At 38.9% G+C, this 288358-nt stretch overlaps 15 protein-coding genes, 1 long non-coding RNA gene and 1 pseudogene across 25 annotated transcripts in view; 10 read left to right on the forward strand and 7 right to left on the reverse strand.

The window, feature by feature from the left end:
* Nucleotides 1-6537: 6537 nt before the first annotated feature.
* LOC132111768 (alpha-amylase-like) lies at nucleotides 6538-24864 on the reverse strand. 2 transcript variants are annotated; one of them, XM_059519354.1, is made up of 11 exons: nucleotides 24747-24864; nucleotides 14317-14489; nucleotides 13985-14131; nucleotides 13668-13865; nucleotides 13340-13570; nucleotides 13131-13264; nucleotides 12761-12883; nucleotides 12599-12698; nucleotides 7079-7200; nucleotides 6863-6988; nucleotides 6538-6772 (listed from the first exon to the last, which is right to left on the reverse strand). In XM_059519354.1, the coding sequence occupies exons 1-11, from the start codon at nucleotides 24847-24849 to the stop codon at nucleotides 6583-6585; spliced, it is 1647 nt and encodes a 548-aa protein (XP_059375337.1). In that variant the 5' UTR covers nucleotides 24850-24864; the 3' UTR covers nucleotides 6538-6582. The 2 variants fall into 2 exon arrangements, with proteins under 2 accessions (XP_059375337.1, XP_059375338.1); XM_059519355.1 differs by lacking the exon at nucleotides 24747-24864 and adding an exon at nucleotides 24141-24273.
* Nucleotides 24288-33527, forward strand: LOC132111769 (activator of 90 kDa heat shock protein ATPase homolog 1-like). The gene is made up of 9 exons (XM_059519356.1): nucleotides 24288-24428; nucleotides 26779-26969; nucleotides 27089-27171; nucleotides 27727-27844; nucleotides 27942-28030; nucleotides 30459-30584; nucleotides 30714-30815; nucleotides 30941-30992; nucleotides 32440-33527. Exons 1-9 carry the CDS (start codon nucleotides 24349-24351, stop codon nucleotides 32610-32612), a joined length of 1014 nt encoding a protein of 337 aa, XP_059375339.1. The 5' UTR covers nucleotides 24288-24348; the 3' UTR covers nucleotides 32613-33527.
* Nucleotides 33528-33886: 359 nt separating this feature from the next.
* On the reverse strand, nucleotides 33887-36918 carry LOC132112121 (dr1-associated corepressor). Of its 3 annotated transcripts, none has more exons than XM_059519705.1 (7): nucleotides 36177-36918; nucleotides 35432-35504; nucleotides 34891-34984; nucleotides 34662-34775; nucleotides 34462-34564; nucleotides 34321-34378; nucleotides 33887-34219 (listed from the first exon to the last, which is right to left on the reverse strand). In XM_059519705.1, exons 2-6 carry the CDS (start codon nucleotides 35484-35486, stop codon nucleotides 34337-34339), a joined length of 408 nt encoding a protein of 135 aa, XP_059375688.1. In that variant the 5' UTR covers nucleotides 35487-35504; nucleotides 36177-36918; the 3' UTR covers nucleotides 33887-34219; nucleotides 34321-34336. The 3 variants fall into 3 exon arrangements, with proteins under 3 accessions (XP_059375688.1, XP_059375687.1, XP_059375686.1); XM_059519704.1 differs by lacking the exon at nucleotides 36177-36918 and adding an exon at nucleotides 35610-36154 and having other exon boundaries at nucleotides 33887-34019; XM_059519703.1 differs by lacking the exon at nucleotides 36177-36918 and adding an exon at nucleotides 35610-36151.
* Nucleotides 36919-44193: 7275 nt separating this feature from the next.
* On the forward strand, nucleotides 44194-106338 carry LOC132111773 (probable JmjC domain-containing histone demethylation protein 2C). Its single transcript, XM_059519364.1, has 27 exons — nucleotides 44194-44553; nucleotides 59408-59578; nucleotides 78838-78951; nucleotides 90095-90200; nucleotides 91815-91939; nucleotides 92034-92165; nucleotides 92458-92499; nucleotides 92589-92703; nucleotides 92905-94661; nucleotides 95937-96091; nucleotides 96473-99018; nucleotides 99410-99611; nucleotides 99915-100144; nucleotides 100250-100402; nucleotides 100727-100816; nucleotides 100936-101060; nucleotides 101528-101624; nucleotides 102004-102161; nucleotides 102250-102540; nucleotides 102847-103015; nucleotides 103128-103218; nucleotides 103810-103940; nucleotides 104021-104143; nucleotides 104562-104701; nucleotides 104991-105197; nucleotides 105341-105472; nucleotides 105800-106338. Exons 1-27 carry the CDS (start codon nucleotides 44422-44424, stop codon nucleotides 105896-105898), a joined length of 7833 nt encoding a protein of 2610 aa, XP_059375347.1. The 5' UTR covers nucleotides 44194-44421; the 3' UTR covers nucleotides 105899-106338.
* An 876-nt stretch (nucleotides 106339-107214) lies between these two features.
* On the reverse strand, nucleotides 107215-134926 carry LOC132111772 (protein ZNF365-like). Of its 2 annotated transcripts, XM_059519363.1 has the most exons (6): nucleotides 134583-134926; nucleotides 132182-132896; nucleotides 129642-129813; nucleotides 128796-128842; nucleotides 128317-128436; nucleotides 107215-107520 (listed from the first exon to the last, which is right to left on the reverse strand). In XM_059519363.1, the coding sequence occupies exons 2-6, from the start codon at nucleotides 132889-132891 to the stop codon at nucleotides 107514-107516; spliced, it is 1056 nt and encodes a 351-aa protein (XP_059375346.1). In that variant the 5' UTR covers nucleotides 132892-132896; nucleotides 134583-134926; the 3' UTR covers nucleotides 107215-107513. The 2 variants fall into 2 exon arrangements, with proteins under 2 accessions (XP_059375346.1, XP_059375345.1); XM_059519362.1 differs by lacking the exon at nucleotides 107215-107520 and having other exon boundaries at nucleotides 128197-128436.
* LOC132112123 (early growth response protein 2b-like) lies at nucleotides 113042-115393 on the forward strand. The gene is made up of 2 exons (XM_059519706.1): nucleotides 113042-113372; nucleotides 114170-115393. The coding sequence occupies exons 1-2, from the start codon at nucleotides 113219-113221 to the stop codon at nucleotides 115156-115158; spliced, it is 1143 nt and encodes a 380-aa protein (XP_059375689.1). The 5' UTR covers nucleotides 113042-113218; the 3' UTR covers nucleotides 115159-115393.
* LOC132111770 (2-aminoethanethiol dioxygenase-like) lies at nucleotides 115882-117629 on the reverse strand. Its single transcript, XM_059519358.1, has one exon. It carries the CDS (start codon nucleotides 117394-117396, stop codon nucleotides 116629-116631), a length of 768 nt encoding a protein of 255 aa, XP_059375341.1. The 5' UTR covers nucleotides 117397-117629; the 3' UTR covers nucleotides 115882-116628.
* Nucleotides 134927-135203: 277 nt separating the features above from the next.
* LOC132111771 (rhotekin-2-like) lies at nucleotides 135204-144600 on the forward strand. Of its 3 annotated transcripts, XM_059519361.1 has the most exons (14): nucleotides 135204-135407; nucleotides 135493-135597; nucleotides 136523-136707; nucleotides 136830-136882; nucleotides 136982-137035; nucleotides 137504-137621; nucleotides 137771-137971; nucleotides 138085-138179; nucleotides 138257-138363; nucleotides 138472-138603; nucleotides 142926-143091; nucleotides 143181-143288; nucleotides 143423-143596; nucleotides 143703-144600. In XM_059519361.1, exons 1-14 carry the CDS (start codon nucleotides 135276-135278, stop codon nucleotides 143918-143920), a joined length of 1848 nt encoding a protein of 615 aa, XP_059375344.1. In that variant the 5' UTR covers nucleotides 135204-135275; the 3' UTR covers nucleotides 143921-144600. The 3 variants fall into 3 exon arrangements, with proteins under 3 accessions (XP_059375344.1, XP_059375342.1, XP_059375343.1); XM_059519359.1 differs by having other exon boundaries at nucleotides 135205-135407; nucleotides 143423-144598; XM_059519360.1 differs by lacking the exon at nucleotides 135493-135597 and having other exon boundaries at nucleotides 135207-135407; nucleotides 143423-144596.
* A 922-nt stretch (nucleotides 144601-145522) lies between these two features.
* On the reverse strand, nucleotides 145523-151114 carry LOC132111946 (cilia- and flagella-associated protein 99-like; annotated as a pseudogene).
* A 102-nt stretch (nucleotides 151115-151216) lies between these two features.
* LOC132111774 (lateral signaling target protein 2 homolog) lies at nucleotides 151217-173794 on the forward strand. Its single transcript, XM_059519365.1, has 14 exons — nucleotides 151217-151351; nucleotides 160188-160328; nucleotides 160993-161130; nucleotides 161242-161444; nucleotides 161611-161700; nucleotides 161907-161996; nucleotides 162124-162225; nucleotides 162644-164071; nucleotides 164245-164340; nucleotides 165738-165901; nucleotides 166219-166335; nucleotides 166440-166541; nucleotides 168299-168402; nucleotides 172523-173794. The coding sequence occupies exons 1-14, from the start codon at nucleotides 151313-151315 to the stop codon at nucleotides 172652-172654; spliced, it is 2946 nt and encodes a 981-aa protein (XP_059375348.1). The 5' UTR covers nucleotides 151217-151312; the 3' UTR covers nucleotides 172655-173794.
* A 301-nt stretch (nucleotides 173795-174095) lies between these two features.
* Nucleotides 174096-175802, forward strand: LOC132111776 (uncharacterized). The gene is made up of 2 exons (XR_009424852.1): nucleotides 174096-174895; nucleotides 175136-175802. It is a non-coding gene; the product is annotated as an uncharacterized LOC132111776 (long non-coding RNA).
* A 6142-nt stretch (nucleotides 175803-181944) lies between these two features.
* On the forward strand, nucleotides 181945-186793 carry si:dkey-21a6.5 (keratin-associated protein 16-1). Of its 3 annotated transcripts, none has more exons than XM_059519367.1 (9): nucleotides 181945-182391; nucleotides 183412-183555; nucleotides 183656-183794; nucleotides 183877-183965; nucleotides 184341-184404; nucleotides 184793-184881; nucleotides 185135-185247; nucleotides 185475-185570; nucleotides 186131-186793. In XM_059519367.1, exons 1-9 carry the CDS (start codon nucleotides 182349-182351, stop codon nucleotides 186335-186337), a joined length of 984 nt encoding a protein of 327 aa, XP_059375350.1. In that variant the 5' UTR covers nucleotides 181945-182348; the 3' UTR covers nucleotides 186338-186793. The 3 variants fall into 3 exon arrangements, with proteins under 3 accessions (XP_059375350.1, XP_059375349.1, XP_059375351.1); XM_059519366.1 differs by having other exon boundaries at nucleotides 181955-182391; nucleotides 185475-185631; XM_059519368.1 differs by having other exon boundaries at nucleotides 181955-182341; nucleotides 185475-185631.
* A 12654-nt stretch (nucleotides 186794-199447) lies between these two features.
* On the reverse strand, nucleotides 199448-220333 carry LOC132111778 (receptor expression-enhancing protein 1-like). The gene is made up of 8 exons (XM_059519370.1): nucleotides 219878-220333; nucleotides 217868-217940; nucleotides 217700-217776; nucleotides 217441-217561; nucleotides 216717-216830; nucleotides 210685-210856; nucleotides 209719-209990; nucleotides 199448-201335 (listed from the first exon to the last, which is right to left on the reverse strand). Exons 1-8 carry the CDS (start codon nucleotides 219907-219909, stop codon nucleotides 201258-201260), a joined length of 939 nt encoding a protein of 312 aa, XP_059375353.1. The 5' UTR covers nucleotides 219910-220333; the 3' UTR covers nucleotides 199448-201257.
* A 3688-nt stretch (nucleotides 220334-224021) lies between these two features.
* LOC132111779 (charged multivesicular body protein 3-like) lies at nucleotides 224022-227773 on the reverse strand. Its single transcript, XM_059519371.1, has 6 exons — nucleotides 227621-227773; nucleotides 227310-227370; nucleotides 226985-227164; nucleotides 225967-226088; nucleotides 225767-225881; nucleotides 224022-224223 (listed from the first exon to the last, which is right to left on the reverse strand). The coding sequence occupies exons 1-6, from the start codon at nucleotides 227663-227665 to the stop codon at nucleotides 224075-224077; spliced, it is 672 nt and encodes a 223-aa protein (XP_059375354.1). The 5' UTR covers nucleotides 227666-227773; the 3' UTR covers nucleotides 224022-224074.
* A 1156-nt stretch (nucleotides 227774-228929) lies between these two features.
* On the forward strand, nucleotides 228930-247572 carry LOC132111781 (heat shock 70 kDa protein 4L-like). Of its 2 annotated transcripts, none has more exons than XM_059519373.1 (19): nucleotides 228930-229269; nucleotides 230708-230765; nucleotides 230872-231012; nucleotides 231211-231333; nucleotides 231413-231512; nucleotides 233000-233133; nucleotides 233242-233486; nucleotides 233706-233782; nucleotides 233874-234025; nucleotides 234362-234468; nucleotides 236107-236240; nucleotides 239018-239214; nucleotides 240474-240551; nucleotides 240718-240852; nucleotides 241596-241721; nucleotides 241929-242036; nucleotides 244610-244729; nucleotides 245322-245486; nucleotides 246668-247572. In XM_059519373.1, the coding sequence occupies exons 1-19, from the start codon at nucleotides 229163-229165 to the stop codon at nucleotides 246842-246844; spliced, it is 2484 nt and encodes an 827-aa protein (XP_059375356.1). In that variant the 5' UTR covers nucleotides 228930-229162; the 3' UTR covers nucleotides 246845-247572. The 2 variants fall into 2 exon arrangements, with proteins under 2 accessions (XP_059375356.1, XP_059375357.1); XM_059519374.1 differs by having other exon boundaries at nucleotides 245325-245486.
* Nucleotides 247573-248153: 581 nt separating this feature from the next.
* Nucleotides 248154-267136, forward strand: LOC132111780 (serine/threonine-protein kinase PLK4-like). Its single transcript, XM_059519372.1, has 16 exons — nucleotides 248154-248375; nucleotides 249086-249181; nucleotides 249285-249380; nucleotides 251338-251452; nucleotides 258361-259342; nucleotides 259490-259575; nucleotides 262195-262547; nucleotides 262714-262818; nucleotides 263110-263212; nucleotides 263334-263483; nucleotides 263584-263717; nucleotides 263938-264032; nucleotides 264132-264258; nucleotides 264370-264513; nucleotides 266424-266530; nucleotides 266737-267136. Exons 1-16 carry the CDS (start codon nucleotides 248346-248348, stop codon nucleotides 266834-266836), a joined length of 2823 nt encoding a protein of 940 aa, XP_059375355.1. The 5' UTR covers nucleotides 248154-248345; the 3' UTR covers nucleotides 266837-267136.
* Nucleotides 267137-267955: 819 nt separating this feature from the next.
* Nucleotides 267956-288358, forward strand: part of LOC132111782 (inositol-tetrakisphosphate 1-kinase-like) — a 51067-nt gene continuing 30664 nt past the window's right edge. The window contains exons 1-3 of the mRNA XM_059519375.1: nucleotides 267956-268275; nucleotides 272285-272455; nucleotides 285581-285605. Of these exons, the coding sequence (XP_059375358.1) occupies nucleotides 272361-272455; nucleotides 285581-285605 (120 nt within the window). The 5' untranslated portion in view covers nucleotides 267956-268275; nucleotides 272285-272360. The remainder of the gene's footprint in view (nucleotides 268276-272284; nucleotides 272456-285580; nucleotides 285606-288358) is intronic.

Raw genomic sequence — 288358 nt, forward strand, 5'->3', positions numbered from 1 at the left:
CTGCGTAGGCCACCAACTCCCAAAAGGGGCACCATCCCAGTTGCGCAAAAAAAAACAAATTTAAAAACATGCGCCATTCTTCCATCCGCGATCGCGAACGCTCGCACCTCATGTTTGTGGCTGAATGTTCATAATTGATGGATGGACATCTATGCCCGGGTAAAGGACATCAGCAATCCAGCGCAGAGAAAAGAAAACGAAAGGAAGTAAAAAAAAAAAAAAAAAAAAAAAAACAGGCATAAAGTTGGCTTGAGTTGGACGTTCGATGAGAAAGACTTGCAGTCATAAAACAATTGTTAGGTGTCAGCTACAATGCACACCTTATACATTTTTTAAATAAATTACAAATCATTAAGGTAAAAAAACAAGGCCCGTTTTTTTTTTTTCAGGTTCCCTTACGAAAATTACCCATGGTTTTAACAATAACAACACAAATCATCATTCTTGTAGCCATGGTAACTGAAAATTAACCATGGTTTTGTTACTTCAAATAATGATTTACAAAGAAGTATTAATATACTGTAATATTCTTTTGTTGTTGTTGTTGCTATCAAAACAGACCTAAGCCATCAATAGCCTTTAAAATGACTTAAATTATAAAATAAAGATTGATTTTCTATATAAGAAAATGATATAAGATACTTAGTCTTGTTTCCTGGGGGGGATCTAAATTAAGTGCATTTTACTTAAGTAAAATTATATGCAAGTGTGGTAATAAAAATAATCTTAATGCAAATGGGAAAACAAGATTATTCTGAGTGTCTATTACTAAGTGCAAATCGACTGTAGCTCTGCCCTCCATCGACACCTAAGGTGAATAACGGCTTCAATGGTGTAGGCAGTTAATGTTTTGGGCACGGAAAACTAGCTTGTAACATGATTCATTGGGTTAGAGCCCGGCTTTTGCCTACCTCGTTCTTCTAACTTTTCCTATCGCATGTCACATTAGAATTTATTTTCAATAAAAATGAACAAAATGTTCTAAAAGTGGAAGTAAAGTGCCTAACGAGTGTTTAATAATGATACAATCATTTATAATTGTAATAAATATAATCATTTACAATCTGTTATTATTGCATCCTGTTAATGTATCACAATACTGTGGTGCAAATGTATCTGCCAGTATAAAGTATAACTAGCATCTAATTATTATTTACACTTAGCCTGTTGCAAAGAACTGCTACTTTTACATGGTAAATAGAATATATCACGATTTTCACTGAACATTTTTTTCTGTAAATAGCATCTAGAGCTACTTGCACTTAGCCTACTGTAAATAGGATCTATCGCTAAGAAAGTATGTTAATTCCACTTAGTATAAATAGCCACTGCCCTATTTTTCTTACTCTATTGGCAGATCATTTGTTAAATGAGAAAAATGCACTTAAAATATTATTATTAATTTTATTATTCTATATATATTTTTTGCCCATGAGATACCATAAAAATGATTAGCTATTAGTTCATTAATCTAACGTTCTGCCAGTTTTCACCTGTGATATTATAACTCAAACAGACCGATCACACTGATCACAGATTCACTGATTCTCCATTGCAACTAGAGCATCGTACTTTTTCCCCGTCTGAGGCGCAAATCCTCATGGAGGCATACGAGGAGGTAAAAGATATAATTAAGAAGAAAGGCAACACCGCCCACAGTGATAAAGCAAAGAGAAAAAGTCTGGCAAAGTAGTGCACAATTACACACTCACCGCTCCGCTGAACCATCACAATTACAATCCAAATAGTTAATTCACATCTCCAAAAAAGCAGTTGTACTCTGATTATGAAACGGTTGAATTTTTCATTGAAATGGACTGCAGATATGACTGAAATTGTGTAAAGTAACTCCATCACACTGTATAAGGCTTTGATAAATTATTATCAAAGCCTTACAGTATTACTACGCTCAGTCCGGCAGTCTTCTCTGATGACGACATGGTCGGCTGCTGAGGGACCAATATGTGTTGAATTATTTTAGTTAGTATGTGTGCTTTCAATTTTGGTCAAATATTTCCTGAGGAATTTTTTGTGTTCAATATTTTTTTTAATTGATTTGGCCTCTTATGATGTTTGTGCTGTATATTGTGTGTAATGCAAGCTTGCAGGAAGGCTACTGCATCCATTCATTTGTCTGTTCAGTTGATGTGTATGGATTTGTCCTGCAATTTTTTCAGTGTGCAGACATGCGGGGTGTGTTATATACAGACCTTTGAATGTGTATTTATCCTTTTGTTGTATAAATGCTTTGATTCTGTGCTTTCCATATTGTAGAGTCACTGTGTGACTTCAGTTTCGAAAGGAGCTGATGGTTTACCGGCTTTGTTTTTTCCTTATTCAATAAAGGAACATAATGGTACACTTTGTGTTTTTATATTTATATGGAATGTGTATTTTATATGACAGAGTATTAGGGCCACACTGAAGAAGAAGGAAAAAGTCATAAATTTATGAGGCTGGTTCTTTCTGCAGAAAAGATGCATAGGCCTATCCTTTTTACAGTCCTGATACTTATGACAATGTGATGCTGATGTGCCAAAAGATTAAGTATGTCCTTGTTTGTGAAACCATACTGAAGAACAATTCCACGAAATGCCCCACAGCTCTCATTTTAACAACTGTCCTCCTCTAAAACAATGGGTTACAATATGATTTCATTCTCGAAGTCTGTGAATTTTATTTTTTTTCCTCTGTGGCCCTAATATTCTATCATTTTATATAGCCTTATAGTCTATGGGAAACTGTAAATTATCTAATGATAGCAACATCATCTAAAAATCATAATTTATATATATATATATAAAATTTAAATTAAATAAAATTTATGCATTTACCAGATGCTTTTATCCAAAGCAACTTACAGTACATTCAGGCTATCAATTTATACCTATCATATATATATATATATATATAATGACTGCAATGAATGATCACAAACGTTTAAATAATGACAGTGGGTCGTTATATGTGATAGCAATGTATAGTGGGCAGTGGAATAACTATTGGTTTCCGTTTGTGGTGACCGCTGACTGACATAAGGGATGAGATTAAATAGATCCTGGAATTTAGCCTGGTCTGGAGCAGGCTAGCTCCACAGAATAAATCTCCATGGTAATTTATACCATAACATCCTAGCCTGCCCCCTATCCAGCTTTAGTGCAACCGGATCACGGATAAATTGAGCCAGGATCACCAAGATATCCCGGCTTAATCCCTTATCCTAGTTTTGTGCAATAGGCCCCAGGAAGGAAGACATTGTTGTTGATGTTTGACAGGCATTGTAGCTCTGTCTGTCTGCACAGCGTGCATGAATGCACTAATGATGTATTCTGTCTGCGCTAACAGGGTGCGCAGAGGTATGCAGAAACATACGTTGACAGGCAGGTAGGAAAGCTATTTAAAACGCTCGGACCGAGCATTTTGATTGGACGTACATGTCTTGGTCCAATGCCTTCTGCATAATATATACAGATACAGATAAATACATTTAAACCACTTAATGATTGCTATCGGGATGGGAGGAGACTTTTAACCAGTATAACAAAAAAAATATTCTGAAGACAATCACCTATTGCACCTTTAACGTCACCTTTTCGCACCGTCTTCAGCTATAAATTACTAATTATCAGCCTTTTTGACAAATGTTCTTGGTTTTTTTTCTTTTACTAAATATTTAAACACTTAATATTATAAAATATCTAAAACTGGGGATCTACTCATCATGAAACCTGAGATGTTATGTTTACGAGTAAAATATCACTTTAAAATTTTTATTTTAAAACACTTAACCACAGTGTGCTTATCAATGCTACTTGCTAAAATATTATAAAAAAGTAAAATGAAAAAAAACTGCATACATTACATACACATTGTTATTTCAGATGTTGTGTCATCCAAATTGAGACAGACCCCATGTTGCATTTGCTGTCAAAAAGGAGTAAAAAACAGTAGGTGTAAAAAAAAATTTGGTAAAAAATTCTCTCAAATCAGTTAAGTACATGACCAGTCAAAAGAATTAAATAAAATAAAAACTATAGCTTTTAAAACGATCTCATTACCTTATCAGGATTCAAAACCGTGAGCTTGTAATAATGTTTTCTAATTTGAGTGGCTCTGGTGGCTCATCTTTGCGTCATTAAGTGACGTCTGTAAACATAAAGAAGGAGTCCCTCAGCTGGAGGATCATAGCCTCTTCTTACAGCAGCTGGAAAAATTAAACTTGTCATTTTGAAAACAGAGTCTTAAATGGTGCATGATGTTAGTAAGATACATGTAAGTGACTGAAATTAGATCATAGCCTATTCCAGTTTTAAATGTGCATCTGATAACAGATGCATGGGATAGACCTACTGTACTTACAAAAGATTTGTTTTTCTAAGAGAACGAGTTCTAAGTTACATTAAATTACTGTTTGAAGTTAAAAGAACAACAAGAAAACTATTTCTTTCGATGGCATATGACTGTACAGAAATTGAAATCTGCAGATAACATTAAACACACTAAATATAACTCACACGTAGTAATGCAATGTTGTGGTTGTTAACATGAACAATTTGAGATCAAAGTATAACAATAATGAATAGTGATTAGCACGGTTTGACCTGAACTCTGCGATGTTTAGGGTATCGATTCACCATTGGTAGTGTGATTTGTAAAAATAATTTCAGTTGGTCAGAACAAAATTGCAAGTCATGTAACTTGCTTGTTCAGATACTTCTGTGAAACTTCTTATTTTGGACATACAACCCGAATTCCGGAAAAGTTGGGACGTTTTTTACATTTTAATAAAATGAAAACTAAAAGATTTTCAAATCACATGAGCCAATATTTTATTCACAATAGAACATAGATAACATAGCAAATGTTTAAACTGAGAAAGTTTACAATTTTATGCACAAAATGAGCTCATTTCAATTTTGATTTCTGCTACAGGTCTCAAAATAGTTGGGACGGGGCATGTTTACCATGGTGTAGCATCTCCTTTTCTTTTCAAAACAGTTTGAAGACGTCTGGGCATTGAGGCTATGAGTTGCTGGAGTTTTGCTGTTGGAATTTGGTCCCATTCTTGCCTTATATAGATTTCCAGCTGCTGAAGAGTTCGTGGTCGTCTTTGACGTATTTTTCGTTTAATGATGCGCCAAATGTTCTCTATAGGTGAAAGATCTGGACTGCAGGCAGGCCAGGTTAGCACCCGGACTCTTCTACGACGAAGCCATGCTGTTGTTATAGCTGCAGTATGTGGTTTTGCATTGTCCTGCTGAAATAAACAAGGCCTTCCCTGAAATAGACGTTGTTTGGAGGGAAGCATATGTTGCTCTAAAACCTTTATATACCTTTCAGCATTCACAGAGCCTTCCAAAACATGCAAGCTGCCCATACCGTATGCACTTATGCACCCCCATACCATCAGAGATGCTGGCTTTTGAACTGAACGCTGATAACATGCTGGAAGGTCTCCCTCCTCTTTAGCCCGGAGGACACGGCGTCCGTGATTTTCAACAAGAATGTCAAATTTGGACTCGTCTGACCATAAAACACTATTCCACTTTGAAATAGTCCATTTTAAATGAGCCTTGGCCCACAGGACACGACGGCGTTTCTGGACCATGTTCACATATGGCTTCCTTTTTGCATGATAGAGCTTTAGTTGGCATCTGCTGATGGCACGGCGGATTGTGTTTACCGACAGTGGTTTCTGAAAGTATTCCTGGGCCCATTTAGTAATGTCATTGACACAATCATGCCGATGAGTGATGCAGTGTCGTCTGAGAGCCCGAAGACCACGGGCATCCAATAAAGGTCTCCGGCCTTGTCCCTTACGCACAGAGATTTCTCCAGTTTCTCTGAATCTTTTGATGATGTTCTGCACTGTAGATGATGAGATTTGCAAAGCCTTTGCAATTTGACGTTGAGGAACATTGTTTTTAAAGTTTTCCACAATTTTTTTACGCAGTCTTTCACAGATTGGAGAGCCTCTGCCCATCTTTACTTCTGAGAGACTCTGCTTCTCTAAGACAAAGCTTTTATAGCTAATCATGTTACAGACATGATATCAATTAACTTAATTAATCACTAGATGTTCTCCCAGCTGAATCTTTTCAAAACTGCTTGCTTTTTTAGCCATTTGTTGCCCCCGTGCCAACTTTTTTGAGACCTGTAGCAGGCATTAAATTTTAAATGAGCTAATTAAGTGGATAAAAGTGTAAAATTTCTCAGTTTAAACATTTGCTACGTTATCTATGTTCTATTGTGAATAAAATATTGGCTCATGTGATTTGAAATTACTTTAGTTTTCATTTTATTACAATTTAAAAAACGTCCCAACTTTTCCGGAATTCGGGTTGTACTTTCAAGACGCTGTGCCAAATCCTGATGCACAAACCACATAAAGAAAATAATTCCGCAAATAACTGCAGTTGCAGGTTTCAAATTGAGATGGCGACAAAGACGCAAAACTTGTCCACTGAATCAGGAGACACTGGCTGTGGTTTATTTTTTTTCATGATATGATCGTAAACAAAAGCTTGACAATCACACTAAGTTATGTGATCCTGCTTTATTATAATATTATTCTCACTGAATCTACAGTCTGGAGTCAGCATGAATGGCGATGAATGGATCCTCGTCTGTGTTGCTGATGCTGAAGGTGGCGTGTCCCTCAGCATCCACTGACACCTCTTTCCCTGTGCAACTGCCTCCACTTTTATCTCCAGAGATGACATCACAGTATGTACCCTTGGGTAGGCCAGTGTTCAGCGTCATATTCAGTGCCCTGGAACATTAGTCAAATCCAGTAAATGATGGCTAATTTGCATTATAACATGTGCATTATTCATGGATTAGAGTTGTAAATTTCTCTCACCAATCATCATTGTTGATGACAATGAATCCTTTGCTGCCACGGCTGAAGGCAATCTGATTATTACCGTTGTCCCACCAGTTGGAGAGAGGCTGGCCACTGACAACATTACGGTAAATCACCATATTCCTGTGGTGGGGAATAGAGCAAGAGAGTTGCTGGGATTTGACACAGGCTAAAGAAAGATGTGTCCAGCAGACCTTAATAACTCACTCCTACCTGATTTGACGCCATCTGTGCTCACATATCCACTTGTCCCCACAGGTGGAGTCTGGGTTGATGGGGACTGCCTTAGTGGATCCATTGGCATTGCTGGGGGGGCCCATCCAGTCATTCTGATCCTGTGTGTTTATTTGAGCAAAACATTATTTATTCAGGTTTTCTGAACATTTAGCACACTCATAACTTAAGTAAAATGTGCTTGTCTTTATTCCAATAGTGCATGATTGCAGAAAAAATAATATTGAACATTGATAAAGCAACACATTTTGTTGGATAGTTTGTTTTGTTAAAAAAAAAAATCCAATGAAAAGACACGCTGGCTATAAACGATAAAATTAAATCGCTATCCTCAAAATTCATAGATGGATTGTGTATAAATGTTTAGTTTAATTTAGGGCTGATAAACAATAATTTTTTTAACTGAATTAATTACATGATTTGGTTAATGAATCGAATTAATCATTAAGTCATTGTTGTGTAAAGCATCAAACAGGCATTTCAAAAAGTAGGACCAGCAAGAAATATTTAGTTTGATCAAATTTATTACATATAGCCTACTCTTTTGGACCATGTGAGTAAATGGTGACAGAATTGTCATTTTTGGTTGGGTGAACTATAACTTTAATCATTTATTTTCTTAATTTTATTATTATTACTATGAAAATATTACATTATTTCTTTAATGAAATGATACTCTAAATAATTAACTAAAACTGCCAGTAGGTGGTGGTAATGTCTTAATGATTAAGTCATCGAGTCATTTTTCTCATTCGTTTGATTCGTTCAAATGGCTGATTCATTCAGGAGTGAAGTAAATGGTTCTTTATTAATGGTTAATTGAATCATTAGGCTTGTTTGACTTGAAGCGGTTCATCGCCATCAGACCGATCGGTGTGTGACATCAAAGAACCGAGCAGATGACTCCTTGTGCTTCTGAATCGCTCTCACGGTACTTTGATTTCAAACACTGACCGGTCTGTGGTTCAACGCACCAAATGGTTCACCAAATTCGTTCAAAACATGAATTGAGAAATGAAATATCGCTGTGGGTTGCTCGGAGATGAACAGTCACTGCTTTATCTTTATCTTCTGTTTGGCAAAATTGAGCAAAACAGATTTCAAACTTCAGATGCTCAGCGGTCTCTGGTCGTCACTGACTCATTCTCCTTTTCATGGCTGGTCATAGAATTCCTCTAGTCTTTCCTGTCATCACAGTAATTGCACTCCTGTTAATTGCACCAGGTGCAGTCACTTTATTGTCATTAGCCTCCTTATAAATACCAGTATTTTCCTGTTGTTTGTATGGAGTCCTTACCCTTCGTGTATCCAGCCTTCTCGTCCCCCGAGATTCTTCCTTGCCTTCTCGTCCTCCGAGTTCCCATTCCGTTCACTTTCCTGTTCTCTCTTTTGTTTATTTATTTATTTGTTTTGGACTGATTGTTTGGTTTTGACCTTGGCTTGTTCGACCACGATTTGGATTACCCTTTAATAAACATACTTGTGATTGGATCTCTCTCTCTCCCTGTGTCTCTCTGGTGCACGATCGTCACAGAAGGACTCCATCCCAAAAGATCCAGCGCTATGTCTGTTCATATTTCCTCCCCAGTCACCGAGCGGAAGAGGAATGGTTTCGAGAGCACTCGCCTGGTCGTGTTTCGTGGGACCAGGGGAGGTCGCTCAGGAGTGAGTGGTCGAGAGGAGGTCCGGCATCACTCTCCACTATGGCCCCCCGTCAACCCTGGGTTCAGGAGAAACGGATGGGAGCCGCCGTCTCACCATTGTGGACGGAGAGGGGAAAGGAGGCGCAAGTCTGCCGAGACAGCGCCAATGCACAAGATGGCCGCCAGCCCAGTGCCACTGCCCAAGATGGCCGCTGTGCAGAATGGCAGTCGACCCAGCACCATTGCACAGGATGGCCGCCAATCCAGCACCACGAGGCAAGATGGAAGCCAGCCCAACACCACAGCACAAGATGGCCGCCAGCTCAGCGCCACGAGGCAAGATGGACGCCAGCCCAGTGCCACAGCACAAGATGGCGGCCAGGCCAGAGCCACTGCGCAGAATGGCCGCCGGCCCAGCACTACTGCCCATGATGGCCGCAGGTCCAGCGACACTGCACAAGATGGCCGTCAGCCCAGCGCTACGAGGCGAGATGGACGCCAGCACAGCGCCACAGCACAAAGTGGTCACCAGCCCAGTGCCACGATGCAACCCTCCAGGGTTGAGTCAGGTTCCGGTTGACCCTCCAGAGTCGAGTCATATTCCCGTTGACCCTCCAGAGTTGGTCAGGTTCCAGTTGACTTTCCAGAGTTGAGTCAGGTTCCAGTTGACTATCCAGGGTCGAGTCAGGTTCCTGTTGACCATCCAGAGTCGAGTCACGTTCTAGTTGATCCTCCAGAATCAATTCAGATTCCTGTTGACCTTCCAGAGTCGAGTCAGGTGCCCGTTGACTTTCCAGAGTCGAGTCAGGTTCCGGTTGACCCTCCAAAGGCGAGTCAGGTACTCGTGGACCCTCCAGAGTCGAGTCAGGTGCTCATGGACCCTCCAGAGGCAGGGTTAGTCACCGTCGACCTTCCAGAGTCAGGGTTAGTCACTGTTGACCTTCCGGAGTCAGGGCTAGTTCCTGTCGACCTTCCAGAGTCAGGGTTAGTAACCGTCGACCTTCCAGAGTCAGGGCTAGTCACCATCGACTTTCCAGAGTCAGGGCTAGTCACCATCGACTTTCCAGAGTCAGGGCTAGTCACTGTTGACCTTCCAGAGTCAGGGCTAGTCACAGTGGACCTTCCAGAGTCCAGGCTAGTCACCGTTGACCTTCCAGAGTCAAGTCAAGTCACTGGTGATCTTCAAGGACAGAGTCAAGTCACTGGTGATCTTCAAGGACAGAGTCAAGTCACTAGTGATCTTCAAGGACAGAGTCAAATCACCGGTGATCTTCAAGGACAGAGTCAAGTAACCGGTGATCTTCAAGGACAGAGTCAAATCACCGGTGATCTTCAAGGACCAAGTCCAGTCCCCGGGGATCTTCATGAACAAAGGCAAGTCACCATTAATCTTCATGAGCAGAGTCAAGTCAGTAGGGATCTTCTGGAACCCAGTAGAAACACCATAGGAGTACCAGAGTCTCGTCATTTCACTGTTGAACTATCGGAGCCTCCCCACATCTCTGCTGAATTACCAGAGCCGTTCCACGTTTCTGCTGGACTACCAGAGCCTCTCCACGTATCTGCTGATCTACCAAAGTATCTCCTCACCTCTTCGGAACTTCCAGAGCCTGGTCACATCTCAGTCGAACTCTCTGAGCACCCGACTGATCCTGTTGTGGCCACGGAGGCTACCCTTAACTTGTTCATGTTCTTTGTTTCAGACTTGCCCAATCAGACTTGTCCTCCTGTTCATTCGACCACATGGATGTGGTGGTCTTCTGCTCCACCCTGGGGGGCGTCTGGTTCTGCCGCACGGATGTGGTGGTCTTCTGCTCCGCCCTGGGGGGCGTCTGGTTCAGACGATCGGATGTGGTGGTCTTTTGCTCCGCCCTGGGGGGGCGTCTGTTTCAGCCGCACGGATGTGGTGGTCTTCTGCTCCGCCTTGGGGGGCATCTGGTTCGGCCGCACGGATGTGGTGGTCTTCTGCTCCGCCCTGGGGGGTGTCTGGTTCGGCCGCACGGATGTGGTGGTCTTCTGCTCCGCCCTGGGGGGCATCTGCTTCAGCCGCACTGATGTGGTGGTCTTCTGCTCCACCCTGGTGGGCGTCACGTGATGTCCTTCTTGGACTTGTGTTTTTGTGTTTATTTATTTTTTTGTTCTTCTGTCTGTGTTTTTTTTTTCTGTTTCCTCCTATGGACCTGGCCCTCCGTCCCTCCCCCTGATCCTCCGCCGGTCCACCTCCCTCCTGAGTTTCTTGTCTGTGTCTTTCGTTTTGTTTCCTTCTAAGGACCTGGCCCTCCGTCCCTCCCCCTGATCCTCCGCCGGTCCACCACCCTCCTGGACTCCTTGTTTTGTGTTGCACTTCTCTTGTCTCTGTTTTTCCCATTTTACCTGGTCGTCTTGTCTCTGTTTCCCCATTCTACCTGGTCTTCTTGTCTCTGTTTTCCCCATTTTTACCTGGCCTCCGTCCCTCCCCCTGGTCCTCCGCCGCTCCACCTCCCTCCTGGTTTCTTTGTGTTTTTGGTTTTCCCTTGGGTTCGGGTGGAGCATCTGGCAGCTGCTCCGTGGAGGAGGGGGTAATGTCACGCTGTCTAGTCTCTGTTTCCCTGGGTGTCCACTAGTGGGCTCACTTCCCCTTAGGCACTTCACCGTAGGCACTAGAATTCCTCTAGTCTTGTCCTGTCATCACAGTAATTACACTCCTGTTAATTGCACCAGGTGCAGTCACTTTATTGTCATTAGCCTCCTTATAAATACCAGTCTTTTCCTGTTGTTTGTATGGAGTCCTTACCCTTCCTGTATCCAGCCTTCTCGTCCCCCGAGATTCTTCCTTGCCTTCTCGTCCTCCGAGTTCCGGTTCCGTTCACTTTCCTGTTCTCTCTTTTGTTTATTTATTTATTTGTTTTGGACTGATTGTTTGGTTTTGACCTTGGCTTGTTCGACCACGATTTGGATTACCCTTTAATAAACATACTTGGGATTGGATCTCTCTCTCTCCCTGTGCCTCTCTGGTGCACGATTGTCACACCTACACAGACTGAATCTTTTCACAATATTATGTATGGTTGTTGTTGGTGAAAGACCTACATTCTTTGCCATTTTGCATTGAGAAATGTGATTTTCGATTTGCTTGACACTTGTCTCATGAAATTTGGCACAAAATGATGAGCCATGATCCAGCTTTGCTTGCACAGGCTAAGATGCTCCTTTTAAACCCAAACATGATCCTTTCAACTTTACCAATCCACCTGTTTACTGGGAACTGTTTCAAAACTGTTTAACTTGAATACTCTAACCTTTTCACTTTTATTTTTTATTTGGAGTGTGTTGCAGGCATCAAAATCAAAATTTGTTTATATTTACAAAATACATTTGACTTGGTCAGAGAAAACTTTGGAAATCCTTTCTTTGTTCTTTTGTCAATTAAATAAAAAGTTAATCAGATTCCAGATTTTATTGCATTTTACAACATGTCCTAAGTTTTCTGGAATTGGGGTTGTAATTTACCTTATTCAAGAAATAAACTGTCAAAATACACTGAACAAAATTTGTTCATTTTTAAAATACAGAAACAATAAATGTCTTTACAGTAACTATAAATTATGCTTTTACTGGACACATTATATAGACATTTGGAATCTAACTAACAAATGATCAACAAATGTCATTGTCAAAAAGTGAAAGTATATTCATGATCATGTCAATTATTGTGCCTTAAGCGCCAACAATTGAGGTATATTTTACCCCCAATACCAAACATTTACATATTCTTAACTTTGTATTATTAATATTAAACTGTTGATTTAATTACCTTGAACAAAACAAATCTTAAAATAATTAAAAAGTAATTATTAAAAAAAGTAAAAGCATTTACCTTTCCATTCACAAAATGTCGATCCCAGAGGTAGCTAGACATGACTCTGGTCACACCGTATGGGTGAGCCAACATGAGCCCTGTAGCGATCTTATAAAGCCTGCAAAGTTCACAATGTAAAGCACCACTCACAGTAGTAATAGTCATAGTAAAATATTTTACCTAGAGTCCCAGAATGTGAGAACAAAAGCTCCACCAACGCCGTGTCCTCTCTGATTATCATGACTGTCCACAAACACCACAGCTCTATCAGAAGGCATGAAACCCCAGCCCTCTCCCCAGGTCCTAAAACAAAACACCATTTACAACCCTTTCAGTAACCTTATTGAACATGATTTTAGGCCCAAGGGACACTTCCTTATTGATAATATCACATCAACTACACTAAGTAGAAAAGTGTAGATTAGCTTAACTTAAAAAACAATCTTCGCAATACTATTGACCATTTTATACAAAAATATATGACCGCTCAATGCTGCAGAATGACATTTTCCAGAGAGCTAATAATAATGTATAGGTTACTGCTGCATACTTGAGATAGCTTAGCTTTTCTTTGTTCCATTTACGGACGACTGTGCCCAGTTTTGTACTGTATTTGAACTCTGTCACTCTTCCAAGTTCAAAATATTCACTGGCTTTAATGGCTTCCCCACCCAAGTCGATCACCTGAAAAAAAGGCATTCGTGTTAATGCTTTCAACAACCATTTTAGGTAACTCTTGTCTTGTCAGGAAGGTGAGACCTCTTGATAAATGAAGGGCTTGGTGCCAGGAGAAAACCAAGTGGTATTGAGGGTCTTGAGTCTGCTGTAGATGTTAGAAAGATCACCGGGCCACATGTGCTTACAAGCATCGACTCTGAATCCAGCCACACCCAGATCAATCAGTTTGTTCAGATATTCAGCTGCCTTCCTTCTAACATAGTCTTTCTCCAGCGCCAAATCCAGGAGACTCACCAAGCGACAGTCCCTGACCTGTCAACATGAAATCAACAAGATGGTGTCAACAACAAGAACGGGTCATGAAGTGTTTACACAACAAAGTGTTAAAAGCACGGCTGCAAACAAGAACCTGGAAAATCTCATTGTAGTTTTCAATCTCTTCATTGGCAGTTTTACATTTGTCATCATTGAAGTCCCACGATGAGTAGGGAACAGAGGGGAAGTCCTCCTTGTTGGCGTTGAAGTATGTCCCACAGCTGGAGTGAGTGCCCTCTCCACCAGAGGCTCCACACATGTGATTAATCACTGCATCCACATATATGTTCACCTACAGGAAGGAAAAGTAGCACACAGGAGATGCTCCGTAATTATTAAGCCACTTCATTTTTAATGTCGTTATTTGGCTGTCTTTAAGGTACGATACTATAAGCCTTAGTTTTGCATCACCCCAACATTATTACAGCGTGTGATCATGTCCTTCAGCTCTGCCTCAGTTCCTGATCTGGAGCACAGGTTGTAGCTGATCGGTTGATACCTCTGCCACCAAGGATGCCAAGGATTGGACACAACAATACTCTCACTGGGAGGAGAGATCTATAAAATCAGACAACTGTTATTTTACAGTCGTTTTTGTTTTCTTACATTTTAACAACACTTCATAATTCAAAACCTTCTGTACATATCTTATCTGAAAGCTCCAAACTATACATTTATCATACTCTTACTTAAAAATAGTGCAGGCGAATTTGTGCTGGAATCAATAAGCATTGGAAACATACCTGAACTCCTCCGTAGCCGTTTGGTGCCAGGTATCTCTCACATTCTTCTGCTATATCTGCCCACCGCCACTCAAACAGATGAACAATAGAGGTCCTGTTATGTTTAGTGTTTGGGTTGTGCTGGGCAAGACACAGTCCAACAAGTGCAGCCACAATCAGGAGCTTCATTGTGCCTTTGTCCAAATGAAAAGAGTTTAGGGTGAGTGATCTCAGTGTCATAGACACCATCCAATGCATGCTGAAAAGCCATCTACAGATCAAGAGACTACATTGCATGGAAAGTGTTGTTGTTTGTGCAGTGCTTGAACCAACTGGCAATCTTGAACTGACTCACAATGTTCAAATTGTAATGCATTGGTAATAATTAATTTTTGTAAATGGTAAAGGCAAATGTGTACTAAATGAGCATGTCTTTTGTTTCTCTAAAATACACACACACACACACACACACAGACAAACTTAACATGATAAATAATGTACATTTTATTTGAAATCTACTTACTTCAAAAATAAGATTAAATTATTGCTGAAGAATCTCTTATATTCGAAATCTTGTTACAAAGAAACTGACGTGATTTCCACTAGCTGCTGTTTATTTTTGTTTCGCAATATTAGTAGTTCTTGTCCTTGGCTTTTCTGAAATTATGCCAAACTGTCATCTATAAAACTGTGTGCTGCCAATAACAGTTTACTGTCAGAACTGGTTATTTATTACAACGCAACAATTAAGTGAGGTAGTGTATGATTTATTTGTTTTATTATTAATATTATTATTATTATTATCAAATTAATTTAATTTGGAGATTAAAATGAATTGTCTGATTTGTAAAGGTTGTTTTATATGTTAATATGACTGATAGTAGTAACAAATCAATAAAAATAAAAAAAACGTTCTGTCTGTGCTGAATCCACTTGAAATCAATGTTTTTATTCCAAAGTGCCATTTGTCCTTGCCAACAATAAAGTTAATATTTAAATTAAATGTTAAAGAAGGCCTAGTTAGCAAAATAAATAAATGTATTAACAGGAATCGACCGATTTTTTTTATTTATTGCATGCAGCGATAAATGCAATAAGCATAATAAATGATAGTTTCAATTAAATTTTCCTTAAATGCATTAAACTCTTAATTAAACATTTTTTTATTGTATTCGCATCATTATTAATACTGCATGATGAATTAAGCTAATTTCAGTGTGTTCGTGTGGTAATGCAGTTAATGTTTTCGCACTTTCATGTTGACGTCACCATTCATTGCATAAGAACGAGTCTCTAGTATGACTCCATAAATATCCGTAATTTTAATACTTAAAATTACTTAATACATGGATTTTTTATGGCAATTTTGCATATTACATTTCAAAGGCTATATGAAATAAAAAGTTTAAAAAAAAAACACTTTTAGTATTATATCAACAAATAGAATTAACATTTAGCCTACTTAGTGATGGGAGAAACGAACCATTTCGAAATGCAGCAAACGCATGCCAAACCATGACAGCTTCTTACAAACCCAATGCAAATGATTTCTTGAAAGCAGTGGCGGTTCTACACGGAGGCCTAGGGAGGCCCGTGCCTCTGTAGACATGTCCCTGCCACCCCTGTGGCCACCCCCGTGCTGAAAAAAAAGTAATATGATTTTACACGCGAGCGCCAAAAGCGGAACTAATGTGACGCAACGTTCTACACGGGTAAATTAGTGCAGCGCACCCAAACTCTTAGGAATTTAATCATATTCAGGGATGCAAACATCGCGCTTTTCGGCGCCTCCCGTTTTTTCACATCAGTTTGGGTGACTTGGGTCTGATTATAATTTCTCAAAGTCATCTGAAGCAATTCTATAGCTTAATGTTATGGACAGAAGACTATTTACATCATTAAATTAAAGTTTACGGAAACCTTGTTCCCTTTCGAGAGTACTCTCGTACTGCGTAAGCTAGCTTACGCTATGGGAAAAGGTCCTCTTTTCTCGAGAATATGAAGCCAAAAATTATCCTTAATTTTTAAATAATGTAAAACGCAGTGCCGCAGCACAGCAGACCCAAGCGAAGCGGCTCGCGCGCTTATTGGCTGTGCTGCGGCAACTGCAGCAACCTATGGTGAGGCGGCGGAGAGTAACGAACCAATGGGGGCGCTTCGCGCCCATTGGACGTCAGAGCGCGCCAAAATAGGTGTGGCTGGAACTATATAAGCCACCGCTTCACCATAGGGATCAGATTTCATCTCCTTCAGCGATCTCACCTGCACTTCGCTGTCTTCTCCGGAGAAGCCTCTACACGCCGTCGAAAAGCCTCTCAGCGGGATAGCACTGCAACGCAGATCTGAGGACGCCGGCTCGTGCTTCATCTCGACGCCGCCTTCAGCACTCACTTCCTGCTGCGCCATCCGGAACACTCCCCGCGTGCCTCGCCCGCTCTCGCTCCTTCGCCTGTCCTCTTCGTGGACGAGCAGCGCCAGTCCCTGCTCACCAGCGCCCCCTTCTCCTTCGGAGCGCCTGAGGCGGAAGAGGACAGACACGACAGCCTTTCTCTCGCCGCGTCCAGTAGTGAGGAATGGTCGGGCTCCATTGCAGACCCCCCCCCCTCTACAGCACCCAGCTGCACCGGACAACGCGCCGATATCGACGCGGAGCTTACTCGCGTGCTTACAAGGGCTGTCAGCGACCTTCAGCTCGACTGGTCTCCTCCAGACGAGCCCGCTAAAAGCAGGCTGGATGAATGGTTCCTGCAGGGGCGCCCTTCGGCCCCTCCGCAAAGAAACGCCCCCTTCTTCCCGGAAGTTCACAATGAACTCACGAAGTCGTGGAAAGCCCCATTCTCCGCACGCTTGAAGACTTCTGTCTCGTCAGCACTCTCCTCTGTCGACGGCGCCCGAGACCACGGTTACGAGAGCCTCCCCCCTCTCGAGGAGGCTATTGCTGTACACCTCTGCCCGCCCTCAGCCGCTGGATGGCGGTCGAAGCCTGTGCATCCATCCAAGCCGTGCCGCACCACCTCAGCTCTCGCTGGCCGAGCTTACACCTCCGCTGGTCAAGCCGCTTCGGCTCTACACACCATGGCTGTGCTGCAGGTTTTTCAGGCCAGACTTCTCCGTAACCTGGACGAGTCTGCCCCAGATACCTATGACTTTAAAGATCTCCGCAGCGCTACTGATCTAGCCCTGCGTGCGACAAAGACCACAGCACAAGCGATCGGCCGAAGCATGGCAAGCCTCGCTGTTTTAGAGCGACACCTCTGGCTCACGCTCACGGAGATGAAAGACGCCGACAAATCCGCCTTTCTCGACTCTCCTATCTCGCCTTCCGGCCTCTTTGGCCAGTCGGTTAAGGGTTTCGCTGAACGCTTCACTGAGGCTCAGAAAACGTCGCAGGCAATGAGACACTTCCTGCCGAAACGCTCTAGCTCTGCTGCGGGACGCTGTAGAAACGCGCCGCCCCCTCAGACCTCGAAGCCATCGCAGCCAGACTTACAGTCTCGCCCAGCGACCAAAACCCAGCACCGCTCTCGCTCTACGAGCCGCAAACCGCCAGAGAGACAGGGACCTCGGCCCAGGATTGTGCTGAACCCCGAGCCTCCGAAGCCCTCCTGACCTTCGGGCTGAAAAGACCGTGGTTAAGTCCCGCTGCGGCCGGACCACCACACAAGAAACGTCACATGCTTCCTCCAATCCCCTCACTAAAGGCGGTTGGAGATGTCTATACTGCAGTAAACGAGCCTGTTACAATGCACGCACGCCTGCACACAAACGCCGTTTTCACGGCGACCTCAATAAAGCACAAAAAGAGTTTTTTCTATGTAGGCAGTGTGCCCACTACACAGTACGCACCCCTACATGTATACACACTCCCCCAAGTGTCACAAAGACTCACTCGGGTCTCCTTTCATGCCCACCTTCCCGCTCGCGCCGGATGTGCTCTAAATGTAGCGCGCGTGCCCACTTCTCAGTGCGCAACCCTACAAATAAGCGCTGTCACCACAGTGTCACAAGCACAACATACTCGAGCTACTGGTCCCCTCATAACAGGCGGCCAGTGCCCGAAGCACATTCAACCCATAGCCGCATGAGCCGCTGCATGGCAGGCCATCCCCGGCATATCAGATTGGGTTTTGAATATAATAAAACGAGGTAACTCGCTCCAGTTCGCTCGCAGACCGCCGCGCTTTCGCGCCGTGGTCGAAACGAAAGTGAAAAGCGAAATGACACACGTCCTTCGCGCCGAACTGATAAACCTTCTTGCAAAAGGGGCGATAGAAACTGTCCCCCCTGCGCAGCGCGAGTCAGGCTTTTACAGCCGCTACTTCCTCGTACCAAAAAAGGATGGCGGTCTCAGACCCATCCTAGATCTCAGACGTTTGAACAAAGCGCTTATGACGCGATCGTTCAAAATGTTAACTACCAAACAAATACTCGCGCAAATTCGCCCGAGGGATTGGTTTTTCTCAGTGGATCTGAAAGACGCTTACTTTCACATTCAAATAGCACCCCATCACAGGCCATTCTTGAGATTCGCCTTCGAGGGGCAGACTTATCAGTACATGGTTCTTCCATTCGGCCTCTCCGTAGCGCCCCGTACGTTTACGCGGTGCATGGATGCCGCTCTCGCACCCCTGAGAATGCGGGGAGTGCGAGTATTGAACTACCTCGATGACTGGCTAGTTTTAGCCCATTCCGAGGAACTACTGACGACACACAGATCCTGGATCCTCAGCCATTTAGAATGCCTGGGTCTCACGATCAACACTGTCAAGAGCGCTCTGTCTCCCAGCCAGAGGATTTCCTTTTTGGGGATAGACATAGACTCTGTGACATGTACAGCGCGTCTGACGTCACAGCGCGCTCTCACTATTCAGCATTTAGCCGCGTCGTCCAAAGCCGGGTCTCTTTACCCGTTCAAACGATTTCAGGAAATGCTAGGTCTGATGGCATCAGCCTCTGCGGTTCTCAAACTGGGCCTGCTGCGCATGCGCCCACTACAGCGCTGGCTGAGAGACCGTGTTCCAGCGCGCGCCTGGATTTCTGGCCGCGCGCGCATCAGGGTGACCCACGGCTGCATCGCAGCTCTGGCCCCTTGGAAAATAGCCAACTGGTATCAGTTAGGCGTAAGCACGGGCGCTGTCTCGAAATGGAAAGTAGTCTCGACAGATGCATCCAACCTCGGTTGGGGCGCCCTGTACGAGGGCAGGTCTGCCTCCGGCCTCTGGTCGAGCCCGGAGCGACTGTTACACATAAACTGTCTGGAGATGATAGCGGTCGAACTATCCCTGAAAGCTTTCCTCCCATTTTTAAAGGGCCATCACGTTCTGGTCAGATCAGACAGCATGTCAGTGGTGGCCTACATAAATCGCCAGGGTGGTGTCAGGTCAGAAACCTTGCACACCCTGACCGAGCGTCTTCTGACATGGGCACATTGCAATCTGCGCTCGCTAAAGGCAGCGCATGTACCTGGCATCCTGAACCGGGGCCCGGACATGCTTTCCAGGGCGAATGTTCCCCCTGGGGAGTGGTCTCTTCACCCACAGACGGTTCAGTTGATGTGGAGCATCTTCGGCAGGGCAGAGGTCGACCTCTTCGCCTCAGAAGACAACGCTCATTGCCCAATATATTTTTCAAAGAGCAGGGACGCGCTGGCCCTCGATTGGCCCAGACGCCCGCTTTATGCCTTCCCACCGGTCGCGATGCTGCCGCAGGTCATCGGTCGGGTCAGGAAGAGCAGATGTGCTATGCTGCTAGTAGCCCCACTCTGGACGACCCAACCTTGGTTCTCCGAGCTGATGCAGCTGTCCAGTACAGCCCCATGGCCAATACCGCTGCGGAAAGATCTCCTCACGCAGCTGAAGGGCGCGCTCTGGCATCCCCACCCCGAACTTTGGGCCCTTCATGTATGGCCCCTCAAAGGGTACCCGGGAACCTCCCTGAGGGAGTGTTAAAGACCATTACGGAAGCCAGAGCGCCCTCAACCAGGCGCCTATACGCGCAGATATGGTCAGTGTTCTCCACCTGGTGCGGGACACGGAACCTAGACCCTCACTTATGTGACGTGTCGGAGATACTCTCCTTCCTACAGGAGCGTTTAGATGCGGGCAGATCCCCGTCTACGCTCAAAGTGTATGTGGCAGCCATTGCAGCTTCTCATGCTCCGGTGGCCGGCCTATCACTGGGAAAAAACGAACTGGTCATTCGTTTCCTTAAGGGAGCTCGTCGGATGAACCCTCCCCGACCCCCTTCAATCCCTTCCTGGGACCTGTCCACGGTCCTAGAGGCCTTAAAGGGCCCCCCTTTTGAACCGCTTCAGTCTGTCGATATGAAGCTTCTTTCGTTCAAAACCGCTTTTCTACTGGCTCTGGCCTCAGTCAAGCGAGTGGGGGATTTACATGCGCTATCTGTAAGCGCTGACTGTCTCGAGTTTGGGCCTAATGACTCCAGAGTCATTCTCAGACCAAGACACGGCTATGTCCCCAAGGTGCTCTCAACACCGTTCAGAGCGCAGGTCATCTCGCTGTCAGCCCTTTCCTCGCAAAGCGACGAAAGCAACGCGAGCTTCATCTGCCCCGTCAGGGCTCTTAAAACCTATATTGCGCGCTCCGCCTTATTCAGGAGGTCGGACCAGCTCTTCATATGCTTTGGTGGGCGCACCCGAGGTCTCGCCACCACGAAGCAAAGCCTATCGCGATGGATAGTAGACACTATCTCGCTGGCTTACAAATCTAAGGGCCTTCACTGCCCGTTCGGCATCAGAGCCCATTCCACCCGAGGTATGGCCTCGTCATGGGCGTGGTCCTGCGGGATACCACTGGATGATATCTGTGCGGCGGCAGGCTGGGCCTCTCCGTCCACATTTATTAGATTCTATAATCTGCAAGTCCCTGCCCTGCAGGCCAGGGTACTTTCTATATAGACGTGCTAAGCCTTATCACGTCCCCCTTTTTTCGTTCCCTATATAAAGCTCACTAAGGTTGGCTGTTGGGACTGGGATTTCTCCTGCTATAAAGCCCCGAGCTCTCGCCTTGGGCTGTGACAGGTCGAAGTTCCCGAGCACGCACGGCGTTTTACATTGTGTTCCCATAGCGTAAGCTAGCTTACGCAGTACGAGAGTACTCTCGAAAGGGAACTTACTCGGTTACTAACGTAACCTCGGTTCCCTGAGATGAGGGAACGAGTACTGCGTAACCTGCCGTGCTATGTGCTCGGACCGGGTGATCGCTTCAGTCGATTTAAAACCTGATCCCTATGGTGAAGCGGTGGCTTATATAGTTCCAGCCACGCCTATTTTGGCGCGCTCTGACGTCCAATGGGCGCGAAGCGCCCCCATTGGTTCGTTACTCTCCGCCGCCTCACCATAGGTTGCTGCAGTTGCCGCAGCACAGCCAATAAGCGCGCGAGCCGCTTCGCTTGGGTCTGCTGTGCTGCGGCACTGCGTTTTACATTATTTAAAAATTAAGGATAATTTTTGGCTTCATATTCTCGAGAAAAGGGGACCTTTTCCCATAGCGTAAGCTAGCTTACGCAGTACTCGTTCCCTCATCTCAGGGAACCGAGGTTACGTTAGTAACCGAGTACGTTTTCCCTCCTCTGCGGCTGTCAATCATTCTCCATTCAGTAATTCAAAGAGCGCGCACCTCGTCCATTTACAGCAGGATGCATGGTAAAACTCTCTCCAATATTATATACTCACATCATAATGCTTGATCTGTAGATAAAAAGGCTGTGGATTTGCATAAAATGACTTTTTTATGTACTTGTATTTTATGTTTGTTGCTGTTTTTAAAAGACTCGCTTGTGCCTGTTAGATCACACACATGTTTTAAAAGCCGTAAACTTTTAAAATCACTGTGAGCTCAGTTTTGAAGCATTTCATATTATCATGGTTTTGCGCACTGAAAGATTATTAAAAGCTTATTATATTTTTAGCTTGCACAATACATTTAAAATAAGCATAATTTAATTTTATATTATTTCTGTGTAGTGTAAGCATTATAAATATATACACTTCTGAATTCTTGACATTCATATATAAATATTAAATTGTGAAATGTATGATTGCCTGATTGAATTTTATAAGAGTACTAATAGTAATTTGTTTTTATTAACATGTTTAGATTGTGTAAAATTACTGTGTAGATTTTTTCAAGAATTACTTTTTGTATTTATTTGCATTACATTTAAATAAAATATGTTGCCATTTTTAATGTGCCCCCCTGGTTAAACACTGGCCCCTCCTTGGCCCCCCCCTAGTAAAATTTGTCTAGAGCCGCCACTGCTTGAAAGTATAATATATTAAATGCAATCAAAATAATAAAATATGATTTTGTATGATATACCTCTTTAAATAGGCTAATTATCATCAATTTGCAAGTGCTTGTTTTGTTTGTTTTATGGAGAGCTTGTTTTAAACAGGCCAGTAAAGAGACTATTGACTACTACTCATCCTGTTATTCTCTTGGTCGGCGTTACGTCACAAATCATGTGACCTGCATAGCAACAAGCCGCCGCCGTGTTTGAAGGGTAAAACAAACCGAAGGCAATCAAGGCAAAGCCCGAGGAAAATCAAAAAGGTATCTATTCACAGAAGTTTTGTAGTGGATTATGTCAGTTATGGATACTAACGGACTACTTTGTATTAATGATGAATGATATCTGTGTATGCGAATGTATGTCGGTGGTGTGAAGTGAAGTGAATGTAATAAAACACTCATGTAAAGCGCTTTGTGACTAACGTTAGCTAACGTTACATGTATGTGAAAGGCGCTAGCAGCTATACAAATACAGATCTTCTTTCTTCTATTACAGAATGTCTTATCAATATATAGAAAGTCTACTTGCGCCTGCCTTGACCAGGTACCACAGAAAGCTGTCGCTTGTAGGTTTAACGTTACAATCTTGTCCCTATCGACATCCAGCTGAGTCCTGGGAGAACAACCCAAAGGCATGGCCCAGGCTCGAGTATCCAGACATATACAATTACCTCATCAAATCCCCTGGTGTGAACACCATGTGTACATACCATGTGTCCTACACTTGCAGTCATGTTTAAATACCCATCAAGCATCGATTACATTAACTGTTCATTTAGAAAAAAAAATGTTTATTCAAAAGCACTGTGTTACACAATGGCTGTAATGAGCTCAGTCTGTCAGTGGCACAGCTTGTACAGTGTCAGTGAGGGACACGGTTTTTTCAAAAAAGCAAAAATAGACTAACTGCAGAAACGTATCTTATTCCCCACACAACTAGTGCATTTCATTGTTGCTTATCAGTGTAGAGCTGCCGACCATTATGCATAGCAATGTCATAACATAGCAACAGAAAATTGAGTGGCCATCTCTGCAGTGGTATTATTTTGTTATTCTTTGATTTGCCGAATCATTGCTAATTTTTTAGGCATGATTCTCGGCAGTTTTCTCGACATATCTGCGCTCATTTGTCTTCCGCTTCGTGTTGCTTAATGGCGAGCGCTTGTTTGTTTTACCCTTCGCCGCGGTTGCTATGCTCGCGCAGTGCATTATGGGAGTAAAAGTCCCGGATGTCCGACCTCGAGAATTACACAAATGTCTTGTTAAAAATGTCTACAAGTTGCTAAAGCTGATCCGAGATCAGATACGCTGGATAGACCCTTCTCATTTTCGAAGCAGTTATGACGTAACGATGCCTCGTTTGACGTTTACTGAAATCACGTGACTTTGGCATTTTGATACGCGCTCCGTTTCGAAACAAATGATTCGCAAAGGTTTCATAGCTTCACGAAGCAGTGTTTCAAAAGCGGCCATAACTACATTTACGACCAATTTCACTAATAAGGAGCAGCACAGAATCGCCTGGTATATCACGTGTAACAGGATCGTGCGGAATCTTCTCCAACGGCTCGTGTGTGAGGCACGGAGAGCTCTGCGCGCGACTCACTTCCGCTTCCAGTAATTTCCACGGGCAACGAGACCAGAGGCAGCAGTCGAGAGGCCTCCAGAAGCGAGAGCTCACTCGAGGCGGCAGAACCCACGACTTCGTTAATTTTCAGCAGAATATCTGTATTAAATCATCATGGCGAAGTGGGGAGAAGGAGACCCTCGCTGGATCGTGGAGGAGAGAGCGGATGCTACAAACGTCAACAACTGGCACTGGTGAGATTCACCGGCTCATCACTCTCTCACTCGAGATATCATGATGCTAACATGCTACAGCACACCCACCTCTGACCCGAGCTGTCCTCTTACAACCAGCTGTCGACCGGAGAAAATAAGAGCTAGGACTAACGTTGCAGACAGCTCGCTGCAACCGAGACAGCTAAAGTTGTTGTTGTTTTGCTGATTGGTCTGTTTTATAACTGTGGTAAAATGCTGATGTCTGGCTAGTGGTCTGTTAGCGTCGTCGCAAGTTTATTCATGCGACTGTTTCTATCACTTGACGGAAGTCTGGGTTTTGTTCGTTTATTAACTCACTTGGGCTGTCAGCTGTCGTCGGACAGTTGACATCATTTCCGCTCGTTCTGTCTCTGTCAGCTTCAGCAGCATGGACATTGAATACTGCCGAGAAAGAGTTCATCTGCTTTCTTAGAGCAAGTCACATCTTGGTTAACTGTGTTGTCGAGGATTTTGAAGGTAATTGTATCAGGTGAATCTGAAGGAACAACAGTTCATGGGGAAGCTGAAGCATTTCAACCATTATGTGTGTTTGCTCGGCAGCATCTACATCCAAAATTAAATGTGTTTTAGAGTTGTCAAATACTACAGGATCTAGTTTCAACCATGACCAGCAAGACAGTCAAACAAATCTATGGTTTGTCAGTTTTTAGGGTTTACGTCATGTAAAAACTTTTTCTGTACTAAATGTCACGAACCAGGTGTTCCTCATTTAAACCGTTTCGCAACTGAACTGCGTTGAAATCTCAGGACATTTCAGTTCAGTTCAATTTTATTTATATAGCACATTTAAAAACAACCATGGTTGACCAAAGTGCTTAACAATGTCCAAAAAGTCACACACAAATAAGAAAAATACAGTAAAAACATCACATTGTCTCAACTCAGCTCGAATTAAAAGCCAATGAATACAGGTGTGTCTTAAGTAATGACTTAAAAATTCCAACAGTCTGAGCAGTTCTTATGTGTACAGGTAAACTATTCCACAAATTTGGTGCCACAACTGAAAAAGCTCGGTCACCTTTATTTTTTAACCTAGTTCTTGGTATATTGAGGAGCACCTGATTGGACGAACTCAGTGCTTTAACAGGAGCGTAGACATGTAAATGCTCTGATAAATACACAGGCGCCAAACCATTTAAAATCTCAAAAACAAACTAAAATCTTGAAATCAATCCTGAAGCGGACAGGAAGCCAATGCAGTGAAGCTAAGACAGGGGTAATGTGCTCATACTTTTTAGTCCCAGTTAAAAGCCGAGCTGCTGCATTTTGGACTAAACTGTAAGTGTTGAAGAGATGACTGATCCAAACCAACATATAAAGAGTTACAGTAGTCTAGTCTAGATGTTATAAAAGCATGAATTACATTTTCAAACTCTTTAGGTGCCAGGTAAGGCTTCACTTTAGCCTACAGTCTAAGTTGAATGAAACTGGCTTTTACAACAGAATTAATCTGTTTTTTAAATTTAAAAGCACTGTCAAAAATCACACCAAGATTCTTGGTAAATGGACGAACATACAAACCTAAATTACCAAGAGCATCTACACAAGCACTTAAATCCCCAGGACGACCAAACACAACATTTTCATTAAGACAAAGAAAGTTCTGATCCAGCCATATTTTTATATCTCTCAGGCAATTAAGTAATGACAGAAATGAAGCTTTGTCATTTGTTTTGACAGGCAAATAAATTTGTACATTATCCGCATAACAGTGGAAGGTGATATTGTGCTTTCTAAAAATATACCCCAAGGAGAGCATATACAAAGAAAACAACATAGGGCCCAATACTGACCCTTGGGGGACGCCACAAAAAAGAGGGGCAGCAGATGACGAAAATTCACCAAGGTGAACAGCAAAATTTATATCGGTCAAATATGATTGAAACCATTTAAGGGCTATTAAACATTTGTTTTCTTGAAGACATTTGTATAATGCCTAATAATTTAGTCTATTCTTTCTTAGGAATGATGCCTGACAAATAGAAATCTACATCTTCTATCTGTATAGAACTTGTTTTTTATTGTTTATACAGTTTACATTGTTGCATTGTCACAAAAGTTCAAATTAATTTGTGTCTTTTCAAGTCTTGACAATTTACAGGAGCATCTCAAAAAATTTGAATGTCGTGGAAAAGTTTATTTCAGTAATTCAGCTCAAATTGTGAAACTCGTGTATTAAATAAATTCAGTGCACACAGAATTAAGTAGTTTATATCGTTGGTTCTTTTAATTATGATGATATGGGCTCACATTTAACAAAAACCCACCAATTCACCAAATCTCCAAAAATTACAAAATCAATATCAATTCATATGCCTTGGTTTATTAGGACCGAGAGGGACGCCACAAACTGGTCATCAGAGAAGCTGAAGGAGCTGCTCATGGGGTTGTGGGTGGAGGGTGAAGAAGGCAAGTGTGAGATCACAGAGGTCAGCAAGGTGGAGGGAGAAGCATCCATCAATAACCGCAAAGGGAAGCTTATATTCTTCTATGAGTGGGATCTGAAGGCCGACTGGAGAGGTGAGGAAAATGATTTGGATCAGGGAATGAATATGGCCAATTATTTAACTGAATCAGTTATTTAGCTTTGGTGTGACTTACTTAACTATTTACATGATTTTGGCTGTTTGTTTGTATAGGGACATCAAAATCAGGAATCCAATACAAGGGGAATATTGAAGTTCCAAACCTTTCGGATGAAAATGACATGGACGACCTTGATGTAAGTTACACAACTAATTTATGTATTTTTACAAGCTGTGGCATCAGCAGACTAAAGGCTTTACAGAAGATTACTACTCTGCAGTGTATATTGTCAGTTCATTTAAACACTATAGTATTGGAGAACCTAAAGCAGTTTCTTATTTTAATTCATTTAATCTTTTAACTGTTATTACTGAATATTGAATCCTGGATATATGAGGAAGCATCATTTTAAAAGTGTGATTTCTGGACCTGGATTGTTTTAATGTTTTATCTTTCAACTTTACATCTTGAGTATTGTTATAACGAATATACATGTTTGTAGTTATGCCAAGCTCTGAAATGTTTTATCGGGTAGAAATCATGAATATTTTTCTTTAAACCCTTTTCCGGTAAATCACAAACAACTGGAAAAGTCATTTGGCCTTAAAAAAAAATCTTACCTTGGGGTCAAAAAGGTTAAGAACCACTGATCTAAAAAGCATCTGGAACAAAAGTGATTTGTTTGTTAGATGTGATTAGTTCAAGAGCCATGCTGAGTGAGTATATCTACTATTTTTGGGGTATTTCACAGATCAGTGTAAGTCTTTGTAAAGATGAGCCTGAGACGGTGCTGCTTTCTCTGATGAGGAGTGAGGGAGTCAAAAAAATCCGTACGGCGCTAGCCAGCTACGTGGACTTCCTCAAAACAGGTAAATCTCACTTCGCCATGCATAAGAGTTGTAGAAGCATTGCTGCTACTGCATTGTCTGTTGGATGTGGATTGTTATAATCTGTTATGTGTTGTAGAGTTCACACAGGGCATGATCCTGCCAACAGCCAATGGTGTAACGCAACAGCAGACAGCCCAGACAACAACAAAGTCAAACATAACCAAGGTGAGCCTCAAATTTTACTTCTAAATGTTACTATAAATTAATCGTGATCCCAAAGATATTTGAACAATTGCGCCACATAGATAAGTTTGTTTTAAATACATTATCAAAGCTTAAAGCCTCTGCAAACAAGTGATGCCTGACCTTTTCTCTTTTTGACGATTCTAATTTGCTCTAATTTTGAACATTAAATCTATTGTTATCATTACCAATGCTGTCTTTGTACTGTCTTTCATTAAAATAAATGGCATTTGCGTTGATATTTTGTTATATTCTGTTGTATAACCCAGTGTGAAAATGTATTTATACATCCTTAAGTGTCCAGATATGTTTCAGAGCCACTTTTTTTGTCATTGGTAACGTTTCAAACAATCACTAATAATTTGTTCGAAAAGTGTGTGAAAAATTTTGACTGAAGGGATTTCTGCAGTCATCAGAATTCTTCTATCTCAGACCAGCTATTTTAAACTCTGTTTCAACACATTCTAGGGTTACTATTAAGCATAAAAACCCTTATACAACCCCGATAGGAATACTGAAATAAAAGATGCAAAATACAGCCATCAACGTACTTCAAAATTGTTACTTTATTGTAACATATTTCAATAAATTGTTTTAATAGTGCTACCAGTATTACAACATCAATATTGCAACTTATTTGTAACATTAGAATTTTTTATTTAGTGCAATATTCACTGTAACTTTGTCACTGCCACATTTTATTACAACCTTTACTAACAACTGCAACTGTATATACATGTATACCTAAACTCACTGTATTATCCCAGCGGTCACTATTGTTGCCATCAACAAGTTTACTCATTCTGTGCCCACACTCAACAAAACTGAATACCATTGTGAATTCATATGTTAATACTAGACACCTTAAAGATATGTACAAAAAATTTTTGTCATATCTTTGTTAACCTACTTTACTAGCCGTTTGTTTTGGAGCTTTGATGCTGCCATCATCACACTATTTCCCCACAGCGGGTAATAAACCTGAAGTATCGCAAAATCAAAGAGAACGGCTTATTTCCGCGTTGAAAAATAAGGTGGATTAGATGTAGGTTAGACTACTGCACTTGCACATTTAGAGTTTATGTTTTCATTGCGTGGTTTAGTCTATTAAAATACATTTAAAATTCCCCAAAAATTAAAGATAAGTCAAAAATATGACTTTATATGATGTTTATATTTATATCATCTGGTATAGTTTATCAGAGTGACGTTTTTCTCCAAATTTAAGCACGATTGCAAATGTGCTATTAATTTGATGAACAGCTAAATAAAGAATTTAATATTACGTAAGGAATTATTATTATTAACATGCTATTTAACGCTTTCTGCTCATATTCTGGGCTTATCTGCTTTCCTGTATGTAGTATATTGTATTAATAAACTGTAAACCGAATACGGCCTTTTTATGCCACTGTTTTAGTCTTTCTTTGGGGGAGAAAACTCTTAACATGCAATTTAGTGCATTACTTTCATAATCTGAGCAATTCTGATTGTTTGCAAATAGTAGGCTATGCTTTATTAATAAGGTGTACTGAATTTGGTGCTCGATTGTCACTGTTTTAGTACATTAAGCCACAATAAGCATTTTAAAATGTCCCAACTCTATGAATCGCTCTATCGTGAACGTACAGAGCTGTATGAACCACTGCAAGCTGAATAGTAAACAGTGTTTGTCCGAACTCAACTGGTTTTGCAAGAGAAAGCAAAAGATTTGACTTTTTTTTTTCCATCACCATGTCCATTTAGGTGCTCCGTACTATTGAAATTTTGTTTTTAAAATATCAAAACATTATGTATGCATTCGTAACTGCAGGTTAAATGCAGTCATGTCCTGCATTAAACAGTCTGTGTTAATGCATCTAAATGCCACTTCAAAAGCAGATTCTGTGCCATCTCTACATTGCAAACACAGATTTTCACAGAATTCCATTTGATTGGTAGCCTTATAATGTCTAACTATTTAAAATTTTTGATTTAATTTAGGAATTTGACACAAAATATGATGCATACATTTAATTAGGTAAGATAAAATTTCTTTATAAAGGTTAAAATTTTCATAAAAGATAAAAATCAATTTAAACTTATTGGAAAAGTTAATTTCTGTTACTCCTGCAAATTAACCACAGAGTCAACTCTCCACGGCTGTCCGAAACCTGTCAAAGTACCAGCACAATAACACGCTCTGCAAAATATCCTCTAGTCATCGTTATCAACAAAATTATAGAAAATATTGAGATCATTTTTTGACATTATCACACACCCTTAACAGCAACTTACAAATGAGCTACTCTGCAAGTATCAAGCAGTTTTATTTTAAACAACAGATGGCAATAGAGAGACCAAAGTCCTGCAGGTCAGCATCAGTTCAAATGTATCATTTGTGTGTGTGTTTTTTTTTTTTCTTTTTCAGATTGGCTCATGTAGCGCTGCTCCTCCTCCTAACACAGGGGTAAAAATCCCCACCTGCAAGTTCTCAATAAAAGACACCTTCCTCACCTCACCAGAAGACCTTTACAGGGTCTTTCTCAATCAGGAGGTGAGTCTTCTTGCTGCTGACAACCCATTATTTGTTAACTATAGTCTGGGCTCTTATTATTTAATGAGCAGATCATTTCTCATTAGTGATTACATTTGTTTGAGAGGGATGACAAATTGTGTGTTACAGATGGTGCAGGCTTTCACACGCAGCAGTGCTGTGGTTCAGGCTGAAAAGGGTGGAAAGTTTCGCCTTTTGGATGGAAACGTGAACGGAGAGTTCCAGGAGCTGGTGAGATTTTGGTTTCAAATCATATAAAGCATGATGACAGGAGACACTGTCCTTTAAATAAACAGCTCAGCTAAAATACGTACACGAGTTATGATTTGATTTTTGAAACTGTGTGGGTTTGACAGGTTCCTGAGCAGAAGATAGTCATGAAATGGAGGTTCAACTCATGGCCTTGTGGTAAGAGAAAACTACATTTGCTCAAACTGCTGACAGTTGACAGTCCACACTGACAATCTACAAGTTTTACAACCAGATACATTTGTTCAGACAAGTTTAGCCAGTGTCCGTTATATATCTACATTGTTTGCTATAGGAATGATGTAAGCGTTGGATGCTAAAAGACAACAACTGAGCTATCCTTGTGGAAAGAATACACAGGGCTGTCAAAATTAACGTGTTAGCGCAAATTAATTTTAACAGCACTGCTTTTATTAATGCTCGATTAACGCGCATTTTCTGTTCAACCCGTGGACTAGCCTGTAGTTTTAGAAATGGATGGAAATGCGGATGGTGTTGCTAACTTAAAACTGTTACTTTTATTAAAAAAAAACTGATATTACGTCGCTTCACTAATTTTACATGCAAATATAGCTGAAATCAAAGCACAGCTATTGTCTTCATCTTATGTGTATCCTATTTGATTCTGTTAGACGACGGCTCAATTATAAATCAGGGTTTGTGTGCAGATTAACATCTTGGAAGGGAGAGCTATGTAGTCTTAATGGGCAGTGTTTCGGTCACTATTTCATATTCATTTGGTTGTCTGACAACAGAAATGGTAAAATACATCAATGAAAACAATCAGTGAAAATATATTAGCAATATTACACGAGTAGACGTGAGATACTGTTTTATATCGGCATGGCTGTGATTCGGCTTTAGGCACAAGCCAAGAATCAAGAATTCCAACAGATCATGGAATAAATATTTAATCCATGGTTTGTCTAAATACTGGATTCTGATTGGCTGGCAGGTATGCATTAAAACAGTTTACTCCGCTTTGTGTCGTGGCCGCATCACCACCTCGGGTGTGCATTATTTTTCTAATAATTCAACGGCCCGTTGTCAATTATTCCTTACTTAATGCACAGGTAGTTACAAGTCAGTTTAATCACTGTTTAATATTAATGCACTGCTTTAACTGACACACACAAACACCAGCAAATCAGCAAATTAGAATGATTTCTGAAGGGTCATTCACAGTGAAGAGCAGAGTACTGATGATGAACATTCAGCTGTGCCATCACAGGAATAAATTATATTTTAAAATACATTTGTAATTATAATTGTAATACTGCACAATTTTACTTTACTTTTTTTTTTTTCTCCGTATTTTTTATTAAATAAATGCAGCCTAAGTGTGAGCATAAGCACAAAAACATATAAAATTGTACTGACCCCAAACTTCGAATTCTAGTTCAATATATGGCAGAAGAACAATGTGGTTTAAAAAAATTATAATAATAATTTATGCATGTCCCATTTTATATATATATATATATATATATATATATATATATATATTTACAAGCTCTCTTTTTGTGACCGCTGACTTTGAGAAACATCTAGCCGATTGTCTCTACACATTGTTTCCCTTACTGTCTGTCCTAACTTTTTATTTCAGAGCACTATGCAGCAGTGACATTGACTTTCACAGACAAGGGTAATGAGACAGAGTTGAAGATAGAGTGTCGGGCGGTTCCTGAGAATGAAGAGGAACGAACACGAGACGGCTGGCAGAGGTACTACTGCCACGCCATTAAACAGACATTTGGCTACGGCGCACGACTCTGCTGAGCCCAGGACGTAGCGGCCTCCACTTTTGCCTCTTTTGTTTTTATTTTTGTTCATTTTGCTCCACCTACAGAACAGGGGATCTGAATGTGACTCTACTGAACAGCAGGCATCACACTGCTCCATTATCACATTCCTTTATTTGGAAGATTTTGATGTTTACAGTAAATAAAAAAAGATTGAACAATGAGAAAAGTAAGATGAAAAGATGAGTAGTCATATGAAATATGTTTATGTGTGTAATATAGTGTTCTTATTCCACCATGGTAACTATCTGACGGCACTCCTGTCCTGTTCTGTGAAAGGGTCACAGGGTTGAACGGTGCCTTTTATGCTCCTGGTGGTTTTTAATAAGTTAAGAGCCTTTTCTCAGAGTTGTGAAAACTTCGGATCTTCTTGAAAATGGTTTGGAGAAAGAAAAATAAAGAGATGTTTCGGACCAATTAATTAATGTTTATTTCTGATGGAAATAATCATTCATGTACATTTTTGTCATCACATCTAATAGTATTTTGAACATATGTGATTTTTACTCATAGCCATTCACCAAAGCAAATAAAAGCTGCAGGAAGCCTGTTTCTTTTGTCTCAAACAGACTGTATTAAAAAGAAAATCATGTGGAATGCACAGCTGGTCATTTTTAGATCACTGCTTTTCTATTTGCTTTGTATTACTGTACTTCAGCCTTTATGGGGTTTGCCTGGTATTAGCTGCTGAAATGTTTGAAATGCCTGAAAAGGGAAGCACAGACCAATTTTAAGTCACTCAGTAACAGAGGAAACCGTTGTTTGTATTGTCCCAAAATATGATCCAAAAAACTTTGAGTTTTATTTATTTTCTTGTATATTTTTTGCATCACACTTTGTCACCAGACAAAGAGCATCATTTACTTAAAATAAAAGTACCTTTGAAACATCATCCTCGGTTGTTTTATTCAGCCATTATTTTGCATTACCCTATAATAGATGCTTGGTTATTTTAAACATTTGTACTACATCTTGTATCACGGTAGTAAGGTTAGGAGAAGAAAATGCATATTTATACAATAATATGTAATACTGACATCTTAAAATATACCTTATAGAATATTTACTATAAAATACAAATGACCTTGTCATACAATATGCCGCTTAAAGAACCCTGTAATCTACTGTGGATAATAATAACAAAACTAGTGACCTGCATTTAAAGATGACAAGAAAAGAAAAGAAAAAAACCTATTTACATTTAACTATAAATATAATCACATCTTAGAAAATCATGTTAGATTACAAACAGACCGTTCAATCTACAGTTTTAATTATGAATCCAACTGAAAGCAAATTAGTGGAGCTGCTCAAAATCACAAAATCTCTACTATAATAAACAAATGATATTCTTCCTTATCGGAATTTAAAACTCCCTGGAAAACTAGAAAACAAAAATTATATAATTAATTGCATGGTCAATCTTAATACCACAACAGAGCAATTTCACAAATTAAAAAAATAAAATATATCAGATGCTAAGAATAACAATAACACCCCCCCCCCCCCCCCCCCCAAAAAAAATGTTGGATCTTCACAAACAATACTGCAGTTTTCATCGAGAGATTGTTCGATCTTGTCAAACTTCAATAAGGATAAAAGGAAACAAATTAAATTCATAGAATACTCGATTGATGTAGATAATACGTTAGTTTTACACAGGAATAAATCAGCAGAGATCTCACCTTTTCGAACGCCTGGTCAAGGTGAATGAGTTTCCAAGCAGATGAACAGCTCAGACTCCTGAGAAAGAAACAACATGAACAATATTGTCAAGATTAAAAAATACAAATAGCTCTGTGTCAGTACAATCTTCAGTAACTTACACTGGATGAATCGCTGTTGATGACCACATCATTGGTGGCTTTCTGAGGCGGCTCCTCTCTCTCCGGGGACCTGGCTTTGATAGACACACTTTGCCAACGTTTCCTAGAGGAAGATCATTTCATTACAATCATTCCTTGTATAGAAAAAATAAAAACACTATTTGCCGGGCACCTGTGCGTTTTGATCAATTATACTGTACCTGTGTGACTGCCATTTTCCCTTAGTTTTGCACTCTGGTGTTGATGCAGTGGAGGCCTGATCTGCCGAATCCTTCAGGAAGTCAAACAGCTTCTCTGAATGAATGCACTGTTTCCTACAAAGATCATACGAAGAACAGAAATAGATGGACAGGACGTAAACTCCCAAAACGCTGGACAATGCACAGGAATAGTGTTTTAAGACAAGAGGACGCCTGTTTTGAAGCTCACATGTGATTGATGGACATCACCCTGCTGTTCCTGGATTGGGTTATTTTACAGGTCATGCTCAGGAGGGATCGGAGGAAGATCTCTAAAGCTTTAGCTAACACTGCAGTTTAGGAAGATAACAGAAGTGTAAAGTACTAAACTAATCATTATCAATATGATGGATGGATGGATAGATAAGGTTGAATTAAGGTTAAACTAAGCAATGTGATTGGTCCTTGGAATGCTATTTCACTGATTTCAACCAATCACATCGCTCTGTAGATATGAACTAATGAATCGTTAGAACAAAAGAATCGAAGAGTCGAGGAAACGACTCTTTTGAAATCGACTTCTCTCTTCTATTTAAATATTATAGATATGATGTTTTAATGCTAAAATCTATATATGTTGATGATCCTGATGGTGCAAAAACAGGCTAGACATTTTATAATGAACCCCCGAGGGACTTGTTTACACGCTTCATAAGAATCGACTCGTAAATGACTCTTGACTACACATGACTCTCCACCAGCCTTCACCACTGAGTGTTTTGAAAGGATACATATGATGACTGGCACAGCTGTAGCGATTCGTCCAACCTCTGTATCCTTTTGCATAATTTTCTTGACGCGTCCCTGGTCATGAGGCGAACAGGAGGGTGTCAGTGGCGCTCATTTGAGCAGCAGGGTCGGAGGCTTCACACAATGCTCTTTTAACTACGAAAATGAAGAAATACTCACGGGTGGAAAGCGAACATTATATTTTCTCTTCTGTCCGGGCATTTTGAACTCTTAGATAAGCGTATTCGGCTTACATTTTTAATCATTTTACAGTTTAGAGTGCGGAGCGCCATTTGTTTACTTTTCACAGGAAGTATTGAATGAGAAATGAATGGGGAAGGAGAGAACGGGGGGGGGGGGGGGGTGTCGAGCTCCACAAAGGTTACGCCCCTGTCACGTGCGGCGTGAAATTTGTAAACATTCCACTACCATTTTTCATCCACGGGTTCATTTTATTACTGAATTGCCGATCTGATGAATCTGGTGTGTGATCTAAAAGGTAGAATGGATGCTTAAGTCTCACTTCTAATGCTTGCATATCATCAGTAAAGTATCAAGCGCCTCTATATCGGTGGTTCCCTTATCAAGTTGGTCTCTCAACATCATGTATGGGTGGAAATCCTTTCTCTCCGAGATGCTGGCGTCTGACTGAATCACTGTTGCTCTGCAATAGCCAACAGTAGTGTTTTTTAGCATTAACCTGATTTTGGCCTCAGCCGCTATATGTGATGTTGGGAGCCAGTTTACCTCAGAATCGTTCTCCTTCACTTAGAGATGCTGTTTTCAAGAAGCCTCTTATCATTCACTGTCGAAGGTACGCTCTTCGGTGGAAGGTGTCTGGATTCCCATCCCCTGAAGAGTTCCAGTGAGTATAACATTTTCATATTGTATTGATAAGCTGTCCGTTCACTTCTTCACCTTTGCCATTAAGACGTGGAGACGGAAGGCATGGCAGCTTGGGACAGAAATTTAGGAGATGGTGTTGCGACGTCTCAATTCCTGTGTCCCCCTTGTTCACCTAAACCTCCAGTGTCTCCTTCAGAATGAATATTCACTGGCTTTCTCCACACGGAGGCAGTGCTACCTGAGTTCATCTACCCTCCAGTAAGCAAGGCCCTAAGGACTTTGGTAGCAAGTCGTCCGGGTCAGGTTCCTCAAAGCAGCGCCAGCTTTGTGCAGAGCATGGAGGGGTTCCAATCGCTCACTAATTCGCAGGATATCAGAAGCCCCTTGCCTTTGTGCAGTTGCCAACCATGTACAGAACAATCACTTACTTATTCACACAACAGCAGCAGCCCCTTGCCTCAAATCAATGGTTAGCCATGTGCAGAGTTCAGGACATTGTAGTCGCTCACTCGTCAAAGTTGTCAATGGGAAGAAGGTTAACTTTCAAACATGACAATAAATCAAAGCACACAGTGGTTGAAGGAGAAAAGGGTGAATATCCTTGCATGGCTTATTCAGAGCCCAGACTTAAACTCCACTGAAAATCTGTGGAATGACTTGAAGACTGCAGTCCACAGACGGTCAGCATTAAATTTAACTGAACTTGAGCAGATATGCAAAGATGAGCAGGCAAATATAGCAAAGTTAGTGACAGTGATATATCCCAATAGATAGGCTGTAATTAAAACAAAAGGTGGTTCAACAAAATACTGACACAAAGAGGTCATACTTTTTCCAACTCCAACTGTTTTTTTTTCCTAAAAGGATGGTGTTATTTCTTTTAAAAAAAGGGGGTGTGATTCATTTCTATACCCACTGGATCTTGCAATGGTCTGATCATCCTTGAACTCTTTCGCAAGGTTGACTGGATATCAAGTCAAGCTGAGCTTTATTGTCATTCCGCTACATGTGTGGACATAAAGTGGAACGAAATGTCGTGCCTCACAGGACCACGATGCTACATAAATACAGACATACAACAATTAAATAAAACAGTACACACAACTAAGCTACTGACAGATTTGGACTATAAATATATATATATATATATATATATATATATATATATATATATATATACACATATATATATACATATATATAAATGTTTATCTATAAATAAAGGAATACAAACTGTACGAATGCTTCACATAAATACTGTACCTATACACAACTAACCCAACTGACAGATTTTGACTATGTATATACTATATACAAATGTTTACCTATACATAGACTAAAAAATATAGACTATATGAATGCTTCACATAATACTGTACATGTACAAAGAGAAACATCGGAAGTCAAGCAGCTGGCTGGGAAATAGTGCAAGATGATTTATAGTGCATGAGCATGAAAACATTCACATATTATTGAGTCTTTTTTGGGATTGTGTAGACACAAACGTGTGTGTGAAAAGTATCTAGTGCGCATAGAGTAGAGTGTGTTACTACAGGTGGTTTGTACAGGCCCACTCACCATGTGTAGCACAATTCGAATTGCACAGAAAAAAAATTGTTGTTATAAGGTTGAGGGTGTTTGGGGAGGTGAGCTGGTCCATGTTTCAGGAATAAGGGGTGTTGTGTGGGGTTTCAGAGGAGGGTGGGTGATTTGAGTTCAGGGCTCTCACAGCCTGGGGGAAAAGCTCTTGAGCAGTCTGGCGGATCGGGCTCTGATGCTCCTGTACTGTCTTCCTGATGGTAGGAGCTGGAAGAGACTGTGGAAGGGATAGGTGGGGTCCTTCACGATACGGTTGGGTTTGCTGGAGCATCGTGTGAGGAAAATGTCCAGGATGGAGGGGAGAGGGGCAGCAATGATCTTTGCAGCTGTATTCACTGTCCTCTGGAGGGTCTTGTGGTCTGCTGCACTACTGTTCCCGTACCAGACCGTGATGCAGCTGGTCAGCACTCTCTATGGTTCCTCTGTATAAAGTGGTGAGGATGGGTGGAGGGAGAAAGTGTAGGTGCTGTTGTGCCTTCTTGGAGAGTGACATGGTGTTGGTGGTCCAGGTGAGATCCTCTGTGATGTACACCCCCAGGAATTTAGTGCTGCTGACTCTCTCCACAGTCGAGCTGTCGATGGTCAGAGGGGGGTGGTCAATGGAGTTTCTCCTTAAGTCCATTACAACTTTCTTTGTCTTCTCCACATTGAGGGACAGATTGTTAGTTCCACACCATTCAGCCAGCTGTCCCACTTCCTCTCTGTAGTGTGTTTCATGTTGTTCGAGGTGTTGTGGCCGACACGGACTGACTTGAGGTCTTCCAGTTAGAAAGTCCAGGATCCAGTTACAGAAGGAAATGGTTAAGGCCCAGCAGGTTTAGTCTTTATTTTCTAGGTGGGTAAGAGCCAGGTGTTGGGTGGAGGAAACAGCATCGTCTGTAGATCGGTTTGGACGATATGCAAACTGGAGCGGATGGAGTGTGTTGGGGAGGCTGGTTTTAATGTTGTGCATGACTAAACTCTCAAAGCACTTCATCATGATTGGAGTCAGTGCTATGGGACGGTACTCGTTTAGACAGGACACAGATTTTTGGTACCGTTATGATTTTTGTGGATTTGAAACATGCGGGGATGACTTCCTGGCTCAGCGAGGTGTTGAAGATATCTGTTAGGACTTCTGTCAGCTGTGCAGCACAGTCTTTCAGTACACTTCCAGGTATGTCGTCAGGACCAGCAGCCTTGCATGGGTTAATCAGGGTCTTCCTTACATCGGCTGGAGACAGACAGAGCACCTGGTCTTTGGGAGGTATGGGCAGTTTTTGTGCAGGTGTGTCATTCTGCATTTCAAACTGTGAATAAAATTGGTTGAGTGGACCTGGGAGTGATGTGTCATTATCACAATGTCATTATCACATATTCCCTCTTTTTCACTGCATGCTCTGTCTGTGCAGGAGGAGAAGGCTGAGCAGCAGTGGGGGAGCTAGAGTTCAAGTGTTAGTCATCTGGAATTTATTTCTCTTATTTCTATCATCTGATCAACCAGCGGTTGGAGCAAAAGATCTACAGTAACATTTATTTATACAGTGAATATTGTAAATGTTGTTCAGGAAACCTAAAACCTCAACTAACTTCGAAGCTACCAACTTTTGAGTTAAGACTGGAGTGAGAATTATTCAAGAATAATTAACAAGCTTGTGATTAAACATACATGTTATTTTTTCTAAACTAAACTAATACAGGGAACCCTATTGTTAAGGTTAAAGGTAATTGATTTTTATTCAAGTTCATGCAATTCTTATGTTATATCTATTGTATTAACTACATTTAAAAAGGGTATAAAAATAAAAAAATAAAACACAAAACACTCATTGAGTGATTACATGAGACAGACACTAATCATTCAGTAAGATGTAGAGTAGTGTATCTTTCAACACGCCGTCGAATGGTTGTCCACTCATGTTTATTTTATACTAATCATAAATAATGCACTCTTGCTTCTCTTAAACTGAGGCAAAGCGGGAGCTCACATGAACCGTCACCCCAACAAAGAGCTTCAAAACGGTAATTATCGTTTGAAATTTTTAATAAAACTAACAGAATTTGAATGATGAAACTTTGTTTCCTATTATCAAAAGTAACCTGCTCTGTTTTGTCTGTCAGCGGGTTGCATAAACAAGCGACCTGAATCCGGATGTTGCCTACATTCACATCGAAAAGATGAGTGTTTTCCGATCAGCATGCCTGAATTATTATTATTTTTTTATTTATTTACATTAACGTTGATTTTATTTAAAGTAGGGATTATTATTATTTAGGTTTTAGATAATAACTCTGTTTGTAGACCTGCAAAAATGTTTAGGGTTTTGAGTGAATTTTTTATCAGATGCCAAGTCCCAGTTTGTTTAATGTTTTATGTTGTGCAGTGAAAAAAAATTGTATATATATATATATAACACAATATAAACCTCACTCAGACAATGACCAGCAGATGGCAGAATAACCCCAGCGGTTTAAAATATTTGCAGCAAGTTATACTGCTCTTGTCTGGTGCAAACTGACGACAGGGCACCTACTTTTTTTGTTTGTTTTTTGACGTTTATTTAATGTGTAGAATATTAATATATTTAAATATTCAGAAAAGGTCTCGTTCTTTTTGTATTAGACAGTTCCATGTGGCCTGCTGCATTTGCAGTACACGACACATGAGGGCAGTCAAATAGTATTTTAAATTCATAATGTAATTTCCTCTATGTGAATGGGCTGTTTACATTCCTAAACATAAAAAAAAACACCTGAGAAAGTTATATGGCATAAGATTTGAAATGTTCCCGGAATGTAGACATTAGAAATAATAGTTCCTCATTGTTAGAACACAACTATGATTACGCTTGCATAAGTCAGTTTATTTTTACCATTCACATGACAACCAGCAGTGTTGGGGAGTAACTAGTTACATGTAACGGCGTTACGTAATTTAATTACAAAATAAATGTAACAGTAATCAGTTACAGTTACTAAGAAAAAATGAGTAATTAAATTACAGTTACTTATGAAAATGGTAACGATTACAAAGAGGATTACATTTGAATATTTACACACATCCACATACAGCTTATTTCTTTCCCAAATTGCACTAAGACATATGGCCCATAATCTCCGAGACACGGAAAACACATTCGTAGAATCGAGTATAAAAAATGGAATTCAGCCTATAACGCGGACGGAATATGCCACATTTTGGACGAATAAATCAAAAGTAGGTCAGTACACTTGAATCAAAACCCGATATGGACTGATGTCTGTGAATATTAAGCCGCAAAAAGATTGAATATGGATCCTGCACGTTCTGCCTTTCTGTGGAAATCAGGCGCTGACTGGACATCGGGAGAACCGGGACTATTCCCGGTGGCCTGGCAGACGATTTGGCCTTCTACTTTAATATTGTTATTGTATAATTGCAAGCCGAATATACTAAAGCGATTATTTCCGAATCCGCCATTCGATAATTAAATCTCTAATAAATCATGAATCGGTTAGTCGTGACTGGCAATGGTTGGGCTCGCGCGCTCTCTGCGCCTCCGCCGAACGGTTTGGATCAGACTCCGAGTAATCAATGCGAGAGAGAGAGACCGGAGTGAACTGTGTAAGCGCACAGCTGGAGCAGAGAAGCGACACTTCTGTTCAGGGTTTCAGGTGCAGGTTAGTTTCATCTGTAAATATGCTAATGTAGTTTTGTCTTTGTTTACTTAGTCAAACAGCAGCAGCACATTGCTCGCAATCACTCAAAATACTGTATAAACGACGTCATTATTATCTTTTGTAATGTTACAGTAGTAAGTTAACAGACAAATCATCATATTTTATCATAGGTTTAGGGGGAGCTAGTGGATACAAGAACACAACCCTTAGGAAAATTAATGTAGCCTATGGTATGGCACTAACCGTGGTTTAACTATGGAATTTGTAGTAAAAATAAATACAAGTGGTAATTCATTTGCCAAATAAACAAAATTGCACTTACAAAACATGGTAAAAGTCAAATAAAAATCTTCAGTATTAAAGTCATGAGAGAGATGGATGGATAATGGAAGTGAATGTGCAGTTTAGGAGAGAACTCTTGATTACGTTGCAAGTCCCCCAACCTAAGGATTCAAATCTTTTTGATGTCAGGTCCAAAAAAAAATTGGGTTTTCCATGTTTCAGAATGGGTTGTGGGTGTATGAGTGTGAGATTTCCCAGCCTATTTTTTTCCCAGTCCGCCCCTCATGGAAATTAATCTCTAGAATAGTCACTTCATGAGCATTTTTTACTTATTTTGAGAAACTATCATCATATCATATACAAAGAGACAGCAGTGTTTCAAAAAGACACCAATGTTTCAGGAGTTTAGTACACAAAATAGGACACATGCTTATTAGATAACCGTATTTGAGTTGATGTATATGCTTTTATTTTTTTATTAACTATTTTTCCCCAAACCATTGTTAGATGCAGTTAGATGCCTGTAGTTATGCAAAGATTTGGTTTCAAAAACAGTATCTATAAACTATTTCTTTTGATTTTAAATCTGCTTTGAACTTCAGATCAATCTCTAAGTAAAGTCTGATTGTGTGGTGGATGTGTTCAAATTTGATCATCTTAATTCAAGTGATGAAGGATGGTGAAAGTCTGACGGTATTGAGCACTACTGTAAGGTTAAACCTGCATGGTGTAAAATGGTTGAAGATGATTAACAGTTGCAAATTAACATTCATTAGAAATTTATAAAAGTAATCAAAATGTACTCAAAAGTAATAAGTTACATTACTTTATTAAAGTAATTAAAAAAGTTACACTACTATTACATTTTAAATAGGGTAACTTGTAATCTGTAACCTATTACATTTCCAAAGTAACCTTCCCAACACTGACAACCAGGCATGCCCAATGACATCAACCACTCCTAGTCATCTGATACAGAATTAACCACTAACACTACTTTTGGTGGTACTAACCCTACCCAGCTGATGACAGATCAAATTAGAAATAACAGAACAAAGCATTAGGCCTCAGTATATTGAGAATGAGTTCATTCTCCAAGGAAAAATAAATAAATGAACATATATTGCTGCGATGTGATCTCTATTTATATATTCATTTATTTATCACCGTTTACCAAACTTTTTTTCAGAGAATGACACATTCTCAATGCAGACACCTATAAGGTTCATAAAATAATCAGGTAATTTAGATTTATTCATTTAGCAAACGCTTTTATCCAAAGCTATTTATAGTGCATTCAGGCTAACATTTTTTACCTAACGTGTTCCCTGGGAATTGAACCCACAACCTTTTGTGCTATACTAACACAATGCTCTACCATTGAGCCACAGGAACAAATAATAATAAAATAATAAATAATTTAAAACAATTCAAGTGTAGCTGTATTGAGAATGTGTGCATTCTCCAAGCAAAGCAGGGGGGTATTCCAGAAAACAGGTTATGTGACATACCCTGGTATTTTTAAGTGAAGTGATATTCGGCCAAGTATGGTGACCCATACTCAGAATTTGTGCTCTGCATTTAACCCATCCGAAGTGCACACACAAAGAGCAGTGAACACACACACACACTGTGAACACACACCCAGAGCAGTGGGCAGCCATTTATGCTGCGGCACCCGGGGAGCAGTTGGGGGTTCGGTGCCTTGCTCAAGGGCACCTAAGTCGTGGTATTGAGAGTGGTGAGAGAACTGTACATGCACTCCTCCACCCACAATTCCTGCCAGCCCGGGACTCGAACCCACAATCCTTCGATTGGGAGTCCGATTCTCTAACCACCAGGCCATGACTTCCCCACAAGAGAAAGTAAGATAAACTAAGTAAGAAACTTTCAGAAACTTTTAAGAGGGCAAGAACCCTTTAGATTCAACCCTAATTAAACCCACCTGATCCAACTAATCAAGTCCTTTAGGCTTATTTGAAAACTACATGGTATTTAGTGTGCTGAAGCAGGGTTGGTACAAATCTCTAGGGCTCCGGCCCTCCAGGAATTGAGTTTTGACACCCCTGATTTAAAATAATTCAGGTGTAGTTAGGCTTTATTTCATGATAAAGTTGCAGTTTCTTATGAAACCAGTCATTTATAACCTGTAATTAATATACTGTCATTTTAAAACGTGTTTAAGAAGTTCAAGTTCAGAAAATAAGCGCAGACGAGGGACTAGTTTTCTGTAGTCTGTGGCAGTGCATTAATAGTGGAGTGAGCTCTGGCGGACGGAGGACAAATCTGCCCGCTGCGGTCTGATAGTCCTGTGTGCTTTGACTGTAGCGGATGAATACCACGTGTGAGTGATTGAGAGAGAGAGAGAGAGAGAGAGAGAGAGAGAGAGAGAGAGAGAGAGAGAGAGTCATAATGACTGTTACTACTCGCAGTGTAAATCAGTTTCTCGGCGCACAGAGGCATCAGTTCGCCAGAGGACGAATGCGGGGAATTTAACCCCTTGTACTCAAACTCACAAGAACCCTCTTTTAATCACCATATTCTAATAATGTGTCAATATCGTAGCCCCCAGTAGGAGGAAGTTTGTTCGTTCTCCGTGGACAGTTATCGCACTTTTCGCGGGACCATGGCGGTGGAGCTGGTGGGGAAGCGCTGCCTGTGCGTGAGCGCCGGAGAGCGGTTGGAGCTCGCGGGGATCTCGCGCTGGAGCTGGAGAACCGGACTCATCCGCGCCGCCGCTGACTCGAGCGCGATAACGGTAACACGGTGACCCTTAGTCAGGACAGAGGCTTTTACATTTCATACAAACTCTAGAAAAGAAAAAAAAGTTTGACGGAACTACTGATATGACAAGCGAAAGTTGATTGTTTTGAACGCTTGGTACGTTTGTTTCTGTCAGTTTAGTCAACAGACATTCAGGCGGCTTTTACTATGAGTCGAAGGCTGGGCGTGTTACTATGACACACACACACACTCACACACACAAACACACACACATACACACTGTTTGTTTGTGGTCATAGCTCAGCGGGTCTTCAGTCAGACTAATCAGCTGTTGTGAGTCTGTTTCATAGACTGTATAAAAACAGGTCTGTTAACTGCTCCTCTGTAGCGCCTCACGACTCCAGCACTGAGACAGATTGATCACGAGCTCTCTTATTTACACATTCATTTCATCTTCATATAGCTACTGATATACACTTCAAACTGATTTTCAGAAAGAACGGATACACTTTGCTCTACTGCGAAACAACTGATTTGAGAATATCTACGTAATTGCACGTAAACTGACTTGAACTAAATGATGACAGAGCTGCTTTACAGCTGAATCTGAATGGTCTCCATAATCGATTCTGCTGATTATCACGGCGAAGCTGCTTTGACACAATCTGTATTATCATAGAAAGAGTTATAGAAATAAAGTTGGTTTGACTAATACATCGTGAAGTGTCACTTGCATTAGTTGGCTATTCTGGTGTGTATTCACATTCAGCCGGGTTCCCAAAACCAAGAAATATGATTCTGACATAGTGGTTTCCTGGAAACATATTATAAAATTTGGTTATACTTTATTTTAAGGTGTCGTGGTTACAGTGTATTTATACATTTAAGTACTGAGTAATATTAATTGATAATATCTACTTATGGTTAGGGTTAGGTTTAGTTGTATTGTGCATGTAATTATGTATAATTTACTGTTATTGCTATAGTAAGTACATGTGATGTGTGACAAGGACAATATAAAATAATGTTACTTATGTGGACGCATGAAGTGTTGAAGTGTAGGTTTATAATTTAATATAATGCACTTATTGTGTACAGTAACACTGTACATTGTATGTGTGTATGTATATCTGCATGTAATTGCACCTGTAATGAATTTTTGCATGTGCATTCATATGTATGAATCCAAATATTAATGGCTTGAAATGTCAGGAGTTAATATATATTTTTAGCTCATATTTGAACATTTTTGGCTACAAATTGCTTATTGATAACTCTACAAAATGCTTTAAATATCCATAAAGGCATCACGAATGAATGGAAAACCAAGGATGTTAATTCGTGGAAAGCTATGGGAAACCCCACACGTTACTAAATGCATGTTGACTTCAGTACAACCATTACAGTTCATTTGGTTTGAGTCTTTGCTGACACCCTGTGCACTGCAGTAGACATATTTGCATTTTTACAACTGTGAAGTTAATTATGAAGGTCAAAGGCTCACTTTCCTCCCACACTAGTGCTCAGTGAATGAGCAGATCACCCTCTGAGGATCGTACCTCGTAACCGATTGAACAAGTTGCTGTGGTTTGTTTCATTGACATTTAAAGTGTAAATCAAATGTACAGTATGTATTCCAATAGGGTGCAAAAATAGAAAATAATTAAGTTGCTTCTATGTAGGACCATTGCTCTGTTATCTGGGAAGTGCCCTGTTTTTAATTCCTTCTCTCTGATGTCTGTCTTTGTGCTCATGGATAGTTCAGTCTCGCTGCCATATGCTTCCAGCTGTGTATGTGTCTGAATGAGAGTGAAAAGTGTGTGACCAGTTGTTAGCGTTGTTGCTCAGATCATATGTGGTTTGATTGGTTTGCAGAGGCTTGCATTCATGCATGTGCATATCTGTCATTCATTTTCCCAGTACAGGTGCAGAATTGCTTGTATATCTGTAAGGTGTGTGTGTGTGTGTGTGTGTGTCTAACAAGCTCTTTATGGTTATAAACTCGCACCGGCAGGATTTTCTCACTGTATGAGAGTTTGTTCAACCTCTGAGAGGTCAATTATTTTAGAGAAAACTATAATCTTATAGTATAGTATAGTAGTGTATTTATTTGCATTGTGTCCTCCGTTTAGTTCTGCTGTGAAAAATCTCTCTGGTAGTTGTAAGTTTATTTTTGAAGCTGGGGAATATATAGCTCAATTTGTTTACCAGAACAGCTGTTGGTTTTCTCTCCGGGTGTATTTGTGTTTGTGTGTCATGAGATTGTAAGTGCATGTGTGTTACTGTGTATTTGTCTTTGGGGACTTGTGTCTTTTACACCATTGGCTAGACAGTGTCCCCTGGGTTACAGCCTCCTGCCGTGTTACACACACACACACACACACACACAGATATCTCCTAATGCTTCTCGTCTCTTTTACAACCTGTTGTTTTAATGTGCTGTTTTCTTTTTACCTCAAACACTGGTTTGCTTGAATTTCCAAATATCTGTAATGTGTATTGACTTGAAAGCATGAGATATGCACTATTTAAAACTACATGAAAATATCATTGTGTGACACAGTATGTTCTGTAAAACAGATGATTGCAGGCCTGGATGCTGATGGGTGCATATGGCAAAACACTTGTACTAAATTACACACTCACACAAATATTAAATGCTATACACCTTTGTACTTAATGGGTCCGTATTCGTAGATTTTAAAGGTACATATTAGTTCCTAAAGTGTACAAGAAAAGGTACTGCCACAGTGACAGCTTTTGTACCTTTTTTTCTGAGAGTGTGTGAAAAAAAGTAAGAAAGTCCACCCAAATATAACCGTATAACATATAAATTAATACGTATTAGCCACCAAAAAAATGATTTTCCATGAGATTGTGTTGGTGTAAGCTAATATATTTAGCTTGAATCATTCATGTTAAATTTATATTTTTGACTTCGAAACGAAAAAAAAAAACTTTCTCATAATGTGATATTCTGTACATTTATATCTTTACCCATGACCATATTCATAATATCTCCCAGTCTAACCCATGAGAAAGTTTTGATGGAGGGTTTATTTGTGCAGACAGTGTTTCTGTTTGGAATGCACAAGTGTGCATGTTGTTGCAGTGATTATTCATCCTGTGATATCATTCGTCTCATGCAGACATTCATTAATTTCAGCTGTGTGCGTGTTTTATCGACTCTGATAGCACTCTAATTCTTTTCTGAACTGCATTAACTAAAGCCAGATGCCTCTGCTTGGCCTCATCTCTGTCTTGTCTTTTTCTGTGGTTGTGTGTGTTTGTACTGTGCTCTATTTAAGCACTTCTTCCCCTCCCTATCCGTGCATGTGCTTGCACTGAGGGCCGGATTACAGCTCTCTGCACGTGTGTTTGTCAGTCTACACACACACACACACACACACACGTTTGTTTTTGTGAAAAGTGGGGATATCCCATAGGTGTAATGGTTTTTATACTGTACAAACTGTATATTCTATGGCCCTACACCAACGCTACACCTAACCCTAACCCTCACAGGAAACTTTGTGTATTTTTACTTTCTCAAAAAAAAAACTCATTCTGTAAGATTTATAAGCGTTTTGAAAAATGGGGACATGGGTTATGTCCTCATAAGTCGCCCTCTCCTTGTAATACCTGTGTCATACCCATGTCATTATACAGAGTTGTGTCCTGATTTGTCACAAAAACATGCACACACACACACCCACACACCACACACACACACAGATATATGGTTCTGCAGTGTCAGAGACACGAGTTGAATTTCATTAGCTCATGTAGAGAGAAGCAAACATTTTTTAAATGATATATCTCTCTCTTTTACTTGTTGACATAAGTTGTGAATTCTTGTTTATGTTTATGTGACCCTCTCAGTCTGTGTGTAAAATGCATGTGTTGGTGTGCTTTATACACAGCTTTCTTTTCATTTGACCCGTGACCTTTGGCAGATGGTTTGAAGATTTGCCAGTGAAGCAATGAGTGATTCTGCAGACCAGGCAGATTTTGAATATGTGTGTGTGTGTGTGTGTGCTATAGCTTATCTCCTGAAATACATAAGAAGTCCAGCTCAGGCTGTGTGATTGTAGATTTAAGAGCTGTTTTAATACCCACTCTGTCACTTGTCATCTGATTATGCATTTCTTGCATTGATGTGTCTGTGAAACAGGATCTCCTATTAGTCCTGCAGATCTCTGTGAAATCTTCTCGGTCTTGTGATTTAACAGCCCTGGGGAGTTCCGTGGCAGGGTGTGTGGTTGTTTCGGATGTTTGTGTAATCGTGTACGTCTCTGACTCTCACACTGTGTGATTGTTTCCGTGCCTTTATATGTGCGGAGGAGAGAGTGTGTGTTTGGCAGACAGAAGAGAGTTTGTTTAAACTGCGGTATATCATGCATGACAGAATCACAGTCACGGGACTGGAGAGCTGGCCAACATCCACACAAGGTGTCCAGCTCTCACTCTCCCTGTGAAAGAAGCCTGCCGCTTCAGGGCTGTAAATCTTTGGGTAGACAGCGATTCCATTCTCCATTCATAGGTTTTCGATTCAAGAACGATAAGGATTGAATTCGATTCACAATTAAATTTGATTAGATTATAACGATTCAATTCTGCATTCTTTAAGTGCATTCACAGGATTATTTAAATGCTTAAATTACACAGCAGCCTTTATGGTAACAGAACCATAGGTTAGAGAAAAAAAATTGTTAGATGCTAGTTTAATGATGCTATGGCATGACATAGCTTATGTAAAAATGTATGTGAGCCAAGATTTAAAAATGATCTTTAAAAATATTATGCATAACATTTTTTTTTTCACACCAGGGGCAAAGCACAAATACAGAAATTTTATGTATGTATTATAATAATAATAATAATAATTATTATTATTATTATTAATAATTATTAATTATTATTATTACAAGGAATTATTTTCTTATCCATTACTTTGAATTAGCTGTAAGAAATCAAATACATTGCTGGACCATAATCAATCATTTGTAATTAGGGATGGAACGATTCACTCAACTCACAATTTGATTCGTGATTTTGATTTCACTTTTTTTTTAAAGGAGATAAAACACAAATTATAAATTAAATGTGTCCTTTAATTATTGCTTTGACAAAATGCAGAACATTTCTTTTCGAAATTGAAATTTAACACTATAATAATATACTAATATAGCACTAGCATATTATTGTTCTTTTGTTGGTATTGATTGCATCCTCTATTGTCCTCATTTGTAAGTCATTTTGGATAAAAGTGTCTGCTAAATTTCAAAATTAAAATCATACATGCAACATGAGCAGTTTTTTTAATCCTAAATTAGTTTGTATAATTTAGAAATTTTAAAGGTCCCATTCTTCATGATCCCTTGTTTTAAACTTTAGTTTAGAGGTGCAACTAACGATTATTTTTTCCGTCGACTAATCTAGCGATTGTTTTTCCGATTAGTCAACTACTCTAACGATTATTTTTATTACAATAAATAATTAATCTAATGTTCTTTTTTTGATTAGCTAATGAATCCTTTGGATAACTTTACAAAAAAATAAGTACAGCTTCTAATATAATATTTCAACCTTTATTCATTTTCAACCAATGTGGTTGAAGTTTTTACAGTATACAAAAATAAAGAGGCAAAGAAAATTATTTTGCTTTAGTAAATATGAGTTTACGATAGCGCTTATAATTAAACCACAGTAGCCACAAATTTACAGTTGTCTGAGACGTCATGAAATGTTCTTTAGCATCACAAACCATAAAATGTAGTCAGGGTTCTGCTATGGTTTAGCATGGTTTCCAGAGATCTGGAGCTGATTCTGGGTAGCTCGGTGGTTTGTGACTGTTGTCTCGCGGCGCTCTGTCTTTTAAGGGGCCGTTCACATATCGCGTCTTTTGCGCGCTCAAGTTCGTTATTTCCAATGTAGGTGCGCGGTATGCGCGCTCATAATGGAAGTGACGCGCACGTGAAAACAGGCGTGTCCGCACCGGATCGAGTTAAAAACATCAACTTTTAAGAATGCCGCAAGCACACCGCGGGTCATGTGACAAGAACTAACCAATCAGCTACATCCTTTCCCGTAACAACGTTGAAAGCTCAGCTAAGATGAAGGAACTGCTGATCATAGCTGTATATGGATTGCCATTTTTAAATAAATTTAGTAGCAGAGCTACTGCAAGCGATTTTTAGTGATGCAAATCCATTTATCCTTTGCTGAAATTTCCGCATCTTCAGTGAGAGAGCACATCATGATTGATTAGCAACGACAGACATCCCAGGGGTGCAACTGCCCGAGCGCTTTGGAAAGAAGGAGAAAGCAGCCCGACTAGCGTTTTCCACGCGTTTTTAGGCGCGATATGTGAACGGCCCCTAACGCGTGTTCGAAACCCTCACCAACACAGACATACTTTGTTTTTTATTTTAACACCGGAGAGCGGCTGGAGGTTTTCCTCTGACGTGCTTGTGCATCGCAGTTGTGCTGCCGTGGTACACCATATCGGGTTTTCAAAGGGAACAAATGGCCATTTTATTTGGCCTCTGTTTGAAGTATTCCCATACTTTTGATAACAGTGGTCTCTGTTTTAGTGATAGAATGCAACTTTCTCCATTCCCAGTATGCCATTACGCGAGATGTAAACAGTGTGACGCATCGACGCATTTCACGTACATCGACGTATTTTTGTAGTCGACGTTATCAATGACGTCGAGGCGTCGTTTCAGCACTACTTTAGTTAGTGTGTAATGTTGTTATAAGAGTATAAATAATATCTGTAAAATTCTAAAGCTCAAAGTTCAATACCAAGCGAGGTATTTTATTTTACAGAATTTTCCTACAAAAAACGACCCGTTTGGAATACATCCCTCTAGTTCCTGCAGTAATGACGTCACTAAAACAGTTTTTTGACTAACCTCCGCCCACATGAATTCACAAAAAAGGGGGCGTGGCCTTGTTGCGCTCCGACGGAGAAGAGGAAGAGCTGCGTTTGTGTTTGTCGTCATGTCGTCAAAACGCTGTTATTTTCATCTCGGAGTCCAATCACCTTTGTTTGGGCTTCCCGGGGACGCTGTACTGGGACTGTAGAGATCAGTGGTTACAATTTATGTTTAACTCGGTTCCCGAAAATTATAATCCACATGTAAAACTATGTGCAGCACATTTTGCTGAGGACAGCGAGCTTCCTCAATCTCAATCAGTTTAATGCCGGATTCGCACAAAGATTATTCTTGAAAGATGGAGCAGTTCGCTCTTTGTCTGGAGAAGGCGTTGTTTATGGATCACAACCGGTAAGTGTATTTTATTATTTAAGTTGGTGCATTTAACAGTTTCTGTAACTTATTACACAAAGGGCAACGCTGTTTAGCTTTGTTAACTAGATGTTAGGGCTGTGCAAAAAAATCAAATGCGATTTTCATGTGCATCTCGTCAGTAAAAAAACTCCTGTGATTATAAGTCGCGTTTCCAGGAGGGCAGCCTGCGCTAATCTGATGTCGAATCACAACACAGGAACCGCTGGCCCAACCACAACTCGTTACGTATTTCTGAAGGAGGGACTTTATAGAACAAGGAAGTCATCAGCCCGTTTTTTGTGACAGTGAAAACAGCGGTATACAGATAGGTGAATTGTGTGAAAAATACTGTGTTTTTACACGCAAAACATGAACACATGTTATATTGCACACTGTAAACACAATCAAAGCTTCAAAAAAGCACGAAAAACAGGACCTTTAAGCAAAAACAATGTTTTGACAAAAATATCTGCATGAAACAGCGGACGAGCTGAACGAGATGCAGATTCACTCTCTGCCAGCAGGTGGCACTTAAAGTGTTTCCTTGGTTTCTGCTGTAAACGAAGCAGCGCTGCACTTATGAACATTAATATGCATTATACAGAGCAGGGGTGCCCAACCCTGCTCCTAGCGATCTACGGTCCTGTTTAGTTTAGCTCCAATCCTAATCAAACACACCTGAAACTAATTAAGGTCTTCAGGCTCACTTAAAAATTAAAGGCAGGTGTGTTTGATTAGGGTTGGAGCCAAACTTTGCAGGACAGTCGATCGCCAGGAGCAGGGTTGGGCACCCATGATACAGAGGCAAGATGAAAAGAAAAAAAAATACCATCTAAACTTTTCTAAAGACAGTAAGTTCCCCTCAGACATGGATTCATGTAAACTCCTGCCCCTAATTGAATCACGAATCGTCATGTATTTGAATGGATTTTCAACCGGCTTGCGATTAAACGTTACATCCCTATTTGTAATCTATAATTTTTTCTTAATGCCAATTTTATGGTTGATTTATATACTACAAACAATTCTTACAATTTTCTGCATAGAATAAGGTGAAAATATACTTTTTAGTTTCTGTACTGTAATAAAGGATATGTCAATTACTGTCTTAAAGTTTCATCAGATCATTCAGCTTTTTATTCAGATAAGCTGGAGACTGGCACATCTATGAGCATGAGATCGCGTTCTCTTTCAGTGCAAAAACTTCTTTGTGTCATTTATATATATATATAGCTTGTGCTTAGACTATTACATTTCTGCTCTGTCCATGCAATAAATGCAGCTTTCGACAGCTCAGGTAACATTTTATTTAGCTATAGCGCTGTATTATAAGGTCCATCAGCTTGTGTAAACAGTGTGCTTTACATCACAGTGTTCATGTTGCACATTAGATATGAATTAAATCATGTTAATTTCATTTCCATTCATATAAATTACAAAATATAAAATTTTATCATATAAAAAATAACAAATTGTATTTGTTTAATTAATAGTTTAATTACTGTAAATTACACAGAAAATTAATTTTGAAATTCATTTTAATGACAAATAGGGGAATGTTGCAGTAATAAGCTAAGAAATGCTTGTCACACATTGTGTCTTCATCTCTTGTTCTGTCTGTTTCTCTCTCTCTCGCCCGCCACCTTTCCTCCCTCTCTCTCCGCTCAGTAAATTATTGATCAGTGAGGCGCCTCCGTTGATCACAGGGTTTGTGTGTGTGCACTCAGCGCTAAACACAGTATGTACAACAGACACAGACACGCTCACACAGAGTCACATGATAGTCTCCTGCTACTATGTTGGCAACATGCTTTTATTCCCCGGACTCTCTCGCTCTCTCTCTCTCGCTCTCTCTCTCTCTCATTCTCTCTCTCACTCTCTCTCGCCTTTCACACACACGGTGTCTGTTTCATCAGGAACACAACCCAACCAGACCCTCCTCTCATTCACTCCTCACTTTGTGTTGCAGAAATGATTGAAACAGATTATAACAGTTAGTGCAATGTATTTACCAGTGTTGGGAAGGTTACTTTGGAAATGTAATAGGTTACAGATTACAAGTTACCCTGTTTTAAATGTAATAGTAGTGTAACTTTTTCAATTACTTTATCAAAGTAATGTAACTAATTACTTTTGAGTACTTTTTGATTACTTTTCTAAATTTGTGAAAATTAAAGAATAATGAATAAAAGCATATACATCAACTCAAATACAGTTATCTAATAAGCATGTGTCGTATTCTGTGTAATAAACTCCTGAAACATTGGTGTTTTTTTTAAACTGATGTCTCTTTGTATATGATATGACGATAGTTTTCTCAAAATAAGTAAAATGCACATGAAGTGACACAGAACAGTTCTAGAAATTATGTTTATGTGCTCGTGTACTCCTATATTGAGGCAGCAGAGGTTGAAAACACTGCGAGCTTCAGTAGGCCTATGTGTAGTAAATGAAACCATGTCTTCGCCATTAATTTACAGGAGGGGCGGACTGGGAAAAAAATTCAGACTGGAAAATTCAAACTCATACAAACAAATTCACAGACATTGTATGGACCTGACATAAAAAAGGTTTAAATCTTTAATTTGGGGACATGCTAAATAATTAAAAGTTCTCTCCTGAACTGCACCTTCACTTCCATTTTTCTCTTCAGTGTCTTTATTTTGCCCTGTTATCCATCTCTCTCATGACATTAAACCTCAAGATTGAAAAACACTATACTTTACAATACAATACTCTACAATACTACAATATCTTTATAGAAAAATCCTAATACTGTACACGAGTCATGTTTTCCTTACAAAAACTGACCATGCTTTTTTTTTTTTTTTTTTTTTTTTGCAAATGGATTTGTATTTATTTTTAAATAACTCAATTTGTAAAATCATTTTACATTTTTGGTTACCACAGTTAAAAAATAGTAACTATTTTCTCTGGATTTATAGAAATATATTAAAACGTTAATTTTCGTAAGGGTTGTGTTGTTGTCTGTCCGTAGCTCCCCCTAAACCTATAAAAAAAATCTGATTGTTTTTCAGCTAAATTACTACTGTAACATTACAACTGATAATAATGATGTCCTTTATATAGTATTTTGAGTGATGACTGATGAGCAACGTGCTGCTGCTTGATTAATTAAATAAAAAAACAAAGAAAAAAAAGCATCTTTACAGATGAAACTGACCTGAAACCCTGAACAGTATAGTTCTGCTTCTCTGCTCCAGCTGTGCGCTTCCAAAGTCCACTCTCTCTCTCTCTCTCTCTCTCTCTCTCTCTCTCTCTCGAATTGATTACTCTGAGTCTGATCCAAACCGTTTGGCGGAGGCGCGGAGAGCGCGCGAGTCATGACTAACACTTCCTGATTTATTAGAGATTTAATTATCAAACGGCGGATTCGCAAATGATCGCTTTAGTACATTCGGAAGGAAATTATACAATAATGATATTAAAATAGTGGGCAAAATCAGCTGCCAGGCCACCGGGAATTGTCCCGGTTCTCCCGGTGTCCAGTCCGCGCCTGATTTCCACAGACACGCAGAACGTGCAGGAGTCATATATTGCATTTTTGGGGCTTAATATTCACAGACACTAGTCCATGTCATGTTTTGATTCAAGTGAACTGACCTACTTTTGATTTAGTCATCCAAAATGAGGCATATTCCGTCCGCGTTAGGCATTCCGTTTTTATGACTGGATTCTACGAACCAGACTGTATTTCCGCATCCCGGAAATTATTAGGGCGGTATGTCTCAGAATAGTCAGTGCAATTTGGGAAAGATATCAGTTAAATCTGTATGTGGATGTGTGTAAATATTCAAATGTAATCCCCTTTGTAATCGTTAAAAATTTCATAAGTAACTGTAATTTAATTACTCATTTTTTCTTAGTAACTGTAACTAATTACAGTTACATTAATTTTGTAATTAAATTACGTAACGCCGTTACATGTAACTAGTTACTCCCCAACACTGGTATTTACACGTATGTCTCATGAAAAACCACCGGTAAAAGAAGAGTGTGTGGTTTGTCAGACAGGAAGGCAGTGTCAGGTTGTGTGTGTGTATAAATGCTGATGCTATAAGCACATTTCTGCCGGAGTGTGTGTGTGTGTGTGTGTGTGCGGAGCGGCCATGTGACTGAGTGTGAAACGCTTCTCTGACCTGTTACTGCTTGTCGACGCTTCATGGCCGAACAGCTCAGCGCACACACACATCCGACAAGTGTGTGAGAATAGCAGGAAAAAGCTTCTTGTTAGCTCACTCACACTTGTAAATACCTAAGACACACACACACACACCCAAAGTTGGCAAACATACATCATCGTAATTACACACATGTGGCAGAAAAAACAGCCTAAAAAATGGCAAGCTGACGTGATGTTAGACTCGCTTCACATTCGCAGGACAGATGAAGCTCTGTGCAAATGTGTGTGTGGTTTCAAAAGGCAGTAGGACTGGTTCCTATGACTAATGATCTCCTCTAAATGAATAATTGCTGTTTTCCTTTCACATTCCCCCCTTCTTACACACACTCTCGGTCAGGCACACACACACACACATCTCACAGATAATGGCAGGAGTGTGCGTAAATCACCTCGGTGTCCGACACGCATCCTTGCACCGGGAGAGAGAGAGAGTTTGAGTGTGTCTTTGTGTGAAAGAGACAGTGAGAAGATGAAGGGGAAATTGAGGATGAAAGACAGGAGGAAGAAAAGGAGGAGTTGAGGGAGATGGAGAGATAATCAGAGAGAGAGAGACATGTTGGCAGCATAGCAACTCAAAAATGGTCCTTTTTCTATCTCCTCTGTTCTCTCTCTCTCATGCTCAGAGGATCTTGACCAATGACAATGTGTCCCTGCAATGCATTATATTTGAGTGTTTTTGTTCTTCTGTAAAGTGTGAGACATCGTCTGTCTGGTACACACACACACACACAGACAAATGTTGGCATGCTTTTTAATGTGTGAAGTTTGCTATTCTAGAGCAAAGAAGAGGAACTGTGACTCTCTTGTCTCTCCATAACCATTTCTGATTTTCATTCAAAAACACAAGATGATCCCAATATGACTGTTTCACAATGTGGTGAATTCTTGATTAATCCTATAAAGCCCCCAAATTTTTTATTTAACTTTCGAAAGAACCTATGATTCACAAATGTTATCAGTCGAACATTCAAGCATTCAATTTGAACTTCCAAATGTACCTAGAATACCCCAAAATTCTGTTTGGCAGAGACTTTTACCCAAAACAACTTTCAGGCAATACATTTTTTCAACAGTGTGTTACCTGGAAATAGAAATGGTGACCTTGGAGTTCCTTTAGCAGCTTATAGCAACCAGGTCACAAAAACCCCACACATTTCCGAAATGCTGAATCAAACATTTAAATGTTTTTTTTTTTTAATGTTAAAACACACCTGTGCTATCAAAAAAAAAACAGGATCAGACATTAAAATTTTTAAATAGAACAGTCCCATGACCTATGAAACTTCTGAATCAATCATTCAAATCAAATTTCTATATGTGGACTAGGGCTGGGACAACGCGTCGAGGTCATCGATGACGTCGACGCAAAAAATACGTCGACGCAAAATATGCGCATCGATTCGTTGACCTGTTTTTATTTCTCTAAAAAACGTTTGCAAAACGTTTGCCTTATGTGCGCTGAATATACGCGATGGCCGGATCAACATTCTGTCCAACGTTATATAACCAATCCAGGGGTTTTTCTGCATTGATCTTTTTTTTTGGCGGCTGTCAAAGCCTTATTTGATCGGTGAGTGACAGTGACAGGGCGCGTACGAGAGAGAGCCCCGGCTGCGCGCACTCACAGTCTTCAAACAACACGAGCGCTTCTTGCTCTTGCTCTCTCCCTCATGCATATTAATCAAAATCATTAAACACGATAGAAAAAGGACGAAACACCCAAGTTTCACACGCGCTCGCGCACTCACAGTCTTCAAACTACACGAGCGCTGTCTTGCGCTCTCTCTCTCTCTCTCTCTCTCTCTCTCGCGCTCACTCAGTCTCTCCCTCGTGCATATTAACCAAAATCATTAGACACGATAGAAAAAGGACGAAACACCCAAGTTTCACACGCGCTCGCGCACTCACAGTCTTCAAACTACACGAGCGCTGTCTTGCTCTCTCTCTCTCTCTCTCTCTCTCTCTCTCTCTCTCGCTCTCTCAGTCTCTCTCTCTCCCTCGTGCATATTAACCAAAATCATTAGACACGATAGAAAAAGGGCGGAACGCCAAAGTTTCACGTGGAGCATTCGGAGATTTTTTTTTTCTACATGACAGGCTGCTGGCTCCCACTGTTAATTTTTATTTTTTGGAAAAGCACTCTGTATTAGCTTAAAGCCCTAAAGTTTACATTGGTTACTGTATACTTTCAATTGCTCTAAACAAGTATTTTGGGTGAACTTTTTTATTGAATGCTAGACATCAAGTTGTTGTTATTTTCATCTGAAAGAAGAACTTTTTCAGTAAGCTAGGCCCTATGTGTTCAGTAAGCTTGTTTCAGTAAGCTATGTGTTTTCAAGGTTTCAAGGTTTTATTGAATGCTATCTCTATACAAGTGCAAAGTAATGCATTCTTAGTCAGTCTTTTATTTTGTAATTTTAAGAGCAATAAACATATATTGCAATGTTAAGGAATTGATGTTTTTTTCATTCAGATATGTAAATCAACATGTATAAATTGTTAGTAGTCAATTAATGGGGAGATAATCGAAATCGTATCGGTCTGAAAAATTAATCGTTAGATTAATCGATGCATCGAAAAAATAATCGCTAGATTAATCGTTTAAAAAATAATCGTTTATCCCAGCCCTAAATTGTGGACATTAAAACATTTGAATCAAACTTTTAAATGCACTTACGATGCCCAAATATTATGGATGAAACATTTGAATGATCACTCAGACTGTGCTAAAATGCACTCAGCATAATATCCAAAATTCAGAATCACATGCGAGTGGAGCTAGATCTCAGTGCTGCATTCATAGTGAGTTTCTGTTGGGTGACTTTATGATTCAGATCTGTCACAGACTGAGCCGTATTGTCATGCTGCAGTAGAGCTGGATGACTCATCGCAGCCGGTGAGTGAGTCTTAATTTCGTCTGGCTCAGTCATCAGTCAGACGCATGCAGCACTTATGACGCTGTGAATACACACTGACATCATTGAGTTCAAACTCCCGAATGAAAATATGTATCTTGATGTGGACAGGACTGTGTGATCTGGTGTTTGTGTGTGTGGTCTAAGAATGTCCTTTCATCATGTAGACATGCACAGCACATGTTTGCATGTAATCTATTTGGTTTCCATTTCATGTTGTTTGTGATCTTGTAAGCAGACGTTTTTGTGCAAGTGGTTAAGTATGCTGCTGGTGTGTTGACATTTGTTTCTAATTTATTAGATTTATCGCCTTTGAATTAGTGTTAATTAGCTGCATCAATCAAGTTAATTGTGAACACATATGCTCTGTGTATGCGTGTGCATGTGCACCTGAGTATCTGTGTGCATCTGCAACCTACTAACCCTCTCTCTCTCTCTCTCTCTCTCTCTCTCTCTCTCTCCATGTGTTAGGTGTGTGTGCACTGGGACGGCGAGCTGAGCACAGAGAGGAAGTGGAGGAGACTCCGAGAGGAATGTGAGGTGGTTTTGTTGGAGCAGGAACTCGTCTGGGCCACCAAAAGAACCAGCACAAATGGCAACAGCAGCAGCAGCCAGGAGAAGAGGCAACTGCAGCCTGCCCTGGTGAGTCCACAAAAAACCCGAAAGCACTGCTGCTCAAACTGTTCATGGACCATCTGATGCATGTTACACAAAAATGGCTGGCTTCATTTTTATATATATATATATATATATATATATATATATATATATATATATATGTATATATATATATATATGTATGTGTGTGTGTGTGTGTAAGTTTAAGTACTTGTACGTGTGTGTGTGTAGACAGGGGTGCCAGGGGTGCACAAGTTTTTCGTTCTGGTTCTCATGAGAGCAACTAGATTTGGTTTGGTGCTCACACTACATAGTGTGATCAATTAAATATAAAAAAAATTAAATAATAGTAAAAATAATATTGTGCTATAATAAATATATAATAAATTATTTTAAATTATTTTAAAATAAAGAATGAATATTAAATAAAAAACATTTTATAGTACATTTAAAAACAATGCTAATATTTACGTTTACATTTTTTCTTGTTTTTTCTTTCTTTTGTTTTTTATGTGAATGTTCAAAAATTGTTAAACCTAAAATCAGCTAACTTTTATTTTGGCGGGTTGCTGTAAAGTAAGTATATGCACTGCCAGATTTATTAGCGCTGCCAGCTGAAACGCATCAGAGAATGTCACAGTTTTACATTTTGCTGTGAAACCAGCAGCACATAGCCTACATTTATGCATTCAGCTGAAATGCAAATCTAGTATTACAGTTAGTTTTTTTTGCATCTGCGCATCACCAACCCTGTGTGTGTGTGTGTGTATTTTTCATAATAAAAAATATTATACATATTATAATATTTAAATATATATTAATAATTAAATATATTAAAAAATTGTCATTAATAATAATGATTTAAGTTGCCCTAAATGTAATGTTAATGTTGTAGATGGATAAGTGAGTCATGTGGAGATTTCATGTGGAGTTCATTCAAAGAATTCAACAGAATTATTCAAAGTGATACATCTTGTGAGTCTGTTTTCTGAATGAATCATTCAAACAGCTGGCTCATGTTATTTTCTCGTCTAATTGCCATTATTTTGCCATTTTATTTGCTTGATAATACTGAATATACCAGATCTTAAACTCCATGCTCAGAAGCGAACTGTGGTTTGTAGCGATTGCAGTGTCTGTCTGTCTGACTTCCGCTTTTATCTGCAGTGTAAACCACACTTTATGCTGATAGTTATGAGGCGACCTGTGTCTGAAGCAACACGGGTGTTTGTGAACATCAAGCTGATGAAGTCTCTAAGCACAGAATGAATGAAACTGACGACCTTTCTTTTCATATCTGGACTGTTTCCACCATTGTTTTATTTGTTCTTACCACTGTTAGACATTAGTTACTGTCATTAGTTGCCTTCTGTGTCATAAAGATAAAAAAAGAAGACACATTTTCCTCTTTTTCCAGACGGCAGATCATTAGTCCCCCGTCGGGCTCATACTCTGCAATCCTGCATTATGTAACCTCATTTATGACGGCATGTCACCGTGGATAACCACCTGTTACTGTGGGATACAGTGCGTAACCTGGTGTTATCAGGGGTAAATGGGGTAACTTTGGCAACAGAGCTCTGTTTGACCAAAGAGCTGCAGAGATAAGAATGAACGTGTGAGTGGACTCTTTCTCCATTCAGAGCACTGTGTTTATAGCTGTGTTTGATGAAACGGTGCATGTGTGTGTGTGCTGGGCAGAGTATTATTGTGTGTCAGGGTGGTCAGAATAAAGGTATTTCTGTAGCAGCATCTGAGAGAGAGAGAGCGATTTCACACAGGATCTACTGATTCCACTCTTCTCATTTATCTGACTCTGACAACAAACAGACACATTCACCTCTTTCTTTCGCTTTTCATGCACTCTTTTCTCTTTTTAACTCCTCTTGCTTTTTCTTCCTCTTTTATTTCATTCCCAGTGACACACACACACACACACACACATACATCTCCGTCTCCCACAAACACACACACAAGATGCTATATGTTTTCTTGTGATTATAAATGTTGAAAATGGTTGTACTAGTATATATTTTTGTGGAATTTGAATTTGATTCGAGTTCAAAAGGAGCACATTTGACATGGCAATCTTGTAATGTTAGAAATGTCTTTACGATCACTTTTGATCAGTTTAATACAGCCTTGCTGAATAAAAGCCGGTTCACACCAAGGATGAGAACGGCAATGATAACTATAATTATACAGCTTTAATAATCATTCTGATTCTGTGAGAATAGGGAAGTCCACACCACAGCTATAACAATAATGACACAGAGGAACAAGATCGTTAAAATCACTTTCAGAATGGTTTCTTCCAGCTGATAAATGGTAAAAACACTGTCAGCCAATCAAGGCAAGGCAAGGCAAGTTTATTTATATAGCACATTTCGTACACAATGGTAATTCAAAGTGCTTTACATAAAAGAAAGTAAAAAAGTAATGATGAAAAATAATAACAAGAATAAAACAAGCAATTTTAAAACTATTAAAACTGTACTTATTTAAAATTAATTTAAAACAGTTAGAAAATGATTTTACATAAAATTAAATAAAAAAAACAGTGAAAATATATATTGCAATCAGTTTGGACATTGCACAGTGCTCATTCAATAAATGCACAGCTAAACAGATGAGTTTGAAGTCTAGATTTAAATGTGACCAGTGTTTTAGCACATCTGATCTCTTCTGGAAGCTGATTCCAACTGCGGGCGGCATAGTAACTAAAGGAGGACTCCCCTTGTTTTGTGTGAACCCTTGGTATTTCTAACTGACTCGATCCTAATGATCTGAGTGCTCTGTTAGGTTTATATTCAGTGAGCATATCTGCAATATATTTCGGTCCTAGGTCATTTAGTGACTTATATACGAGTAAAAGTACTTTAAAATCAATCCTAAATGTAACTGGAAGCCAGTGTAAGGACCTGAGGACTGGTGTGATATGCTCAGATTTTCTGGTTCTAGTCAGAATCCTGGCAGCAGCGTTCTGGATGAGCTGCAGCTGTCTAATGGTCTTTTTGGGAAGGCCGGTGAGGAGCCCATTACAATAGTCCACCCTGCTGGTGATGAAGGCATGAACAAGTTTCTCCAAGTCTTGGCTGGAAACAAAAGATCTAATTCTTGCAATGTTTTTTAAATGATAGTATGCTGATTTAGTTACTGCTTTGACATGACTACTGAAACTAAGGTCTGTCTCCAGAATCACACCAAGATACCTGACTTGATTTTTAGTTGTTTGACCCCTAGAGTTAAGGTATGCATTCACCTTGAACACTTCATCTTTGTTTCCAAATGCAATGACTTCAGTTTTTTCCTTGTTTAACTGAAGAAAGTTCTGGCACATACAACTATTAATTTCATCAATGCATTGGCAGAGGGAGTCAATTGGGCTGTAGTAATTTGGAGATAAGGCAAGGTAAATCTGGGTATCATCAGCATAGCTGTGATAGGCAATTTGGGGCTTTCTCATTATTTGACTTCGTGGAAGCATATACAGGCTAAACAAGAGCGGTGCAAGAATTGAGCCTTGTGGGACTCCGCATGTCATGGACGTCCACTTAGACTTATGCTCTCCTAGACTCACATAATAACCTCTCCCTTCTAAGTATGACCTGAACCATTTGAGCACCATCCCAGAAACCCCAGCCCAGGTTTCCAGTCTCTGTAGTAGTATGTTATGATCGACAGTGTCAAACGCAGCACTGAGATCTAGCAATACCAGCACCGATATTTTGCCAGAGTCACAATTTAAAGGAACACTTCACCCATTTGCATTTAGCTTTGTATTGTTAGAAACCCAGTCATATATTATAATGATCATGGATTTTTCCTTTATTTTTCCCTGAGATGGGAGAAATAAGGATTTAAGTGTTTTACTTCCTGCTTATTATGATGTAAAAATCGTCATTTTGCGTCATAAGCAGGAAGTCAAAATTCATTGAAAAGTGTATAGACTACAGACACTAGCTTATTATTATTCCAGGGGGTGGGACCCACTCACCCTACAGGCCTATTACAGATCAGTGGGTGGGACTAAACTTACAGAAACGAAAATGAAAATCCGCCATCTTGTTTGGAAGCTATGTAGCTAAGCTAACAAGCGCTTATGGAGTCAGATTTACGAGAATGGCTGGAGGAACAACTCATGATATGGAAGATGAGGATTTTCAAAGTCTGTTGCTCGAAACAGATGTTCGTGGCTATCTATACGAGCCACAATATAGCGCAGAGGAGGAACAGGAGGCGGCGGCTGCAGCCGAGGCCGGAGACCTGCCTGTCGCGTCCGAGGAGCCCGGGCGTGCTCGAGCTGGCGCGGACTGGTGATGCCTGTGCTCTCGTTGTGCGCCTACGGACACAGAGCTAGAGTCCGTCTGCTGCCAAGAATTTCAAAGATGCCAATTTCTCCTCGAAGAAATGTCCGAGGCAGACAAGGACACGGATGTTTGCGTTGTGAACCATCCTAGTTTCGCCCCGCATATGGACAGAGGCGTCCTGGAGACATCTTTCAGAATTCCGAAGGTAAACTGGAAACGCCAGCCGAAGCCTGCAGGGACAAATGGACGTCTAACTGTAAAGTAAGTGTTTTTATTATCGCTAACTGTGTCCTCAATGTCTTGGGAGTGGGAGTGGCTTGTGGAGCTGTGCAAATGTGTTGCATTGTGGGAGTTGTGGTTTTCCATACAAATGAGCCCTAAAGTTACTTTCTGTAATAGCTCGGTCAAAAAGGCACCAAATTCGAAAATTTTAATAGATTTCGACTACATATATGACCCACTTTCAATGAAGATCAATGTTCCCACGGGTGAAATGCTCCTTTAAGCGAATATCATTTATTATCTTAATGAGTGCTGTCTCTGTGCTGTGATGCGGTCGAAAACCAGATTGAAAATTGTCCAGGTATCCATTTGAGTTTAAGTATTTGTTCAGCTGATTAAAAACGACCTTTTCTATAATTTTACCTATAAAAGGAAGATTAGATATTGGTCTAAAATTGCTCAAAATGGTGTTATCAAGATTGCTCTTTTTCAGGAGGGGCTTAACAACTGCATTTTTTAAGGAGTTTGGAAATGTCCCAGAAAGAAGTGAGGCGTTCACCACTTCTAAAATACATTTTTGAAAAAAGATGTGGGAAGTGTGTCAAGATAGCAGGTTGACGATTTTAGGTGCTGCACTATGTCTTCCAGAATTTTGCTATCAATTGCTTCAAAAATCGACATAGTATCTTTTTTATATCGTGGCCTAATCTATCTGACCTCTGCATTACTTGAGGATGTGCTAATCGCCTTCCTGATATTGATGATCCTCTCAGAAAAAAAGGATGCAAACTCATTGCATTTGCTGTCTGATAGCATTTCACTGGGAATCTGACTTGGGGGGTTTGTCAGTCTCTCAACAGTGGCAAAAAGAGTACAAGTGTTATTTAAGTTACTGTTTATAAGGTTTGAGAAGAAATTCTGTCTAGCTGTGGCTAGTTTCACATTAAAAGCATGAAGGCTGTCTTTGTAGATGCTATAGTGAATTTCAAGTTTTGTCTTCCGCCACAGCCGCTCTGCTTTTCTGCATTGTCTTTTCATAGTTTGAACTGCTGTTGATCTTCTCCAAACTGATTTCTGTCTGTTTGTTTTCTTACTGATTATTATTGGAGCAATATCATCAATAACATTCTTTACTTTTGAGTTGAATGAATCAAGGAGAGTATCAACAGAGTCTGCAGAAATGCTTGGTGTTAAAGATATAGCCTCCATAAATAGTACACTTGTGCTCTCGTTAATGCATCTCCTTCTGACAGAGACCGATCTAGATTCAGTTGTAGCAGACATCAAAATATCAAAGAAAATACAGAAGTGATCAGATAGTGCTATGTCCTTAATAACAATGGATGAAATGTTTAGACCCCTACTGATGATTAAGTCTAGAGTGTGTCCACCTTTGTGTGTGGGTCCATGCACATACTGAGTCAAGTCAAAAGTGTTTAAAACCGTTATCATTTCTTTTGTAGTTTTGTTTTCTGAATGATCTGTGTGAAAATTAAAATCCCCTGCAATAGCAAAACAGTCAAACTCTGAGGAAATCATTGATAACATTTCTGTGACCTCTTCAACAAAGGCTGGAGAGTATTTTGGAGGCCTGTAAATAATGATAAACAGAATGCGTGGAGCACCTTTCAGCACAATCCCTAGATATTCAAAAGACAAGTACTGACCAAATGACACTTGCTTGCATTGATATACATCTTTAAATATAGCAGCTACACCCCCACCTCTCAGGAAAAACACAGCTAAAGCACTGATCTATCTATCTATCTATCTATCTATCTATCTATCTATCTATCTATATATTCTATATTATAGATCAGTGAGCTAAAGTAGTTCAGACAGGACTTGAATGCATTACATGTTCTGTATCACTTCGCCAAGGGATTTCAGTTATCGCAAAGCCTACAACAACTTTAGATTTAGTTAAATATGATGTGATGAACCATGTTTGAAACGATTATAAAATAAGCAGTAACATACACTGGAGACTGACTGAGCAATGTTGCTTAGCAACAAGATGGTCAATATTGTTACTGTCCCCAATACATGTCCAACCTAATTTATTTATATTTGAACAATCTATTCTGTAAATCTTCCATTTCAGGACATGCAGATCTCCATGTAAAATTATTTTGTGTATTTTGCACAATCATAAGGTCAGTCAAACTGAATCGTTGTCTTACCAAATATTTACACCACTATACATGCTCTGATTGGTATCTTTGTGTTTTATTTATTTATTTTTATTGTTTTGTTGATATACCATGGCATAACATAATTTCAGCCATTAGATGATAGACCATCACACCAAACCCTAATGCAGTGATCCTCAAATCTGGCTCGCGAGATCCACTTTCCTGCAGAGTTTAGCTCTAACCCTGATCAAACACACCTGAGATTGTGAATCCGTGTCTTCAGGGTCATTAGAAAATCACAGGTAGTTTGCTTGATTAGGGTTGGAGCTAAACTCGGCTGGAAAGTAGATCTAGCGAGCCAGATTTGAGGATCACTGCCCTAATACCTAACTGTCTAACTCTATACTCTCACTGTGTGTCTACAATAATCTCATTTGTTCTGTTCTTTTAGGAGAAACTGAAATTAAATATAACTGAGAAAGAACCTACTGAGCAATAAAATTTCCTGTGGGTTGAAACAGCCACAGACACACTCTGGTTTCCTTTTTTAGTCTCGCTCTCGCTCTCTCTCTCTCTCTCTCACACACACACACACACACACACACAGAGACCCACACACCGATAGATCTGCTTGTGACTGTCTTTGCTGTAGAATATCACTGAGTCAGCAGCTGTTCTCTATCACCGTGACCTACATACACACCATCTTTTTCTGCCTTTATCTCTCTCTTTCTAGTATCTCCCTGGCCCCTATTTCTATCACTATTTGACCTTCATTGTCAAAAATTAACATGGCATGTATGTCAGTGTACTTGTCAGAGAGAGGAGGAGAGATTAGAAGACACCGGGAGAGACAGACACTCACTCATGGGAAGAAAGCCAGTCAATGTGTGTTTCTGTCAGACGAACCATTAACACAGCCCTTGTGCGTGCGTGCGTGTGTGTGTGTGTGTGTGTGTGTGTGTGTGTGAAATGTCGATGCATCAAGAGGAAGAACAGATGATGTGTGTGTGTGTGTATTTGCATGTGTATATGAGGGAATTTGTACATATTTGTAAGTGCTTAGAAACGTTTTGACCTTACAGGCTTTTTTATTGACACTGTGAAAACAGAAAGACCTGTGTTTTTTAATGAATATGAAATGAGGGGATTCTAGGAAACGAGAGGTGAAAAAGAATCTAGTCAAATTTTTTTTTTTTTACCCAAAAATCATGTCAAGTGGAATTTAACATTGATTTTAGAGAAGCCACATTTTGTTAGTTGAGATTTCTTCTGCCACAATGTTGTAATTTAGTTTTACTTGACCATTTTTGTTTTATTGTTAAACAGCTGATACTTATGTACCTTTAAAACATTTATATGAAAATGACTCCTGTTATGATAAAGCCTAACCTTTACTAAACACATATTGCATTGTTCTTCAGGCTGCAATCTTTTTTTACTATTAGGGTATCATAAACTAACTCACAATGCATTGCATTACATTGTGATTGTTCCAGTTGCACCCTATTTAGAGGAACAGCGTCTTCATTAATTTAACTATATAGGTAATACTGTGCATGAACACATAAATTAATAAAAATATAGAAGTATAAAGTTTTAAAGTGCAATATTTATAATCTCAAAAAAAAAAAATTAAGCAGCGCAGCACAACTGATTTCAACATTGATAATAATAATACATGTTTTTTTTTATCATATTATAATGATTCCTGAAGGATTACATGACACTGAAGACTGGAGTAATGATGCTGATAAATCAGCTTTGCCATCACAGGAATGAATTACAAATATTTCACAGTTTTCCCATTTTTTTCTGTATGTATGAGCAAATAAATGCAGCCTTGAAGTTGATGACTATAAAATGTTTCTTTTCTAATCCTGTTTTCTATAATATTATTATAGAATTATAATAATTCATGATTTGCTGTGTGATTTACGTGAACGTGTTCTCATTTCACATGAGGGCGTGACATCAGTTGTGCTTCATTTCTTTTTTTGTGAACAATTTTTATTTTATATTATTTTAGTTTCATACAACAAACAGAAAATAGAATAGTTGTGCTTTATTTCTGAAGGGACATTGCGCAACAGTGCCATCGTTTCAGAGAGAGAGAGACAGACACACTTTATTTAATTTGTCTTTTAATTTTTCCTTCTTTACCTTCCCAGAGACCAGCAGAGCACAGAACGTCTCTCGCTACACTTCATCAGTCTGAATATAGTTCAAATAGAGAGTTAGGATTGTGTGTGTGTGTGTACGCAGCTGTAGAGTTGTTTCGAGTTACCTTGGCATCTGCTCTCAATGTCATATTAATGTACCTGCTGCAGAGCTTACATTACTCCATGACCCCACAGAATAACGGGTCAACCGCACGCCTGTGTCCTAGGAAATTTATGTTCTCTGGGGGTTTGGGGTCTTTCTCTCTCATCAGTCTTGGTTTCCCTCTATATGACTGTTTCCGACTTTATTACATGCATATGCTCATAACACACAAAAAAGGAAACACATTCTTTGTTTTTAATTTAAAATTTTCTGGGTTCAGATTTATTGGAGTAACTTTCGGTGTCTAATCAATTGAATTCATAAAACTTTAACAATGTGATAATTTATTAAAATTGTAAAAATAATAAATGTTTTATAAAGTCTGTGTTTTAAGATTTTAATACAAAATTATCATCAAAATCCATGGTTATCAATTCATAAAACTTGCAATCAGATAAAAATGCATTTATGTTTGTGAAATGAAATGATGCACAGCAGAGATTCACTCCAGTAAACAAAACTGCGCTGCTCTTTCGCTGTAAAATTCAGACATCATATTTCTTTTTGCAGTTTAGTAATCACAGACACCAGTCTGTGTCACAGTTTGGATTTGATTAAATACATGGTCCTACTTTTGATTTATTAATCCAAAATTTCACAAATTTGAATGGTCACATTTACCATTGGATTTTATTTTTTTTAATGGTCAAATTCCAGTCATTTCAATAGAGGTCCGTCTTCCCATTGGAGTTCCCCATGCAAATTTCACTCATGTTCACCATGCTGACCATTGGAAAGTGAATTCTGTCTGAGATTTACACTATTTACAGTATTAAAAAAATGGACATGACTGTGCTTTTCAACAGTAAATCCAGCATTGATGACTATTTCACAACTGTCTGCGATTTCCACATTGCAGGAATCATAGTGCCCTATATGTTGGTATCCCTTTCATCTCATGCTTGTTTGAACTCGTCTCACAAGGTGTATGTGTGAGATGGAAGACTCGGCAGGGCTCTATATTTAGCACACGTGTGTGTGTGTGTGTGTGTGTGTGTGTGTGTGTGTGTGAGAGAGACCCCCGCCCCCTCGTCTGTTCTTGGCACTGTGCCTGTAACGGTCTAACCACATGTCGACATCTTCCACCAGACGCGCTCACTCGCTCTCTTTCACTTCTCTCACTCACTAATTCTCAATCTCGTGCACACACATTCGCCCACCGCAGTGTTTACATGCATGTCTGTGCTCTCATGTGTGTAAGACACACACACACACACATGCTCTCTCTCTCTCTCTGTCTGATGATTCTGCTGTCAGTAATGGCGGGCGGTTAAATAGATCCAGGTTAAGAGATGATAAGCCTGGGTGTGTGATGAGCTCCATTCAGCGCCAGTGATGTCATCATTTAGGAAGAGACAGGACCACACACACACACACACATTGATGTTTGTTTGTGTTGTGATTGCTCAGACAGGGGAAACAGACACGCATACACAGTGGTGCAAACATGCTAATTTTTCCAAAATGTCATTTTAATGAATGACCGTGGATTCAGGAAAGCCACAGACGACACATTAAAGTTCCTCACAAACCAAACTGAATTCACTTTGTTGCCAGGAATGAACCCGATTAAATTTGGATAAATCTGTGGGAAAATTTTATGTTTCCATATTCATCCTTTATGAACGTCCTGTTCTGTCCTGCATCCGTTTGTGTGTGTGTGTTTTTACAAATGTCTGGTCACATCTTGTCTCTGTCAGTGAACTTCCTGCCCATACTTTGTTTTTGGGCATCACAGTTTCTTTTGAACATTAGATTTATATGTTCATATATTCATATGTGTTTGTTTGAACGTTGGATTTGTATTTCGTTATGTTTGATTGATTTGATTTGTTGAGGCCTCTTAATTTGCTGACTCTTTTGATCATTAAATTGAAAGTGTCTTTCTCTGTCCCTCTTTCCTGTTTTGTTCCTGACACTAACAAAAACAGACAACAAGAACACACACAGAGCAAGACGCCTGTCCAAGTTGCCATTAGCAACATCAGTTAATCTTGTAATTTGGTGCTTGTGGAGGTTATAGGCATTGCGTGTGTGTGTGTGTGTGTGTGTGTGTTTAAATGGTGTCTAGAGAGACAAATATAACCTAGATGATCCACTGCAGAGAGCCTTTTGTGTGTGTGTGTGGGTAGCAGAAAAGTTTTTACACTAAGTTCGGTTTACGACTGGCAAATTTGTTTTGTTGTGTATATTACCACAAGTCTGGTGTGTGTGTTAGTTTTGCTTGTGTGTGCGCAGCAGAGCAAAGGTCATGAATGATGTATGCTTGTATTTTCTGTTTGAAGATTTGTTTTTTATGTGTACATATTTACTGCCAGTCTGGTGTGTGTGTGTGCAGAGAGAGAGAGTCATTTCTGTGGAAGTGCATTCACTATTACTCACTCAGCTGGACATAAATTTAACTGCCACACACACACACACATTCTCTCTAACACGGTTTCTCTGTAGCTCTCTCTTTCTTTCTGTCTCACTCAAACACACACTGAGGTTCTGTCTGGCTGTTGGCTGCATGTCAGCCACTTGGAAAGCCAAAACAAAGAGGGTTCTTACACGTGCGCGCACACACACACACACACACACACACACACACAGAGAGAGAGAGAGAGGGCAAGGAGAAAGAAAAAGAACATCACTCAGTCTTTGTGCACTTAGAGAGACCTACAAGCTTTGTTCACTCTCGATGTTTCCATGTGTGAGCATTTGTCATGAAGCAAAGTGTGATGATCAGCACTCATATCACACTACATTCCCAAGATGTCCAATTTTTGTTTCACTGAATATTTTTGGTGGGCTTTATTTTCTTTAGGTAAAGAATTAAGCTTGTATGCTGTGACAGTAAGCATCAATAAAAATTATTCCCATACCTATTCATAATTTCCCCACTGTGCCATTAATTACAGTCCGAGAGATGCAGGCGTTCATTTAACAGCTGAACTCAAAGGGAGGTCATGTCGTGTGAAATATCAGATCACAGTCGTTCTTATCACAGTGCTGCAATATCAGCTTTAATTGTGCATTAAAGTGAGTTCAACAACCTAACAGAAGCTCAGTGAACCACACGAACACTACAAGACTGATCTATGATAGCTGTTTAACAGCAGTTTATATATATATATATATATATATATATATATATATATATATATATATATATATAACATGGCATAAAATGAAAACATATAGCCTATATATATTCGTGTGTGTGTGTGTGTGTGTAAATAAAATGGAAATAAGCTTCTGTTTAGCAGAAAGTACTTATTGTAAAAATAAAGGTCTAAAACATGAATCAAATTTTCCCATTCAAAAAGATTTCTCATGAAAGACAAGCTTGAGTTTGGAGGGATTTTAACACTAAATCAGAGCAGTTTGAATGCAGTCAAACACTAAAAAGAAAGTATTTGCTGAATCTCTTCATCAGAAATTCAAAGCAGAGGCAGTTCTTCATCCAGAACGAGCTCTGTGACTGCAGTCCCACCAAGAGGGGAAAAAACAGACACGAAAGGTCACGTTTACCCAAAGAGAGCAGGACAACTCAGAAACACTTTCTGCCTCTCTGTGAAACACTTAGAAACCCTCGAGAACTAGTTCTACCCCAGAGGACAATATTGCTCACAGGTCGCTGTTTTATAGCTCAGGGATTCATTTAAATATCAAACTTTGTCTCGGGATCGTTTTCTCAAAATTCTTTTGGTGAAATATAAAGTAAGTGTGTATCTCTATAAAATTCAAGTGGCTAGCACAGATAATATGTTCTTGGGAGGATTTGATGATACATACTGAAAGTTGAAATGTATAGCTTGTGACCACAGCATGAGACGTTGTTCTTCTGAGACTCCCGAAGAGACGAGAGTTTCGTGGGTCAAATTTGTTCTCCTTTTAATTAGGTTGTTTTCATGGAGAAATAATTGGTATATTTGTATATATAAGTGATTTTTCTTCCAGTTGAACATTAGTTCGGAAAAGTAGAATGAAAATATGCATGTTATTTACAGAAGGGACAGGCTGAAATTGATCCTGCATGGGTTAAAGAGCAGCTACTGCGGTGAGACGCGTGTCAGTATGTCATAGCCCAAGGGTCAGTGATCAACACTGCTGTTATTCCCCCAGAGTCTCTCTCTGTGTGGACTGATATGACATTTACTGTCTATCTGTTTATTCAATCAGCAGTGACTCCTGCTTGTGTTTGATTGTCCCTCTGTGTATTTGTGTCTGTGTGTGTGTGGGTGGCTGTGTGTATGTGTGTGCGCACTCTGACCTATTTTATTAAGTATTCCTAAATGTGGCTTTGTGCTCAGCAGACGTTTCTAATTACATAGACACATCCTTCTTCACACGAAATATTAACATTCTCAAATACGAATATAGACCCTCATGCATTCCCTCGCACATACAAAAACACTCTCTGTCCCTCAAAGCATGTGTAGAGACAGACTCAAGCAGCTTTAAAGGCTTAATGAAGTCTTAATGTTCCACACACACACACACACACACTAAAACCATGGCAACACTGTGTGCTCTGCCAAGAGTGAGGGTGTATGGCCGTGCTTCAGCAGGTGTGTGACCTAGATTGTCTTTGTGAGAGAGAGAGAAATGAAAGGACAGAGGGAGAGGAGAAAGTGTGTGTGTGTGTGTGTGTGTATGTGTGTGTGATCACTGTTAAAGATGCTTCCAGAGTTTGATCATGTGTTGAATGTGACTGTCATCACAAATGTCACCAGAAGGGCCATAAAACATGAAATCACCTACATTGTGGGAACCAGTCAACGGTTCTCAAGAGAAAAATGGCTTTTTAAAGCACTTATGGATGCTGGTTTCTGCCACAGAGTAGGGCTGCACGATGTGTCGTTTAAGCATCGATATCGCGATGTACGAATCCACGATAGTCACATCGCAGGATGTGCGATGTAGGCTGTCGTAGTTGATCTGTTATTCATTAACTGTACGGGCCAGCTGCTCCCCGGCCCTTGACGAATGTGATTCGCAGATTAATTGCACAGCTTAACCATCATAGAGTGAAAGGTTTTTCATTGACAGGACTGAAAAACACATGCAAGTTTAACAGGGCAGAGAGAGAGAGAGCGCGAGAGAGAGAGCGCGAGAGAGACAGAGAGGGAGAGAGAGAGCGCGCGCGCGCGAGAGAGACAGAGAGAGACGGAGAGCGCACGCGAGAGAGACAGAGAGAGAGAGAGAGAGAGAGAGCATGCGAGAGAGACAGAGAGAGAGAGAGCATGCGAGAGAGACAGAGAGAGAGAGAGCGCGCGCGCGAGAGAGACAGAGAGAGAGCGAGCCGTCTTCAAACAACAGGAGCGCTGTCTTGCTCTCTCTCCCTCCCGCATATTAATTAATTGACGCGATGGTGTCGATGTTTAAATCATTTAAAATGAGAATGTAAGTGTGCTCACCCCATTTTTGTTTGTAAGAAAAAATATCGCAATATATATCGCAGAAAAATAAAATATCGCAATGTCATTTTTTCCCCAATATCGTGCAGCCCTACCACAGAGTTACAAAAATTAAATAGTACAGGGGTGTGATTCTTCCGGAGAAATCCGGAAATCCGGCTTTTCCGACCTGAAAATGATGCTCTCGTAAATCAAGCAAAAAAATTTGAGGGGGTTTGAGGTCGGGGTGTAGGCGGTTGTGATGGGTTGGGTATTGGTAAACATAATGATCGCTCACCGCTGTCAACGTTTTTTGTGCCTTTGAATCATGTCGTCATGTCACTACACAAGTAGTCCAATAATTTGTCACGATTGAACTTCAAAGTGTACGCGCACCGTTGCACACACCCAACCATCTACTCACGTGAACAGCTTCAGTTGACTGACGAAGACCGTGAACACGGGTGATTCATGTAAGCAAATCCAATAAATTGTCTTTCATTTTTATATGCAGGTCTAGTAAAATTTGACCAATCAATTTATCACTTTTGTCATGATTCCATAACATTAATGTTAAATGATTCTGGGCTAATTTAGCAAAGTAACGCCATGTTGCTTACTTCTAGCTAGAAAGTTTAGCAGCTTCTACAAGGCTCGAAATTGCCAACATTTTTGTCGCATATGCTCCTGAAATTTAATCCGTGCGACCTCAAAATATATTTGGGAGTAACGTTATATGCACGGAGCATATGAGCATATCTGTCCACTAATGACTCGTCCGATTTGCGAACTAATGACTCCTTTGAACCGATTCACTTTAATGAATGCTTAAATCTGATCTGGGTCGAGTTTCCCGATAACAATGTATCTTAGCTCTGAAGAGCGCTCTCAACGTGCAAGGTTATAAACGCTCGCCGCTATTCCACGCGCTTTTCCCAAAAACTTTACTTGACATCAACGCGTTCTACGTGCTACTAAAGAGTCACTGTCCATTCGTGAAATTCGTGCTGAAATATAACCTATGGAATCGTATTCTGAACGTTCAACCTAATAATCGTCTTCTGTTGTGAATTAGCAATCATAGAAGTCTATAATAAAGCACTGACAAAATGGCTGAACAAAAACACAAGAAAAGATACCTTTCAAAAATAGAGAGGCAAATAAAGATGTTATTTTTAATAAATGTAAAGGACACCATAGAAATAAGGAAAAACAAAACATCTGGGAGGACAAGAAATGCCCAATAAATGGCTAGTTTTCGTGCACGTCAGCAGCAAGTTATTGACAGATTTTTTGGATTTCATCCCTATTTTGCCCAGTCTTTGAAGGATATTTCCCACATTACTCCTTTTATGATTTTTTTTGTTGAATCATTTAATTTAGATGTGTATTTAAATTTTTCTTCCCTTTTTTAATTATTTAATTTATAAATTCATTTAAACAAAAAACAAGTACAATATTTTTTATTAATTTATTATTATACTATATAATTATGTCACTGTGTGCGTGTGTTGGGGGGGTAAGTGCACCTTATAGTTTCCTGCTTTTTCGTCCTTTGTTGATCACACCTATGATAGTAGTAGGGCTGCACGATATTGGGAAAAAATGACATTCCGATATTTTATTTCTCTGCGATTATATATAGCGATATTTTTCTTACAAACAAAAATGGGGGGAGCACACTTACATTCTCATTTTAAATGATTTAAACATCGACACCATCGCGTCAATTGATTAATATGCGGGAGGGAAAGAGAGCAAGACTGCGCTCCTGTTGTTTGAAGACGGCTCGCTCTCTCTCTGTCTCTCTCGCGCGCGCGCTCTCTCTCTCTCTGTCTCTCTCGCGCGCGCGCTCTCTCTCTCTCTCTGTCTCTCTCGCGCGCGCTCTCTGTCTCTCTCTGTCTCTCTCGCGCGCGCTCTCTGTCTCTCTCTGTCTCTCTCGCGCGCGCTCTCTGTCTCTCTCTGTCTCTCTCGCGCGCTCTCTCTCTCTGTGTCTCTCTCGCGCTCTCTCTCTCTCTGCCCTGTTAAACTTGCATGTGTTTTTCAGTCCTGTCAATAAAAAACCTTTCACTCTATGATGGTTAAGCTGTGCAATTAATCTGCGAATCACATTCGTCAAGGGCCGGGGAGCAGCTGGCCCGTACAGTTAATGAATAACAGATCAACTATGACAGCCTACATCGCACATCCTGCGATGTGACTATCGTGGATTCGTACATCGCGATATCGATGCTTAAACGACACATCATGCAGCCCTAGATAGTAGCCTAATTCTCTAAAACTCTGTTTCTGTTGTCCCAACTTTATAGCTCAAAATATTGACTTTTTCTTGAAATTGTGACTATTTCTCTCAGCTGTAACTTTATTTCTTGTGACTAAGACTTAAAAGGGTAGTTCATCCTAAAATGTCATCATTTACCCTCATCATATCATATACCCTCATGTCGTTCCCTTAAAATGGAAGTTAATGCTTACCAAAACTGTTCGGTTACTAGCATTCTTTAAAATGTCTTTCTATATGTTCCACAGAATAAAGAAAGTCATACTGGTTTGGAATATCTTACATCATGACTAAACACTCATTTAGATGTAAATGTGGGTTGGCAGGTTTTTTAAATTGAAGCTTTATAACAAGAAAATGTAAGTGTAACTGTAATTCAGTGTGTAGTGAAAACAAGGAATGGAGTTTAATTTATACGGACTCTGGCTGTAGATAAAGTTTAATTTGTTTGGGCATTCCTCAAGTGGAAAGGATTCGACTGATGGTGCTCTGAAAAGTGAATAGACATATGCACGGAATTAGAGATAATAAAAGTGCTTGGGTGGGTCCAATATCCTTGCTCTTAATAAGTGGGTGTGACTTGTCTTGTCCCTCCCACATACAATGGTTCTGATGCCCATGCCTCGCTAATTAAAGGTTTGAAAGTGAGAGTTAATTACTCACCCTCATGTTCTGAAGATGAGCGAGGGTCTTATGGGCTTGGAAACTACATGAAGATGAGTAATTAATGACAGAATTTTAATTTTTGGGTGAACTATCCCTTTAATTCCTTTAAGAAATATTTATTATTGTTAAGTGATTGATTTCTAACCAACTTATTTTATAACTAGCCTATGACAACAGTCACAAAATGGTTAAATATCCACCTGGTCGATCACTACACCTTGGTTTCTTTTATGTATAGTATTTTATAATATTCTGTTTGTTGCAAAATTGTATCTGTTAGTATGTGCATGTGTTAAATGTGTTTTCTGTGCCTAGATATATGTCATAGTGAAGTTGATGTGCTGTTTGTTTGTCCTTTCTCTGTCTGCCTCACTGACAGAACAGAGTCTCAAACCACAGTGTGGTAAAGGTGTGTAACTGTGTGTGGTGTGTGTGTGACAGTGTATGTGAGTGCACTGCACACAGTAGAGTGTCTAAAAATAGTTTGCACGCGTTCTGTTTGTCCCCTTAACCTCCAGCTCTTGGTTTATGAGTCTCACACACACATAGTCGGACTGGCACTCAGTACTTGTGAATTGCGGTTTTGGATGACTGATGTTTGGCTCCTCGCAAGCCATCACATGCATCAGGCCTCTGCAGAAGCACACACAATTTTTGGGGACTTTCCACGGATTTCTGTAGTTTTTATAATGAGCTAATGATATTTTCTATTCCTTTGGACATAAGCGTAACCCCAAACTTTTTTTAATTTTCATCAGGACGTTATTTATTATGTTTATTAAGTCATTTTCCACACTGGCTGGACATTTGGTCCCCACAATGTAGGCTAAACCTGACCCCCACACACATGCACATCCCAAAACACTGTGGCCACATGTAGATTAGGTTTCACTTGAGGTTACCTCAGAGACATGAACATTTTTGTGTTGCATAATACACACACACACACACACACACACATGTGCACACACACAAAACAGACAGCCAGACAATGGAAACTTTGATTGTGTTGGCCTAGTATTTATATAAATCAAAACCATGCATAGAGAATATGACTTAATTAATGAAATAACTAAATTCTCACAAGCTATCTACACACTCTCTCTCTCTTTCTCACACACACACACACACACACACACACACACACAGTTTGATGGGTTTGACATGCTTACTCTTTATTTCACTAGCTAACCAATTCATTGAGGTCGATGACTTGAAATTTTTAATTTCCCTGTTCTTGTAGTTAAGTTTTTATTTAATATTCATTAATTATTTGGATGCATTACGGTTGATAATGAAGAAAAAAAGCTGCATTAAAGAAAAAAATTTCATCAAAATATGGTTCAAAAGTTTGAGATTTTAAAATGTTTTTGAAAGAAATGCTCACAAAGGGCGCTTTTATAAACAAAAAAAACAGTAAAAACAATAATATTGTAAAATATTATTGCAGATTAAAATGACTGATTTATGTTTAAATATATATTCACATGTAATTTATTCAGCTGAATTTTAAGCAGCTATTACCTCAGCCTTCAGATTACATGATCCTTCAGATATCATTCTAATATGCATATTTTGTGCCCAGTAAACATTTCTTTTATTATCGTAGGCAAAGCAGCTGTGCTGCTTAATATTTTTTATGGAAACTATGATTTTTATTATTTATTTATTTTTTTCAGAAAACTTGAATTCTTAGATAACATTCAACATGTACACACTACTGTATGTAATTCACCTACTACAAAGAGCATAGGTCGAGTGTGTGTGTGGGTGTGGGTGTGGGTGGATGGATGGTGGAGTCAGGCTGAACTCTCCTAATCTAATAATAAAGAAAATTCACTTATTTGATTATTTACAAATAAATAAACCATGAGTTCAAGACTGTCTGGTCTTGAAAAGTTCGTGATAACTCTGTGGATTTATGAAGTGATGAGACTGATTGGTTGTGATATGTGTTTTACAGCGATTCCGGCCTCTGATTGGTCAGTCATGCGTTGGAGGCTGGACGGTGGTGGAGTTCATCTCTGACAGACAGCTGGAGTTCTACACTGAACAGGAGGAGCTTCAACCATTCGAGGTGTGTGTGCGCAAGTTATTATTCAGATTCGTCTGTGTGTGGGTGTTTTGTTGTTGCCTTTGTGTAACTATGTATGATTGACATCCATTAAATAACAGTGTGATGAAATTATAGCCCACTGCATATAAATGTAGAAAGTTTAGGAAGAAGTTATCTTCTTAAGGTCTAGTCATTGCCTCTTTATGCTACTTGAATTCTGGGAGGTGAGCTGTTGATCTACTTAGACATTGAGTGTTTTATGGCATCCATAAAATATCAATATAAGAACCTTACATATAACGAATAAGAGTGAAGATATGCTGATATATATATATATATATATATATATATATATATATATATATGATTGCATAGAGCTATATTTTAATGTGTGAAATAATTCATTTAGCCTTTTCTCACCTTTTCAGTTTATTTTGAAACAGAAATTTATTAAATACAGTTGTTTTGTCAGTAATAAAATTCTTTCTATTATTTATGCTCTCTCTCTCACTTGCTCTAGGTTTTACATTTTTGCTGAAGATGTGATTTGCGTCGTTGCTTTCTCAGACATCCTCATAAAAGTGCTGTGTATGATGACATTTCCCAGTCATTACTGGTTTAATTAGTCTGTGTGTTTGAAGTGCTGGTTGGCATTTGTGAGAACGCCCTTAGGAATGCATGTCCCTGACAGTCTGTTTAATTGCAAATTACCATTTCATCCTATGGCAGTAAAAAAAAATGTGATAAAACTTGTTGAATAATGAGATTTCCATTCACTAAACGGCTGAAAGTCATAGCTTTCCAGGGGAAACACATTTGGAAAATAGCATTATGATGTAAACACAGGAATATAGATTTCTATAGTAATATTTCTATGTAAACTACAACCTCTAACAGAGCAGACAGCAGAGTATTGAAAGTAAGGCTGAATTTATAGTCTTCAGAGGATGTTATTCTGTAGTGTTTATGTAGAATATTGTGGAGTATGTTTTGTGTGTTCAGAATATGTCCTGTAGTGTACAAATTACAATAACATTCAAAAGTTTAGGGTTGGAAAGAGTTTTAAAATGTAAAATAACTGCTTTCTATTAATTTTTTTTTTTACAGTTTGATTTATTCTTGTGATGTAAATCTGAATTTTCAGCATCATTACTCTAGTCTTCACTAGTCTTCAGCCTGCATCTGAGTAACAAACTATGTAGAAATGAACAGATGAACTGTGTTCATATTTATAAGCCCTAACAGTCAGTAAACGACAGGTGCGTGGAAATGCTGTTTTGTACAGCAATACACAATACACTGTTACAGTGGTTTAATTGAAAGAATCTAAGGGGTTAATGGTAAAGGGAAACCCACCACTGAACGTGGAACAATAATCCAAATATAGTCCAATATAGGATCATTTTGAAAACGTCATTTTAATCAGGAGTTTAATGTTTTTATCTTAAATCTAAAAGTTGCAGGGTGTGCTGAATATATTTTGGGGGTTAAATATTTTTGTAGTGTGTAGTGTATGTTCGTTTTAGAGTGTTTTAGAGCTTATTCTCACAGTGAATCTAGCAGTGTGTGTTGTTGTAAGGGGTGTAATTAGCCGAACACACATGCTCCTCACTCTTTACATACTCCTGCAGGCTGTGTTTGTTATCATAATCACAGGCGCAATCATATAATTTAGTGCAGGAGAAGACAGTGTGACACACAGGACTGTTTATATTCACTGTGAGCTGTGGAGAAACACTTGAACACACGCACACACACACACACCGCTGCATCATTTCATCACTCCCAGTCTCTGATGCCTGTGGATGGATGATAAAAGCGAGACCCCCTCTCTTTCATCTCTGTGTGTGTGTGTGTGTGTGTGTGTGTGTGTGTGTGGAGGCGGGACTGAAGCTGTGAGAAAGAAACACAAGGCAGAGGGAGGGAACACATTAGAGAAAGAGAGAGAGAGAGTCTGGATAAAGCACTAGCACAAGACACTGATGTGTTCTGAATGCTGCAGTTCTGTCAATTCTGTGAGGATCAGCCTCTAAACACATAACCCTCCTCTACTCCCACATTCTATTCTATTCTACTCTGTTCTATTCCATTGGACTTTATTCCGTTCTATTCAGGTCCACTCTAATTCTGTGCAACTGTACTTTACTACATTCTTTTTTTTTTGTTATATACGTGCCTGTTTTCAGCTTTTTTCTATTTAATTCTATGCTACTCGGTTCTATTTGATTTGTTTGTTGTTCTTTGCTCACTTGTACACTCATCTGTGCTCCTCTGTTCTTGTCCATTCTGTCTATTCAGCTCTACTCCAGTCTGTTCTATTCTATTTGATTTCTATTTAATTATACTGTACTCCAACTGTACAGTGTGTAATATACCGTTTATTCTATTCTGTGCTATTCTATTCTATTTTAATCTACTCCACTTTGCCTAAACTTTATTTTATGCTTCTCTATTTTATTATATTCTATTGTACCAGCCCCTTCAATTTAATAGATATGAACAAATTGCCAAGTTTCTACTATTCTACTGTTCAGGGGTGAATTTCCCAAAAGCATAGTTGCTAACTAAGTTGCAATACAATTTCCCATTGCCAACCAACTAAGTTGCTGACAGGTTAGCTTTTGGGAAACGCAGCTCTGTTCTATGCTGCTGTAGTTCACTCTATTCTATTCTACGTAACTCAATTTATTCTGTTATTATGTCATTCTATTCTATTCCACTTTATCTATTCTGGTTTACCCCACTTTGCTCTACTCTTTCATTATTCTATTCTATTGTTATATTCTATTTATTCCAGAGTTCTACTCGTACTGTTTTGTTCTGATCTATTTGTGCTACACTCTGTTCTGTTCAATTCTGTGTTTCACTCTACTCTGTCCCATTCTAATCTAATCTACTGTACTTGACTTTGTCCCCCCCCCCCCACTTTTACTCTATTCTACAATATTCGAACTGAACTGAAAAAAGCGACACACCACACACAATATGTAATGCCCCTGCTCCAGACCCCCCACACTTCATGGTCCTTTTTTACCTGCACATAGCACATACCGAACCGACCCAGGACCCTAAACGGTGAACCGAACCGTGAGCAATCTTATCCGTTATTCGATTCCACTCTTGTATTCTGTTCTATTTTATTCACTCTACTATTCTGTTCTGTTCCCTTTATGTTTAACTTTACTCTTGCTCTATTTACTATACTGTGTTTCTCTCCACCGCTCTGTTACCCACAGCTCTGAATGTTGAGCTCTGAGACGTGAGTGAATTACTGAGCAGCCTAGAGAGAGAGAGAGAGAGAGAGAGAGAGAGATAAAGGTGGAGAGAAAGTGTGAGACAGATCTATCAGGGAAAATGGAGCATGGACAGAGCACTGTGTGTATTTATTGCTGTTTCCTTGACAACTCAAAGCTGTGTTTTTACTAAGCACATGTCAAGGGGCCAGTCTGAGGGTGTTTGTGCGTGTGAGAAAGTATGTGAGTGGACGAGTAATGAGATGTGTGTGTAGAGGGAAGGATTACGCACTGTTGACTTGTTGAGCTGAAATGGGAACAGTGCAGCTGTTTTTAGGAAGCTCCAAACATTGTGTTTGCCTGCGCGAGTGAGTGTGTGTGTGTTCTTGTGTATGACAGAGATAGACTGAAGTAAGTGAGAGAAGGGGGAGAGGTTTACTGAAGGGAAAAGCAGGCAGAGTGGTTTCCATTAGGCTCTGTGGAACACTTTCCCTTTTGAGGCAGTGGTGAGAAAGACACTCAGCTGTGAGTCAGCAACACACACACACACACACACACACACAGACTTCTGAAAAGCTGCTTTCCATCTCTGTTTGACATACATTCACAGTTATTTTTCATTTAATTTACTCTTTTTATCTTAAAAATAAAAAAGATAAAGATAAATCTTTCATTTATCTGTGTGTGTGTTTATCTACTCTTTAGCTTAAAATTTCATTTAACCTTCAAAAAATAGATAGCTCATAAATTTGTAATGATGTTAGTAACAGAGAAAACAATCTAATATTAACAATAATCTAACTGAAACAATCTTTCTATATTAACCATTAACTGCATGACCAATATGAAACAGCCATTAGCTTTTATAGTGTGATGTATTATGTATTTATGTATTTATATATACACACACACACACACACACACACACAGCTATTGCAAACAAAAATATTAATATAAAACTTGCACTTATCATTCAAATAAATTCTGGATAATTTTTTTTTTACTTAATTATGATATAATGTACAGTGTGTTCATATGGTAATATGGACAACAACACAATCCTCTCATTCAATTTAAGTTAAAGTTTGTCATTTCTGTGCCACTAGTTTCAACAATTATGTTTGAAGAAATGACTTTCAAACCTGTCTGCTATATCGGTCGGAGAATCAGACCTCTGGTTGAACTGCTGTGTCAGTGCAGCATAGGAGGAAGTATTTAACAGGGAAAAAATAGCCGTCTTTGCTGGCTTTCAATTATGTTTAGTGAAAAGCTGTGAGCTTTGTAGGGATCTATGTTCAGTGATATATTCAGACAAGAGCGCTTCTCTCTATCTCTGCTCAAGCACTTGTTGTTCTTCTCTTACTGAAGGACAGGTCTTCAGACTCCTGCATTGATTTTTATGAGCACTCTTTCTGTGTGTGTGTGTGTGTGTGTGTGTGTGTGTGTGTGTGTCAGTCTTCTATCGCTCCTCTCTCACTCGCTCTCCTCTGTTTGTCATTATCTCATCTACTTCATCACCCTCCCTCTACACATCTCTCTCTTCTGTCCCTCTCAATCAAGCCTTTCTGTCTCTCCTCCTCTCTCAAACACGCACATCTCCCTCTCTTTTCTTCTCTCTCTACTCTCAAATTTGAATTCAATGAAGCACTTTTCAGCATCATCTATTTCTAACCCTCTGTGTGTGTGTGTGTGTGTGTGTGTGTGTGCTTGGCTGTTCTCTCTGTAGGAAGGAGCATGAGCTTGTTTGTTCTCTTCCTGATTCTGTACATACATACATACAAGCTCATCTTTTACACTAATCTGTCTGTATGTCTGTTTCTCCCCCTTCTTCTTTCTCTCTCTCTCTGTCTCCCCATCTCTCTCTTCCTGATGCAATAGTTGGATCAGCCTGATGTCTCTCTTGAACATGTTGCAGTGGTGATGCTTTGGCTGTGTGCTAGACTGAGGTCATCTCACTCTTCGTGTGACGTCTGTCATGTCCCGTCCTTTCTGTCTCTCTCACACATAGACATGTTACTAAACCGTGGTTGCCGACTGAAAGCAACCATGCATCCATCAGTTCTGTTTGGTGCAGCTGGGTTTGTGTTTGTGCTTAATTTGGATTTTGTTGTGTCTACTGTAGGATAAACGATTTTGTAGCTCCATTAGATCGATCAACTTTGTGACATTTCATTTGTTTACAGGCTATCATGTACTACATAAATACAATATCACTGTATTTCTGAATATGCCATTAACTGCTTTCATGTCAAAAATTTCATTTCTGTAATGTGACTTAACTCAAGTAAAACAAAAATGATTGCTGTTTGGATTATGGAAAGTAGGCCATGATGGTAGTGGTTAATGTAATATATGTTTCTTGGTTGTCCCTTTTTCTTTATTGAATCTCATCCTGTGGCTCACAGCGGCTGTGGCACGGAAGTGACATGCCATCCACTCTGTAAAATTTTTATTTTTGTCTTTTATGCTCACTAAAGCTGCAGTTATTTAATCAAAAATACTTAGAATTAATAAGTGTTTTTTTTACTAATAATTATGATTATTAAAATAACTGTTTACTGTAATAACATTTTTTATAGTTTAGAATGTCACATGATTCTTTATAAATCATTATAACATGCGGATTAGGTGCCCAAAAAACATTTCTTGTTATTATGTTGAAGAAGGCTGCTTGAGATTTTTGTGGAAATCATTATACATTGAAATTATTAATAGAAAGTTAAAAACACAGCATTTATTTGAAATATATATATTTTTGGTAACAATGTAAAAGTATTTTCTTTTAAATAAATTGAATGCATTATTGCAAGTATTAATTTAATGCAAAAAAAAAATTGAATGGGAGTAATGACCTGTCAGTTTAAATGTTTTTGCCTGTGTTTTATAAATATTAAACTGTTGCATAATTAACTAACATTAAACCTGGTTATTTTGAAGTCATGTGTTTACACTCAAATTATATGTGGCCTAAAAAGCTTGCTTTTTGCCCTTCCAGCCAATGGCATGCATCATACAAACATATATTACTGGGTTAGGCTTCACTATTGTACCCCATATATTCTAAGTGTGAATACATCTCTGTTTTTATACACTGCTATAAGTCTGAATGATTGCCTTTGGCGGTCAACAAAATGTCATGCATGTTGTTAATAAGCCTTCACTTTCCATTTTATATATATATATATATATATATATGCAGCTGGTAGATGCTTATATCCAAAGCGACATGCATTGCATTCAGTATCAGTTCATGCATTCCCTGGGAATCATACTCTTGACCCTGGTATTGTTAGGCCTAAAAAAAAAATTTGTTTGGTTCCGGTTTCCGACCGACCCTGTCAATTTATGTGCGACCCAAATTTATTTTATGAGACTGGGGAAGAACGGTCTTTCACACATCGTTAATTAAATTACAGTTTCCTTTAAATGCTGTTTTACACTTAAGTAATCCGTTAAAAACCATATAGGGGTCAACAATATATCGCGGAACAGAGAGGGCACTGACAACATGCTGACAGACAGGACATTAACATTACCAGCTTACTTTTAATATGAAACAAAGTCTCATTTGGTTATTTCACCTTTCAAATGTGGTCATTTTTTAAAGAAATGTAAACAATAAATACCGTTTTGTGGCTCTTGAATATGTCGAACAGATCGCTGTAAGTTAGATCATCAGTTAAAACTAACTGATCGTCTCTTGCTTCTAATTAATTTATAGCATCAAAATCAAATAAACCACATAAATGAACATCATAAAGAATGTTGTTTGACTACAAAAAGATGTCTGTACACTCCGTTTTTCAAGTTCAAATCCTCCATGTTAATCTACTATGAGATCGCCTGTCAAACTCCCGCTAAGGCTTTTTGTGTGTGTGTGTGCGTTTTGCGTGTCTATGGCAACAACAGACTTTAAACGGGAATACAGAATCACTGTCGTAAAAGTACCGGTACACACATTTAAAATCAGCGCGCGTGTGTGTGTGTGTGTAAAACTGCCACTGGAGAAAAAAAAAAAAAAATAACAAAAAAAAATAAATCCCTACCGACCAATGACCTCAACTGACAACCAACCGGAACCAAACTTTTTTTTTTTTTAGGCCTTAGCATCATACTCTACTGTGTAAACTACATTTATTTTACCTGAAATATTCAAGTCCAGGATTCAATATTAATGGAGATGAATGCTCTTGTGAATAAAGTAGCTGTCATAAAGACAGACATGAACGTTAACATAGCCTTCACATTGAAGGACAATCTTTAGTTGAAATATCCAAATGTGCTGCTAAATTAAAGAATGAACAGAATAAATGAAATGTATTTCTGATAGATCTGTTTTTCTCAGTGTCGTATTCATCCTGTCCTGCGGTGCATCACGTCCTCTGGAGTGTGTTTGAGTCACTGTGTTTCTCTGTATTCGTGCCTTTATCTAATTTCTCATGTGCTTAGGTCAGCCGAGGTGTGTGTGTGTGTGTGTGTGTGTGTGCTCTGTCAAGTTTAGATCTTGTTTATGTGTCTATGTTTAGTAGTTAATGAGTTTATGATCTCGTATTGTGTATGTGTGTGTGTGTGTGTGTGTGTGTGTGTGTGTGTGTGTGTGTGTGTGTGTGTGTGTGTGTGTCCTATATGTATAAGGGAAATGCAGAGATGCTTTTGTTTTCAGAGTAAGTTTGACTTTGTGTATGTGTGTTAGTGTGTGTGTGTGTGTGTTTGTCTTGATTGACAGAATGAGTGAATTTCATTGTTTGGTGAAGTTTAAAAGCAGGAAAACCAGCCCACCAATCAAAGAAAGCCACGCTGTAACACGCTAATTAACCCTAATTAACCTTACCATCATCATTAGCTCAATTTGCCCTTCATCCTGCCCACATAACGCTCTCTCCAATCACACCTCCCTCATCCCCCGTCTTATTATCTCCGCTCTCATTCCTCCTTCATTCGCTACCCCTCCTCCTAAAGGCCAGTGAGGCAGAGCTGCTTGTGTGTGTGTGTGTGTGTGTGTGTGTGTGTGTGTTTTTGTCAAAGAGAGAAATATAGTGTGAGGTGAGAGAGGCACAGAAACAGCAGGGGAGAGAGAAAGAGAGAGAGACTGTGTATGCTTGTGTGAGCAAGACAAGAAAGACAGTCTGAGCCAGAGAGAGAGAGATCAAAACCTGCCTGCGGGTAAATGAATAAATCATGTCTTCCCTTCGTCCTGAGAACTGAAGCACGGATGAGTAATACACACACTCTCTCTCTCTCCCTCTTCCTCTCTCTTTCTCTCTCTCCCCCTCTCTCTCTCTCTCTCCCTCTCTCAGTCCTGCTCTCCTTCTCTCTCATATTCCCTCTCTCATGCAGTCTGCTCTCTTACACACACACACACACACACACACACACACAATGCCTTATGTTTGCTATGCAAGGGCAGATAGTAATCAGAGATGGCCGCTCACTCTCTCTTTCACACACACACACACACACACACGCACACACACATACACACACTCACTGACATTATTAGAACTCCACACACACACACACATGGATCACACCGACACAGCTGGCCAGCTGCAGATCTCATTGCCCTACTGTGGTGAGCTATTATTAATAATGTTTTGTCATTAATACCATATTGATACCATATACTGTAAAAAAAAAAAGACAATTTAGACACCTTTAGGGTTCAAATAATACAGGATTTGATGAAAACATTAAGTTTAAAAATGACCAACCTCATTTCAGCCTTTCAGTCTTGTCAAAATTACACATTATTTATATTCATTTAAAATGTTCTCTCTCTGACAGTAAGTGGTGATTATGGAACAGAAGAAATATATACAAAGTAGCCGTGCTTGTTAGAACGATGAACTTATCCAAAAGACGAACGTTTGCAGGTATGATATATACATAGTAGATCATAAGAATGGATTGGCGTAAATGTAGGCCTTTCATTGACCGTAAACTGTTCTGAAACCACAACCCTGTAAAAGGCACAACAGCGTAGCTTTTACTTTGAAATGTTCAGTGTTTAAAAATCACATCAGGCCATATCACGATTTTATTATTTCTGTCCACAAATTTAAGACCTCTTGAAATAATTAAGATTTTATATGTTAGTGTGCAGCAGACATAATTGATAGCTGTTAAAGGGTTCATTTCATACATATATATTATCATTGGCACCCCCACCCCCCAAATTTTTTTTATTTAGACAAGTTTTTCTTGACCATGTTTCACCTTCTTCGACAGAGTTAAATGGGTCATTATTTGCTGCTGTGTCTTTAAGGAAGTCACAACAGTTCACAGTATTGCTGTGAAAGATTTCTGTTCCCTGGACCTGAGCCTCTGCATTTACACGTGTGTGTGTGTGTGTGTGTGTGTGTGTGTGCGTGCTCTTGTTTTTGTGACGTATCAGGACACAACTCTGTATAATGACATGGGTATGACACAGGTATTACAAGGAGAGGGTGACTTATGAGGACATAACCCATGTCCCCATTTTTCAAAACACTTATAAATCATACAGAATGAGTTTTTTTGAGAAAGTTAAAATGCACAGTTTCCTGTGAGGGTTAGGGTTAGGTGTAGGGTTGGTGTAGGGCATTATAAAAACCATTACGCCTATGGGATGTCCCCACTTTTCACAAAAACAAACATATGAGTGAGTGTGTGCATGTGTGAGAGAGAGAGGGAGGGAAGATCATGATGTCGAATATGGGTCAGAGAGGAGGAATTGGACTGAGGTATTAGACTAGCCAGATGAAGACTGATGGAAGAGAAAGAGGGAGCTCAGATAACTGTGAAAATGTGTTTCAAAGAATGAATTTTGAAATTTTAAGTTTTCAAGTGATATATAATTTCTGATGATTTCTGAAGTGTGATAGAGAAAAAGGCAACAGAGAAGACTTTTTTTTGACAAAGGTCAGAACTCCTGTTTTGATGTAATGGTTTTTTAGGTGCACTCTTGCCATAAATTAATCTATTACTTTTCCTACATAATTTTTATTAAAAAAGATTTGTAAAATATCTATGTAGGAGTCTTAGACCTTTCCAACGATATATAGTTTGTCATGATTAGATTAGGATTTAATTGCAATATAGTGAAGTACACGTAGGCATCCCACCGAGGGGACGGGTGACAGTTAACAGGTTTTAATTGCTTTAATAACCAATTACTTAATTCATACGGAACATAACAATAAAATACAATTATTTCAATGTATATATTTTAGAATTATAACATTTAAATAATTAATGATAAAAATAAATGCAATAAATATTAAATATATTTTATGTATCTATAATAGATGTATTAATTAGAAATAATACATACCTTTTTTTTTTTTTACATTCACTTACATTCAGCAGAATAAAAAAAAAATTGATTTGGTCAAATGCAAAAAAATAAACCTTATTCCTGAGGGGGGGAAATGGAAGAATGCCAGGTGATTAGACAGTGTGTATGTTTCAGGACTCGTGATCTCTGTCAGGTACTGGATGGAAGTGACAGAGAGTGTGATGTAATTTTACATTTTTTTGGAAATATGTAACCTCTGTGTTTCCTGTGTTTATTCGCTGTGTGTGTGTAACAGGCAGAGGTTTTGGGAGTTCAGCTGCAGTTCAGCTTAAATATCCCTCGCACACTACCGTTACATAATTTCCAGTCTTGTGTGTGTGTGTGTGTGTACGGTGAGGAGGTGTGTCTATTGTGTACATGGATGAGTAATGCCATGTGTAATACTCTCTCTCTGTGTGTGTGTGTGTGTGTACGCTGTCTCTCTCTGACATCCCTCCCCCATCTGAAGCTGTCTTGTGTGCAACTGTTGCTTTCTTTCATCTTCATCTTTTCTTTGCCTTCGGTGTGATCATGGCAGATAACATTTTTAGCACTCCTCAAAAAAAGGAAAAGAGAGCCAGCACTTGTTTCAAGCTGTGTTGTTTTGCTGTTAAAGGATGAAGTGGATGGTGGAAATGCAGCTGTGAGAGATGATCCATCTCTGCAGGAACGGGTCCAAGCCTGGCTCAAACAAAACCAATTCCAGAACATTCTTCAGCAAGGTATTCTAGCTTACATTCTCTCTGCTCCCATTCTTCGTAGGAAAGATCTTCGTCGTGCTGATCTGTGTGAGAATCCTGTGATTTGGTTTGTTTGTGCTGTATGTGTTCTGTTAGCACTTGATAAGGTAGTTTGAGTAAATCAGATCAGCTTGGAGTTGACTGTTTGAAGCCTAACTGTCAAACATCTTTGCTCAATATATTCTGTCTGCTTGAGTACACAGAGGATTTTCAGTATCTTCATCAGCGCTCAGCACTCATGTGTTTGACTGGATTTAAACAAAGCTATAATCACAAAAGACCATTAATATGATTGTCTCAGGCACAACACAAGGAAGAGCAATATGTTAAAAATTCTACTGCAAAATGTTACAAGATTCTACAGTTTAAATTTCACATTTATTATTAGTAATCAAAATGATTCTTCCAAAGTTCATTAGCCCAACACCAAAGGCTGGAACAACACAATAAAAGGTTTTGCCATGTTAATCACAGTTTTTGTCCTAACCAGCCACAACAGCTCTACACAACAAATAAAAGGGGATTTTATTTGAGAAATGTTTTCAGTTCCTGTGACATTGTGGCTGAGAACAGGAACATACCATAAAAACTGTGTCTAATCACAAAAATAATCTCAGGTGCTGATTATGTGCTTTGTATAAACTGAAAAGAGGTTTAATTGTAGTTCAATCACTGTGCATGACTGTAATAGGCATATTGAAAGTGACAATGTATCATTTACCTCAGATCTTGAAAATAAAGGAAGCAAATTTTTGTGAACTGTGATAGCCATATAAACAAGCAAGTGTATTCCATGACAGTATTTAAATACTGTATGTAGCCAGTGTGTATTTTTAATCATGTTGAAACGGTTTAGGATTTATTATATAGGCCTGCTAATTTTGTGATGAGTGTGAGACAGTGCTTGCTTATTGGCTTATTAAGATTTGTGATTGCTTTTGTCGTCTTGTCGTCTGGTATTTACAGACAAATTGCTTGTTGCAAGAATGCATTGCATTGTGTCTGGGCAGCATGCAATGTGAATGTGGCTGTTTACAGTTATGTTGCCTTCTTCATATAGAATCTAAATTATGTGCATCACATTTTTGAATATGGCTCATTCAGTTAGAGTTAAGTCTAAAGCATTTTTTTTTTGTAAGATGGCAAATAGCCACAATATGCCATGCATCACTGGGCTATTACCAAGGCTGAAGTGTTTTTAGCGTTAAAACAGTGTTAACAGCAATACAGTAAAAAAAAAAGTACCAACAGAAATATGACTTTTTAAATATTTTTTATTCATGTTATTCCTAACTAATTCTTCTGCTAAGTTGTATAGTTTATTTACGTTACTGGTGCAATAATGTGTAGCACTGGTGCAATTATATGAATTTTGCCACATCATATTATATTATGTTTATTTTATGGGTCAAACTTGGCTCGTCCAAGTTTATCAAATAAGGATCTGATTAATGCACGAACTAACATGTCATCATGAGTGTGTTTATGGTTTGATCTCAATGGTGTGATTTGAGGATTAGAGGGTCATTGTTTTGTTAGGTCAGTGTTATGAATGGTAGTACTTTGATGTGTGTGCTATTTGCTTTTATGCGACAGGTGCTTGTTCTCTAAAGGGCCTGAGAGTAAAAGTGTTCAGACAGGAGTCCAAAACCCAGTGGCTGTCTGGAGTCATCACACATCACGACCAGAACAACAGAACTGTAGCGGTCATGACCGACCAGGTGAGGCCACATAAACACACATATATATCAGGCTGTGTATGGTAAGATAATGTAAAAATGTGTTTTACATGAAGGATTTTTTAATATTCAAAAGGTTCGGGAGATTGTGAATGTAGATCCGTCGCTGGTTCAGATGATGTTGCTAGATGATATCACCCACTCCTTGCTGATGGGAGACAACTCAAATCGCAAGCCACATATCACCAAGATCAACAGGATTTTTCTTGTGAGTACTGTATTTTGTGAGTTTGTGTGCACATACTAATTTAGCAACAAAATTGTCCCCAAAAGTATGGCAAATGTGAAAAAAACTTTCTTTGGAGACATTTTTGAAGCATGTCTTCATTCGGGGGAAAAAAGTGTTTTCAGTCAAGGATACAGAAAAAAAGTTTTAGTATTTATAATTAGCTTTAGTACTAACTTATAGGGGCAGAAGTTTGTGACGTGTCCTCAGTTAGATAAAGTAAATGTTTAATTGTGTCTCCATTACCTCTTTTGTCTTTTAAATCTTTTTCCAGGGCACAGGAAGCATATCAAACAACAATACAACAAATGACCAGGTAGAGTCTTTAAAATCTTTCCAAATGCATAACAGCAGTATACAGATATAGCCCCTAGTTACAAAACACACTCTGTCTCTCTGCTGAAGGTGTGCAGCTCCAGGCCGGTGCAGCAGCACTCTGAGATGACCACACATAACTGCAGCATGGAGGAGGATGAAAAAGAAGGCATGAGGGTCGAAAAGAGGAGTGATGAGAGAAGAGGTGAGCTGTAGCCATGGATAATGGTAATGATGATATTAGGAGCTCCACCTGTGTTAAATTACATTTAGCTGGATTCAGATTTATGGCATTAGCTTGATATGGAGTGCTGAGTTTTTCAAAGTGTCAATGAGAATATTACATGTACTACAGTAGCTGTGTAACTCTTTCTAAATCAGCATTATTGATCTGTTATTTTCTTAGATACTTCCAAATCTAAAAACAGTAATGGTGAGAGAAAAAGAAGGAAAGAAGATGAGGAAAAAGATGACAAGAAGAGAAATAGATGTGGTTTAAAGAGGTTGAAAGCAGGCAGTGTGTCCGACTTGTCAGAGAACAGTGATTCCGAAAATTCCAGCTGCAGAGTGCAGGAATCATCCTTGGATTCAGGATCAAAGAGACAGCCAAATCAGCGTTACACTTCAAAAAGGCCATTGGACTGTGAGGTTCACCCCTCCCATAGAATCAGGGAACCTTCGCCCAACGAGACTCAGAAAATGGGAAAAACTTCTCCATCCAGTTCCCCTAGTGCATCCTACAATGGAGCACTAAGGGGCACTGATGCACTTGAGTCTGTTGCTCCTGTTAGTGGTGGGAAATCAGAAGAGAAAGGCGATGTAGTAATGACAGAAATAGAGGACAGGAGTGAGGGGGCGTCTCTGGAGGACTCTGAGGCTGTGTCTGCGCTTCTTGCATCCCAAGAGAGTGAGCAGCTGGTCTCCATGGAAACCACATGTGTGCTGGTACCTGCATCACCTCTGGAGTGTGAAGGAGCAAGAGGTGAGCATGAGTTGTCAACGAATGATCCAGAGGTCAGAAGGTCAGAGTTCACCCACTCAGAGTTTAATCATTCAGAGGTCAGGAGGTCAGATTTTCCCCATTCTGAGGCCATTACCTCCAGCAGTAACACTGCAGTCCCAGTAGAAGAGGAGCCTAGAGGACCACCGCCTTGTTCTCCAGTCGTACCTTGCAACAAAAAGGAGGATGTGGATTCTAAACAGAGTTGTTTGCCAGCAGCTGTTAATGCAGAATATGGACCTGTAATCTCCTTGGAAGCTAACCACAAGCCTAGTGTGCACACCAGTCCTTGTTCCTCTCCTGAGATAATTTCTAAACCTCAGATTCTACGGGAGATGTCCAGGGAGAAGCAGAATGCATCTCTAGAGATGGGCCTGTTGAAGGACGGCACTCATCTAAATAAATCTGTGGACAGAACTCATAGCAGCATTATAATGGCACCCAATCTCAAAGTGACCTGCTCCACAACTCCAGTCCTGATTCAGACTCCTTCTCCAACCCCAAACGGATCCAGAACCCCAACACATTCTCCTCCTTGTATGCCTAATCGCACTCCTACTCCTGATAAGTCCACCAAAAGTCCCCTCATTGTGGACAGGAAGGAGCCCTTCACTATCTACAGAGATCCAGCATTAATCAGGACGGAGCTTGAGTCCCACCCAACCTACAATCAGCCCCCTCACACGCCCCCAAACCCCAAACACCACCTTAAGACGCCTTCTCCCTCCTCCAGCTCTCCTAGCCTTATGCCTGTTTCCTCCCACAGCAAGCTACTGAGTCCCTCTCCTCGCCCTGCACACCTCTCACCTATTACACTCCACTCCCAGCCTCCCCTCTGTTCCCAGAGTACACCCCACTCAACTATCCCTCATCCACACCTCCTCCCATCCCTCCTGCCTGCACTGTCCCGGTCTGCCTCACTCTTGACTGGACATCCTCATATCAGAGCCCTGGGACTTCCCCACCATCCTTTAGCCCTTCCAGGGAACCCATCTCTCCTGGGCCAGACCTCTGGTGCAGCTCCTCTAGCACCTCTTGGTCTCTATCCCCTCCTGTGGCCTCCTTTCCCCAACGGAGCCCATAGCTACCCTGGACTGGGCCTGCAAGCATCCAAATGGACCCATCCAGATAGTGCTGGCATCTCTGACAGCAGCATGAGGAGTGTAAGTCACCTCACACACTTCTAGCATGCACAGACTCCAGATACTGGAGTGAGTTAAGATATTAAGCCTGGTCAGAGCTGTGGTCACTCATGTTGCTCATGTGACTCCTTTGGGTGGCACGGTGGCTCAGTGGGTTGCCAGAAGGCCTTTCTGTGTGGAGCTTGCATGTTTGTGGGCTTTCTTTGAGCACTCCAGTTTCCCCAACAATCCAAAGATATGCAAGATAGGTAAATTGGGCACCATATGTCCTATAGATGTAAGTCTAGATGTCTGTCTGTTTGTGTGTGTATGTATGTATGTGTGTATTCTCTTTGATGGTTTGACCAATCCTGGGTGTTTCTCTGCCTTCGACCTTAGATGCTGAATAAGGGTTTTGGAGAATGGGTGGATCATATACAGTCATAGCAATTTAAAAATGTAGCATTCTTGTGGATTAAGTCTTTTTGAGTCAAAAAAGATTGTAATCACTACAACAAGTTGTATTGGTAGCACATGTTTTGTTTTATTCATGGTGTTGTTGTGTATACAGATGATATTTGTGTAGTTGTTATTGTACTTATGAGATCATAGCTAAACCTCTGATTGTCAGGGAGACGTCTAGAAGAAGCGGTCTCCTGAGGTGTGCATACTGGAAGAGAGCTCCTCTACTGCTATAGACATAATGGTTATTATCCTGGCTCCTCTGGATTTTATAAGGATGTCATGCAAGTCAATGAGGTTGTATTTGACTGGTTCAGCTTTTAAGGTGAGATAAAGCTTCAAGAGGCAGGTTATGGTATTCTGAACATATATTGCAGTAGGCAGTTTGAATTGTGACAGGCTGAATAGAGATGGACAGGAGACTATGGAACTAGAAAATGAAAAAGAAAACTACAGCAAGTGGTGAAAAGAATGATGAACTGAAAGAAAGTCATCCACGCAGCAGACCCCCCCCCCCCCCCCCCCCCACCACCACCACCACCAATACTCCTCTGTTTTATTCAATTGGTATCAGGGCATCCTTGAGTCGTCTATAACCCACTATTCATCTTTACTTGTGCTATGGATAAAAACAAGATTGTGTTTCTCAATGTGTGTGAGAGTGTACACTCAAATAGTTGTCATACGTAGGAAGGGTTTGACTTACGTCCTTGCACATTGTGTTTCATTTTATTTATTTATTTTTATCTTCCTAAGCTTTGATGTCCTTTGTTAGACAGAGATTCATCTCTGTATCAAACCAAAACAGGTCCTATAAATTTGTGTAAAACTCTATATTTATCTGTGTGGTTACAGAACACCCCAAGCCCTTGGATTTCTCAGCCCACCCCAGTTACTAATGCAGATGGTCAAGGGTTGCAACCCGCAATGCCCATCCGACCCTCCAGTGCGGACCCTCAGAGAGTGTGTAGGAGCACTCAGCTTTGCACACCCTCCTCCAAAACCATAGAGTAAGTTTTCAGCTAACTCCTACTCACACCTTTTCCATTTTATATCATTTTTGTTCCATAAATTACACAACATTGTTGCATTCTAATGGGTTGAAAGATGCTTCTGGGTGTTATCCATTTCCTATAACTACTTATTAACAGCATTACACTCTCATATCAGTTCACCACATACTTTACAAACAAGTAATGATGGTCTAAAACAAGACCTGACCATTAAATTATTAAAACTCACATTACCAACCTCCGGTGTGCATTAATTTTTATGCATTAATTTTGAATTAATTTCCTATGGTCCATGGTCAATTATATCTTACTCGTCAGACATACTGACCTTTACAGCAAGCTCTCTTCCACATTCATTCCTGCTGTTCTTGTTTCTAGAGAGCTGGATAGAAGAGCTATCACTGAGAGCACACTCAGCCATACTCACCTCAAGTATGAACAGGAGCGTTTCCGCACAGCAGCGGGCAAAAACGGGCAGACTTACTGCCCAGTCACCCTTGAGTCATCCCCAAGTTGTACCAAACAGCCACTTGTTGTTTATGATCTCACAGCCGAGAGACCTAACCGCTACCAGGAAGAGAACCGCCGCATTCTTCTGGAGAGCAGCGAGGTGGCACCATTTACTGCTAAACTGGGCTCGGATAGGGAACCAAGATACCCTAGAAACCCCACATCTGCCCTTTCCTCAAATGAGAGGGACATAGACAGAGAGAGAGATGTGAATGCATTCAGACACACTCTACCTCCCAGGCCACAGTCAGCCCATCCCACCCCAACTCTCACTCCGAGCAGCTACTATGCATCTCTGTCTAACAGTGTGGAGAACAAGCCTCCACAGCGTAGAGTGCCAGCCAACAAAGAACTCTATGAGAGGCTTAGTGCCAGTAACACAGTTGCCCCTGGCTTAACTTCCTCCAGCTCACAGGTCTCAATGAGAGCCAGACCTCCGCCTCTTGTTAAACGCCACCGTGAGAAGGAAGAAGGTCTGCTGAGAAAGATCACAGAGCAACTGGCTCATAAAGCATCTTCCTTGGAAGCAGTAGAGATAGCGGCTGTTGAGAGAAGGGGACCAGGCTCATCTCTCATTTCTGTCTCCTCTTCTCCACGCAACGTGCCTTTACTCCACCGTGCCCCTATTTTTCACCCTCCGGCACCAACCAATGTGGTTTCAAAAGACTCTGGACATGGCAGATTCTCCCCGCCTACTCTCACACCTGTTCAGCCAATGAGCTTGCCAGGAAAAGTTCAGAAGCAACAGAGGCCACCCACTTTGTTGCCTGAACTCAAGCATGTCGCCTTAGACGGGAAAAGACCTGTGCCAGAGAAATCAACAATGCCATTGCAACCCTACGATACCCAATGGGGTGGAGTCATGTATGGCAGAGAGAAAGTCGGTGGTGGGCACACAACAAATGGAGGTGTAGTCAAAACACAGTCAGCCACTGCATCAGTCATTGTACGTCCAACAAATCACACACATACAAGTTACACAGTGTCTGACAGCTCAGTTTCCCAGATGCAGTGCAGCCACATAAGACCATTGGAAAGTTTGTCCAACCCACACTCAAAGGAGGGCAGTGTTCAGCATAAGAGAGGTGTCCTGTGGACCCCTTTGGATACTGTTCACCCCATCAACATGACAGCCCAAATGGGAGATCTCAATACACCAATAAACATGACAACTAATCCTATTAACACAGCTCAACCGAGTCACCCCTTAAAAAATATGAATGTCACACACTCTAGAATAGAACTAATGGCAGAATACTGCAAGAGGAGAGATAGTGGAGCTGTTCAACCGAAGATGGAGTCCTCTCCCACCACTCTTTGCACTTCTAGAGACTTCCCTCATCTGAAGAAACACAGAGCTGGACTGGCTCTTGCTGAATCTAGATATAACATGCATACGATCCAGCCTCAACACACTACACTTCCTTCAAACGCTATAAAACATACCTCTCACCTCTTAAATAGTAGGTGTGGGTCTTGCACTATGCTTACTACACACCCTGTGTGTTCTGCACATGCTTCAGGAAGAGAAAAAGAGTCTGTATTCAACACTAGTTCTTCTGAATGTCTCAGACTAGCATCAGGGACTTCCAGCCCTGTACCAACAACCAAACAAGGTTTGCTAACCAATGAGCAGGCTCCTGCTTTGGCCGTAACCAACCAGTCTCAATCTGGTCAGAACAACTACCATAAACTGAAAAAAGCTTGGCTGACCCGTCATTCTGAGCAAGACCGAGACAGCATGGTCTCCCAAACAGTAGATGGCGCTAAGACAACTGTAACTTTGACCAGCACAAGCACTTCTATGCCAATCAAACAAAAAGTTAACGGACTGGTGGATAATGGATTCAGTCAGGAGGCTAAAGATCCCTCCCTAGACAGCAGAAAGTCCAAAATATTAAACAAGAAGACTGCTCAAAGCAACAGGAAGTCTATTTTAGAGGAAAGGAGGTCTAATAGTAATGCTCTAAGTTTCAATTCAGAGGACAAAAAATCTGTCATGGCCGATGAAAAATCAGTGGCAGTGGGCAAGAAGTCTTCCTTGGAGGATGTTAAACCTGTCTTGGACAGAAATGGCAAGCTGGAGGGTAATGATTCCTTCGTGGAGGACAAGAAACCTATTGCAAAACGATCAACCCCAGTACATATGAAGCCTGAGAGGGAGAAACGAGGCGAGAAACGGCTATTAGAATCCAGCGGTGACAGTGAAAGTGGAGGAGACTCCGGCAATGAAAGTGAGAGTGGTGGATCAGGACAGAAGTTTAAACGGCAGTCTAAGTCGTCTTTTAAAATCAAACAGAATGACCACCAGAAGAAGAAAGCAGACGAGGAGGAGGAAGAAGATGAAAAGGCCAAACCCAGTGGTACTTTGCAAAGTGCAAAAGATAAGCCTCAACAGAGATTTGCTAACAGCAGTGAGTTTTTCACCTCACATAGTCATGTTTATATTGGCCTTTTTTTCTTTTCAGCTATTTTAGTACTTCTTTTTTTATGAAATGTCGTAGTGTTGGACATTTGGTGGACCTGGATGGCCTTTAAATGATTATTCTCCAATGCCTAGAAAATATGAATGGGAAAATACCTTTGCAGTATTCAATGTTGTATCCTATAGCAGTTCTGTTTAAACAAGCTGTTTAACTGGCTGAACATTTATGCATAGTTTGTGTTTTTGTCAAAAATGTAATTGAGTATCAGTTCCACCATGGCATTCAGAACGGAGAGCGAAGGCCATGACAATTTAAATCATGCATATTCAAACTGACACTGAGATTACAGATGTGTACTCAGCTCAGATTTCTGTCTCAGATGGCATCCCTCACTCTGTGCTGAAAGACTGGAGGAAGGTGAGGAAGCTCAAGCGAACGGGAGAAGCGTTCTTACAAGACGATTCGTGTGTAGAGTTTGGGCCCAACGTGCAGAAGTGCAGAGAGTGTCGCTTGGATCGCTCGCGTAAATCTCAGGAGCCTGCCATCTCACCTGTCTTCTGCCGATTTTACTACTTCCGACGGTCAGTCTTTAATACTTTTGGCACTGTTCTTGGACATATATAAACTCCATGTGATGCACTTAGTTAACGTTTTATTTGGTTCATCATTGGTGCAATATTTACTCAAGTCTCATGTAAAAGCACTGTGCTGTCCAACTTAAATGACATGCACTCAAGTTTGTTTAAACATGATAATCGTCCTTGATTTGCAAATGTTTAATGGAAGTAAGAACATCTGAACTTTTTTTTTTTTTTTATCCAATCGCAGCATCAGTCAAACAGCACTGTTTATGCATACACTAATTGTTCTCAGTCTCTCTTCAGTCTGTCATACAGTAGGAATGGCGTTATCCGTGTGGATGGGTTTTCGGTGTCTGAGCAGACAGATGAGGAGGCGGTTACGGTGTGGACAGGCAGGTCAGAGGATGAGGAGGACAAGAAAAGGAGAAAGATGGACCTTGAGACATCAAAATCCATCCTCGCTTTCATCGGAGACAAGTTCTGCCAGCTCGTAAAGGCAGAGGACACTGCTTTCACCTGGGTCAAGAAAGACAGTATGTTTGTGTGGAATAACAAATACACACAGTCTCTTATTCCTTGTGAGTTTGACTTTTTTTTCACCTTGGCCTGCTGTCTTCTTTCTCTTTTCCATTCTCCAGCTCAGATCATGTGGAAGCGAGCAGTGAGAGGTGTGAGGGAGATGTGTGATGCATGTGAGGCCACTCTCTTCAACATGCACTGGGCTTGTCACAAATGTGGCTTCGTGGTTTGCATGGACTGCTTCAAAGCCAGAGAGAATAAGAAAGCCAAAGGTCAGTTGCAAATACACCACAGATTTTCCTATGGATTTTAACCTAATTTACATATAGGATGCCCTTTTCATTTCACCTCTCTGTAAAAAGCAAGCTTCTCCAACACGATTTTCCATTCTGGTCCAAGCAGGTTAACACTAGTTTAGTTTTGGTCTAGCATGTAAAAAAGTTAGCTGGTATTGTTTTTTCGACCAACATGGTCTTGCTAACAGGATTCCCATGACCATGGAAAATATAGAAAAATCAAGAAATTAAAAAAATTCAGGATAAAAAGGTGATGGAAATAGTTTTTCTTTCTAACAGTTTGTATATTTTGTCATTCAGATAAGGAACTGTATGTCTGGGTACGATGCGTGAAGAACCAGCCACATGACTTTAAGAACTTAATGCCTACTCAGATTGTCCCTGAAAGAGGTAAACATAGGTCTAGGTTTGTGTACTTGTATGTAGCTAAACATCACGTTTTCTTGTTTTCTGTCACCTTTGACTGTGTACCTGATAGTAAAAGTAGTGCATTGCCATCTTTTCTTAAGTATTGGCAGACTTGCTGAGGTCTATGCATTCAATGAAAGAAAAGTTTGGAATTCCATCCTATTGTTCCTGCACTGACAGCAAAACCCACAACCGCAGCACGACCACTACCAGTGGACTCCCAAAAGTAAGACGTCAACTTCTCATTATGCATTTGGGTTATTTATGTCCTGGCAAGTTTCTCTTTGCATTTACATTAATGCATTTGGCAGACGCTTTTATCCAAAGTGACTTACACTGCATTCAAAGTATAACGTTTATTAGAGAATGAATTACTTGGGAATCAAACCCATATCTTTGGCATTGCTCTACTGCAGAGGTGTCCAAGCCTGGAGGGCCAGTGTCCTGCAGAGTTTTGCTCCAAACCTAATTAAACATCTGAGCTAATCAAGGTCTTCAGACTCACTAAAAACTTCCAGGCAAGTATGTTGAAGTTGGTTGGCGCTAAACTCTGCAGACATTTCAACCTCCAGGAGCAGGATTGGACATCCTCTGCTCTCCTGCTTGGGTGACAGGAATTTTTAGATGCATGTGAAGCTGTGTTGTAGAATGAATAATTAACATTTAATGGAAGAGTGTTTGGTGTGATATCAGCTTTCAGACAGAGATCAAAGTGACTTGAACAGCCAGCAGAACCCAGATCAGCAGAAGAACTCGCATGTCACAGTGAAAGCGCACACTGAGAAAAGAGGTAAGGAAGCACCTACACAAATACTCCAAAGCAAACACATCATGCATCCATTCTGCACTACCATCTCCTCCAGTTAAATGAGTTTTTTGCTAACCAGTCATGTCCACAACAAGCATTGTGCAATAAGACACTCTATTGGTTTGCTTGCATTTTTTCACAACATAAAGGTAGCCCTGCCCACCATGAAGTCTCATTGGTCTAAAATATGTTCCTCTTCATAGTGTATTAAACCTCAAAAGTGTTCTGTGAGGCTGTGATTTTGTCACTTTGTTTTTGGCTCTGGTAACTTCCCATTTTGCCTGATTTTAAGATAATTCTGGCATATTGTGGGTACTTTCTGAATAAAATGCACTCGACATGTTTCCTCTTATTAACCTAGAGAAGGCAGGGTGTGATAGTATGGAAGCTCACAGTAGGAAGTCCACAAGCCCTGAGCAAGGATCAACATTGCGTGACCTTTTGACCTCTACAGCTGGGAAATTACGTCTTGGGTCCACCGGAGGTGCCTTTGCACCAGTTTACAACTTGTCCGAACAGGTTAGATATATACAGACTCATAAATACAAGAATATAAGATATTGATCTTAAGACTTGTAATAAACCCTGATCATGCTTTATTCTTTAGGTAGCCCAAAACACTCGCGTACCCAACATCCTGGATGACATCATTGCCTCAGTAGTAGAAAATAAGTTTCCCGCTACAAAGATGGTCAGGGTGGGGCTGAATCATGATTCGCTGCCAGAAGGAGAATTGGGGCAGCAGTCAGAGGGGATGAAGCTTGATGAAAGCCCATTGGCTGATTCCCACACCGTAGTCCCTCACGATTGGCTAGGAAACCACCGGCTGCTTTGGCTCAAAGATCACCGTCACCAAGGCAACCAAAGACTGTTCAAAGAGAACTGGACACAAGAACAGGTTTGTGATGCTCACACTAGTGGAGTATTAACTATATCGCTATAGGTACTGGGTGAAAAGGAAAGTATACTGTCAAGGGAAGTTACACTGAATTAGTTTTAGATTCTGTGAAATAAAATAAAAAATAGGATTGGCATAGGATGAAACCTCTTGGTTTTAATTACATCAACGTAACCATTGATTTAGATTATTTGAAACAAAGAAATTAGGAATGGCTTCTTGTACAATTCAATTACAATTTAATTGTAAAAAAAGACCATCATATTACATGATTCTGAAGCTGTAGTTGGTGCTATGTGTCTGTAGCCAGTGCTGGTGTCTGGATTGCACAAGAGCTTGGAGGCTAATCTGTGGAAGCCTGAGCACTTCAGCCGTGAGTTCTCCAGCCTTCATAGTGACATCTACAATTGCAGAGATGGGAGCGTCACGAACTCCAAGGTCAAGGAGTTCTGGGATTGTTTTGAAGATGTGTCAAGTGAGTCCAGAATTTCTGTACTTATCATTCTATTCTAATTTGCTGAATATGATTTTGTTATTTGACTCTGTGCACTAAATGGTATTTGCATTGTTGTGTATGTAACCCACAGAGAGACCTAAATCTGATAAAGGGGAGTCAGTGGTGTATAGACTGAAGGACTGGCCATCAGGGGAGGAGTTTTTGGCCCTCATGCCTGCCAGGTAATGCTGCTTTTGGAAACATTTGAAGCATATGTTGTCTTTCAGACCTCACTAGAATTTGCATAGAATACCACATTTTGTACTGCTTATGCTTCCTGTTTTCTGCTAATGCTAATGCTTCAATTTGAATATACTTTCACCACTGTTTGAATAAACCTCTTCTCAAGCTTGGAACTCAGGCATGCAGTAAAAGAGTGCAACAAGTTCCAGAAACAAAAACACATGAATTTCTCCATAAAGAAATAGATGTCTAATGTTAAATGAATGTCAGTCTTCAAATTAATTAATAGGGCATGCTTTTTATTTTGCACACAGGTTCATCAGATTCTACATTATTTCTTGTTTTAAACAAAGAAATGGAATTAAAATCACAAAAATAAAGGAATTCACTGTAAACGAGTTATTAAACCATCTAGTCACCTTAAATTACACAATTATAAAATAAACAGAATTGTACTCATTATAAGAAATAATAATTCTATAATATTTTTTGAATAATTAAAAAAATCACATTGCTTTAATAGCATATCTTGTTGATTACTGAGGTTTTTCCTGATATTTTTGATGTTTTAATGTTTTCACCCACCTCAGATATCATGATGTGATGAAGTGTTTGCCGGTACCACAGTACACAGACCCCGAGGCTCATCTGAACCTGGCCTCACATCTGCCCTCCTTCTTCATTCGACCCGACCTTGGTCCTCGCCTCTGCTGTGCCCACGGTATTTCTTTTCTGTACTCACTGACAGTACTGTTGTGCTCTTTATTATGCAATGGACCTTATGTCCGTGTGTTTGTTCAGGTGTAACAACATGTCCAGCACAAGACTTCGGGACCAGTAATCTACATGTTGAAATATCAGACACCATGAGTATTTTGGTATATGTCGGGGTGGCCAAAGGAAACGGAGCCCCATCCAAAGCAGGTACATGGACAAAAACATGAAGTTGTGCCACTGATGTTTTGCTCTAAAGTATTTATTTTGCATTATTAGGTTGGTATGTACATTACATTATTTAACAGTACAATGAATTGCTTTGTAAGGGAGTTGGATCTGCATGCAAAAACATGTTGTAAATGGATTTTGAAAATAGGAAGACTCCTTCAATAGGTGCACAACAGTACAAAATCTTTCCTTGTATTCTTATGAGATCACTGCTGCCATAATGCCTTTTTTAAAGTTCTTTGAATGTTGATTAACGAAAATAAAAAAGTTTTTTGTTTACTAGACTCTAGACAGGTTTGAGATTTGCCACTCAGGCTTAGAGCAGTATACTTGCGTGATTACACAGTGATTTATGTGTAAGATTGCATTAATTTGGCTGTCAAACCCTTTGTGATAGGGGTATTAAAACTCTTGGAAGGAGAAGTTCTGGATGAGAGTGTAAACAAACGACTGAAAGACCCTAATGAGATGCCAGGTGCTCTGTGGCACATCTACATGAGTAAAGATCTACAAAAGATCCAGGAATTTCTACAAAAGGTACTACACTGCTTGATCATTGAAGGCTTATGAGCTTATTTACTTGCTAGTAAGGGATGAGATGTCTGATATAACACTGGTTCAGTATGGTGTGCCACAAGGCTCAGTCCTGGGCCCTTTGTTCTTCCTGTTTATGCCCCTAAAACCATCCATTAGCTTTCATTGCTTTGAAGACGACATAGCTTCATATTTCGTCTAGATTAAATTATTCCTGAGATTGCTGATTTAAGACAACCCCCCCAATCAATGAGAATATGATACTCATGCTTCAGTGTGTGTGCGTTTGCAGGTTGCTGCTGAGCAGCAGGTTGAAGCGGTTCCAGAGGCAGACTCGGACTCAGAGTGGGACGGTGATGCTGACCCCCTGCGTGAAGGCGGCTGGTATCTGAGCCCCAGGCTAAGGCAGAGGCTACAGGATGAATATAGCGTAGAGAGCCGCACACTCCTCCAGTTCCATGGAGATGCTGTTATCATCCCTGCTGGAGCCCTACACCAGGTACATTACCACCCCTAACATTACCAGCTACAGCCTCCTAAAGCAATGTGTCCTGGGCTCTTGGGGAGGATGACTGGTTTCTTAAATCTGTCACTCCACCAGAAGTTCAGTATTCAGTATTTATACATGCTGTGTGTTTTAAGGTGATGAATCTGCACAGTTGTATCCAAGTGAATGTGGACTTTGTGTCCCCTGAACATGCGCACAACTCCTATTATCTAACCCAAGAGCTCCGTCCTCTCAAAGACCAAGTGAACTATGAAGACAAACTCCAGGTACTCCTTCTGGCTACTGTGACCTGTTTTGTTGATCATTTAGTTTCCATTTCTGCTGCATCATGCTGGTAATAAGGTTCATCAAACTGGTAACCACTTCTTGGCAAGTGTATGATGCCTAGTGTTTTAAAATCTGTTAAGATTTGTATAGTGTATTCCAGCCTTTAGTAATAAGATGCATGATGTAGACAAAATTGCTATTGCACTTTTATTTTATTTTAAGTTGATATTTTTTTTATTCCTTTCTCAAGTCTACTTAGGCATGAGACAAATCTGTTCCTAAAATCTAAATCCACAATATTTTTTTCATTCCTCTTTATCGTTCAGGTGAAGAACATCTTCTATCACTCTGTGAAAGGTGCTGTAGCCACATTGAGGAACCATGTGAAGAAGAACACAGATGATGTCACACAGGAGGAGTCCTGACTATGCATCTCCTCTGTTCAAACCCTTGGAGCATAAAGACAATCCCAAGATTCTCCGGGAAGAAACCTCTGTTCTTACACTTGATTCCAACAAAATGGACACACTGCAAGGTTCTGTAACTTCCTCTATGATGTCACGGTCTTCTCTTTGATTTTATTCTCTGATTGAACTTCCCCATCGTGTTTTCCTGCATGGACAGGAAGCGGAGTAAGGGGTGGAGGTGCGACATACACAGATAAAAGTAGTACATTGTGCTCTCCAAACAGGTGTAATAAACGTCAAAGCCTGTCGCTTCCACTTGCCACACATGCAGAAGGCCATGAAAAGAACAACGCTGGAAAATACATGTTTTTCCAAAGGCGATAAAGATTCATGGCATGTTCTTTACCCGTGCAAAGTGTTCACGTTGATGTCATGCTGTGTTTTTGACAGTTGGAGAGATCAGCGATTCCATCACATCAGCAGCTGCCAAACTGACAGGTTTTATGTTTAAGCAACATTAAATTACTTACAGTTTGGCAAATATTCACTGTGCAGAGGGGGAATATTAATGAAATTGCAGTTTATTCTGTTTCGTTAAAAAAAAAAAACAAGATCGTGTGAAATTTCAGCTGAAATGTAATATGTAAATAGCAGAATATACATATACTGTATAAATATATATTATGATTTTCTATTGCATGGTGTGCTTTATTTGCTGTATGTGTTGTTTGCTACTGTATGTACATTGAAGTTTAACAGATGTTTTACATTTTCCATTAAAAATGGAATGATCAAAATTGATTTGTCTGTCATGACCATTTATGTGATGAATTCATGTCCAAAAAAATGACTCGGTTTTCTAGGTTTTTATTTAAAGGGATAGATCACTCAAAATTGAAAAAAAAAAATGTGTTTATTTACTTATCCTGGTGTTGTTCTAATGCTGAATGACGTTTAAGAGACAACTTGCTGTATATTGTCAATATAATGGAATTTAAGTGAATAATAACCACTTTCAAGCTTTAACAAAACGATGCAAAAGTATCCCAGTGTTCTAATGGGAGAAAAACAAACCTGAATTTAACATCTTTGTGTTAATGAAACTGTACCAACCATTGCTCATGTAAAAAAAAAAGCCTCTGTAGGTGCATTTGACTTGACTCCCCTCACTTGCACATTCACTTTTATACAGTGTAAATCTAGGGTTATAGACAAATGCTGTATAACTCTGAGATATCAATGCTAACAGCATTAGTTCCACACTTCTGTGATGTATTTTGGAGTGAATTGGAACAATTCAATGAGTATAATGTAATTCTAATTTATTCATTATTATTATTATTATCAGCCATGACCATGCTCTGCTCTTCCAGCTGGGTTTCCCTCATCATTGGTAGCCTTCCAGCCAAATGGAGGACTTTGGAGGGCTGTTGGACTGGTACACTGTGTTATCAGCGGTGAGCTGACCAGGAGCTTTCCTTGAGTTGAACCTGTTTGTGGCTCATCTTGATCAGTCGCTGCTGTTGCAGATGTCTCTCTCTCTCTCTCTCTCTCTCTGGAACTCTAAAGACAGCCGTGCCTTGATAAGAATCGCAGTAATGGCTCAGATGTTGGCTGTGCTTTACAAGAGTGTCTACACTCTGAAAGAAAAGGTATGTGAGAATACTTTACATAAAAAAACAATTGTTCTTTTTTATTTACTGTAGCGTAAAAAGTACACAGAAGACCTGTCGAAATACCGTTTTCACAGGAGAAAAATTACTGTAGGCAATAACCTTAAAGACCATGGCAACTGCCTGCAGATTTGATGTATAATTTGACCGATTAATTTAAAAAAAATTGACAAACACAAAAGTGATTTTAGAATCCTCGAGAGTTTTTTATTTTTCTCCATTTAGTTTTTTCATGGTTTGTTGATATGATGTTGATATATACTTATTAATAAAATCAAATTGAATAGAACAATTGCAAGTGATTGCATGGTATTACTATTGTATTATAACAAAAGGACCAGATCCACTTTGAAAAGCACTGAATAACAATAAATAAATAAATGGATCTTCTTGAAGCACTAAAAAAAGCAATCATTTTAAATTGTGATAATATTCAACAATACAACTGTTTTTACTGTGTTTTTGGTCAAATAAATGCACCCTTGGTGAGCAGAAGAGACCTCTTAGAAAAAAACATTAATAATCTTACAGACTCCAAACTATTAAAAAGAGATTAATTTGCACTCCATTTCCCCAATTTTTTTTTTTTTTTGCATATTTATTTATTTTAGTTCTGAATAAGCTTTTTACATAAGGGAGTAACAAATTACCATTGCATTTGGTGGGGCCTATTTTGTATATTTAAAAGTTTAAATACATAAGAGCCACAACAGAAAAATGTGTAGCTATTTTTCAAACCCGAATCAGCTCCAGTAACTACGTGTTGCCAGAACATTTTATATTCATATACTTTGATTTAAAAAAAAAAAAACATAATAATACTTTTGGAGGGCTGTCCATTCCTTCAATTTCTATTTCAGTCAGATTTCAGAAGGTTTTCGTCCCGACAAACAGCAGTAGTGACTGAACACAGACACGTGCTCGAGAACGGAAGTGTGACCTCACAGTGTATGACGCCATCTGCTGGACAACACAGTGACAAGAAAACAGCATCACGTGCTCAAATGGAAATGATTTTTAGATGAGCGGCAGTGCATTACAATTCTTTCCGTCACGTGCATTGCAGATAAAATCACAGAGACAGTATCAAGTCACATTATCTGATAGACATAACTCTCTTTAAAGTGCTCAATAGAACACAACAGAAGATATTCTGAAGAATGTCGGTAACCTAATAGCTGCTGGTAGCATTGACTTCCACTGTATCGAGAGAAGAAAAATGCAATGTTACCAACATTCTTCAAAATATCTTTGGTTTGGTTTGAGTAAATGACGACAGAATTGTTATTTTTTTTGGGTGCACTATCCCTGTAACCGAGGCAAAATGCGTTTGTTTACCTCAAAACAATGTCACAAATTCAGCCTGCATTTTAAACAAACGTTTAAATAATGCAACGTTTCACTGTTAAATAGCTTACAGTTTAATAATGAGCACTGCATGAGAGACTCTTTTCATCTGATATTTGTAGAATTGATTTTTTAATGTAGAGGCTGTATTCTGATTGTTTGATTTTATTGAATATGTGTACTCTGGGGGCGGATGTTTCGTGTTTGACCATTCAGAAGAATCATAGCTGAGCAATATCTGCATCTGAACATCTGAAACGAGCCAGAACATCAAGTTCTGTCATTTATGTTTAGATATTCAAACACACAGCACTTTCACACAGGTTAACGGCATTGAGACAAAGTGGTGGACATTGAGAGGGACAGTGGTATTCCAGCTGGCCCGTGTTGATTGTCCATCTAATGATCCCCGCTCCCCGTCCTCTCCATGTTTTTGTTTCTCGCTGATGACTTGGGCAATACCATCAAACATAGAGGCTTGGTCATCCATCTTCCTGCTCTTTCCTCCTACGCATAAGGATTTTGTGTGATGGGGGTTCACTGATCCCTATGGAAAAAAACAACTGGAGCTTCTCACCCAGAAATATGATTGTATGCTTATATCTGCTTTGAATATGTTAAAACTATATATATAGTATATTACATTAGCTCAATTTAACGTGAGACAAATAATATATGTACTGCTTCATTTCCTAATTGTTAATTACAGACCGTTCCTTGTTGTCTGGCAGTGGATTAAACAGTGATTTAGTTGCTGTATCTTCTCAAGCTCTGGGCTTGTAAGCGTTTCATTGTGGTTCTGAAGCATCAGCCAAAATCTTGTGAAACCTTTTGTGTAATGTTCTGCCTAAACAAACTGCACTTACTATAAAAGAGAAACTCAGAAAATGAAGATCTGTTCCTAAAAATGCAGGTGAGTGAATCAAGTAAACAGATTGGAATAACTTTAACTTCAAGAATTAAGGCTTTTTTCAATTATATCAATTCTTAAAAGTTTAACCCTCCCCAGCCTTGACTATTAAAGATGTCTAAAGGAAGGGAATGAGACACATAAAGGTCTTTAAAGCTCTCTAGGTTTACATCGAATGTATCAAAAACTGATGAAAACTGAAAAGTAAGACGGTGTTGTTGTAAACACAAAACGTTCCATTTCTGTAAAGAAAACTTTTAGCTCCAGCACCCGTTCTGCGGGTGCTCAGGACCCCATCACTAGAGGGTCAGCTGTTTGGGACGCCATGCCTTTTAAGAGTAACATGCTTGAACCAAACCCTCCCGACTCTGGCCCAATCTGCTGGCCTCCCCAAATCTCACTCATTACCATACCAGCGGCAATTGTGAGGGTGTTTGGAGGTGGGAACAAGTGCATTATCCAGTTTTTGGTTGGTTTCTGAATGAATAGAAAAGCATGAACCTCCTCTTAGAGATGTAGAGGACTACGTCTGTTTGGGCGAACAGCAGAAGAAAGCCGTGAAGACCCCGGACAAGAGAAAAGCTGAAAAGCTGAAAAGCAAACACACGTTCAGCAGAAAGCAGCCGTCTAGAACGGTAAGTGTTGAAGTGTGTAATGTTTTAATGAGAATTACGACTTAGAGAAAAGTATTTTTTATTTTTCCTAAAAGATACGTGTTCAAAAGTTTGGGGTCGGCACAATTTTTATTCATTTTTTTAAACGAATGGCTCATTTTATTCCGCTAGAATGATTAAAAGGTGATTTATAACATTACAGTATATTTCTATTTCTAATAGAAGCTGTTCAGAAGAATCCTAAAAAATATATACATTGTGGTTTCTTTAAAAAATATTAAGCTGCACAACTGTTTTCAACATTGATAATAATAATAAATGTTTTTTGATTTGCAAATCAGCACATTAGAATGATTTCTGAAGGATCATGTGACACTGAAGACTGGAGAGGAATTATGCTGAAAATTCAGCTTTGCATCACAGGAAAAACATATTAATAAATAATATTTCACAATTTTAATGTTTTTTTTTTTTTTCTTTCTGCAAAATCTGACCAACTTCGAACACTTTGGTTGTTTTCATATTTGAGAAAATTAATTGTTTTTTTGTGAATAAAACAACTGACTGTGTAAATGAACAGTTATCAAAACTTCACATGAATTTCTCTGACTAGATAAAATAAGTAAAAAAGATTCAGATGGAAGTGTGCATAGGTCTAAAGGGGTGATTTATCAAAAACCGCATTTAACAGAGGCGTGTTGTGTTATAAAAAAGGAATAATGAGTTTTGGAGAAATCACAGAGTGACGTTTGATTAATCGTCGTGTGCAGGGGTCAACAAACCCCCACGCATCACCAAAGCCAGCGCAAACCAAATGGGCTGTGAACCCATCCCAACATGGCGCTGCGTGGGCGTGCGAGGCACCGAGGGCATGAGAGGGGTACCAAACACCCCGCCGAAATAATCTACCATCTGCTATGAAGAATTCACTTTGTTAAAAAATATATCATTTAACATTTAACATAATTATCGGTTTGATATTGGATGAAATGCTAATGGTTAATGGTTCATTTTTTTCCCCTCACACATTATCATTAGCAGTTTTATCAGTTATTTTATTCATTTCAGTATCATTTGTGTTCATATTTGCGCTATAACTTGTCTTGTGAGTTATATAAGTACTGTGTCTTCCACAGCTGCAATTAACTACTTCTGGTGAATAGCGGCGCTGACACAATGGCAAGACATTTTTGTGTCTGTAGGCGTAAGACAAAGGACGCAAACATTTGTGCTGCCCCCAACAAATTTTTAGAATGAATAGATGTTTGGCTTTTGTGAGGAAAATCAATGCTATTCATTAAACAAGACACCTGAACTCACCAATCACTGAGCTGTCCTAAATGCGCTTCACAGATATACAGTTTATATTCTGAACTGGAAGGCAACAGATTGTCGGTGACAGTGAATGACTGCTGGAGATGCAGTAGAGCTGATGTGGACAGGACACGATATCATAAATAGATAGATAGATAGATCTATGATCTATTAAATAAGATCTGTGTGCTGTGTCGTGAGTGCTGTGTGAATGGGATCAGGGCTGGGGAGAAGTAAAGCAGATCTATTCAGAGACGACGACGGAGAAGGGGCTGGTCCATAGAGTGGGTGGCTAGGAGTTAGGCCTCAACGCTCTGTTGCTCATGCTGCTGTGGATGAAAATAGAAGATGGTGGCAGAAAAACAAAAAGTGACGAGAGATGATGAAGAGCCGAGGACGGCCTTACACGTGTTAGTCATATTAACTGAGAACATACGAGAATAAGACCTTACTGTACAGGGCTATGTATTAAATATTGTATGCTAAACGTAGTATTTCAAACCAAATTAAAACTTGTAGTATGCAGTTAGATGATATATTTTATGAAACAGCTTCTAAAACTACTTTGAGATGCTGTGAAAGTCTAAAATATAATGTAAAAACAGGGTATTCATTTAATTATTTAGTTTTTACTGATGTTTTACCTGTGTTTTGAATTTTACACTTCACAGCAATGTGTTTTATTGTTAACAGAAATGTCTGTAAAATAAATGCATAATGTTTAAAGTCTATTTTCAGTAATCAAGATGTTTACTCGCAATGATCTTGTTACCGAGGAAAAGAAAAAGTTCTGTAGCTTGTATTAATAAATATGTTCCCTTAGCTCTCTAGAAACTAGAATAACTTTCCAACACATTCAAATATCACTTTCCTGAATTTAGTTTTATTACGGTTCCTCTGTGGGACGTCAGCTCGTCGTGGCTCGTTATTTTCCGTGTCTAGTTTCCCGGATGCCTCCCATATAAGTCGAAAAGGGGCGTGTTTGCGATTAACGGATGATGTCCATTTATGGAATGCGCGCTAACCGGAATTCCTGATGACATACACCAAAAGTTACTAAAAATGAAAAACATCTAATTGTTTTCATGGACCACAAATCTATTTCGGATATAATAGCAATATATGCGCAACAACCCAATCACAACAAATTAAAAATTAAGCAGAGTTAGAAATGTAAAAAAAAGAAGAAAAAAAAAAGAAAAGCCCACCCTGTTTTTTTTTTTGTCCGGTTCTGTCCTTGTATGGTCAGTGACGTCATGGGCAACTGACAGGCTCTTCTTAAACGCATACTCCGAGATAAAGTTTGACTTGTAGCAGCACATATGAAGGGAGCTGATGAGCTCTAACAGACCGAAGCGCGGTTATGAAGACAGCACTGAAGTGAACATATTTGCAGCACATCAGCTAGATCCGAAAAGCTTTGAGAACAACTAAATACAATTCAGCTCCTTAAAAAAAAAAAAAACACCCGAGGATCAAAATGCCAGCGACAGCTAGTACTAACGCGTCGCTACATGATCTGATGCGCTGTCTGCCACACAGCTGCTCTCTGGATGAGACCCCCACATCAGGCTTCTGTCCCGTGGATGTGGGGGTCTGTTCTGCTTCTGAACACTTCAGTGAGGCGTCGGGAGGTAAGAAAATACAAGGATGCTTATAATAAATAATAATAAAAGTAACAGCTATTCACGAGAGCTGTATATTAGTAACCATACGTTTTTGAGTAAAAAAAAAGAAATTGAATTATAATAATTTAGCTTCAATCAAATACACATCATAATGGTATGCCAGGCAAGAGAGCCTGAACTCTTGTTATCTCGTTGTCTGTGCTTTTAGTACGGTTTAATAATTTATTCATTAGAATTGCTGTTGTCCAAATCAAGTTTTTTTTCCAGTTACACTACTTGATCATTGTTTTTAACAATTGCCTGTGTTTATGTTTCACTGTGTGTATATTGCGATGAAAAGTTTATAGTCTGTCTTATGTCGGGGCATGTTGTCACAAAAGCTGAACGTGTGCTCACTGAACTGTATTTTTCAACTGTGGAAATATTCATTAGACTACTTTTAGTAGCCAACGCGTGTCCACACACAGACTGACTCTCTGAACATTTTAAAAACAAACTCACATGGAGTAAAAATATTCCGACAGATTTTAAATAGGCTATTTATATCTCCTCTACAGTTCATTTAGAGGAAGGACATCCAGTATTCGACTAAAAACAGTTTAAACTTGGTCCAACCAGAATACCGAGAGATAGGCTACCCGCATATATATTTTGCCACCTACATACTATCTTTTGAAAACAAATAACTTACTATATTTTCATAGACATCACATGCCGAATGCGCGATTTGCTGGAAATGCACGCTTCACCTAAAGCAATAAGAAAGACTTGCTCAATAGAAATGTCTTGTTTTTACTCGACAGGTGGCTTGAGCACCGACAGCTTCGGGACGGAGAAACGGGGTCTTGATCTGACAAAGTTCTCTCCACACAGTGCGTCCATCGCCTACACAGGCACAATCTCCATCGAGGCTCAAGGAAGCTGGAATCAGGAGGGAATAATCAACTTTGTCAGTGCAGGAGTGCAGGACAGGCCAGCTTCCCCGGGATCATTCTCCACGGGCTCCCCCTCGGCCCCCACAGACCTCCCTCCAGACTGCTCCAAAACAGGCATGGAGCATATGTACACAGGCCCACCCCATTACACCTGCAGCGCCGATGGTTACCAGGACCCCTCAGCTTACCTATCGACCACCACGTGCCCCCTAACATACGCCACCCCGTCCTACCCAACCCCAAAGCCATCTATAGACGGGACGCTCTTCTCCATCGTTCCGGACTATGGGGGGTTCTATCAGACCAGCAGCAGCCAAAGGGACAACATGGCTGTGTTTCAGGACATCAAGCCATTCTCGTGCTCTTTTGACTCCATCAGAGTCCCGCCGCCTCTGACTCCCTTGAACACCATTAGAAATTTTACTCTGGCTTGTCCGGTAGACGGGCCGAGGCCGCCTGTAGACTGCGCCCATCCGCAGAATGTCCCACTCAGGCCAATACTGCGGCCACGGAAGTACCCGAACCGACCGTGCAAGACGCCGGTCCACGAGCGGCCGTACCCCTGTCCCGCGGAGGGATGCGACCGGAGGTTTTCGCGCTCGGACGAGCTGACGCGCCACGTGCGCATCCACACCGGCCACAAGCCGTTCCAGTGCCGCATCTGCATGCGCAGCTTCAGCCGGAGCGACCACCTCACGACGCACATACGCACACACACCGGAGAGAAGCCCTTCTCCTGCGACTTCTGCGGGAGGAAGTTCGCCAGGAGCGACGAGCGACGGAGGCACACCAAAATCCACCAGAGACAGAAAGATAAAAGAGCGTCTGAGCCTCCTCCTAGCTCGAGTACTGGGTAACACTTTAACAAGCTCTGACTGCTGGGTCAGTCCATGACCCATTTATCCCTGGAACTATGTGAAGGCACAGATATAGGAAGGCAGCTTATGATTTAAGTGTTGAATGTTTTTTGTTGTAGTCACAGAATATTTCACGTGCATTGTGCAAACTGCAGTTCTTCTGTAGTGTTTACAGTGAGTCTTTTTATTGCCATTATTACTGTCATGTGTTTGAATAAACTGATAATGACCACAAGGTGTATTTTTGAGAATCAATGGAAGGGAAATTAAATGCTGTGTGGGATTACAAGGTTATAACACTAGAGGTCGCGCTTTGACAAACTATTGATCGCGGCTCAAGGTTGCAAGAACAACACATTGGCGTTCAAAAAAGTAATAAAATGTTTACTTTTAATCAGCAAGGACGCATTAAATTTACAGTGAAGACATTATGTTACAAGATATTTGGATTTCAAATAAATGCTGTTCTTTTGGACTTACATTCATGAAAAAATTAGGCTACAAAATATTAAATAATACAACTTTTTTCAACATGTTAGAATAATCTCTAAAGAATCACGTGACAACGAAGATTAAGTATACTTCAGCTTTGCCATCACAGGAATAAATAACATTTTAAAATATGTAAAAACGGAAAACCATTATTTAATAATGTAACAATATTTCACAATATTGTTTTTACTGTATTTTATTTAAAAAAAACTGCCTTGCTGAGCATAAAATACCTTTTAACTGTTGTGGACGTCGGCTGTAACATGCTTCTAACTCTAAAAAGTATTTTAAGAAATCAACAAGACCCTTTTCCATTGCATCTTTTATTAGCAGAAATCTGAGGATAAACAACTTTAATTTCTTAAGTAAAATTCACATATTCTTCATATTTCAATCGTCTTAATTTTTTCCATCTTTTTTTTAATCATTATTTACATGTCATCATTAATAAGTGCTTTATTGTAATAATTAACAGAAGTGTTAAAAAAAGTATCCAGTGTTACGTAGGCCAATTCATCAAGATTGTTGCTAAACATTTCAGTGTTCTGATAACTAAATGCATTATTAACACAATATAGCAGTGGAAACAAGATGAGCAGATTCCTGCTCTGATAGACCACTGTGAAGCCTTTGTTAAAGCAAATCTCACATCTGCTGCCAATACTTAAATATTTATCACATTCTAAACAAATCCAATCCAGGCAAAAGAGAAAGAACAGAGACTAGTTCTTTTGTCAAACCTGTACGCAAAATCAGGACACAGTCTGCATGCAACACATTGGAAATGTATGCATGCATGTTAAAAAAAGAAAAATAATAATAGCCAAAAGACAATTAAAAGTTAAAGACAGCAGCTGTGGATTAGTGTCTAGGTATTTCAAATAAACCACTGTACTCTTGATAAGGAAGCCAGTCTGACATGTAAGGACATGAACAAGGAATCTCTTGGTTCACGTAAGGCTGTGATGAAAATACCCTTCAAATGGACACTTCAGGCCCTGGGTAAGGTTCCCCTCCACACCAGAATTCACTCGGCTGTGGGATTTCCATCAGCCACAGGTCACCCTGTTCCTGGGCTTCACTCTTTCTATCCGAAGCCTCTGAATGAGCATGCAAAACTTTATAATAATGGCAGTCTCTCCCTTCGTCCGGATCATATGGCGGTGATAAGATGTCCAGGAAAGCCGTGGGTCCGTCAACAGCGTCTATCTGGTGGATATTGTCCTTTTGGGGTGAAAGCACACACGGGCCGTTCTCCTCCGTGTATTCCCCGACCGACCTGAGCACTGCGGGCCGAAGAGAGCTGCTCTGGAAGGGCACGAGCGGAGGGCTGAAGTGCGCGCCGCTGGCACCGTCTCGAGGTTTATCCAACCTGTCGAAACAGCTGATCCGCACCTTGCCGTAAATCACTTTCAGCATGCCATGCATTCCCGGATGATCGTGCAGCGGTATGGAAGCGCCCGTTTTTAATAAAAACACCCCCATGCTGAACGTGTCGGTCTCGTAGATGTGCATGTATGTGACGGGAGGCGCCACGCGCTGAGACGGCACCGGGGCGCTCGCGCTGGTCCGGGGTGCGATCCTCAAGTCCGCCGCTCTGACCTCCGCCATGAGGCTCTTCAGCTTGCTCAGATTCTCCAAAAACACTTTACCGTGTTCTCCGACAGCCGAAGGGTTTCGGAATGTGGTGAGGGCCTGTCTGGCGATCTTCTGGACCGTGGAAGTCATGCTGTCTCGTGGCATCATAACGCGAGAGTCTAGACAGGGTCAACTTCACATTCAACCTCGCGCCACTTTTTTACGCACCTTGCTCCTTGTGCGATATCGAGTACAGGTTGTATTTCAAAGATTATTTCTTATTTAGGCCATCAAAATCGACACTACGTGTTAAAGCGTAAGCTGTGCCTTAGGAATACCGTTAGGATCAAGTCACTCCTGTCCATGACTTCTCCATATACAGGCATCCCATTCACACGTACGCAATGTCAACACTGTTATACGTCATGTGGAGAATTATGGGAAATGTAGTTTTTCCACATTATTGTGACACTTAAATGGTGCTCCAAATCGAATGGTTCTAGATTTCGGGGTTTAATGTCTATAAAATTTAGCCAAACTCGTCTGTCACGCCTTAAAAGATCGTAAAAGATCTTCACAAAGTTCATATACGGACGCTGCGCGAGATATTACACGTAAACCGGTGACTACAATTCCCATAACATTTGCTTTACAAGGGGCAACGACTCCAGACAATACTCACGCTCAGAAAAGCTGACCACAAAACTTTATTTGGACATATAACGTTATAAATATAATTGCAATAAACACAAAATATCAAACCAAGCTACATTTCTGACAGATTTCAGAAAAAAAAGCCCTATATAAATGCCAAAAGTAATGGAACAGATATAGTTACAAAAAGTGTTTCGACACTTTTGGTCATCAAGCATTAATAGTTGACGTGATGAAAAGCGCTGACATCTGTGTGAGGGGAATGGACTCAAGGCCATAGCCAGACATGAGGTCATTTTTCATGATCAAAAGTAAGATTTGTTCTCTGAATGTCTAATCTGCTGTTTAAAACTCCTCAGGTGAGTGTCTGCATGTGCAATTAAGTTGAGACAGCACCAGTGGCGTAGCGCAAACTGCGTTGGCCCACCCGCAAGAGTGGAGGCGGGGCCCCTCACCGCATAATTAGATGGGGGATTCACCTTTTCATTCAAAATCGTGAATTAGTACTGTGGAATTTAATAGTATGTAATTATTTCGTATTTATTTATTAAGAACTTTTCACAAAAAAAGAATAAAAGAAACACCAACAATAAAACAGCAATTACATTAACTTGTTAAAATGCAAGGGAGCACATGACGTCAAAATATTTATTCTATCTGCACTATACAACAAAGATTCATGACGTTTAACATTCAATAAAGGTAATATATATTACCTTTAAAATCCTCCAAAGTGGCCCTTTCTCCTAGCATTTTTTTGCGCAAAGTCCTTAACAATGTCTATTATGTCCATCTGACGCGCGTGCTGGCTTTCAATGCTGAGTATCGCAGGTTCAGAAAGTCTGTCCTGGCTCATTGTGCTTCTCATGCAGGTTTTTATTAGTTTTAGTTTAGAAAAAGATCTCTCGCCACTTGCCACTGTGACGGGGACGGTTAAAAAAGCTTCAGAGCTGTAACCACATCCGTGACACTTGGTAGAATAGATGTAACGTTATGCTTCAGAATCTAACTCCTGAGTAACGTTACCCGTGCTCGCTCTCGCAGCTCCTTCCCGCTGATTTGGAAGAAATATGGATGAAATTTTCGGTAGTTTTGCATTGAATTGCTCTTTTCGGTGTTGGTTAGTCCGTTTTTGAGCTCCGCTGACATATTTTCTTTTACTCATTTTGCGCTCATAAGCTTCACTCTCTAAACAGTTGCGGAAATTCTTAATCGTGATTGGATAACAAGGACAACAGATATGGTCATAATCGCCAAACACGGTAGGCTGCAATTACTACCAAAATAAAAGTCCTATACGTTCACGTTATAAAAACGCTTTAATTATTTATTCGAGTCAATTTTTTGCCCTGCGGGCCCGTCCGCTACGCCACTGGACAGCACTGGTTATTAATGAAAACTAACAGTAATATGTATTGTTGCATGAATAATAAACACCTGATAAATTCATCCACCTTTAACCTATAGTAAAGTACTAACAAATTTTGATGCAATAAATATGGTATGATTTTAACAATGCTCATCCCTCTGAAACAGAGAAAACATCTTTCACAAACATCTACAAGCCTGTCTCTTTTAACGTGTTCAGTGTATATAATGAGTTGTATTTGTAGGGGTTAATATAGCACAATTCTTAACCCCTCCCTAGACCTCATTAGTTTTCAAACCCTGGTTACAGCCACCAATGGACTTGATATTAACAAGTTTTACCTACAATTTTGCCGTCTCCTGTGAAAAATTCTCAGAATCGCAAAAGAGTGTTGTTCTGAGACTTTGGCAACAAGGTGAGAACGTACGTGCATGAGCGCACAAGAGAGAGAGAGAGAGAGTGTGAGAGAGAGAGAGAGAGAGACATGATGAGAGTGAATAAATGACATTTTAATGACGTACCACTTACAAAGGGAGACCTACTGTATTCACATAAATTTGAAAAAAATGTACCACTTAAGTCTATTATGCATAAATAACTCTCTACTACTAAAGGAAATGTGACAGCAGAAGGTGAGCTGTTTTTTCCAATCCATATTGACACAGTTTAATCAGCTGTTACATAATTCAGTGTTACATGAATCAGATTCACCATTATGAGCAAGAAATGACTGAAATGATCGACTATGGTAGAAAATGATTGTAGACTGTTGGCATGCTGGCTGTTGCCCAGCAAATATGACTCACGAACATGTTTGCATGACATTGTGGACATTGCATGACGTGTGGACAGTTTAGTCATCTATGGCCATGGTGTTTCTCCTGCATACTTTGTCTAATCATTTGTTGGCATACACATAAAAACAGAGCAACTATAAACAGCTAAAGCTATGTAACCGGACGCAACACTCCCGCCTACTCCAGACATCTGAGCATGGAAAGCCACACACACACTGTGTGTGTGAATCACAATATGAAAACAGCTCTAATGACATAATAATGATGTTCTACCACGTCATATGAATTCACACCAGACATTAGTAAATGCATAAACTCTCCGGTCCTCATTATGCTGTGACATGTATGACTGAACAACACTTTTAGTTACGCAAACAAGTGTGCTTTCTAATAATATTGGTCTGCGTATTCACTCTTTCTGTCTCCTCCATATAAAGCGGCATGTAAACTTTCTTCACAGCCAACTCAAACAAACAGAGGCCTCACTGTCAGAAGTTTATTGGCTTTGCAGTGAAATTTTAGCAGAAATGAGCTGTGATTCCCAACGAGGAGTACATGACCCCAGCAAGCTGCCGAACTTAGAAGTATTTAAAAAGCATTTTTGTCAAAATTATGAAACTATAAAAAAAAATTATGCTTATTAGATAATATTACTTTTTATTTTAAGAAAGGATGCATTAGAGCCATTAGTGGCAGTAATTCCCAAAATTTCCCAAAGCAAACTCCCTTCAACATAATGAATAAAAAATAGGGAAAGCAATATTTAAGGACATTATGAAGACAGAGATCTTTAAGCTACTGAATACAGGTCGTATTAAACACAAGAACACATCCTGCATTTATGACTAGGCCCAAATGGTCATGAATGGCCTCCGTTAGACAAAAACCTTCTGAAAAATGTAAATCGGAGAGGTCATGACCTCAGCATTCGAAATATAATGAGTGACGTCAGTCCAAGCCTTAGAGACTGTAGCCATTAGAGCCCTTAATACGCTCGCAAAGACGACAGTGAGAGCGAACCAATCAGAACGGCTCCCAAGCGATCCTTTGATCTTCAAGAAGACTACGCAGAAAAGAAACATGTTAACATGCACCACTTCCGCTCAAGACGGACTCATTTTCACTCTTTGGTCTCTGTTCCTGGATGATAGCTTTGTTTAATGTGGCAGAGAGGTCTTCGCCCTTCGACCATAGATCTATGCCGTCTGGTTAATGTGTGTTTCCTTTCTGGAGGTTTATTTTCCCTGAAACACAGCCAAACTCTCTGAGCATTAGCCCCCAAAGCTCTCCTGCTCTACAAATCTCTGAAGCATAGGAAGCGAGGAATAGTTCACACCAAAATGACAGTTTTATTTACATCATTTTACATCCAAATTATTTTCTTTCTTCCAGTAAATAAATAAATAATAATAAATAGTACGTTAGATATTATTTGTTATTACAATACTATATTTACTTCATACAGTACTTCAAAGTGAAAATAGTTTCAAATGCTTTTATTTTGCTTTTTTTGTCATTTATGGAGCTTTACAGCATTTGTTCTCATTCAGTTACATTGGAACAGAGCAGCTCGAACATTCTTTTAAACGTCTAATTTTGTGTTCCATGGAAGAAAAAAATCATACAGCTTTGCCATGACATGACATTTTTTTTTTTTAATTTTTCAATTTACAGTGGCTGGTTTAGTTTAAAGGACAAGACAAAATGTGACAAATAAAAATAACCAGGGTTATTATTAGGAAAAAAGTTCATCCAGGATTCTAGTTACTTCTTCAATTGAGTATGACACAGATCTTTGAGATCTGCAGCTGGAGGCATATAATATGTATTATACTATAGAATTATTTACAAAGAAAAAGTATTTTCTGATCATTTTCAAAGAAAATGCTGCTAACAGTAGCTCTGTAAACATTCCCAAACATTCATGTCCTAAAATACCTAAGGATTTCTCTTCATCTTCCAAAGTTTGTCAGAAAATCCACATTTTTAAATGTCACATAAGATGAGAGTGCTGGTGTTTGCGAATCCCAGATCTCTTCAGTTTTAACAGGCTGCATCTAGGGTGGTCCCACAAACTCGAAGTTGAATTTGCTGTATAAAACTAATCAAATACTCACAAGTGCACTCTGAGCTGTTCCCAGAGATCCCAAAATCGCATTTACATAAACAGCAAAATCAATGATACCATCTAGTGTTCATCCTCTGCACTGCAGTATTAAATAAGAAGTGAGCAAGATAAAGATGAAATCTCATTTTTCAGGAGAAATAAAAGTCTGGGACTGAGTATGAATTAAAAATTAATATATACATTTAGAGCAATGTATGGAAAAAAACACAGTAAAACCAGGTTTTAATAATGCTGCAGTAGCCACAAGAAATGGAAAACAGGCATAGCATTAACAAATCAATCTTTAATGATCAATTCTAATCTCATTTCTATTATTCGGGATATCACGTACAGCAGCAAGTATCGAGTGAGACTTCAGATCTCACATATTACAAGTGTAATACAGACGTCAATGTTTCAAGAGAAAGGCACAAACATTAAGATAATTCAATATTTTAAACAAAATCAACATGGCACAACATTAAACATTAGCTCAAATTATACGTATTATTATCAAGAAACACCAAACAATAGAACAAAAAACATTAAAGCAATTTAGCTTTGTTCAACTTCTGATTGTCACAACTATAATGGCACAGCTAGGGTCCAACCTAACTCACAGACCTCTGTGCAGAACTCAATATAGTGAAATTCAAACCTGATACCGACATCAAATATGTCAAGTATTGAAATATAGTAGATTAGAAACTAATTGCCTGTCCAAAAAACAAAGTTGATTCTTAAAAATGATGGTGTGAACCAGTGTTATGGACACTGTGATACTCATAATTAAATATATTATCTATAATGCAGATAAGTGAGAAAATAAAACATAAGTATAAATAAATAAAGCCACATGTGAATTAGGTTGAGATCTACTTGATCTTGTTCGACCCTCTGATGTCCTCCAAATTTCTTCCGTACAGTACCATTTCTTTTCCCCCCATTATGAAAATATTGCCACATATTGCACAAGCCACTGGATAAAGCATTACAGCATGCTCACTCACTATAAAATACTGATGGATGTGAACTAACTCATGCTCACACGGCACTACAGAACTTTAGATCTCCTTCTAAGTAAACACAACATAAACTAGTGACACAGAAACACGAAGGAACCACAAAAGACTAAATCAGATTCGAATCAGTCAGAACTGAGCACACAATGGAGTGGATGCCACCACTGAACAAAACAGCACAAAAAGAGTTTAAACACCAATTAGAACTAGTCGTTTTTATACTTTCGTCCTCTGAACTCAAAATCCAAGTGCCATTTGTTTATTTATTTTTTTAAATCTAAAAAGGTAAAAGTTTAAAACATAAACCAAGAGATCATATTTAGCTAGTCACATGCAACTTGAAGAATAATATGGGGAAATGTCTGATTTTAAACTGAACAGAACAAGTAGCCTGAGCTGAAATGCTAGCAAATGCCCTCCTTTAGCGTATTTCCCGCCAAAACTGACAGGGTTCATATCAAGACTAAGGTGTGGTGGATGAGATCTACCCTGCATCTGACAAATTGTATACTAGTATTTACAAAACATTTATTTTGTATACTGTGAAGTTGAAGTGATGTGAAGTCCAATTCAAATTAAGGTTCTACACTAGTGTGCATGCAGTGGTCCTCGAGAGAGAACGAAATAGTAATTGTGTGCACGTTTTAGTACATCGAGGGAACAAATTAGTAAATCGTGCGGACAATTTATTAATTTTTTCTTGCATGACATGTGCAGGGCTCTGTAGATTGTTTATTTTCATCTAAAATGAAATGGTATAAACATTACTGAATGTTAATTGTGTTAGTCGTAATTAATAATAGTAATAACAATTTCAAGGGAATAATCGACAAGTATGATTTTGGTCATAATCGTGCAGCCTTAATGAGGGTATCGTCCATAAAACCAACAGACTGGAGGAACAGTGCAGTGCGTTTGTGCTGCATTATTACTAGATTGTAGTGGCCAATAAAAAACGCATCTTAAACACGCAGAATAACTTTGAACGATTAATTGCCGCTTTGAATGATTACATAATTGTGGCATCCGTAACTGTAATCACAATTAGAAATTTGATTAATTGTGCAGCCCTAACCCTCATCATACATAAAATTATACTTCAAATGTTATACTGCATGTTAGTATTTTTTTACATTAAAGGGAACATCAGATGAAATTTTGACTCTGGCCTGTCTGCCAGTTCAGAAAAGCTGAAAAGAAAACATGCAGCCAGTTCATTATAGCCATCTGAGTTTGAAACTGCGTCGTCCAGCGAGCTGTCTCAATTTGCAGCTGTTTTCTATGTAGATAGTAGGGCTGCAACAAACAATTATTCTGATAGTCGATTAATCTAACGATTGTTAGAACGATTCATCGACCAATCGTCAATTATTTTGCTGATTAGTCAATAGAATTTGATTGATTATTCAGCTCTTGCAATTAGTTAAAATACTGTTTTACATAACAAATAAATAAACGATAGTCTAATCACTTCAGCTTTGGGAAATAATATTTAATTACAATTATTATAGAATTAATTTATACAAATAAATACATTTGACACAAAATGAGATGACAGAGAAACCTTCTTATGTACTGTAATGAATTAAGCTTCGTAATCTTCGGGAAGAAGGAGGCGGGAACCGGCGGACAATCAAACAACATTTTAATAATTTAAAATAAACACAAAACAGCGCACCAGCCCCTCACAGACGACTGGTGCGCACAAATAAAATGAAACCAAAACACAACTAAAAGCCCAGGCCTGGTCCTCTCTCGTCCTTCACTGTCGTCGCTCCAGTTTTATATCCTTCCATCTCCTCCGTGGGCCTCGAGACCGGTGGGTCGAACAGGTGTAGCTCATCTCCAATCACTCCACCGGCCTCGCTCCCATGTCCCTCGGCGCCGCCCCACTTGTCACATGTACCATTTAATTACTATATGAAAATTAACTTTTGACTAGAGTAATCTCTGTTAAAATACTTTACTGGGTTATGATATTCAATAAGCTTTGATCTCTGCAAACCAGACTATCACATTAATCAAATATTAAATAATAATGTTGTGGCGAGTGGGGCGGGGCCGAGGGACGTGGGAACAAGGAGAGAGGCCGGCAATGATTGGGCAAATCAGTGACACCTGCGACCCACTGCCGGTCTCGAGTCCCACGTAGGAGATGGAAGGATATAAAACTGGAGCGACGACAGTGAAGGACGAGAGAGGACCAGGCCTGGGCTTTTAGTTGTGTTTTGGTTTTATTTTGTGCGCATCAGTCGTCCGTGAGGGGCTGGTGCGCTGTTTTGTGTTTATTTTGTGATTATTAAAGTTTCAGTTGATTGTCCGCCGGTTCCCGCCTCCTTCTTCCGGATGAATATTAAGGTTTTAATTCATTACAAATGTTTAATGCCGTAAAGCTGCTTGATTTAAGGTATTGCATAAAAATACTATAGACGTGACGTGAATGCTTTACTGAGCTCATGCAAACATCCACATCGGTGTAATAAGATGCATTTTTAACTGCTGCTTTCACACTGCTGTGATTGTTTTTTTTGTTGTTGTTGTTTATTTGGTTATTGAGAGGAAAGCGCGCGTAATATATTTCCATATCCAAACGCCATTCGGTTCGGCTCGGGTGCGTTTCTCTCCATAGACAGTAAAAGAAATGGACACAGCGACCCCATTGGCTTCAACGGAGGCAAGTGAAGTCAATTAGAAGAATGCACTTCCTGCGGGTCGAGCGTACTGCGCAGACTCAAACTGAGCTTGATGTCACGTGAGCAACCTGTAAGTCTTCTAACCGCTGTGCCAAGAGAAATCTGAATCACCACCGAATCTTGCAGAGAAGGCGAGCGTGAACAGGAGCAAATTTTGGCAAGTATTCTGATTAATTATCTCCCTTGACTTTATGCCTCCAAGTCCACCCGATAGCCTCATATAGAGTAAAAGATTGTCTGCGAGCTTCTCCTCCTGTCCATACGGTAATTTCTCTACTGTGCGACAGAGAGTCGCTGGTTATGACACAATCGTTAGCCTATTGTTTACAAAAACGGCTTCTATGGGGCCAAAACGTAAGATACAAGGTAATGGAGCCTTTTATACATTTTTTGTGTTTCTTTAGAAATAATTAGTGGACAAACGGAGTCTTTAAACGCCTCAGATGTAAAGTTATTCGCTGTCAAAGTGACGCCAAAATGAATGGGAGTCAATGGAATGCTAACAGCAGGTGGGGGTCCGCTAGCCAATGGCGGCGCCCAGGGGTGCTTAAAAAAATATGAAACCCCTCCCCCGTTTCTCTCACAGTAAAAGGTTTTTACTGTGAGAGAAAGCGCTGTCTCTTCTTCTCTTGAATTGCATCGAGGAGGCTTGAATTACAGTCTTGCGCTACAGCGCCACACTGGTCAAACTGTATTATTGCAGGCTCTAAATTAGGTCAAATTAAAATCAAACGACTACTCGACAACAAAAAAATTTCGATAATGTCGACTAATCGTTTCAGCCCTAGTAGATAGCTAGCTATTTGAATAAGACCACCTCTGATATACAGACATAGTCACGTGTCTTATGTAGAAACGCCCCATGGAAGAGGGGGTGGAGTAAGCAGTAGCTCATTATCATTTAAAGAGGCATGCACTGAAATGGTTTGCCGTGTACAGACCTGTTTTTGACCAGAAGGGTGTTGTTTTACACAACCACTGAAGAATCTTAACCTAAGTATGCTACGGACATGACCCTAAAGAATCATACCAACTTGTGGCAAATGGGCATCCGATGTTCCCTTTAATGGTAGTATACTGCTATTGTCTGAATTGTTTCGCAGATTTCCCAAAAATGAGAATAAGTGCTACTGCTCCAGTTGTAAAGAGCTGAGAATGAACTGCCTGGGAATTCAAATGTTCTATTTTTTCATGCTTTTTGGTGTCTGTGACAACTGATTCCACAAAAATGAATTTAGATTTTCCTTTAGCTTGTAAAAAGAACAGTACAGTTAGAACAGTCAGAATCTTAACATTCTTTTAATATGGAAAATTCGTTTGATTTCTGTGCTAGGTGCCATTTAAGTTTAGTTAATACTGTAATTGTAATTACTTAACGCGGTAGGCTTACCCAAAAATTCTCAAAATTAAAACATTTTGATACCAAATCCTTTACTCACTCTCGTGATCTCAAAATATCTTCAGATGACACTAGGGAGAGTAAAAGATGACTGAATGATTTTTGGGTAAACTATCTCTTTAAATTAAAGTGCATTCCTAAAGAACATGAGTGCTATTGCTCCAACTGTACAGAATAGCAAAAAGGATCTATTATCAAAGTTCTTGGCAATGAATTTTAGAACACTTAACGACATCTATACATGTTCCAATAGCTGCATGTTTTAAAACAAAACAGAACTTTCTTCTCTGTTAAAATTGCCTTTTTCTCTCCTTCTAATGAGGCTGGCAGGGAAAAGTAAATTCATCCCTTTAAAATGTAGCACCACTATTTAAAATACACAACTGCACTTTCAAAAAAAGACTAAATGATTTTGATATTTGCTACATACTTTTCCTTCTGGCTGAAAAGCTTAAAGTGGGGTTTGTTTTAACATCATCCTGATTTTAGATAATATAACTACATTCAAAACAACAAGCATGTAACATTACGAACTAAAGCTTCACTTCATGTAAGCAACCTGTAATGACAGCTTTTCTATTTGAATTAAAGGGCAGCTCCACCATGTGTTTTTTCTCCAGCCAATCTTATCATTTAAATATGTCACAGATGGACCATAATCCCATTCAAGAATCAACTAAGTGTCAAATAACTAATCTGCCATCCGCAGTCAGACATCGCTGTTGTTTCTTGGGCTTTTGTAAAACTCATATTTACATACAGTGGGGTCCAAATGTCTGCCACTAATTAAATGATTCTAACAATAATTTTCAAGTCTCTTTTTCTGTTTCTAGTGCAATTCATTTAACACGAATATCAGTAATTGATAACCTGATGAAAAAACAAAACAAACAAACAAAAAGAAAACATACCCAAAAAAACCTTTGAACCCCACTGTATAATTGTTAATATACTTAACACATTTCAGTAATATTTTAAACAGTGTTATTTGCATGTACATTCATTGCTAAGCTCCGCCTCTGTCCCTAAACCTCGTACCCATCTGACCTCCTCTGCTGGGACCAGCTGTCGTAACCCAGTCTCCCAGAAGAACCTTTAGACGGTCCCCATCCAGACTGACCAAGTAACTGCTGCTCTTCATCCTGCTCGAGATGGTCTCCTGATGACCTGATGTCAAAGAACAGCGAAACAGGCTAATTATCATCACTCACCACACATACTTCTATTCATTTTTACACACATCAAGACTAAATGGAAAAGAAGGGTAATTATTTATGGCAGTGCAACATGATCCTCTGCTGTCTTGAATCTAGGATCTCATGAATTACTTAAGAGGGGACAACCTGTCTACTACAAGCCAAATGACTGCCCTGAGTCAAGTAAGGACATGATTTATATTGAAGTACTCTGAAAATGTCCTGCTGATTGTTCATTATACGAAACTAGAGGTTAAATGGTTAAATAGATTACCCATTATTGGGGTACTGCTATTTTTTTTCTAAAAAGTAAAACCAATAATACAATACCTGCTTTCTGTTATTCTATGTGGACCAAGCTCTGACGACAGAGGCACCTGAAATAATGACAAATTAGAGAAATGCAGAGGACTGATATATTTCTGAAATAGAAGTTAATTATCGCAATCCGGGAAAACTGTACAAGTGGGTCGTATCAGGTGATTCATTATTGAATTTGCCTTTTTATATCAATACATGGGACAATGAGTTGATGCTTGTTCTCATTTAAAAATACACTGAAAATGCAATTCATAAAAAAAATGCGTGTGAAAATACCTTTTAATTTTATGGAATATAAGTCGTTCTATCATTTTTGGAAGGCTTAAAGTGAAAAACGGTGTTGTAACTGTTTGGAGAATGTAAAAAAAGAAAAAGAAAAGACAGAAACTCTTGAAATATTAGCATGGTCTTGTTTATTATTATTAATTTTAATTTTAAATTATTATAAAATGTCAATAAGTTTATATATATATCTATATATGTGTATATATATATATATATATATATATATATATATATATATATATATATATATATATATATATGTATGTATATATATATCTCAGATATGACCTTTTTATGAAAATGCATTTTGTTTAGGTTAAATGGAGGAACCTAAAGAAAACTTCATATTCAAGACTATCTGAAATTAATTATATATTAAAAAGTAAATTAAATATTTTATATTATAAATATTAAATATAATAAATAAATTGAGGGGGTTGCTTGAAAACCATTTTTTTTTAAATATAGATAATATAGATAATAATTTAAATATAGATAATATAGATAGGTGTTTAAATAAAAGTCATGACATACATATTTTAATTTTATAAGGAAATTTTGTTGACATACAGAGTGAAGCGTGCAATAATGCCTGTGCGGGACGCTCTGATAATACTCCAGTAGTCTCTCAGCCAGGGAAATCCTCTGCAAGAGGCTCTCGATGAACCGTCGCAAACGAACCTTCCCACACATCTCATGCTGCGCTGCCGCTTCCAGAAACCTCTGGATGGTAATAACCTCCCTGCAATATAATAAAATGTAGTTAGCAAAGAACTGCTTTACGAGGCATTTTTTAATTCATATTTTCCCCCTGACATTCATAAAAGTTTCCTTCAGTTTCTTGAGGAAAACCAATGTAAAAATTAGCAGCAGGGCTGAGAAATTTCTCCATTTCATCTTAATACACTCACCCTCATGATGTTCCAACCCTGTAGCTTTAAAGAGGTCTAAATTACCTTGATCATTTGATATAAGAGTTAATTGTACAACCCGAATTCCGGAAAAGTTGGGACGTTTTTTAAATTTTAATAAAATGAAAACTAAAAGACTTTCAAATCACATGAGCCAATATTTTATTCACAATAGAACATAGATAACATAGCAAATGTTTAAACTGAGAAAGTTTACAATTTTATGCACAAAATGAGCTCATTTCAATTTTGATTTCTGCTACAGGTCTCAAAATAGTTGGGACGGGGCATGTTTACCATGGTGTAGCATCTCCTTTTCTTTTCAAAACAGTTTGAAGACGTCTGGGCATTGAGGCTATGAGTTGCTGGAGTTATGCTGTTGGAATTTGGTCCCATTCTTGCCTTATATAGATTTCCAGCTGCTGAAGAGTTCGTGGTCGTCTTTGACGTATTTTTCGTTTAATGATGCGCCAAATGTTCTCTATAGGTGAAAGATCTGGACTGCAGGCAGGCCAGGTTAGCACCCGGACTCTTCTACGACGAAGCCATGCTGTTGTTATAGCTGCAGTATGTGGTTTGACATTGTCCTGCTGAAATAAACAAGGCCTTCCCTGAAATAGACGTTGTTTGGAGGGAAGCATATGTTGCTCTAAAACCTTTATATACCTTTCAGCATTCACAGAGCCTTCCAAAACATGCAAGCTGCCCATACTGTATGCACTTATGCACCCCCATACCATCAGAGATGCTGGCTTTTGAACTGAACGCTGATAACATGCTGGAAGGTCTCCCTCCTCTTTAGCCCGGAGGACACGGCGTCCGTGATTTTCAACAAGAATGTCAAATTTGGACTCGTCTGACCATAAAACACTATTCCACTTTGAAATAGTCCATTTTAAATGAGCCTTGGCCCACAGGACACGACGGCGCTTCTGGACCATGTTCACATATGGCTTCCTTTTTGCATGATAGAGCTTTAGTTGGCATCTGCTGATGGCACGGCGGATTGTGTTTACCGACAGTGGTTTCTGAAAGTATTCCTGGGCCCATTTAGTAATGTCATTGACACAATCATGCCGATGAGTGATGCAGTGTCGTCTGAGAGCTCGAAGACCATGGGCATCCAATAAAGGTCTCCGGCCTGGTCCCTTACGCACAGAGATTTCTCCAGTTTCTCTGAATCTTTTGATGATGTTATGCACTGTAGATGATGAGATTTGCAAAGCCTTTACAATTTGACGTTGAGGAACATTGTTTTTAAAGTTTTCCACAATTTTTTTACGCAGTCTTTCACAGATTGGAGAGCCTCTGCCCATCTTTACTTCTGAGAGACTCTGCTTCTCTAAGACAAAGCTTTTATAGCTAATCATGTTACAGACCTGATATCAATTAACTTAATTAATCACTAGATGTTCTCCCAGCTGAATCTTTTCAAAACTGCTTGCTTTTTTAGCCATTTGTTGCCCCCGTGCCAACTTTTTTGAGACCTGTAGCAGGCATTAAATTTTAAATGAGCTAATTAAGTGGATAAAAGTGTAAAATTTCTCAGTTTAAACATTTGCTACGTTATCTATGTTCTATTGTGAATAAAATATTGGCTCATGTGATTTGAAATTCCTTTAGTTTTCATTTTATTAAAATTTAAAAAACGTCCCAACTTTTCCGGAATTCGGGTTGTACTATAAAAAACATGCAGTATGTTTTAGAACTCAAAACTTTCTTGTTTAGTCTAAAACAGCTTATATTGAAGCCAGTCTGTCAAAATGACAGCTTGTGGAATGTGACACTTTATGATGTAATAGTGTGCCTAAAATAGTGTGCCTCCGCAGAAGAAGATCAGAACGCCTGCTTCTACATCACTGTCTGTTTAGCCCCGCCCACCGATTCACACATGTAGTAGGTAAATAACAAGAGAGGCAAAGTGAAGGTCTACACGGAAAACGAATGATAAAGATGCTCAGAAGACAACGTGGTGTGGTGCCACGTCAATAAGAGTTTGGTCACTATTGCTTTGTCTGTCATTACAGATCATTTGAGATATATTTAAGTGTTTTTAACCTAAATCACAGCAGCGCTCATCTGTGGAGGATGCAGGCTGTCAAACACATACAACAGTTAGCCAATCAGTAAGCTTTATAGGGTTAATAGATCACCCAAAACATATTCAAAGCTGAAATGATATTAAAATCTTTCACTCACTGTTCTCTCCTCTCCAACTCGTGCTCTGAGACGCTGAGCTGTTGCCTCATTGTGGCGATCACCATAACGGCGGCGTCTACCTGTCTGCTGAGCGCCCGCTCTCGCTCCAGCACTTCCTGTTTCTCCTGGGCCAGGTGATGCGAGTGAGCCCGCTCACACAGGATAGCTGTGTCTGTCTGTGCCAGCTCTGAGCTCAGCCGCAGCAGACGTCGCTCCATGCTGCTATTGGCTGTCCTCATCATCCCCTCCAGCCTCTTCTCGACTGACTCCACAGGAGCCGAGAGGGGTCCGGCTCCAGCCGATGCGTCCCCAACGCTGAAGCTCCTCACTGGGGGCGGGAGTTTTTGCACTGCGGGCTGCTGCGATGGAGTTTGGTCCAGGCCGAGTAAGTGCTTGTGCTCTCCTCTCGCAGCTGAGTTAGTATTTGTGCCGGCATCACAAACTTTATGCATGCTGGAATTGGAGACTTTGCAGCCGTCCATGCACGGTGTGTCAGGAAGATCCCTGGTGGACAGGAGGCTGATGTCATATTTAGTGTGGAACGGGTGGCTGTATTCTAGGTGAGCTCTGAGAGAAGAGAGACTGTGGAATCGTTCATGCTCTCCACATCGCGGGCAGCGGAAAGGAAGTTGAGGAGGGGCTCCGGCTCCACACGCCTGACCGTTCTTCACAAACAGCGCTGTGTTGCGTGTGCACACTTTCTGCTGCATGACACCTAACAACAAAAAATATTACATATTTAGCACCCCAGTTCTTAGATATAAACATAATGTACAGTAAAGATGCCCAAACCAGGGCCAATGGGTCAAAGTTGATGACATTTGATCTGACCCACCATAACACATGAGGGGGGGGGGGGGGGGGGGGGGTCAAGGGGAAAACATTTAAGCACAACCTCATTTCTTATTTGTATTTTTATTTTTTTTTGCATTGAAATATAGAGAATATAAATTAATTTTTTAAATGACAATTTTAATATATTAAAGGAAATATTTGGGACTGAGTTTGGCCCTCAATCAAGTTTGAATTTTTCGAAGGAAAAACTACGAGCAACCATAAACCTCTGCAACCATAAGTCTATGCTAGTGAATACAAACATCAGGCAAAATTATTAATAAGTCTATAATTGTTATTTTTAGTGTTTAGATGCATTTTAGTGCTGATGAAAATGTCTGCTTGACTGATTCAGAGAAGTCAATGCACAATGTTTGCATATAATCCAAATATTTGTAGTGATTTTAGAGTAATTTTTTTAAATCGTATTGCCAATGCACAATATTTGTATATAACACAAATATTTATAGTTATTTTTGAGTCTTTCTATCTATTTAATCATTCTTTTTTGAACATTAAACATGAACTGTTCTCAGGACAGGTATTTTTGATGAATGTCAGGATGGGTGAAGCTGGTCGATGGTTATCTGGTTAGCATAGACCCGGTATCCCCTGTGTGTAGATGTTGTAACTACATGAATCTGGATGAAAAAAAAATACTATTTAACATTAGCTTTCAATTCACAAATAAATTATTAAGATCCTATGGTCAGTAGAGAGACATTAATGTCTTATTCTGCTACTCTGTGTGAACACATCTCTTGGGATATTTTATCAGAAACTTGTAATCCAAGCATTTTTCTTGTAGCATATACTTTAAGGTATGTGGTTCAATAGAAATTGAGTTAAAAATGTACCTAAGATGGTTAAAATTCAATGGAATATATATGTGACAACTTAGCCCGGACAGTATCAATATTATATCGGCCACCCTACGCGCTCTAGAGATAACGGCACGGGCTATCAAAGCCCAATTTGGTCGACAACTAGTCTGCAAACTTCGCTGACTAACTGCCATCCAGCAAGCTTTTCACGAGGCCTAACAAAAGACACAATGTGTGAATGAATATATATTACTGAAACACAAAACGACAGTATACTGATGGTGACAGAAAACTGACATAAATACTCAAGACTTGTCACGACCATAGACTGTATAAAACACGCCTAGGCTGCGTGCTATATATTCATTCAGAACAGAAAAAGACCATTTCCATCCACTGAAAACAACGAATCACGACTGTTTGATTATTTTCACCATTAAATTTGAGCACATCCGCTGCTTAACGTTAAGTAGGTTAATGTAAAGCTCTGGCAAATCACATTCATGCACCTCGGTGGTGAGATCCGATGCATTTGTTTTAATGGTTTATGCTACTTAAGCCTACATCAAATGACGTTCATGTCATCTCATGTTTAAATGACCCATCATTTCCTATATACCTTAAAAAACTACCATAGAGACATTAATGCAAATCTTCTTATGCAAGCAGGAGATCTAACGTTACTCGCCAGAGTATGAAATCAGACAGGTAACGTTAGCCAGGTGACATTCATGCAACCGTACCTTAATGAACGAGCTCCAGTGGGACTGTGTATCGTAACCTTTAATTAAACTGTTAATCCTTCGGATTATCTGTTGCTTGATATTTCTGTCCCTCTCTGACTGAGATTACAGTACGACATCTAGGTGTATGAAGTCATCTGCTACTAACGACGTTGGCAAGATTGAATGTGACAGCAGCGACAGAGGTGGCATTGATTTATTTTCATATGATGCCGTTTTCGTGTGCGAAATGCTTTAAAAATATCATCGCCTTACGTGTTAAATTACAATCGATCTATAAACATGCAAGAAGCCTCTGACTGAAAAGATTCGGTCAGAACATTTGAGGATTCATTAGAATGCAGTGCGGCAGACCATCAGTTTAAACTATTCAAAGACAGACGGGGGGAGATCAGCACAACATCGCAGTGATAACACAAACCTACTTCATAAGCATTCGCACAAACATGCTTAAAATGTACTTTCTTATAAATCAGTATGATTTTCACCAAAACGGATTAAAAAATACGATTTATATATTCAAGGCTCTTTCGCTGTATAGCTATTCCAACCTTTCCGAATTTAAAAAATGGTATCGTCCAACTGTTGTCTCGGCAGCGGAGAGCTTTGAAAGACGCTGATTGGTCGGTTGGCGGCTGTGCCATCAGTTGGTTTGTTGTGTGGAGAAGGGCTTGTCTCGAGGAAGAGGCCAGTATGGATCCCCCGCGGGATATTCAACCGTTTAAACGAAACATCGCCACTCGGTCCACGGTATCGTCGTGTTCCTCTCTCGCCATGGAGATCAAGAGAAAGAAAATAAGGGAAAGCTCGTTTTTTCTAAACGAGGTGAGTTTGTGTTTTAGTTTTGCGTGTCTGGAATATGGTTGTCGTTGTTATTCAAGACTAACCGACACATTGAATACTTTCTCAGGCCAAATACAGACATAAGAAGCGATGCGCAAGTGTGGATGACACGCAGCAGATAACAGAGGACATGAATTTGTTAAACATACAACAGATTTCTAAAAAACTAAAGGTAGTCTGTGTATGGGAGCGTGTGATGATGATGTTTCTGATATTCTGTGTATTACATTGAAATCCCCCCCCACGGGACAAACACTTCGTCATTCGGTACAAATAAGATCAATAATCTTGGCATGTTTAATTTTGAAACATCATTGCACAGCTCTAAAATCAGGAGTGCTTTTTAGAAAGTGTGAGTGTGTAACGTTAGGTTGTTTTGTCTTTCTTGTCCGACACTTCTTTACCATCACAACCACCACCCACTTATTTAATGTGAATCGGACTTTTTTCATATGAATCAGAACCGGTCTGTTCACGAATCCGACTCATTGCGATAATTCCTCACGTCCAAAAATCAATTGACTCATTTAAACGAAGTTCCGATCAAAGTCTGATTCGTCTGGAGCCGAGACCTGATGAGTGATATGAAAGAGCAAGACATTACAATGAGTAAGAAGTAATAATAAAGCTCACACAGCAATCTGCTTGTGATTTATTGGAATATGTTATACACCAGGGTCCACGTGATTATAAATGGACAAAAGAATCACTGAATCGAAGATTTAAAATAAACTGTTCGAAAGAGCCGAGTCGCGGAAATGAGTCAGATTTCCCATACTTCCACTCCCTTTCATTAATCCATGTGTCATTGTCGGTTATCAGAGACCTGCTTACAGCCTGGAAGAGGGTCATCTTCTCTTCCAGACGTTTTGATGTTATTTCATTGCATAATTTTAATTTCTTCAGTGTCCAGGCCAAGGGTGCCCAATGCCCATGTATCATCTCTTCATGAATCAGTAGTATGCACCTGAATTAGCAATTATTGTACAATAGATTGTGTGGTAGAGTCATTTTCTTCCATTATGTTTTTCCTCTAGTCTTTTTTTACCTAAAGCGGTTTATTTCTCGACTCCTGATGGAATTTATCCTTCCAATAGGACTGTGATATTCAGGAGAAATTGGAGTTTGAGATGCGGATGAAAACTGGGGCTTACAAGCTTCTGATTGCCAGCACTAAAAGAGAGCAGGTGTTGGATGCTTCCAGGAGTCTGTTAACCTGTGACGCCCGAATTAAAGCCTATATGAGTGAAGCCCAGAGGGAAAAGCAGCAGGACATTAGAAGGTTAGATCAGCAGGTCTATTGCCAGCTGTTCTTTTTGTTGGGAGCATTTAGTGGAAAATTAATGTAAATTATTATCAGACATGCAAATTAGAAATAAATGGCAATTAAATTCTTTATTTCAGATCATCAGGCTCTCCGGATCGAATCCCTTGTAAAGGAAAGGTAGCCATATCTGGTAAGGTAACAGCTTGTCTGTGTTTATATACCTCTGTATGTTATATTTATTATTATGCTTCAGTGTCTCTTTGGTTCATGGTTTCTTTTGCTTATCCAGGCCTACGGATTCCATTGTTTTGGAAAGATACAGAACATTTTAACAGCAAAGGGAGTGAGTGACAATATAAAACATTTTCTATTGCAATCATTAGTGACCGTGAAGACATTTTATAATGTTACAGACAATTTCTGTTCGAAATAAATGCTGCTCTATTCATCAGAGTCCTGAAAAAATGCATCATAGTTTCCTAGGGATGTAACGGTTCACTCAACTGATAACTGATCGTAACGTGTTTTTTTTTTTTTTTTTTTTTTTTTTTTTTTTTTTTTTATAAATAAAATAGGATTTAAGACTAATCATAAATGAAAATGTGTCCTTTTAATAGTGTTTGGACAACGCTATTAAGCAGCACAACTGTTTTCAAAATTGATAATGAAAAATATTTGAGCACCAAATCAGCATATTAGAATGCTTTTATATACAATAAAACAGATTTTGTTTTATTTGAATTAAGTTGTTATATGTAAATATCTTCACATAACCATTTATGCTGATCTCCTGTGTATCTGAACCCAACAGATGCACAGCGGGTTGCAGTCTTCTGTTTGATGAAGATTGGGTCAGAGATTTTTGACACAGAAATGGTGATTGCAGATCCCTCAATGACCGATATTTGCTTTGAAGGTGTCAAAATTTTGTAAGTTTTCAGCTTTCTCCGTTTTTTTTTCTCTGCAAATCTACAGTCATTTGAGAACTATATGAAAATTCTATTATAGATTTAAATGAGCGTAAACTATTTGATGGCAGTCTGTTGTGTTCTGAGCTCATTTTCAATATGTTCAACAGCTCTGAAGTTAAGCCGGACTTTGACCTGACATGTGAACTGTATAGCTGTGGACTGGAGGAAGAGACAACCTTCGTCAACACTCCAAAAAAACTGGCCAGGAAACTGCGCTCCTCTTTAGGCAGATCTTCAGGCAGGAAACTCTCCCCTCTTCTGGATGGAGGAGACCCTGACACTTTCCTCCAGTCCAACCCAATACCAGTGTATGCAAGGATGGATATAATGTTCATTACCATTACCATTATTTTTGTTGTTGTTGTATTAGTAGAGAAAGGCCTGTAATATCTTTCAAATAAACATCTTCCTTTTTTAACAGCGGTGCACGGTACTCACTGTTGGCGTACACCACTCTGGGTTTGGAGCAGGCAGAGGGATCTTTCCAGTCTCATTCTCTTATAATTCTGCAAAATGGTAAGTGCAAACAAGCCACGTTCTAATAATTGTCTAGTGTAGTGATTCTGATTGACTTTCTGCCATCGGTCTGTCAGTGGAGGCTTCGTCTTGGCTGCCGTTGTATGGTAACTTGTGCTGTAAGCTGGTGGCACAGCCTGACTGCATGACACAAGACATGATGAGCGGATACCTGAGCCAACAGGTAAGACTGGAACTTGTCTTTTTCTGCGAAGAATATATGCCATAATTCATACTAACATTTGTAAATGAAATGAAATTTGTAAGATCAGCATTATGATTTTCCATTTAGCAAAGAATTGAGGGTTTGCAGCGCAGCTGTAAGCTATACTGTGTGCTGAAGGTTGGACAGATTTCATGCTATTACTTTCCTGAAGAAATCCAAGCGAAAGTGGAGCCCAGCCTCATTATTCCCATTAACAAGGTAGGGAACATTTTTAAAGTGGTCTTTATTTATTTTTTTATTCCCTCACAAGTGTTTTTCTGTTCTAAGATCATTTAAGATTTAAATAAAACTAGTTAAAATATTTTAATTTGAAGTAAAGCTGAAATATTAGATGAAAAAAAAAAACTTGGTTATAAGTGTGCTATTTGAAGTGCTAAAATGACTAAACCTGAATAAAATTTGAAGTTCAAATGAAAATGAACACAGCACGAATAAAAACACCTTTATTTCTAATCCAAGACGAAGAAAGATTAGTACTACAACTAGCAGGATAATAAAGGAATTTAAATGACACAACATTATACACAATTTTATCATCTCCAGGTCAAGTGCCTGTCACCCGTCTTGTTCTGCCTGTCGGAAGATGTGTGTTCACACAGATACTGAAGCTCAGAAATTCAACTGAGAATTAATTCAAAATAATGTATTTGTAAGTAAAAGCACTGCGTGTCGCATTAAAAGTTTCAGGTGAAATGATTATTGAAAAGGAAAAATGCCTGCAACAGCAGCAACTTCTGCATCATTTCTCGCCGCAGTACCTCTTGCAGTCTGGGCATGTATCACACTGAATCTCGAACCCACAACATGAAGCATTCGGGATCCGTGCTGTAACACATTGAGCTTGTCGCTCATACATGTTCAGCAGGCTGCTGAGGAGAGGTTTCGGTGTGAGAATGAGCTCACAAAAAAAGCTTCTTGCGTTAATCAGATTACCACGCAAGGCTAAATAAACGCTAACATATCTTAAAGTTAACTCGATAGCTGAAGAGTCACATTAGAAAGAATGGCAACTGGTTAGCATGCTAAGCAATTAGTCTACTTCAGAGTCATTTCTGTGTGGTTTGGTCGAAAGATCATCTGATCCGATTTTGGACACAATTTGTAGGAGCAGTAACGGAAAAAAAAATATTTTTCACTATTTCGCTATATCTTTAGAACACTAGGTGGCGCTCTGTTCAGATTTCTATACCATGATGGTAGCTGAACAAATTCAGAGTTACAGGATTAGTTTTGAGTTAAAAAAACAAACCTCTCCAATCCGGCTTTGTTGGTACCATGATGCTGTTCATCAACTTTTTTTGTCAACTCAGGCTTTGATTCTGAGTTTGTGGAGCGCGTGCACATGACTGTGTGACATCACTGGTGAACAGCCAATCACGAGCCTTGCAACACAAAGCAAGTTTGATTTACTTCTGGCAAGAGACCCAGCGAGATTCAAAACTAAAGGTTAAAGGTTTTGCTTAAGGTTAAGGAGATTGAAAAATATATACATTTAAACGTCATATGAAACATGAAAGAGGACAAATAAAATAAATAATCTTGCTCTATCAGTGCAGTGACAAGTAAAACTTGTTATCTTAGTTTATACATTTGAAAATATATAGTGAGACTCGAACATGTAAGGTCAGATATTTATTTTTTAAATAGTGCAATATTTTGATACTACAGCTTATTTATATTACATGATGTGTATACATATTTATTTAAAATAAACGATTTATAATAACTGTTAAACTAAAATTGCTTGTGTGTAAATAAATAATATAAATCACAATTATAAAAATCATAAAATGACTCCGTAATTATCATTTAAAGCCATAATTCTTCTATATTTTTTTAGCATTAGTGACCTTTAATTTGGAGCAAGATAACCTGGGGTAGTGACTTTGTCAGACATGTGTCACTTCTCTCACATCTGATTGGTCCACCTTCAGTTTGAGATCTCTAACCCAGAACATAACCTGCCCCAGAGCAGGTTAGCCGTGGAGTGTAACTTACTATGGCAATGAATGCTGCTAAAAGCCAAGCCACTTACGTGGTACCTAAAACCCAGGATTGGTGCAAACTAACCTGAAATTTACCTGGCTATGCCCCTGGACATGTTGTTGATAATCTCTACACATTTTTGTGTCTATGTCATGGTTCAAACGATATTAAAATTGATAAAATCTAGTAAAATCCAAATCCACAGATTCTGCATGACCCAGGAATCCATAGACACCAAGACAATGATTTTCTGACTAACAGTTAAAAAGTTTTTGACAAATATTATTATCTCGTAATCACTAGGTGGCGATGTTGCCAAATTTTTCATGGTGCATCAGCTCACCTTTTTGAGGAAGCGTTCCAAGTTTCATTTGATCAAAGTTTGGTCCGGATAAAGCCTCTGAAACAATTTTGGGTCAACTTCGTTGAGTTCACAACATCATAACTTTTGAACAAAGATGAATATAACTCCGAGTAGGTGCTACATTTGAATTTAAATTTACTTCACAGCCATTACAGTAAGTTCTATGTAGTATGCATATGGGTAATATGAATGAAATAGGAATGTACTACATCCACTATGTTGTTACTGTTACGTGACACACCAGCGTCAGTTGCGTCGCTTCACTGTCATTCATAAATCCTCTCCCATTGCCTCATGGGATAGTAAATGTTCATCGAATGCACACTTCAGAATCCGGGTGAAAGAATTTGGTCATCCAGGTACTGTTTTTCCAGGTACTGCCTACTGTTTTTCAAATTTGGACATACTACTTTCCTCACATACTGTTTTTTTTGCCAACTACAGTACAGACCAAAAGTTTGGAAACATTACTAATTTTAATGTTTTTGAAAGAAGTTTCTTCTACTCATCAAGCCTGCATTTATTTGATCAAAAATACAGAAAAATTATTAATATTGTGATGTTATTACAATTTAAAATAATTGTTTTTTAAATGTATTATACTTTAAATTATCATTTATTTCTGTGATGCAAAGCTGAATTTTTAGGGTCATTATCACATGATCCTTTAGAAATTATTCTAATATGATGATTCATTATCAAAGTTGGAAGCAGTTCTGCTGCTTAATATTTTTTCAGAACATGTGATACTTTTTTAGGATACTTTGATGAATAAAAAGAGAAAAAAAAGAAGCTATGTTTTTGAAATATTTTGTAATAACAATATACACTACTGGTCAGTAATTTGGGGTCAGTAATTTTTTTTCTTTTTAAAAAAATATAATCAATACTTTTATTCAGCAAGGATGTTAAATTGAAAATATATTATTAGAATATATATTATTAGAATTTTTTTTATTTTGAATAAATGCAGTTCTTTTTAACCTTTTATTCATCAAATATATTAGACAGCAGAACTGTTTCCAACACTCATAATAAATCAGAATATTAGAATGATTTCTAAATGATCATGTGATAGACTGGATGTTACATGTGACACTGAAGGCTGGAGTAATGATGCTGAAAATTCAGCTTTGCATCACAGGAATAAATTATTATTTTTTTTAAAGTATATTCAAATAGAAAACTATTATTTTAAGTTGTAATAATATTTCACAATAGTACTGTTTTTTTTATTTATTTTTGATCAAATAAATGCAGGCTTGATGAGCAGAAGAAACTTCTTTCAAAAACATTAAAAATAGTAATGTTTCCAAACTTTTTGTCTGTACTGTATATTGTAGGGAAGTATGCAATTTTGGACGCAGCACATCACTACAAGTGTTCCAAAATATATGTTCCCTTCATAGGTCTGCCATAAACTCGAATTGGGGAGGAATAATAATAAAGAACACGTACAAATGCAATGAAGCAGTGAAGTGACCCAGCCGACACTGGTAGGTCATGTGACCGTAACAACAGCATTCAACTTTTGAATAATGAATTACAAAAGCACATAAAACAATTACTAAAAAATAAAAGCTAATTCAAAATATTAACAAACAGTATATAAATAATACTAAAATAGCACTGCTTTACCAATGTTACCATCTGGCCCGAAACCAAAAAAGATATTAAATTTTATATTGGCAATTTTGGCTAAATACATTTAAAATGATCATATTAAAGTCAGTTGTTTTAGATACTACCGGTGGATTTTGGCATCACAACACTGTAATATATGAAAGATGGACATTTTCATTTTTAGATTGGCTAAAGATCGCCCTGTGTTATTAAACCATTTGTAAAGTAAGCCTTCAATCACAACAAAGGTAATTTATGAGCAAGCACAACTACAGATCAAATATGGGCTGATAAATTTGAGAAAAATCTAATATCACCCATATTATGTAACTGTTATATTATAATAGTTACTTTAGACTGCTATTGTGGCAATGCAGCCTTTCTAATTTTAAAGCTAGTAATTTAATTGCAGTCAACATTAAAGGTTATGACAATAATCACAAATAACAGACAAAGCTTTTTCACTTAGGATACATTGCTACAAGACTCAATGAATGGAAGAACCATCATTAAATATGCAGTACAGAGTTTCTCTGTGTTTTTTCAGGACACCCGTATTCGTGCGGTAAGAAAGGACCACAAGAGGACTGACACTAGGCTCAACCTGATAAACCCAGGAAACAGAGACTCTACCAGTCACGTGTTCATTACTGAAACCCCTGACATCTTGCAGGAGTGGCTGGATGCCCTCTGGCAGCACATTTATGACCAGAGTAAGTTCACCTGATGTCTATCAAATCAAAGCTAAATTATTTCATTACAATTTGTGTATGTTAACAATCAATATGAACTCATTCTTTAGGTCAGTGGCAACATACATGTGACAAAATCATGGAAATAGAGGTTTTGTCACCACGTAAACCCCCGCTCTTTCTCATGAAGCAAGCTGACTCTGTTTATAAGGATCTAAGTGAGTAATGAAGGATATATTTATCATTTATAATAGAAAATAAGAATGTACTGGGTTGATTTAACTTAACGAGTTATAGTCTAACTTCCAGTTATTTCTCTTAATTGCTTGTTTAAAAATGTATTCTTTTTCAGGCATTGGATCCCCTGGGAAATTTGAGAGCTTGACTGACATAATTCACAATAAGATTGAGGAAACTGATGGGCGCTTTCTTATTGGTCAGCAGGAGGACACGGAGCTTCCTCATTGGGCAGCACTGTTTGAAGGATCCCGGCCAGTGGTGGTACAAAAAACAGTTCTGTCACCAGGTAAAGAAAGCAATCAGTCTATTACAAGTCCTGTCACAGCCAACAGAATCAAGAGGAGAGCGCCTCCACCCCCTCCTGATAAATTACCATTTGTTCAACCTACCAGTCTATTACCCAGTCAAGAGAAAGAGAACTGTAAGGGGGCAAGGCCTCGGACAGGGCGACCCTCGCTTGATGCTAAATTCTCTGCCATCATTCAGCAGTTACAGAAAAGCCACACATCCACTCGCAAAAATGCACCTCTTGGACAGATTGAGCCTTGTCAGCACCCATGCGTCCCTCAAAAAAGACATGATGAGTCCAATATACCTGAAAATCCTGTGAAAGAGTACAGTCAGGCCCCTCAGCCACCTGGGCCGGCCCCCAGGAACAAACTGAGGATGTTATTCAGAGATAAGGTGAACCCAAAAGCCTGGTGAATTAATGAGGCGTGAGACATCTCTTTGATTAATGATCTGTTATGGAAAGATGAAACCTCCTTGGATTCATAAGGAGATAAACTCCCTCTTGTCCTTTCATTGATCCATATCAAGGGTCAAGAGAATGTAGCGTGAAAGTGAATGTGAGCGTATAAATGGCCTTTCTTGTTTGTTCTAGCTTGAACAAACGCTTAAATTCAGATGAAGTTTGCTATTGGTTAAAGTCTTACTATATTGTTTTTAAAATAACAATCCAGTGGTTGATCGGTGGATAACCTTCATCTTCAAGACTTGATTATGGCCCAGTTCATTTCAACTTTATCTTGATTTACTGTTATTCACTTGCATATCATGTCTTTTAAACCTAGTAGTTTGAAATAGCCATTCATGATGTAACCACTACAACCAAGCACTTTTGGCGCACGGCCACTGCATCATTTTAGTTTAATTTTATCTTTTTCACAGAATAATGTCAAGATATATATATTTTTTTTTCGTCTGTGGTATGAAAACAGGTGCATGCTTTTCTAGTTTTTAAAGTATCAGTAGGTGAAAAAAAGATGGATCAGGAACTGAATAACTGTTGTTGTTTTTTTTTTAGACTGACTGATTTTATACAGTTAAACCTCTAAACGGTTAACTATCATTTGAACTTTTTATTTTTCATGTTAGACACTAAGGGTTTAATCTTCATTTTGTAGTATTTGATCCAAGTAGTTAAAATAGTTGTATTTTTATAGGGTCTGAGCACTATGAAACTACCTAGGCACAATGTGAATTGTTTAATATGGTTTAATTTATGTACACTTCTGAATGTTTAAGTAGCACACACGATGCGTTCCACTAAATGCTGTTGTAGATTATTTTCAAGATAATTCATGTTGTTATGTTACTATAGTGCAATACATGGTTTTGGTTGTTTGGAACTGTTCTGTTTCAGTTGATTCAGAGTAATTCACTCTTCATCAAACATTAATTTTTTCTTTGGGCATTAATCTAGCAAAAGATATTTGTAGTAATTTTGCTAAAATGAAATAGAACAACATTAAAATGTTGTACTGAACTGGTTTATTCTGATGTCCTTATTCAATACAAAGAATGCTTTTTGTTACTGTAGTATTCTGCTTAGAAATATTTCAGTATAGGAACAAAAACTCGTGCAATCATACTGTTTTATTTGCACAACCAAAACACTTTTCTCTCAAGGGTAAATCTGCTTCTATCCCAAATTCAAGACCTAAAAAGCAACTTTGATAACATTCTTTATACCAAGTTTTGTTAACATTTATTTTTTATATAATGCCTACACATATTTTCACAATATCAGTTTCTTATATTCTTTCAAGAACAGTAGTTTTGCATTTACAAAGAGACCTGTGCCTATCAGAAAACTCACCTGTGGTTCTGACCAACACCATTTTTTTTTTTTTTTTGGATTACTACAGAAAGGTCCTGTAAATCTGCTGTTCCAAACTGTGCTCCAACTCCTGCCAGTGCAGTTCCTCAGTCACTTCTCACCTTTTTGTTGAGTGGTCTTCACTGTGAGTGGAAGCACCTGCTCATTTTTCTTGATACCGTTTTTATTTTTCTGTCTTTTCTGTTTTTCCTTTTGTATCTGCTCAAGGGTCTTCTGTAGGGCCAGCACTCTCTCATCCCTGACAGTTCACTTCTTGGTCTTTTTCTTTTCATGATTTTCATTGTATAGCAGCATAATAATAGGTGACAAGGTAGATAGGAAAATGAACATGAAGTTCAGAATTTCTTTGTATTTGGTTTGTGCCCATGACAGGACGACTCAAGCTGCCACAAACTCTGTTTGTTCATGCAAAATCAGATCTTTAAAAGGACAAAGGACCCAATACAGAGCTTTGTAGCATATCTTACTTTACCACTGCAAGATCAGATGTCTGTTCCTTTACCCAAAGTCATAGTGATTTAAGAGGGAGAATTTGAGCCAGACTAGTGCCTGTCCGTAAATGCAATCACTTGTCTTGCTTCTTTTTCCCCCAGGTTTAAATAGAAAAAAAACAAACATTTTCAATGTCCAAACCAACTTAATGCTGATAGAGGAACAGGTGTGATAGGACTGATGTTACCTGTGCATGTATGTTACTTCTTTGTAGAGCGATATTGTCAAGTTGTTCTAACAGTAGCTGCTCTTTGAGTCTTCTGTCTTGTCTCTCAAGACTGCAGAATGCTCCCGCAGCTCCACCAAAGACATTTCACACAGCAAATCATGACCCGCAGTCTTAATTTTTAAAGAGCATGAAACGTAAATTGTGTCCATTGCGTCAAAACCACTGATTTGTAGTGCATATAATTACATTTTTTATAAATATAAGATGATCAACTTACCTCAGTGTTATCCACAAACTATTGTCTAACGAGAGGTACTGACTCAAAAGCACGAATCTGACAGATAAGCTCCATCTTCTTGCTTCGCTCGGCCTGGGCCTCCTCCAGAGCCTGGCTGAGGAGTTCCCTGCTTTGCTCTGAGACCTCCTTAACTGCTCCGAAGAAATGCAGTGCGTTTTTATGGTCATTTAATACTTTGTCAAAATGTTATGCTATACAAATCACACTTTTTGTACCTATCTGTTGAGTAATTTCTTGCAGCTTTGGAGTTCTTGTGATCATCGGCCACTTGTTGCATCAGTTCTCCCATTTCCTTTTCCACTTTCAGATGTTTTTCTGCATACTTGTACATGAGCTCTGCAGTCTGAACCAATCACACATTATCACCATAAACTTAATGCAGACTGAGTCATGTATTGCTGTAAACACTGATGTTTGTTATGACACCACCTCTTTATTTCGCTGAGCTTTATGTTGGTTACGCTCCAAGACACGCTCTCGTGCAAGAACTGCCTCCTCATGGCTGATCCGTCCCTCCAGTCTTCGGCGCTCAAGCTCAGCTAGTTCCTCCTGCAGATCCTTCTCCTTCATCTCCTTCTGCCACTGCAGGAATGCAGATTGCTTGCACCCTGCGACAAACGCTTTAGTCTGAACACCCAAATACATGTAGTACATTAGAACAAAAGATTTTGTTATTCACACAAGTGAATAACCATGGTATGAATTGTGGAAGACAACTCCATGACTATTGTGATTGACCTTGAAGGTTTAGATCACCCCAAAATTTTCTTCTCATTATTTTCTAAGTCACCCTAGAAGAACCATAAATGTAGATTACACCACTACAGAAATAATGTCATATTGCAATATTGATGTCAGACCCAGTGTCCTAGTGGGATGTTTTCATGTGTCTTATTAAACACATGTAAATGAGATTTGATTGTTTTTTCTGATTTCAGCTTGCTCCTCACGAAGTCTTATCTTTAAAAGGGCAAGGGACCTCATATTGAGCCTTGTGGCACACCTTAATTCACCACATAAGATTAGATGTCTAAGATTAGAATTTTGTTTCCTTTGATTACAGTTGTAGTGATCGGAGAGGCTCAAAAGGAAGCTCCTTTTGTACAAATGAGCCAATGCCACACATTATTTATTTATTAATTACATTTATTATTATTGGGAAGTTGTGGCCTAGAGGTTAGAGCGTTTGACCCCTTACCCTAGGGTTGTGGGTTCGAGTCTCGGGCCAGCAATACCATGACTGAGCAGCCCTTGAGCAAGGCACAGAACTCCCAACTGCTCCCCGGGTGCCGCAGCATAAATGGCTGCCCACTGCTCCAGGTGTGTGTTCACAGTGTGTGTGTTCACTGCTGTGTGTGAGCACTTTGGATGAGTTAAATGAAGAGCACAAATTCTGAGTATGGGTCACCATCATTTGGCTGTATGTCACATTTACTTTTTCATTTATTTGATTGGTCACATAGAAACAGAGCAAAATCTCAGTTATATGTCATATAGATAGTTTATGGTGCTTCTTGTCTTTTTTTTTATTTATTTTTTATTAAACAACATCCATTGACCATCATTCTCCTTAAATGGAAAACAGCAGCATATATTGTCTACGTCTGTGTTTCACTGAAAAAAAAAGTTTTGAAATATGTGAGTTAATGGTAAATGATGACAGATTTTATTTACAGGTAAGCTGTTCATCTGTGCCATTGTAAATAGATACATTCAAACACTTTTTAACAGTACAAAGATCCTCAATAGTAGAAAATAAGTTCAAAAGCACATGGTGCATGTGTCAAGAAACACATTTTATTATCAATACATGCTGCATCTAGTCTAAATTACCTTTTGGGTGGCAGGGCTTCAAGAAGTATAAAGCTTGTTAAATTGAAGTTCAGCATCACGGCTTTGATGAATCTGGGATATCGTGTTCTGCTCATCAAAAAATAAAAACATTTGTAGCTTTTGAATTCTGTGGTGCTGTGGCATTAAAGAAAAAACATAGCTCAGTTCAATTTTGATGTAAGACTCTAACTTGAGTTTTCTCAGACTTCTGTGGGTTTGCACATCTGAACTGTTGAGAGTGTGCTTCATTCAGGATTTGCTAATGGAGTAAGTAAAAAAACCACAATAAGGTAATGAAGTCCGAACAGAAATTAATGTAATAATTCGGACAAAGTCAAAAGCAGTTTGCTTCCCAGTTAGGCTTCATCTCATCCAGAATCTCTGGTTCCTTTGGAGTTCTGTGAGTGGTGGCTGGTAGGAAGAAGGCAAGCAAATGCCACAATCAACATCATTTTACCATCTAAAATTAATAATGACCTTTTGACCTTTTCCCAAACAACCAATAATGCAATAATAAAATGTTGATTGAATGAAATGAGTAAGGAGTTTTTTTCAATAGATTTAAAAAAAAATAAGACACATACTCCATTATTTTAAGTATTTATTTGAATACTTACCGGCTTGAGCTTTTCCTTCTGTGGATTGACATCAAGAGCAGGGAGCAATCAAGCTTTGAGCTGGGTCAGATCAAATTCCCTGGACTTAGTGTTTTTCCTGGGAGAGTTTTTTGCCAATCTGATCCAACAGCACCTCAATCTCATTCCACCGTCTGATAAGAAGAATAAAGAACAAATAACAGAAATAGTATAGCATAATCTATTAGTTACATGTTAATTCTGGCATCAGGAAACAGCATTTTTCAAGCCTCCAGCTATAATTCATACTCTCATTAATAATTGAATGATTACTAAAAGCATCCACCTAATTAAAATACCTATTTCAATTGATGACATACAGACACTTATAAATAATTCAGGATATGTATTTATTCTTTGATAGTGTGATTTAATGCAACACCAGCCTTTAAGGTAACATCGTCTGAAGGTATGAAGCGCGCATCACACTACCAAACAAGGTAATAAACAGCACTAATAAACACTCTTTCTTGTTTACTATTAGCATTTTACCTCAGCAGTGGGGTAATCTAGTTATTCTGTACAACATCGGCATCATAGATGTGACTCCATTCTCTCTGGATGTGTGTTGTGAGGTTGCTGATGTTGAAGAAAAAACTCAGGAACAGAGACACCGGACAGAAAGCAAAGAATGGGTAAAATCTCTCCTTTACTATTCAAGTTCACTGTGAATTACATTTTCATTCTGTTTTTCTAGATTTATAAACTGGTCCATAAAATAGTGCACATCAAGGATTTATTTGTATAGTACATGTGTTTTGCTTACTTTGTGCATTTTTGAGATGTCTAGAGACTTGATAATTCTAAATGCAAATGTTCCAGGTCAAGATCATCAAGACAGAACATGGCTAGAAACAAGACACAAGACAAAACTAGATCTGTTACCTTTCTGAATGTCTAAATCTAAATTAACTTAAGAAAGGGTAGTTGGGCTATAGTTATATTACCATCAGTAGTATAAAACAAAATGCATTTACCAGTGAACACTCTGAATATTTTATTTTTTCCATGGTGATTGTAAAAGATGTTGACCACAACATCCAAAAGCTTTTTGTGCATGTTACATCCATACAAAGTATCAATAATAAACTTCTGGACAGCAGAGGAGAGATTCTTAAAGACAGAAGACATGGGACTACGATTATTATGTGTCCCTAATATAGATAGACATGAAACTGCTCTTTTAACTCTTTCAAATAATAATAGTAAAAATAATGAAATTTAATAAATTAATCTTGAACTCATAAAGTATTTAAAGGGGGAATGTTAAATTAAAGACAACTAAGTAAGACTGATTAAGACACAACATAATGTCTGTGTTTGTGCAACTGGCCCCAGTTCTGTAGTCTGCAACATCAGAAGTAACTGTAATTAAATTAAATTAAATTACTTTTTCAAGGGAAATTAATTTAAAAGTAATTTTAAAAAGTAAAGAAAAAAATGCAGTAATTAATAACTTAGTAATGCATAACACCCAACACTAGATAAGATACTCATGATTTTTAACATGTGGTCATATGCATACTGTATGTATATGGAGGAGAATAGACCTGTGTTAGAAACTAATACCTTAATATCCTTGGCAGGATCCTCTGTAAAACTGTCAATGCATTGTTTGTCCTCCTTAAAGTCGTCCAGGAGCTTTGTGACCTCGTTGACGAGTTCATTCTCACTGGATCTCTCAGCCAAATTAAATATACTCTCGGCTCAATAGATAGCAGTCCGATAATGTGGATAATATTTACTTCGCTTACCTGATTCAGATCATTTGAATAAACCTGGTCAGAGTGTTTTTGTTTGTTGTTGTTGTCTTGAACAGGTTTAGCGTTAGGTCGAAGCTGTCCTGTCAGCTGCAGCGTTCTGTTGTTGCCTGGCAACAGCGAGGCGGCCCGTCTTCCTCTTTGTTCTCTTTTGTCCAAAAATGAAACATTTTAGTGAAAAATATAATATGAACTATAATAATAATTAATTTAAATAGCATTTCACTAACATGGAGTGATTTACACAAAAAATATAAAGAGAGAGAGAGAGAGAGAAAGTTAAAAAAAATGTGTAAAAGAAGACATTTATAATTAATAATTAGTATTTTCACTTTGTTTTTTTATTTGTGTGAACAAAAAGCATTGTTAGGTTAATAAAAACAACTGCACTAAATTATTTAAGAAATAATAAAATCGCGGCAAGTGTGAGTCGAACAGCGCAGCTTCCGTAGTCTGACTGAGCGAGCGCGAGCTCGAGCTCCAGAGCTTCGTCATGAGCAGCCCGTGTTTTTGGGGACAAAGGCAACCGCTCGACTGCTGGATATAAGGGCAGAGTCCGAGCCCGTGATTAGCTAATAGTGGATTAACACTGCCTGTGCGCTAGCTTAGCTCGCTAGCTGTGTTTGTGTGTGCGGGTTTAAAGGTCCGGTTCGGGTTTGGGACGAAGCTATCGCTAAACTGGCGAGGTGACCAATGATGAATCGCTTCCGAAAGTGGCTTTATAAGCCAAAGGTAAGCTTTCTGTTAGATAAATAAAAAATGATAAATAAAAAATAGTAAACATGTAGCTAAATTAATGTGATTCAAAACATGTCTAGTTAGACAGCAGTCGGGGTATCATATTATATGCGTGTCTTACTTACACAGCATTTTGAGTCGTATAAAATACAAGCTCTCTAACAGCTCTTTTGCCATCACATGATTCGAGCTGCCTACCTAGACAGCATTGTTGAGCGACATACAATGTGACATGCCTACCTTAACAGCAATGTTGGACATCCTAAGACAACATTTCCTTGTAGTTGGAATCTTCACTACGTTTTGAAACGCAGTCCTTTAATATTTATTCAGATGACTTTGTACCTTTATAATGAATGGGCATGTTCACAGCCCTGGGGTAGGCAGATATTTAATTATACTCTTTGTTAAAATATGCATATATTAATAATTCATAGATTCAGGTATATTTCTCTGCATTGGCTTTTCTTAACTGTGTTTGGTCTTTGATAAAGACCTTTGTGTGCCCCAAATTTACTTTCTATCAGCAATTTGTATTTTACACGTCTAAAACCTTAAAATTTCTCTGTAGCTCACGATGTGTTTAGTGTTGAGAGATTCTTGCAGTCTTTGGTCAACTGGTGCAATTGTTCTTTGTGACCGTTTTGTTGTCAACTGATGTTTAATGCAAGAATTTGTGTGAGGAATTAAGGACATAATTTCAGTCCATTTTTGGTAATGTCTTAAAAAGTCTGAATGGTCTTCCAACAGGATGTTAGAGCAGAAAAGTGTTATTCCTTAAGATATGCAAACACTGGTTGTCAAGGAAGCCTTTGCCCATGGGTGCAGTTCTACCTCCATGACTGTGACTCACTTGGACACATTCTTCACAAACATGCCTGTTGTTGTCATCAGGAACTAACAGCAGTGTCTGACACTCACTAAAATTAGCAGAGTTTTTGTATACAAAATGAGAAAAGATTGGTCTTTGATAAATGATTTAATTAGTGCTGGACAACTGTAAAAAAAAAAAAAAAAAATAGTAGTGTATTGTGCACTTTTTTTCAATTAAAAGTAGGCCTACTGCTATATGAACAAACGTGTAATAATATTTGGTTTGCAAACACTTTAAACAATTAAGGTGCTTTTTACAGCAGAGAGCCGGCAGCCATATCACCCTTGAGCCCAAGACCAGTTTCCCACTGAAGCTAAGGGCTGAGCCTGATCAGTACCTGGATGGGAGAACTCCTGGGAAACTAGGTTGCTGCTGGAAGAGGTGCTAGTGAGGCCAGTAGGGGGTGCTCACCCTGAGGTCTGTGTGGGTCCTAGCGCTCCAGTGTAGTGATAGGGTCACTATACTGTCAACAAGCACCTTCTTTCGGATGAGATATTAAACAGAGGTCCTGACTAAAAATTAAAAAAGATTAAAAATCCCAGGATGTTTTTCGAAAAGAGTAGAGGTGTGACCTCGGCATCCTGGCTAAATTCGCCTGTTGGCCTCGGACCATCATGGCCTCATAACAATCCCCATATCTGCTGATTGGCTTCATCACTCTGTCTCCTCTCCACCAGTAAGCTGGTGTGTGGTGGGCGTTCTGGCACCCTATGGCTGCCGTCACATCATCCAGGTGGATGCTGCACACTGGTGGTGGATGAGGAGATACCCCCTGACAATGTAAAGCGCTTTGAGTGCCTAGAAAAGTGCTATATAAATGTAATGAATTATTATTATTATTCCTTTTACATGGTATCAATTAAAATATTTATTGTAGCCTAAATCTCAACTTATAACATTAAAATAATTAATTTAAATAAACCATTTGTAACTGCCAGGACATTAACGTTTTTATAGAAAATATTTTATAGTTTGTTATAGAAAAACAAGTTATGCTCAGAGTCCAGAGCCTCAATCATAACATTATAACAGCCAGTTTCCTATTAGAGACCTGCACGATCACGGGACCCATCGCAGCAGAGTGCCGCGTGGGACAACACTTGATGGGCGGGAAGAGACTCACCGCATCCCATACTACTCAAAATAATAAACCACAAAGTTAACAAAACTATTCATTCCACTGTACTGAGTGAGAGCTGTTCCTGTACCTTATTTGGTAGAGCATTGCGCTATCAAGCGCAAGGTTGGGGGTTAGATTCCCCGGGAACAAATGATAGGTAAAAATTGATAGCCTGAATCCACTATAAGTCGCTTTGGATAAAAGCGTCTGCTAAATGCATAAATTTAATTTTTAATTTCTCTGCTGTCTTCTCGTGCTATCGGATACTTTCTATTTCCAACTTATAAAGTCACGATTACAAGCTTGTTGTATTCTTTTGTGTCTATTACTTTTCTTTTTGTTCTACTACTTTCATAATAATAAACAACTGCGATAATAACACGTTAACTTGCCAAGCCCTAGATTTAATATGTTTGGTTGATGCTTAGGAAAGTATTTCTCTGTTAGAGCATTACTTGACCCAGGTCCTCATTATCAATGTTGCCTTAAAGGGACTGTAAGTAGGAATTACTCCCATCAATGTGGTGAAATTGTCTTTTGCATTCAAATCGCTTTTTCTAATGCGCGTTGCATCTACGGTAGGCGATAAGTACCAAAAAGCTTTGACAGGATGTCTTCTAATAGCACTTCGTTTTGGCGACGATGTTTTCTTCTCCTGTGGCGCGGCATATGTATGGTCCATAATAAGAATGCAATCCAGACTTTTAAACTTGCCGGTGCAGTTTCAAGCGCATCTCACTGCTCTGCACCTGCGTTTCTGGCTCTGACCGAAAACGTTGTGGAAACGCGTTGGCTTAGTACTTTTTGTCCCTCTCTGCTATTATAGTTTTGCAAGATGGCGGAACTACATGGAAACCTCCGTCGACCTACCCGTCCCATGTATATAAAGATAATAAATTCTTCATTTACGAGGATTAGTTTAAACATTGGCATAGGTATTTGTACACCATTGAGGGCATATTTATGAATAAAAATATTGATTTTAGATAATAAAATACCTAAAAAGTTACTTATTGTCCCTTTAATTTTACAACTGTGCTATAACCGTAAACCTAGGCAGACATCATTTTCATCTGTGTGAATTTCATAACCCAAGTAGTCGCCCAGAGCAAAACGGTGATTGCTTATGTTTCGTACAGGCCTGGTACATCTTTTAGTTCCCTGTGCAGCAGAAATATTTTGCTCCACATGTATTTAATTGTTCTGTGGTGATTTGGAGTCTCAAGTGGTTTGCTCTCTCCTGTGTGGATATCATAGGGCTGACCCTTTCAAATCAGTTTATTATTCTCCACTCCACTCCGGTCCAGTTCCCAGCCACATGCCACTTCCCAGACAAATTCATGTGCAGATTATAAACGGCCACGGTCCAGAAAACAGACTCGAAACACTCCAAATACTAGATCACAACTTGAAGATAACACTTGACTATCGTTAGGCTACAGGATTAATTTATTAGTTAGTGCTGCTTGCTAAGGTAAACTTGGGCATTATTTCTCTCTGTTAGGGGTTAGGGGATTGAAAAGTGTAACTTGCCCTCAACATTTTGTGCTATGGATATTAATGATAAATGATGCAGTTTGGTGAAGTTTGAAAGACCTGGGCTGTATTTAAACACTCGAATGTAACAGAGACTTGGACTCTGGAAAAAATAACACCTTAAAACACTCAGAACATATTAGTATCTACATAGCAACACCCTGGTAACTACCCACAGCACCCTAGTATTGTTTTGGAAATTTTGCATTGGCGTGTATTATACAATTAAATAATCAGAATTATTAAAAAATGGGAAAATATTGACAATCTAAGAATATATTTTTTATGCTCACCAAAGCTGTGTCTATTCGATCAAAAACACACTGAAAACAGTAATATTGTGGAATATTATTATAATCTTATTATAAGATAAATATTATTATAAGAACTGAGATGACTGAGAAGAGATGATGACAACTCCTCAGATGAAGACAACCCTGAACCAACATACAAAACTACCAGATTTTGTTATAAGTTTGATTCCAACACATCATAGCTGTTAATTGTCTTCTGCATTTATTTGAATACGTCATTAACTAACTGCAGGATTTTTACTGTACATTTCTGCCTCAAAGCCATCAGCTTGACATAGTCCCCACCAATAAGCTAAATATAATGTAAAACTTACATTTTCTGTGAAGCTGCTTTGCAACGGTTTGTATCGTGAGAAGCGCTATGCAAATAAATTTGACTTAAAAAAAAATTTAATTTAATTTTTAAATATTGTATTTTAAATATGTTGTATTTTAATAGATTTTATAATTGTAATTTATCCCCTGCCATGGCAAAGCTAAATTTTCAGCAACAAAATTAAAAAGAAAGTGGAAGTGACGTGACATACAGCCAATTATGGTGACCCATACCTGGAATTTGTGCTCTTCATTTAACCCATCCAAAGTGAACACACACAGCGGTGAACACACACACTTTGAACACACACCTGGAGCAGTGGGCAGCCATTTATGCTGCGGCACCCGGGGAGCAGTTGGGGGTTCTGTTCCTTGCTCAAGGGCTCCTCAGTCATGGTATTGCTGGCCCGAGACTCGAACCCACAACCCTAGGGTAAGGCAATGGGGGTGTCCTGGTCATTTCAAGGGGGGTCTCATGAAAACCAACAAAAAATACAGTGGACACGGCTAATAACTGCATATTACTGCTACTAAACAACAAAGCATATCAACTACTTTGTTTTTAATTAATTAATCAATTGCATTTTGCAAACAATATGCTCAAACTTTAAAGGGTTGGCGTTTTAAATGGTTCGCATCTCCAATATGCATTAATCCACAAATGATTTAACTTTTTTTAACGTGGCTGACACTCCCTCTGAGCAGGGCCGTGTAGAGACGTTTGGAGGGGCAGGTGCTCAAAGTATAAAAGGGGCAAATGGAACAAGGCTTTAAATAGCGCTATTTAATATATCAATACAGCAATATATTGTGATGCATTCCTTGCTGATTCACGTATAGATATGGATGATTATGTATTGATACAGCAGCAAATGCTTTTAAGTTAAACAATTTTAAGTTTAAAATAATAATAGCTCTGGGATTAGAAACTGAAATGTCTTAAATTGTCCCAACCTGATGACTTTTTCTTCTCTGTTCTACAGAATAATTAAGAACAGTGGTTATAGAAAACACTTGTGCCTCTACATTTTCCTCTTTCTCACCAGCCTCTGTCTCATGGCTTGCTGTTACCTGCTCTCTTTCTGTCACTTGTGCCTCTACATTTCCCTCTTTTTCTTCCTCTATCTCCATCCAGGGAACTACACTGCGACCAAAATGGTCGCATATGCGACCTTTTGAAATGCCATTGCGACCCTAATTTTTTTGAGGTCGCAAATGTATCACTGATTATTTTTGTACCTACCTTATGTTTTAGGCAATATGCAATGATTTACTATGAGCATTTATTAAAACAGAAATGTGTATTTAAAAAATACGTTTTATAACGTGCTCTGAGCATTCAACACATCAAGTTGGCTTCAGCCCCGGATGCGGCAAAGCTAGACTGAGCTGGTTACTCGCGCGCTGTGTTCGGTGCGCACGAGAGAGACGCGTCTCACAGACAGCAACACTGAACCGAGCTCTCCTTCAGGACGTTCGCGTCCTCCTGCACCTGAACGAACAAATACAAATCGCAGTTTAAACAAACAGAAAAGCATGCGAAAGAGCTTAATTCAGCACCGTGGTGTTCTGGTGTTCAGGGCGCACGCAGAGACGCGTCTCAAAGTCTTCTTGCTTTTGTACCGACAACAAATACATACAAAATATGTGAAAATACCTGTCTTGGAAAGTGTGTTCGAAAAAGTCTGTGGTTATGTCTTAAGTGAAAGTAAAGAGTTGAGAAAGAAATCGGATGTGTGTCATTATAATGGATTCGTTGCCTCTTAAAGTGACCGCGCCTAATTTACTAGCTCTGCTGTCGGTGTCTTTAATGTATGTAATTGAAAGTAAATCACTCACTGCTCTTGATTCAATTACTTTGTAGTTTTAACAAGAATTTATCCACAGTCAAACCAAAAATCAGATATAATTGATTATATAGTTTTACTGGTGGGTGCAGGACACTAGTTCATTTATGTGAGTATAGCAAAATACAGTGATCTGTGAAATATTATACCCAAAAATTCTTCATTCTGTAGACAACCAGTGAAATTGATAAAATATATATATATTAAATTAGGGACCTGACCATGTTTTGCTTAAGTGTTTATTTCTTTAATTGCTAAAGCAACCTTTTCACATCACAGACTGAACAAAATTAAGCATTGCTTGGTAATTGTTCAAAAAAGTATGGATAGTTGTGTAAATAATGTCATACTGAAAGATGTCTGAAGTTTTGGTTGATTCCATTACATATCTTTCTATCAAAGTTATCTGACATTATCAAGAGGAATTTTTTCTGACACAGTTTAACTCTGAGTTCTTGTCATATTTTATTACCAATTTCTAAACTAACAAATAAACTGTGATAGTGTGAGAAATGTTGAAGGTGTCTGAATACATTTTGGTTTGACTGTGTATTTTATTTTACAGTGCCATTTTATATTAGTTTTTGGACACCTACAAACTAAGAAAAAAAAAGTAAACATTGTGTAAATAGCACAAATAAATAAATAGAACGGACATACAGTAAATATTAAACCATTTCAGACAGGGCCCACTGTACAACCTGCACCAGGGCCCCTCTATGCATTATGCATTTTATATGGACATTGATATTTCTACATTTATTTCCAGAGATATTATTGAGTTTACAGGCTAAAGTGGTCTGGCTGTTGTAAACACTGTTGCTATTGTAGAAAAAAAATATTTGCGTCACATTTAAAATATAATTATATTTTAATTCATTTCTGAATTGTTTTTATTTTTATAATGATAATTCAGAGAATGAGAAAATCTGAATAAGCCTTGCCAGTGTTGTGATAATTATTTTAAAGGCACTCTATGTGTTAAAAAATAAATAAGTACTGTAATATAATAATAGTTTAGTCAAATAGCATAAAAAAAGACCAGAAACTTCGATGCCTGTGAAACTTTTCTCCTTCAAACACCACGCTAGTGTTACTTCTACACTACAGGCTACACACAGCAATATAAACAACATATCTGCATGTTCTCACATCACATCGTTCTTGTAAAATAATGATAAGTAAATAAACATCAAAATCACTTCGCTGAGAATGAAACGCAACTTACCAGCTGCCGCGGTGTTGAAAATATCCTCTAGCAATTAAAAAATGCGCTCGCGGCGTGAGGAATCGTCCCGCTCGGATGAGGTCGTCGTCGTCAGGTGAAAGGTCATCATGTTGGTCATTTTATTTACGGCTAAATTATTATTAATAAATTGTACTAATATTATGATTGGGCGTGGGCAGGCATTCACAAAAGGGAGTGTTATTACAAAAAAAATTCGAGGAAATTTTGCTTTGACAAAAGGGCACTTAAGGGGCAAAGGAGCAGGTGCTCAAGTGAACCGGTTCTTTCGGACAGTTCGATCAAATAAAACCAGTTGAAAAAAAAAAAACCCGTTCACCGGTTCTTTTGCGCTCGATGTAATGTCATTGGTGATGACTGCCCTTCATTCCAGCCTTCGGTTTACCCGCGCTTATAACATTATCACAGAATCAGTTCAGAGTCAATCACCAAAAGAATCAGTTCGGTTCCGACGCGCTGTGTGTCGGTTTTCTTCACGCTGAAACACATGCTTAGTATCATCAGCTCCTCGGTTCTCGAATCGGACGCGTCTGACAGAAACGGTTCTCGTTCAGTGTACGAATAAATGTCGAAATAATTATTATTATTGTTCTGCATAGTTTGAAGAGAATTTTTTAAATATATATTTATCCCGGATATTTAATCAGGAAGAAGGTGGGGGGTCAACTGGGGGGTCAAGGCGTTTTTTGGCAGGGTCTTGAGACCCCCCAGGACCCCCTGGCGCCGCCGGTGGTCACATTATCAATCAGAGATCATTCTAATATGTGACCCTGGACCACAAAAAGTCTTAAGTCTCAGTTTTTCAAAATTGAGATTTACACATCATATGAAAACTGAATAAATAAACTTTCCATTGATGTATGTATGGCTTGTTAGGATAGCACTGGAATCTGAGGATGGAAAAAATCTGGAAATTCTGGAATCAGAGGGTACAAAAAAATCTAAAAACTGAGAAAATCTCTTAAGTTGTCCATATGAATTCTTAGCAATGCATATTACTAATCAAAAATTACGTTTTTATATATTTACAGTAGGAAATTTACAAAATATCTTCATGGAACATGATCTTTACTTAATATCCTAATGATTTTTGGCATAAAAGAAAAATCAATCATTTAGACCCATGCAATGTTTTTTGGCTATTGCTAAAAATATACCCCAGCGACTTAAGACTGGTCAAAGGTCACATATATGCTGATTTGGTGCTGAAGAAATATTTACACCTTGAAGCTTGAAGCTCCAGTCTATGATGTAATTCATGGATGATGTTTCCTGTTGAGTGCCCACTGGAGCAGAAGGGGTCCAATGGTCTAAATCCTCTTCAGTGTTCTTCAATCCAGTGCTGACATCTATAGCTACACTCATTTTGTGTCTTACATGCTCTTCTGATATGGGAATGGCTGTTGTTGCAACAACATATGCCTCTTTAAATAAAAATAATTTCTCACACAGCACCAGACACCCCTCTTATTACAGGACTCAGATATGTGCTTACTTTAATACTAGTTTGTTTGGTGCTTGATTAGATCAATGTATTTGTTTACATTTGGTGTTTTTTTTTATTTTGTTTTCATACAGAGGTCAGATCCACAGCTGCTGGCCCAGTTCTACTATGCAGATGAAGAGCTGAACCAAGTGGCCACTGAGCTGGACAGTCTGGACGGCAGGAAGGACCCTCAGAGGTGTACACTGCTGGTCAACCAGTTCCGCTCCTGCCAGGTTAACCAGATCTCTCCACTTATGATCTTACAGTAGAGAGCTTAGTTTAGTTTGGCCAGTTTGAGCAGCAGTTGTTTGTTTTTCATTCTGGAATGTTTAAGAATGAGTCTGTTTGAATATATATTTTTAAATATAATATTCCTGTGATGGTAATGCCAAGACAAACATTACTTGAGTCTTTAGTCACGCATTCTTTCAGGAATTGTTTTCTGATTTGGTGCTCAAGAAATGTGTATTATTATCACTATTAAAAACAACTGTGCTGTTTAATATATTTGTGGAAACTGTGACACTTTTTGGATTCTTTAGAAAGGAAGTTCAAAAGAACAGAATTTATTAGAAATCTTTTATTAAAAAAAAAGTCTTCACTGTCACTTTTCTTGCGAAATAAAAGCATTCATTACTTATAGTTTTTCAGTTTTTTAACTTACTGACCCCAAACTTCTGAATGGTGGTTATTTTCCACACTCATGGAAATTGGAAATCCTATAATTAATTAATTAATTATCAGGGAATGGTGAAATCATGAATTCTAGGCCTGGGAAAAGCAAATCAAAGGATTTTCTACAGTGAACATAAATAAATAAATGACCTGTCTCACTTTAACCCTTAAAAGTGAATGTTCTAACACTGCATGTTGTGTATCTTCTCAATATTTGTATAGGACTGTGTTTTAAACATCATCAATCAGATCATGGATGAATGCATACCTGAAGACCGAGCCAACAGAGACTTCTGTGTCAAGTTCCCAGAAGAGATCCGCCACGACAACCTCGCCGGGCAGCTGTGGTTTGGGGCAGAGGTAATGCACACTAACTACTTACCTTCAGAAAGATGCATCTTCCATAGAGATATAACTCATGGCATAACCCATTAGATGCAATGATGATATTTTTATCACTCCTCTCTCCAGTGCCTGGCAGCAGGATCAATCATTATGAATCGTGAAATCGAGAGCATGGCCATGAGACCGCTAGCTAAAGACCTCACCCGTAGCCTGGAGGAAGTACGCAACATCACACGAGACCAAGCGCTACGAGATCTCAACAACTACACAGACCGCTTGAAGGAGGTGCTACGTCAGTTTGACAGCCTCTTCGCTGAGTTTGAGCTCAGGTATCTTAAAATGCTGCTTTTCCGACCTTGTGATAATATAATAAAGATGATGCATTCATGGACAGTTCATAAATCATTACAAGAGACATTTACAACAGCAGACTTTTAAAACCAAATTGTGGTGTTAATATAATCATATAATGGGTCTGTCTGTTTCCTGTTGTAGTTACGTGTCAGCCATGGTGCCTGTGAAGTCTCCTAAAGAGTATTACATCCAGCAGGAGGTGATTGTGCTCTTCTGTGAGACAGTTGAGAGGTAAATATTCAGATCTTGGACTGGGTATTGCCCGCTACATCCCTATACAATACACACGGTGATATGATGCATTGCCATATTAATTGGAAAGAAACGTGAAATGAATTATGACCAGTGTAATTTTGTAGCACCATCTATTTATTTAATTACTTGTGTTTTTTTAAATGTATTATTATTAAGCAATTGTCTTGTTTTCCCATCTCAAGGGCCCTAAAACTTGAGTATCTTACACAAGACATGATCGATGACTATGAACCAGCTCTCATGTTTACAATCCCTAGACTTGCCATTGTTTGGTAAGTGATATGTCATTCTAAAGATGTTTTTTTTTTCATGTCATCCACCTCTAAAATGATCATTTTCATCACACTGTATATGTCATTCTCTTTTAATGGTATCTTTTGTCTTGTTTCGTCTTATTAGTGGCCTTGTTATCTACTCTGAAGGGCCTCTTAACCTTGACCGCAAACCAGAGGACATGTCTGAACTCTTCCGGCCTTTCCGTACTTTGCTGAGAAAAATAAGGTATGGTTAGTGTTCACAGTAGTCATTCTGATTTGGTCATCTGATGCAGGTGTAGCCAGAGGTTATTCAGTGAGACTTTGTAAACTGACATGCATCAGTGACTGCATCGGTCAAATCTGTGATTTGGTTTGGTTTGCTTTGATTGCGTGATATTATGTAGTCCTGTCTAGACAGTGTCACTGATTATGATGGGTTGCTCTGAGAGAACAACACCTGTCTACACCGGACACAAGCAGCACAAAAAAAAAAAAATTAAGTTTATTTGTACATCACTGGATTCTTGTCTCTCTGTAATCGTATAGATTTATAATATCTGCATCAGCACTGATATTTAAAATTGAAACCCTGTTAACTTTTTAAGTAGCAACTGAAGAAAATGTTAGATTTGTGAATCATGTAATTGTGTTCTTCCTGGCAGGGACCTGCTGCAGACTTTAACGGAAGAAGAGCTCATGACGCTTGAGCGAAGCCTCTGCATCTCGCAGGAAGGGGAATTCCCTGCAGGCTCCAGTATGCCATCGACCAATGACCCAGCCTCTTCCACTGGTCCCGAGAGCCATCTAGAGACACTGGAACAGGATGATGGAGTTGAGGAGGTGGTGGATCTCACACTTTGTGTAACCCAGGAAGATGATTCTGCATGGAAGGAGGATGAGGAGAGGAAGGGGCAGCCCGAGTCCTCCAGTGAGTGTGAAGAGGAGGACGCCACAGATGCAGACTTGGCTTGCTCCATGCAGTATGATGAAGAAGAGATAGAGCAACTTAATATGATGGTGCATCAAGTAGGGGACGAAATGTCTACGCTGCTTTCCCCTCCAAGTCAGAGTCAGTCTCCAGCCCAACGGACACGGCCCTATAGAGGCAATAGTCTTGAAGGCTCCAGTGCCACCTCCAGCACTCAGGCATCTCCACAGAGAGTCCCGGGATTATACCATGATGATGATAGAGTGTTCTTTATGGACGACTTGGAGTCTGGTGTAACTAGCGAGCTGTGCCATGCGCAACTTCCTCTTCCTACTGTATGCCTCAGATCCCCAGAGCACAGTGGACCAGCCCTGTTGACTGACTCCTCATGTAACGGTTGGTTGACAGTCTGTCAGTCAAGCAATGCCAACGATATGGTTTCCCAACGCCAATCAGCCAAGTCCATGGGGGACTCTGAAAGGTCATCTGTGGTGAATGGCTGGGAAGGGTCACAGGAGGAGGACAGCGTACAAACTGCTGAAGAAATCGCCAATCGGACCGGTGGAATGAAGTTGTCTGCCACTGTTATATTCAACCCTCATTCCCCTAGTTCGACCGACTTGGCCGTCGTCGTACCTCATTCAGCCGGCTTTCAGGAATCCGGTGAGGATGGGGCTTTAATTGCCACTCAGTGCCTACTTAACTCCTGCGTGTGCTGCACTGGAGGATGCGTGGAAAACGAGGATGCCATGGAGCCTTCTGGACGGGGCATGACGCTGGGGTTTGAGAAGCACAAGCTCACCATTACGAGCTCGGTCATTCAATCAGCAGTAGCTGCTGGCAGCCCAGGGAAGGGAAATGGACCTTTATCACTCACTCTGCCCCCTTCTCAGAGCCACCTCACCCCTTCTGTGCCCAATGGTTCTGTGCAGAACCAAGTGAGAGAAGATGAAGGCAGTCAGGACTTTTCCCACTATCCCTGCTGTGAGAAATGCGCCCCAGGGGTTCTTCTGACTCGGGATAGAGGCTCGGGACAAGGGGAGGGAGGACCTAGTTGCACCCATCAGGACACGGGATGCCCGACTCAACTTAAAACTACAGATAAAGATAGATCGGAAGGTTTTGGAAAACAGCCAAAGGATGATAACCGAAAGAACTCTAGGTTTGTTTACTTTTATTGACATGAATTAGGTTTTTTTTTTATTTTGAAAATGTTTGTTTGTTGCCTTTTTTTTGTATATATTAATTTCATTATGAAGGTTATCATTCTTTTTGGTTCTCATATTTCATTTTCATCTGTTGCCCCCAAATGTTTTTTTTTTCAATGGTCCGCAGCAGTTCTCAAGAGTCCCCCCTCAGTTCTGTCCCCAGCAGTGACATTGACGGTGTTTCTATCACTACATGCAGTTTGTCGAGCTCGTACACACCCAGGTAAACATGTCTAACTTTTGGCTGATGGGTTAAATATGTGAGGACTGTTACTATAGAGTGCTGTAGGGATGATATACTGTTGAAGTCCAACCTGAAAGTTAGCATAACCTTGGTTCCCTCTGCACAACCAACAACCTACAAACGTTTGCAGTTAGCGTATATTTGTACATCAAGAGAAATTTTACAGCTGAACACAAGGATCATGAATGTTGAAGCCTAAGCACAATTGCTTTACAAAAGTTAGACTACAATATATCCTACGGTCACATGACTTAAATATCATGATCACTGAGGTTCCAACAACTTTATACATTTTTATTTAATATCTACAAATCTGCAAGCTATTAAGCATAAGAGCATGAGTATAACAGAATAAGGTTGTAAAAGCGAACTAGTGAGTAGATGATTTTACCTGTTCAACTTGATGGACTTTAATGTCTTTTTCCAGGCATGTAATAGCCTTTAAATAAATCATGAACGAGGTTTTAAATAAATCTCTTATGTTATAGATAAAGTGAAATATCCTGAGTGAGTGTTAATACAGACATATTTCAGGCATTTAACCAAAATACCATCAGAAAAAAAAACATCGTCTTCTGCACGGTGGAACAGGAGGTGCAAAAACGCTAATTTACTTCTGGGTTTTATGACTAGTACATAAAGCACTCTATAGGTTATGTTTAGTTTTTGATGCTAGCTAAGGCTTAGAAGCTTGTGATTTTTTTTGGTTTTCAAATAAGGTTTTCTAAAATCTCACCCCATCTTCCATTGGTAGTCCCGCTGAAAAGCCAGAGGTCCTGTTTTGGACCGATCGAGCTGTTCTAACAAACACAGCAATATTTCATTAGCTCATATCACAGCTTTTCACCCCAGGTAGTGGAGTATGACTGATTACTTGTATACTACCTTGAATGCAGCGTAAGTTTTTCTGGAGATGCAGTGCTATAAGAATAACCTTTCAGAATATCTTGTTGCACATACCAATGTCCTGATTATCACCCAGAAGACCCTGGCAACTGCATTAAACTCGCATGCATGATGACATCTTATCTTGGCATCCATACAACAACACATTGACAAACTACTTTTGCAGGGGGAAAATAACATGTTTACGTTTTTCTGAAAAATTGTTTTAACATCAGTGTGAAAATCAAGTCCTAAAATTTGCTCTTTGATACCAGCAAGCTGTTGCACAAATCCCATAGTGTTCCCTCAACCATAGGGTCACACTTTCTGGATTAACTCGATTATGTGAAATTAAGGCCAGCAGTTTCAACCATGAAATTAGCATTTTTCGAAGAGACCCGAGACAATTATATCTTAGAACGGACTTCGTTTTTTATTAGTCTTAAATCTATTATTATTTAAATTTTTTCACTAATAATCTTTTCTTTCAGTCCCGTCAGTAGCCTGACAACCAGCTCGGACATGTCTGAGGATCTGGATCATCAGGAGATTCAAGTGGCTTTGCAAGCTGCCAAACTCGCTGCTTACAACAAAATTCGCTCCCGTTTCCACAGCAGTAGGGACCTCATCCATCGCCTGTTTGTCTGTATATCAGGTGTGTTACCTAACGATGTGTGGGGTTTGGAGTCTGAGTAAGGCTTTGTGATGCTTTGTAAAGCCTTGTTCGAGTGACAAAACGGCTTTTCTACTGAAGTAAAAATCTAAATGAATCATTAAATACACAGTGTAAATGAATAACAGAACGGCTTGAATTTTGTTTGACTTTTTTTTTATTAGATCCAGTCTTATAATTAACATCCTGTGATATTGTTTAACATTTCAATATTGCCTACTAAGTGCACTGTTAATCTTACTATAAATGTATAACTAGCTCTGTAAAACTTATAATATTTGTCTTTAAAATGTCTGAAGGTGTGGCTGATCAGTTGCAAACTAACTATGCGAGTGACCTGCGAAGCATCTTAAAGACTCTATTTGAGGTCATGGCTACAAAATCTGACCAAGAGGACACTGAGAAGCCCAAGAAAGGTTCGTGAGGCACACTTCTGAAAGATACAGATACCGTAACAGCATGGTTTATCGCCCCATGTCAGACATCATCAGTTTAATATGCTGTTTGTTATGCACCTCAGGTCCATGTCTGGGCAGCGCTGTACTGGAAGACTGTGCTCTCTGTCAAGAGACCATCACTTCATCAGAGCTCGCTGCCAAAGCACGAGAGGGTCAGTTTGAAGGTTAGTTCAGTATACCACCTATATGCTCACGATATGAAGAAGCTTTGTATTTTGATATACATGATACGACAAAACCTTGCCTGCATCTGAAATCACAAACCCTCTGACTTGACACTTTTTTTTTTTTCAACAAGAAGCACTTTGTGACTATTAAAAACTGTGTTCTATGTAGTATGAATGTGAGTAGGAGACTCATCTTTTATGAATCCTTACCCGTGTTCTTTGTATGCGTAATTTAGATTCACACCACATGTAGTTGGTCATCTTTTCGCCTACTGTTTTTTTTTTTTTGAAGCTGTGTAATTTCGAACATACTGATTGTCTCTAGATTTCTATGTACTCTATATTTTAGGGAAGTAAGTATATTTAGTTTAAGCCCTAGTTAGCTTGCACTAAATACACAACTTTTTTCAAAAGGCTTTAAGATACACCATATAGTCTACAGGTTTGTCTACAGGTTATGTGGGCTTTCAAACAAGAGAATCCGCAAACTCAAGGTCCATACAAATGTTAATTGGAACTAGATAGTAAAGTTTGTGGTCAAACTTTAAGTTGGCTTGAAAAAGCCTGGCCAGAAAGTTTGAAAAATGTAAAAAAGTTTAAAAAGATTTAAAAGTTTGAAAAGTTAAGAAGTTAAGAACAAGATGATTAGCATGTTGCTAGTATGTTGCTAGCATGTTTCTAGCATGATTAGCATGTTCCTAGTATGTTGCTAACATGTTTATAGCATGATTATCATGTGACTAGCATGTTGCTGGCATGATTAGCATGGTGTTAGCATGATTAGCATAAATCAATAGGTAAAACCATTTGATTCAGATAGAAACCAGCTAAGACCAGCGTGACAGTGGCCAAAACTACTTTAAAACCATGTTAAAAGCATGTTTCTAACCTGATTATCAAGTTACTAACATGTTGTTAACATGTTTCTATGATAATCTAGCTAAAACCAGTTGATTTAGTAAAGAAAACCAGCTAAGGCCAGCGTGACGGTGGCCAAAACCACTTTAAACCATGTTAAAGGCATGTTTCTAGTCTGATTAGTGAGTAACTAGCATGTTGTTAGCAGGTTTCTATGCTAATCCGGCCAAAACCATCTAAAAGCAGTGGACTCAGTAAAAACCAGCTAAAACCCAGCTAAGACCAGCGTGAGAGTGGTCAAAACCACTTAAAAACCAGCTTGGGAGACTAGCTAAAACAACTGATCAGCTTAGGCTGGTTTTAGCTGTATTCTCAGTAGAGAGTTTTTAAGGTTAGCTATGGTAGTAGACATCGTAAATACGTTATAAGTCTTATTTTGTAAAAGTTTGTACCCCCTCAATGAAAGTCTATGGGATTTAAGGTGGTTTTGGTAGTCTGGTTTACAAAAACCATAAGCCGGATCAGTTAGAAAAGATATAGCAACCCGAGTTAGACCAGTCTGAAGGTCTGACCTGAGTTTGGTGGTTCTAGCTTAAAAGCTCTAGGAGGAGATAGTGTTTAAAATTTGGCTCAGAAGAATAATAATAAGATTAATAATAATAAATAGTAGATCAGTAAGTTGGCTTTTTCAAGCCAACTTAAATATAGAGTGATGCTCTTAGTGAGGATGCTGCTTTAGAAGACATCTTCCTATGTTTCCATGCTATTAGGTTTTAGAGCATTGCTAATATGTAATGCTGTAAGAAGATAAACAGCCACTGCTTGAACACCTGACGGACCTTTCTTCATTTTTCCAACCCTTTCTCTGTTCTTTTTTTTTTTTTCTTCAACATCAGACCCTCCTGAATGGGTACCAGATGAGGCCTGCAATTCCTGCATCGCATGTAAAGCTCCATTTACAGTCATCAGAAGGAAACATCACTGCAGGAGCTGTGGAAAGGTCAGAATAGAGTGCAGTTGTTTCCAGCCGTAAATATCTTCATTTATTTTCTCCATAGAGAAACAAATTCTTTCAAGGCATGGATATATTTATTTAAAAAAAAGTGTGTGTGTGTTTGTGTATATTTCGACTTTTTTAGTAATGTTATAATGTTTAGTTTTAATACTTTAATAGTATATATATTTTGAGAGAGAGCGTGCCCTCCATAAGTATTGGAACAGTAAAGAAAAAATTGTTCTGCTTGCTGTGGAGTCCAAAACTACAGAATTTCACATTTTATTATTGGGTGATTCAACACAAAGATGTTTTACCAGCTAAGAAGATCAGCACTTTTAGAGTTTCATCTCCCTATCTGATGTGAGCATAAGCCTCAGGTGTTTCTGAGTGATCAGCTGTGTCCTGTTGCATTAATTCTTCAGATATTAAAAGCGGGGATTGTGTCTTATCAGTTATATACATTGCTTCTGCATTCTAAGTCTTCCATTTGATGATGACACACACAAACCAGGATGAAGACAAGGAAGCAGACTCTGAAAGAAAAGAAAGCAATTTGGATGCTAAAAGAAAAGAGGAAGTCCATTAGAACTATAGGGAAAACAAAGAGCATGGAGAAATCAAGAGTGTGGAAACTACCAGGGGCGATCTGATCGGCTGAGAAAAAAAACAGTTTGATGACAAGACAAATCATAAAAGCTGTGAAAATGAACCCTAAACTACATGTCTTTAAACTCACCAAAAAACCTCCAGAAAGCTGGGGTGATGCTCTGTCAATCTACAGTCCGTAGGAGAATTTGACACAGAATTACAGAAGCTACACAGCAAGATGCAAACCTCTGATCAGCACCAAAAATAGAAAGGCAAGATTCTTCACAAATGTGAGTCTATGGACCAATGAGACAAAGATGAACTTTTATATAAGTGATTGGAAAGTAAAAGTGTTGAGAAAAAAGGGAACTGCAAATGATCCTAATACAAGCTCATCTGTAAAGCTTGTTGGAGGTGGTGAAATGGCATGGGCATGCATGGCTGTCTCTAGAACAGGACCTCTTCATTTTGATGATGACTTAATATATGATGGCAGTAGCAGAATGAATTTGGAAGGGTACAAAATCATCTTGGGTACAAATATTCAAAAAAGTGCCACCAAACTCATTAGAAGCACTTCATATTGGATCAGGACAATGACACCGTTCAGTCAAAAACACCCTGCTAGTTCAGTCAAGGACTTTATCAAGGCAAATAAATGTAAAGTCTTAGATAGCCCAAATCAATCTCCAGATTTAAATCCAATTGAACATTAATTTCACCAGCTGAAGAGGAGACTAAAGACAGAAACTCCCCAAAACAAGCAACAGTTGGAAATGGCTGCATAAAAAGGCTGGAGAAAATCTTTTCAAAGCATAAGACCAAGAGTCTGGGGATGTCTATGGGTTGCAGACTCACCGCTCTGATTACATGCAAGGGATCTGCAACTAAAAATTAGATTTTAATCTTTTATATCTTCCTTTAATTCAGCTGTCCCAATACTTAAGCTCACATCAAATACTGCGATGAACTCTAAAAGTGCTGAGCTTTTTATTTGGTAAAACATGTATGTGTCGAAAGACCTAATAATAAAATGTGACATTCTGTAGTTTTGTCGCATATTCATATTTTAATCATTTTTCCAAATGTCTTGACTCCACAGCAGAAAAAGCTATAGGACACTACATGTGTGTGTGTGTGTGTATGTGTATATGTATGTATATATGTATATATATGTATATGTATATATATGTATATATGTATGTATACACACACACACATATATATATATATATATGTATGTATACACATATACACATACACACACACACACATATATATATGTATATATATGTATATGTATTTATGCCTATTTTTATGATACATTATAAGGGTTTTCTTAAGGCATTATAATGAATGCATAATGCATTATAAAACACCTTATAATATGTTATATCATCTCATTAATATTCATTAGAACATTTTTAATATTTACTTATTTGTGGTTAAAGCTTTTAAGAGTATGATGATTTATAACACAAACATGTTGCATCAATGGATTATATTTCTCATAGTTATAAAGTCTCGTATCATATATTTTTCTGATGCTACTTTACTTAAAGTGGTCAAAGTTCACTTATAATAATATTAATACTTTTTTCTCCTCTCAAACAGCCATAAGATCATATATCAGATCAGATGAATGTGTAATATGACACATTTGCTTTGAACTATTTTTATTGTAATATCAGTTTGATTATTTTGATTTTATACAGCTGATGATAAGTAACTCTGCAACTACATCAACTAGTGGTCATTAGAGTATTAGTATATCTGCTGCTGTAAATGTATGCTAAGACTTTATTTTGATGGTCAACCAACAGATAAACTGACATACTGTAAGTGTCTTTGGAAGTACGTCAGCTTATTCTACCATACTAGATATGACCATTCTTGAGCATATTAATACTCTAATGAGAGTTAGTTGGCATGTAGTGGCATGTGCAAGCCTTATGCTTTTAGTTGATTGATTAAGGGGACCATCAAAATAAAATGTAAACAAAATAAAACATTGCATTTTTTTTCGGTTGGAGTATTAAGCTCACATCACTTAATAAACATTAACTCTAGAGGAAACACTCAAGTAACACTCATCTAACCACTCACAAGCTGTAGTAAGACACTGTGCAGATTTTAAATAAACAATGTCAAGATATGATACAGTCCATTATACTGTAAACAAAGTAGATTTAATATGCTCTTCATTGGTTGTTATAAATAATCATACTCTTAAACTTATAACCACAAATATGTAAGTATTATGATGTATCCTAATTGTTGTTATGATTCATGAGATGATACAACATATTATAAGGTTTTTTTATAATGCATTATGCATTCATTAAAATGCCTTAAGAGTACCCTTATAATGTATTATAAATACAGGCTTCATAGAAAGGGTTACCATATTTTTTTTCTGTATAAAGGCAAACATGAATAACAATGAAGCCAAAATCCAACAATCCCACTTGGGGACCAACGTAAAAAGCTGTTAAACATAAAGAAAAAAAGAAAAATGCCATGGCCAGAACATAAAAGATGAAATTTATATATATATATATATATATAAGCAAAAAAATTCATCAAAGAATAAACAGACAGCTTAAAGTGATTAATCGCATCCAAAATAAAGGAATTTTGTTTACATAAAATGTGTGTGTACTCTGTATATTTATAATGTGTATATATAAACACACACATACAGTATATGTGGACCACAAAACCTGTCTGAAGTGTACATTTCTTTTAATTGAGATTTATTCATCATCTGAGAGCTGAATAAATAAACGTTCCATTGATGTACGGTTTGTTAGGATAGGACCATATTTAGCCTAGCATATTTAACTATTTGAAAAACTCAAATCTGGGGGTGCAAAAAATCTAAACACGGAGAAAATCACCTTTAAAGTTGTCCAAATTAAGTTCTTAGCAATGCATATTACTAATAAAAAATTTAGTTTTGAAATAGCTATGGTAGAAAATTTACAAAATATCTTCATGGAACATGATCTTTACTTAATATCCTGATGATTTTTGGCATAAAAGAAAAATCAATCATTTTGACCCATACACTTTTTTTGGCTATTACTAAAAATATACCCCAGCGACATATATTTTGAAAATATTGACATAGATATATTTATATTCATATAATTTATATTATATAAAAATATATTTAATATATGAACATAATATATTTTCTTAAATATAAACATCCATGTGTGTATATTTATATACATAATAAATATACACAGTACACACACACACACATTATGTAAACAAAAACATTTATTTTGGATGTGATTAATTGTTGTCCAGCACTAATTCTAAGTTAACTAAACAAACAACAATAAGTTTCCTAGGGCTGGCTCCATGGAATGACATCAGCGGCTCTTAAATAGGCAGACGTTTCAGGTTTTAAAGTAACAAGTCTCCGCCTCCCATCCAACTGGAAGTTTCTAATAGAAAAAAAAAAAAGAGAATGAAAACGAAAGTAACATGATTCCAATTCTAATGAGATGATGTTTTATTGCAGATCTTCTGTTCCCGCTGTTCATCACACTCAGCCCCATTGCCTAGATACGGTCAGATGAAACCTGTGAGAGTCTGCACTCACTGCTACATGTTCCACGTAACGCCTTTCTACAGCGACAGGACTGGTATCTGACCACGGCGCTCTCACCACACACACACACACACAGAGACATAAGCACACTACCATGAGTCTTACTGAGACTTCTTTTCATTTTCATCATCGTCCAAAAAAATGTAAAAAAAAAAAAATATATAAACACTAAATGCAATCACTTCAAAGCGAAAGAAACCGCCTTGACCACAGAACAAAGTGAGAAGGACTGAAATTGCCTCAAGCACATAAAGGAAGTACCCCATCGCTATGGGAGCCAAAGTATTTATTTAGGGCTTTGCTTATAAATAATGAGCTAAATTACAAATTTGCTTTCATCGAGCATGGAACAAGCGAGCGATTCTGTGAAACAGAAGTGCACCTGAAAAGATACAGCTTGTTAATAGGATTTTGTCTGACAGTAATTGTGGTTTTATTAGCACCGGAGGTTCTATGGGCTCAGTTTTCTAGAGTGAATGTAAAATGTGAGCACATTATTAATATGAGAATAACAAAACTGTGACACATGAAGACAATAATACTAACACTAACTGCACCATCAGTGACACCTTTGTGGCACAATATAGCACAGATGTTTTTTTTTTTTTTTTTTTTTCAAATGTTTTTATTTAGACAATAATGCTGCTTTCTGTTAAACAGAGGAGTGATATTTGGGGATTAGATGAATGGCCAAAAATCCGTGTGTGTGTATGTATATATGAGTTTGAAATGGATTTAATGTATCTTCCAAAAAGAGAAGATTCTCTCATATTCCTCATGCAAATGAATGTGCAACATTTGGATTTTCTTTGTTTTCTGTAACTAATACTGAACTGTACAGTAATTGCCTTTTACAGCAGTTTGGGAGCCTTCTGCTTTTCCTTCTGGTACGAAAGACCCTACCTCATCCCTGTTCACCCCTCACACGGTTCTGTCCCGGTACAGTATGTCTACCATCTCAAGTCAACCCTGACTGTCTGCTACACTACGAGGCAGATGCCTTTCTTTGTCTTTGCACACTTTGTTTTTTTTTTTTTTTATATAGTGACCAACCACTACTTTCTGTCTGTAACTGTATGTATAATGGCAAATCTCATGAAACCTGTCAAGAATATGCCATCTGGGTCATATTCTAAGAAAATTCTGTTAATTCATAAAGAAAATTAAGCCAGTTTTTGCATTAATATTAGGAAAATTGAGCATCCTCTCCCAAATCTCATTATTGTAATGTGAAAAAATAAATAATTCTATTTTATTTTAAATTGTGACGTATTTTACAAGTATTTGTACATCATAGTATACTTGTGTTGAATTTAATTTATGCTATTTGAATTAAAAAACATATATCAGCCTGAAATAGGCTTAATTTTCTTTATGCATAATACATTTGTTTTTATTTTCTATTGAATTTGGGGTGAAATAGGACCTGGAAATGTGACTTCTGTTTGACTTTTACCAATGAAAGAATGAAACACTGTTTGTACACTGTTTTTTTGGTTAACTGTAAAACATCTGCTTCTGTAACCTCGTCACCTTCCAGAAATCAAGCAGGCAAGTTTTGTAGATAGTCATATAAATGCACTAGGTTTTTCTGAAATTGAGCATATTGATATTGTGCTGCAAAACAGTTTTGACCAAAATACTTCACATGAAATGGAACAAAATGACAAACACTACTGGCTAGTATGAAATGCACTTTGTATGAAACTAGAGGAGCATTTGAAATGAGTTACTGCTGGCAAGCGATGACACATTTCAAGATTTATCATGTGTAATGTTCTCAAATCATTTCACAGTAACATTAAACCTTGCATCTGATTTCAGATGTTATCTACAGACAGAATTGTTTCTTGATTTTACATAAGTGTTATTAAACAATCCCCAACACTAAAAATCTGATTGACACTGAAGTAGTATGTCATATATTAATTTTGCCTTCTTAATCATTTCAGCACACATTCCTTTTTTGCCAAAGTCATTATTGTAAATCCTTGGCACCACATAGAATGGGTTTTTAGTGAGGAAAAGGTTTAATGTTTGCATGCATCTTATGACGCGGCATTGACCAGTTCTAGCAATGTTGTAGGCTCCATCACACTCGAGGCAGTTTGATTCTGCTGGGTGATGGATAATACTTGACCTCTTTTGAATCATTCCTGTTTTCAAACTTGTCCTCACATCGTCTTCTCTCTCTCCCCACTGCTGTATTTACGGGTCATTCACCACAATATCTACAGATACACAGCTTTAAACCTTCTGTAGTTCTGCAAACTGAGATTTTGTGTTTTGAGATATTTGCATTATGCATAATCACAGGTTTATGTTGATAGATGCATTGTTGGCATGTTGTTCAAATGTGTCACTTTGGCATACTTCCCTTTTTCAATATTAAGCGAATTTGATTATCTCCAGATTTGCCATTGTAACTTGTTAAAATGAGATTGAAAAATACTTTTTGTTTGCGCTGCCTTTGCTCACCTGTAGTTTAGCTGAACTGATTCTGAACCGTCAGTATTGGGATAGACGGCTAGACCTGACACTCAAAATACTGCAGATCTGGTTTTAGGATTACTTCTCCGTAGATAATGATACAGTGATGTATACGGATTTTCATCATCATTTAGCGGTACTTCAAGTAGCCGAATGGATCAATTCTGTGCTTTTTCTGGTTGCTTCCTGTTTTGATATCATGACTGTTCCTCAGGAATGATTGATTGTACATTGACAGGATTCTGAGGGATGGATTTCTGCAGCTAGCCTTGGAATGTAATTTGGTTTTGAAGTGAGATGGTGTGGCAAATGCAGAATACTTCTTTGGACAGCTGGTTCAGCGTCTGCAGACTCAACTTCCAGCCTGTCATGTGATGAGCTCAGTTTCTGATTTGTGCCCTCTTCTGATCCTCATTCTTTTCTTTTTTGCCTTGTTTTTATTGTATTATTGAAAATAAGATATGAGTCTTTAAAATTAAACAGATGCTTTATTTTACAGAGAACAAAAATAATGAAATTATATATGTACAAAATTACTTTTTCTGTATAAAGAGAATCATAATGAGAGAATTTACTCTATTTATTCAAAGCTTGTTCTTATTTTGTAATGGCCGGTTCAATCTAATGAGATGTAAAGAACTTTTTGAAGCCTACTAAGTATTTATGTCATGCAATAAAATAAATGAAGTTTTCTCAACAACTGGAGCTCTCTGCTATTTTCCTTTGTCTTTGTCACAAGATGCATTGCACTATTCTGAGATACAGAGTGGATATTAAGTTTACATACCCAGTTTTGGTTGTTGATCTTACTCTCTAGCTGACCAGATCATATCGGATTGCTTTTGGCTGTGCTCTGCTCCAGGGGATGTGACTGTCCTGTCCAGTGTGTGCATGTATTCCACTGACTGTGGAAACTTTACACTGGACCTCAAGCAACGTGGATTGTGTGTCTCTCCTCTTCTTCCTCCAGACTCTGGTACCCTGATTTCCAAAGGAAATGCAAAATTTACTTTAATCAGAGAACATAACTTTGGATCACTCAGCAGCAGTCCAGTCCTTTTTGAAGTGAGACGCTTCTGACGCTGTCTGTTGTTCAAGAGTGGCTTGACACAAGGAATGCGACAGCAGAAACCCATGTCTTGCGTACGTCTGTGCGTAGTGGTTCTTGAAGCACTGACTCCAGCTGCAGTCCACTCTTTGTGAATCTCCCCCAGATTTTTTAAAGGGTTTTGTCAAGTCAAGTCACCTTTATTTATATAGCGCTTTAAACAAAATACATTGCGTCAAAGCAACTGAACAACATTCATTAGGAAAACAGTGTCAATAATGCAAAATGATAGTTAAAGGCAGTTCATCATTGAATTCAGTGATGTCATCTCTGTTCAGTTAAATAGTGTCTGTGCATTTATTTGCAATCAAGTCAACGATATCGCTGTAGATGAAGTGACCCCAACTAAGCAAGCCAGAGGCGAAAGCGGCAAGGAACCGAAACTCCATCGGTGACAGAATGGAGAAAAAAACCTTGGGAGAAACCAGGCTCAGTTGGGGGGCCAGTTCTCCTCTGACCAGACGAAACCAGTAGTTCAATTCCAGGCTGCAGCAAAGTCAGATTGTGCAGAAGAATCATCTGTTTCCTGTGGTCTTGTCCTGGTGGTCCTCTGAGACAAGGTCTTTACAGGGGATCTGTATCTGGGGCTCTAGTTGTCCTGGTCTCCACTGTCTTTCAGGGATATAGAGGTCCTTTCTAGGTGCTGATCCACCATCTGGTCTGGATACGTACTGGATCCGGGTGACTGCAGTGACCCTCTGATCTGGATACAGACTGGATCTGGTGGCCACGGTGACCTCGGAACAAGAGAGAAACAGACAAATATTAGCGTAGATGCCATTCTTCTAATGATGTAGCAAGTACATAGGGTGTTATGGGAAGTGTTCCCGGTTTCGGTTTACCTAATTAATGCAGCCTAAAAATCCTTTATCGGATTTGGGTATTAGAAGCGTATTAGTGTGTTATGTGTAAGACAGGTTAAAGAGATGGGTCTTTAATCTAGATTTAAACTGCAAGAGTGTGTCTGCCTCCCGAACAATGTTAGGTAGGTTATTCCAGAGTTTAGGCGCCAAATAGGAAAAGGATCTGCCGCCCGCAGTTGATTTTGATATTCTAGGTATTATCAAAATGCCTGAGTTTTAAGAACGTAGCGGACGTAGAGGATTATAATGTAAAAGGAGCTCATTCGAATACTGAGGTGCTAAACCATTCAGGGTAAACCATTTTGTTTCACAATCCTCTCCAGGGTGCGGTTATCCCTATTGCTTGTACACTTTTTTTCTACCACATCTTTTCCTTCCCTTCACCTCTCTATTAATGTGCTTGGACACAAAGCTCTGTGAACAGCCACCCTCTTTTGCAATGACCTTTTGTGTCTTGCCCTCCTTGTGCAAGGTGTCAATGGTCGTCTTTTGGACAACTGTCAAGTCAGCAGTCTTCCCCATGATTGTGTCACCTACAAAACTAGACTGAGAGACCATTTAAAGGCCTTTGCAGGTGTTTTGAGTTAATTAGCTGATTAGAGTGTGGCACCAGGTGTCTTCAATATTGAACCTTTTCACAATATTCTAATTTTCTGAGATACTGAATTTGGGATTTTCCTTAGTTGTCAGTTATAATCATCAAAATTAAAAGAAATAAACATTTGAAATATATCAGTCTGTGTGTAATGAATAAATATAATATACAAGTTTCACTCTTTGAATTAATTAGTTGAAATAAATCAACTTTTTGATAATCTTCTAATTATATGACCAGCACCTGTATGTTCTGCTGTCAATTTATACAGGTTTAGAACATAGAAAAATAAATAAATAAATAGGGGTGGACATATAACTTTAACTTTTACATCACTGTATAACTTTAATATAACATCACTATTTAACATAACTTTTGACAAAAGTTTTCAAATAAAGAAACACATCATCAGTCTTGTGAAAATGGTCCATGATCTACTCCTGAATGGCCAATAGATACAGCAGAAAAATAGTGCACTTTAGTGTACTTTTAATTGCTTTTCTGTATAATGTTGAACAGAACATAGGCACTCATAGTAAGGTGAGCTCATGTCACAGGTTCATCAGCAAGAAGCTCCTCACCATCAGGAAAGTCTGCAGTTCTGCTCTCACCAAATGGGTCTCCTGTTATTACCACAGCTGTTTTGAGATTGTGTAGGCTGTTCATTGAAAAAAAAGTGATTTACATAAAATTAACAAAATATTTACATTTATTAATTTAGCACAGGTATTTTTTTAATTATCTTAAAAATGAGGAACACCACTGGAATTATTTTTGTCATATTAGTGCATTGATTAATGGTTGTGGACTAATAAAGTGCACAATGTGTGTATAAAGTGTGTGTGTACACTATATATGTCTACACACATGGACAAACTCATACTTACCTCATCCTATACAGTCCACGACAGCAGGATCATTGTTACAGGAAGGGATTTCTCTGAAAACGATAAAAAAAAATTAAATAAAAAGAACTGTTAATAAACTATAAATAATTGAATGTTTAAGAAGGGTTTCTGCTGTGTGTCTGCAACTGTTCACTTATTTACACAACTGAAAAAGATGGGGTATGTTCAGAGAGGTCTGTTTATTGTCAGCAGCTGTCTGTCCACTGCCTCACAGGTGTCCACTACAGAGCCACATTTCTTTATTAACTGCTGAATAAAAAATACCATATGGGTAGTTTTTTTAATGGTTTAATTCAGTTCAGTGTAACAGTGTATACAGTCATATATAATTTTAGATTAGGCCAAGCTGAAACACTATTTCAGTTATTTCAATGTCAAATAAATAATTAAATACTTACATAGTGCTGCTCTGTGAACCTTTTGAGATTTTTAGAGAAGTCATAACGTTACTGGATTTTCTGAGGAGAAAAAATGATCAAAACCAGTTAACTTCTATGTACGTTATGTTCAAATGACTCGAAAAATAGGCTTATAGCCTAACGTTACATGTACGTTAACATGGATGTATAACTATTTAACAAACGTAAACGACAACAATAATTTAAAAAAGTTAAAGAAAAGAGTTACAATGAATAAACGTAAACATCATGCGTAAACCTAACTAATGTTTGTGACCTTGTAGTCTCAATTTCGTCCCACAAAGTAGGCTACATTAGACTCGTAAGCATTGCGGCTATTAAATTAATGGTTAAAACAAACATTTTAAATAAAAAAAAAACATACAATTTAATGTGTCAGTGTAGGAATTAGTATACAAATTATAAATCTGTGTATTTATTTCGGAGCCTTTACTCACCTTGCGCAGCGGTTGTTTCTTTCTTTTAGGAAAGGGACCGTTACTCCTAGTTCTTTGTATTTGAAATCGCTCTTGCACGCACACGCGCGCGAGCATAAGCAAACAGCAGGAGCGCGAGGACGCCAAGCCTCATGCATTTTCTTCTTCTTGACAACAGCTGCTGAACAATTATTTCTGATAAACTTATTTCATTAGGGAAATAAAACAAATCTAAATATTACTATTGTACCGATTGTTATAATTAGAGTATTTTTTTTATTAAAGTCATATTTAGTTCAATAATATTTTTAATGTTTGCTTTAAAGTTTCAAGGTAAACTATCCACCTTAAAATGATTTAAAATTTAGCCTATTTCAATAAAACAATTTTTGGTTATTGCAGTATTTAAGTTTAAGTCTGGAGGAAATTAATAAATAATAATAACAAACATGGTGTAGCCACTGGATGCCTGTTTTCCCTATTGCTGAGAACAGTGTTTTCAGAAATAATTGTAACATTTTAGTTGGATATACTGGCTGTTTAGAAGATTTTGTATGTCCTTTTGTTATATTATTTTTTTTTATTTTTTTTGACAGAACAAGTGTTAAGATTTCTACAACGATTTAGTTTTTTTTCACATGGAAAGTGACACAATATTCATTGTTCTATTCACAAAAGTAAATATTAATAATAATAGTAATCAGTCAAATTTAATTTTTGTCACATATCTGGGTTCTTCCAGATGCTGGCATTTACTAGTGAGATCTTCCAGGAGCCACTTTAATGTTACAGAGCTAAGCTTACAGTAACCCTTTTTTAAAATGTGAGTTCCTCCAGGAACCTCCAGAGCACTTTAAGGTCTCAATGCAATGAAAGGGTGACTCCAGAACCTCAGAAATGGGAACAAAGTGCTTCAAGGATCCCATGAGTTCCTGCACGAACTGCAAAGACTATAATGGTTCCTCCAGGAACCCTATTATGAGAAAAAGAGCTTTGAGGCACTTAAAATACATTTTAAGGTTCCTGGAGTACTCAAAAGGATACCCGAGGCACCTTTAGTTTTTACAGTGTAGTTATTAAAATATATCTTTTTAAATGCATGTCAGTTTGGTGGCAGTCAAATGCAATTATCTTGTTGAGCTTGAGCTATTTAGAGCACTTCTGTATTACTGGAGGCAACAGTCCTATTAGGTATCTGAAAGCCTATCACACCAATCTTTATCTGTCTGCTGATTCAGTGAAAGTGAGAGAGGCCATTGGAGAAGGTGAGTGGAATGGTTTAGAATAATAAATATACAAGTTTTGATTCATTATAAAATTCTTTCTTATTAGGAATTGCAGCAGCTACACTATTCTCACTAAGAGAAATCACAAAGGTGAGTGGCCTTTGATGTAGATGCCTTTTTCTTCTCGAATGAGTATATTATACTTCTGACAATAGTGAATTATTATCATTTTCCATAGGGACCTCTTCAGGGGTTCTTGGAAGCTCTGTGAAAACTGCAAGGCACCCGGGCCCTCCCGGGCGGCTCATGTTTCCTGTGGAACAGCCCAGAAGTTTCAATCAAAGACAGTGAGGGATGTAAAAAAAAGCCACGTCAGCCCATCAGCTAGAGTGAATACTGCTCTGTCCATCCGGGGTGCGACAAGTGATCCATTTCAATCAAACAGTTGACGGTAGCCATTGACTTCCATAGTATGGAAATACTCTGAATTGGCTACCAACCAATTTTATTTTTCTTTGTTAAATTGCAAAAAACATAAACAAAGAATAAAATAAATAGCCTAAAGGCCAGAATAGGCCAGTTTGTCAATGGCAGGCCCCCTTCACTGAGCATTAAAGCTTTGAGGTTGTTCACTAAGTTATATCAAATCATATAAATAAAAAAATAAAACTGTTATATATTCAATAGATGGAACACTGTTAAGTTAAATGGTTACATGTTGAAATACCAAATGTTATTTAATTATGCCACAGTCTAAGTCTATTATCTGAAGCTAAAATGCACCAAATCACCTTTAGCACTTCTGGCCTTGCATATATTTGCCTTTTATATTGTAATTGCCTTGTTTTGAATGAACATCTCTGTTACTGTTTACCATAAAGGGCTGTTCTGCACTCTGTATTGTAACCTTTATACGTGTATCTGTTATGCAGTATTTTAATCCCTCAGTTATGTGTATACAAATTGGGTTCTCTTGTTGCTGTTTACCATGGACGTGAAATCCTGAGTGTTACTCAGGGCATGCTCAAGTCTGAACATCATAATAAACCGTGAAGAATATTGCTTGGTGTGCAGAATATTCAAGTAGGTAATAAACATTCCCATCCATCTGAAAGGGAGCAGTTTGGACAGCGCGAGGGATTTAGTCTGTCGCTGTGTAAACTGAGCACACTCAGCACAGAAAAACAAATGACGCTTTGCGCGAAATGACAGAAATTTCCCTATTTCTTTACTTCTTCAAATAACCCCGAGCTTCAAATTCCCACTGTGTGTGTGTGTGTGTTTGTAAAGTACAGTTACCATAGTAATGTTGACTGTTTTGAGGTTGGGACTTAAAAAATATAATCTTTTGCTCTTCTGTGAACCATCGTAAACAAGTCGTTATTTGAGAAACTCTTTTGGACCTTTGATTGGCGTCCAGTTTTTTAATCTGCCACCCTCTTTAAATATTATGCCTTATGACTTCTGTATGGTGCTGACTTTAGTTGGTGTTTGTAGATTATACGATATTAATGTAGGGAACAGTAAAAATAGTTTCAATCTATGATTCAGATCACATGGTTAGTGTCATATGACATTGATGAGCCCTCGAAAGAAGGAATGAGAGCAGAAATCTTCCACAGTTACTAAATAATACACTCTTTTACTAATGCTGTCGTGTACCGTGATGAATTCAGAAGGATAAACAGATGTGAGACTCCTGAGGTAAATCATGGAGAGTTTGGGAGTTTTGTTCGTTCTCGCTTGTGTTTTGGGTGAGTTTCACAGATCAACTGTGAGTTTTAACATAACATAACGTCAAACCGCATTTTAATATTTAACGTTTATCACTAAAAGTTGAGCTAATATTTTAAAATACACATAAGTGCCATGGACGTGCGGGAAAAATGTAAAGGTTGTGTAAAACATTTCGCTTTGTGAATGAGCCATTTTCAAAATCAGAATTAATTGTCTATCTAAACTATACATAGAGAGATTTTTTTAAACGTAGTGTTTAATATTTTTGTATAATTGTATAATTGTTTAGCTGTTTTAAAAAATCCTTTTCCTCTATTTATGTATATGTATGTGTGTAAGTATTTATTTATTTGTGATGTTTTTTTTTTCAATACAGAGACACATTTACTACGTCTTTGAGATTTTTTAACAAAACAACATTGTTCCTAAAGACATGCCTAAATCCAACAATAGGCTACTTGCAGATCTGCAGAGCAAAATCAACACAGCTCTGCTTAGTAAACAAAGACTATTTGAGTTCTTGGTATGTCATGGCAGTGTTCTGTAGTGATTTAAGTTTTTATGACCTCTGATTCATTCATTCATCAGTGTCGATGTTATTTGTCAAATTACCCATTTGTGTGTTTCAAAGAATTTGTTCAGATGATCTGAAATATTTATTAACAATTCAATAAGAGTCAACCAAGTAGTGAAAGCTTGTGGAAGAGCACAAACAGAAACATGGTTCCTCTAGTATTTCTGGAGTTAAATCAAATCATATGACCTTCCCCTCAGAATAACTGTATTTCTTCTGTGGGTTGCTTGTGTTGCTGAGGGTGACCGGCCTCATGGCTAATGTGATTACATTCACAATAAGGACTCTGTTTGCCTTTCTGCTGATGGTTAACAACCATGCTGTGCCATTTACAATATACATCAACAAACCATAAAATCACACACAATCGAAGGAACACAAGGGGGATTCAAGTGATGCAGAAAAACACAAATGAGAAATCATATGACGTATTTGAACCTAGTTTGTCTTCTTTGTTGTGTAGGAGTGGTGATGAGTCAGACAACACTCAGTCCTGCTGTGACGATCACCACAGCCAGTGTAAACCTGACCACTGCTGCTCCCAGCTGCTCCAGCCTCAACACCTCCACTTGCGCTGCCTGCGCTCCTGGCTCTTGTTATGATAATGGTGGGTGCTTTTGGGTGTGTTGAGAATGGGAGTTGGTTTCATTTTGATTTCGTGGTGTCTTAAAAGTTGACTCATGCAATTTCTCTTTCTGTGGTCTCAGAAACTCTGTTGTGCTCCTGCTGTCCCGAGGCAGGCCTGTGTGTGTTACCTGGAGCCTGTCTTCTGTGTGTCCAGGGTTTCTATCAGCCTCTAGCAGGACAGCAGAGCTGTCTGCCCTGTTTATCTGGGTTTTACAGCAAGTGAGAGGAGAAAGTATTACAGTTTTTTATTCAAAGCATACGCAGTCTTTCAATGCCAAGGCTTTAACCACTTTTTCATTAGTTCCACTGGAAGCCCCATCTGCCAGCCGTGTCCTTCTGGGTCCTACAGCAACAACACAGGCTCTGCCTCCTGTGCAGCCTGTGCACCTGGTAACAAGTCACATACATACATATGTAAATTCATTCATTCTGCTTTCCAACCTAAATATATTGACATATTGATGGGTGGAGAAAAAAACAAAACAAGCAAATGCAACTACATATTCAAATACTGAGGGGAAAAAACGAATTTAAATGTTTTTAAAAAAAAAAAATATAAAAGTATATCATTGTATTTTTCACTGAAATTATTCAAGATTATTATTTATTATATAAAAGTACACGTATGTATGAAAAATAAAAAAATCATGAGTATTATATACCCTTACAGTACAGTTATGAGATGTAAAATGTAATCTGAAATTATATGTTATATATTATAAAAATATATGTTGTACTGTTCTTTTTTTTCTCTTTTTGCATCAGGTTTCTACACATCTTTGCAAAATTCAACATCATGTAACCCATGTCCACAAGGCACATACTGCAAGTAAGTGTCTTTTCTAATCACAGCACCATAAATAAATACATCTCAGGCTTTGAGTAATATACTTTTATTTATATGCACTTATTATATTTTATTAGATTTTTAATTTGAAAAATGAAACACTGGATATTTAATAACATTTAGTTTTATTCTTGTTTTTATTTTAAGGAATGATTAGAATATCTTGGTATTTACAGATGAAATGCTTTGATGTGTTTCATAAATGTTGAATTATATGGCTATTACAAAGAACCATCTCCATTTATAGGCTTGATGACATTCTCTCTGTTGATTTGTTGTGAATATGTTAGTCGTCACAGCGGGGTCATTGCAGTGCCACAGAGCTGACAGATTTTCTTTGTTAAAATTCTCCTTCCTGCCTGTTTGCTAGTTCCTCCAGCTGTACTCAGTGTCGGGTCTGTCCCGCAGGCTCAGAGGCTCTAGGGGCCGCTTCCAAAGAATGTACACCTTGTCGTCCAGGTATCTTCTTCTTTTAGCCACATTGCTTACTCAAATTATAGGACAACGCAAACTAATGAAATGTAGTTTTTGCGATTGAGACAAACGAATCCACGTTACTCATTACACGTAATTGGACAGACGTGATGAAATCGATTATATCAGTATGATACAAGTTTTGCCATAGTACATAAATGAAGGTCTTTTGTTCAATAAGAAAATCTAAATTTTCACACTTATGAAACGCAAATCATGTCAATATTTTTTTTGACAGGAATGCACAAGCCTGCCCATCAAACCATGTGTCAGATTTGCAGCAGTGGTTTCTATCAGATCCACTGGGGCCAAGAGAACTGTGACCTTTGTCCTGAAAACCACTACTGCCCTGTTAGTGATTACTTCCTCTAAACACACACACACACACACACACACACACACACACACAGTCTTTACTGTTACCACTGAACTTGTTCCTCTTGCTTAAAATGCAAATCATATACTGTGTTTTTTTTAATACTTCCTTGTTTATCTAAGAACATTTTAAATGAGAGCATATTTCTGATTGCAAATATGTGTCACTACATAGAATAAATGTACTTCTGTCTATAAACCAGAGTCCTGATGTAAATCCGATCCTGTGTCCCACTGATGCATTCTGTCCTGAGGGCAGCACGGCCCCAGGTTACTGCATGGAGACCTTCTTCAGAAAGGCAGGGGAGACGTGTGAACTTTCTCCTGTTACCATTGCACTGCTTGTCATTGGAGGAGGAGGTATGATGGTTTACATCACACCTTCTCTCAGCTGAACATTGTTGCCAAACCAAAATATGAAAAATGTCAGTTTAACAGATAAAAATCATTCTGCTAAGCTCCGCCTCTTTGTACACTTGTGACATTTTGGTAGAATTTTGCCAGCAAAGGTCCATTGTTTACTGTCAATAGTGTGGAGATGCATGAAGCACAACTCCCACAGAAGTCATTTTCAAAGCAAGCAGCTTTCTGTTGGTCAGCGTGGCGAGTCCATGATAAACTTTAACCCCTTGTGAAATCTGTGTGGGGAAATCTTTCGCCCTAATGCAAAAGTTCCTGTCTGGATTTCACCTTCAACAATTGGCTGAGCAGTGGTAAATGTACTCAGTCATACAAGCTAAATTTATTATATAACTTAATTAAATGGTCAGTCTTAGATTTAAGATTGTTTGTTTGTGTTTTAAGACAGGGTTCAGCAAAAGGTCAGTTGTCGCTCTTAAATAATTCTTCTCCTCCACAGTGGGTCTTCTCTTCATCATCATTTTGGTTCTGCGGAGGAGAAGAGATAATGACAGTGAGCTTTCCCTTGCCCGGACCCCCCTCCTGCGAAAAGACCGCCCACCTGCTCGCTTCTATGGGATCCCTCGTGATGCTGAGCCTGTTTATGCAGGCTGGTGACATTACCATGTACACACCTCACAAATTTAGTCTGAAAGTTTCTATTTAGAACTTTGAACTGTTCTAAGCTTTATATCGGTAAGATACTATTAAATATTTAATGAATGAAGAGCACTTTTCTGCAATCCATTTTTAAAAGCTGTTTACTACTGACTGTATTGTGAAGTTTCATCTCTTTTGATTCTGACTGCTTTTCAAGTTTGTAAAGTATGAGAAACCATTCAGTATTTTGGGGGGTGTTTTCTTTTGTATCGATATGGTAAGCCATTGCACTGAAAGAATTTTGGACTAAATTGCTGTTTATTATTATTATTATTATTATTATTATTTTGGTACCACAATGTTTGTCTACCTAAGGTCCTGAAGGTATATTGTGTCATATAAATAAGCAGTATTTCTTGTATTTAACGTGATGTGTCTCATATTAATTTTAAAACCGAATATTTTGGACAATTTCCAAGTTGATAAACTGGAATAAACAGCTTTTCACAACTTTGATATAAAAGTGTGGTGTGTCTTTGCAAGTTTGATGGATCATTCCTGAAACTTTCCTTCAGAAATCCCCAACATGTGCTTTCAGTATCTGAACAAATTGTCATATGACAAACCCAGTTTTATTGATTATACTTTAATTAAAAAATATATATTTTAATAATAAAAATCACATTGTTATAAAAAAATAATTTAATCTCTATTGCATAATTATATATTATATTTTTTGACATTTTAAAGCCATAAAAGGTATACTAATGTTGCTGGTGCATGCATGCCGGTAAGGTTTCAGTACTATGGCAGGCAGAATTTACATAAAACTATGGCTTGACTATCCATAAATATATTTTGATAAGTTACAATTGTATTTTGACGAGACATCATTATAATTTGTCTAGTCAAAGTAGTAATTAAAGATATTTGCAATTATAATTGGACAAGCAAGAAATCTGATTAGAAATCTCTAAATAATTTATGACTAGTCAAAATTTTAAATATTGTGTGTAGATTGAGTTTTCTCTGCATTCCTTATGTCACTTTCACATGTACACCAGCTACATTTTTATTTTTAATTACTTGGGTATAACAAAATGGCAGAAGACGACAGTTTCCAAGGTAAGATTGGTTCATAAAATGTTTGAGGTGGGGCTTAACTAAGGTGCATTTGCATGCAGATATCTATAAAGGGATTTTTACTAGTCACATTGTTAATTCCTGATATCTACATTGAAATTCCTCCTAGCCACAAAATTAATCAACTAAATGCAGATATCGCCCCAAAGAAAGATCTTTCTAGTCAAAAATCAGATTGAGATATCCATAATTAAATTGCCGATATCTTTAAATGAGTTTTGACTTCGAAGAATTCCACTTCAATATATCTCTTAAGTTTTTCTTAGTCAAAAATAAAATTCAAGATACTGAATCTACTCTTGTAATTTGACTAGTAATAAATTACTTTCAGATATCTAATAATGTAATTTGGATATCTTTAAAAATTTAAAATACCTTAAATTTGATTGTGACTAATCATACACCAGTTAGATATGTCTTGAATTATAAATTTTACTAGTGGCAATTCAGTTAGATATATCTCTAGTTTAATTATCAGTCAAACTCATTTGTAGATATCAGAAAATATTTTCAGCAAAAAGGTGAGAAAATCACATTTTTATCAAAAACATCTGGATAATATTCAGTACGGTTATCAAAGCATAAATCCAGTGAATCACTTTCATCAACACCTCCAAAGCTTGCACAGCCATATTCCACTTCCTGGATCATCATTTTACTCCATAACATTATGCAGTTTTCATTTATATGCTGTCTATTGCTGATGATCGCATTATTTATGCATCTGTAGTGTTCACATAAGAGATCCTAGTTTTTCCGTCCTGTTCACATGTGTTTTTTGTTCAGGAGGTTTTGTACTCGTTCAGAAAATGTGTAATAGCGCCTCCGAGTGTATAAAGTAAAAAAAAAAACGAAAATCTGTAAACTTGTCTTTTGGCGGGGAAGCGTTGTCTTCTAAATGACGAGATAAGTTGTCAATGGCAGTGAAAGAGTTTAGAGTTATGGGCTAATTTAATTTCTACTCCCTCCAAACTCCAGCTGAACCTGACTGTAGTGATGACGTCCCCCAAGTAACAGTCTTTGTAACGTTAGACTGAAAGTGAAAAAAAAGTGAAAGTGACGTGACATTTAGTCAAGTATGGTGACCCATACTCAGAATTCGTGCTCTGCATTTAACACTTTAACCTCTAACCTCTCTAACCACTAGGCCACGACTTCCCACTGTAGTGATGACTGTAGTAATGACGTCCATCCAGCTTTATTCTGTGTCCCATTAGACTGTAGTGATGACGTCCCCCAAGTAACAGTCTGTGCCCCATTAGACTGTAGTGATGATGTCCCCCAAGTAACAGTCTGTGCCCCGTTAGACTGTAGTGATGACGTCCCACAAGTAACAAGCTGTGCCCCATTAGACTGTAGTGATGACATCCCCCAAGTAACAGTCTGTGCCCCATTAGACTGTAGTGATGACGTCCCCCAAGTAACAGTCTGTGCCCCATTAGACTGTAGTGATGATGTCCCCCAAGTAACAGCCTGTGCCCCGTTAGACTGTAGTGATGATGTCCCCCAAGTAACAGTCTGTGTCCCGTTAGACTGTAGTGATGACATCCCCCAAGTAACAGTCTGTGCCCCATTAGACTGTAGTGATGATGTCCCCCAAGTAACAGTCTGTCCCGTTAGACTGTAGTGATGACGTCCCCCAAGTAACAGTCTGTGCCCCATTAGACTGTAGTGATGATGTCCCCCAAGTAACAGTCTGTGTCCCGTTAGACTGTAGTGATGACGTCCCCCAAGTAACAGTCTGTGCCCCCTTAGACTGTAGTGATGATGTCCCCCAAGTAACAGTATGTGCCCCGTTAGACTGTAGTGATGGTGTCCCCCAAGTAACAGTATGTGCCCCGTTAGACTGTAGTGATGATGTCCCCCAAGTAACAGTATGTGCCCCGTTAGACAGTAGTAATGATGTCCCCCAAGTAACAGTATGTGCCCCGTTAGACTGTAGTGATGGTGTCCCCCAAGTAACAGTCTGTGCCCCGTTAGACTGTAGTGATGGCGTCCCTCCAGCTTTATTCTGTGTCACATCCAGCTGTAGTGATAATGTCCCCTAAGTAACAGTATGTGTACCATTAGACTGTAGTGATGATATCCCCCAAGTAACAGTCTGTGCCCCATTAGACTGTAGTGATGATGTCCCCCAAGTAGCAGTCTGTGTCCCGTTAGACTGTAGTGATGATGTCCCCCAAGTAACAGTATGTGTCCCGTTAGACTGTAGTGATGACGTCCCGCAAGCAACAGTCTGTCCCGTTAGACTGTAGTGACGACATCCCCCAAGTAACAGTTTGTGCCCCGTTAGACTGTAGTGATGGTGTCCCCCAAGTAACAGGCTGTGCCCGTTAGACTGTAGTGATGACGTCCCGCAAGTAACAGGCTGTGCCCCATTAGACTGTAGTGATGGTGTCCCCCAAGTAACAGTATGTGCCCCGTTAGACTGTAGTGATGATGTCCCCCAAGTAACAGTATGTGCCCCGTTAGACAGTAGTAATGATGTCCCCCAAGTAACAGTATGTGCCCCGTTAGACTGTAGTGATGGTGTCCCCCAAGTAACAGTCTGTGCCCCGTTAGACTGTAGTGATGGCGTCCCTCCAGCTTTATTCTGTGTCACATCCAGCTGTAGTGATAATGTCCCCTAAGTAACAGTATGTGTCCCATTAGACTGTAGTGATTATGTCCCCCAAGTAACAGTCTGTGTCCCATTAGACTGTAGTGATGACGTCCCGCAAGCAACAGTCTGTCCCGTTAGACTGTAGTGACGACGTCCCCCAAGTAACAGTCTGTGCCCCATTAGACTGTAGTGATGATGTCCCCCAAGTAACAGTCTGTGCCCCGTTAGACTGTAGTGATGACGTCCCCCAAGTAACAGGCTGTGCCCCATTAGACTGTAGTGATGACATCCCCCAAGTAACAGTCTGTGCCCCATTAGACTGTAGTGATGACATCCCCCAAGTAACAGTCTGTGCCCCATTAGACTGTAGTGATGATGTCCCCCAAGTAACAGTCTGTGCCCCGTTAGACTGTAGTGATGATGTCCCCCAAGTAACAGTCTGTGTCCCGTTAGACTGTAGTGATGACATCCCCCAAGTAACAGTCTGTGCCCCATTAGACTGTAGTGATGATGTCCCCCAAGTAACAGTCTGTGTCCTGTTAGACTGTAGTGATGACGTCCCCCAAGTAACAGTCTGTGCCCCCTTAGACTGTAGTGATGATGTCCCCCAAGTAACAGTATGTGCCCCGTTAGACTGTAGTGATGGTGTCCCCCAAGTAACAGTATGTGCCCCGTTAGACTGTAGTGATGATGTCCCCCAAGTAACAGTATGTGCCCCGTTAGACAGTAGTAATGATGTCCCCCAAGTAACAGTATGTGCCCCGTTAGACTGTAGTGATGGTGTCCCCCAAGTAACAGTCTGTGCCCCGTTAGACTGTAGTGATGGCGTCCCTCCAGCTTTATTCTGTGTCACATCCAGCTGTAGTGATAATGTACCCTAAGTAACAGTATGTGTCCCATTAGACTGTAGTGATGATGTCCCCCAAGTAACAGTCTGTGCCCCGTTAGACTGTAGTGATGATGTCCCCCAAGTAGCAGTCTGTGTCCCGTTAGACTGTAGTGATGATGTCCCCCAAGTAACAGTATGTGTCCCGTTAGACTGTAGTGATGACGTCCCGCAAGCAACAGTCTGTCCCGTTAGACTGTAGTGACGACGTCCCCCAAGTAACAGTTTGTGCCCCGTTAGACTGTAGTGATGGTGTCCCCCAAGTAACAGGCTGTGCCCGTTAGACTGTAGTGATGACGTCCCGCAAGCAACAGTCTGTCCCGTTAGACTGTAGTGACGACGTCCCCCAAGTAACAGGTTGTGCCCCGTTAGACTGTAGTGATGATGTCCCCCAAGTAAAAGTCTGTGTCCCTTTAGACTGTAGTGATGACGTCCCCCAAGTAACAGTATGTGCCCCGTTAGACTGTAGTGATGGTGTCCCCCAAGTAACAGTCTGTGCCCCATTAGACTGTAGTGATGACGTCCCCTAAGTAACAGTTTGTGCCCCGCTAGACTGTAGTTATGACGTCCCCCAAGTAACAGTCTGTGTCCCGTTAGACTGTAGTGATGATGTCCCCTGTAGTGATGGTGTCCCTCCAGCTTTATTCTGTGTCACATCCAGCTGTAGTGATAATGTCCCCTAAGTAACAGTTTTAGCCCCGTTAGACTGTAGTGATGGTGTCCCTCCAGCTTTATTCTGTCACATCCAGCTGTAGTGATAATGTCCCCTAACTAACAGTCTGTGTCCCGTTAGACTGTAGTGATGACGTCCCCCAAGTAACAGTCTGAGCCCCGTTAGACTAGAGTGATGACGTCCCCTAAGTAACAGTCTGTGTCCCGTTAGACTGTAGTGATGACGTCCTCCAAGTAACAGTCTGTGCCCCGTTAGACTGTAGTGATGACGTCCCCCAAGTAACAGTCTGTGCCCCGTTAGACTGTAGTGATGAAGTCCCCCAAGTAACAGTATGTGCTCCGTTAGACTGTAGTGATGACGTCCCCCAAGTAACAGTCTGTGTCCCGTTAGACTGTAGTGATGACGTCCCCCAAGTAACAGTCTGTGCCCCGTTAGACTGTAGTGATGACGTCCCCCAAGTAACAGTCTGTGCCCCGTTAGACTGTAGTGATGACGTCCCCCATGTAACAGTCTGTGTCCCGTTAGACTGTAGTGATGACGTCCCCCAAGTAACAGTCTGTGCCCGTTAGACTGTAGTGATGACGTCCCCCAAGTAACAGTCTGTGTCCCGTTAAACTGTAGTGATGATGTCCCCCAAGTAACAGTCTGTGCCCCGTTAGACTGTAGTGATGACGTCCCTCAAGTAACAGTCTGTGTCCCATTAGATTGTAGTGATGAAGTCCCCCAAGTAACAGTCTGTGTCCTATTAGATTGTAGTGATGAAGTCCCCCAAGTAACAGTCTGTGTCCCATTAGACTGTAGTTATGACGTCCCCCAATTAACAGTCTGTTTACTGTTAGACTGTAGTGATGACGTCCCTCCAGCTTTATTCTGTCACATCCAGCTGTAGTGATGACATCCCCCAAGTAACAGTCTGTGCCACGTTAGACTGTAGTGATGGTGTCTATCTAGCTTTATGTTGTGACATGCAATGCAGACGTCCCCCAGACTTCAGTCTGTCAGACGGAGCACACTGTGACACCTCAGTTGAGCTAGCTACAGGATAATAAGGCAATTATTGGTCAGTTTATGAACATAATCCAAAACACATGCACACTTTAATCTGCAATTCAATGGTTTATGCTTTAAATTGCCTTGAATATGCACTTTAAGGATAAGTGATGACTAACATGGAAATGATTGTTTTTTTAACATTACACAAGATTTCATTAAAATTTTTATTTATATATGAGGTGAAGTTGTATATTTTACACTGAAAAACAATTATGACCACTTAAGTTAACTTAAATAGTTCTTTAGTGTGACAAATGAATATTAAGGCACAACTATTAAGTGTATTATCTAAATTAATACATAAATTGAAGTACTTTTAAAAATAGTTCTAGGTTTAGTAATGGCTGTCACTGATTGACTGATTTGTCAACACCTGTTATTTATCTTTTAACTGACATCAGTTCATGCTGTTATGAAATCGGCAGTCAGCTGGGTGAAGGAGGCTTTGGAACCATTTATGGAGCAACTCACTTGGTCTATGGCCTTCAGGTATCAATTTCCATTACTTAAAACTACGGAGCCGCGCACATAACATGCAGCAAAAAATAGTAGGCTAAATCGTGCACACAATTTATTTATTTTTTCTTGCATGTTATGTGCACTGTTAGTTGATCATATATTAACTATTTAGACTACTAGACCAATCAGACGTGTTTAGACATGCTCTATGTGCTTAGAATTTAATTCATGAAAATATCAGGGGTAAATCATTGAAATGCACACAATTTAATTGTAAATTTTACACAAATCAATCTTTTTAATCTTATCTCATATTAACATTAATCAAAGACTATAAATTATTTTTCAAAAGTCAAACTGCAGTTATGAACTTTTTCCAGGACTGGTTTAAATCCAGCTAACCATCATAGCTGTCTTTCTTCTAGGACAGTTATTCCAAACCTCTTCCACTGGAGGTCGCTCTGCAAATTCTTGCAAATCAAGACCCCAGGTTTCCTGAATACATTTGTGAAAAAATTTATAAAAAATGAAAATAAATAAACAAATAAAGGCATATACATCTCAATTTGTATTCAGATACGATATTTTTCCAGTAAGCTTCACATTTATTTCGGGCATATCTCAGAGAGAAAGTCAAATGTTACATTACATAAATTTCCTTAACTATTTCTATCGATTCAGCAATTGTTGGGGAATCTTTACTTAGCCATTTCCTAGTTATTGCTTTCTTGCTACCTGCTATTTGTAACAGATATCTATCGCTCTTTCTCAGCCCTGTTGGTAGATTTCCTAATTATATAACAATGAAATTAAACTCAACCTCTGAACCGAATATTGATCTTCATCACCTCTATCCAATACAAAGAAATAATAGGGCATTCCCAAAAGATATGGATGTGACCAGCAGACATATTACCACACATTCTCCAACACTGACCATGTTCAGGATTGTTACTCTGTGTCTTTTTTATATTAGGGGTTATAATGAATCTTAAAGTGTTTTTCCAGGTGAGTTCCCTCCACAAACCTGAGCTAGAAGTGGTAGATTGTGTCCTGCATATATTGGACCAGTCATCTTCGCTTATCTTTATGTTAGCTTCTTTCTCCCACCTCTTTTTTTTTTACATTCATTGTTGAAATGTCCTTGTCTAACTGTAAACATCAGTTTTCTGTTAGTATTACCCTTATATGCATCAATGAATACTCTAATCAGGTCTTTTCCCTTCTTTCCAGTAGTTTTAATATGTTTATCAAATTGGTGTCTCAGTTAAAGGTATCTGAAAAAATCCTCCTTCCCTAAATGGTATGTATCCATGAGTTTTTTTTAAATATCCAAACCGTCAGTGGAGGATATTATACAGTACGAAGTGATACCTGAATTAGTCCAGTGTTTAAATCTACCGTCCAGTCCAGCTGGTGTGAAATCTGTATCAAATTTCACCCAACGTAATATTCATACAATTCTTTCAAGTTCCTTATATTTTTAAGTAGTTTGTGCCAGATATTAAGAGGGACTGTCATCCAATTAGCTACTTAATTTTTTCAGATGCTTTTTCAGGAGAGTTTTTTCACCCAGTATAGACTGGAGAGGTATGCTTACTTGACTTTGCTCTAGGTCTTTCCATTTTGCAACACACATAGGGTCACACCAACAGACCAGAGAGCATAACTGTGTTGCTGTATAATAATCCTCCAAGCACGGGTAGAGCCATACCACCTTTGTCATTGGGGAGTTGTAATGTTTAAAATCTAATCCTTGGTGCTTGTTTTGCCCAAATAAAAGATGAGATAGTTATATTCCAATCACTGAATTGCTTGGGAGGCACTTCAACAGGCAAGGATTGAAAAAGAAAAAGCAGCCCCGGTAGTATATTCATCTTTATAGCGTCTATTCTGTTGTACATATTCATTGGTAATAATGACCAACGGTTTAAGTCTGCTTTAATATCAACTGTTATAGGAATATAATTGTGGTCGTAAATGGCCAAGATCTCTTTAGGTATTTGTACCCCTAAATATTTAATTGTATTACTTTTCCATTTAAATTGACATATTTTATAAATATTTTCTTGTGGTTCATAGTTGAAAGTAAGCGTTTAAGTTTTATGCAGGATTAGTTTATAGCCGGAATATGAACCAAATTCTTTAAGAAGAGATACTAATTTAGGCAAACTTGCATTAGGACTGGTAAATGTCACGAGTATGTCATCCGCATATGCACATATCTTTTGTTGTGTCCCCTATTACTACCCTCAGTATATCATTGTCTTCTCTAATTGCCTGTGCCGGAGGCTCTATGAATAGGGCGAAAAGAGTGGGACTGAGGGGCCATCCCTGTCGACATCCCCTTTCAAGAATTTCCCAAGAAGTCCCCATTTATTTTAATTGTAGCCGTAGGAGAGGAGTATAGGGAATTTAAACATCTAATTACCTGGTCATTAAAACCAAAGCGGACCAAATATAAATATTCCCATCGGACTGAAAAAAGTTATTATTTATTTGAATAAAGCTAGCATTTCATTTACAGGATGTATTATTCTTTGCGTGTTTCTATATCAAGCTGTAGTGTTTGATGTAATAAATTGAGACGAAAAAATTCAATTTAGTTATTTATTTTTTATTTTATTTGATTTCTGGGAATCAATTTTAGGATTTTTTTTTTTTTTTTTTTAGGACCCTTTTGCTGTTCTCGCAGTGTGTTTGTCCCCACCGTAGTCGATACATCAGTGGGATTTAATAATACGGCCACCTTGACAAGAGCTCTATCAGGTATAAAAAGTGCCCATTTAAGTTTTAAGGTCAGAAACATGTTGCTAAAAATGACAAAAAATTATTTTTATAGACACTAGACTTTTTATGTGATGTTGATGTGCATTGGAATACACAATTAAAGATTCCTATGTTTATTTCAATCTGCAAAGGACGTTTGTGGACTGGACTCGTTTCCTTCGATGCAATATAACAATCTAGTACGTTTTATTTGACCTTTTATTTAATATTATATTATATTATATTATATTATTCCAAATGTCATTTATGTCTTACTTTACATGTCTTTCAGTTACATTGTCATTATTTAATCATGGTATAATGTGAAAAATGTGATGCATAACAGTTATATGTCCTGTTACTGTGGGTCATTAGCCAGACTCACTCAGACCCCTGGCTCCTCAGTCAGACTCACTCAGACCCCTGGCTCCTCAGCCAGACTCACTCAGACACCGGGCTCCTCAGCCAGACTCACTCAGACCCCTGGCTCCTCAGCCAGACTCACTCAGACCCCGGGCTCCTCAGCCAGACTCACTCAGACCCCTGGCTCCTCAGTCAGACTCACTCAGACCCCGGGCTCCTCAGTCAGACTCGCGCAGACCCCGGGCTCCTCAGCCAGACTCACTCAGACCCCTGGCTCCTCAGCCAGACTCACTCAGACCCCTGGCTCCTCAGCCAGACTCACTCAGACACCGGGCTCCTCAGTCAGACTCGCGCAGACCCCGGGCTCCTCAGCCAGACTCGCGCAGACCCCGGGCTCCTCAGTCAGACTCACTCAGACCCCGGGCTCCTTAGCCAGACTCACTCAGACCCCGGGCTCCTCAGTCAGACTCACTCAGACCCCGGGCTCCTCAGCCAGACTCACTCAGACCCCTGGCTCCTCAGCCAGACTCGCGCAGACCCCGGGCTCCTCAGTCAGACTCACTCAGACCCCGGGCTCCTTAGCCAGACTCACTCAGACCCCGGGCTCCTCAGTCAGACTCACTCAGACCAAGGGCTCCTCAGCCAGACTCACTCAGACCCCGGGCTCCTCAGCCAGACTCACTCAGACCCCGGGCTCCTCAGTCAGACTCACGCAGACCCCGGGCTCCTCAGCCAGACTCACTCAGACCCCGGGCTCCTCAGCCAGACTCACTCAGACCCCGGGCTCCTCAGCCAGACTCACTCAGACCCCGGGCTCCTCAGCCAGACTCACTCAGACCCCGGGCTCCTCAGCCAGACTCACTCAGACCCCTGGCTCCTCAGCCAGACTCACTCAGACCCCTGGCTCCTCAGCCAGACTCACTCAGATACCGGGCTCCTCAGTCAGACTCGCGCAGACCCCGGGCTCCTCAGTCAGACTCGTGCAGACCCCGGGCTCCTCAGCCAGACTCGCGCAGACCCCGGGCTCCTCAGCCAGACTCACTCAGACACCGGGCTCCTCAGTCAGACTCATGCAGACCCCGGGCTCCTCAGCCAGACTCACTCAGACCCCGGGCTCCTTAGCCAGACTCACTCAGACCCCAGGCTCCTCAGCTCTAGCGCAGGGACAAGGCTCTAGACCACTGTCTGCTGTTCACACTGCTCCTCCCCTCCATCAGACTGGCACGCTGAAGCGGTAACACCTTCTCTATTTAGCTGTATATCTGAGCAAAAAGAATCCTACTGGCAATATTGTGTTTAAAATTTCATTAACTTACTTTTTGCTTGAATTGTATCCACCTGTGCACCATTTTAATTTTTAATAACTTGAATATGCAAGGCTTCTGGTGTCAGCCACTTCCAGCTGTTTTAGCTGTGACAAAAGCAGTCTTTTATGCTGCTTAATGTTCCATTTATTTGCAGTATCACACGGTTCAAGCACGGTTCAACCCTTATCCTTTTTTTTTTAGCTTCTTCAGGTGTGTTTGATTAGGATTGAAGGAGGGAAACACTGGCTCTCCATGACTGAAGTTGGTCACCCCGATCTAAAAGCATTTTCTGCTTTGCTGGCAGACACTGTATTGCATGACTGAAGATTTCCTTATTTACTAATAGTACCCTTTTTTTCGAAGGGATGAGTAACTCCCCTCATCCCTTCTTTGATGCTCCAGCCAGTCAGGAACTTAACATATTACAGGAAAGACAAGAGGAAGTCTGTGAAGTCGGTTGTTCAGAGGTTTCCTAGGCTACACTGTGGCCTGTGGGTGAGGAGAAAGGTAATTTCCTGCTCACATATTATTCAGAGCTGTCATACAATCATCTCTTCAAAGTCCAGAATTTAAATCCGGCCGACACACCTGAACTGAAACTTGGTCTTCTTGTTTTTAGGCTGGATATAAGAAAAAGCTGATGAATGTGGATGAAGTCAGCAGCCTGCAAGAAGCGCCTCAGAGAACATGTATTCTATAATAAAACTCAATGTAAATTATTGGACAAAATAACAACTTGCTTTTGGAAAAGAAGAAAATGGTACCTCAACGACCCGTACCAGAAATACCAGGATAGAGTGAACCTAAAGGTGTAAAACCCTCCTAACCTTATTCAGTACAGTGTTCAAGCAAATAAAGACATGAGACATGAAGTATGAATTCACTTTTTAAAATCATGTTGAGGATTCATGTGTAAATGCTCCTAAATTAATTCTTTCAATTGTTCTTTCAAAGGCCACCTATTGTTGGAGACAAACTTTAGCAAAAACGTGGCAGGAAAATTTAGTTATATTAGGAATTTTAATGCAGTGGTTTACGATTTATTTAAGAAATTAATCCAAATAAAATTATTGATGAAACACTGAAAATTCATAACAACGAATTAACTGATTAGATAAATATTTATTATTTGGGATAAAGTGTTTCTGTTTTTTTTTTGTGCCCAATTTTTTACTATCTGACAGGTGGCTTTCATTAGCAAAAACTAGTTCATTCTAGTGCAATAAAAACCGGAAAATGTGAAAATGTAAAATTATACAGTTGATTATTTGCAACCATTATTTAGACCAGGTCATGGAAGGATATTAAAGTTAATATTTTATATATTTTTTCAGTTTAAATAGATCACAAGACACATTTCACATTCACCTTTTAATTGCTAAATGCCAATACATTTTTTTTAACAGATCATTTCACTCTTTTACATCAACTTCTGTTTTTTCACTCAAGATTTATTCAACTTCCAGCAATGAGATGCAGTATATTCTGGCCTGCCAGACATGACAGCTGTGGAACATAGAAATACTTTTTATGTAGATGCTGCAAGCCGTTATGTTATAAGAGAATAGCGAAAAGACTTTTAGACTCTCCTAATCTGAAGAACTCAAAAATACATGACAGGTCAGTTTAACCCACAGCCAGGACTTTTCTAGATTTAAAGGCACAGCCTCTACTTAAGTCCCTGAAATTTACAAACATCTCTGTCTGACATGATTAAGCATGCATATGTTAACATCTAATGTTCATATTCGAAAATTGACAATCCAGAAAGTTGTCCACTGAGATTAATATTTTAAAATGGGTTAAAATCATAGCTATTTTCCCACTAAATGACAAATTACCTTAATCCACAACTGAACTGCTCTTCACATGTTATGAAATTGTAAAGGTTGTGCATTGAATGACCTGAATATTCAGATAAGCAACAATCAGCTGTTTTTATATGCTGTAAAAGGCCAAAGATGGTTCCATACAGAGCACTTTAAAATCACACCAATTTCACACAGAGAAAATGCTGCATTTTAATCCCACTGAAAAAACTGGAAACACAAACCCAACAAAAAACGGCAACCAGATAATCACAATTCCAATGACTTTTTTTTAGTTCACATTGTAGATATGTTCATGTTGAAATACATTTGTGTTAAAATGACAAAAACTGTTCCTGAGCCTGCTATTTTGTCCATGAAGTTTGATATAATCATTTGAACAGCTACAAGATCACAAATACAACAAGTCAAAGCGTGTTTATGAGACTAGGATTGTCATCGTATTGTCACAGTATTAAACACATTGTGGAAAGCTTTCTAAATATACAATGTTCTAAGATCCAGTTGTGTTTGCTATGTGTTTGATAGTTGATGCACTGCATTTACAAGTTAATCCAACAATCTTGACTGTGATCAGAAATAATGCAACAGCAAACTGTGAGTTTCTTAGTGATACATGCTAATATGTTTTCAGACATTTGTTTCTCCTCATGACTAAATGTGTGAATGCTACAAAAGTAAAACGACTACACTGACTGAAAAACCCGCTTTGTGTTGTGCCAAATCACCACTAATGCCCGCTTAACACTGATAAGGTACTTTAATACTGAACACGTTCAGAAAGTGGAGGCCAAAAATGTGAGACACATTCAACTCGTCAAGGTGAATACATGCAACAACAAACAACTGTAAACAAAGGTTTAAGAAGCCAACTAAGAAATAACAGAAAATGTTCAGCTTCAGAATACATGAAATTCCATGTTGATCAGTCAGTGTTGAGTTTTGAAATTATAAAATATACCTAATAATTAATGAGGTAAAGTAAGAATCTTCATAAACAAATATCAACTTAATTGCCTCTTTCTGTTTAGAAAGTTTTTTTTGAAAAAAACGTGTGTATTTTTAGCAAGATTAACTTGTTATTGGTTATTGATTAACTTGATATGTATATATGAAGTTACAGCACAACAGTTTAAGTTTATGGCTGAACTATTGAAAGGTTACAAGAATCGTAAAATACATTGCACTTTGTCCATCTATTTTAAATCACAATTCACATCGGGTATTGTGATCAATACCTATATTTGGTTCAACTACAAGCTTGTAGTAAAAAGTCCCTCTCCACAGATGAACCCTTGCAATTTTTGATACATAATTCATGAAATAAATGTTATGTTTGCAGTCAAACACACCTACCACATCAGTGCAGTATTTTTTTTCACTTTCTGTTCTAAGAAAGGCTGATTCTGAAACACCTTGCAACTCAGTAGTCATTGAGGGGGCTTTGGGCAACCCAAAATGAGCACAGTCCCCCTAAAAATAAAATATGTTCATAAACAGTAAGTATTATGACTGTGTGCAGTGATTATGGTTGGGTGACTGGAGACAAGATACCAGAGGGACATGCATGTGTTTGTTTCTCCCAAAATCATACCAAGAAATCAAACAGTCGACACTCGGACATACCATAAATATATATAAAACAAGTTTAATAACCCCCAAAGTGTCTCAGAGCAGTAGTATGCAAGTGAATGTGTTACCTAAATTAATACCCTCCCTCTTGAGTGTCAAAGATCAGAAGCGAAAGGTTGCGCATTGCTTTGGTTACCTCATCATAGAGCAAGGCTGCTTTTGAATATTTGAACATTTTGGCTGCATTCCTTTTTTTTTCTCTGCCTTCCCTTGTTGCGTCTTCTCATGTTGCAGGTAAGACAGCTAAAGCGCTCTCGGAGTATATGCACAGTCACATGGCTTCAGTGTCCAAAGAGAGGGCGTTCTTTGATCTGGATTGGGTGATGGGTCTTAGGGTCCTAGGAGGAGGCTGAGAGAGAAAGAAGAGACTTGTGAGAATATATCAAACAAACGAGTCCATTAGTAAACCAGCAGGTCAAATCAGATAGTGATGCACACTTCATGTTTACTTGATCACAAGATCAGGCCAATATGAGCAAGGGCACATATTTCTGTGATATGACAGTCTAAGGACAGACAAACATGATTTGAGAATGCCTGACTGAATATGCATTGTGTACAAAGGCCTGTTTTCAGTCAGTTAGGTGGTACGGTCACATGTTAAACTGGTCCACTAGCTTTGTCTCATAAAAGAATAAAATGATGTACAAAAAATTATTCAAAAAAAAAAAAAAAAAAAAAAAAAAAAAAAAAAAAAAATATATATATATATATATATATATATATATATATAATCAATCTATTAAAAAGCCTATTTCTCAAATAGTGTTTACACAGGACACAAGCGATGCGACAAAATCAAAGTAAATCCATTAAAATCCTTGAAACTCTCCACATTGGACAAGAGAAATACAGTACTCTACACACTTACACTACTACTGAAAACAGGACAAAATGCATTTGGAACTTTCGCTTTTGACATATTTAGTGTAGACAACCCTGCAATGCAGAGGGCTTTATGGTTGAGACGGGTTCCATAAATGTCCTGGAGGCAGGGGAGAGAGACACCAATGAACTTCTCATTATGTGTTGAAGTGACTTGCGTCAGGACACGTTACAGGCTCCATACCACACAGTGATGTAGCTTGTCAGAATGCTCTCGATGGTGCCTCTGTAGAAGGTTCACATGATGGGGGCCGGGGCTTTGGCTCTTCTCAGTTTGCGGAGGAAGTAGAAATGCTACTGTGCTTTCTTGGCAGTGCTGCAGAGTTTTTAGTCCAGGAGAGGTCCTCTGTGATGTGCACACCCATGAACTTGGTGCTGCTCACTCCCTCCATAGTCGCACTTTTGATGGTCAGAGGAGTTTGTCGAGTGTGCACTCTCCTGAAGTCAGCAAAAATCTCCTTTGTCTTCTCCACATTCAGAGAGAGATTGTTGTCACTGCACAACAACACGGCTCACCTTGCTCCTGTAGTTTGTCTCATCTCTGTTGCTAATGAGATCCACCACAGTGATGTCATCCACAACCTTAATAAAGAAGTTGGAGTTGTGTGATAGTGTGCAGTTGTGGGTCAGCAGAGTGAAGAGGAGGAGGCTCAGCACACATCCTTGGGGGGCCCCAGTGTTCAGTGTAATGGTGCTGGATGTGTTGCTGCCGACCCATACTGCCTGTGGTCTTCCAGTCAGAAAGTCCAACAGCCAGATCCACTGCGAAGTGTTGAGCCCCAGCTGGACCAGTTTGTGGATGAGCTGTTGAGGGATGATTGTCTTGAATGCTGAACTGAAGTATATGAACAGCATGCTGACATATGAGTCTTTTTTGTCCAGATGTGTGAGTGCTGAATGGAGTGCAGTGGCGATGGCGTTATCGGTCGAGCGGTTGGACCGATATGCAAACTGGAAGGGGTCCAGGGAGGGGGGGGAGGGCAGACTTGATGTGGTGCATGACTAGCTGTTCAAAGTACTTCATGACGGTAGTCAACTGGACGGTAGTCATTAAAGCATGATGGAGACGGCTTCTTCAGGACTGGAATGATGGTGGTAGCTTTGAAGCATGTGGGGACAACAGCCTGACCTAGAGAGATGTTGGAAATGTCTGTGAAGACATCAGTGAGTTCCACTGCACAGCCTCTCAGTACACGCCCAGGAATGTTGTCAGGACCCGGAGCTTTGCATGCTTTGATCCTGCTGAGGGATCTCATCACGCTGTCTGGGGACTGCGTCATCACCTGGTCTCTGGGAGGAGGTGGAGTCTTCTGTGCAGTGGTGCTGTTTTGAACTTGAGCGAGTGAAGAAGGCATTCAGCTTGTTCAGCAGGGAGATGGTGCATTCACAGGTCCGTGGTGGGGGCTTGTAGTCCGTAATGGCCTGTATACCCGCCACAGGCTCTGAGTGTCTCTGCTGTCATTGAAATGATGGGCTATGCCCTTGGAGTACTGTCTTTTAGCCTCTCTGATGCCGCGGGATAGGTTGGCCCTACCTGTCTTCAACCCAACTCATCTCCAACTTTGAAGGCAGCGTTCTGATTCTTCAGGAGTCTGTAGCCCTCCCCTGTCATCCACGGCTTCTGGTTGGCCCGGACAGTCACAGATCAGTACACTTGGTGATGTAGGCAGTGACAGTCTCTGGGTACCCTTGGAGGTCTGTGGTGTTATTGTATGTAGCAGCCTGCTTAAACATATTCCAATCTGTGGTTTCAAAGCAGTCCTGAAGAGCCTCTGACGACCCTTACGGCCACACTTGTATCTGTTTGTGAACTGGTTTGGTGACTTTAATGAGTGGTCTGTATGCAGGCATTAGCATGACAGTGATGTGGTCTGAGGCACTGAGGTGGGAAAGGGGTATGGCCTTGTAAGCTCTCTCTGTGTGGTGTAAACAAAGTCCAGAGTGTTGTTCCCCCATGTTGGAAAGTCAATGTATTACTGTATTTTTGGGGACACACTCTTTAAAGGTGCAATAGGTGATTGGAAGTCAATACAAGTTGGAAGTCTCTTCACATCCCGATGGCAATCAATAAGTGGTTTATATTCATTTATCTGTATTTATATATTCTGTGGAAGGCATAGGACCAAGAAATGTACGTCCAATCCAAACGCTCGGTTCAAGCTTTTTAAATAGCTTTCCTACCTGCCTGTCAACATATGTATCTGCATACCTCTGCGCACCCTGTTAGCGCAGACAGAATACATCATTAGCACATTCACACACACGGTGTGCAGACAGAGCTAGAATGGCAGACAAACATCAACAACCGGGTCTTCCCTCCTGGTATTGTAGTACTTTTAAAGTTTTCTCGCTGGTGAATGACACATGATGTAGCCCAGTGGTTCCCAGTTCCACAACAGTCTCTTACAGTCCTCTGAGTTGAGCGTAGTAGTCAAAGTTAGTCCAGTTTATTGTCCAAAGAGCGTACGTTAGCCAGTATGATGGTGGGGATAGCTGGCCTGTGTGGGTTAGCCATTATCCTATCCCAGATACCTCTGTGCTTACCCCTCTTCCGCTTCCTCTCACGCCGCTTGTGGCACCTCTGCTGTGGGCGAGATTCAGTAGTGGGGGTCGGTGATGGTGTAGGCCTCCAGAGCAGACTGAAATCCCACAGCTCTTCGCCGTGTGCAGACTTTAACTCTAAAAATGTGGTTCTGCCGACATCAAGCAGAAACTCATGACTGTATGTGCGCTTAAAGACAGGTAGACGCAATGAAGACACACAAAAACACTGCGACTCACAAGACAAAAAGCATGAAAACAACGTTTGATGGGAGAGAGAGAAGCCACTGCATGTGCACGCGCCGCCATATTAGTATCATTTCAAATCACCTTGTCTACCTGTTCTCCATCTATCTACCTGTTCTCCATCAGGAACACTATAAAGGTTACTAACTCGCACTCAGTGCGCAGTATTGTTGCTTGTGCGACACTTAGTGTTTCTTTATTGTGGATTGCTTCTCTGTGTATTACCTGGATTGTTCATCATTTCTGGATTCTCTGCTGTCTGCACCGATCTTTTGGCTGTTGTTTTGGACTCTGTTTGCTACTCTACAGCAGCCAAGGAGGCCGATTATGAACTTTACACCTGTTCATTGAGGATTGTGACGAGTGGGGCGGGGCCGAGAGCCATGGGAACGAAGCGAGGCCGGTGGAGTGATTGGGAAATGAGCGACACCTGCTCCACTCACCGGTCTCGAGTCCCACGGAGGAGATTGGAAGGATACAAAAGAGGAGCGACGACAGTGAAGGACGAGAGAGGACCAGGTCTGGGTTTTATTTTGTGTTTGGTTTTGTTTGTGTGCGGCAGTCGTCCGTGAGGGGCTGTCATGCTGTTTTGTGTTTATTTTGGTATTAAAAGTTTAATTTGAACGTTCGCCGGTTCCCGCCTCCTTCTTCCCGTGATTGTGAAGTTTTTATATTGTTACACTGGTGCCGAAACCCTGGAGGATGAAGGGACACGTTGCCGAATATCCCTCGCCGCTGGGGTGAATCCGCGGTGCCATCGAGCAGGGCGTAGCAGTCTGGCGGCGTGGATGCTCAAGGTGGTGGGCTGGAGTGAGTTACCCGGGGACGGATGGACGAACTCGCTGCCGACCGCCCGCGATGTGGAGGGGCAGCTGCCGTCCGTGAGGGAGCGGAGGAGTGGCGCCGTTTGCCAGGGGGCCGGAGCCTGCTGCCATCTGCCTGAATGGGGAGGAGCAGGGAACGGGGGACTCCTGCCGGCTGCCCAAACATGGATGAGCCATCACCGTCCATCGGGTGGTGGAGGAGTGTCATGCCATCCACCGAGGGCCATCCAGTGCCGCGCCTAGCACCACGGAAGATTTCACATAGCTGGTGGAGGGCTGAGCGGCAACGTGTCTAGGAACCGAAACAATCTTTTTTTTTTTTCTCCTCTCTCCCATCTCTCGTCTCTGTCGCTCCTCATCCTTCCATCTCCTTTTCTCTTGCCTCGTCTGTCTGTCCTTTCCCACAGGCTCCCGCAGCCACCGTGAGCGGTTCCCCCAAAGGGGGGGGGGTGGGTGTAGACCGCAGACTCGGAAGTTTTATATTTTGTGTTTAGTTTTGTTTGTGCGTGACAGTTGTCCGCGAGGGGTTGTCGCGCTGTTTTGTGTTTATTTGATTATTAAAAGTTTTATTTGAATGTTCGCCGGTTCCCGCCTCCCTCTTCCCGTGATTATGAAGTTTGTATATTGTTACATGGATAAAGAGACTAATTGTGAAACTTAGGGATGTCCAGATCCGATCACGTGATCGGAAATCGGCCCGATCGCGTGGTTTCAGACTCGATCGGAATCGGACGTTACCTCCCGATCAGGACTCGGATATATATATATATATATATATATATATATATATATATATATATATATATATATATTCTCATTAATTTTTAATACATCTTTTGTTATGCGGTGGCACAGAGTTAGACCCTTTTGACTCTACACAGAAACAGCGACGAGTGCGGCATGACATCACTTTGTTTTCAAGAGCTGATGTGAATAAATATAGATTCAAACTCAAAGAGACATGATAGTTTGCGCATGACCTGATATTTCATTCGGACTCAGGATACAGCGAGATGAACATCACAGAGCGCTAAACTCTCATGCAGTGTGTGTTTCATTCATACTCGAAGCCGGAGCGCGCTCTCACGCTGATATCAGGAAATTCCTAATATGGACAAAAGCGTCCAGCTATGCTGTGGTGCGCACAGGAAAACAGAAACTTATGCAAACACGAAGACATTAATATACGATCACGACAATAAATTGTGCTTTTCAAGTCATCTCCAGCAGTTGATAAATAAAGTATGAACAATGCAGTGATGATTGACATAGTATTTATTACAGTATAGAAACTATTCTGCATTATTATGTGATAAACAGTGTTTGTAGTATATAAACAAATCATTATTATTTGTTATTGTCCAGCATTTATAGATTTCTAAACCAATTAAAAGCTAGAAATTAGAGAAAAAATAAAGTTGCCTATAGTACCAGTCAGAAGTTTTTGAACAGTAAGCTTGTTAAGGTTTTTTTTTTTTTTTTTAAGAAGTCCCTTCTATTAACCAAGCCTGCATTTATTTGATCCAAAGTACAGCAAAACAGTAATATTTTGAAACATTTTTACTAGCCTATTTAAAATAGCCTCCTCCTCTGCCGTAATGTTTTTTGTCCTGTCTCTGCTGTTGTCTGTCTGTCCCTCAGGTCATCCTTCGAGGGTGGTTAGTGGTCAGGATCCCCTTCAGGACATCCAGCCTCCAGGTACACCAGGAATGGAGGATCCTAGATCTCCGTTTTCGGCCTTCGAGACCAGGACTTCACTTTGGTCCGTCGACCTATTGGCGATGCTTCGCATCCAAGCTCCTTCATCTCCACCATAATCCATCAGTCCACCAGTTCTGCCAGGCTTCCTCGTCCCCCGGCTCCACTCGGTCATCCTGCCCTTGCCTCTGGATTACACTCCTCTGGCTTTGCCTCATCCCTCCAGCTCCGTTAGGCTCCTCTTTCCCTCCAGCTCCAACTTGATCCTTGGTTGCTCCGGCCCCACCGTGGCATTCTGTATCCCTGCCTAGGCTTCGGTCGCCAGAGCCATTGGCTCTCCCATGGTCCTCTGTTCCCTCAGTGTCACCTTGGCTCTACGGCTCTTTGTCTTTGCCTTGGGCTTCTCTTTCCATGGCTCTGACTCCATCAGTCGGACCCCTGGTACCTCCAGTTCCACCCCCTTTATGGTTCCTAAGGAGGGGGGCTCTGTCACTAAACTGGTCAATTCTCATAATAGACTTCATTTCCCACAAGACCCATACCCTGAACTAATTACACACCTGTTTTTCATCAGGAGCACTATAAAGGTTACTCACTTACTTGCACTCACTGCACAGTATTGTTTGCTTGTGCAACATGCCCTGACAACTGCCAGTTATTGTTTACACTCCTGTCTCTCCCTTATGGCTGCGTGACTCTGTTCACCATTGATCTGGTTTTAATAAAGCTGCAACTGGATCCTCACTCCGCAGACTCAGGTACAGCATTAGAGTAAAAAATTAAATTAAGATAATTGTTAAGCTATTTTAAAAATAAAAATAAAGTGTTTGTAAGATACAAAGTCAGAATTAAGAAATAAAGTTGGAATTGTCAACAAAGCTGCATTTAAAATAATTTAAGTCCAAGAAAGACGTTGCAAATACAAGAAATATTCTATATTTTTAAAAAAGATAAAATCACAATTACAAGAAAAAAAGGTTACAATTGTAAGTGCTCCTACACACACAGAAGAACTTTTACATCACAATTCTTTCTAAGTGTGTTATTGTAGTGTGTGTGTTTAGATGCTACTCTTGTCCGTCCACACATGTATAAAAGGAAGTAGCATGATCTTAACTATAGGAATATTGAAATGAATCAAAGTATGACATTATGGCATTCTTGCAGTCAATATTACAGGTCACTCATTCTTAGAACTTTCTTGGAATTTGTAGACAATTATAGTGAACTGATGTACATCAAGGCTTTGAGAGATGCCTGTGTAGCTCTTCCAGCATTTTTTTTTGTTCAAGGCATGGTTCACAAAAGAAAATTCTTGTAAGCAGCAAACTCAGTTCTTTAAAGGGCAGGGCTACTCTGACCAACATCTACAAAAGAAATTTCATCCCATTTGATTCCTGGTCAGCTGACATCTGACCTGTTAGCTTCTGGAGAAGTCGCAGTACCATCAACACAACAAAATATGGTCCACTGTAAGGGGGTGCTCAGAGGTCAAGTCAACTTTTATTTCTATAGCACTTAATACAATACAGATTGTGGCAAAGCAGCTTCACAGTGATTAACAGGAAACCAGCTAAATCAATTATGAAAACTCAACTAATGAAGACCATTGTGATTGTTCTGTAAAGCAGCTCTAAAAGACAACAGTGTCATTCATAGATCAAGTCAGTTCAGTGTTGGTTCAGTTAAGACTGGGCTGCACCATGATTTAATCATGCTTCTCTATATTTACTAAGCATAATCAAATGCGATAGTTGCTTGTTGAATAGCCTATTTATTCTGAAACAAGGTTTTCTTTTGAATCAATAAATATTCCGCACAGAGGTTTACTGAAGCCTTCCAACCTGGCAACCATGTGCACATGCTCTAAATAGTCTGCTCAAATAATAGTTTAATAGCATCTGTTTTCACAAAGGCATTTACTGCAACTAAATCTGTGAGCAAACTTGCGTGTTGACATTCATTGGGTTTGTACTTATGTGAAAGTGCAATAATTCTGATGAAATAAACAGTAAGAAATGTTTATAAAGCAAACATTACTCTAACACTCTTAAAAATCCAAACCAGGGTTTTAGCAGTGATGCTATAGCATTTTAGGTTTCTATTTCCAGTTCTTATTTCTTTTTTTCTTATAATGACATTTTAATTTAAATAACTTTTTCATTATAAAGAACCTTTTACCAGCAGAAAAGATCAATAACAAGAAACAATAACAACAAGTTATTCAATAACAAAGATGTGTCAGCTAAGCAGCTAGCATTTTCAAATCTGACATTTTGGTAGAATAAGCCTTATAATTTATGTTGTGTAACAATGTCTCTCATCCATCAAACAATCTTGAATCATCTTTCACTGCCATTTTAGACAGCCATGTCTCTCCTATGACTCACCCTAACCGAATGCTAGTTGTGATCTGAGGTGGGAGTGTCAAGACTCATCGGAGACTCACTCAGCTGACTATTGCCGTTAAACACCAAACACTAGTTAGTAATTTAGCAGGTTAGTCACAACAAGCTAGCAGCTGGCTCATTGCTGTACCTCAGGGGCATGCCTCTTAAATCTGAATTGGACTGAAGCAGACGAGGCAAATTCCTCCTTCTCCTCATGCTCCTCTGAGGCTATGGCTTGGGATGTGGATTTATCTTGGAAGGACTCAGGAGGGGAAAGCAGCGGAGTCGAGGGCTCAGGCTGAGGCAGAGTGGGCTGAGATGGGGTCGGGATGGGTGTGGGTGTCAGTGGACCGGGAGGCTCAATGGGGTCATACTGCTCCAAGTTCAACATCTCATATTCGGTCATGTCAAAATCATGGCCTGTACCATGACAACGGCACATTAAAACACAGACTGTGACTCAAAATTATACTTTAATATATTTTAAAATGGAGTCAAAGTATTTTTACATTCATTATAAATGACATGGAAGATCTAATACTTATGTAAAGCAGAATGACAAAAACTGATAAGTTACCATAGTTCTGACACTGTGTGAAAGACAATGCTGCCAAAAAAAAAATATTGGTGCAGGGGACAATTCAATTCAAGTGATTGCAAAGTGAATTCATCATCTCTGAAGCACTGACAGCCCATTGCCATGCACATTAATTGTATGGAAAAGAGCAGCAGGAACATTATGACAAATATCTCTTTTTGTGTTCCATGGAAGAAAGAAACTCATATTGGTTTGAAACAACATGACTTTGACAGAATTGTCTTTTTTGGGGTGAACTATCCTTTAAGATAAATAAATGCTTCTCTATGATCCTTTCACTGTAATGCACAATAAAATAAAGACTAGACAATAATAAACAATTTCCTAATCAAACATTTACCCAGGACATTGGCAGAGCTACAAAACTCAAGTTAAGGATTAATTACATGTAATGGATGATTAAGAGCAGCAGCTAAACCGAACAGGATTAGCAGAAATCTGGTTGGCTGATAGTAGGATCTTCTTCAAAGGGATAAGAGAAATACAGCACTGAAAATGTGGCTTGGCTTTGCTTACCCTTGCTGTAACCAGCCTCTGATTTGCTGCGCATCATAGTGTGTGTTCTGTGCTGTGCGGTTGCAGGTTGAGTAGTTCCAGAACTTGCATTCTTTGCCTGGCCCTCTTCCTGGAATGATGACAGGTCCTGCATGCTGAAACTGCGGAGTCGCTCGGAGAGAACGCCTTGGCCCTGGATCGAGAACATGGAGAGTCAGATGGAACTCTTTACGATGGTCTAAATACCCTCATGCTGTGTTTTAGGCTATCATCAACAATCTGCTTTGTTTATACACAAAGTATGTATGTTTTGTTTATGCCTACTGCTAAAATGATAATAAGGCATAAAATATGGTAAATATTGACTTCAAAAGAAACACATATCTTCTCATGTAAACTAACAACCAGTCAATACGGGATACATTAAACTACACCCAAAAGTGCCATATTAAAATTATACTTTTAATCTATATATACTATGTTCTTTAGAGATAGAACTATTGGATAAAATATTATTTAACATATCTAGCCTTAACAATTAAACTCATAATTTTGACATATTGTTTAACTGATATTTAATTCACTGTAGATGCGAGATTCTGTTAACACATGATTTTCACCAATTTAAAAAAATTGGTCGATAAAAATGATGACAACTGATAATTACCATGATTTGGACCGATTATTTCAGTTTTAACATGAATTGTAGTGTTGACTGCATTTATCATGCTCAACCATTACCAGAGTTATTGTAAGAAGAAATTATTAAATACATATATTTTTCTCTAATTTAACTTATTGAAAAAATAATTTTATAAATATATACAAACCAATATTGTTCCAAAGCCATTTTGCCCCAAAATAGGTAACATTTACTGAGACATAGCTTAATTTACTCTAAATTTTTATACCTTTTACAGTTTTTTTTGTTTGTTTGTTATACATTTTATTTGTCTGTTTATATTTTATGTATGCATGCACCTGTTTTTTTTACTGTTGATTGCAAGATAAAAATGAAACCATGCATATTTTCAAATCTGCATATTTTGGTAATTTTGGTAACAGACTGAAAAAAAATCTTCACTTTAAGCTTTAAGCCTTTGTACCATTTTTGTGGAAAGTGCCATTTCCTCTAACGACAAGGTAACTGTCACACGTACAAAAAGAGAAGACTCAGAGATAACATCAACAACAAAGTCTTTATTCACAGGTATTTCAGAGAAGCAGCATATTTAACAGGTGAGTATATAATTCAAAGAAGATAGATAGCACTTAGCTTGAGTATAACCAGTTATTTGTTGGTTGCAGGTACTGCCAGGTATGTGGTGAAGGCTTAGTGAAGACTGGAACTAAAGACTGACTAAGGACAGATAAGTATCCAAGAAAGTAGCCAGGTAAGTCATCATACGTGGAGAGATGAGACCAGAAGGGATGCTGGGAAATGTAGTTCCCTGTAGACTGGGGTGGTGACTGAGGATAGTGATTGAACTGGTGGCTTCGGGACTTTGATAGAAGGAACTGAAGATCCTCATGGTGGAGCAGATGCCCACCAGAGTAGTGTAGATGGGACTAAAGAACCCTATGGGAGAGCAGATGACCAACAAAACAGCGGAGATTGTGCAAAAGACCTCGACAGCAGGGCAGAAAACCACCAGGGCAAATCTGGAAGGGCTGGAATTTAAAGCACAGAGAAGCTAGCAATGGTCTGGAGGGCTGGCTGACTTGGGACTGTCTGGAGGGCCGGCAAAGAGACATCTGGAGGGCTGGTCTCGACAGACAGGAGATAGGGGAATAGGAGATTCTGTTGGCAGCTGTGGCCACTTCTGGGTAACCAAGTAACCCAAGGTTGCCTTCTTGGGTTGCCGAATGACAGACCAAAAACTCATGAACGACCTCCGTGGTCATATCAGGACAAACAGTTAATTTGGGAGCTAACACCTCCACTTCACTACGAGTGTTAGGGCAGTGTGTGGCCCAAACACACAGTATGGCTACTGCCATAACAGGGAGAACAATTGGTGACAGAAGGGACTCTGATTCCTCCAGGCGGGGAAAAAAGTGATTGGGTACTGCCCTACAGGCTATGACCTCAGGACCTTCAGGTCTAGCAATCATGATTGCTGGAGATTCTGATTTGGTTGCCCTGTTAATTGAGGTTTCTGGTGGTTGAAAGGTTACAAGGACGGAGCTCTGGGAAGAGAGTGGCACTGGACTGAGCTCAGGGACAAGAGCAGGCACAGAACTAGGGAAAATAAGGGCTGGGGCCATCACAGGACTCTGGTCAGGAGCCGTAGCCAATCTGGGGGTGTGCTCTGGAGAGGTTTACAATCTGGAAGAAATTTGCGTATGGACTCAAGGAATGGACTTAAATGGTGAGTTATTACAAAATTACAAATTTATGAGAAGGCTCTGATGTCAATACAGGGGATAGAGTTGTCAACCCATGTAGATTTACACAGATTTCCAACACTGGAGCAGATTCTAGAGAGCATTCTGGAGCGGACTTTTTACTGAATTCAAAGTCTGGAGTGCACTTGTGCCTGAACTCCAGGAATGGAGCCATCTCTGTACTGTGCTTTTTGGTTGGAGCTGACATTGGAGCAGACTTAGGGGCTGGAGCAAACACTGGAGTGGACTCTGGAGAGCATTCTAGAAATGACTCATTACCGAATTAAAGGACTAGAGCAGACTTGTGCCTTAACTCGGGAAATGGAACCATCTGTGTACAGTGCTCATTGGTTGGAGCTGACACTGGAGTGGACTCTGGAGAGCATTCTAGAATTGATGCTTTACCAAATTAAAGGACTAGAGCAGACTTGTGCCTGAACTCCGGAAATGGAACCATCTGTGTACTGTGCTCATTGGTTGGAGCTGACACTGGAGCAGAATTAGGGGCTGGAGCCAACACTGGAGTGGACTCTGGAGAGCATTCGGGAGTGGACTCTGGAGAGAATTCTGGAGCGGACTCTTAAATGAATTTAAGGACTGGAGCAGACTTGTGCTTGAACTCCGGGAATGGAGCCATCTCTATACTGCACTCCTTGGCTGGAGCTGACACTGGAGCAGACTCAGGGTCAGGGGTTGGAGCCGCTGAGGACTGTCTCTTCTTCTACAGCCACCTCCTATGGGCTGTGGTTAACTGGCATGTTTGCCTGAGCTCGGGGGATTGTATGGGCTCATAATCAGATATGTGGCCTGGAGCAGACATAGGAAAAGCCATGGAATAGGTAAGGGTATTCTTATTAGAATTGGACGGACCTGGAATGACTGAACTGGGCTTTCAGTCCCTTCAGACAGACATGATAGAAAGATCCCTCAATTTAGAAAACTGATTCACAGGGGCTGCTTTCTTGGAGCTGTCCTGCTCCACCACACCGACCATATATGAGGAGCCACATATACAGCACATTATCTAAATACCATTCAAGATTGACACCAGAATCTCCCACCGGTATCCATGTAGAGAAAGTCTTATCTAGTCCACTCCAAAACAAATCCATCAGGACTCTGTCATCCCACAAAGTTAAATGACAATACTGCAGGAATTCCTCCACATATCCTTCTGTACTGCAGCCATTTTGGCAAATGGAACACAGAATATTCTCTGTGGTGACTGCCACTGAAATCATGGTTGCTGGTCTGGTCTTCTGTCACAAGTACAGAAGGAGAAGATTCAGAGACGACGTCAACAACAAAGTCTTTATTCACAGGTATTTCAGAGAAGCAGCATGGTAAACAGGTGAATATATAATTAGATTAAGATAGATAGCCCTTAGCTTGATCATAAACAGTTTTTTGTATGTTGCAAATGCTGGCGGGTATGCGGTGAAGGCTTTGTGAAGTCTGGAACTAAAGACTGACTGAAGACAGATAAGTATTCAAGAAAGTAGCCAGGTAAGTCATCATACGTGGAGAGATGAAACCAGAAGGGATGCTGGGAAATGTACAGTCGTGGCCAAAAGTTTTGAGAATTACATAAATATTAGTTTTCAAAAAGTTTGCTGCTAAACTGCTTTTAGATCTTTGTTTCAGTTGTTTCTGTGATGTACTGAAATATAATTACAAGCACTTCATACATTTCAAAGGCTTTTAGCGACAATTACATGACATTTACGCAAAGAGTCAGTATTTGCAGTATTGTGTTGGCCCTTCTTTTTCAGGACCTCTGCAATTCGACTGGGCATGCTCTCAATCAACTTCTGGGCCAAATCCTGACTGATAGCAACCCATTCTTTCATAATCACTTCTTGGAGTTTGTCAGAATTAGTGGGTTTTCATTTGTCCACCCGCCTCTTGAGGATTGACCACAAGTTCTCAATGGGATTAAGATGTGGGGAGTTTCCAGGCCATGGACCCAAAATTTCAACATTCTGGTCCCTGAGCCACTTAGTTATCACTTTTGCCTTATGGCACGGTGCTTCATCGTGCTGGAAAATTCATTGTTCTTCACCAAACTGTGGTTGGATTGTTGGAAGAAGTTGCTGTTGAAGGGTGTTTCGGTACCATTCTTTATTCATGGCTGTGTTTTTTGGCAGAATTGTGAGTGAGCCCACTCCCTTGGATGAGAAGCAACCCCACACATGAATGGTGTCAGGATGCTTTACTGTTGGCATGACACAGGACTGATGGTAGCACTCACCTTTTCTTCTCCGGACAAGCCTTTTTCCAGATGCCCCAAACAATCGGAAAGGGGCTTCATCTGAGAATATGACTTCGCCCCAGTCCTCTGCAGTCCATTCACTATACTTTCTGCAGAAGATCAATCTGTCCCTGATGTTTTTTTTTGGAGAGAAGTGGCTTCTTTGCTGCCCTTCTTGACACCAGGCCATCTTCCAAAAGTCTTGGCCTCACTGTGTGTGCTGATGCGCTCACACCTGCCTGCTGCCATTCCTGAGCAAGCTCTGCAGTGGTGGCACTCCAATCCCGCAGCTGAATCCCCTTTAGGAGATGATCCTGGCGCTTGCTGGACTTTCTTGGACGCCCTGAAGCCTTCTTTACAAGAATTGAACCTATTTCCTTGAAGTTCTTGATGATCCTATAAATTGTTGATTTAGGTGCAATCTTAGTAGCCACAACATCCTTGCCTGTGAAGCCATTTTTATGCAACGCAATGATGGCTGCACGCGTTTCTTTGCAGGTCACCATGGTTAACAATGGAAGAACAATGATTTCAAGCATCACCCTCCTTTTAACATGTCAAGTCTGCCATTCTAACCCAATCATCCTGACATAATGATCTCCAGCCTTGTGCTCGTCAACATTCTCACCTGAGTTAACAAGACGATTACTGAAATGATCTCAGCAGGTCCTTTAATGACAGCAATGAAATGCAGTGGAAAGGTTTTTTTTGGGATTAAGTTAATTTTCAAGGCATAGAAGGACTATGCAATTCATCTGATCACTCTTCATAACATTCTGGAGTATATGCAAATTGCTATTATAAAAACTTAAGCAGCAACTTTTCCAATTTCCAATATTTATGTAATTCTCAAAACTTTTGGGCACGACTGTAGTTCACAGTGGACTGGGCTGGTGACTGAGGATAATGAATGTACTAGTAACAGTATTGCTGTGTCCCAATGAACCTACTTATATTACGCCCTTAAAGTATGGACTCTTTTGGTGAAGAAAAAGTACACACTTTTGAGCGTGTAGTAGGAAAGTAGGCAAGCTTTGGGACATATTATCATGTCATACAATAGCGTCTTTAACGGCCTGCTCTGTCGCAATACACGCATCCTGTCACTGTACACTGGCCTGTTAATCATCTTGTCAGTTAACATCTTACACATTTAATTTAACTTCCTATTGTATTGCAGAGAAAAGAAGTAGAAAGTTGATCTGCCAGAAGTGGGTCTTTAAGCGCAATGGATTGTGGGTAATATTAGCCATTAGATTGTGCATGGATACACAAAAATCTACTTGAAATAGTTGACTAACCGTGGACTTTTTAAATATTATTTTGAATATACTATGCTTTGGGACACTCTTATCTCACATACTATTTAGGATGGATAATTTGAACATTGGGATGCAGGGTATTAGATTACTACCTTAGTGGCAGCAGTTACAGCAGCTGTTGCCGCCACATTCAGGCCTTTCCTTCCAAACTGCATGAGGGTATCATAGCTTTTATCTTTTGCTTGGCAAAGGTATTCATCGATGTCCTAAGAAAGAGTAATAAAGAACATTTCACATCAGCTGTATGAGGAATGGTACTGTCACATACATTCCATTGTATACTTTCAGATCAGCATCACTTTTCACTTTCTATAAAAAGTAAAAGAACATTTAAAAAGGTTTAATTTTCTCTTTGATATTAAGTGTGTTTGTCAGATCCATTTGCCCTTAGTTTGTCCTTCTGACGAATTTCCTGCCCCAAGAATAAAGAACATAGGAAAAGACAGTGGAAAATAACAGTACCATTTCCTCCACCACCGCTCATCCTCTGTCAACCAGGGAAATCAACTCAAGAAGGTTACAGGAAAAGATGTCAAATGTACTTCCTCCTCAATACCAGCAACTCAGTAAAAACACTGGTAAATTGAGATTCTGGACAGCTGATAAGGATGATGCTTGCTAGTTTGTTTAACATTAAGAATATTAGAATATTTAATTGGCTATGTAGGCTATTAGTGAAAGTTCTGTATATCATTTTAAGTATTTCATTCTAAATATATAATTTGATTTCATTTTATTTTTTTCAGCCTAGACAGGGTAAAAAAAGATCAACAGAACAGAAAAAAAAATGAACAGTGAACAGGTCAAATACTGTACCTTCTCCTTAGAGGACAGTGTAGGGTGGACAAATTTTCTATACAACACACTGGATCCTTTTGTGTATGGGGAAAGTAACCACACCACAAAGGCAATTTTGAGTTCATAGTAGAATGGAAGCCTTGAAAAGACAATAAAAGACAATCATGTGTCATGCTGGTTACAGCCCATGTTAAACTGTCATATGCATCAGCAGAAAGAAAAATATGAGTAATTCCAAACAAAAGGATATAACAAAAGCATTTTACATTGTACCCACCAGCACAAAAAGATATCAGTAAACACTTCAACTGAAGTAAAAAGTGCAAATATTATCCAGTACATCATCCATTTCACCTGAAATCAGAATACATTTATTGAATCAGCAGGCAAATAAACATTAAGTCATTAATCTCAACTGATGACAATATATCAGAGCTGTACTTACATATTCTCTCACATCTTTTGATTTAACAGCTTTATAAGAGGAGTATGCTGGGTAAAGGGTACCAAATATGAGCCTGTAAGAAATGTAACAATCATTCATAAGATAAATAAGTGGAAAACAAACAGAATAGGACAAGCGTATTTTCTCAGAACAAGTGTATTTGATATGGGTTTTATTTGTCATATTTTAAAATACATTATAAATTCTGTTAGCAAAACAATGCAAGGTTGCCTTTTTTGTCGTTTTGTGAATTATTATGTTTCACAATTATGTAATAAGTCAATAAACAGAAGTACTCTCAATACTCTAAAAATAGCTTATAACAAATGTAAGTATTTTTTTCACATTTCATTTCATTTTAAATATAAAATGCAATTTTTCGCAAGTTTTGTGTCAATAAATAGTTCCATGGGACAGCTTACCCCAAATAGTGTATACCCCACTTGCCCCGTTATGGAATGTGATTTAAATTAAATCTATATCAGTGGGTTATTGACATTCAATAATACACTTATCTTGAGAAAATATTCACTGGAAGAAAATCGAATAACCCCAGTCTCCCCTACCACGAAATTCAGCAAAATGCTTTGTATTACCTCATCCGTGCTCAAATCTCAGAAAACAGTTAAGGTAATGTAGGGTTTATCTGTCACAGAAATGAATGACAAGTATTATATAATTTCAGTATTACAAAATGACATAAAAATGGCCACTGATTATTTCCATCTAGGCCTACCAATTCCCTGAAAGGAAACCGCTCCACTCCCTATCCATTATTGAGTTTTGAGATAACGGCCTTTTAGTAGGCCCAGAATATTATTCTTCCAGTTCTAGCCTATTGTAACGCCACTGTAGTACATAAACAGGCAAAATATCTGCACGACCCCGTTTATGTTGCAGGTTTACACTCTGCATGCTTGATAAAAGTAGAACAAGGGCCGCGGGCGCAAAGAAAGATCAGAAGCAAATGGGGCGGAACACTGTTGACTCTGCGATATAGGTTAAATGGGTGATTGGAAAGTGCTAGATAACCAAAAGAAGTGTCCTGCACCTGTGTTTAAGTATTTCAGTTTAGCACTAGGCTATTCCAGTGTCCTCTCTTTCTCAGTCCCAGCCCTGCAACAGCTGCACCTCTGAGTCTGACCCGATCAAATGACCGACCCACAAACCGAGTCCAGAGCCACCGCCACACCGTCAGGGACCCACGAAACAAAACATAGCATTTCCGACTAAACAGAGCCCACTGCACACTATCAAGGGCACGCCAAGCAAAAACACCGGTTTGTCGCGTTTGTTGTAATGGCATTGTTTTGCCGTCATATTCAAATACAGCTCAAGGGTTTGCATATGTGCAATGTCATCGGATATTGTGATCTAAAATGAATCGAACGACTATTTAGAGCAAGAGTAGCTACTGACTGACTGAAGCCTTAAACAAAACTAAGACATTTACATGGAATACATCAAGATGCGCACGTAAAAGAATGCCAATTAAACAAAATTGCGATATGAAAAAATAAACATATCAGCGAGCATCAGCTGGTGACCATCCCATTGTCTTTATGACACATCGAAGACCTGCTCTACTGTATGTACGACTATTAACACTCTATTGTGCATTCACAATAAATTCAGGATTCTGCATTTAAAAGTGTTATATAATACGAACTGCTTCAAAAAGCTGAGCTTAAACGGTTTTATATCCTGCATAATTCACGTGTCACCGGTGTCAGATTCTTATGGGGAACCATCAATATCCGTTAGCTTGTAACCCCTTTGTAATAGCCTTTCAATATGTAAACAAAATAATCTAAAGACTAACCAGAACGATTCGGGCCGGATGCATAACCATATGTGATTTCAATCTGTCTAGAATTAAGAGGTGCCCCAGAAACCCTTGCGTTTTCGCATTAAAAAAGGCTGAAAAATAACATATTCATTTAAAGATTACGCACTGAATTATCATGCATCACAATAAAAAAGCTTTACAAGAGCAGAATAAAGACTTACACCACAAGCCTTGAAATAATCCAGGAGACCATTGCGCTTTGAGTGCGGCGTGTTGTCGACAGGGAGGAGTTTCCTTCGATACTGGAATCGGTGTATCGCTGGACAGACGCGTCCGCGCAGGCGCTCTGCTATGAACGTGAGGGGTTTATAGATAAAGGACAAAAAGAATAAACATAACAGACAAAAATAATGTACTAGCCATAAGTAATTGGATGGGTTGGATAGGCAGCCTGGCGAGCTGCGTATCCACAAAGCATTTTCACGTGCCTCAAATGCTGGTGTGTAACATTAGGTAGGACTCATACGATTTCTGCCTCACACCAAAACTGTACAGACAAAAATGAACTCTTTTAAATAGTCTTCTGACAACAAGCTGCAAAAGCATTCCAGCTGAATCATACTAACATCTACCAAATCTGAGGTTATAATACTCTAAACTCATATAATGCAATTTCAATTTTTCCTTTCTCTTTGGAGTGTTACAAGCTCTTGGTGAAAGTACATAAAGAAGATCTGTAAAGTTGCAAAGACTAAAGTCTCAAATCCAAAGAGATATGCTTTATAAAAGTTAAGGCTCGTCCACGCCCCCATAAAACGGCTGGTTCTAACATGCCCCCACATCTCTACATCACTCTGTGGGAAGATTTGCATAGCCGCCCAAATTTTCACACAAAGAAAGAAGGCATACCTTTTATTCTTGCTGTTGCAGCCGGTGTCCTGACATTTTATCCAACCCATCAGATTTTACTACCAATGTTTACTGCACATGCGCACATCAATATTGCATCCTTTTTCTCATGCTGAACAACAATATTTTATATATTTGCATTACTGTAAGTTTACGTTTAGGGCTGGGGTATGTAACCTAATAGGTCGAAAACATTTTTTATTGTTGGTTTCCTGTAGCTGTATCCCTTCTAGCTACAACTGTAAATATAACATATAATTGCTGTATTTGCATTACTGTAAGGGTAGGTTTAGGGTTGTGGTAGGTGTGGACCATAACTTTACAGCATTTTCTGTCATCAAATTGTACTACCGACTGTTTCAATGGGAGGTAGCAAAATTTGACAGTGTAGGACAAATCGACAGAACACCGGCGCCATTTCATGGAGAAGCTGTGTTTCCTTGTCAAAGCGAAACTACCGTATTTTCCGGACTATAAGTCGCACTTTTTTCATAGTTTGGCTGGTCCTGCGACTTATAGTCAGGTGCGACTTATTTATCAAAATTAATTTGACATGAACCAAGAGAAATGAACCAAGAGAAAACATTACCATCTACAGCCGCCAGAGGGCGCTCTATGCTCCTCAGTGGCGGTAATGTTTTCTCTTGGTTCATGGTTCTAAATAAATGCGACTTATAGTCCAGTGCGACTTATATATGTTTTTTCCCTCATCATGACCATTTTTGGACTGATGCGACTTATACTCAGGTGCGACTTATAGTCCGAAAAATACGGTACTTGGCCTTCCAAAAGAGGACAAGACTAATCAGATTCAGGTGCGTGCAGCGCATGTTATGGAGGAGTAGGAGTAGGATGTTCCAGTAGCCTGCAATGCATCTGTGGCACAAAAACCGTTTCTATGAATAAATGGTGTTCCTGTAGCTCAACTGGTCGAGCGTTGCTCAAGGTTGGGGGTTCGATTCCCCGGGAACACATGATTGGTAAAAATTGATAGCCTGAATGCACTGTAAGTCATTTTGGATAAAAGCGTCTGCTAAATGCATAAATTTAATTTATAAAGTTGGGCTGTTCAAACTTTGCAAGGACAGTCTGGCACTTCTCACTAATAGCCTGTAAGTACATGTTTTATATTTAAATAATTTGCCAATGATGATTCAAACATCTTGTCTGATGTCCGCATAGATCTATCCTTCGCTGCCTTTGATATCCCACAATCCTGTACGTTCAAATCTGAGACAGTTAAGCCAAAAAAATAAAGATGGTGTCTGAAAGTTGCGGTAGGTGGTCAGTTTGTGTGCAAATGTATGTTTTTGATCAACGTTTTCTACTTTTGATGTCATTTCTAGCGAGAAATTAATATTGCAGTAATTAAATATCCAATTAGTTATCATCAAAGCTCTCTATACTGTATTTTGCTGTAGATCATTAAACCATTTCTCTGCCTCAGAAGCCTGTCCGAAATCAGCTTCATGAGGTGCCTTCATGCAAAAACGCTGATGCGGCAGCGAGGCAGCAAGTCAGCTGCCTGCGTTTTCGGATGCAGCCCCCTCTTCTTAGTGATACGGTCGAACCAGTTCACCAAATCGAACTGAATTGTTTGAAGCGGTTTGCGTCCCCAGTATGCACTAATCCACAAATTACTTCAATTATTCGGTTTATAAACGTGCCTTACACTCCCTCTGAAATAAAATAATATCCCGATTTATTCAGTTACTCCTAACAGTACATTGACTGAACTGCTAAAAGAGTACAGATGATGCGATGTGCACGAGCAGAGCAGCTGGACTGAGTCTCATGACGCTGGGACACGCATCACAGTATTGTAAGGGGCATAACATTTCCGTCACACGCTTGAGGCATTCGGCCAATCACAATGCACTGGATAGCTGGCCAATCAGAGCACGCCTCGCCTTTTCAGAGCGATGGGCTTTGTAAAACCGACACGTTTCAAAAGGTGGGGCATAGAGGAGAAACAATAATGTACATTATATGGAAAATGTGTTTTTTGAACCGCATAAACACATTGCATTACACCAAACACAAAAAAGTTTTATTTTAGCAGCATCATATGACCCCTTTAAGCGCAGACGTCTGTTTTTGTGAAATAAACAGAGCTTCTATAGAGAAATAAGCTAGATTCAGTCAAAAGACATTCAGAAGATCAGGTTTCCATCACAAAGCTGGACAGAGAGCGAGTCAAAAGGAGAGAGAATGAGGCAAGTAAAACAACCCTCTGTGAATCCCAAAAGATAATAATACAGTCAACGATAGAACATTGGTTCTATCAGTCTGGTTAAATGTAGCTACTCTTTTTGCCTGTAAAATTTTATTAGAGTTATCAACATATTTTTCCAGTATACAAAACACAGTTTTGTGCAGATGGATTATTATTTTTTTTTTTTATAACAGCAAAGGTCTGAAATGAAACCAAATTTGGTTCATTCAGGGGATTATAAATGAGTCAACATACTGAGCCTGGAGCTGCTCAAAATCCATGTACTTTTCACTCCAGAGAGCACAATTTATGCCAAATAAGCAGATATTAATGGATTGTACCATACAAAATTGGTCATGCCAAAACTAATTATGAAGCCACAATGCATAAAGAGTAGTTGTTTCATATGGAAAGTAGACATATTAGAATTGTATTCAATATCCAAATATTCATCTTAAATTATAACATAGGTCTGGTTGAAGAAACTATAACATAAATTGTCAGCCATTTACATCATTAGGCATTTCATTAATCTAAAAGCAAAAGCATAGAGTATTCAAAATATTCATAATCAATAACATACAAAGATATAACTGGATTTAAACCATAACAAAAGTACAAAAGTAGTAGAAACAAAGACAGAAATGCGATCAGCTCCTTGAAGTCTGAAACACCTAGTGTGTAAAAGCCAGTCAGTTATTGACCACAACCATTGCTTTATTTTCCGAAAGCCTGTTTTATAACTTGCTAACAAGTTTACTGTTTACTTATAAAATAACAATGCAAACAGGTATATTTTTATATTCAGTATTTGTACAAGATTTTTACAAGTAATGGCTTCAATGAAGTTGTCCTACTCAGTAAAAACCAGTTCACCAGATATAGGAAAGAACTAGTAACTTCGCCTAAATAAGGCTCGAGACAAAACGATTTCGACCAACACCGACTGAGAGGATGTCACTACACAACAGAGTCTAAGACAAGCTGCATAGATCCAAATGAGTGGAGTCAGAATATCTAGACATGAAACGGGCTTAAGTAAAAAGTGAATAATTTGAAATGGCCATCCACCTGCTAATATAACAACTAAACATCGGACTTCACTGTTTTTTATTATATGTAAAATAGAGTTCCTTTTATTTCAAAATACACTATCAATAGAGCTTTGTTCATTTTATGTGAAGTCTGAATTTAGTGGTAAACTTAATGTACCAAAGTCTTCTTATGGGTAAGAAAAGCTACAGAGGAAGTAAGATATGTTGCCTATAGAGCTCAAGGAGAAAAAACGGGTCTTTTAGCTCCTCAGTGCTGCTAGCCTGGACTGCATTCCCTCGATATCTTCTTCTTCTTCTTCCTCTTCCTCTTCTGAGGCTGCCGTGGCTCCAATCGGCACTGGTTCAGGCAGGGCATCTGTGACTTTGCTGGGTGCTTTTCCTAGCGCACCTGTTTTTAAACAAAGCAATAATTTCATCTTTGGTTCATATCTATGAGTGCATAATGTTAAAATGTTTTGTGTGGTAGCACTTTTCATCAAAAGAAAAGACTGGGGAGGTGAGATAAAATGGCCATTTCCACATCCTACACCATTAAAAAACAAAAATTGGTTTATGGGGAGATAAAACAGCAGATGTGGCAGCCAACATTAGGCTTTACAAATTGAATTTAAATTTACAGTAAAACAAAAAGTATATTTCATTGATATAATGTTAATATCCCAACCTACTAAAGTACTTAAATCTGTTTTGTGCCTCTATAATACACTGACAACCACCAAAAACACTCACTGTAAAAAAGATTTCTTTTTTTCAAAATGTTCATTTTTCTGTAATAAATTTGCATGTTAAATTAAATGTGCTATATGCCATTTCCTTCTAATTATTAAAAAATTTACTTGCAATTTCTGGTTGAAAATAGTTTCACCACCCGTTTTTTTAGTGTAGGTAGTAATGAGAAAGCCACATCTATCAAAACAAGTATCTTAACCGCATACTGAGGTAAATGTATCGATTCGCTACAGGAGGGCTTCGTTCACCCCCCGGAGCCGTGTGAGACACTTTTTTTTTAATGGATGCGCTTTTTATTAAACTTCTCAAGGACCGATGCAGTGCATCACCCGCTGAGTGGCATCAAACAGCTTGAAAGATCAAATATATATTTTAAATAACTCCGAATGGATTCTTATGAAAAAAGAAAGTCATATACACCTATGACTTTCACACTGCACGTTGGTCTCGGAAAATTGGCAGAAAATTGCCAGTGTGCCTTCTATGTGAACACAAACACATCCCGGGATTGATTCCAGGATCGATCCCGGGTTGGGGACCTAGTAACTCTCTCCACATTAGCGTATTGTGTACAGCTCGTATTCTCCAAAATGGCACTATGCTGATGTGGAGAGACACAGAGGAGACAAATGGTTGAATAAAGTTGTTTTTTGTTTTTTTTTATTCTCGTTGCTTCATAACGTTATGGTTGAATCACTGATAGCAGATGGACTATTCTGACGATGTCTCTCATAATTTCCTGGACCTTGACAGTGTCATTTATTTGTCAGTCTATGGGACAGTCTCAAGCCTCCCAGTTTTCATCCATATCTTTAAATGTGTTCCGCAGACGAACAAAGCTTTTACAGGTTTGGAACGACATGGGGGTAAATGATTAATGACAACATTTTCATTTAGCGGTGGAGTATCCCTTTAACTTTCTCAAGCCATCTTAATGAAAAACCATGAAATGTGAACTGTCACAGTGAATTCTGGGAATGTCGAATTGATGAGATGACAAGAATAATCAATTAAGATAACAAGATATTCTTTTCTCTTCCAAAACTGTAAATGTAACAGTTTACTGTAAAGTGTCATGAAATTTTCTGTTGGATTTTTTAGTTTTCACTGTATATAGTAAAGGCAAATTTTTACCGTAGTATTTTAAGCCTTTTACAGTCATTTTTTTTTACAGTGTGAGTGATGGTTATGTGGTTCCTTACCAGCTGTAATCTCAAAGAGGATCTTATCAACCTCAGCCTCTGCTGCTTCCTCCATTTCCTCCTCGTCATCCATCCCTTCCAGTGTATCCTCCAGCATCTCCTCTATGATTCCAGCCTGTGTAGTATGAGTGAGCCACATTAGAGATGTTACATGTGCTCATCAAGACTTTTCTTTGCAGAAGAAGTGTTTATGTACATACCTTCATCATCTCTTTTGAGAGTTCTGCCATGGTGGCTTGAATCTCTGGGATTTTAACCAGGCTGTGCATGGCCTTCATGACTTCTGTGCTCTTCTGCATGGCACCAGCCACTCTTAATACAGCTGGAATGGGGAAACCAATGAACAAATGTATGAGTAACACTTATTGGTGTGGTCCACCCTAGCTATCGGTATTGGTAATATACACTAGCAGTCGACCTCTAATCTTAAATCTGCAGTCGGTAACTTTTGACGCTCTAGCGGTTAATAAACAGAACTGCTTGTGTCTTGCGGAAGAACGTTGTAGCCGGAGCTACTTCTCTCTGTTTATGTCTATGAAGAATCACAAAGGTACTGGATTACTCCACCGCGGTACCTACCCTAGTCAGAATACAAACACTTATTATAGGTGTACCCTAGTGATTCAGGACAGGCAATAGGACCACTGGGAGGAGCCAGAGGAGCTTGATTTTTTCCACAGATTATCTGTCTCATATTCTACTGTCAGGAGATAATGAGAGTTTTAACAAATATGTAAAAAAATAAATTTTTACAAAAGTTACCTACTGCAGCTTTAATACTTTGGCCCAAACAAAAGTCTGGACAAGTTGACAATAGCTGCTAAAAGTCATAGCCAGTGTGCAGATTTTCAGCAGTCAAAGTGTAATAATTTGTCAGCAAGTGTATGATGCCTAGTGTGGTCAGATTTAAACATCATGGTGTACTCCACCCTTTTCCCACACCTTGCACATTATTTCCTGTGGCAGCTATACAAACCCAAAGCACAACTTACTTAAAATGTTGTTATTTTCATCAAATTGTTTCCCCTTTTTTATTTAACATACTTTTGACCGCAGCAAATTAAATTCAACAATCAAAAAGGTTCTGGGGTAGTGGATCAGTGGAAGAGTGTTCAAACATTTGCACATGCCACATTATTATTATTATTTTTTATGAATTCATGCCATTTGTGAACTTACAAAGCACTTGTTGGGTCTGCAAATAAAAGCTATACTCACATAACTGATTCTTCATACTGAGCAGCACAGAGTTCATTTGGGCTTTAGAGGCATACAGCTTGTTGATGGCTTTCTTTGAGTGAATCATCTCTTTGGCGAGGATGATGCAGACATCTCTCTGTCCCTTCTTTGCAGATTCTTTGATCGATCTCTTCACCTTCTCCTCCTCTCTTTGAATATCTTTGGGGAAAAAAATACAATATATATAATTACAACTTTGGTTAAGTACAATTACCTAAGTGAAAAAGTAATTAAAATGTAATTACATTATTAAAACAGACTGCAAGTTGTCACATTAACAATTACCGGTGTAATATGACCTCACCTCGAATCTGTCTGTCAATAACCCTCATTTCTTTTCTGATTTTGAGAGACCATTCATTGATCTATAGAAAAGAGATTAAACAGTTTGAGATTAAATTTTACATGTAAAGGCAATTTTATGATTTTGGTTCTACAACCCACTTATAAACCACAGAGTTAAACCAAGCTTTTAAAAGTACCTCGTTTGAAATGTCATTACGTAATACAACATGTTACCAACAAGCTATTTATAGGCCTGATATTATTTACAAAGGAACGTTTAATTAAAAAACATTAACTCCCGTCGTCCGCGATAACCTATGTTTCACTTACAAGGTCCTTCGGTGGTTTCTCTTGTGTTTTTCCAAAAAGCCCCATTTTAAACTTGTAAATTAGATAACTGAACAGCGACGAGATCAACCAAAACAGTACATTAAAAGTCAACTTCCTGATCCCAGCCTCTCGACGGATGACAACATCGGGAGTTTCCGGTTATGGTTCACTTTTCATAATATAAGTACGGCTTGAACTGTATTTTTCCGTTAATGTTTTGAATGTTTTTTTTTATGTCGAAATAGAAAGTGAATGCTCCTCAAACATAATAAAAATATAAATTTAAATGACTGACAAACAAATATTTTTTTATACGTATACAATTATATAAATACATAAAACAGATGTTATTACTTATTTATTTACTGATATTTTTAAATAAAATAGGCTTCTAAGACAGTGATATGAACAGTGAACATAAATTAGAAAGGTAAATATTTTTTTATGAGGCACAGCTAAACTGCAGAACAAAAAATCCACTCCTGACAAGAATAAGCAAATTTAAGTATTAACTTAATTAATTCGGCCCCGTAATGAAAAACAGTTCATATAAAATAATAAAATAAAAATTTATCAATAAACCCACAAAGCCTTTCTTTAATATATATATATATATATATATATATATATATATATATATATATATATATATATATATATATATATATATACATATTAAAGAAAGGCTTTGTGGGTTTATTGATAAATTTTTATTTTATTATTTTATTTTATAAATTTTTATTTATATTATACATTGCTAATATATACATACATATATATATATATATATATATATATATATATATATATATATATATATATATATATATATATATATATATATATATATATATATATATATATATATATATATATAGTGTTCCCTCAGTTTCAGATAATTTCAATCATAAAGTTTTCTAAAAACGTTTGTTTGTTTGTTTGTTTGTTTCTTTTAATCACCAAATAATAAAACCGTTTGGCAACGTCTTTTTTTAACATGAAAATAATAATCTCCCCTCAGTTTGAGTCAGAAATTTTTGATAATATCCTTTAATTATTGATTTATAATTGCTGTTTATTTATTTATCTATACAGTGATGGACCCCTGACGTTCTCATTATAGCTCTTTTAACTGCACGGTCATTCCTAGTGACGTAAAAATGCGAGCTTTTATCGCCAGGTTCTAGATTGTTCGCTCTTATCTGGGATGCTGCGCCAATCAAACCGCTGGTTAACGTCCAGTAGCCAATCAGAAGCAGCCGTGGGCGGGGCTTGACAGAATGCCAGTCTCTTGACGAATGCGCAGGTTTACTCATATTACCGGTTGACAATATCAGCGGAGGCTACGAGGATGCTGTAGAAGCGTTCTCTTCTAGGATTAGAAAGGAAGAATTATCTATAAAAAGCCAGACTTACATAACAGCGAGTAATTCTTATAGCACGCACAGGCACATACTGTAGAATAGGGGTGTTGTGTTTTCACCCAGCTGCACTGTTAAAACTGGACCGGAGGTGTTAAGATTAAAGAAATAAGGACTGAACATGTCTGTGGTGGGGATTGATGTGGGTTTCCAGAACTGTTACATCGCTGTAGCCAGGAGCGGCGGCATTGAAACCATTGCAAACGAATACAGTGACAGATGCACTCCGTGAGTATAGCATTGCCATCCCTGTAAAATGATGCTGTGTTTTGTTACGCAATGTTTGCTGTTGCCCAGCTGGCTGTGTTCCCGATCCAGTGCATGTTGCTCCTGCGGCTGTCAGTTCTGTCCATTGCTAAGCCCCTTGCGCATCTCCATTTTGCATGAATTTCATCAGTTTAACCGCTGTATGAGTCTCACCAGTGTTTGTTTGCTACGCACTGAAACGTGTCTGAGAGCAATGCTCTTTTGTGTCTTTATTTTTCCAGAGAGAACAGAGAACACATACACTTTATTTATAAGTCCTTATTTGATCATGTGAATTGGAGACATGCACGGCGTATTTCCCACCTGTCTGTCATTCACACAATGGCTGTTTGTGTTAGACGAATGCAAAGCTGCACGTGAACGCTATAATCCGACACGCTGCGTGGGGCGCGTCCACGAGACTGTGACCGTGGAGTCGTGTTCTCTGGACAGATCCACACGCTCTCCTTCTGGGCGCGGCAACACATGCGATCAAAAGAAAATGCTGTAAAACTAGATATTTTGTTGGAAAATTGTCATTCGCGGGATTTTGGACCATTGTCCTAAAAGGAGATCACACTTGAGGTGTTGAAGGAGGTCACTGCGGTGCTTACTCAAGTCGAATTATGTTGTTAGCGCATCCTCAGATTCTCCTGCAACGCTGCTTGCAGATCACAGTGGTTCTTCAAATATGGGACATGCGACAATAAACCATGGTTTTACAACATATAATAAAAAAAAGTAAACAGAAACAAAAAATGGTTACTATTAACCATGGTATTTTTAATAAAACTGTGCTTATACTAATTGTAAATATGCCAAAAAACATGGTTACTATACTTTTACTATAATAAAACCATGGTTATTTTCTTTAAGATATAACCTACATATATAAGTTATAAGATATAAGTTTTCACACCATAACTCAATACTTCATGTTGGTTAATCTCTCTCTCTCTCTCTCTCTCTCTCTCTATATATATATATATATATAAAAGTATTATATATAAAATAATCTACATCCTGACGGAAAGAAGAGATAAAGTTTTATAGCTATGTTCCTATTATTTGTCAGCAACATCAACAAATCAGGCAACATCAATGTAATTTTCTTGCTTTTTTTCAAAGCGACTTATATTGCATTCAAAGTACAGATTTCCAAAGCTGCATGTCTTTCTTCAGTGGTACACAAAAGATATTTTGAAGAATGTTGGTAACCATGTTGGTTCTGGTCACCACTGACTTCCTCTTTGAAACATTTCTCAAATTATCAAATTATATAGCGCTGGTGAAGACGCTGTCCAAGGTGCTGATCTACTCACTGCTCTTCCGGGCTCAAGAATGCATCAGTCTGGAAATTAAATATGGAGGGTGTTGTCACAATGTATGTTACATTTATGAACGTCACTTTTTCCAACAGAGCATGCATTTCTCTAGCCTCTAAAAACCGGACCATTGGAAATGCTGCTAAAGGTCAGGTACGAAATGCTGTTCATTTCATGCTTTCTAATTGATTAAACCTTTACAATATTTGCTAATCATAAAATTAGGTGGGATATTAACCAATAAACATGCCTCCTATAGGTCATAACTAACTTTAAGAACACGGTCCATGGCTTTAAGAAGTTTCACGGTCGAGCGTTTGATGACCAATATGTTCAAGGGGAAAAATCCAAGTTGCCTTACAACCTTCACAAACTGGACAATGGCAGCACTGGAATAAAGGTGATATTCTGTGATATTTTGGCACCACTTTGAAAACTATTTTGCTATTGTAGACCACTGTCCCAAAAATCATGTATAGGACAAAGAATGCATTGACAAAAAAAAAAGAATATTGCAAAAATGTTTGTTGTGAAATGTCTAGAATGTTAAACATGCTAGAGTAGAGATCATTTTACATACTCTATTACATTGTCATAGGTACGTTATCTGAACGAGGACAAGGTGTTTACCATCGAGCAGATGACTGCCATGTTGCTCACCAAACTGAAAGAAACTTCTGAGCACGCCTTGAAGAAGCCCGTGGTGGACTGTGTGATATCTGTGAGTGCTTTCAAAACATATTTCTGCTAGTGCTCTTGACATGCCTGTCATCTCTTAGACATGTTTGGGTTTTCTCTAGGTCCCCAGCTTCTTTACGGATGTAGAAAGGAGATCCCTGATGGATGCAACTCAGATTGCTGGGCTGAACTGCTTGAGGCTGATTAATGACACAACAGCAGGTCAGCAAAACTAAGCTTTTAAGTTTAGGTTAAGTTTAAGTTAAAAAGATAGTAGTTTAGTTTAGGTATTGGGTAGGATTAGGGATGTAGAATAAGGCAATTATGTGCTTAATAAATAGTTTAATTCTAGTAATATGCATGCCAATAAGCAACTAGTTGAGAGACCCTAAGTTAGAGACTGACATAATATGATCCTATAATGCCAACTCATTCAGCGCTTCAGTTCCTCCAACGAGAACTGAATTGAGCACACTGTTCAGATTTGGGCCAAAGACAAGCTTCTGATACAAACTTGAACTTGAAAGAAGGGCTAAAATGAAACTTTCATGGTTTCTTGTGGCTTATGTAAAAAGGTGAGCTGAGGGTGAGTAAATTAACAGCTAATTTTCATTTTTGAGTGAACTGTCCCTTTAAGGTAGCAATTGCGAGGTATCACTTTTACAGTGTGCATGTTGTTGAAAAAGAAACTACACAAAACCAGTTTTTAACTGAATAAACCAGGCTGCAGGACTATTATGTAGATTTACTGTGAAGGGTGATTTGCATATTGAACATGTGTTAGGGACCTCAGCCTTTCTTAAAGACTGAATAAAATGAATACACGTTATAAATAATATGAATATATTCTCTCATTATTGCTGTCATGACTAATGTAATTACCCCTTCTAAGGTTGCCGATCTAGATGAAAATGTGAGGGTGCTGCGGAAGCAAATTAAATGTGTGATGACTGACAAAAACATGATTCATGATTCATGAATTTTCTGTGTAATGGTGTTGTCTTATGATGTTTGTCATTTTCAACATCTTCAGCAGAGTAACTGTTTGCAGTAGTGTTCATTTTGTAAGCACAAGTCAATAGAATATTGACTCATTTGCATGGTTTATTCTACCTCACCTAGTGTACAGATTTATAACAGGATATCAATTAGAGGCTCAATATATGTGAATGTTCGTAATAACTCATTCATATATTACCTGAAACCAGTTAAAGTAAGTAAGGAATAATGTACAATCAGCCAGATATTATCATAAAAAGGCCAAAAGTTATCATAAAAAGAAAAAAATAGGTATTAACTAACACTCGTTTAGTTAAATTTAACCAAAAGCCATTCACCCATAAGAGAGGACAAATCAAAACAAGTTGACCAGTTGTTATTTTGTTTCCTTGTATTACTTAAATCATGTTGTTCTCATTTTTTCCTTTATTTTAATTTAGTTAACTCATGGTGACACACTCATTTATTTTTTATTTTTTGTGATAATTACTATGTGAAGTTCTTTTATATGGGTTCCATTTATGTTAACATTAAAAAAATTTTTTTTAATGCATTTAGCAGATGCTTTTATCCAAAGCGACTTACAGTGCATTCAGGCTATCAGTTTTTACCTATCATGTGTTCATTAAATAGATATAAAGAACTTTTTTGAGTACTCTTATCTCTGTCTATTATCACATGTTTGGTATTTGTTGTTATTCTTGTTACAGTGGCCTTGGCCTATGGCATCTATAAACAGGACTTGCCAAACCCAGAGGAGAAACCCCGTAATGTTGTGTTTGTTGACATTGGGCACTCATCTTACCAAGTCTCTGTTGCTTCCTTTAACAAGGGGAAATTGAAGGTCTGTGTTATTCCTATATTTTTATGGGCTATGTTTACTTCAGAGTATTATGTTTAATCTTTCCCAAAGCTGTTATGAAGGGCATTATCAAGCACTTCTTTGTTTCAGGTGTTGGCTACAGCATTTGACCCATATCTGGGCGGACGCAACTTTGATGAATTGCTTGTGGAATATTTCTGCGGAGACTTCAAAAACCGTTTCAAACTCAATGTAAAAGACAACCCAAGAGCTCTTCTAAGGCTCTATCAGGAGTGTGAGAAACTGAAGAAGCTCATGAGTGCCAACTCTTCTGATCTCCCTCTCAACATCGAGTGCTTCATGAATGACATCGATGTCCATGGGAAAATGAACAGGTAATTCAATTAAGTTCTTCTCCAAAAATAGCATAGTGTTTAGACTGTAGTTTAACCTCAACGTTCATGTAACCTCTTTCATAAATAACAGAGCTGTTATTGGCTGTTGTTGTATGTGTATTGTGAAATTAAATCAATGCAAATGAAGCATTTCAGGCTTAATAGAAAACTGCTGGATTGAAGGTTTGAGCAGAAACATGTCATTGTGATTGGACACAGGGCTCAGTTTGAAGAGATGTGTGCTCATCTCTTGATGAGAGTGGAGGCGCCTCTCAGATCGATCATGGAACAATCAAGTAAGCAGCAGCCGATGGCCCAGTTCACAAAATCAATCACAACAGATGTAAAATTTAAATCCATTGCTAATTTGCATTCGTCCTGGCACAGAGCTTAGCAGAGACGAAATCTATGCCATTGAGGTAGTGGGCGGAGCCACCAGAATCCCGACCATAAAGGAGAGAATCTCAAAGTTCTTCGGTAAAGACATCAGCACCACGCTGAACGCAGATGAGGCTGTAGCACGCGGATGTGCCTTACAGGTAAAATAGACTCATGAAGCCTAATTAAAAAAAGACCATAATAAGAAAAAATCTGTTTACAGCATTTAAAATGGCCCTTGATAACAGGCATTATAGATGTCAGCACAGAAACAGCAGAAGAGTTAAACAATACTTGTGCCAGCTCCCTGAGGAGTTTGTGGATTCTGTGGGAAGAGGTGTAGAAACAAGATGAAATCTCTGTGATGCATGCAGTGCTGTCTCTGATTCCTTGTACTAATACCCTATTTAGACAGCTCATGTAACTACATTTGCTTGTATATCATAAATGTTTGTTTGTGTGTGTGTGTGTGTGTGTGTGTGTGTGTGTGTGGTAAGTGTGCAATCCTGTCTCCAGCCTTCAAAGTCCGAGAGTTCTCCATTACCGATGCAGTCCCCTTCCCGATTACTCTTCGCTGGACGTCTCTGACAGATGAAAGTGTCGGGTAAGAGCCTTTAACCTTAACCTTTTAAACAGTTTGAAGCAAGTGCAGATATCTGAAATAACTATGTTGTGTTCCAAGTATTCTTATTGGCAAGTGATTATTTATTTGTAGTGTTAACTAAGCAAAGCATCACTATTTAACATGCTTAAAGTAAGAATTCGAACAAACCACCAACCTCAAGAATCAGCAAATAAGTCGTTCCAGTGAATAATGCCTCCAATCATGCAGCTTATTGCAGAGAGGTGTGAGATTGTATTTCTTGGCAATCACAATTTGATTTGCACCTGGTGGGCCATAAAAAGACTTGCAAGGCAGAAGGGACCCAAGCCATCAATGCATGAGAAAATAATAGAGACCAACAGGCAAGCACCTAGCAACCAACAATATCATCCTAACAAATGCGTAGTAATGTGCTAAAAACCAGTGGAAAGATCTTAGCAGCTACATATAGTAGCAGCATTAAGTTACTCAGCATTACTTACATTTTATTCAGAAAATGAAAAAATCAAGTATATTTAATATCTTATATTATCTTTATATAAATCTTAAAAATATATGTATCCATCTGTTAACCTATTTTTAATAGCACATGCTCAATTTGTAAATGTAAATATGTGAGGTGTGTTTTTGATAGGAACTAGTGTAATGATGAGACAGAGATGTTCGGATCCATATGCAGAACTTTAATTATGAGAATGGTCAGACAGGCAATGATCAGTAACGGCGTCAGGTATGTTAGGGATAACCAGAATCGATAAGAGAAACAAGCAGATGTCGGGGCAGGCAGCAGAGAATCAGAGTCGGTATAAACAATCCAAAGGTCAGGTACAGAAGGAACAAACACAAGGAAAACCGCTCTGACATGTCAGACTGGCTGAACAAGACTTCGCAATGTGGCTGTGTGTGAGTGCTGCTTATATGTGTGTGTAAATGAGGTGCAGGTGTGGCAAGAAGATTAGCTGATGAATGAGGTGCAGGTGTGACAAGGTGATAGTGGTGCAGAGGATCATGGGAGATGTAGTTTGGGTGTGGTGCAACAGATGAGAGGTGCTCGTGTCAAAGTGATATGGTGACATCTGGTGGTTGATGGGTGGAATGGTCCTGAGTGGAGTGCCCTCTACTGAAGTTCGTGGGCACTCCAGCTAATGATCGTGACAACTAGTGTCCAATAAGTCTACAAATATGCTAGCTTATAGAGATAAAATGTTTTGCATTCGTTTTTATTATATGTAGCTACACTGAAAAAAAATTGTAAACTTAAAAATGTAAGTAAAAAATATTTTTAGCATTATCACTGAATAAATACATTAATTTATACCATCAAAATAATTGTTTTATGGGTTAAACCAGGCAGAAATAACTCTTTAAGGTCACTATTGCAGGTTGCCACTTTGTACAATGTAGTATTATAATGCTTAATATTTGAAACACAATACATTAAATATTATAATTTTTGTTTGCTAATTGCTGCGATGGTTGCACGTGTGAGTGACAGGTTGAGATTGAAATTCGTCTGATTAAAGATTATGAGGGTACATTAATTATAAAATAAAGGAAAATCATTGATCATAAATGTTCCACAAAAGAAATACAAACTGTTAAACTTGATTTCATATTGACTTGTTTTCTCGTCTTCAGGGAATTTGAGGTGTTTAGTAAGAACCATGCAGCACCTTTCTCCAAAGTCATCACCTTCCACAAGAAGGAACCTTTTGACCTGGAAGCGTTCTACAGTTGTCCACATGAGCTGCCCTATCCGGATAGCAGAATAGGTGTGTATCACTATTTGTTGTGTATCATGTAACTTCAGTATCATGTTAATTACATTCTGAAATGGCATTCTTAAACCAGACTTTATTAAAACTTCTATTGAGAGTGAGGAGTCACGTGCCGATTTGGGCTGATTTGGGCGGGGTCTGAGCTGGTCAGCCATGATGGTAGGACACGCTATCGGTTGCCAGGGGCAATGCCTTCAGAACTTCACAGAGGCACGACTAAACATTCAGAGCTCTTTAATTTTTGCACATTTATTATGTCGGTGGAACAGAGATGGATCTACGAATACGAGAAAGAAATGAAGAAAGTAAAGCAATGCAGAAAGATAAGGCGAAAGAAAGGGGACCTTACAGGAACAAGTTCTCACCAAGCGCAAAACAGCGGTATTTGGAGAAGCTCTCAGGCATCCAAAATATCGACCCATACAAGCTCCCTGCAGCGGCACAGAGACCTGGACCATTTACCTCCATGCACACATATGGACTGTAACAATAAAACTTCATATTCATCGGGAAGAAGGAGGCGGGAACCGGCGGACAATCAAATCAAGACTTTTATGACAAAAATAAATACAAAATAAAGTCCAGGCCTGGTCCTCTCTCGTCCGTCACTGTCGTCGCTCCGGTTTTATATCCCTCCATCTCCTCCGTGGGACTCGAGACCGGTGGGTCGAGCAGGTCACTCCACCGGCCTCGCTCCTGTTCCCACGTCTCTCGTCCCCGCCCCACTCGTCACATACCCCCATCGCCCCTCGCAGGTCGGAGGGTTCCCTCGAGACTGCGCTCTACTCCCCCCCTTTCCTCCCTCCGGGGGGGACCGCTCAGGGGAACCTGCGGGAACCTGAGGATAGGACAGACAAGGCGAGAGAAAAGGAGATGGAAGGAGGAGCGACAGAGACGAGAGAGAGGAGAGAGGAGAAATTCCGGTTCCCAGACGCACTGCTGCTCGGCCCTCCACCAGCTGGGTGATCTCCTCCGCAGTGCCTGGCGGTGGCACTGGACGGCCCTCGGCGGACGGCACGACACTCCTCCGCCGCCCGATTTTGGGCAGCCGGCAGGAGTCCCTCGTTCCCTGCTCCTCCCCGTTCAGGCAGATGGCAGCAGGCTCCGGCCCCCTGGCGAACGGCGCCGACTCCTCTGCTCCCTCACGGACGGCAGCTGCCCCTCGACATCACGGGCGGCCGGCAGTGAGCTCGCCCGTCCCCGGCAACTCACTCCAGCCCACCGCCTCGAGCGTCCATGGCGGCACACTCCCTCGCCAGCTCGATGGCACCGCGGATTCACCACAGCGGCGAGGGATCTTCAGCAGCGCATCCCTCCTTCTCCCGGGCTTCGACACCACTGTAACGATAAAAACTCCATAACTATGGGAAGAAGGAGGCGGGAACCGGCGGACAATCAAATATAAACTTTAATTACAAAATAAAGACAAAACAGCGCGTCAGCCCCTCACGGATGACTGACGCGCACAAATAAAAACCAACCACAACTAAAACAAACTAAAGTCCAGGCCTGGTCCTCTCTCGTCCGTCACTGTCGTCGCTCCGGTTTTATATCCCTCCATCACCTCCGTGGGACTCGAGACCGGTGAGTGGAGCAGGTGTCGCTCATTTCCAATCACTCCACCGGCCTCGCTCCTGTTCCCACGTCTCTCGGCCCCGCCCCACTCGTCACATGGACATTGTGAATTATATTGTTTACGATGTAAGTCACCTTGCATTCATGCTGTTAATGGCTTTAATCTAACCAGGACATTTACATCTTGCAATAACACATTTAACTACCCTAGCCAACCCAGAACTGGTTTGTCCACTTTGCAGCCCCCAACACAAAAACATGGTACAGTATGTGTCATCGGGCTAAAATCAAATTATAACTAAACATACACAGCTTTAGCCTACATCAAAACATGTTGGAAATGTTTGTGTACATTGAACATCTCGTTACAATGTAGTCTTTACGAAACAGTCGCAGTTAATTAAGTTACATGGTCATTTTGGTCAAGAAGTGTCTGCTAAATGCAATGTAATTACAACACGCTAAAACGCATGTGAATGAACTTACTTTGGCCAGTACAACGCAGTTTTCACCACCTGGAGGCTTATAGATGGACCCAGCCACAGCAGAAAGCCTCGTAACTTTCCAAAGACTTGTGGCTTTTAAACTCCTGAATTGTACCTCCTCTACTACCGAGTTAACAACACATGTAAACAATCCTGTTTCACTGCCGGTGTCCTGCCAACATGGCGGAGACTGTGATATCGAGGGGAGGGGCTCTGTGCTATGACGATGTGCTATAACACCTCACTCTCAAAAAGAATCAGTATGAAATGATTCACTTTGAGTTTTAGCCAGCACTAGCCTAATTTACAACCAAAATGAGACTAATCACTCTGGTGCGAAGCCCAGGGGACCCTTTAATAGTCAGTCATGGCCTCATTTGATTAAGAATGCCCTCAGCATTGTGATCCATTGTGTTCAACACACTAGCTGTGAAGTGGATTAGGTTCGAGCCTAATCTCAGGGGAGTGTCACAGAGGTGTCAGAATACACCTACCAGCCTGTCCCATCACATCATATACCCTCGCCATACTGAGTGTAATGTATGTACTGTTCAGAACAATTCATTTTTATTTCGTTTCTGTTTCTGGCTATGTTCCTGTTGAAATTTCTCTTGTTTCCTCGTTTTTTTTCCTTGAACCATTTCAGAGCCCTGCTTAAAGTATTACTGTCTGTTTCTGGTTCTGATTAACATGTTTTTCTGTTGTGGCCAGGCCGCTTTACCATACAGAATGTGGTGCCGCAGCTTGATGGGGACAGTTCAAAGGTCAAGGTGAAAGTGCGTGTGAACATGCACGGCATCTTCAGCGTGTCCAGCGCCTCTCTGATAGAGAAGCAGAAAGGAGAGGCAGAGGATGTGCAGATGGAAACAGAACCTACTGTACAGAACGAGGGCAGGCCTGAAGAACAGGTAGGAGGCACTGATTGGCAAAAAATGTATTCATTTTTTGTATTTATTCTAGATTTTGCCATTCCATTGATGACGAGACTGTCAAGAAAAATATTTCAATGATTAGTTCAACCAAAGATGCTAATTCTGTCATCATTCATGTTGTTCCAAACCTGAAAGACTTTTTTTGTTCCTTAAAACATGATTAGATGCACAGGCACAGCATTAGCCTTCTGTAAAGTGTTTTCGCTCTTTGTCACTAATTTAAGCTCACTTTTTTTTGGTACTGAAAGTGACACCTCTGTCCTAGAAGAGGAAGATTGTCGTTCTTGTGTTAGGGGTTACTTTATTTAGCTTATTAGGATCCTGACATGCCATCAACAGCTGGAATTTGGCACAGCAGTTTTTAAACTAGGCCAAAGAAGTCTAAAATATCCAAATATGTTGGAAGGCAGGTTACTGGCCATCAATCAATCAGTCAGTCAGTACATATACTGTGCACTGTATTAAAGTAATGCAAGTTGTATGTACGTAGATGAAAAATGTAGTTTCAAGTATTTCAATACATTATTTTTTTACATAATCATGAGATATATATATATATATAGATTATATTTTAAATAACTGTAGAAAAGAAATACTTTATAAAACTGTAGAAATAGAAATAGAAATATTTTAAAATCCAATTTATTCCTCTGATGGCAAAGCTGAATTATTAATATAATATTATTGTCAATGGTGTGGAAATAATATTATTATCAATGCTATTATTAATATCATTATGGAAACGAATGCATTTTTTCAGGATTTTTTGATGAATAAAGTGTTCTAAAGTACATCATTTCTTTGAAATCTTTTGTGACTTTATAAATGCCATTTTTGATCAATTGAATGTATCCTTGCTGAATAAAAGTATTAAATTCAAAATCTTACCGACCACAAACCTTTGAAAACTACTATATGTACCAGTATGTAGTATTCTAGTATGCAGTACTATACAGGTTATATTTTTGCACAAGTCTTCACAAACTAATAATATAAAATACATGAAGCCAACTGAAAGATGTTTGAAACAGAATACCCCAGCTCAGTTATTCACTTTTTCATTCATTTCAAAGCATTTTTGTTTTGTGAATGCGACTGGAGGAAGTCTGCATTGTAGTGATTTCTGTGGCTGTTCAATGCTCCTCGTTTATAAAGAATATTCAAAACGAGCAAATATATTCAGCACTGTGAGCAGGATCAGATCTCTCATACTGCGTTTACGCATTTGTTAATAGAATAAAATGCAAGTGGACCAAGAAGGCCAAGGAGACCAACCCACTGAAGAGGAAAAGATTAATAACTCTGGCAATAAGGTACAATTTACAGTACATTGGCAATATATGCAAATATATTCTCAAATGCTGTTTATTTCTACTTTGAAGGGTTCATGTCACGCATGCCAGATTCGATCTATCTGTCTCTGTTTTTTAACAGACCGATTTGTGCTTATATCTTTTCAAATGTCTTATTTTCTTAAAGGAGGGTGATAAACAAGATCAAGGTGCAAGCAGTAGCAAAGGCAAGTCAAAAGTGAAGAGTGTTGATCTGCCCATTCGGGCCAACACCACCCGACAGCTGGATCAAGATGTGCTCAACAACTTTGTTGAATATGAAGTAAGTCATAATTCATTTTCAGTCTGCCTCAGTTCTCTTGAGAACATGTGGAGTGGTGCGATTAATTTAAATCAACTCAGTTCAAAGCCAGCCCTCTTTTTCCACCCTGTGCGTTTTTGATTCTCATCTCAAATTAGAGCCCCATTTTAATTGTGCTTATTCATTTTGCTTATATGCACTCACTATATTTGTCTCTTGTTAGCTACTGTTTATAACTCTTGCCAGCTGGACCAACAGTATCTTGTACCCTGCATGTTGCTAAAATCATATGAGCGATTTAGTGTTTACTAGTGATGGGAAGTTCGATTCTTTTCCTGAATTTTGACATTACAGCTTTATGCTATTGTATTTTTGTTAGTTGACAATATTTCTTAATACTGTGCGTTCCTGGTCTTATTGTGCACCATTAATCAAATGCACATGATTCCACAGCAGAAAATAAAAACATACTTCAACATAGGCCACCTGACAGATGTTGATTAGGTTTCATAATATATTTAAATAGTAACACTATATTTTAAAATAAATTCTCACTATGATTGTCTCTATGTCTCACAAGACAAAAACCTATTATAAATGAGACATTTGTGTATACAAATGCACATTCAGTACAGTTGAGCAGTTATTTTTCAGAACGGTATGCTTGATGTATCATTTATAATCTGGATAATTATGACGTTTAAGGCTGAAAAGTTACAATGATCCAGTTTGTAAATATATATTCACTGCATTCTCTCTTCCAGAAAAAAATGATCATACAGGACAAGCTGGAGAAGGAGAGAAACGATGCTAAAAATGCTGTGGAGGAGTATGTTTACGAACTGCGAGACAAACTGTGTGGCATCTATGAGAGATATGTCACTGAAGATGTGAGCACATGATCTCTTTGTTTACCCGGAGCTGTTGTTCTCAGTAAAGACACTTGGGAGCTCATGCTTTGTTTCTGTATAATCTACCCCAGTTCTGCAGTTTAAAATCTCAAGTCATAATACATGGAACAGAACATTATAAATACTATCAAAATGAAGCTCAGGTGAGACTTACTATGTATGTGTGTTGATGTTCTTCCTTTGCAGGAAAGTAACCGACTCACTATAATGCTTGAGGACACAGAGAACTGGTTGTATGAAGAAGGAGAAGACCAGGAGAAAGAAATCTATCAGGAAAAACTGTTTGAACTCAAAGTAGGTGCTTAAGTATTCAGGTCATACATCCTCTCTGTAGCTTTTGTGGTACTGTAATACACCAGTCGGTCTGCGTCATGTCAAACACACCTACTAGTTTACACCGGTTACACTCAGAGATGTGACACACACGTGAGGCTGTAGTGGAAATGTGTCTCAGCCACTTAGATGTAAGCCTATATTTACACTGGTGCGTTTTCTTTTTAAATGAAAATGATCCTCGTCATACTGGCGTTTCCATCTCTGATAAACGGCAGACCGGAAGTCATTCATTTTCAATGGGGAGTAGCGCGGGAGCTGCATGGAGTCCCGATCATATGCAGATGCCTGTTCATACTAATGACCGAAAGCATGTGTTATGTGACCATTCATGCACACTATAGCATCATGCTACATAAGACCATAAATAATTTATAATTTATATACTCAAAACTCACTTTAAACTATCATCAAGTCTTTGCAATAACTTCTGATTGCCGTCTAATGTGTGTTTTGGCCATATAATGTTGGTGAAATTAAATGTTATTACCTCTGAGTCAGAGCAGTGATCAGTGAAGAGAGAGCACAGACAGACAGCGCTGGAAGCTGCTAATGCTCATAAGTAAATCACTGACAAAAATGCATTTTAAAATAAACATGCACTAGTGTAAATGTAGCCTAACAGATGTGTAAACTGAAGACCATTTGAGCTTTAGTAAAAGTATTTGCACTGATATATTGTATTGGTTACATTTTGTTCCTTTGTGCAGTGGCTCAGGAGATGAGTCCTTGAGTCTGTATAAACATCAACAAGTTGAAAAATGAAACCAGAGTTTTTTTTTTCTTAGATAATGTAATCTTGTTAAAAATGATTTCATAAAATTGGTATCGAAAAAAGTATCGTTCGGGAACAAGATCAAGATCAGTGTAGGGGTACCGATATCGAAATTTTTTTAGTTTATTAGTACATTTATATATAAATCTGTTATATTATTTTTGTATTTTTCACTTTAGCATAATTTTCAACATTTATCTCTTACTTCTGTGATTGAGTGTTCATCTCTGGAGCTTAAAAAAACTAATGTTTAATTGCAAGTGAATGTGCACTTGTAGTGGATCTTTAAAATAAGGTGGTCTATATATATATATATCGATATTTAATATCTTACAATATAATACAAGATCTTTTGTGGAAGTCTCAGAACCATAAAATATTTGTCCAACCATTCCATTCATTCTGAACTGCAGTGCGGTTAGAGGTTAGATTCAATATTACGTTTAAATTTCATCATTACAATTGTGCAAAATTCACTTTTGTGTGTTGGAAGTGTGTGTACGTACACATCCGCCCTATAATGATAAAAATCCACCCAGTGTTTTTTTAAATCCCTATTTTAAAACCCACTTTCTCAAATCAGGCTGTTTTGAGATTCCTGTCATAATGACGTAGTTCTGCACAGGCCCCTCCCACAATAGTTGATTGACGAGGCCGTCTTACCTTAGACTCGCCCTGAGTGAGCTGTCCACCATTGTGTCGACTCCTCTGCAGGGGAAGACAAGAATGTCTCCGGTTAAGCGATTGAGGTGTTCTGTTGTTGGATGTAATAATAAACAAAGCAGTTGTAATTTACTCCCGACATCTGAGCCACTGAAGATGCAGGGGATTAACGTTACTTTAGTTTTGAAGGGAATATGCTAATCCCCGATCTGCCTAAATGCGTTTATGTTCGCACAAATCATTCGTGATCAAGCTTCATCTCTTTCCTAATATATGATAGTCAGCAAGTTTTTTTTTCTTTTTTAAATTTATTTATTTTTATTAATGGTCAAAAATCGAGGACAGTTCAAAATAGTACATAATACAACCATAAACTTAAAAATTATCAATAATAATAAAATAATAACAAATAAAGAAGAAGCTAGTTAGCAAGTTTCGCGGCTGAAGTTCAGTCTGCTCCTCACCCCACAGGAGAGAGGGGCGGGGTCAGCAGAGCTCATTAGCATTTAAAGCAACATGGACTAGAACAGAGTGCTGAAAACAGAGCTGATTTTGACAGAGTAAAAAAGGTGTTTTTTACACTACCTTTGAGAACTTTTTGCCAAAGTATGTTATAGACTTTTCATTAAGACCCTAAAGAATCATATCAACTTTGAAATTGGGCATCCGATGACCCCTTTAAATAGATGACATAAATGTTTCATAAATGCTTGTCAATACATTCGGTTGTACACTTTACCCATATTTCAAAGACAATAGAATTATTTAATGAAATATAATGATTAATCAAGATTACTTAAGTCCTATTTAAAATCACTCTATAGTTCAGCTAATTGCACTTAATAGAAATTTTATCTATAATCATTTTTTTTTAATTGCAGTTAACATCTAATTAAATTTCTGGAAACATTACATTCAGTTTGTACTTCAGTATATTACTGTAAAGTATATTATTTCTGTAGCACATAGTCTTTTTAGAACTGTGCTGTAGTGCTTTTTCACATTGGTCAGTCCATCCAATGAAAAACTTTTATTTGGAAAAAAAAAAACTGCATGAATGTGTGTTACAGCTGGATGTTGTCTCTGTCTTGTGTAGAAGTTTGGTGAGCCCATTGAAGAACGGTACAGGGAGCATGAGGGTCGACCCAGAGCGTTCGAGGAGCTAGGCAAGAAAATTCAGCTTTTTATGAAGGCGGTGGATGTGTATAAACAGAAGGTAAGCTGTGATGCTTAATCAATGTAGCGTTTTTGACATTGTATAGTTCTGTTAATAGAAAATTATTTAAAAGCTTTTATTTTTGCAACTAAAGCACAGTTCTTGCCTGTTGTGTTTTTATAAGCCTTGGGGTGATGTGCAACCTCCTTTTTTATAGACATTAATTGGTTTTATTTGGGATAACTCCTTTGCACAGATCTACTGGCCTAATTACTTTTGCAACTTACACTTTTTTCATCTACAAGTTATTTAATGTACCTTGTTACGTCTCCCACAATTCACTTTCGAGTTTCAAGTGTTTGACTTTATATCAGTTGTTTTGGTCATTTATGTTATTTTAATTATATATCTTTGTCAGAATAATTGTGTTTGTAACTGCATCTTAATATTTTGCTGTTCATATTGGCTTATCTATTCTTAAGAAAATGTAACATTAATTGCATTTACTAATTTCATTCATTATATTCATTTTATTGTTCCTCATCAATATTGAAGCACTTAAAGATAAAGCAATGCTGAGGTACACTTAACATTGAAATGAATGGGAGCTGAGATGCATTAAATGCTGTGGTCATGTCTGCCATTTGACCAGCAGGATGAGCGCTACCAGCACTTGAGCACCGAGGAGATGAGTGTTGTTGAAAAGAGTGTGTGTGAAGCTCTAGGCTGGATGAATACAAAGATGAACGCCCAGAGTAAACTCACAGTCGCTCAAGACCCAGCAGTCAAAGTAGCAGACATCATTCAGAAGATTCAGGTTTGTGCACTTTTACAGAAAAAATACAGTCAGGATGCATTACATTTTGCCCTGTCATTAGAACGATCACACCAGTTTCTTAAATAAATAATGAATAAGAGTGCATCTCACGAAATCATGTCCAAGCGATGTTTATTTTGCAAAAAGAAAATAAAGCCTGAAAAAGGGCAAAAATACACTATTTTCATGGCAGGTTGTCACTTTGCATGCAAAAATTCTTTACTGTAATGATTGATGATAAATTTCTTTTCATTATTCTGATTCATGACAAAAACTGTGATATGTTTTTACTTTAAAATTGCATAAATTACATAAGGTAAAACAAATACTACTGTGAAGCATAAATAATGTAAAAATTTAATTAATTTAAATGTTTGTAGTATATATTTTGGTAATTAAAGTTATATTTTATGATTTAAAGTAAAGCATAGAAAAACCATACTATTATGATGTATGAATTAATTGAATTAAATATAAAGTATCCTTGAAATATACAGTATAGGTATCAACATAGTAATATAGGACTTTTATTTTGACAGACTCTGTCTAGTTCCGTGTTCTAATTACTGATTGGTCAGGTAAATCAAATAAAAAATGTATTGTAAATATTTTGATTATAAATAAAAGATGACAAAACAAATATGATACCACTGTGGCTCAGTGGTAGAGCATTGCGTTAGCAATGGAAAAGGTTGTGGGTTCAATTCCCAGGACACACATACTGATACATTTTTTTATGAATGAACTGCAAGTTGCTTTGGATAAAAGTGTCTGATTAATGTAAATGTCTAGTTAGATGTTGTACTAAAATGTAATATGTATTTTGCATTAAAGTCATGGAAAATTAGATGAAATTAATGATAATTTGTAGGGAAAATATGTGTAATTATGAAAACAATTGTTCTGCAAAAATATGGTTACAATTTTGTCTCTCATGGTTCTAAAATAAGTAATAATCTCTATATATATTTTTTTTTAAATGAAGGAAACTAAAATTTACTTGTCCATTTTATTATGGGGCAAAATATTATCTCAACATGTTACTGGCAGGTTGTGTCTGGTTCTTTCATAAAGAATCCTCATATTGTGGTACTGGCTGACAGCAATCAAACCTAATGCATCATTTAATAAAATGCGATTTCTATAAATATTCATTCATCTGTTTTTGTGTCGAAATGCAGGAGTTAGAGGATGTTTGCAATCCTGTCTTCAACCGACCCAAACCCAAAACCGAGGAGCCTGTAGAGGAGGGAGACAAAAACAACGGGGCACATAATGGCCCCGCAGCACAGCAAGGTGCAGAAAGCAAAGGCAATCAGCAGATGAAGCCTCCATCTGGAGAGATGGAGGTGGACTGAGCTCTTCCTCACTCAACCATCTAATACTGCTGCCATTCTCACTTAAGCCACTATTAAACCTTTTCGACTTACACTGAACTGATAGCTGGAACCATTCTCTTTGTGTCCACCACTCAGTTGGCTGTATTTGTGCATCTGTTTGTAGACGTCTGCTCCTCTGTTGGTTTTCTCTTGTACCTATTAAGGGACTGGATCAGGTTGTCCTTCAAGTGTTGCAGCTGTATTGGAAACATTGGACATCCACAATAGGCTCAAATAGAATAGCTGTAGTTCAAACGCTGAAACGATGCTGGCGCTCCTAAAAAAAAGCTATCCCTAAAACAATGTGATGCATTCTGGGAGACCCAAAAACATTCTTGAGGTGAATCATATCACTTGGTAACTTGAATCAAAATATTGTCTGACCAATCGTTAAGATAGAGAGAAAACAAGCAAATATGTATGCAATACACATAAATATATGGTTTATATATATATATATATACACACATTTCCAAAGGATGTGTTCTCTAGAGCCTGTAAATATTATTTTAGTAATTTGAATTTATGGGTGCTTAGATATAGGTAAACTCCTATTGTTGAGACGCAATGCTTTCAGCTCCCTAGTGTCATATGAAAGTAGAATGTTCTGAGCCGGTCATTCCCTTTTTTCCCAGTTTTCATGCAGTCTCATATTAACTCTTGAGGTCTGATGGTCACAAATAATAAAACATGCCTTTATGACTGAATGTGTTTGTTGACATCTAAATTATTGTGCCAGTTTATGCACACAATACAATTTTACATGTAATTCTGCAATCTTAGAATCTGGAGAAGAACAGGAGGGTTTGTAGAAATGTTAGAAGCACTTTTATTTATTTATCTAAATGTAATTTATTTTGTTAAAATAGGCTGGTAATAGCAGAGATACAGTGTAATTTTTCATTCAAATACATTAAGCAATGAATCACAAAACATAGAATAACTGAACACAGGGTTTCCTAAACTTTCCCGACTGACTTCAAAGAACCATGAATATGCGTCTCTGCTGTTAAATTATTTAAATATTTAATTTCATTCCGACAAAAGGGTTTGTGAATCCCTGATTTAACATGAACTGTTATCTTATTAATTATAGAGAAGCCAGTGTTGCAATCATAAACAATCACCATATCACTATAAATGTGGATTATTCTTGAAATAAACAGTACAGGTACTGAAAACTGGATATCGTCGCAGTAAACGACTTTTATTTGGACAGTGTCTTGTTCCGTGTCATACTTAATCTGATCACCGATTGGTCAATTTGCGCAGCGACGTCGGTTACGTCATTACGCGTTCTAACGGGCGGACTTTTTCAAAATGGAGGAAAGGCAAACATTTTGGAGGGGAATACAAATATACGGACTAAATGCATTTTCATACATCATGCTCGAGTCAAAACACCTCACGTTTACGGAAAAATAAGGATATTTTGGATAGACTTACCGAATCGAAGGCCTGAAGAGGATATGAAGTGAAAATGAGTGTCTCAATCGGTGACAAAATTGAGGTAAGTGACATTAACGTTTGCGCGGCCGCTTGCAGCTCGAGAGCCATGATTATTTAATATTATTTCATCCAATTCTTAGGCTGTATGTATATTTTAAGTTCCCCAAACAGCTAAAGGATCCATTGTAGGTCTTTGCTCACGTTTGTTTTATTTTTGGGAAAAGTAATGTTAAAACAAAGACGAAACTTCAGTTCACAAAATGTAAGCAGTAACGATACGTTAGTTAAATCATACTAACAGCCGGTTAAACTACCGTTCGGACCTCGCCTTCTGTTCATCTCTCAGCGGTATATTTAAAGTGTTTTGGGAATTTGGAGCCTGGAGACGGTTGCTAGGCGACTCGCATCAGCGTCAGGTAGAGTCGCGTGAGAGTGATGAACGGATGAACAGATGTCAGATGCAGGTAACTAGTGACCCGTCAACAAAGAGTGCAACGGGCTGCTTTTTTTAGTTGTCGCTGTAATCCGTGATCGAAACATGTTGGAAGTGATTCATTCATTCCTACTAAATTTGACTACGAAAGCAAAAGATCCAAATGAGGACAGAATATTGGCATCATGTGTGGTTCTTACAATCGAGGTATGAGATTTCATTCTGAGGATTAGTGGTGAAGAAACTTAAGGGGGCAGGACTGATCTCATGGGATTTCCTAAAATCATCTGATTTGATCTGCTGGAGTCTAATGCAAACAATTCATTTTTCTGCTTTAGGACTTCAGGGTTCTCACCTTGTTGGGTAAAGGCTCCTTTGCATGCGTGTACAGAGCAAAATCTGTAAACACGGGCTTGGAGGTGGCAATCAAAATGGTAAGAACCTACTTTGTGTGGTTAATTAACCATAGTGCCAGGGTTGTGGCTGTACAGCAGCATCTGTTCAGAAACGTTCACGGTGCCCCATGTGTACTTGCAGATTGACAAGAAGGCCATGCACAAAGCTTGCATGGTGCAGAGAGTCATTAATGAGGTGGAGATCCAGTGTCGGTTAAAACATCCCTCGGTTCTTGAGGTGAGTCTGAAACCTTCATCTGTACAACTGACTCATGTTAGTGTCCAATGAATCTGAATCAAATTATTTTGACAATTGATCTTACTTTTAAATGTAAAAAAACGGATTGCATATTACTATACTGTTCATTAAAATCCTAAAATGTCACAGGAAATATTGAATCCAGATATTTTGCTTATAATATTTAATTGGCTACAGCAGTGGTTTTCAGTCTTTTTGACTGCAAGGCCCCATACATGGTTTCATAAAGAATTATTTTTTTCTCTGAGCTGTTAAGCTGTTTTGATAGTTTATACTTTTTAAACAAGTAAAATGCATTTTATTTTAGTCGTAAAATCGTAGTATAATAGTTGTATTATAGTTGTTTGTACATGTGTGTTTTGCTGTCAAATTCTTTTTACTGATTTTTATAATAAAAATAATATTTATATTATAAGTATTTTTTAAAGATGAATACTGACTCAATTGAAGCAACTTTACTTGATTATCCATATATAATTTTTTAGAAAAATCATGTTAAAATGTGAGTATCAAACAGGCTATGATACATCAGGCTTTTGAAGAATGTTTATATGTAGCACAGTATTATTATATGCTTTGCCTCCAAAATAAAAGCTACAGAGCTTTGACCACAAAACTGAGCACTGAACTATAACTTTACTAAGACATATTATTGGGAGATACAGAGTGACAACTAATATTTATATACATTTTACAGTATGTAAGTAGTCTTTCTGTTATAAAGCTTTCATCGATTTCACTTTTTGGCCATATATATAACAACATCTGCATCAATTTTCAAATTTTTGCTCAGTTTGGGCATCTGAATGAACAGCCTTCCATTTCTACAAAAAAAATAAAAATAAATTAAATACATAAAAATCCTCAAATGTCCTGTCCAAGATCACAGGCATCTAAGCATTCTGCACTCTGCCCTTCTTTAACCAGTACTTGTAGCACTCTGGAGGTAACCTCTTTCTGAAGGAGGCCATGTGAGCTAAAACAAACCAGCTGCCAAAAGGCCACTTGTTGCGAACAAAGACCCGAGTCACTCTGGGTTCAAAAGGTTTTGTCCAGACCCGGCTGCACGTTAAACAACACGAGTCAACAGGGCCTGCTCATCCTCTTAATAAAACAACTCTACATATTTCAACTCTTAACAGCTCAGAGGTTTATTTTTATTTATTTATTTGTTTTTTTAAATACAATTTCTACCTAATAAAATGTTTTAGGGCTTGTCATGACTAGAAAATGTATACGTGTTCTTAAAAAAAAGTGTTTTTTTCCAGTTCTCCAAATCACAATTGAAAATTATTTTCAATGTTTTTTGCATGATCCCTGATTATGCAAAGAAGAAATGGGGGTGAATAGTAATAAGAAAAATAGAAATTCTTCGGTTTGTAGTTGTTTTAGCCATTTTAATACTTTAGGAACAAGAACAGTAATACTTTAAAGAACAGTATTAGTCTTTGTGAGGATCTTATTGAAGACATTAGGACACTAATCTATTAAACAAAAAAGATTGAAATTTTTGACGTTTTAAAAAAAATATATTATCCTGTAAAAATAACTAAAAATGTCATGGACAAGTCCGAAAATTCATGGGACAAGAATAGTAGAAACCCGATTGCTTTAAAATAAAAAAATTATGTAAAATATTATGAAATATTTCTTACTGGATGCACTGTAATACTGTCATATAGATAGAAAGCAAGACCCAGCATGTGCATAGTATTATGTTTTCTGCTGCTCATCTAGATCAGGACTTAGAAGAGATACTGTATCTCAACGGGACCTTCCTGGTAAAAAAAAAAAAAAAATGCTGCAATTGTGGAGTATGACATTATTAAGCATATTATGCATTTTGCAATGTTTGAAGGAATCTGCTATCCTGAATGACTTTCATTCAAAAAGTAGCTATTGACTAATCCTCTTATTTTCTCTTCTCTGACTCAAGCTGTACAATTACTTTGAGGACAGTAATTATGTGTACCTGGTTCTGGAGATGTGTCACAATGGGGAAATGAGCCGCTACCTGAAGGAGAGGAAAAAACCTTTTACGGAGGAAGAGGGTAAGTTTTTTATTTTATTTTAAATTTTTTATATAGAATAACAATAGCAGGATTTCCGTGGGTCCTTAAAATTAAGATTTTAGGAGGTCTTAAATTTGAGGACGGAAAGACCAGAATTGCAATATGCACACTCAAGTTCACAGCAGCTATTACATTAAAAATAGGGGTGCACCTATCCGATATTCAGTATTGGTATCGTTTCGATACTGGCATTTTCTGCCAGATCAGGGTATTGGTCGGATGAGATCGATCCAAATCCGATATAGTGCTATACTATTGTCATTATTATTAAGCCCAACGAAAGCCACATAAACATAAAAGATCATTATTTTGTGTATATGGGGTAAGTCACGGCCTAGTGGTTATACCCCTGGTTTCACAGACAGGGCTTAATCAATCAATCAACTTTTTTATTCAAGACACAGAGGTCCATAGAGACAACACAGTACAGATATATACATAAATACAAGACAATACAAAACATTTAAGTATGATGCAGGTGAGGCATCATTAAAACATATACAGGCTTCGGGTCCAATGTTTCCAAAAGCAAGATGTGTACCTTGTGTCACTCTTAGAAACATCAACTATGGACACAATGATCATATTCTTAGACCCCGTCAGTCTGCACATGAATCTATACATAAAATTTCTTAAAACAGCATTAAAAGTGGGCACATTGTTAGACACAAACATTTCACTGGCACTACTCCACCTAGGAATTTTAAGCACAATTCTCAGTGCATCATTATAAGCCACTTGAAGTTTTTTCATTTTCGACTCACTAAAATTACACCACAGGTGGGCAGTATACAGTGGAGTGCAATAGGTTTTGAAGAGTGAGATTTTAACATCAGGAGTGCACATGTGGAATTTGCGTGCCAGCATGTTTGCCTGCCCATACAGTTTTCCACACTGACGCTGCACATCATCATCATCACAGAGGTCATCTCTTATCACATGTCCCAGATATTTAACTTTCTTTACAACCTCTAGTGGTTCACCTGCCAATGAGTAAGAAGGATAGACACACTTCTTATCCTCCTTTGTTCTAGCGATCAGCACCACACTCTTCATTGAGTTAAATTTTATATCAAACATTAGTCCATATTGAGAGCATATTCTAAGAAGTTGCTGCAGGCCAGCACTGGAGGGAGACAGTACCACCAAATCATCAGCATAAAGCATATGATTAATGAGACTATCCCCCACCAAGCAGCCAGTTCTACAACCCTTTAGCTCCCTAGATAAATTATCCATGTACAGATTGAATAGCAGCGGAGACAGAATTCCGCCCTGCCGCACTCCATTGGAGACATAGAAGGGTGTTGACAAACTCATCCCCCACCTGACTTGCATAGTTTGGTGAGAGTACCAGAACTGCAATATCCTGATTAGGTAAGAGGGGACACCACGCTCATGTAGTTTACCAAACAGTTTCCCATGGTTGATACGATCAAAAGCCTTAGACGCATCCAGGAAACACATGAAGACTGTGCTATTGCGTGATCTGTACCTATGGACAATTTCTTTAAGTGCATAAATACACAGATCAGTTCCATGCTTGTTCTTAAAACCAAACTGATTATCCGTTGACACTATGTATTCTGCAATCCTATACATAAGGATCCCTTCTAGTACCTTGGATAGTATACTTGCGAGTGCAATAGGTCTATAGTTATCTATACTAGTTAATTTACCAGTCTTATTTTTAACTACAGGTACTAGCAAGACAGATAACATGGATCCAGGAAGTATGCCATGCTTCATTAACCCAGAAAAGCAAAGAGCAAGTATAACTGAAATACTTTGACTAGCGTATTTCAGATGTTCTGCTGTTATTCTATCCCGCCCACAGGCTTTGTTCATTTTAAGTTTGTCAATAGCATAACATACTTCCTCCGGTCCAATGACTACACCATCACTATGAGGTATCTCTCCTATGTTAAACACATCACTCTTCACACAGTTAAAAATGTTCTCATAGTGTCTCCTCCATAGCTCTGCAATATTTTCAGGTTCAGTAATACCATCAATACTAGAAGGCAGTGGCATTTTGCTGTTGTTAACCACTTTCACCTCCTTCCAGAACTCATAAACATTATTAGATTGTAACTTTCTCGCCATAGAGTTCGCCCTCATAGTCTGCTCATTTCTTTTTATAAAACGCAAAGCATATTTAAACCTAGCATTAGACCGTACCTTGTGCTCACAGACTGGGCCGTGCCTAGGTTTGCCTGCTAAGACCCATCTTCTAAATGCATTTCTTGCCTCCATATGAACATCATGGACATAATCATTCCACCCTGGTCTTACAGTATGTTGTTTCACCACTTTACTTCTTAGTGGTTCACTTCCATCAACTAAACAGTTCACAATTCTATCATACATTGCACATAGGTCATTATTGTGACTTACATTCTTACAGCTGCTATCCACACACATAATTGCATCAACAGGTAACTCAATATTTCTCAAGTGCACATCAGTCAATAACTTGTAATATTGCAGGTCATCTTCTGTAAGCCTTGTCCAGTCCAGTATCTCACCTGGTTTATGGCTGTCACTACAGACAAGCTCAGGTAGACCCTTAATATTTATGAACATAGAGACAGGAATATGGTCTGCTGTGGCCAAACCATATAGGATCTCAGCCTCCTTTATACAATCATGTGCATCAGCTGTAGATATACAATGGTCCAACCAGGATATAGTATGCCAAGCTTCACTCACATGTGTATAGCTATCAGCTGGCAGTAATTCCTTAGTGGACAAAATAACCTTGTTATCTTTGCAGAATTGTGTCAAGTGTTGACCAAAAAGTGAATTAGTATCCGATATATCAGCATTCAGATCCCCCAAGACAAATATGGATGTATATTCACTTTCCCTTATGTAAGACTCAATAAAAGCAAGCTTATTCAAGTACTCATTTTCATTTTTGTGACATTCATATGGAGTGTATACATTTAAGATTATAAAAACATTCTTATTATGCATCACCTTAATTCCTATGCACCAGTCCACATCTAACCTGATCACAGTGACTAATGGGTCAAGTTTCTTGTGCCAGAATATGGCCACACCTCCTGGGATCCTGCCACGCAGAATTCTGGTGTTTAGGTCTGTCGTGGATTCCCCTGCCCCATGGAAATCATTATGCACAGTGTTAAGTTTATCCAGATCTTGAATAGCTAAAAAAGTCTCTTGCAAACACACCACATCAGCATTCTCAAAGAGCTTGTCAATGACAGTGCGTTGGGCTCTCGCTCCAGCATCCTGTCCAAGCTGCAGACCACGGGAGTTATAAGACACAACTCTCATAGCAGTTTATCATTGTTTAACATGCATGGGACGCCCTTGGCTCAGGCGCACACATCTCTGTGTCAAGTGATGCTTTAATACCTGCCCCTACCGCAGCCCTAGGCTTGCGATTCTCATAGAAGCGCCTTACATAGGTCCCTTCTGGCCACAGCTGTGGTGCATACATCTCTGCTACTTCCTTGCATTCAGCTGTAACTTTGAAAGAGCTGTAGCGAGTATACTCAGTGCCAATCTTCTGACAAATCACATCTCTGGAAAGTTGTTCTTTTAAATAACTAGCCAGAGTCTCTGAGTCTAGGTCAGGAGCAAGCTTTGTCACAAACACACTCACCAGCTTAGTTGTCACTGCATGTATGTTCTCCACAGCACCAGTTCCAACTATTCCATAGGTCTTCTTCTCTCTGGGAGGATTCAAACTAGTCTTGTTCTGTATTGCAGCAGTAGATCGTTTTCCAGAATGTTGCTTGCGCTTGCCATGCTTTAATACACGGCTCCATGCAGGGGACATCGCCACCTCAATCCCCCCGCCAGCTGTCTCCTCAGTGACAGGCAACGCCGAGGGTGCAGACTCCCTGTGACTTGGTCCATGAAGCTGGGCCTCCTCACTGGCCATGGTTGTGGCTGCATTCCCCTTGCTGGCACTGGGTTGCTCAATCACACTCAGTCGTTTGCTAATGTCTGTAGTTATTCCACGAAGGTTCTCACATTCAGTCGCCTGCTTACTCACAGTATTTTTCATGGAGGCCATCTCTACACTTAGGCGATCAATCTTACTAACCAGGCAAGAGACATCGAGGCTATTAAAAGTCACTGATGGTAAATCATCCAAGTGATAGGACACAAAGCGAGGAACATTCTCACCAACCTCATTCAGTAGTTTTAGACAGCTCTTAACATTGTTGACATCTTTCAGTTGCCCTTTGTGAGCTACACAACGCTGCCCAGTGCCAGGACACCGTTCAAACAGGACCTTCTTGGAGTTTTCAATCCACTCTGATCCAAAGTGATTTACAGCTATCAGGATAATGTCATCCTGAGGCACAGTCTTCAGTTTGACAGAAAGGAAGCTTAACAGTTCATCTTCCACTATAGTTTTGCCATCAATAGTGGTATAAATCTCAGGTTTAATCCTTTGTTTGATAACATGCCGTGCTGCTCTGTCATCGGCGGCCATCTTGTTCCAACCACCGCTTAAGACTAGTCCTAGACTAAAATGTAAGTCTGAGCTGTTTCCACTGAAATAAACTTGCACTGACTGATCTTAAAAATATATCAGTGCCTTTTTAGTTTTAAGATGCACATCGGTAATGTTTTTTTCTAAGCATGTTTATAAAAATTACTTAAATGTCCTAATTGATCTATGGTCTAATCCTGGCTTAGTCTAAGCCCTGTCTGTGAAACCGGGCCATAGAGTTTGACTCCTAACCCTGAGGTTGTGGGTTCGAAGTCTAAGCCGACAATACCACAACTGAGGTGCCCTTGAGCAAGGCAATGAGCCCCTAACTGCTCTCCGGGCGCCGCAGGTTAAATGGCTGCCCACTTCTCCGGGTGTGTGTTCACGGTGTGTGTGTGCACTTTGGATGGGTTAAATGCAGAGCACGAATTCACCATACTTGGCTGTATGTCACGTCACTTAACAGAATATGTTGACATGCTTAAATATTCAAAAAACATATTATTGTAGGTTCAAGGCCGAAAGGGGAACAGAGTCGCGTGACAGACACAGTGATGAAAGTTGTATGTGTTTACAGTACACAAGCCACTGACGGTTAAGACCGCTGACTCCACTGTGTGACCGTCTCTCTCGCTCTGTTTCTCTCTCACACACACGCACCCATACATGCAATGCGCAAAACTCCGCATTCGAACATTCATGTTCGCATGCTGTTCTGTTCTGTTGTAAGTAATCTTAAAGATTCCTAAATTCATCTACTTTGGGAAGGCCAAATAAAGTGCTTTCACCTAGATACACACAGCATCTCCCTGACATGGCTGCTTCAACACTAACTGCGTTACTGAAACCACATCTTCTTTATTTGTGTGAACATTTGGGCAGCATTATGCAAATATCTCCAGATAATGACATGTGGGGGCATGTTTAAACGAGCCGTTTTAGGGGGCGTGGCAGAGTCTTAAATTTGATAAAGAATATCTCTTTGAATTTGAGACTTTAGTCTTTGCAACTTTACAGATCTGCTTCATGCACCAAGATCTTGTAACACTCCAAAGAAAAAGGAAAAATTTAAATCGTATCATATGACCCCTTTAGTGTTTTAAAGCCATAATGTGAGGTACAGGTGAATATTTAAGTCCAATTCATGTAAACTCTTCTCTCTGCTGTGGCTGTCTGTCATCCTCCATTCAAACTGTGCGTCGCATTTGGTTACGACAGTCAAGATGATGCACTCTCCAAGAAGATTAATGGGGTGGTTCACTGTATTTTTTCTAGGCTTGACTGTGTTTATGGGGTGTAGTCTAACATGTGCTCATGCATTATTTTTCACATAATTTACCTGTATTCCACACTGATCTTTCCCTTCTCTTTAAAAATGCCCCGATTTATTTTCTGTTATTATGAGGCCCCTCCCTCAGAAATACTCAATGGGCTGAGATTGGTCAGCTGGCTCAGTGTATTGTGATTTGCGAAAGGCACAAAAACATTATAAAGCACCAAAACGTTTTCGTGGACAGATTTCAATAGTTCAGTGTGAGGTACAGATTAATACTGAAGTAATTAAACTCTTCTTTCCGCTGCAGCTGTCTGTCATCCTCCATTCAGCAATCCATCCGTGCAACCGTATATATATATAAATGTTTCTGTAAAAATAAGATTGAAAGATAAAAAATTTAAATAATAGTTTCCATTGATCTAGTCTTTGCATCTGTTTGATGTTTGAGGCAGGTCTCTTCTGTTGGAATAGAATTGGCTAGATGGCACTGTCACATAAAATATGGTCCTAGTAGAATTGCTGTCCTGAAACTGCAGCCTCTGGTATTGCAGGAACACAGTATTGGGGTTGTTTTTGTTCAGATCAATGTGAAAATCCACCCATGTTTTTATCCTGCAAACATGCAGCACTGTAAATGTGAAACTGATGGATCGAAAAGAAGATAATGCATTATAAAAATCAAAACAGCAAAATTTATTTACATATTATTTAATTAATATAAATATTTGTATTTATAATTATTTATTGATAAAATGTGATTTTAAAATAATAATACTACTTTTGGTTCATCCATTTTATTAAAAATGGTTTAAAGCCTGAAATGTGAAGTGTATCATTTTATTAAAAAATTTTTTTTTGTGAAAACTTGTATCTGAACTGTAAATCATATGTTTTACAGTCATTTTACAGTTTAATATGTTATTATATACTGCCCTACCTTGTTCATTATGGTGTTCATTTTATTTGTGCAGGTCTTAAAAAGGTTTTTAAAAGTCTTAAATATTATCTTAAAAATCCTGCCGAAACCCTGCAATAATCAATCCAAAAAAAAAATTTGTCATAATTACAGCCCAAAATATTGCTGTATCTTGCCTTTAAACACTGTTTTCAGTTTTTATTTTTTTTTATCAACAGCGAGGCACTTCATGCATCAGATTGTGAAGGGAATGCTGTACCTCCACACTCATGGGATCATGCACAGGGACCTGACCTTGTCCAACCTCCTGCTCACCACCAGCATGAATATTAAAATTGCAGACTTTGGTTTGGCAACGCAGCTTAAGCTTCCCAGTGAGAAGCACTTCACCATGTGTGGCACTCCAAACTACATTTCACCTGAGGTGGCTACACGCAGCGCTCACGGCCTGGAGTCGGACGTTTGGTCCCTGGGCTGTATGTTTTACGCCTTCCTCACGGGCAGACCTCCCTTTGACACAAACACTGTCAAGCATACCCTCAATAAGGTGGTTCTGGGAGAATATCAGATGCCCACTCACATATCAGCAGAAGCTCAGGACCTGATTCAGCAGCTCTTGCAAAAGAACCCGGCCCTCAGGCCAAGTCTCTCCGCTGTGCTGGACCACCCCTTTATGACTCATTCGGGGCCCACCGCAAGCAAAGACTCTGGGAACAGTGACGGGGGGTCCATAGACAGCGGCATAGTCACCATATCCACGGCCTCCAATGCCACCAATAGTAGCAGCAGCAGCCGGCTACAGAGGGAAACAAGGCTGGTGATTAGTCAGCCTTTACCCAATCGCATGGTGCCGATCCGAAGCCACTCCCATCAATCCACCAGCTCCAGTTTTAAGAGCGGGCAAGATTGGCAGCCAAATTTACAAGATGATTTATCAAGGATGGGTGTAGGTAAAGTTCCCATGGGCGCTGACAGCAGAAGGCCTCATTCTCGCTACTTGAGACGGGCTCATTCATCAGATCGATCTGGTGCTGGGTTCAGCAACACCCCACAGGAGGCGGAGCTGGAGAGATGCCACTCTGAAGAGATGCTTCCAGGGTCTGGACGAATATTTTCATCAACCTCCAGTTACAGAAATATGCCCCGTGGCTACTCTGAGCAAGGGCGCCTACCTTCACCACCTGTAAAACAGCCTGCAATGTAAGAGCGGTGTTATTCTATCAAAAATGACTGCAAGGTTTAATAATGCATTGAGCACAGCTGACTTATTTGCTTTTTTTAGCATTATTACAATGTATTTTTTTTGTAATTAGTGCTTTGTGTTTCTTCCCACCCCTCTCTTCTCAGTCTGGGCTCATCTTTGTCTTCATCCACCCATTCAGTGAGGAGTCAAATGCCTGATTCTCAGACACAGGCCTGGTTCAGCTGCGATGGTAAAATTCCCATCAGAATTCAGTTTAAAGAATATTTCAGGAAAAATGAACATTCTGCCATCATTTCCTCTTGTGTTGTTACAATTCTGCGGAGCTCCACACAACCAGGGCTATTGTAGTTAATTGAAACTAATAATATATTTTATTTATCTTAAGTCAATATACTAAAATAACTCAAATTAACTGAAGTAAATAAATAATAACTATAGACATTAAAAAGGTAATAATAATAATAATTATGAAAAGATCAAAAAAAAAGAAAAAAGAATAGTTGCTAAAAAATAACTAAAGAAAAGTAAAGAAAAAAATTGTTTGTTTATTAACCAGGTCCCTCATTTTAAATACATTGTTGGCATGTTTTATTGATTTGTTGCCTTGTTTTAATTTAGCTAAATTGTGGCCATGATTTAAATAAAACAAATGTATCATTTGAGGCCACCTCCTTGTTTTTCACTCTCTATGTCATTTTGTCTTTTCTTTTAGAAAATAAAAGGTGACATTTTATAGATTCCAGGATTCCAATTTAGTACATTGTGAATAGATAGTGATTCACACTGCCGAAAGCTTCATAAAAGAATAAGAAAAAATAATTAAAGTAGTCCATGGAGCTCTGCACTATAGTCCAATCTTCTGAAGCCATGTGATAGATTTTTATGAACAATATTAGGGAACTAATTCTGTTTAACATATCAAACTTGGTTTGGCGCTTCGTGTGGCGTCATGTTTAAATATGCATAAACATAACTGAGATTTTAAAAGCTACAGTATGCCTGAGACAAAAACAGTAACATGTTTTGAGCTGATTTTAATCAAAGCTATTATTTAGCTTCAGAATACTTAGAATACTTCAGAATACTTGAGACATAAAATATTTTTTTGTATGGAAGAGCAGTGTGAATAATCTTCAAAACACACTTTTTTTTCCCATGGAAGAAAGAAATACAGGTTTAGAAGCAAATAAGAAAATTATGCTAGAATTATGAATTATGCTATAAAGTACAGTCGTGGCCAAAAGTTTTGAGAATTACATAAATATTAGTTTTCAAAAAGTTTGCTGCTAAACTGCTTTTAGATCTTTGTTTCAGTTGTTTCTGTGATGTACTGAAATATAATTACAAGCACTTCATACGTTTCAAAAGCTTTTATCGACAATTACATGACATTTATGCAAAGAGTCAGTATTTGCAGTGTTGGCGCTTCTTTTTCAGGACCTCTGCAATTCGACTGGGCCAAATCCTGACTGATAGCAACCCATTCTTTCATAATCACTTCTTGGAGTTTGTCAGAATTAGTGGGTTTTTGTTTGTCCACCCGCCTCTTGAGGATTGACCACAAGTTCTCAATGGGATTAAGATCTGGGGAGTTTCCAGGCCATGGACCCAAAATTTCAACATTCTGGTCCCCGAGCCACTTAGTTATCACTTTTGCCTTATGGCACGGTGCTCCATCGTGCTGGAAAATGCATTGTTCTTCACCAAACTGTTGTTGGATTGTTGGAAGAAGTTGCTGTTGGAGGGTGTTTTGGTACCATTCTTTATTCATGGCTGTGTTTTTTGGCAGAATTGTGAGTGAGCCCACTCCCTTGGATGAGAAGCAACCCCACACATGAATGGTGTCAGGATGCTTTACTGTTGGCATGACACAGGACTGATGGTAGCGCTCACCTTTTCTTCTCCAGACAAGCCTTTTTCCAGATGCCCCAAACAATCGGAAAGGGGCTTCATCGGAGAATATGACTTTGCCCCAGTCCTCAGCAGTCCATTCACTATACTTTCTGCAGAAGATCAAACTGTCCCTGATGTTTTTTTTGGAGAGAAGTGGCTTCTTTGCTGCCCTTCTTGACACCAGGCCATCTTCCAGAAGTCTTGGCCTCACTGTGTGTGCTGATGCGCTCACACCTGCCTGCTGCCATTCCTGAGCAAGCTCTGCAGTGGTGGCACTCCAATCCCGCAGCTGAATCCCCTTTAGGAGATGATCCTGGCGCTTGCTGGACTTTCTTGGACGCCCTGAAGCCTTCTTTACAAGAATTGAACCTCTTTCCTTGAAGTTCTTGATGATCCTATAAATTGTTGATTTAGGTGCAATCTTAGTAGCCACAACATCCTTGCCTGTGAAGCCATTTTTATGCAACGCAATGATGGCTGCACGCGTTTCTTTGCAGGTCACCATGGTTAACAATGGAAGAACAATGACTTCAAGCATCACCCTCCTTTTAACATGTCAAGTCTGCCATTCTAACCCAATCAGCCTGACATAATGATCTCCAGCCTTGTGCTCGTCAACATTGTCACCTGAGTTAACAAGACGATTACTGAAATGATCTCAGCAGGTCCTTTAATGACAGCAATGAAATGCAGTGGAAAGGTTTTTTTGGGATTAAGTTAATTTTCATGGCAAAGAAAGACTATGCAATTCATCTGATCACTCTTCATAACATTCTGGAGTATATGCAAATTGCTATTATAAAAACTTAAGCAGCAACTTTTCCAATTTCCAATATTTATGTAATTCTCAAAACTTTTGGCCACGACTGTATTACTTAAGTATAACTTTTTTTTTAAGCCTTAGGACTTTGAGATATATTAGGTTCCTAAACCTTGAAACATTTTTACTGTCCAGGACTGTTTAAGAGGCCGGCGGACCTGAGCAGTCACAGCAGCAGTGGCAGTGTTCACTCTGGACGAGGGCCAGTCGGGACACAAACCTCCTGCAGTGACAAACCCAGCAGCCTTCACTCTCAGCAGCAACAGAGCCTTTTCCCCCACAGCAATCCAGGACCCTGCAGGGATGATGGGTTTGGATCAGGACACGTGTCAGAATCTCAGGGCTACTCAGACGCTCAGTTTCTTGGTCCACCCCTCTCCAAAGGCAAAGCAAACACAGAGAAGGAGAAAGTGTTCCCTAAGAAGAGCTTCCCACCACTCTGTGCTGTCAGACTCAAGCCCATTAGACAAAAGACCAAAAACGCTGTGGTGAGTGAAGCCATTACTGTCTTATAACCACTTATTATTATATTGCCTTGTGAAACCATACGCCCATTTCACTTTGAGATTAGAGCACTAGGGAGAAACCTGTAAGTTATTAGCTAGAATTTCTGATTTAGATCATGATGTAACAAAATGTGTATTTCCTCTCTAGGTCAGTATCCTGGATTCTGGAGAGGTGTGTATGGAGCTGCTGAAGGGACAAGGAGCTCAGGAGAGAGTCAAAGAAGTACTTAGGATATCCTGTAATGGATCCATGGTGAGGGACTAAAAACCCACTAATTCATGCAATCTAATTAATGTACTTCATACTACTGCTGTGTGTGTGTGTGTGTGTGTGTGTGTGTGCACTTCAGATGGGTTAAATGCAGAGCACAAATTCTGAGTATGGGTCACCATACTTGGCTGAATGTCACGTCACTTACCGTTCCAGTTTTTAGGGGTCAGAAGTGCCCATTAAGATATTTATAATGTTATAATGATTATTTGTCATTAGTGGAGAAAATGATGAATGTTTGTGAATCTCTCTTTTTTTGTGCACTGTTTTTAGGTTACAGTGTACCAGCCCAATGAAGGCAAAGGCTTCCCTGTGTTAGACCACCCACCCTCACCACCTGAAGACATTCTCATCTGCAGCTATGAGGACTTACCAGGTACAGCACCACACAAGACTTAATGAGATGATAATGCTTTTGAAAGGGTGATGTGTTTATAATATTCATAGTTATTACCGTTTCACTCAGACGTCTCTAACTCGCTTGGTATTTACTGCAGAAAAATACTGGAAGAAATATCAGTACGCCACGAAGTTTGTTCAGCTGGTGAAATCCAAGACGCCTAAAGTCACGCTATACACAAAATTTGCCAAGTGCATGTTGATGGAGAACACACCTAATGCGGACCTGGAGGTGTGCTTTTATGATGGTGAGCGGCACAGATGATTCAGTAGTCACATTTCAGCAGAATTAATTGTTTGTAGTGTTGATTTAGGCTTAATGAATTATTTTTTTTCTCCATCCTTTAGGTGCAAAAACCCATAAGACGAGTGAACTGGTGCGTGTGGTGGAGAAGAACGGGAAGTCGTATACAGTGAAGGGTGACGTTGGGCTGAGCGGACTGAGTCCTGAGTGCAGACTCTACATGGAGCTCTCTGAGGAGGTACTGCATTACTGCGGCATGTTCTCTACTTTGTGAAAGCACGACTTGACATGTTTTTTATAGTAAAAATGACATTCTGCATTATGATAGATGCACATTCAGTGCTTGCATGTTTATATTAGGTCTTGCAAAGTGCAGGTGGTACAGCTTGTTATATTGTTCCTCCTGCTATTATAATGCTTACCAAGATTCAAAGCTTGTTTTTTGTTCTTGTTCTTAGGGGCATCGAATGTGTCTATCTTTGGAAGCGGCCATCACTGCTGAGGAGCAGCGAAGCGCTAAGAACACTCCATTCTTTCCTATCACTATCGGCAGGTGAGGCTTAACCTGTCACCAGAGCTAAAAACCCTCTTGGTTGAGATTAAAAGCCATGCATGAAGTTTGTCTCACATTCACCATCTTATGCTCCACCAGGAGACCCACCAATCCAGCGTTTTCAGCTTCTGAGCCTCAGTGTTCGTCTGAGTCTAGCCCAGCAGCACCTGCAGCGGTGGCTCAGGTGTGCCTCAGTCCGCCCCGGCCACCCCACATCACACCATCAGTACGTCATGCATGCACATTATCCAAAAGCACATCAGTTTCGGTATTTCAGAGTTTGTCCCACTCTGAATTGAAATGTTTCATTAACAGTAACTTGTGCCCTTCCCTCTAGATGATTTCCTACGCAGGATCAGACTTCACCACAGCTAGTGTGGCTAAAAGCAGTTCACCCCAATCAGGCAAAGGTGAACGCACCGTTAACACGGGAAAGGTGCTCAAGTCCATTTTTGTGCCTAACATCGGCTGGGCCTCTCAGGTAAACTTTTTGACTAGATGTTTTCTTTTCTTTTTTAAGTATTATTTTTATTAAAATAAAAATTATAATTATGTGTAAATAATTTATGTGTGTGTGTATATATATATATATATATATATATATATATATACATATACATACAGTGGGTACGGAAAGTATTCAGACCCCCTTAAAATTTTCACTCTGTTATATTGCAGCCATTTGCTAAAATCATTTGTTATTTTTTTTTCATCCTTAATGTACACACAGCACCCCATATTGACAGAAAAACACAGAATTGTTGACATTTTTGCACATTTATTAAAAAAGAAAAACTAAAATATCACATGGTCCTAAATATTTTTTTGATTAGTATTTAGTAGAAGCACCCTTTTGATCTAATGCAGCCATGAGTCTTTTTGGGAAAGATGCAACAAGTTTTTCACCCCTGGATTTGGGGATCCTCTGCCATTCCTCTTGGCAGATCCTCTCCAGTTCTGTCAGGTTGGATGGTAAACGTTGATGGACAGCCATTTTCAGGTCTCTCCAGAGATGCTCAATTGGGTTTAAGTCAGGGCTCTGGCTGGGCCAATCAAGAACAGTTCTCAAGAACAAGAACAGTTGTTAAGCCACTCCTTCATTATTTAACTGTGTGCTTAGGGTCATTGTCTTGTTGGAAGGTGAAACTTCGGCCCATTCTGAGGTACTGAGCACTCTGGAGAAGGTTTTCGTCCAGGATATCTCTGTACTTGGCCGCATTCATCTTTCTTTTGAACCAGTCGTCCTGTCCCTCCAGCTGAAAAACACCCCCACAGCATGATGCTGCCACCACCATGCTTCACTGTTGGGACTGTATTGGACAGGTGATGAGCAGTGCCTGGTTTTCTCCACACATACCGCTTAAAATTAAGGCCAAAACGTTCTATCTTGGTCTAGCAAACTCCATGGGTGCCTTCGTATGTCTTGCACTGAAGGAAATGCTTTCTTCAGGCTACTCTGCCATAAAGCCCCAACTGGTGGAGAGCTGCAGTGATGGCTGACTTTCTACAGCTTTCTTCCACCTCCCGACTGCATCTCTGGAGCTCAGCCACAGTGATCTTCAGTGATCTTTGGGTTCTTCTTTACGTCTCTCACCAAGGCTCTTCTCCCCCGATAGCTCAGTTTGAACGGATGGCCAGCTCTAGGAAGGGTTTTGGTCTTCCATTTAATGATTATGGAGGCCACTGTGCTCTTAGGAACCTTAAGTGCAGCAGAAATTTTTTTGTAACCTTTGCCACAATTTTGTCTCTGAGCTCTTCAGGCAGTTCCTTTAACCTCATGATTAGGGTTAGAGTCTTATATAGACAGGTGTGTGGCTTTCCTAATCAAGTCCAATCAGTATAATCAAACACAGCTGGACTCAAATGAAGGTGTAGAACCATCGCAAGGATGATCAGAAGAAAATGACAGCACCTGAGTTAAAAAAATGAGTGTCACAGCGAAGGGTCTGAATACTTAGGACCATGTGATATTTCAGTTTGTCTATTATAACGATCAACAAGATAAGTATTATGGGGTATACACGCCAAACGCGGTGTCTGATCCATAGTCTGATCACGTCTTTGCATTGACTTTGTATGTAATCTAAAGTTACTCGCGCAAATCGCTGAACTCGCGTTAAATCCATGATTTATCTTTCCGTCTGATTGATGGCCGTCAGCGGTTGGGTAGAAGACAACAAATCCCATCATTCCATGCTCCTTCTTAGCATCATCAAACCACGCGATTGTTATTGTTTTGGTAGTGCGCCCTCTAGTGGCAGGTCCTATAACCTGTACCTTTAAGGGGGTCTGAATACTTTCCGTACCCACTGTGTGTGTGTGTGTGTGTGTATATATATATATATATTATTATTCGCATTTAAGTGTGTTCATGTATTAATTCTTTTTTAGTTAACTACTGGTGAGGTATGGGTTCAGTTTAATGATGGATCACAGCTGATGGTCCAAGTTGGTGTCTCTTGCATCATCTTTACTTCCCCTGATGGACGCATCACTAGGTAAAGCTTGTTATAAAGAAAGAAATATTATTTAAGAACCATGACACTGCATTTGCAATGTATGTAACTTCTATAATGCATAATCCAGTTTTAATTGCAAAACGAAGCCATGGACATTTATAAAGACTGTAATCGAAAATCGTTTAAGAATGAATGCTGGCAGAGAGATACGGTTCTGAATTCCTTTGCTTTTTGTTTCCTGTCAGATATAAAGAGAATGAGAAGTTGCCAGAGCTGGTCAAAGAGAAGCTCCACTGTCTCTCCACCATCCTGGGCCTCCTCGCCAGCCCTGCGGTCAGACGCTGATGAGCACTAAACACAAATAAACCTGTGCATCGCTGTTGGAAGCACTTGTTTTTTTTTTTTCCAAATTCTCATGAAGGTGCTTTGAGTGTTTGTAAATACATTTTTAAATGTTTGTACATATAGTCCCAAAGATTATGAAAATTATATATTTTTTATGTTGTACATAATGGGTTTCCTGTTTTTGTCTAGTGCATTTAGTTTGTGCATGATGCCTTTATTTTTGTGTATCAGTTCTGCTAAGCGCTTCAATGAAATGTTAGCTGTTCAAACATACAAGCATTAAACATCTGCTGCCTGGTGTATTATTGTCTTCTGTGTTTATTTAAAACATGTGGGCAGGATTTATCATACTGTTCAGCTGGTTTCTGATAATGACAAAATGCCAATTAAAATATAAATGGATGAATCCAACAAAAGATTTAACATTTTTTGGAAAGATTTGATATTTTAGTCTTTCACCCCAAAATGTTGAGATAAGAAGAATATATGTTTAATAAAGATAAGTTTAATTTTTAGTGTCCTGTTGAAATGCAAAAAAATCTCATGCTCAATGTATTACATTTTTTAAATTTGAAAGTATTTTGTGATGTACACTTGTTATATCATGGTAATACAATGTATTGAATTATTTAATTTTTGCTTTTATATTTTTAAAGTATTAAAGACCATTTAAAAGTTTGGAGTGTGTTCTCTTATGCCCTCCAGAGGCTGCATTGATTTGATCAAAAATACAGTAAAAACAGGAATATTGTAATTTACATAGCTATTTTCTATTTTAATATATTTTGAAAAGTAACTTATTACTGTGATGCAAAGAGGAATTATCAGCATGCTCTACTCAAGTCTCCTGTGTCACATTTTCCTTCAGAAAAAAAGAAAATATCAGATATTCATCTGTTTTAGACCCTAAAAATTGCCAAGAAAATATAAATATTTTGTATAAAAGAAATACAACTGTTGTTTACAAAGACACTTTGAACAAGTATTTTACACTGCATTCTCAAACACTAAACTCAAACAAAAACATCCACACGAATGGTTTGAATTTATTACCTTGTTTTCCACAAAACCCCGGTCAGTGCGTGAACTTCTCCACGTGAGTAATCGCGTTGCACTGGCGCCCCCTCGCGGCAACATTCACTCAGTCGATTCAGCGGCAGCAAGGCGTCAAGCGGTACAAACCTCCTGTCATGCTTTAAGAGGAACACACACGCACACACACACAAGCTAGCCGAACTGAACTGAGCCCAGCCCCACCTCAGGAGGAGGCTGTGCTCACTCTCTAAGCGTCTGGATCGAGAGCAGATCTCACTCGATCCATCTGATCACCAGCAGAGCGCTTTAACTCTCCGTCTCAGCAGACCGAGTCATGGAGACCAGACTGCCCTCCAGCTAGCTAACTGCTATCCGCTCGGAGCCCGAAAACATGCGCTAGACAGGTATTTACTCTGCTGCGTCTGCTCTTTCAGTGTCCACAGGGGAGAAAACACGACTTGAAGATTTCTGACATCCATCAGTGAGACTTGAGATGATCTGAATGTGAAACTAGGTGGAGTGCTAGCTTGTTTGCGCTGCTGTTGAATGGGTTGTTTACGGCGGATTTCAGGAGACCTCCGGGGTATCTAGTATTTCTTTCTGTTTTCAAAAATGAACAGAATATGTATAAGGAGCAGATTCAACTGTATTTGTATTCAGTGATACTGTGAGAGTAAGACTTACACCAGAGGAGAAACATGGGCTGTGTCTCTAATTCTAGTGAGCTGTCTTCCTGGACAGCATTGGTGGGCATCAAGGCGCTTTCTAACGAGCGGAAAGTTTCATCTGCATCGTATCTTCGAATCACGGTCGATCTGGTCTGTGGTGCGTCAGATGTTTGCATCTTCCTTCAGATTTATGTAGCGCTGCAACTAACGATTATTTTGATAATCAATTAGTTGGCCGATTATTTTTTTCCGATTAATCGGATTAAAACCCCCTTTTTTTATTTGTTTTAATTTTACTGACAAAAACACACTATTCTACATTCTGCCCAATGACCTTAAAACAAATGTTCCAACTGAATGCTATGAAAACATACAGTGTTTAACAATTTATTAGAGTTGTTCCGATTCTGATACTAGTATCGGAAATATCACAGATACCACAACAAATTCTGGCATCGGCGAGTACATGAACCCATGCGTTCATTCGCTTCCGTGTTAGTCCAAGCGCAGGACTCCAGACTGTAGCAGAATATATACTAGTGTCTGTGAATATTAAACTGCAAAATAATATTTAAATATTACTCCTGCAAATTCTACATCACTGTGGGTGACGGGCGCAGATGCGCGGGAGCTCGCTGTTTTGTGGCCTCTGCCGTGTGTCACTATATGAGGACACGAACGCATAAACCGTCACTTCATGAGAATTTACCGTTTAATTTGAGAAAACTGTCATATAAACACACACTCAAAGATCTTCATGACAACCCATCAAAATAAATGTTCGGTTTAATGTGAGTAAATTGACAATATATTAAGCTACTGTTGTAGCCTACAGCAGATTTAGCTATGTCTCTATGTAGTAATAATAATACGTCTCCATTAATAATAATAATTATGCCTAGACGGTTGCTTGTTTTTTTTACTTGTTTTGTTGTAAAGAGATTATCTGATTTATATATCATTTTTTTTATTTTCCTAGACTTATTTGTAACAGGTTTTTATACAGTTATATTGTAAAACTGAAAAACCTTTTTTAGTTTGCGGTGTTAGATTTTTGGCTGCATTTGAAGTTCTATTTCGCTTAAGAAAATAAATAATATTACTGTCAAATTCATGTCAGATAATAAAAATACTGTAATAAATACAGTAGGTCACCATGTATTTGTTAATGTTTTATTAAGGGATAAGTCTGAAGCACAACATAAAATAATTCTAGCAATTTACACAGGGCTAGTAGTATATACAGCTGTATATACAGATACACACCCAGGTATCGGATCAGTACTCGGTATCGGCCGATACCATGAGCCAGGTATCGTAGTCGGTATTGGGAAGAGAAAAAGGGTATCGGAATTTATTAGACCACCTGTCATAAGACAAAACACAAATATTTTAGGAATCTGTCAAAAAAAAAAAAAAATTCTAAAAATGTAATTTTTTTTATTTTTGGACAAATAACAAACTGAAACAACTAAATAGAATTTATTCACATAATAACAAAGATGGCCTTCTTTGCCTTTTATAACAGCTCACAGGCTTGCTGGCATTGTTTATCTACTTTTGACTAATTTGGTATCTGAATAAAAAAACACCATAAAGCACTTGAGAATTTTTTTCTGCCTTTTTTTCACAGATAACAGCAATAATTATATTATAGCATTAAAATAGCTTACTACTGTAAATAAAAACCTTACGCATATTGGAGGTCTAACCAATACAGAAAGCTAAAAAATAATTTTGTTAATTACCAATACTGTTAGTTAAGAGCAGCAGTGGCACAAAACCTTAAACAAAACTGGTTAAAATTACATAAATATGTTTTAATTAATTTGTTAATCACTTTAGGCTACATAGTGAATATAGTTTAAATCTCTAGATAGAAAATTAAAATAATAAAGATACTAAAAATGAATAAAATCACAGTCTCTTTCAGTAAAGATTTCAACTTAACGCAAACTTTCAGGATGGGCTTTTAAGCAAAAATGTAAAGGCTTGCGTGAATTTTTACATTTACAAATAAGGATATGACCGTTAACTAAAAGTTTTTTGCGCCAAGGACACACACGTGTATCTGTAAAAGCGCCTGAAAGGCAGGCCATTACGCTAATGCATCAGCTTGAAGCTTAAAATAAAGTTTTCTCATGTTTTGGGAAGCTTGGATCATGTACTTGTCTTGTAGGAGCTCATTCTGTTTCCTCCAGTATTTGTAGATGCTTTTTGTCCATAGAAATGCGTTATTCAGTGCTTTACTTTGATGCGACCAGCTGCAGTTGTACGTGCACTGTGGGCAGACCCGACTAATCGATAATGAGAATTGTTGTAGATGATTTTCATTATCGTTAATAATCGATTTCATCGATAAGTTGTTGCAGCCCTAGACTTATGTTGTATTGGTCGATTAATCGAATAGAACTCACATATAATGATGCTTAGATTTCTTTTGAGACTGAAGCTCCGAACTCCTCCGTGATGTTTGGACTCGCAAATACTGCATTGAACTCTCCCATAATGTTCTAAATGTTTAGATAGAAAGTGCGAACTTGCTTATGATTAATGGGATGTTCAACTTGAATGTCTGGACTTGAAAATTATGAATGGAATACTTAAATCTAATGTTTAAAGTCTCCTATGATTGAATATGATGCATTAAATGTTTGAATAAAATATTTAAAATTCACATATAATGCAACGTATTTGAATTAAATCTTAACACAGATATGATGCATCTAATGTTCAAACTGAACTTTCACGACAACTTAATCCGCCAAATTTTTAAATAGTTCATTTATGTTTGAAATGGGGTATAAAGCATTGTATTGTATGATCAAAATGAATTTTGAACCAAACCTGTAATTCCATTGTTTTGTATTAAACCATCTGAAATTTAAATCAAACATCCAGATCACATGTTTTGAATTTTTAACTCTCAATTGATGCAGCAACTTTTCAAAACACGGCTCTGAATTCGCCCATGATTCTTTGAAGATTGCATTGAATGTTTAAACTGAACCTTCACACTTGAATATGATGCTTTGAATGTTCGACTGAAAACTTTTGAGCTCCCATAGAATGCACTGGATGTTTAAATCAAATCTTAAAGGGATGGTTTACCCCAACATGCAAATGTTGTCATTGTTTACATCACCAAACCTGGATGAGTTTCTTTCTTCTGTTGAAAACAAAAGAAGATATTTTGAAGAATATCGATAACCAAATAGTTGACAGTACCCATTGACTTCCAGAAAATGGAAAAAGTACTACGGAAGTTAATGATTACCCAGCAACTGTGAGGTTACCCATATTCCTCAAAATCTCTTCTTTTGTGTGTGTTTAACACTGAAAAACTATGCATCCAGTATTCAAACTGAACTTTCGCATTTTGACTTTTGCGTAAAATTTTTGCATTGCTTTGCATGATAAAAACGAACTTTTTAACTTGCCTTTGATGCAACACATTTTTGAATTAAACCTTTGAATCTCATTATGTTTTAATACAACATTAATACCCTTTATATGGTGCGTCTGATTCAGTTTAGCTTGGCAGTTCACTAGGTTTCTTGTTAAACCCATAGAGCTTCACAGCCTAGCTTGAGCATTGTTTTGGACAGAACCTGTTTTGTACATTTACAGACGTGTCTGATTCTTTACAGTCCACCGTTGGTCTTTAGCTGTTTTTCATTTAATGCTCATGAAGGTTTGTAATTTAAGGTTCTGATAATAATCTCTGTTGGCTTTGGCTTGACAGGGTATTGCAAGAAGACTGTTTCCTGTTTTTTCACTGGAGTGACACTGCTGTCACATCTGGCTATCAGCAGTTGAAGATGCAGACTTTCCTGAGAGGAAGACGAGTGGGCTACTGGCTCAGCGAGAAGAAGATGAAGAAACTCAATTTCCTGGCCTTTGCAGAGATGTGCAGGTGAGAGGCCACCATCGATCTATCAGCCGGCATGTGTTTCCATTGAAGAGCACAACAGGTGCCTGTTGCTGTTGGGCATTTGCTTCACTTGTGGTCAGCGGTTCATCAAAAACAGCTGTTTTCTGTGCCTGCTTTTGTTGTTTGACTGATCAGTTGATCTAAGTGTTTGAATAAATAGGTGTAGCATGTTACGAAGGACTTTGAACTGTGGTTGAGAAAGATCCAGGAAGGTTGCTTGAGGTTGTGTAATACAGTGCAGCAGAGAGGGATGTTAACATATGATACATTTTAACATACAGTCTGTTTTTGTGGAAGTGTCTCATAAGCAGAAATTGGTGCTTAGGTTGACAGACTGCATTTGATTTAAAGAAGTGTGTGAATTCTGTGACTCAGACACGTTACATTTTTTTAAATTTAAATGGGCTGCTCCAAACAGTCCTCCGTTTGGCCGCTTGTTGGGTAAATGGATAACCTTGTTCCAAGCACACGCCATTGGTTAAGCCAGTCTTGGCATGTCCGGCTGGTCAGGTTACTTGAGCAATCAAAAGATGAATGGTTTTATGCTTGAATCTGACTGTCTGACAAATGTTTTAAGGTGTGCAAATTATTTGCATGTTTTTGACACGCAATAAACATACTCTCTTTCTTACAAACGCACACACACACAGTTCTGACACACCGAAACATACACACACTTCTCTGGGGATTTTATCAGTAAAATAGTTTAGCAACTTAAAAGTTACTTGTCATTTCTCACTAGCAAGGTAAAAAACGGTGTTTTTAAAGCAGATGAACTTGCAGTTTCACTATTAGTAGAGATGCTGCTGTCAAACCATGCTGAGAGACTCGCAGACTCGGGGAATTCTCTCTTTCTCTTTCATAACTGCATCAATAACTGCATTACTTTCAATGGCTCAAGCCTTGGTGACTAGCTCTAAAACGATACGCTGGATGAGATGCGTAAAAAAATGAATCCTACACACAAGAGCGTTTTAAGAACTAAAACCTGACAAATGTCTTACAATATTTGAGGTGTGATAACTGTAGTACAAGGAGAATAATTCGGTCTGGTCTGTTGAATTTGACTTGGACTAGTAAGCAACCACCTAGTAACTGGTGAAAACCACTAGGAACACCTTAGCAACTGAACAGCAATGCCCTGACAACCACTTTCAGACCTTAACATTGTAAGCATTGGTAGTGAGAATAGTTTTTTTTTTTTTTTTTTAAACACACACACCAAATACAAAAAGACTTTAATCTACATGCAGATTTATTCTAAAGTGGTTTTATTTTTCTAAAGATTCGTCATCCCATTGTCAAGGATAGTTTGCCTGTTTAAAAAAACTGAGCGTGTTATAAAATATTTGCAGTATTTCCTTTGTGTTTTTGTTCTGCTCTGAATGTGTTTTGGCTAAAGCATATCTGCTATCCAAACTACGATACCCTTGAATGTTTTTCCATGGTGCGTGTAGGTGACCAGTCTTGGTCTGGCTGTGTTTTAACACCGTTCCAGCACTTTTATTCCCCATGACTCTGCAGATTAGCTTACTCATCATCGAAGGCCGCTGGATTATTAGCCAGCAGTCAGAGAGAGAGTGAATGAATGAGTGAGTGAGTGAGAGTTGGCATAGCAAAGCACTCTTGGAAACAATGCTCTTGAGTGTTGTGTTTGTATGGGCCGCGTAACCCGAGAAAACCAAACTGCTGGACCGACAAAGGGTTAAGGTTACACACGGCTTTGTGTGTTGTAAATATGTGTGGTGTAGTGAACGATTGTGTGTGTGTGGTTGGTCTTTTTTTTTTGTCTTACGCGCTGCTTGTTGGGCCCCTCACTGTCTCCAGCTGAATGAACAATTGTGTAACGTGTGAAGCTAGCGTTGCATCGGATTTCCTCAGTGGCTGTGACTGTGAGGAATTGTGTGACTGTTGAAAGTAGGGGTGTAACGATACGTGTATTCGTACCGGACTGTTTCGGTACAGGGCTTTCGGTACGGTGCACGTGTGTACCGACTGACGGAATGCAATATTTTGTGCGCGGAACATAAGTACATTTTCGTGTTTCCAAACGAACATATTAAGTGGCGGAAGTCTCCGCGTTCATCGCAAATCCCGCCCTGCAGCTGATTCTAAGGCCGGTGACACATGCTAGAAATAGAACCGACGCCTATTTTTCACGCGACAGGCAAGCGTGTTGGAAGCGTTTCCAGGCAAAATAGAATAGGAAAATATGTTTATATGTCATTTTGTACACAAATACATATTAACTTTGATGTTTGAAAGTCTATAGGTTGACATAAATTCAGATATAAATGTAATTTAAAAAATAAATTCATAATTATCAATTTTCAAATATTGCACCTGTCAAACATAGTCTATTTTGTCGTCAATACTGTTGACTGTGTCCTTTTTTTAGTAGGCTTTATGTTTATGCTCAACATGAAGTATAGATATTGTTGTCATGAAGACAAGATCCTGGTCTGTCGGCGGTCTCCCTCTGTCACCTACAGCAGCAGCAGCGCGCCAGTGCCGAGTCAGAGCCGCGTCAGGCACGGTTCTGGTGAAGCAGGCCTACAAGCTGGGATTGGTAATGCTGCACTGTAATCATAGTTATTTATTTATATTTTTCATTATATTTTATTATATGATATTGGTTTGAGACTCAGAGTATTCTATTTAGTGGAGAACTTTGCATCAGTATTTTATTTCTTATTCTTTTTTTATTTTATATATATTTTATTAAAAAGTATAAAAAAAAAAGTGTATAGTAATAAACAACCTGCAGTTTAATGTTTGCATTTCTTTCCCTTACTGTACCGAAAATGAACCGAACTATGACGTTAAAACCGAGGTACGTACCGAACCGTGATTTTTGCGTACCGTTACACCCCTAGTTGAAAGTGAAGGAAAGCGGGAATACAACAATGTGACCACCACTGTCAGCCAGTCAACTCAAGCCGCGTTTCCACCGCTGGAACTTTACCCAGGAACTAGGGACTTTGGGCTGGTACTCGGTAGGGGTAGGAGAAAAAATCGATTCTCCGATGCATCGCGATTCTCCCTTCAACGATTCTGAATCGATTCGGAACATTTCAGAATCGATTCTAAGATTGTTAGTGTACGTGCTAGAGATGTGGCGGGCTTCAGAATTTGCACTGTGAGACACGTGCACATCGCTTGACAGTCTGTGCTTCCACCTGCCGTGTTGTACTTCAGATATGCTTTCATTCATGCCGTCTGGAATGCAGTACTATTTGATGCACGAAACTCACACGCTGACAGACTTTCAAATGCACTTGTATTTTCAAATACTTTTATAAGAAATTGATGTACACACAGTTATATTTTCAGAGCAGGAAAAAACATCTGATATCGAAATAGATCTGTGCGTGAATGCAGCCTGTTAAAGCGGCCACTTTTTATTATCTCATCAGTAATAACGGCAATAATGCTGAGGAAAAAAAGAAAAATCCTCAACTATTGTCTGTACACTTTCGGACGATTGAACACTTATTTTAAATAAGTAATTGTTTAAATTTTTTTTTTTAAAGTTAATTTTGAACCAAATAAATTTGATATAAAATTTATATAAAAATGTAGCCATGTGCAGTAATATTGAAAACTAAGAATGTGATGCATCGTGATATTGAGTTGACAATGATAATCGTAATTGAACTGAATTGTGAAACCAGTGAAGATTCACACTCCTGTTTTTAATAAGGCAGTACTGACATACAGAGATCCCAACTATAAAAAAAAGCGCATAACTGCAATTTTGTTTAAGATTAAAATTTAAAGATAAAGATTAAAGTTGTAAATGTATTTGCACAGCAGAATAATTAATTGGGGAAAAAATGTAGATCAAGAATCATTTTGGAATTGGATCGTGACTCCCTGAATCGGAATTGGATCGGATCATGAAGTGCCTGAAGATTCCCACCCCTAATAGATGTACAGGTTGTATGACAACATTCGATGCATCATTAATTGTAATCGAATCGAATCGTGGGCCTCTGAATCGTAATCGAATCGAATCGTGAGATACCCATAGATTCCCAACCCTAGTACTCGGTGTGTTTCCACCACAGGAACCAGGATTTAAATAAAGTTCTTTCCCCTCAGAAAGTCCCTGCTGGCGAGGAAGTACTTTTTCAAAGTTCTGGAACTTTCGGGGGCGGGACTTGGGCACTAAACATCCTAATTGGTTGAGTTCACGCAGCGTTGTGATTTCAACCACCATTTATTCAAGACTTTTCTGTGCCAATACAGTGACTCATGCTGTCTATTCCAAGTCTTCTGAAGCCATAGTGTAAGAAACAATTAGTAAATTAGTAAAATTGTCTCGTTTTTCTTTGGTAATCCATATTTTCTATTGCAAAAGGAAACGGAGGCTGGACATTTCAAATAACTTGTGTTATTTCTTTTTATAGCCACCTTTTTAAGGGGAAGTCGTGGCCTAATGGTTTGAGAGTTTTACTCTAAGGTTGTGGGTTCGAGTCTCAGGCCAGCAATACCATGACTGAGGTGCCCTTGAGTAAGGCACCGAATCCCCAGCTGCTCTCCGGGCGCCGCAGCATAAATGGCTGCCCACTGCTCCGTGTGTGTGTGTGTGTGTGTGTGTGTGTGTATGTGTGTGTGTGTGTGTGTGTGCGCACTTTGGATGGGTTAAATGCAGAGAACGAATTCTGAGTATGGGTCACCATACTTGGCTGTATGTCCTTTCACTTTCACTTTTTTTTTTTCCCCTGAAACTGGAAGTCTCTTCTGACTCGTTCTGGAATGATTCTTTAAATTTCTGGTCTCTGGTCAAATCAATGTATTTTCCAAGCAGCTAATATAACATTAAACCTCTGAAAATGGTTTTAAAAAGTATATGGCATCATGGGTTTATTACTTTACAGTGTTGCAATGACTGTCTTTTTGCAGTAACTCACCAGAGTGGGTTCAGAGAGGTTAACTGCATTGAAAACACATGATCATCATATTCTACATAGAGTTCCCGATCAAGGTGAAATTTGGGGGATTTTGTCAACAAAATTATAAGACCACACATTATTTTAACACATTATTTTATTATTTCACACTAGGGCTGGACGATTATGGCCTAAAGTCAAAACCTCGATTAATTAAACATTTTACCTCGATTACGATTAATGAATGATTATTTTGTTTTGGTTTTGTTTTTTTGCCCTCATAGTTCACTTACAAGGTTTGTACTGTAAACAGGGCCATAGTTGGGGTTTGCGGGGCCCCGGTTCAGGTTGTACCAGTGGGCCCTGTTTGAAAGTGTTTAATTTGTATGTTCGTTCTGTTTATTTGTTCATCAACATGCCCGCCACGTCCCAGAATGCAACGCGGCGCCCAAGCCCTATTAGGCGCGGTCACTTTAAGAGACAATGAATGCATTCAATATAATACACATGATTTTTTTTCTCTACTGTTTACTTTAACTTAAGACATTTTTCGAACATACTATCCAAGACTGGTATTTTCACATATTTTTTATGTATTTGTCGGTACAAGAGCAAAAACAGACAAATTCGGTTTTCAAGTGTTTTGAGACTCCGCTCTCTGCGTGAGCCCTGAACACCGTGGTGCTGAAGTGGGCTCTTACACATCCTTTTCTGTTTGTTTAAACTGCGATTTGTTTTTGTTCATTGAGGTGCAGGAGGAATTTAAAGGAAAACTTTGCAAACGAGAGGTCGGTTCAGTGTTGCTGTCTGTGAGACGCGGCTCTCTCCGCGTGCGTACCGAGCACAGCGAGAGTAACCAGCTACTCAGTTCAGCTTTTCCGCGTCTTGTGTTTGAATGCTTTAAAGTCTTTTGAATGGTTACATTTGCAAGTGGCAAGGCTTAATAACGAGTGAAAATGATACGCTTTCCTGTCGACTCACAGCAGCGTTCTGTCAACTGTCCTGAGATCGTCTATTAAAGGTGGGATATTTCCTATTGAAAGAACGATCATAGCTCACTATCAGCAGTTATTTTATCTATGTTCGTAACATTTCTTGCATATTGCTCGGTGTAAGAGATAAATAAAGATTAAAGGTAAACAGTACCAGAGTGATTGCGTGTGTGAATTAGTCATACCGTCTCTATATTATTGTAAAGCTGGGGGTTGTAAATAGCCTAGTTCCTTCAAAAGTAGAAAAATATGCTATAATAAGTTTTGAGATTCTAAGATACTTTAGTGATAAATCACAGGACAGCGCTGACAACTGCGTTCCTCTGTGCACGTGATCTTCACAGCTATGAGTTTTCATGCCACAATGCAGCTGTGTGAACATGGTAGCTCAATATAATAATACACATCCGATCGTCTAATCACTTGAACGTCCAAACCATAAAACAAATACAACTGAAAGTTTAGTGAAGACTCAAGGCTCATCGCTCGCGCACAATCACTATGTGTTGAACCGGCGTTCACCTCCATGTTTTGCTTTTATGCCACTGACTGGCAGAATCATGTGGCTACACATGCTTTTAAGAGGGAAGTATTAACAGGAAATAACCAAAATAACCGACATTGGAAAATAACGTCGGTTAGAGGTTCTAAATTTCGGTTTCGATTACTTTTCGATTAATCGTCCAACCCTATTTCACACACAGTGTTTTAACATAGGTGCTGCAAGCCATAATCATTTTCTCTCAGACAAGTACAATCAGAGTTATATTAAAAAATCTCCTGGATCTTCCAAGCTTTATAATGGCAGTGAATGGGGGACGAGATTTTTAAACAAAATAAAGTGCATCCGTCCATCATAAAAAGTAGGCATGCAACGATACCATTTTTTCAGTACCAGTTTTTCAGTTTGTGTGTGTGTGATATATGATATATATATATGAAATGTCAATCAAGTGACAGGGGTGGGGCCATTTTATTGGGCGTGTTTGCATTGGGAAGTGACGTCACTCACAGTCGACGGTAATAAATAATTATTAATTAATTAGTGTGGACTTTTGTCCACACTAAATACTTAATAACCAATAAGGTTAAGGATGTGTCTTAAAAATTACCTCATCTTTTCTATCCTGTGAAGCTTTACTTAAAAAAGATGTTTCCTGATATTGACACTTTGTTCTTTTTGTGGTGCTGAACACGAATCCATTTCTCATCTCTTCTGGGAATGCACATATACAAGTCTGTTCTGGAAGAATTTTTGTATCTTCGATCCCCTGTCACTTGATTGACAGGTTTCCGTGTAGACATTGGAAATTCAAATGCAAAAGGAATTGCGATTCCATTTGAGTTTTGGCAGTTTACATGCACAGTGCAGAGAGAGTGAAAAGGCAAATGCAGGGCTCCAAACAAAAAAATCGAGTAAGGAGCCATTGGCTCCTATAAGAAAAAAAACTTAGGTGCCAAATGATTTTTTTAGGTGCCACAGAATAAACATGTTTTATGCGCTTTATTTAAATTATTTATTTTACATTTTAACTTTTTAATCATACTGACGTTATTATGTCTCATCTTTTCTTGACTTTATCAGCATTTTAATCCATCTTGTAGATGACCTGGGAATGAAGGTTCACTTAAAGTGGGAGCTAAATGTCTTTTCCAACTTGAAATATACAGTCATGCGTTGTTTATTACACAAAATCTGTACCAATATCATGGACCATAAGCATAAGAAGAAGCCTTATGATTATAAACGATATTGCCAATATCCACACAGATGACAGCTTTACCTGTTGTAGTTTGTTCAAGTTATGAACGAAATAGACGCTGTTTTTCTGCACTTTCTCTTCAAGTCTCCATCATTTCTCTCTCGCGCGCGTTTATCAGGTGTGTGTCAGCGCTGCTGCGCGGCAGATGAGGACTGTTTAAAACTCTTTTTCCCACTAAAACTCCGATGTGCATTCTCTCAATGCGCGAACATAACAAAAGATGTGAATGCAAAACAATCAGGAAAAAAGGCATTACATGCAATTTTTTAAGAGATAACATGTAAATACATAGGCCTAGTCGCCAGTGGCGACCTCAGCAAAAACTTCACTCGCATTTTAATATTTATGGTCGCAAATGCGACCGTTTTAGTCGCAGTTTGGAGCCCTGAAATGTGGTAATTAATAATGCTATTTAAATATGACATAGCTCATAGCTCGTAAGATATGGGAAACACAATTGCAAACGGACTTTGCATTTCCATTTTAAATTTGGCAGACACTGTGCGTTCGCTTAAACGAAAATGCAAACGGTAATGCACGATTTGCATTTGCATTTGGATTGTCACATTTTAATGCGTGCACAAATTGAAAAATTTAATACAATTTGCATTTCCTTTTGAATAATGTCCGGAATATCATTCCATACATGTGACTTTCAACCCATTAATTTTCTTGCTCCAGCACTGATTTCATGTATTTTTATATCAAATAAAAAAAAATCAGTGTGGTAAAAACCAATAACTTTTAATATTTTTGAGGATTATCAAATCTGGTTGATAAAAAGTAAAGCCAAAAAGGGTCTTCTTTCCAAAGACACCAAAGTTATTTGTGTAACAAACATAAGTAAGGAACTGTTACAATTTTAAGTTAGGTAGGACACTTTCACCTGTGAATCCCATAATGGGGGGTGATGGCTAACAGGTTAAAGGCCCATGTTGAAAGAGTCCAGCTTAAATTTTGTCATATTCTGGTCCCTAGATATATCTCATCTAATCATACTTCTCCCTATAAGCAATCTACATGATTTGAAATATTATGATTGTCCTCAGCACAAACTGAAAATTTTATTTCACAATTAATTGCAGACTACACACTAATCAAGCAACTGTTCCAGTTTGTTTGTAACCAGGGCAACAAGAGAAGCATAGCATCTACAGATGAGTCAGACTGAAGTGGTTTGTGTTTTTGGTAACCACAAGTATTTGGCCCGCCAACTTGTGCAAGTGTGTGTGTCCCGTCCCACACGGTGATTTGGATCGGATATTCTCTGCTGACATTATAAGCAGTCCTCGCAGGGATAAACCAAGGTCACTTTTGTGCTCTCTAAGATATAAGGTCACGATTTCACAACCCTTTCTGTCCTGTTCACACATTTTACAGAAAGTTTATTAATCTTGTCAAATAGATTTGGTTTAATACTGAATAAGCGTAATTACTAAGAAAAATTGCGTTCAAAATTGCAGGAGATTCATTGCTGATTATGAACACTATTTTGTGTAGCTTGTCAGTGACCTACAGCTCTGTGTACTAAATGCGCTCCATCTGAAAGCACGTGCTGGAGATTTACTACTAATCACAGGAGCAGCTTTACTGACGAGATGCGCATGAAAATTGCACCCCCCTACCTGATACTTTGACAGATGTGTGTTATATACTGTTAACAATCCGTAATCTTTCAAGGACTAGCTAGATATGCAACCACTCTAAAACTGCTGAACGTCTGTTTGTCTAAATTCATTTCAGGAGCAATATTGCCTTGCTTACTGTATTTTTGAGGAAGTTGGCAGAGCCATCACGGTTGGTGTAGTCTTACGTGCGGTGTATAACCACGTGTGCTCATCTCACCAGTCCCAGGCCTGTGATATGAATGTGCTCAGTGAAGCATGAACGTTATCTTTGAGTCACACGCAAGGCTTTATTTGGACTTTACCCTGATCTGATTGATGGATTCATTGACTCATTCAATTCATTCCATGGATAAATTTCATTCGTTCATTTTTTAAATTTGTTCACATCAAGTTCAGTTATTTCTGAATTGTATCTACGGAAGTACTGGATTTTTTTTTTTTTATGATTCAAGTAAATCTAGGCAACACAACCACTATAATTTACAGCATGAAGTACTGTTAAAGTCTTATTCTAACTTTCACTATTTAAAGCCTTAAAAGGGTCTTAAACCAGAGCAGAAAGTCTTAAATTCATTCATTCATTTCAAAAAATAAACAAATAAATACCAAAACAGGACCCCCCCCCCCCTGTTTTCCAATACAAATATCTAAACTTCCTTAAATACATTCACTTACTTGAAATACTTGAAGGTTTTTTTGTTTTCTGAGAAATGGATCACGAAGGGAGTTTATGCTGAAAACAAGGACACACATCTGTCAGTGTGAATTAAGTAGATTTTTCTGAGCCCACTGGCAGGTATTTGCTCTTTTTTTATCTTATAAACTTATTTCACTTTGATCAATTTCACATAAAACAAGACTTCTTATTTCATGTCATGTCATTTTGCTTCTCAGTGTATCATGAATTAAGAAACTTATAGACATTTACCCTGGAAAACAAGTCAAAAATAAAAAAAGTCAAAATTAAATTTTTACAAAAACAATTTTAAGTTTGATAAGAAGCTTTAAAAAAAAAAAAAAAGATTAAATAAAAATATGAATGTGCACAATGAAATATCCAATATTGACCGCAACCAGTATGGTACAGATATATCCTACATTCTTAAACATGTGATTTTTATTTTTCACATTGTCGTAACAATAAAAAATTTTTTTACCCATTATTGCTGCAATAAAAAGTTGAGAAAATCAAAATGAAACCCAAAATGAAAAGCCTTCGCAAAATAGTCTTATCTTCAGGTATAAGTTGACAATATCAGTTAAATAGATACTCTACCCCAAAATGAAAATTTTGGCATTAATCACTTACCCACATGTCGTTCCAAACCCCTGAAGAGCTTAGTTCGTCTTTGGAACACAATTTAAGAAATTTTGGATGAAAACCAGTAGGCTTGAGACCGTCCCATAGACTGCCAATTAAATTACACTGTCAAGGTCCAAATGTATGAAAGACATCATCAGAATAGTCCATTGGCAATCAGTTTTTCAACCATAACTTTATGAAGCGTCCAGAATACTTTTTGTATGGAGAAAAAAAAAAGACTTTATTCAACAATTTGTCTCCTCCGTGTCTCTTCGCATCACCGTAGCGCCATTTTGGAGAACATCCACTGAACGCAGGCCACGTACGCTCTTCTGTGTCAGCCGCACTGCACAGATGCACTGTTGTCTTTCAAATTAATGCATAAATACACATAGGAAAATGTATCCTTGTGTCGCGGCTAACACAGAATAGCACATACAAAAAGTATTCTGGACGCTTCATAATGTTACGGTTGTATCACTGATGGCAGATGGACTATTCTGACGATGCTTTTCATACTTTCCTGGACTTTGACAGTGTAATTTTCTTGGCAGTCTATGGGACAGTCACAAGCCTCCTGGTTTCCATCCAAAATATCTTAAATTGTGTTCCGAAGACGAACAAAGCTTTTACGGGTTTGGAATGACATGGGGTTAAGTGATTAATGACAAAATTGTCATTTTGGGGTGGAGTATCCCTTGTGGATGGTTCATGAGGAAGCCTGGGAGTTTTATGTTTTTGAGGGAAAAAACGGAGCACATTGTTGTATTGAAATGCTTCTTTTACCCTTGTTCCTATTTTAGTCATAATAAAAGTGATTGTGCTTACTATGTTTTGCTTTCTCTATCCAGTATTCTGCTTTAGTTAGATAACTGAATAAAACCAATGAAATTTGAGCTGCACCTACATCTGTCTGTATCTCTAAATCCAGCGGCCTTGATCTGTCACTGTGACCCAGCAAAATCCTAAACTCCACGTCTCGTTTTACACGGTTAGATTTTATCGCCTTCTTCTAGATGATTTTATCCCAGTATTTTTTTTAAGGATTGATAGTATATCCTGCCCTAAATCAAAGCAGATACACCACTACTGTTCAACTGGTTTTTTTTATTTTGTTTTTGTAGGAAGTCTCTTATGCTCAACAAGACTGTATTTATTTTATTTTTTTTAATCAAAATCATCGAGTATACGCAGACCTATGAATATGATAATTAGCACCAGATCAGACCTGGTCTACTTTCACTCCGTTAACTTAAGTAGTTACATTTTACGCAGTGGCAGCAATATTGGATCAATGGTTATCACTGTCATTCATTGTCTTTACGCATATTAAAAAGTCCAGAAAGACATGTAAACAATGACAAACACTTGATTTCACCACAGGGGGTCTTTAAAAATGACAATGTCTGTTTTATTCATCTCACTTATTTGTATCACATTTAATCGTCCGCCAAAATGTAATGTTTGTGAAAGCTCCAGGAGGTAGAGATGGACTGGTTGAAACGTTGATACCCCCAGTCAGTTTCTGAGGGAGTGTTGACATTTAGGCCCTACATTAGCCAAGGACCTCTGATTTATATAGTCAACCAAAAATTCCTTTTAATTATTTCCCTTACACAACATATGTAATTCTTTCGCCTTCTGGCACACATTTTTTTTAGTGTAATATTGACAGCATATTCCACATTCAGGAGGAGTTGAGGCATGCTTCGTCTAGTTGATCTGACAGACCCAATGTTTTCCAGGGAGACATTGGTGCTCTTTGAAAACCACCCTTTAAAACTCGACAAATGTTTCCATATCAGAGTATTTGTAATCTATCACCCACCAAAATAATCTTCCTCCCAAAAAAAATCAACCCACACAGAAAAGTTCTTTCGCACTGAGACTTAAATAACTCCCACAAACCTACTCATGATGTTTCCTGACAGAAGAATAAATAAGCTCTGGGTCATGCACGTTATGATTATCTTGACATTGAGTAATCTGATATTAGAAGAGAAAATGGTTGCCTGTCTTCCTAATGACCCCATAAACTCATCCACAGCAGGCTTAATGTTGTAGTAAGATCACAATTTCAGGACCTAACTACAAAGCAAAATGCAATGAAGCACTGTTTAACTTTACAAACTTGAGTGAACTGATTCTTGTGTGTCACCTTGTCTTGTTGTTTTCTAGAAATGCTAAGGTGAATTATGACACTTGACTAGCGCTTGCTTTGTGACAGATGCTTCTTGTTGTGTGCTGTGTAAATGTAGAGGTTTTCTTGATGGTTCTGACGACAGTTTCTAGCTCGAGCCAGTTTCCGTGGGTCGATTCGCTTCCTACGGCCAGTCAGGGTTTCTCTGTATCTCAACTCTGTTTCTAGGCAACAGATATTTTTATCCAGGCTTCATTTTCATGTCCGAATGTAATCTGCTTTGATGGTATCTTAAATTTAAAAATGTGAATTTATTACCCTGTTCTTGTTCAATCACTTTTTGTCAAAACGTGTGCATGATATATATATTTTTTTGTTTCTTTCAGGAAAAGAGGAATAGAAGTTGTTCAGGTAAGTGGATCTCACCTCAGTTTGGAAATTTGTTTCAGATGTTTATCTAATTGGGAAAATCACAAACATTCTTACGGAGTCCAGAATTATTTCAGAAAATTCTTTAGTAGAGATTTCCTGTGCTGTCACGGTGTTCCGTTCAACTCAGAAAGTTGAAACTTCCAACCTCTTTGGAAATGTGCAAGATAACTTGGTTTGAAGTTGGAAAAGCTAATGATGAATATACAATTCTACGCATTAATGACTTGAAGTTCCTACATTACACCATGATTTATCCTGTTTCGCAGTCTGTTCCAAAGACAGGTGTGTAACGATAAACAATCCTCTCAGTTGATCACGATAAACCAGGAAAACAAATGCTGGCTGTACATGGCATAATTTATCCAGTGCATTTGGTTGCCAGGGGATTTTGTTGTTGACCAAACACCTGCAAAGCAATTGGTAGTTGTTTTGTTGTTTTGTTTCTTTGAACGTAAAACTTTAAGCAACTTCTCTGATTGGTGGATCCTGCTACAGGATTATGGGTAGTGGAGTACAGCAGTTGTGTAGTGCAACAGCTGGGTTCTGGATTTAAAAATCCCATGCATTTTCTCCATGGGAGAATTGATTTTTAACAATAACTCAAATTTAAAAAAAGACAGACCAAATGGGCGCTTGAAGGTCATTAATGGAAGCAAATCGCACAAAAATAACTTTAACATAAAATTGTACAACACTTGTTTTTAAATGTGCTTTATAAATAAACATGAACGTAAACTTGAACTTGAACTTACACTCCCATGAAGCTCTGCAAATGACTTCACCCAAAAATGGAAAAGTTGTACCAAACCGTTCTGTTGAGCACAAAAGAAGATATTTTGAAGAATGCTGGTAACTAAACCCCCCCCCCCAATCCCAAAAGTTAAAAAGGTTTTGGGATTGTAGTGATTTCCTTTATTAAAGCAGTCAAGGACATAGTTTTTAACCTTGGTCTTTTTGTCAGATTTTTAGGTATGGGTATCGAGTTCTATGCTTTTTAGGCAGATCAGCTGAATTGCCTTGATACCACTGAGTATCAAAAAATGACTTGTTGTTCAGTACCAAATTTTGATACCCCCAAATGTAGGGTTCTGTACCGAAACCGATTTCGGTGCCCCATTTCAGTGCCTCTTAAGGTGAGACACTGCAGGCAAAAACACTGTTTTTTCAAGCACCTGTCAATTTTGAGATTTTGGGCTTTTTGGTTTTTCATAAAGTGCTTTTTCAAACTAGTGGAAGGAAAACATCCAAAAGACACTGTTAAGTGTTTCTTTTATAGCACTTTATCTGTTTGTGTCAATAGATTTCAATTACAATACATATTTTTAAAGGCCGTTTTCTCAAAATGAGTTTTTTCTTCAACACTGAGCCATACATCTCCACTTCGGTAGCACTTACACACACCAAACTTGACATTTTTATTCCTGTCTATATTCTGAAGGTTTTTACAGAGGGATTTGTTCATATATATTTTCCTTGATTATATACAACATTTTATTCCCCCCAAAATTGTGAAAATATATTGTTTTCTGGCTGTTCAAAGTATTTTCTGAATTATGGAGTGGCAAAAAAAGATAACCACAATTCCCTCTGTAAAAACATTTGACTCTAATATGTCAAAAAAATTAAACCAAAAATTTGAAACTGACTTCATCTAGTGTTCAGATTTTTGTACTAGACATTTATGCAAATTAGCACATATTTAATTAAATAATGCCTCATTTGCATATTTAAACATAACATTTTTGAAAAATTGTAATACAAAAAATGTTTGCAATAATCAATGTAATCAATCAACTGGGTAAGTAAGGTGATAACTATTAGTTATTTTTTTTGCCCTATTCACCTGCAGTGTCTCGCATTAAATGCCTGAGCGGTCGATTGAAATATTTGTCCTGGTTCTCCGAAATGTACACAAGAAGCAGGGGCGTCGCTAGGCTTTTTTAGTGTGGATATTGCTTTTAGCTCCATAAACTATACTCAAATTCGCGATCGCCTCAGAGTCAGTCCACTTAAATATCATATGAAAACGGCGGCAGACCTGTGGTTCTCCCCATCTTTCAGCGGGCTCTTCAATCCGCAGACCGCGGCGGAGCAGCGCGAGCGGACTCAAACACAAACAGAGGACACAAGGTGTGTGTTTATTGATAGATTGTTAGAATATCTGTATCTGTGCAGTTCTTCGTCATAAATACAGTTTAGAAAAGGTCACGAGGGAGCAATCAGTTTCTCATCTACTGTAAAGTTTTCTCTCCATTCACCGCTCATCACATATCATTCCGCTCATTCAATAGCCCTTAACACATATGAACTTATACTTTGATTACACTTATTTAAATATACTTAATTTAATTACACTTACTTTATACATACACTACTGTGCAAAAGTCTTAGTCTTTTTTTATGCAGTCTGTTGTCAGACTGCTTGTGCATTCAACAATCTCACTAGATTATTATTAAAATTAATGCAAAATGGATGTTTGGAAATGTAAACTGATATTTCCTACTGACATACTACAGCAAAAGATATAAATAACTGGATTAAAACCCTTTTTTGGGGTGAAAATACTAATGTGCCTAAGACTGTACTTTACAAATGACATTGTTGCTACTTTATAAAGAACGATCATACAATCATTCACAGAACTGATTAAAGACAGGGACAGACAGCACTCATTTTAACTAAATATCAGAGAGATTGACAGAAGAAACAGTAGAAACATTATGGGTGGTTT

This window comes from Carassius carassius, chromosome 31, assembly GCF_963082965.1.
Source record: "Carassius carassius chromosome 31, fCarCar2.1, whole genome shotgun sequence".
NCBI classification, from domain to species: domain Eukaryota; kingdom Metazoa; phylum Chordata; class Actinopteri; order Cypriniformes; family Cyprinidae; genus Carassius; species Carassius carassius.

Coding starts and splice junctions, on each gene's coding strand:
- LOC132111769 (XM_059519356.1), top strand. CDS start 24,349: ATGGCGAAGTGGGGAGAAGGAGACCCTCGCTGGATCGTGGAGGAGAGA. Junction 26,970..27,088: donor TCTGAAGGCCGACTGGAGAG/GTGAGGAAAATG, acceptor TTGTTTGTATAG/GGACATCAAAATCAGGAATC. Junction 27,172..27,726: donor ATGACATGGACGACCTTGAT/GTAAGTTACACA, acceptor GGTATTTCACAG/ATCAGTGTAAGTCTTTGTAA.
- LOC132111768 (XM_059519354.1), bottom strand. CDS start 24,849: ATGAACTCTTTCTCGGCAGTATTCAATGTCCATGCTGCTGAAGCTGAC. Junction 12,699..12,760: donor CTCACATTCTGGGACTCTAG/GTAAAATATTTT, acceptor TGAACTTTGCAG/GCTTTATAAGATCGCTACAG. Junction 6,773..6,862: donor GTCATCAACAATGATGATTG/GTGAGAGAAATT, acceptor CTAATGTTCCAG/GGCACTGAATATGACGCTGA.
- LOC132112121 (XM_059519704.1), bottom strand. CDS start 35,651: ATGCCCGGACAGAAGAGAAAATATAATGTTCGCTTTCCACCC. Junction 35,505..35,609: donor ATAATGTTCGCTTTCCACCC/GTGAGTATTTCT, acceptor CCTCATGACCAG/GGACGCGTCAAGAAAATTAT. Junction 34,565..34,661: donor GGAAAATGGCAGTCACACAG/GTACAGTATAAT, acceptor ATCTTCCTCTAG/GAAACGTTGGCAAAGTGTGT.
- LOC132111773 (XM_059519364.1), top strand. CDS start 44,422: ATGGCGGTGGAGCTGGTGGGGAAGCGCTGCCTGTGCGTGAGCGCCGGA. Junction 101,625..102,003: donor AGCGCACACTGAGAAAAGAG/GTAAGGAAGCAC, acceptor TTATTAACCTAG/AGAAGGCAGGGTGTGATAGT. Junction 104,702..104,990: donor TCCAGGAATTTCTACAAAAG/GTACTACACTGC, acceptor GTGCGTTTGCAG/GTTGCTGCTGAGCAGCAGGT.
- LOC132112123 (XM_059519706.1), top strand. CDS start 113,219: ATGCCAGCGACAGCTAGTACTAACGCGTCGCTACATGATCTGATGCGC. Junction 113,373..114,169: donor CTTCAGTGAGGCGTCGGGAG/GTAAGAAAATAC, acceptor TTTACTCGACAG/GTGGCTTGAGCACCGACAGC.
- LOC132111770 (XM_059519358.1), bottom strand. CDS start 117,396: ATGATGCCACGAGACAGCATGACTTCCACGGTCCAGAAGATCGCCAGA.
- LOC132111772 (XM_059519362.1), bottom strand. CDS start 132,891: ATGCAGCAGAAAGTGTGCACACGCAACACAGCGCTGTTTGTGAAGAAC. Junction 129,814..132,181: donor GAGTTGGAGAGGAGAGAACA/GTGAGTGAAAGA, acceptor ATTATATTGCAG/GGAGGTTATTACCATCCAGA. Junction 128,843..129,641: donor ATTATTGCACGCTTCACTCT/GTATGTCAACAA, acceptor TCATTATTTCAG/GTGCCTCTGTCGTCAGAGCT.
- LOC132111771 (XM_059519359.1), top strand. CDS start 135,276: ATGGATCCCCCGCGGGATATTCAACCGTTTAAACGAAACATCGCCACT. Junction 137,036..137,503: donor ACATTTTAACAGCAAAGGGA/GTGAGTGACAAT, acceptor TGAACCCAACAG/ATGCACAGCGGGTTGCAGTC. Junction 143,289..143,422: donor CTCTGTTTATAAGGATCTAA/GTGAGTAATGAA, acceptor ATTCTTTTTCAG/GCATTGGATCCCCTGGGAAA.
- LOC132111774 (XM_059519365.1), top strand. CDS start 151,313: ATGATGAATCGCTTCCGAAAGTGGCTTTATAAGCCAAAG. Junction 151,352..160,187: donor AGTGGCTTTATAAGCCAAAG/GTAAGCTTTCTG, acceptor GTTTTCATACAG/AGGTCAGATCCACAGCTGCT. Junction 164,341..165,737: donor TCGAGCTCGTACACACCCAG/GTAAACATGTCT, acceptor CTTTTCTTTCAG/TCCCGTCAGTAGCCTGACAA.
- si:dkey-21a6.5 (XM_059519366.1), top strand. CDS start 182,349: ATGGAGAGTTTGGGAGTTTTGTTCGTTCTCGCTTGTGTTTTGG. Junction 183,795..183,876: donor TTATCTGGGTTTTACAGCAA/GTGAGAGGAGAA, acceptor CTTTTTCATTAG/TTCCACTGGAAGCCCCATCT. Junction 185,632..186,130: donor GCTTGTCATTGGAGGAGGAG/GTATGATGGTTT, acceptor TCTCCTCCACAG/TGGGTCTTCTCTTCATCATC.
- LOC132111778 (XM_059519370.1), bottom strand. CDS start 219,909: ATGGTCTCCTGGATTATTTCAAGGCTTGTGGT. Junction 217,562..217,699: donor ACTGATATCTTTTTGTGCTG/GTGGGTACAATG, acceptor TGTCTTTTCAAG/GCTTCCATTCTACTATGAAC. Junction 210,857..216,716: donor CTGTAACTGCTGCCACTAAG/GTAGTAATCTAA, acceptor TTCTCGATCCAG/GGCCAAGGCGTTCTCTCCGA.
- LOC132111779 (XM_059519371.1), bottom strand. CDS start 227,665: ATGGGGCTTTTTGGAAAAACACAAGAGAAACCACCGAAGGACCTT. Junction 227,165..227,309: donor TATTGACAGACAGATTCGAG/GTGAGGTCATAT, acceptor TTTTCCCCAAAG/ATATTCAAAGAGAGGAGGAG. Junction 224,224..225,766: donor CCTCTTTGAGATTACAGCTG/GTAAGGAACCAC, acceptor GTTTAAAAACAG/GTGCGCTAGGAAAAGCACCC.
- LOC132111781 (XM_059519373.1), top strand. CDS start 229,163: ATGTCTGTGGTGGGGATTGATGTGGGTTTCCAGAACTGTTACATCGCT. Junction 231,334..231,412: donor TGGTGGACTGTGTGATATCT/GTGAGTGCTTTC, acceptor GGTTTTCTCTAG/GTCCCCAGCTTCTTTACGGA. Junction 242,037..244,609: donor AAAAACTGTTTGAACTCAAA/GTAGGTGCTTAA, acceptor TGTCTTGTGTAG/AAGTTTGGTGAGCCCATTGA.
- LOC132111780 (XM_059519372.1), top strand. CDS start 248,346: ATGAGTGTCTCAATCGGTGACAAAATTGAG. Junction 249,182..249,284: donor TGGAGGTGGCAATCAAAATG/GTAAGAACCTAC, acceptor GTGTACTTGCAG/ATTGACAAGAAGGCCATGCA. Junction 264,259..264,369: donor CACCCCACATCACACCATCA/GTACGTCATGCA, acceptor CCTTCCCTCTAG/ATGATTTCCTACGCAGGATC.